The sequence below is a fragment of the Ochlerotatus camptorhynchus genome, unplaced genomic scaffold (genome assembly GCF_037179485.1).
Source record: "Ochlerotatus camptorhynchus isolate MF236.1 unplaced genomic scaffold, CSIRO-AGI_Acam_v1.1 ptg000277l, whole genome shotgun sequence".
Lineage (NCBI taxonomy): Eukaryota > Metazoa > Arthropoda > Insecta > Diptera > Culicidae > Ochlerotatus > Ochlerotatus camptorhynchus.
The window spans coordinates 6,785,628-7,049,655 of record NW_027040766.1 but is presented as its reverse complement, the minus strand read 5'-3'; the positions used below and the strand labels follow the sequence as shown (position 1 = coordinate 7,049,655).

At 39.5% G+C, this 264,028-nt stretch overlaps 2 protein-coding genes across 16 annotated transcripts; both read left to right on the top strand.

The window, feature by feature from the left end:
• The first annotated feature begins 84,058 nt into the window (after window positions 1-84,058).
• LOC135706297 (liprin-beta-2-like) lies at window positions 84,059-247,685 on the top strand. Of its 15 annotated transcripts, none has more exons than XM_065227877.1 (11): window positions 84,060-84,183; window positions 117,588-118,187; window positions 192,874-193,748; window positions 193,859-194,083; window positions 227,059-227,418; window positions 227,486-227,642; window positions 227,745-228,191; window positions 229,273-229,790; window positions 229,856-230,392; window positions 230,454-230,550; window positions 247,473-247,685. In XM_065227877.1, exons 2-11 carry the CDS (start codon window positions 117,662-117,664, stop codon window positions 247,592-247,594), a joined length of 3,864 nt encoding a protein of 1,287 aa, XP_065083949.1. In that variant the 5' UTR covers window positions 84,060-84,183; window positions 117,588-117,661; the 3' UTR covers window positions 247,595-247,685. The 15 variants fall into 15 exon arrangements, with proteins under 15 accessions (XP_065083941.1, XP_065083937.1, XP_065083949.1 ...); XM_065227878.1 differs by adding an exon at window positions 247,219-247,256 and having other exon boundaries at window positions 227,486-228,191; window positions 247,473-247,551; XM_065227876.1 differs by lacking the exon at window positions 247,473-247,685 and having other exon boundaries at window positions 192,874-193,254; window positions 193,321-193,748; window positions 230,454-231,395.
• LOC135706343 (uncharacterized) lies at window positions 247,641-249,726 on the top strand. Its single transcript, XM_065227960.1, has one exon. The coding sequence runs from the start codon at window positions 247,734-247,736 to the stop codon at window positions 248,493-248,495; it is 762 nt and encodes a 253-aa protein (XP_065084032.1). The 5' UTR covers window positions 247,641-247,733; the 3' UTR covers window positions 248,496-249,726.
• The last annotated feature ends 14,302 nt before the right edge of the window (window positions 249,727-264,028 follow it).

Here is a 264,028-nt window from a genome sequence, read left to right as displayed (position 1 = left end):
TCTGATCAGGCCTGGATGTTCTGTCCAACTATTTCAAAAGCTGGTAGATTTGTATCAATGTAGCTAAAACACAGATTATTTCCGCACTCCATTTCACCTCGGCTTGTCCCGCCTGGTAACTTAAAAGTCCACCTTGATAATACAGGTATACCTCGATGTAACGTAACTGTCACTTTTGACTTCCATCGTCAATATCTCCCTAATAACAATTGAATCATACAAATTATTATTAACAATAGATGGGGGATTAACTCATCTGTCCGATGGTGTTATCACTTTGTTTGTTTGAATGATGGTTTGCTAGTAATCAGCGATGGAAGTCAAAAGTGACGTTATAACGAGGTATACCTGTACTCCCATTGAATGGTCAATAGACTGATACAAAATTTGAAATTTTCGCTGCACAGTGCTCAACCGATTCCAAATTGGGTCCTGATTAGCCTGCCAAAATTTGAACTCATTCAGTAAGAAACTGACTTGGCACAAACCACTTATTATGGGAAAACCATCATTTCGGTTCAAAATTCACCAGTTTACTCTGCGTTAGAAAATGCGCTTGTTGAAAATTGTCTCAGCTATAACTTATTTAAAGACCATTTTTCAATAAAATGTAACGAACAAAAGTTATTAATGATTCAAGTTACTGTTGTCTTATGATTATGTTCAATGAACTCAAGACCAACAATTGAAATGGCCTTAACTCCATTTTGTAAACAAACCTTGCAAGGCCATTTTCTCGCGAACCGAAACCTTTATTCACAAACCTGAACCACAATCGGGTAGAGGATAACTTCCCCTACCTGTTCATTATGTTGGTTTGCCTTTGCGGACTTCGGTTTGCGCAAAAATGGCCTTACAAGGTTTGTTTACAAAATGGAGTCAAGGCCATTTCAATTGTTGGTCTTGAACTCTTCAGCAGGCATCATTGGTGCTTCTGGCGCGAAGAATAAAAGACAAAAATCATGACTACTATGCCACACTACCCGAGCAAAGTTAGAGATCAAATTGAAATCAGAATTTGCTGTTATGATGTAACTTATTTTGAATACTCCATTTGATCTCATTTTGGTTGACTTAACGGTTAACACAGCAAAAATGAGATCAAAATTTTACACTGTTGAATCAAACGAAAAACTAATTCTGCTTTCAATAAAATCAATTTGATTACTGATTTTGCATTCATAATGTTTGACTGAATACGGGGCTGTCCTAAATGGTTAGCATCCATGCTTCTCACGCTGAAAGATTTGAGCTCAAATGTCACCTCGGCCTAGTCACGAATGACCTGAAATGTGTTAAACAAAACAAATAACTAACGATTATTAGTTCAACAACAGATGAACTTAAATCAAATTTTAAAGAAGAAATTAACAGCAGAATTTCAAGTTAAGATGCTTTGATTTAAAAAGTCTTGACTGCATAATGAAAGCACAATATGATATCAGACTTCTGTCGCGAAAATTGAAATCAAAATGAGTTTTCATTATAATAGGAACTGCAAACTTTAATTTCGATTTGCTTTCATTTTGTTAACCGACTTTGCTCGGGTACAGAGTACAGTGTTGCCCACAATACAGCTGCTTAATCATGCGATAAGATTATCAATCTCTTAAACAATTAATATCTACTTAGTTTGAAGTTTGGCTGAAAAACAATCTTCTGTAGCTGAGAAAATTTAATAGAACTAACAGTTAACAGTATATGGAAAAAAGGCTAGAAAACAATGAACAAAAATGGTTTGTGCCAAGTAAGTTCCCGAGCAAAGTCCAACATCAAAATGACAGCAAATTGAAATCAAGTTTTGATATCAACATCAAACTGAAATCATAATTAGATTTCTGTTTCGGCAATTGACAAATATGATACCTAATTTTGTTTTCATTTTGCTGTACAATTGCTCTTCAACGCATCAACGCTCGATGGACCAGTGACTTTGGACGTGAGCCTCGTCCCAGATCACCATGGCAATTCAATAACATATGGTGGACATCAAACCGACCAAAAAAGGCAGAATCATATTAGAACCAACCAACCAAGGACGGTCTACGGAAGGAAACTGCCGGTGAAGCACGGAATGAAATACGAAGCGTTAGAGAAAAAGTCCAAGGGATTCCAAAAGAAGCAAATAACGACGGCGGAAGAGCAGAATATGGTGAGAGCTTTACATTTATTAAAAAAATAAATAAATATCAAAATTACACTAAATACATGCCAGGGTTGAAAAGAATATTTTCGAACCTGGAAGTGTGTATGTAATACCAATATCTATTTGATAACGGTGATGCATACATGCGGGGCTTATTGAAGTGAAAGTAACCTCGGAATGGGCGTGACTCTCCAGACATTCTGAAATGGGTTGCTCGATCTGCAATAGAGCTATCACCTTCTAACTCCCGGACTAAAGCTGTCTACAATGACCATAAATGCGACATTGTAGAGAGAGTTCTTCCATAATAACACTGCCGGCCAGTGGGGGTTAGAGGGAATACACACAATACACACACACACATTTGCTCTTCAAAAATATGTTGTTGCGGGTTTGTTTTCATTGCCTTAGCAATACCTCAAATTGAATACTTGTTATGTTATCAACAGGAAAAATGGATATCAAATTTGGTTTTCAATTTGCTCTCACTATCACAGTGAGTCACAGTCACATCACGTCACAGGAAGCTATGTTTGCTCAAAATTTTGATATTTTAACCGTTAAAACGACCAAAACGACAGCAATCTGAGCAATCATTATCAGCGAAATCACAACATCAAATTTAGTATCAATTTGATCTCAGACTTTGCTTGGGTTTCTTACCAAATGAGTTCAAATTTTGGGTTAATCAGGACACGATTTGGAACTTTTTGAGCACTGTGGAGCGAACATTTCAAATTTTGCATCAGTCTAATGGTCAAGTGAAGTCATCTACCTTGGTATCACCCTTGATAGCTGTTCCGTTCACATGTGGACAAATCATCCACCAAGTGCAACATATTGATTAGGTCACTCTATCCACTTATCAACAGAACGTCCACCCTTTCCATTAAAAACAAGCTTGCCGTCCACAAGCAAATCATCCCCCCCGCCATCTAGTACGGAACGCAATTAAGGGAGAGCTGTGCTAAGTGCCATCACCTCAAAATCTAAAGGATCCAGAACAAGATCTTTATGATGATCCTCAAGAGTCCCCCGCGGATTAGAAATTGTGAGATCTACAATTGAAAAAATCTATACCCATTCAGTACATTGTATCCTTTCAAGGATGAACATTGGTAATAATGTAGATGAATAGGATCGAAGCACTTGATTTTTAGGTATTGATAAATTCCGGATAAACCATCAAGCGGAATACCACAAACGTAAAGTTGTTATAAAAAAAAAACGTTCTGTTTTCGATAGCTCATCCCTATCCAAATATAACTCAGTTGTCTCAACAATTGTGCTTCAAAAAATAGAACTAGACGTATGAATTCAGGAAGGTTTTTTTCAACAAAATCCAAGCGTAATATTCAAAGGAAGGAACCAAAATACATCTTGGCTGAACATAAAAACCAAATTTCAACAAAAATACGTACTTCTTCTTCTTCCTCGCATTTCAAGCTTATTGCGTATGGCATACAAGCTTATTGCATGCTCTGAACTTAGTGTTCTAGATGCACTTCCACAGTTATTAATTGAGAGCTTTCGATGCCTGTACCATTTTTGCATTGGTATAATTGTGTGGCAAGTCCAATCATACTTCTATGCCCAAGGAAGTCGAGAAATTTTCCAACCCGAAAAATTCCTAGACCGGACCGAGAATTGAACCCAGCCACCTCCAGCATGGTCTTGCTTTGTAGCTGCGCCTTTACCGACTGAGCTAAGGGAGGCCCCACAAAAATACGTAGTTTTTGTCAATTTAAACCTGGCTTTGTGTGTGCTTAAAAAAAATAATCATTACATATGAATTCAATCATATAAAATCTAAGCATAACTTTCAAAGGACACTACCAAAATCCAACTTAGCAGAAAAGGAAAACCAAATAAAAAAATTTTTTTTTTTAATTACAAACCCGGTTCAACATATTGATTCAGCAAGGTCTATTCTATAAAATATAAGCCTATTTTTCAAAGATATGAGCCGAAATGCAATTTGGCCGAACCGGAAAACCAAATTTCTATGAATATACTTATGGATTCAGCAATTCTGTAAAATCCATGGCTATTTTTTAAAGGAAGGAGCCAAAACTCAACATGGATTAACACGAATCCCAATACGAACTTTTAAGAATTCAAACCCAGTTTTCTAAAAAATTGTGCATGCTTCAAAAAATGTACCTTCACGTATAGATTCAGCAAGGTCCATTCTATAAAATCCAAGTCTATTTTCAAAGATTGGAGCCGAAATTCAACTTGGTAGAACAGAAATTCAAAGTTTTTTATGAAAATACGTACTTTTGTAAATTTTAACTTGGTATTCTCAAAAATTGAAGAAATTCAACCCTCACGTATGGATTCAGCAACTTCTATTTTATAAAATACAAGCCTATTTTTCAAAGATAATATTCAAAATTCAGTTCATCAATTTTCTATGAAAATACCTTTTTTTGGGAATATTAACCAGGTTCCTTCCGGTATTCAGCAAGTTCCATTTTATAAAATTCAAGCACAAATTTCAAACGATTGAACCGAAATCCATTCTGGCTTTAAAAAATCAGCCATCACGTATGACCTCAGAAAGGTCTATTCTAAAACATTCAAGCCTGTTTTTCAAAGGACGGAGCCAAAATCCAACTTGGCTGATCGAGAAACCCAAATTTCTATAAAAATACGTACTTTTGTGGATGTAAACCCAGTGTTCTCAACAATTGTGTTTGCTTAAAAAAAACTACCATCCGGTATGAACACACGAAGGTCCATTCTTTAAAATGTCAGCCTAATTTTCAAAGGATGTGAATCTCACAAGAACGAGGAAGGGGTCTAAGTGAGCAGAATCTACATTTAAACTTTGTTAAATTACTTCAGGAAAGCTCAGACTAACATTAAATATAATTCAAACACTCAACAGAAAAAAGTTTGGACTCCCTAAGGAAGGTATTGAACCACTTCAGAAAAGGTTGGACTCCATTTGGAAAATTTAAGCTAAAAAAAGGGTCGGTTCACTTCGGAAAACTTTCTACACTTTTAGGAAAGCTAGATGACCTAAGCAAGATTGTGTCCTTGCCAAATGCCAAAGCAGTTAAGAAAAATCTGGAGCTCACTTAGGAAAATGTCAAAACCCCTTCTGACAAATTTGTCTTCAGTTCGGAAAAAGTTGAATCAATGCAGCAGGTAACCTTGGATTCATTCAGGAAAGGGATTAAATCAGCTAATGTGGTCTCACTCCAGAAAATGCGAAACCGATTACAAGCTTGGATTCGGGATATGTTCAATCACTTCAGGAAAGCTTTGACAACTTTAAAAATGATTGAATAACAAAACAGAAAAGTTTAGACTCAGTTAGAAAAATGTTAACGACTTATTCGAAAGTTTGAACTCACTTCCAGGTGAGTTCAGACTCAGTTTTGAATCTGCTTTGAAAAGTGTCACCTCAGTTAGGAATTTCATGAATCGTTTCTGATTTGGTCTTACTTCTAAAAATTTTAAACCAATTTTGAAAAGATTGGATTTAGCTCGGAAATTGGTGAATCACTGTAGAAAATAATCGAATCATTAAGTATCATTGCAGCAGGTTTGTAAGTTAAGAAATTTAGATCGAATGCAAAAATCTGGCGACTACGGTGGGCTGAGCGCATCGTAACAATGTCGGATAACGACCCAATGAAAATGGTTCTTGGTAGTGATCCGACTGGATTTTATAATGATAATTAGTACGTTTAAGGTTCAATTTACTTTGATGCTTTTTGGAAAATTTCAAAAGCAGTTTTTTCCGACGTATTATTTCAGATTGCAAAAAGCTCGCACTATTCGATTCCTTTTGATATTTTACACAAAATGACGCGAGCTTTTTGCAATCTAAAATAATGCGTCGAAAAAAACTGCTTTTGAATTTTTAAAAAATGCATCAAAGTAAATTGAACCTTAAGTCACAAGAAAAGATTGTAAACTATGTGTTTGACACAGAAAACCTGTCATTATTGCTTTCGTTGCGTCACAATCATCGATTTTACGATTCGTGAGCGCTCACTCTGAGTGAACGCTCACGAGTCATAAATTCGCTGCTTGTGACGCTCTGGAAGCTTAATTGACAGGTTTTATGTGTCAATTACATACTTTTCAACCTCTTCTTGTATCTGACAAGTATAAAATATTATTATAGCATCCAATGATTCCGTAATTTCGAAAAAGAAAATTTATAGCGAAGTGAGAGGAAGTACCCCTGAATAATTGACAAAAGAATTTATAACTTTTTTCTATAAATTATAAAGCAAACCTTTAAAGATTTTTTTCGCGCTCGTGCATTATAGCTAAAGGGTGATACGGTCAAAATTTGGTCAATATCAACTTGACGTATTTCTTTCAATGTTGCATTTAAAAAACCTGAACACCCCTCATTTTGAAGGTGTGTGTGTGTAGAATGTTGCTCCTATTTTGATTTTGGAATTCACTCTTCAGTTGTCAAAATGCCGTCCAAGCAAGAAGAGCAGCGTATCAAAATTTTGCTCGCGCATCGCGAAAATCCGAGCTACTCGCACGCAAAGTTGGCAAAATCGCTAAAAGTTGCCAAATCAACCGTTACAAATGTAATTAAAGTGTTTGGGGAACGTTTGTCGACAGCCAGGAAGTCTGGATCGGGGGGAAATCGAAAACCGGAAGCCGCTGAGACGACAAAGAGAGTTGCCGGTAGTTTCAAGCGAAACCCTAACCTCTCTCTCCGAGATGCCGCAAATAAGCTGGGTGTATCGTCTACAACCGTGCATCGAGCCAAAAAACGAGCCGGACTATCGACTTATTACAAGAAGGTAGTGACTCCAAATCGCGATGATAAACAAAATACGACGGCCAAAGCGCGATTCCTCGATGCTGACGAAGTTTGACTGCGTGGTAATGGACGACGAAACCTACGTCAAAGCCGACTACAAGCAGCTTCCGGGACAGGAGTTTTATACGGCGAAAGGTAGCAGATGTTTTCAAGCACATGAAACTGTCAAAGTTCGCAAAGAAATATCTGGTTTGGCAAGCCATCTGTACCTGTGGCTTGAAAAGCAGCATTTTCATAGCTTCCGGGACTGTCAACCAAGAAATTTACGTGAAAGAGTGTTTGAATAAACGTCTGCTGCCTTTCCTGAAGAAACACGGTTGTTCCGTACTGTTTTGGCCGGATTTGGCATCTTGCCATTACGGTAAAAAGGCCATGAAGTGGTACGCCGCCAACAACGTGCAGGTGGTTCCCAAGGACAAGAACCCTCCCAACACGCCAGAGCTCCGCCCAATTGAGAAATACTGGGCTATTGTCAAGCGGAACCTAAAGAAGACCAAAAAAACTGCTAAGGGCGAGCAGCAGTTCAAGGCAAACTGGCTTTCTGCGGCGAAGAAGGTGGACAAGGTGGCTGTACAAAATCTGATGGCAGGGGTCAAGCGTAAGGCCCGGCAATTCGGATTTGGAAAAGCGGAAGCCTAACTGAATATTTTTCCTGAATTTTATGCTAATTGAACTTGAAAAAGAAATTTAATTTGATTTTTTAAATAAACGATTTCACCGATTTACACGCGTTTTCCCTTGACCAAATTTTGACCGTATCACCCTTTATAGATATAAATGCATGTATTTAGAATTGCGCATTTTGCACCACTTCAGACTCTTGTTCCACAGGTAACTGCACAGTATTTATTTTACACAGGCCAGAATTTTAAAAAATTGACATATTGCAGTTTCAGAACAGTATTGGCAAGCTACACTAATGAATTAGAGCCCGGGAAAAATGTGAGAAGATCAATATTTAAATTTAATTATCAGTGCGATTATATTACTTTCTACTTATTTTTAGCGTAGGAATCAGCAATAAGGTCTTCGCTACGTTATTTCATATATGCAGAAAAAGATTTCCACAGGGGAAATATTTGCTATACCTACCCACATGGAGTAACGAGAATTGTAGTGGTTCTTTCGTTCGCTTAGTGCGTGAAGAATGTTACCTGAAAAGAAATAAAAAATATGTTAATGTTATTTGTAAGGCACTCAAATAAAGCAAAAAGTAATAGTTTATGTGGATTAAAAATAATTTATGATGACCTGTAAAATATGCAAAGGTAGGGTTCAAATAATCCCACATTCGTTTAGAGAATAAGGTACACTAGCCCTAAAATATTGTTTTTAGTGGAGACGGCATGATTCATGAAAAAATAGGATTAATCTCCCTAATGTCGGCCTAAGCGTCTGTGGGCCATGTATTTAATCCAAAATATAGTATTTTTGGCTGATTGTTCATTAAGCATTTGGTCCAGATATCACATTCTTTTAAGAAAATCTGCCAGCAGAATTTTTTTATCGATGGGTCCAATCATTATATCCATAGGCCAATATGTGAGTCATTTCCCCTATAAACATTAATCATAACAGATGATATATTATTCTACTACAAAAGTGAAAATATTGTATTAACCGAACTAACCTACCCTAAGGGAACAGCATATTTCAATCGGATTTATCACTACTTTCCGGTTTCCCACCAAAACCCAGTAACACAGTGACCTTGATGTAGAGCACGAGCGTGCTGCTTGGTCTAATAAATAATTCAGCAGACCCATCCATCCACCACCCAGCACTGTCGATGGGTAGCGGTAGCGTTAGTGGTAGCCAGTGCGACTCACAAGTGAACCATTTGTTGCTCTCAATCGTTGTTGTTACCATTGTCAAATATATGCATCACAAGTGAGAGTTCTGTTTTCGAAAACAAAAGACATCAACCGAACAATGCTCCGTGCATGCCGAATGATCACCTGCTGTCGTAGCGTCCAACAACCGGACCGCGACAACGACTACAACGGTAGAAATTACACGAGTGAGTGCACGTTTTATCTGTGCTGTTCCGGCTTCGGGTAGGATTCACTTTTTATTTATTTTGTATGTAACTACACTTTTCATTTCTTTCGTTAAGGTGTGGTCCCATCGGAGTCAATTGTCTCGACAGCCAGCGGCCGGTAGCCTAAACGGTAGTTGCACTTGCTACTGTTGTTGTTGTTGTTCTGCAGTTGTGCCACGACCAGATACCGATCTCAATTGGCAGCTGGGCATTTCAAGTGAATTTTAAGCACCCACATGGGCTTTGGACCCTGGGCGATTATGGATTAGTATTCAAAGCACGAAACCCAAAAGAGAAGCCTTTCTCTAGGAACCAAAGGTGCTTATTAGTATCCCGCTAGCAAGCGGCCACAACGCCGCCGTCGGTGTGAGCCTATTTTGACTCAACGGAGTTTCAACTTCGAAGACATTATTATTGTTGAAGGACATTCAACTGTCACGAGGCCTGTCAAAGCACGCGATCGTATCGCTTTAATATAATCTCAGACAAATTTCTCGACCGGCGACCGCAGCTTGGCCGGCTCCAAGCGATGGGCTTTATCATGACTCTCAGGTGGACCAATTTACCGTGGGGCGTGAGAAAACGTTTTGCATAATCAAGCGGGGGTTCAGGTCTGCTCGGAATCGTGGGTTGACCTGAACGAAACCTGATGCTATGGCGCGGTCAGTGGCGGTGTTTCCCCTAGAGACGGCACATTGACGGTCAGAAATTCAAAGTATGCCATACGTGGGTAAATAATATGACAATAAATATTAAGCAGATATGGGAAAGAATGCAGAAATCCAAAGCGAAAACATAACCGATACCGGTCAACGTCCTCTTACACAAACGTATGTTTCTGCTTTTTCATTTCTTATGTTGCTGTGTTGTCATTGGCGAGGCTCCATACAACACGCCTGCCTGACTGTAGGTTGGTAGAGCGGTTTCTTGGTCAAGTTTCTGACGGAGCGGAAAAATTGAGTGGCGGCGTGGAAATGGTTTCAGTCAATAGTGGCCCCAGTAATTGGAAGTTACCTTTTAAATACGGTGTGAGATAATTGAAGTCTGATGGGAAAAGTTAGCTTAGCACATCTTTCCGTGTTGAGTAATAATGTTTTGATGTTGAAAATGTATAGTTCATTTTGATTCATGGAATCATGTAGACGAGCAGTTTTGATTAGCAATGATGATCCGCATTTCATGATCGATTAAAAACTTACCGAAATTTATACTAGATTTGTAGTACACTGGAGTTGGTTTTACGCGGATTTCCCCCAATAAACGCAACACACTTAGACTTTTATGCCGAATCTCGGTTTTATTTTTATTGCCGATAATATCGGTTGAGAAAAGAACGACAGCTGGTGCGTTTAGCGAAAATCTCGGCATGGCTGAAAATCTTGGCATAAAATATAAACAACCAAAAATGAACTTTACCGAGATTTCAGCAAAATGTCTTAAGCAATATTATAAATATTTAGAATTATAAAAAAAATCTAGTTGAATCATTTTATCGAAATTTATTCAATTAATTTCGTTTTTATTAAAATCTGATGAATCAAACATATTTTGCTAGTGCTGAATGTCAATTCAAATGATAATTAAAACTAATGAAAAATATGTCAGATGGGTAGCACTTAGTAGAAAAATAAATGCTCCAGAGGAATAGAGATGAACAAAAGTGTCATCAACTTCTAACACTCCAAAATCTGCACTGAACAGTAGTGTGATATCTGTGATGGGTATCCGTTTCCAGCTGATAATCATAAATATTGATGTGTATCAGGAATAGATAAGAATATCAATTAAACATACGGAATAATACGAACAACCTTCCTGTTGGAGTATTCCTTAGCATGGATCGACATTTACATGTACAGTTTAACCAATTTCATCGCATCTTTTTTCAAAAAAGATTCCAAACCAGCATTTTTTTTGTGCCCAAAGAAACATGCGGATGACAGTTGAACTGCCGAATCTCGGTAAACAATGAATGATGAAATTGAATATTGGCACATGAGATTACCGAGATCAGCGAAAACATTGTTTGCGCTGGTGCTCGGCACTCAGTGTTGCCGAATTTCGGAAATAAGCAGGAATATGCCGGAATTTCAGTTTGCATTGCTGCTGAAACTCAGTTAAAGTTTTTTTTTTGCTGAATTTTCAGCAAATCATGCAAATGCCGTGCACGAATGTGCAAATGTTGCTATGATAATTAAAACTATCACCGATTGCCTACGAAAACCGCTTTCCCTAACACAGATTTTAAAATTGAATTCCATCCGGTCTCACCGAACGGTGTTCATTCAATCACCGCGTGATGGTGTTCTCCACTACACAACGAAAGGCTCTCCGCTAGAAGCTAGCTATCAAGGCTGCCCTCAACCGCTGATCGGATTCAGTTGCTCGTCGTGAGCCGCTGTGGGCCATCTACACCAAATGCGTCACCCTCGTTCCAAACAACATCCGTGTTGAACACCCTAATAGCTCAGCATTATTTAACCATCATGACAAAACGGTCCTTTTCAGGACCACCATAAATTATTAATATTTTTTTCCTTTTTATTTAACATCGGTCTCTGTTCCGCAATCTAGTGACAATCACCGACGGACATCGATTGCCATCCATTGACGGTAACCGAATGTGCAGGAAGGCAGCTTCCACACCTGCGTAGGATATCGCACCCATTCAAACACACATGGGCCGGGACCAACGGTTTACTTCCCTTCCGAAGAAGACGTGACCAGAGATTTTTATGCCTCAGAAAAATCCTACCGACCTCGGCTGGGATTGAACCTAGACCCATTGAGGTGTGAGAAAGCAGTCACGCTTACCACAACACCACCGGCGCCGACTATCATACCATAAATTATTGTTGTTTAAAAGTAAATTAACATTGAACGTTCGCTCGCCTTGCTGCTAGCCACATCACCCCCATGTCAATTAGCCAGAAATACTTCAAATTAAGGTAAGGCTTTCTCTGAGACGCTAGCAAAAGCAAAAAAAAAACTTGAATTTATGTGGTTGATCGCGAATATCTCGCCATTCGAAATAATTAGCAAATTTATTTCTCCAATCAATTTTCGGTCTTTTCATTATCTATTGAATAAGCCAAAAATTCCGTGCGTTTTGTGTACAAAAATGCGTAATTTTGTCATCAGGATCCGAGGCGTTTCCGTGATGGGAAAAGTGGTTTCCCTAACACAGTCGCTGAATATTGATATTGAGCACTGAGCATGCCAGACGGTACCTATCTTTATGCCTTTTGATGCAAATTTTAAGCCCCTCATATTAAGAGAATTTTACAAAAAAAAAATCTTGCCGAATTCTCTTAATAGAAGGGGCTTAAAATTTGCATCAAAAAGCATAAACGTAGGTACCGTCCAGTATGCTCAGTTTCTGTGATTGATGCATTTCTGCCGTTTTCACTAAGAAGGTATTTAAAGATATCTCTTTAAAACCCGATCGAGATCGGAAAATATCTGTGTGAATATGCGCGCGCGTGTCAGAAGATGATTAGCCCGAATTGAGTAAAAGTTTTTTTTGTCGGATTTTCGTGATGAACTAGCCTTTGACTAAAAACCACACTCTAAACATACAAAAATTAATCTCACCTGATATAAAACCAGCATGAACCAAATCGACTTCGATTAAATATGCTGATGTCATTTGTGATAACTGTCTAACTGTCCGTTTCCGTTCCGCTTACGCCCACATTGTGTTTGGGCCTTAAAAATTGTACTATATATCATAAACAAAAACTTGCTTCCAATTACGCAACAACAATAAATTTTACGCTTACTTCGAAGTGGATGCACTACAACCCCGTCGAAAATATCAGTTATCAATTGAATTATCAACTTCAAATCAAAATGAACAAAAATTTAAAAAGTACAACACCAATTCAATGCTTATAATTGATTCTATTCAATTACACCAACAAGCTGTTCAAATTCAATTCAATTTAGTTGAAAATTTGATGATGTTTTATTAATTTTTATTCTGGAATAAAAGATCTTCTTGTGAAAATAGGAGTTAAAATACACACACTGATCTCAAACATATCTGGCACAAATGTAAGCATAACATTTCCTTTCTGTCTAGACGATACTTTGTAAAAAAATACCTGAAAACAGATATTCTACAAATCAAACAAGACAAAGCAACGGAAATTAATGGAGTTTCTGCGAAACCATTATTTTCGAATAAAAAAACTAAACTCTTGTACAGTTTCCTGTAGATCTACAACCGTTTTTCGTTCCAATTTTAAATGGACATAGTAGTCAGGAGCAAAATTGACTTTTCTTGTATTCACTGGCGGCGTATCTTCAAACGATTCAGTTAGGGGTGAACTCCAATTAGCCCCCATTTAAATTCAGAAAAATGTGGTAAGATTTTAACACTGCTTACCCTGCATCCGTTCTTCCAGGAGTTCGAAAAGCCTCCGGGGGAAGTGGTCAGAACATAACTTTTTCGTTGCAAGCGCTTGGACTCCACGTGAGAAGAAAATCTCCTGTAGTTCGGGCAATTCAGTATCCTTAGAAAAATTGCGGCCCATGTTTTGTTCGGTTTAAAAAAACAATGTTTTGCTCACAACAATTTTGATATTTATGTTAAGATGACGTCTGCCGGTCATCGACGTCGATGGGCAGTGACACTAGCGCCACAACGATATTGCTAGTTTCAAATGTCTATTCAAAATAGCAGTTAAATTTCTTACACAATTGAGGAATTTGGCATCCATTCTCTGTGATTTAATCCGCGATTTAATATTTAGAAATCCGCGTAAAAAACCGCATAAATTCTGAAATCCACGTAAAGCTAACCGCGTAAAAAGCGACTCCAGTGTATATAGCACTATAATTACGATGTTGACATTATATAGGGTGTCCCCGAAAGTATAAGCACACTTTCAAACAGATCGTGCATAAATGGTGCACTGTTCCCATCCTATCAGTAAAAAAGTTGGCGGAAATGGAGGAAGTAAGTATCGGAGCAGTCCAAACAACCATCTGGAAGTTCGGCGAAGAAGTTGCCTTCGAGAACACATCGAAATCTGGCCGTTATCCGGGACCGGTGGACCGGAAAGTGGACTAGAAGATCGCCAAGCTTTCGTCAATAAGAAAAGTGCCTCTGCTAGGGTTTTGGTCAAAAAACTGTGAGTATCGAAGAGTAACGTCCTACGTGCCAAGGTAAGAAATGGGCTGAAAACGTTGATGCAGCAGAAGAAGCCGAAACGGAGTCAGAAACAAGCCGCATCCGTCAAACCGAGGGCTCGGAAGCTATATGATAGCCTGCTGTGTGGAAAATTGGCGTGAATAGAATTTTCGAGTTACAGAATAACAATCCCATACAAAATCGCTATCGCAGTATCCATAAAATTAATGTTTACTATGGTTCTATAACTCGACATCGAGTTGTGGAGAGTTGACTGTACTCATTAAATTATTATGTTTTAATAGAATTCTGTTTATGCTCCAAACAACAACCATACGGGGCAATATGAGCACCCTAGTGAAAGTTAACGTTTTGGCAGGTTTTCGCTAGAAAGTAACATGCAGGAATCATGTGAAATAGAGACATAAGTTCTTTTAGCAGCTCCCAACTATCGTTTTCAGCTTTATAAGCCATCTTTCCCAGCATTGTGCTGTAAAGTAGCTGAAAAAAAGCAGCAGATACAGCTACAAGCAGAAGCTAGAAAAATAGTTTTGGATAGCGTTTACTCAGCTTTTTCACAACCATTTTTAAATTTGTCAGTCGCACTGAATAACAGCAGCCAAAAAACGCCAATGTCACTTCTAGACAAATATTAATCAACTTTCAACTTGTAGCTGCAAAACAAAGCTAATAAAGTGAATATATAACTCATTTGATGGTTTCTACACAACCAACCACTATTTCTGAATAACATAGACATCAAAAGTGCTTTTTCAACAACTAAACAACCTGTACTCAGCTAATAAGCTGTGTTAGCGCTACTTTGGAAGCATTTTTATAGTCATCTAGGTTTATTTTTAGACTTGTGCTGTTTTACAGCTTTTAATCCGCTCCTGTACAAAGCTGAACTAACTAGTCCACGAAAATTATTCATGTGCACTACTATAAAGCCTCTACTCAGCTATCTTGTTGTAGAAGGTCATGTAGATTTGTGTACGTCAATTCAAAGTGTTGGCGTAGCGAAGTTGGTAGTTTCAAGGTTTGCCAATGCGGTCGTCTTGAGTTCGAGTCCAGTTTCCAGTGCAGGATAATAATTTGTTGGGGTGTTCATAACTAATTTCGAGATATTTGATTCTTAGCCAAGAAAAATCAATAAATTCCTGCTTCAAAATAGCGTAAGCAATATTTAACCCGGCATCAAGATAAAGCTGTATAGTGATTATTGAATAATCGGGAAAAGCTGGAATAAGCGCCTTTCAACACACTCAACACAGCAGAATAACAGCTGTATAGAAGCACAAATGGATATGCACTAAGAGCTTGTCCCAACAGCCAACAGTAGCTGACTAAGTTCGCCAGATTTGCTTGTTGAGTAAAGGTTACCTAATATCGTATTGAGAAATCCAACTTAAACTCATGCGCGCCTGGTGGCAGGAATAAGCACTAACCGACGGTGATAAGTCTGTGACTGCCCTTGAAAATATCATTGATTGTTTGCAAAATTATTGAATTTCAATGTAATTTCATGAAAATTTCTTGTCAGCATGGATGAATCTTGTACAAAATGCATAAAACTATTTTGTGATGCATTGTTCTTAAATAAAAAGCTATTTCAAGAATCATAAATTACTGAAAACATGTTAAGGTTTGAAATCATCTGCCGATTAAACAACAGACAAAGTTGGCCGACTAAATCAATCGACGAAAAACTATTAAATAGGCCGATTGCTCGGTGTAGCACCAGACGAAAAACGATTTAATCTGCTGATTAATACACCGACTGAAATTAATTTTTAAGTGACAATAGATTTAGTCGGTGGACGATTCGGGTGATTTGGATGATGTTTGTTTATTTGGAAGATATTTTCGAAACAAAGCACGATAAAATTCAGCATTATATACCAATATTACGAGTACTACTTTTTTGCTCGGATCATGTTTTTACTTCCACAGAAACTCGCTAGAATAAATAGAAAATAATAGTTTTTTGGTTGAAATTTCAAAAATGTATTCAGTTTGACACATTATTTCGAACTTATCACCGCTGCGATTGCAGCGTCACGGTGGTCGATTGAAACATGGATTTGTCAATAGCATTTGAGGCTGTATAAATGAAATAAGCAAAGCGTTTACATTGTGAAAATTGTTAGTTGGGCAATGCTTGTTTTCTTGACTACATATCTTATAATATTTTAGAGATTTTGAGCTAATGTTACATTTCCATCATTATCTTAGACATATAGGGGAAATGAATGTAAAGTCGGCCTAAATGCCCCTAATTTGGGCCCATACATAAATTCAGCAATCGACTAAATTTTCAATGGCGACCAAAAATATCCATTAGTACCGTCCCAATTACACGTTCTCCTAGATAAAATTGATAAATAGCAGATTTTTAGCGATGGGCCCAATCTTAGAATCATAGGCCAACATTAGAGCCATTTCCCTTAATTGAATTTTAATACGATTTTCATAGAGATGCATATTAGAAGCATTTTCAACAAGTTTGTAAAAACATTAGATTGAGTTAATAGGTATTATGCTGAAACGAACGGTGGCCTATCTAGCCCCGTATGGTCTTCTTGCCCTCATCCACCCTATGTGAGTGTTGCAAGTTGTCAAAGCCATTTGTGACGAAGGAGAGGATGAACACTGAAATTTACGTTCGGGAGTGTTTAAATCGGCGTCTGCGGCCCATGATCCATCAGCATGATGGCCCAATAGTACTTGAACCGATTTGGTATTAATGCCTTACTCGAAAGACACGGTAGCTTAGTACAAAGCAAACAATGTGCAATACGTACCAAAACAGATTAATCCTCCGAATTGTCCGGAGGCCCGGTCAATCGAAACTTGTTGAGCCCTTTGCAAGAAAACACTTTAAGACAGCGAATTCAATCGAAGATTTTGAAAAAAAAAAAACTGAACAAAAGTGGCCGACATTATCGCCAAAGAATCTATGCTGAAGCTCATGGGAGGCGTCAGATCAAAAGTTCGCTCCTTGGCATACGATTAAAAGAATTGCGGATTATTTTCATCCAATTGAAAAATAATACTATAGAGATCATATAAATGAAATAAAGATTTGAGTTCATTAACATAACGTTGTTTTATTACAATAATAAACTGTGTTTATACTTTCTGGGACACCCTATTACGATCTTCGTTAGGTACAATTGATTGTTTTTTAAGTAGTTGTGATAGTTATCGCGCGATATCTGTTTATGTTTGTTGCCTCTGTTATGACATACACAATTCTACCCAGGTATACAGTCTGGAAAAAGGCACTTTAGAGGGTTTGTTTATTATTTGGGTATATCGGAGAGTATTTACTTATAAGCTCGTGTCTCTTCTGCTACGCCTAAAGGGTGTCCCACATCAAATTGCATCACGGAAAAAAACGCTGTAGAAAATTACCCATTGGGTATTTTCTCTTGAAAATTAGGGTAGAAGTAGTTTAGAGTGTATTGTTTACACTGTATTTTTATCGCCGTCTCCCGAAAAGCAACGTCGCGAATTGATTTTGCGCAAGTACCTGGAAAATCTTCAACTTTCTCATCGGGACATTGGAAAACAACTCGGAATCGTGCAGTCAACGGTGAGTCGTGTGATTGAACGTTACTACGAAACTCTGAGCATCGAACGGAAGGAGAAATGCTGTCAGAATGGATGTTCTATTAGTGATCAGGATTACAAGCGTGTTGGGAAAGCGTTTAAGCGGAATCCCAATGCTTCGGTCAGGGATGTGGCCAAAAAGATGAATCGGTCCAAGTCTTTCGTTCAGAGAGCCAAGAACCGGGAGGGACTGCATACGCACAAAGTGCAGAAGGCTCCAAATCGTGACGAACGGCAACCCAGGTACTGACGAAGCCTCATTGTCTCATCATGAATGATGAGACTTACGTCAAGGTGGACTTACGACAGCTTCCGGGGCTACTGTTCTTCACCGCCCAGCACAAGTTTGATGTTCCGGAGGAAGTAAGGAAGCAGAAACTTTCAAAGTTTGCCAAGAAACACATGATTTGGCAAGCGATCTGCTCATGTGGCAAACTGAGTGCGCCGATCGTGACTACCGGGACTGTTAATGTGGAGATCTACCTCAACGAGTGACTTCAGAAACGTCTGCTTCCTCTGTTGAAGCAACACGAGGGCCCTACGATCTTCTGGCCGGATCTAGCTTCTTGCCACTATTCAAATGTTGTCCTGGAGTGGTACGAAGCCAACGGGCTCACTTTCGTACCCAAGGACATAAACCCCCCCCCCTCCTACCCCAACGCACCGGAACTAAAGCCCATCGAAAAATACTGGGCTATTATGAAGCAGGCACTACGGAAGTATCCCAAGGAGGTCAAATCTGAGGAAGACATGAAGAAAAAGTGGGCTTCCGTACAGAAGAAGCTGCAGCCAGATGTTGTACAGAACCTAATGAGTGGAGTTAAGCGTAAGGTGTGAGCGTACTTTTATGATATTGATGTTGAATGAAATAAATATGCCAAAAGCTAATGGGTTATATTTTAAAGTCTGAATGTTTGAAAAGGATCGGTCTACTAAGTAATTTTCTATAGCGTTTTTTTCCGTGATGCAATTTGATGTGGGACACCCTTTAGATAGAAACGGGCAAGTCTGACATCCATCATATCTGAGAATGGAAACATAATTTTTTGGTGGACTTCAAAACTAATTTGAAAAGTCATAATTGATGGATGAAAATTCATAATTGTTATTTTTAAAATTCACATTTTTAAAATTCACAATTATTTTGCTAAAATTTATTTAAAACCATGTTTAAAATCTATAAAAATTACTGTTTACCAAGAAACATGCAATTTTGTTATATTTTGAAAATCAATAAAAATTTAAAAAAAATCATAAAATTTGTTGAAGCAAGTTAACAAAATAAATTTTTTACCAAATTTTAGGGCATTACTACAACTTACTTTGTAAAAAACATTTTAAAAATCGTGTTTTGGGAACAACAACTTTACTTTACTGAGTGTTTTATTTCAATGTATTAAAACTTTAAATTTACTGAGTGTTTTATTTCAATGTATTTAAACATTTAATTACCTGTATTTTTTTTAGATCTCTAGTTTTCATGTTTTAATTTTGAAAAAAAAATATAATGTAATTTTTGAAAACGCCTTTTTTTAAATTTACTCTCGAGAAAAAAAATCATATTTAAATGAAAAATGCAACCATTGGTAACAGCAAACATATGAAAAATGTTTCATTGAAATCGGAAGCACTCATGGCCAACCGGTTTGCGTTTTAGGCACGAAATGCTCTTAAGTCATAGTAGTATTTATGTGGATTAATACACTTAAATGAAAATATCAAATGTTTGTAATCATGTCAGCCACTCCCAGTTTTATTAATAACCCAAAAAGTTTTACTTAAATGGTCGTGTGGAAAGTTTGAAGTTTGAAGATTTTGGCGAACTATTATTGGAGTTTTCCTAAATATAACTATGGCTCAAGCTATAATTTAGTCGTCCAAATGCTGTCAAATATGTATTGTTTGTATGTCCGATGGTTATGCAAGGAATGGCTCAATTTAAGGCAAAAGACATATAGGTTCTCTTGATTGTAGGCCATATAAAGCATAAATCCCATTTAAATTAGTTTATCATCAAGACGTTAGTACTGGTCCAGTTTAAATTCATAAAAAAAATCCTATCACGCAACCACCGTCCAATCGCCAATGATCGACGGCACGCAGATCAATAGCAAAATAAAATCACTACAAAAACCGTTGGCACAAGAAGTGGAAACGAGCGCCAATATGGACAGAGAAGAAGCAAAAACCACAAACCTCCAAAGGTACCTACTCCGTGCTGGGGCAGGTTAACCTAGTTTTGCCAGATTTTGTACTTGACTCCGTTTGTACCTACACCGGTCCGGTCCGGACCGGTGCACACCAACTAGCCAACCAGCTGAAACTGATTTTACCTTATTAACTCACTTTTGATTTCTTTCTTCTTCGCGGTCGTCGAATTGAGCGCCCGTCGATCCGATGGTGCTGGTGGGTTGTGCTCGGGGTGGTCGGACGGACGCCCAACAGCTGATGCCGTAGGTTTTTGTACCTTTCAACCGTACCGGGTCGATCGGGGTACCTACGTATGTACGATTGTTAAATGTTAATGGATAGCGTAATACGATAACAGTGCGATAAATTGAAAACGGTTCGGACACGCAGGGTCACCCCTCTGTTCGGAGTGTGGCAACGTGGATGAAACGCCGGAGCATGTGGTCTTCGACTGTCCAAAGTTCGAGACAGTGCGAAGGGAGATGCCCGTTTTTACCGTGGAGACTGTCATCGATGAAATGTGTTGAGAGGAGGGCACTTGGAATGCCGACAACAGAGCAGTCACGCAGATTATGGCGGAGCCGCAGCTTAAATGGAGAGAGGAGCACCGATCTAGCAACGCCAGCTAGCGCTGAGATCCAGGCGTCCCCTGACATGTTCAGGATGGTGCTATAGAAATGCCTGAAGCTGCACGAAGGAGTTGAGATCGTTGGCTTTGCGGATGACGTCGTCTTAACGGTAACAGGCGAGACCCTGGAAGAGGTGACAACCGAGGCGATCGACATAATTGGTAACTGGACGCAAGGAGCAAAACTGCAAACAGCCCACCACAAAACGGAAGTGTTATTTGGTCAGTAGCTGTAAAGCGGTGCAGCGTGCAGAAATCACCGTTGGGGAGCACGCCATAGCCTCAAAACGCGTGTTGAAATACCTGGGAGTGATGATCGATGACCGGCTAAACTTCAACAGCCACGTCGAATATGCCTGTGAGAAGCCTTCGAAGAGCGTTAACGTGATAGCTAGAATCATGCCGAACAACTCTGCTGCCGGCAGTAGCAAGAGGTATCTTCTGGCCAGTGTTTCGTCATCGATATTGAGGTATAGAGGTCCAGCCTTGGTTGCAGCGCTGGAAACGAAGCAGAACGAAAAGAAACTGAGCAGTACGTTTCGGCTCATGGCCGTGCGAGTCGTGAGTGCGTACAGAACCATCTCGTCGGAAACAGTATGCTACAGGCGTAGAGAAGCCGGACGAGTACGGAAAGTTGTGAGAGCGGAGTCGTTGGCTAAGTGACAACAGGATTGGAACACGGCGGATTACTGTAGATGGACAAATAGACTAATACCGATTCTTTCGTCCTGGATGAAAACACAGGGAAGTCAACTTCCACCTAACGCAGTTCCTGTCTGGCCACGGCCGCTTCAGAAAATACCTGTATCGGTTCGGACACGTAGCGTCACCCCTCTGTCCAGAGTGTGGCAATGTTGATGAAACGCCGGAGCATGTGGTCTTCGACTGTTCAAAGTTCGAGACAGTGCGAAGGGAGATGTCCGTTTTTAACATGGAGAATGTCATCGAATGTCATTGTGCTTGAAGCCAAAGTTGTTGGTTCTTTGGCTCGATTATCTGCCAATCTAAGACAGCTGATCCAAACATTAAGAAATTATGCTCAGTCCACATAGATGTTTGATTTGTTGCGCGGCAAAATAATCGTGATAAATGTTCAACAAGTGCGTACATGTAGGAATTAAACATTAAATATATTAATTTATAAAGTAGGCAAGCTAATCATGAAAAATTCAAGTTTCATTAATGATTATTCACATAAGATTTTTTAACGCATACGTGTCGTCAATGCACATATAAACATAGCATAAAAACTGTAGGCAGGGCTGGAAAGCACCTTAGAGCGTTAGCAAAGCAACTTTGTGTATGCATCTCACAACACTCGACAAAGAGTGTGTGGTTCTCACATTTGCTTCGCACACTCTTTTCCAACTAATCTGTGAGAAAGCGATCCACACAATGAGCGGTATACTCCGTGCGGCGCAGAGAGCGAATATAATACAACAAACGTGCTAATGTCTTCTTTGAGTTCTTTGCAGACTTTGCTTACCACGATTGCATCCATAGGAGGTGAAGAAGGGCGTAACGAAGAATAATTTTGTCTTTTTGCTGTGTTTCCCTTTTGCAACCCTACACTAAGTGGCGCTCTTTACGTCGGAGCCGTCGGAGCGATGGCTACACATTGAGCTTTCGTTATTTCTGAGTGTGTGTCTGTCTTCTCTACTCCGCTGCTTTACACATGCGCAGAGTGAAAGAACTTTGTGTTTGCTTGATTCTCACTTTGTTTATTTCAGAAAATCAGTACATTGCGCACATTGAGTGATCAGATGACAGCTCTGACTGTAGGCTACAGTGCTGATACCACCAATGGTGGTGGCTTCAGCTACCCTCCTTCTTGGCAGAAGATTTGTTAAATGTCAACATTGAAAAAAAATGTCAATAATTTAAATGGAGTGAGGAAGTGAAAGGAAAACAGTGGAATACTCGATGAAAATTTTACCCACACTCCAAACTGGCAGCAGATGGAATGGACACACTTTTAGCTCAACAAATTATCGGATTAGCCATGCTAATGTACCATCAACTTCCATCGGAGAGGCAAGAGAAAGAACACCAGATGCAGTCGGGGATCCTTCGAGGTTTACGGCCAGTTTGATGACAAGTCCTAGCCACTGGCATTGTGTTGGATCATCATTCTGATGAACCGGCTCAGCTGCATTCACTAATTATCAACACACTATCTCGACGGATCTGAGCACTATGAAAGGATAGATGTGACAACAACTGAAAACGACTGCTAAAGGGTGATACGGTCAAAATTTGGTAAAGGGAAAACGCGTGTAAATCGGTGAAATCGTTTATTTAAAAAATCAAATTAAATTTCTTTTTCAAGTTCAATTAGTTAAAATTCAGGAAAAATATTCAGTTAGGCTTTCGCTTTTCCAAATCCGAATTGCCGGGCCTTACGCTTGACCCCTGCCATCAGATTTTGTACAGCCACCTTGTCCACCTTCTTCGCCGCAGAAAGCCAGTTTGCCTTGAACTGCTTCTCGCCCTTAGCAGTTTTTTTGGTCTTCTTTAGGTTCCGCTTGACAATAGCCCAGTATTTCTCAATTGGGCGGAGCTCTGGCGTTTTGGGAGGGTTCTTGTCCTTGGGAACCACCTGCACGTTGTTGGCGGCGTACCACTCCATGGCCTTTTTACCGTAATGGCAAGATGCCAAATCCGGCCAAAACAGTACGGAACAACCGTGTTTCTTCAGGAAAGGCAGCAGACGTTTATTCAAACACTCTTTCACGTAAATTTCTTGGTTGACAGTCCCGGAAGCTATGAAAATGCTGCTTTTCAAGCCACAGGTACAGATGGCTTGCCAAACCAGATATTTCTTTGCGAACTTTGACAGTTTCATGTGCTTGAAAACATCTGCTACCTTTCCCCTTCCTTTTGCCGTATAAAACTCCTGTCCCGGAAGCTGCTTGTAGTCGGCTTTGACGTAGGTTTCGTCGTCCATTACCACGCAGTCAAACTTCGTCAGCATCGTCGTGTACAGCCTCCGGGATCGCGCTTTGGCCGTCGTATTTTGTTTATCATCGCGATTTGGAGTCACTACCTTCTTGTAAGTCGATAGTCCGGCTCGTTTTTTGGCTCGATGCACGGTTGTAGACGATATACCCAGCTTATTTGCGGCATCTCGGAGAGAGAGGTTAGGGTTTCGCTTGAAACTACCGGCAACTCTCTTTGTCGTCTCAGCGGCTTCCGGTTTTCGATTTCCCCCCGATCCAGACTTCCTGGCTGTCGACAAACGTTCCCCAAACACTTTAATTACATTTGTAACGGTTGATTTGGCAACTTTTAGCGATTTTGCCAACTTTGCGTGCGAGTAGCTCGGATTTTCGCGATGCGCGAGCAAAATTTTGATACGCTGCTCTTCTTGCTTGGACGGAATTTTGACAACTGAAGAGTGAATTCCAAAATCAAAATAGGAGCAACATTCTACACACACACCTTCAAAATGAGGGGTGTTCAGGTTTTTTAAATGCAAAATTGAAAGAAATACGTCAAGTTGATATTGACCAAATTTTGACCGTATCACCCTTTATAGCTGTGCATGTGATCCAAGTTCACGATTGCAGGCAAAAATCACACTTATGGGTTAATGGTTCATGAAATCATGGATTTATTTTGTGTTTTCTATTGCGATACGAAATCGGTGGTTGAGCTTAACAGGCTTCATGAATTTGGGATTTATATCATGAAATGTGATTTATTCGATCACGCTTACGGGAACTAAGTCATGAATTCAAATGAACGAGCAGGTCAGGTTTTTTTCGAGCTGCTGTAGACATATATAACCAGGATCTAGAAGTATTGCAAGGTTTTGGTTTGCTTAAAATAAATTTCTACAAAAAATATGTTTTATGCTTAAAACAAAACAACACAAATTCTTTGTGGAAAAGAAGAAAATCGATTCGCCTGCAGCTCTCTTGAGCGGAAGTTTATCGGCAATTACCAAAAACGTCAAATGTCAACAAACTTGCTACCTTAGCGATTCAAAATGTGTCATTCCAAAATTTCGACAAGCTTGCCTGACTCAGCCAGTGCTGTTGTTAACATTTTTGGAAGCGCCAACAATTAACGTTCCATACGTTCCACACTAACTTTCTTGCAAACCAAAAACGAGCTGCGCGCGAACGTTCTTCTTTTTATGTCACCCCCGTGCCCATATTAGCACGTACCAAACAATACAATATAACAAAGTAATAGTTGGGAGCACATGGCCCATTGGGAATCCTCCGGTAAACTGATGTAATGGCAAATAGGTATGTACAAACAAGATGCTTTCCAGGAGGAAGTCACAATCGAACGCATGACTAGGTTCCAAATCAATTACAGCAGCTAAACAGCATGAAAGCATTTAATTACACACCGTCTGCTGGTTGTTGGCCGTCGTGCTTTTGTTACGAAACAGTATTTACCGGTGTCGGACGAATAAAAAAACTGTAGTTTTGTTTTGATTTTGGTTATGGGCCGTCAATTTTTTTTTTCAAACTTGCATTCATGTAGAATCGTATAGCAAGTGGACATGTGGCGAGTGGTAGGTACTTACGAAAAATAAATGAGTTTTTGCATTGGAATTCCATTTGGATGGTATGTTTGAGTATGGAAAAACGCTGAACCACTAACCTGGAAATGAAAACACAAAAAAAAGGAGACGTTAGTTTGTTTTTTACTGATCGAAAGGCGTGATTAGTCGGTTATAACATTTTCAGGTGTAGGAGATAACATCGTGGCAAATTTCTTCACCGTTCCGCCCGTTCTCGTTATACTGGGATCGATTTCGGATTATATAAAATATATGGTAGATTAATAAATGGTTTCAATTAAGTCCACCCATATCTGGACCGGCGAAATCTGAATCGCAGCCATAAATAATCCAGCTTTGCGCCGGAAAAGATTGCTATCGCTAGAAGATAGTGATTACATGAATCGAAAAAGAAGTAAGGTTACAATCTAATCCAGCGTTTTCTGGAGACCATTCGATTAACATTTCCACGGCTTCTCTATTTTGTTAAGCGCAATCTGTTGGCTGGTCGTAAGCTGGTGTTGAGATAAATAATGATAATTTTTTATTAAAGCACTCTGGCTAATTCACAGGTCGTTGATCCAACGCTGCTGTCACAGCCACCATCGCCACCACCGCCGCCAGTGGGCTGGCAGCTACTCGCGGAGTGAAGGAGTGAGCGAATTTTACTAGCCACAATAAATCTGGCTAGAGTAGCCCGATGGTACAATAATGACTCTTTTCGCGTGAATGATTTTATGACTTGGTTTATGGTGCTTTCTTTCCTCAAGTTGATGGTCAAGGGGAAAATTTTAGTGCTGTATAATGGAGAAGAATCAAAGTGGCGCTTGTTGCCACCGGATTTCGTTTCCTAACGAGTGGTTATCTGTATCAGAGAATTTTATAGGCGATGCTCGTGATAATGTACGATTGGTAGTTGAGAGAAATTGCAGTTATTGTTTTAAATAGACCAATTTGTAGAGATTGATCACAGTTTGCGGGCTCATTTAATGTGAAAATAATGGAGGATCGCTTTCTGATATAATATATCATCGAAATCGCCGAATTGTACGTTTGGTACCAAAGGTAATATTGAACAGTTCGAATAAGAAGTGTAAATGTCTGTTAAGTATGTAGAACATAAATGGTGCGTCATATGTCATACAAGTTTACATTATGAATGGCCACTGAGACTAACTCAGTGAGAGTTACTTTTACCCAATTGCATGAGAATTTCGTAAAAACTGGGTTTACTCGGTACAAGTGAAGTAAAGTAATATCAAGTAAAGTAGTGCAGAATTACACAAGTTTCCAAATATATTGCTCTGAGACTGAAAAGTTCGTTGCTCGACGAAAAGTACGTTTGATTAAGTTATTTTTTCGCGACTGTTATGACTCAAATTTATATCAAAATTGACGCTCGTATATGTCACTCTCCGAGCACCTAAATTTACATGAATGTTTCCAAGTGCAGCATTTATGTAGCCAACATGGTTCGGTTTCCTTATGTGTGCTTTTAAGGCAATTTAGCAGTTTTATAACTGTTACAGTGCTTCTTCCATAAAGCTATAAATATAATGGTTGAGAAAGTGTTGGACATGTGCCTCTACTTAGCGCTCGTAGTAAATATGTTCCTGCAATTTTTGTTTAGCCGGTGAGCTTTCCTGGCATTTAAATCTTACAGTAACTGTTAGGAAGGACGTATTTAAATTTTCAAGATCCCGAACACAGAAAAGTCTTCAAGGGTCTAGGGTTTGGGAAAATGCTTTAAGATTTTTTTGTACGACGTAATATAATTGAAGGTACCGTAAAACGGGGTAGCTTTGATACTTGTTGAAGTATATTCTAAATATGTTTTACAACGATACATGTTTTGCAAATATAATTTTTTGAAACAATAATTGAGCATCCTACAGTTCAATTTGTTAGTCATATGTTTAACGAAAATTATAGCATGTGCACTATTTTTTTGTCTTGTGGCAGATCATCAATTTTTTGTTTGTTTTGGGGTTACTTTGATAATGCTCGATGAATGTAGAAAAACAAGCATGAATTTCAAACAATTATGTTAAAACAATATTTATGTTTCAATGAGTATATAATCAGAAACATCATAAGCAATAAGAAAATAACATTGAACTTTTGATGGCTAAATAGGAAATTCATTTAATAAGTGATTGTTTGAGTGCATTTTCAACAGGCCTAAAACGAGAAAATGTTATTTTCAGAAATTTGGTAAAATATGTAGAAAATGCTATATTAAAAACTCTATACGATATCAAATGTAATATCGTATGCTACAAAATGGACCCAATGTTTCCAAGTCGGAAACAGTGCAGAGAGTAAATTTAATCTTTATATTGTAGTATCAAAGTTACCCGGATTATTAAAGATACCCCGTTTTATGGTACTAGGATTTTGATTAGTTTTTGCCGAGAGAGCAGGGAATCCCTGGTCACGTCACCGGTTAACTTCAAGCAGAGTGGCTTTTTGTACCCGGTAACGCCCAATTCCTTTGCCAAACTGCTTTCGGGATGATCCTTCGTCCAAAATGGCAAACGTTTTCACGCTTTTGAGGCCATTGTGTAATACGATAGGAAATATGCGAAAAAGTAAAGACGGTATGGATGCTTCGCTGAGGTGATATTGTACATGCGACAAACTGGTTTGTCCTTTGTACTTCGAAGCGGAAGCATGTAAGAATGGATTGTACCGATATTGACATCCGTCGACCTCACAGCGTTTCGTACTGCGGCACGCTCTTCGCCCGTGATTCAACTAGCAGGTTCGGCACAATTGCAAACTTTGCGACTATCTATCGGAGAATATTTTACAATCCTTTACGCGATGTCCTTCTCTTTTACACACCAAGCAATCCACCTTCGCCGCTTCAGCGTGAATTAAATTCCGATCTCGTGGCTTCGGGCTATTCTGTTTGCTGTATCGATCGAAAGTAGTGGCTGTTCGACACGCTGTAGGCAGCGCTGACTATCTCCTCCATGAAATCGCTGAAGGTCTTCAAATTTACCTCCCTTTGCTGTCTACGATGTCCAGTAGACTGATGCAAAATTTGAAATTTCCACTCCACAGTGCTCAAACGGTTCCAAATTGGGCCCTGATTAGCCTCCCAAAATTTGAACTTATTTTGTGAGAAACTTACTTGGCACAAACCATTTGAAGTTTATATGGGAATTACTATGAAGACATCATAATTTCGGTTCATATCCATCTCAAAACTCACCAGTTCCCTCTACTTTGGAAAATGATAGCTGAGCTTGTTGAAAATTTCCCCAGCTACAACTTTGTTTCAGACCACTTTTCGATCAAATGTAAGGAACCAAAATTATTAATGATTCAAGTCACTGATGTCTTATGATGATGCTCAATCAACTGTTCAGCAGGTAACATTGGTGTTTATGGCGCGTAGAATAGAGGACAAAAATCATGGCTACTATGTCACACTGCAGAATACAGTGTTGCCCATAATACAGTTGCTTAATCTGGCCATAAGATTATCAATCTCTTAAGCAATTAATAACTATTTAATTTGACGTTTGACTGAAAAACGATTTTCTGCAAAGTTGTAGCTGATAAAAATTTCCATAAGAATAGAATTTTTTAACAGTACAATATGTTAAAAGGCTAGAAGACAATGAACAACAAGTTTAGTTTTCCCATAGTAATTTCCATATAAACTTCAAATGGTTTGTGCCAAGTCAGTTTCTCACTAAATGAGTTCAAATTTTGGGAGGCTAATCAGGGCCCAATTTGGAACCGTTTGAGCACTGTGGAGCGAAAATGTCAAAATTTGCATCAGTCTAATGTCCAGCCCACCTCATTTGATACTTGGCAGGTAGTTTCTCAACCAAATCCTTCATCAAAGTGGGGTTCGCAAGATGGTCGTATAGATGTGCAGCGATAATATGATCGCAAAGTGCCTGCACCATAGTACCAAACTCGATGATCGTTTCCAGCTTGTCTACCTTTGGCAAATGTGCAGTTCTCACCCTTTCTGCTAGTGATTTGATCAGTAGCTCGGAACGTCCGTAGCGCATTTTGAGTATTTGGATCACTAGGGGGACTGAAGCCGGTAGGATCAGACGACTGCGTACAGATTCCCATGCTGGGCCCTTAAGGCATCGTTGAAGGCGTACCATGTTTTCCCCGTCGCTATACCCAGATTCATTGGTAGTGTACTCGTATTGACTAATGAAGACGGGCCAATTAGCTGGATTTCCTGAAAATGTAGGCAAGTCACGTGGTAGAACTTGCATAGCAGTCAGTTGTTGGTGTGTAGGTCCAATATCGTAGGCTCCTTCTCGCAGGTTGTATGGTTCCGCAGTTCGTGTGGGCGTTTTTCACTGGCTTCTTACGAATATCTGATCGATTTCGTTTATTGAGTTTTCGGCCATTTTCAGCTCCTTCTTCGCAAGAACCTTGGTGTTAAGGCGAACATTGCGACAGTTGTTGATGAAACGGTGGACGTATGCCATGACGCGTTGCAAATGCGTCCACTTCGAGAATCGATCATCTCAGTCCATTGGCGCCATTGCTCGAACAACCGATCGTCTACTTTCTCATTCCAGCCGATTCCTAAACGCCAAGCGCTTTGAATGAGCATCCGGTGAAGCAAATGCGTCTCGATGAAAAGGAGCAATCTGAACGCGTCCTGGGAATGCGTCGGATGACAAAGTCCGATGAGTTATGTTTATCAGCTACGATGCGTGGAGATATCGCATCCATCATCGAAAAACGGCCACAAGCCAACAAAGAGACAGATTCTTCGGTGTGTGATGTCCATCTTCGACCCACTGGGATTCCTCGCCCCATATTTGGTCTTCGGCAAAGTACTCATTCAAAACGCTTGGCCTTTAGGAATCGGCTGGGATGAGAAAGTAGACGATCGGTTGTTCGAGCAACGGTGACAATGGATCGATTCTCGAAGTGGACGCATTTGCAACGCGTCATGGCATACGTCCACCGTTTCATCAACAACTGTCGTAATGTTCGCCTTAACACCAAGGTTCTTACGAAGAAGGAGCTGAAAATGGCCGAAAACTCAATTTTCCTTCTAGTTCAGTGGCAAACCTTTCCTGACGAGATTATCACCCTGTCTACAAATCGTTTCCTCTCGTTAGAGCAACAACGGCCGTTAGGGGATTCCAGTAGTATCTACGAGGTCACATCAATGCTGTATGAATTTGGAGTTCTACGCATGAACGGCAGAATCGCGGCAGCGCAATGTGCTTCAAATGATGCCACAAAGACAGACCAGCTGGGAGCCAGGCCACGCAATGACGTGAAGGAGCTGCGTTCTTCATGCGGGACGGTTGAACTATAGTCACTATATTCATAGTCTGGCGGATAAAATTTCGATCTATCAAAAAGCGGAACCAATTCAATATATTGTAGACCAAAAATTGAAAAGGTACTATAAACTATTATAAACAAACTGTTTGCCTGTGGTTGAAGTGAGCAGTGGATTATATATTCGAGTAATTGGACTACTGAATCTTTAGAAGAATGTTAGCAGAGAGAGAAATCATTCAAAGAATATTGGATTTTTTGCAATATCCTAGGTGCCATACCTATTTTATAAACTATGGTTTAATTAGGTTTGAAAAAAATTGAGATCCCAGACTTGAGAAAAGAAAATTTCAGGCTGAGACACATTTTCACAATATTTTAAAGATCAATAACGGCGCCGCCCACGTCGTTGCAATCAGGATGGAATGAGGAAGGAATATTAGAGTGATTTTTGTCTGCTACTGCTGCATTGGCCTCGTCAACTGCTGGGGTTCCCAACTATCCGGAAAACTCAAATCAACAAACGTATGCGGCAACCACTGCAAATTCTTCAACATATCGTGTTCCGCTGCTGTGTCTGGTGAGACGACGACGATTCTCTGCTTACAACGGAATAACATATAACACTCGTGGCAGTGGTCAACAAGTATGGACCGTGAAGGCGTTAAAATTGCAAATTGGATCGCTTGTCGCTCAAGAGCAAGAACATCGAGTTCGCTGAGTTTCTCAATGAACGAAACATTGACATTGCCATTGTAATCATCACCGAATCTTATCTGGAGACCAAGATTAACGTCGACCTTCTCGATTTCCGGCTTGTGAGACTTGAACGAACCAGTTCCGGGGGAGGAGGATTGGCCATTGCTCTAAAAAGAAGCATTTGCTGTCGCGCTTCCAGTTGAAAACCATCGAAGCCGTACGGATGGAAGAAGTTTCTACTCCTGTCGGCCCCATCACCATCTTTGCGGCTTACTGCCCAAACAAGTCAACAGAAGACCTGCGAAGAGATATTATCAATCGGCGCAATCATAACGGCACTATCCTGAACAACGCTTTGGAGGGAGTGCAGTACAACATCTTGAGTCCGGACACTCCCACCTGGTTTTCACCAGTAACTTGACCAACAACATCTCGCAATTTGTCGTCTATCAAGAACTAAGCTCCGACAACTATCAAGTGGTTACTGAAGTTGGATCCTCCGTGAACCGCTTCAAAGCTTCCCGGCGTAATTACCATCCGTTGACTGCGTTGACGCCAGTATCGATTATGACGTCCAACCGGAATCGACCGACGACATCGACCAGAGTCTACGCTCCTAGAATCCAGACAGGTGAGTAATACTCTGAACCATGACATAGCCCCACTAAAGACCTCATTAGACTCCCCAACATCATTCATAGGCAATACCAGCGTACTGGTCTACCTAACCTGAAGACCAATTGCAACAGATTAACCAAAATCATCCAGGCCAAGAAGGTGGATCTCAGAAACAATGATTTTGCAAATTCGGTCTCTCCCAGATTGGGCAAAACCATTTTGGAGGATGATGAACATTTTGAAAAATAAGCCGAGACCCATTCCTTCCCTTTCCTCTCTTATTCAGATCACCAACTGAAAAGGCCAAAGCTCTTGGCCAACATTTTGTAAATTCACATAACCTTGTCCAAGCCATGGTGAGTTCCTCCGAGCCTGCAGTATCGGAGGGTATGTCTAGTGTCACTGACACCCTTATAGTTGTCCCTGATGAGTAGAATATCCGCTGATGAGGTGATAGCAGCCATCAAATCCACCAAAAACATGAAGGTCGGTTGAGTGATCAGACTCGAGTTGAAAAACTTCATTAGAGTTCTGGGAGCGCTCCAAAGACGCACCCTTTCATTAATCAAAATAGGTCTCACGTGAATCCTCATTCCATTCTGATGTTCCGTATCTTAGGAAAACTCTGGGATCTCTTCAAATATACACCTTCTCAGCAATCATAATAGGTCTTCTTAGTACCTTTACTTGTTTCTAATCTCAATACCGTGGTTCATTCAAGATTAAAATTAGAATAACAAATTTACCCATCAAACTAAAGATGAAGAGCCAAATAGGCTTATAAATTGAATTATATTAACAATGTTGACATCAATGCAAATACCCGAGGGGGCCTCATTTAGCTCAGTCGGTAAAGGTGCAACTACAAAGTAAGACGATGCTGAAGGTGGCTCGATTCCCGGTCCGGTATTTTTCGGGTTGGAAAATTTCTCGACTTCCCTGTGCAAAGAGTATGATTGTACTTGCCGCACAATTATACAAATGCAAAAATGGTTAAGGCATCGGAAGCTCTCAATTAATAACTGTGAAAATGCATCTAGAACACTTAGTTAAGAGTACCCAATAAGCTAATATGCGATAAGCAATGTAGACAGTTTAAAAACGGGCGTTACAATTTACAACCGTTAACACCCGAAAAGTGATGCCATATCACATAGGCCACAAACCTTTGCACAAAAGCTATTGGGTGACACATCGTCATCAGACAGAACTCAAAGGAGCTCCTTCCGCAATTGATCTCTCGCCGGAATATCTCATGACCACTTAAGTGAGCTGCTGGCTGAAGACGACTCCCATTCCACCAGCCATAAGAACCGTAAATATAGCTATGCATCTCCACTATCAAACCAAACACGTTAAGGGGCCTGGAGTAGAATCTACGATTTTATGCTCAATAAGTAAAAGTAGTTGGCACCAGGGAGGGAGATCCAGATTCGAAAAATATGAACGTCAGAGCGAGCCAAATACAAACTGTCACGAACTGTAATTGCGAGCGTTGATGATACATTTCCTATAGTAGAAGAGAATTAGGAAGGCGGTAAAGAAATCTTGCGTAAAGTGATTTGAAGAGATCAGAAAGAAAGGAGTGCAAGTTACATTCAGAATCGGACACTATTACGAAATAATATGGAGCATCCAAAAGCAACACAAAAACCAATTTCAGATTCGACTTTCTCCGATTTGCATGAAACTTTACTTAATTGTTTGTTATGGTCAATCATTCACATTTGAGCTGAAACTCGGTCATTTTGAATCTCGCAAAAATTCAAAATGGCGAAACCGATATTTTTCATCAAAACATATTTCGAAAACGTCACTTCTAATCGAAATGACGTTTGAGACAAAGTTGTAGAAAAAATAATTCCTTTGTAGCTTAGCAAAACAAATACAAAAAAGGAATTAACGCCGTGACCATGTTACAGTCACTAAAAATCGATGGAGACGCGTGGTAGTCTAGTCACATAGGAGTATTGAGCGAAAACCCAAACTTTGAGAACTTCAAAACATATAAATCTAAACCATGAAAACCATAAAAAAAAAATACAAATACAATCAATGTTTTTAAATAAAAATTCTTAATTTTTAATATCAATATATTTTTCCGAAAAATATTTTTTAATTACCTTTTATTTGATATTTTGATCTTTGAAATCGGCAAAGTGGTTCAAAAGTTATGAATTTCTGAAAAAAGTCATTTTTGAAATAATAAACAATTTTTTGGACCACCCTGACCTGGAAATGGTCACTCTTATGACAAAATAAAAAAAAAAATATGGGTCTAATATTCTACGAAAAGGAACAAAACTCCATTTTTTATGAAATTCTGATAGCCAATATATCGTTTTACTATGGTATGGCTCTTATATATATGCATCAAAATATTATTTATTCAATGAAAAGGATAGGATCAGATTCTGCGCGGTATCAGGTTACCTGTTTTCAATCATTGAAGTATCCTACATGAAACTGATCAATGAATCCAAGTACCTATGTTTGTACCGTCAACATGGGTTATTTATTCCACATAGTTTGTAATTCTGCTATATCGGTTTACAATTTGATGAAATCATGCAAATTATGTCGAGATAGAGCTGGAATAAGGGCGTTTTTGTAAACAATGGCTTCTCTCGATGATTTCTAGGAATTCAAGACACGTCCACTCAAACCAACATAACCATCGGGTATGGGAAGTCGTCTCCTAACCGATGGTGATGTAGATTTTCGTGGGCGAGCCTTGTTTTTCTAGAAATCATCGAGAGAAGTCATTGTTTACAAAAACTGTTATGCCAAAATTCCAGCTCTATCTAGATGTACCTATCTCAAATCGTTTGTAAATCTGATGTCAGTAAGTCACTTGTCCCGTTTTAAACGTTTGAATTTTCACTCATTGCCGCTCGTGGCAAGTCCGTCCCATAGCACAAATCAGCAAGCCGAGAAAAACGCATTTTGAGCTTGTTTCGTACCGTTGCTTCTTATGTTATAGGACAACCCGTTTGACACAAAAATCAACAAGCACACAACTGTGGTTGATATTGCAAGCTGTGATCTCGCAGCTCAGAATATCAAGCTAACAAAACTCACCAGCTGCAAATCTCTCCAAACTGTGGTGAGATTGAGGTTCATGATTTTTGCTTGTAAGCGAACGCAATCGAAACTTCCATAATAGGGAGCTGCACCGTCAATTTGCTAATGATCATGCCATCACTGCTTACAACAATCCTTGATGTAATAATTTAAAGCAGGTTTAGTACGGGAGTTAGAAAGCGATAGCTCTCCTGCAGATTCAGCAATCCATTTCAGAATGCCTGGTAATTCACGTCCATTCCGAGGTTACTTTCACATACAATAAGCCCCGCATGTAAACACTACCGTTATCATATGAATAATGGTACTGCAAACACACTTCCAGATTTAGAAATGTGATGTTTCGAAATCTGGCGAGTATTTAGTAATATATGAAAATATGCATTTATGATAATTCTCACCAAATTGCCTCCGAAAAATCACCGGTTTGTTCACTCGTGAAAATTTAAAAAATCTTCTGCGTTGTTTTTAGAACCGCACACAACATTTTAAATCACATGTGAAGTTTTCTATTTGCACCAAATTCTTGCCTAACACCTCATTTGCGTGCATCCTCCGGAGGGCAGAACGCCAGCACCAAGAAAAGAAAAAAAAATACCCGGTAGAACACTTCTTGGGAGGGAGGCAAAGCACCAAAAACAAGCGAAAAGAAAAACCGACTAACGCGACACCACAGCAACACAGCTACTCGAAACTCTTGTCCCAGAGTTTTCACTTTATTTACAATATCACTTGAAAGCATCTTAAAACGTGATGGATTTTAATTTACAATTATAAACACGTGTAAACCAATACTTTTTTAACTGGGTACAATTAAAAATATACGGAAAACAGATTAAATCAGCGCAAGCGAAAACAAAAAGAAACGGTCGTGAGCAGAGCCTACTGCGTTTTTTTTCAGTTTTGACAAAAATGCAAATAAGACCAACTTGCGATGACCGGTAGCTCAGTGGAGTTATAGTATAGATCGTGTTATTAATATCCTATATTATTTCCCTCTAAAAATTAAACTGAGTGAACTAATGCCAAACGATAGATAATAAGCTTGGCCCTGGAAGATTTTTTAGCAATTCGTCAACAAACAACGGAGAAACGCCGTGTCTTGTAGCTATTCAGCTGGATCTATTGTGTTGACACGTACTGTATCGCCAATATTTGGGCCAACATAGATAGTGAAATTTTCCTTAGAATTGTTAAACTTATCTAGCGGTGCCGGTGGTGTAGTGGTAAGCGTAATTGCTTCTCACCCCATCAGGCCTGGATTCAATCCCAGTCGGCGCCGCCGGGATGTTCTAAGGCATAATAGCCCTGATCACGCCTTCCTTCGGAAGGGAAGTAAAGCCGTTGGTCCCCGGTTCATAGTCGATGGTAGGGTTCAGGTGTGGGAGCTGCCACCCTGGCGTCGGTAGCATTGGTGCTCAGCACGGAAAACAAGATCGACGGAAAAAATCAAGGAAAAAAATTAAACATATCTGACCAACATTTCTTCCATCTGGCTGAGATCTCAAGTAATAAACTATATAGTACGGAAAGTCTATATGCACGCTAGTGCTCCAATCGATATAACCTCGTTCACAAATTTTCGTCTTAATGAATACCTTGACAATTGTTCAACTATTCCAAAATCTAAATTTAAGATGTACATTTCATAATACGAGAGGTCCATTAGCATCGTCTCACTTGCTAAAAAAGCTGAACGAAATTGTCAGACTTTTCGGAGGAAATAAAATCATTTTTTTCTGATATGGAAAACGAAACTTCATTCATACATTCATTTGGTAATCTTTTAGCACTAATTTCAAACACAGCTACCTACATATGCCATCTGACCAACTACTTTGAAAATCATAAGGATCTACTATTTCGAAGGTATTACATACGAACTTGAATCTTCAGAAGCTCAAACGATTTATGAGACTAATTTTAAATTGTCGATCATATTTTGTGGACTAGCTAGTTGCCAAAATGCCTATCGTAGTAATATAGTTCTTAAAAATATAAAACATTATGGACACCCAATTTAGAACGACCATGATTTGTAGTCGTTTACCATTACCAGCTAGCATTTCTTGCTGATGGCTTAAAGATATAGAAGCAGTTGAGGATCGTTTTAGTCCGTTCAGCTCGCCATGTAGTTTGTCAACTACTGTCAATTTTATAAGATGCTCAAATGTTTCAGAAAGCCGGCTAAAACTGCTCTTAGATAAGAGTCAATTTTCTTAGCAACATTGAGACTCTATTAACTTTCAAATTTCCGCTCGATCAACCTCCCCAGACCGGTTTATTCCGCAAGAATGATATTTGAATTACGTTTTATGACCTGCAAATTGCCTCTAATCTCCAATTATGATTCAACCAGCAGGATTTTACCGGTCAAAGTAAAAGTAATCCCTCATTACGATAGCATCTCGGCGTTGTCGGTCCTTTCCCCCCATTCAACCCCAACAGCTCTCCCCGCCCGTTCTGCTGCTGAGAAGTTCAGAGCCCAACCGTGCACCGCATCGAATAGAGCTGCATAGTCACACGCGAAAGTGAGCGGTAATAATCAGTACTGCAAACATGTGCTCCAAACAACAACCTCTCCAAGAGCCTTCAACAGACTCCCGGACAGCGAGATCGTGCAGCACTGCAGCATGATGACGCGGTAAGAGCTGGAGAGTGGAGAGCTAGTTTCTTCTGTTGCTGCTGCTGCTTAGTTGAATGATAATTTCTTTTCGCTTTTATGCTCCGTTTTTTTTTCTTGGTGTTTTCCGTAGAATTTAGCTCATTTAGCGCAATGCCCCCATCATCCCGGTGTGCCTCTCTTTCGGGATCCAACCTTTATGGCACGACGACCGACCGAGCGAGGCTGCTTTGCGCGATGCACACGCATTTTGTTTTTGTGGTTCTCCTCTTTCACTTTCATCTCCGGTCGGGCCCGGGCCAGCCAACAACGGGAGAGGTCTCGAAATGTTTCCTAACCTTTCGCTTTCGGGGGGTTTTTGCTTTTCTACTTCACGGTCGTAATTTCTTTTGCCATGGCTTGGTAGTAAGCAAGTAAAGAGTCGTAATATCCAGTGTCGTAACCGATCCCTCCAGCCCCAGACCTCCGGTGATGCGTGCCTATGGTGACTGCTGAGTGAGAAATGATCATTTTTGGGAGCTTCGGTAATTGTTCGGCTTTCCACAGGGATAGGTTTGGTTGGATGCTGTGAAATGGGTACTTACGTCAATAGAAACTTTGCATTCAAACGCGTTTGTTTGATGCCGGGTGAAATGGTTAAGCTGCTGGGGATCGTATCTAAGTATTATAAATGAGTAGTAATTTTCCTTTAAGCTAGCAAGCAATACTCAATACATTGACGAACGTGAAGAAGGGAATTTAATGCAATTCAGGCTTAACGGGCACATAGTATGGATGACGGTTTAATGTAATATTATTATTTTTTCCTTGATTTATTTCAGGAGACATTTTCATGAAATGCCTCCATCGAATAATTGGAAATAAATGTAGATGTTATATTATCCAGCATCTAAGGGATTGTTTATAACCTAAGTAGACAGTACACTAGAATCACTTTTACGCGGCTTTTTTAAGCGGTTTTCTCCAAAAAGTCACTTTTTATGCAGGATATTTTTTACGATTTCTCGTTGAACGATCTCTCGAGCAAAAAGTGATCAAATAGGGAAGTTAAAAAATAATTACGATCTTCGGTATAAATCGAGAAGTTTTCGAAAATACGTATATTTTACCCTAGCATGCAATTGTATTGTGCATTGCGCACCAAAACAGACTCCTGCGCTATAAATAATCTCTTTAAAAAAATCGCTCATGCTAAAAGAAATAAAATTGAAAATATTTTCAAATTTGCAGTATGTTGAAATATTGCTCTATTGTAAAATTTAGCACTTTGTTACATTACACAATTTATTTTTGATTATTAACGTGATTTTTAGCCGTAGGCTTGTTTATCACGTATTACATTCAAAATGTTAGATTTTATTTTTTTCTTGAGGATTATTTTTAGCGCAAGCGTCTACTTTGGTGCAAAATGCGCAATATATGAGATAACATAATCCAAACAGTTAAAAATGTTTTAGCTCGCGAATTTATCAATTTCAGTTGGTCGGTTTTAACTGTCTTCATTGTTCATGGAAAGTCTCTTGATTTTTTTCTTTCAGAACTGTTGTTAAACGTTTCTCTGAAAATTATGGTTTAGTGCATAAGATGATATGCAATACTTTGTTTTGAATAGCCTCAAAACGAAGACAGAAATTATTCAGATCTGGATTAATTAGTTTTTAAATCATTTTCCATATAATTTTGTGCGTAACAACTTTTAGTTAAATAAATAAATTTTTGAAGAAAAAAAACATCCAAATCTATTACTTTTAACAACATAGCTCAGAATTTTGAAAAAAAAAAAATGTATGTTTCAATATCGCAGCATTGCTGATATCAGGTAGGAATATCTATATTTTACTTTTTCCTGAGTTTCAGAATCGTGAACGTTTTTTCGTAAGGAACGATTGAAGGATTTATAATTATGATCCATGAATATTTTGTTTTCGGATTCCAATCGGATTTCATTGTTTTTTTTTTGACATAGGACCGTGATTGGCTGGTGCATTTGTGTTTGGGTTTGGTTTTTTTTAATAAATCTGTAATTCTTACTCTATACTTTTTAAATTTTGGCCCTAAAAAGGGCCATTTATTGTTTTATTTGGTATCCCTCAAATGGATTGTTGCAGTGTTAGGAATAATGATTAGGCACTATTGCTGTCGGTCGGGCTAGGATCTGTTATCAAGACAAGTTGACTACTTTTATTACTTTTCAGATAATTGTTAAGGAAGGCTCTTAATTTCAAGATTTGTTAACATTTTACTCGACGAGCAGGCTGGTTTTAAAAAAGGTCGCTTAACTGTTCATTAACTGACTCGAGTAACAAATATTCTCAGACGGAACAAGTCTATCTCTAAAACAACTGCATTGTTGGATGTTGAAAAAGCGTTCGATAATCTCTGGCATGATGATCTCGAGTACAAATCACAACGAAATGGTCTTCCAATATTCTTCGTGAAGATCATGCAAAATTTTCTCGCTGCAGCAATTCCATTTCAAGAGACGTATGTTTTAATTTTTTGATCGACCTTCTACGATTATGTTGAAACTTTGCACAGTTGTTTGTTATTGTCAAACATGCCATTTATCATATTTGGTTCCCTAATTTTGTACACGATTAACACTTGAAAAGGGCTTATGCAAAAATTATACGCATCAATAGAAAAAACATATATCTCGCGGACAATTTGTTTGATCGAGGCGAAATTGCGGAAAAGTATTGTGCCTTTAAGAAAAAAATTACACTCTAAACATTATTTTATTATATCCAAAAGAATCAAAATTATAAAAAAAAATTGAAATTTTTTTTATATTTATAATGTAGTTTAGATTAAGCGATATCTTGTGACAATGTGTATTTGCTGGGAAATTCAAAAACAAAATAGTTATGAACTATTGAAAAAGTACTATTTTCCAAAATACTACCTACAGTTATCGAATATCTTTTAAATGGTGATATTATTAAAACACATTAAATTTACAACAAAAAAGCCCTCAGTGCTTAAATTGCCCAAAGTTGTTATTTTCGAGATACTCGTAGGTTAAAATTCACTTATCGCATAATTTGATCAATTTTCAACCTTTTGAGATGTTATTCGTGAGTGTCCAATCTTGAAAATATTTTTAACAAAAAGCCCTATTAACTTCCTTCAACTTTGCGGTTAACAATTTGTCATCAAACGCAAAAGTCTCTATACAACAAGCGTTGAAAATCAAGCCACTGAATGTCTGGTACCTAATTGCTTACTTAGGTACCATCTAATTCTTCATTGATACCTAGCCACTTGGTAAGACAGACTTGTTATTCAATATAAGTTTTATACGAACATAAGTGATATGTATATAAAAAATAAGTTATTTACAAGCAATATAAATATAAAAAAAAATATAATAAAATATTTTTTTCCAGTGGATATTTTTCTTGAAAGGCACAATACCTGTCCGCAACTTCGCCTAAGACTCCATCTCGATCAAACAAATCGTTCGCGAGATATATGCTTTTCTTTTGATGTGTATCATTTTTGCATAATCCCTTTTCAAGTGTTAGTCGTGTACAAAACTAGGGAACCAATTATGTAAAATGACATGTTGGACAATAATAAACAACTGTGTAAAATAACAAGTAATTCTAAAAACATCGATCCGAAACGATTTGCGAATCTGTGTGGAACTACTCTCTGATGCCTTAACATTGGCGCGGACGTTCCATAAGGAAGAATCGTTGTTCAACCTGTTCACCTCCGACATTCCGACTCTCCCAGATGGTGGAACGTTGTCCAAGGAAAGAGTGATCGGAGCTCTTGCTGCCAAACTCCATAGAGGCTTTGATGTTGTTGTTGGTGTTGTTTCTTTATTTCGAAGACTTTCAGTCCAAGGCTGGTTCGTCTCCGGGAACCTCAGAAGGGAGTTTCCCAAGTTACAGTTTTTTGTACTGAGGCTTGGATGTCCTGTCTGAGTAGTTCAACAACTGGAAGAGCCGTATCAACGCGGTGAAGACCAAGGTCATAATTTGTCCACATTCCCAATCACCAATACTTGTTCCGTCGGGGAATAATAAGATCTGCTTAAACGGATCAGTGGTGGGAATGGTCAAAAGAGGTTGTGCACCTCGGACTAACATCAGACAGCAAGCTTCATTTCAGGGAGCACTTAAAAATAAAATAAACACCACTGTATCCGCTTATCAATAGGAAGTACACCTTTCTCATGGGAATTAAGCTTGCTATCTATAAACCAACTAATCCTACATGTTATTGAGAATGGTATACCAATCAGGTAGAGTTGTTCCAAATACCATCATCTAAAACTGCAATGGATCCAGAACAAGATTGTGATGATTCTAAACAGTCGCCCATGGACTTGAACATCTGAGGTTCACCGCCTCACAGGGATTCAGCCATTAGAAAAATTGAGTTTTCATCCTGGAAAGGTTCAGAGACACCGGTCTAAGATCAGATCAACAGATTTTAAGTGATCTATCCTGCATTCGCGTGATGAGTAGACTTATGTCTAACCACTACTCGCTAGATGCTCATCTCAATAGAATAAACCTCGTGGACAGCAACATATGTCGGTGTGGAAACGGTTACGATGACACTATCGAACACGCAGTTTGGCAATGTACGGAAAATGACGCCGCCAGAGAGTGACTTTTGAATACCCTTGAGGCCCAAGGAAGACAACCCTATGTTCATATCAGAGACGTGTTGGGAACTCACGATATCTGCTATATGCAGTCGGTTTATGTGTTTCTACAAATGTCTAGTATAAGAATTTAATTCCTTTGTCTTTTGTATCTCTTTATTAGTTTTTGTTTGTCTTGTCCCACCGAGGTCTCGTGAGTCTCATCGTCGCCCACTGGTCACCATAACCGGTCGAACTCCAGACGAAGTTAGAACCGCACTACCGTTCATACTGGCGACAACGTTCTGATGAGACAACAAAACCCCACCCCCCAAGCTCCTCCCCTGATCCTTTCCTTCAATAATGTACAGCTCTAACCTGGCGTAAAGTGCGAGTATTCGGCCCAACTCCTACTAGACATAGATATAAGTGAATTTTGTAAAAACAAAGAACAATGAATTATTGGCTCCGTAAAGCTAACGTGATTGAGCCTTTCAAATAAACGAACTAGATAAAAAAGGTGATCTACCACGTTAAGTTGAGTTAATTTTAGGTAGAATCTTTTATATTTATACCATTATACCTAAAAATGGTATAGGTCAGTCAGAAATAAGAGATAAAATATCAAAAAATAAGATCAGAAATTACGGTATCAAGTCCATACTATATTGTAATTGATATGATATAGTAATTGCTTAGTTTGATATTGAAACGGAGCTGCGGGTACAGATTTTCGATATTCTATCATGCTCATAATTTTGTATGACTGAGATATTTTCTTCTACTCGTGTAGGATATCAATTTTTCAAATAAATCGAAACACTCCCCCAAATTAGTAGGCAATATAAACTAGTTAAATGAAAAACAGAAAATTTAATTAAAAATTAATCAACCATTCAGTCAAAGATGAAGAACCCATTAAACAAATCAATTGCATTGTATGATCAGCGGTAAAAAGCATAGTCTATGGAGATAAACTTAATGTTATTAATTCTTCTGTTCAATCGATGATGATCTACCTACAAGCGTTGTGGTGATGACGTGGTAACCCAGACAACCAGAAGTCGTATAAAAACGTACACACAGTATCGTAAATTGCTACAGTTTAAGTCAAAATCGCATATAAGAATGGCATACCTCGCATTATGTTTAAGTTAAATCGCATAAATCGCAAATTCCCGACTCATATGCGATGACTCATTTTTCCGTCGTACCGTATCACAAATTAAATCGGATTTCATCGTAAGACTTTTTAAAATTGATTTGTTATTACAGATTAAATCGTATATGATGATACATCAACTCGTTTACAATTATACGAAAATATGCACGTATATGGCCTCCACTTTTGTACGTATAAACAATTTCTTTGCATTATATACGACTGGTTTGTTTGTATATATGTTTGTATATCACGAAAACAACTTTGAATATACGTGTATTCTGGTTGTCTGGGATATCTGTCAGCGAGGTGAACGGACGTTATAAGCAATTTTAAATTTTCTCTTTTTCAAAAAATGTTGTTGGCCTTGACAACAATCTCCTGCAATGAGATTCACTTCTTGAAGCTGCAGAAAACATCAGCAGCCCTGCTACTCCAACACACATTTAAGTTCCACTCATGTAACATTAAATGTGACTACCCCAGACAACCAGAATGCACGTATATTCAAAGTTCTTTTCGTGATATACAAACATATATACAAACAAACAAGTCGTATAGAATGCAAAGAAATGGCTTATACGTACTAAAGTGGAGGCCATATACGTGCATATTTTCGTTTAATTTTAAACGAGTTGATTTAACATCATATGCGATTTGATCTGTAATAACAAATCCATTTTGAAAAGTCTTACGATGTAATCCGATTAAATTTGTGATACAGTACGACGGAAAAATGAGTCATCGCATATAAGTCGGAAATTTGCATTCTATACGATTTAACTTAAACATAATGCGAGGTATGCCATTCTAATATGCGATTTTGACTTAAACTGTAGCAATTTACGATACTGTCTGTACATTGTTATATGACTTCTGGTTGTCTGGGACGTTCAAACAAATTTAATGCCCTCAAAACCATGCTTAACTTCTCGCAATGGTCAATTGAAAATTGATTTAGTTGATTTCGAATTGACGTGAATCATGATGAACTATGACCACAAACGAAGTAACAGGCGGAGCGGCTCGAAAACTTTGTTGACGAGCCTGCTATTGCAATTTTTCAGTGTACCACATGGCAACACTACTCCTGGATTGTACTAGCATTTTCACCAAATGTACTAGAATGTTTTGGTTCTATCTCTTTCAATGACAAAATGACAAAATGATACACTATTTTCACATTGTCAAAGATCATTGCCCACAAAATCAACTTTGTTCAAATCAAAACAAAAATACTAGTCCATCTGCCGGCTGATGGCACAAGCTTCTAAGAAAATTCTATTAAAGCGAACCACATTATTTTAAATGATTTCTTCGCCAGTTAGTCGTCTGTCTCTTCGTTTGTGCCATAACCATAGAGGCACCTCTAAGACCAGAAGGTCCCGAAGAAACGAGCTCAACTTTTTGGCTCAGCTCTGGTACTCTCTTCGGTCCCGAGCTATTCGATGCACCCCTCGAAACAAGTAAAATCCACGAACCCCTCATTTTATCTGTCAAACTTTCATAGCGAACCAAAACAAACATAGCTTTTAGATGTCCTTGGGACCAACAGGCTAGTCAAGTAGTGAGCCAATTTGAAATCGTTAGTTTCCAACGGTTATAACATTATCTAGAAAACATTCTCTATTTTCCGCAACGTGGCACGACATGTACCAATCTTAGTCTTAGATGAGTAGTAGGAGCTGTCAAATTAGCACCAGAGCACTTGAGAAATTTGGCTTCACTCTAGTCGTTCGCAGATGACAGGCGTTGCAGTCTTGTGCTAGAAGGCTGCTAATACGAGCAACGAGTTGGAGGTCTTTTGGAATGGTGATACACTTAAGGGCCACCCACATTAGATCCGTTTGCATTGCGTTGCACAGTGGTTCCAAACCCCCCAAAACGTGCGTTTTTTATTTTTCGGCATGAAAACGACATTTTAGAAGGATAGTGTCTTCAGAAGAGTTGCAGAGTTTTCAAAGGGCTATCGTTTGGTGCTGAGATATTGCTGATCTATCCACCTAGAAGGGCAGGGCAAAATTAAAATTTTACAAACTTGCTCAAATCATATTGGTGTCTTGAGCAAACTTGTAGATTATGTCAAATGAAACAACTTCGCTGAAAACATCAACTTCGTAAAACGATTGCGTAATGAGTTAACGAACGTTTTCTTTAAATGACCCCCCAAAAACAGTTTTTCTTAAATAACTTTTTTGGACGCGATTTTATCAACAAAGTTTGTTGTAGAAAGTTATTTGCAATCACAAAACACACATTTGACCCGAAGACACTTTACCTCTTTGACCATAACTGTCAAAGTTATAAACAATATTATAGTCAAAATACGCATTTTTCACGTCGACACACCATAAAAACCGGCAAAAACCGGCAAACGAAACAGTTTCCATTCAAAAGATACGCTTTCAAACTACAAAACATCATAGGTTTCATCTTGTTCTGTAATGTTCTTCTATTGATTTATCCTCATTCAAATAGGAGCGTATTTTCCTCATACAGCATTCCGGTTTTACCTTTGGTCTTCAGTTTGCCATCCTACTAACACATTCACATCTTTATATAATACACCATGTTTACCGAGTTTATGTGAGAGCAAGACAAAAATAAATTACAGTTTTTGATCAACCATGTGCTGCTTAGTTTCAGTTTTTTTGTGCTGACAATTCGTACCGTTCAGTTTATTGTGTTAGACGATCTTTATCTTAAAATCTAAAATGGAGTCCCAAAAGATGTGCAACCTTTCAGGTACGTAAAAATAATAATATTGATAGTTCCATTTTACGCCGGCGCCGGTGGTGTAGTGGTAAGCGTGACTACTTTCTAACACCCCGATGGGTCTGGGTTCAATCCCAGCCGAGGTCGGTGGGATTTTTCTGAGGCATAAAAATCTCTGGTCACGTCTTCCTTCGGAAGGGAAGTAAAGCCGTTGGTCCCGGCCCATGTGTGTTGAATGGGTGCAATATCCTACGCAGGTGTGGAAGCTGCCTTCCTGCACATTCGATTGCCATAAATGGATGGCAATCGATGTCCGTCGGTGATTGGCACTAGATTGCGGAACAGAGACCGACGTTAAATAAAGGAAAGAAGATACTTCCATTTTGCTGTACACCTAAAATGCAATGTAATTTGTTAACACAGAGGGTATTGATAGACGGGATCTGTTCCTCTCCTGGAAAGAAGCTAAAGGAACGTTAAAGACAAAAAGCTCTGCAGTTACATATAAAGTCATAGAATTTTATAGTATCGATACGGATCTTTTGCCGGAAATTCATTCCGAGGTATCATATAGCAGCACGTGGTTGATCAAAAACTGTAATTTATTTTTGCTTGCGCTCACATAAACTCGGTAAACATTGTGTATTATATAAAGATGTGAATGTGTTAGTAGGATGGCAAACTGAAGACCAAAGGTAAAACCGGAATGCTGTATGAGGAAAATACGCTCCTATTTGAATGAGGATAAATCAATAGAAGAACATTACAGAACAAGATGAAACCTATGATGTTTTGTAGTTTGAAAGCGTATCTTTCGAATGGAAACTGTTTCGTTTGCCGGTTTTTGCCGGTTTTTATGGTGTGTCGACGTGAAAAATGCGTATTTTGACTATAATATTGTTTATAACTTTGACAGTTATGGTCAAAGAGGTAAAGTGTCTTCGGGTCAAATGTGTGTTTTGTGATTGCAAATAACTTTCTACAACAAACTTTGTTGATAAAATCGCGTCCAAAAAAGTTATTTAAAAAAAACTGTTTTTGGGGGGTCATTTAAAGAAAACGTTCGTTAACTCATTACGCAATCGTTTTACGAAAATGGTGTCTTGAGCAAAGTTGTTTTATTTGACATAATCTACAACTTTGCTCAAGACACCAACATGATTTGAGGAAGTTTGTAAAATTTTAATTTTGCCCTGCCCTTCTAGGTGGATAGATCAGCAATATCTCAAAACCAAACGATAGCCCTTTGAAAACTCTGCAACTCTTCTGAAGACACCATCCTTTAAAAATTTCGTTTTCATACCTAAAAATAAAAAACGCACGTTTTGGGGGGTTTGGAACCACTGTGCGTTGACGTAAATTTGACAGTAAGACACTTTGCCGCAACGCGTCCGATCCGGACATCAACTCGGAATCTACTGAACCGATCGATGTGAAAATTTGTATGCAGTTGTTTTTGGGGCAGGAAAAGGTTCTTATGATGGTTTGAGACCACTCCCCCCTCTGTAAGGAAGGGGGGGGGGGTGGTGGCTCCCATACAAATGTAACAGAAATTTTTGGGTAGCTCGAGAACTAATCAAGCAGATGGAATCAAATTTGACATGTGGAGGTCATAGGGGATCCCCTTATATAAGAGGGGAGTGGGCTACGTACAATATAGCACTCTTTTTTTTAATTGGCACATAAACTCAAGCTAATATTGAATCCCAAGCAAGGCCGGGCACACTCAGCTAGTATTATATAAAGGAACACAAAAGGTTTCAACATTTTCAGATTTCTGATTTAGATTTAGTATTGGATATTCTAAATTGGTCAACTTTGTATAAACATGCTCCGAAGCCAGTGTAAATGTAATGTTGATGCCGAGATGAATTATAATTTCAAAGTGTGGACTAAGATGAATTATTAATGAGTGATTGGATCAACTTTTATATAACAATGAGATGTAAATATTTCGGTTGTCATAGCAAATTTTAGTACATATTTAATGGAATAAGTCTACAATTCAAGACAACATAGAAAGCCATTACTATTTTAAGGTCTATAATAGTGTAGATACAAAACAAAACTAAATCACATCCTATAGAAAATTATTCCAAGTTTTCGGAGACAACTGCAAATGATTTTCCAGAGAATTTTTTTAAGGAACTTTTTGAGTAACTATAATGACGAGCTTAGAACGGATCTAATGAAATTTTTAAATAATATAATGAAACTCTTATCTCTAAACTTTTAGATGATCTTTATCTAATGCTAGGAGATTTTAATTGTATATTGAAATTTCTGATCTGTTTTTTGACTTTCAAGGTAAAATCATAAGATATATAGTAGTACAAAGCAAAAGTAGAAGGTGCCGGTGGTTGAGCGGTAAGCATGCCTGCTTTTCCATCCCACTGTGCCTGAGATCAATCCCAGCCGAGGTTGTTGGGATTTTTTTGAGACGACAAAGTCTCTGGTCACGTTCCTTCAGAAGGGAATTAAAGCCATTGATCGCAGCTGTATGTTGATGGGTTCGACAATTGGCAATCGATGCTCGTCGGTGATTATCATTCAACTGTGGAATAGAGACCGACGAATTAAAAAAAAAACAACAGTTGTAAATCAAAAAGCAACTCTGTAAGCAATTCTTGACGAAAAGGTCCAACCTAAGTACAAGTGCAAAAGTTCATTAACCTACACCGCGCAGCGCAGCATTCCCAATCATCCGCAACGGTGTCCGCTGGTGGTGCGTCATACCGATTACAAGCTCTTTCTAGAGCAACGAACAGACAGAGGGCAGTAACTTCTTCTTACGCTGAACCATTAAATTGCATTACTCGGCGATCTCGGAAGCGGCTCTGCCACCGGCCGGCATAACTGCATAACTCGCAGAGTATCAGATAACAATAGGTTAATTTAGTTTTATTTATTGATCATTCATTAGCCATCAAAGGCTTCCCGTTTTTACTAGGCAAGTACTGAAGGAGCCCTAGTCGAGGTTGGAAGCAAGCGAACCTGGCTCGTGTTCTTTAGAACGATGCATGCTTGAAGCCATGGAAACAAGGTAAAAAAAAAGAAAAGTGATTCGTCCGTGATGGGGCAAATTTCTAGCTTCCAATGGTGGATTGCATTGCCCTTTTGCCCATGGGGGCTCCTTTGAACCGTTGAAACCGATTAGAATGAAGGGTTAATGGAACTGATGCCATCGCTACAATGGCCGCCTGATGAGGTAGAATAAATGGTCGTGTGGTAGCTTCTCGACTGCCGCCAAAGGGTTGAACAGAAGAAACATTCCTTTAGAAATGCGGACGTCAGAATGACGGAATATAATTTGCTTGATGTATGACACTTTAAAAAGTTATCAATGAAGTATAGAGAAATTAAGTACTCTCACACACATGCACACTCAAATCATCTTGGTGGTCAATGCACTGTCTTTCAACTGCATTTAAATCTGTACGGTTGGACCCAGCTCAACTGGGAACATATTATTTAATACCCAATCACCGCGATACATTTCCGATGCAGCAAGATTTTCACTCTCACTTTTGCTGCACCGCATTGGAACCAATTCAGTTCCTACTCCAACGAAATGTTTTTATTTTCTTCATCTTAATCATTTCCACCGCATGTGTGTGATTGGCGGTTGAATGTGCGCGCGCTCGTACACTGACAGCTTAGTGTGTGCAACTGTGGACTGAATTTCATCAATAGCACAACAAATGGATATAATAGACTCTTCTAGCTGAAATCGTAGCGTTGCACGGGAAACCAATTTTCCATCATCAGAGAGCAGAGGAAAAGAGGAAACCAGTAGCGGTTGCGTGTGCTGTTGGTTAATTTTGACGTTTTCCACATTTTCAATAAATTAGCTCACGATTCGGATGGAATGGTGATGACTTTCTTCAGAAGTGGAACCCGACAGTGGTGGGCAAAGGGTTGCGCTGGTGGAGGCGGTACTTACGAGAAAGTTGTTGCAATTTAATGAAGTTAATTGTTGTATGAGATTTTCCTTCGGTTTCGTTATCCAAGATCAGGCATTCGATGGGAGAAAAATATGTGTGAGATAATTGAAGCGATCAGCTGATGTTGGCACTGGTTACAAAGTGATTTTTTTTACTGCTGTTGCTTTGAACGGGTGGTTTTGTATTTATTATGACATATAAATCAGTCCTTTCATAATATTGCTGAAATATATCTATCATCATCATTGAAAGTTTTTTTTAAAATAGTTTCTCGATAAGTAGACAAGATTGACGTTTTCATACAATAAAAGGTGGAACGAGCAACAAGTAGTCACACATTATTAAGAGTAGAATTATCATGTTATTAAATTGTTCGTCTGTTTTATGTTATTCAGGCAGCTTACTCTCACACAAAGCTATTTAGTTTCACCCAACCCCATTGTAGTGTTAAATCAAGTCATTTGGTTCAGTCCAGTGCAGATCTATTTGATTTTTGCTGAAGGAAGTGTTACTGCTACCTAAAGCTGCAACAAATTTAAACAGTACTTTTCAGTACATAACCTGTAAAACAGGGTTACCAAAACTATAGATAAATCTGTATTTCTACAGATTTTTCAGAGTTTTTAAAACCAACATTCTGTTTTCACAGATTACAGATTTCTAGGATTTTAACAGATTACACAGATTTTTAAATATATGACCAAACATTTAATAAATTAAACTTGAGATGTTTAATACAAACACATTATTTTCACTTAAGTGTAATTTTATCATCACAAACTTTTCAAATGACATTTTTTAAGGATTCAATTAATAAATTATCAACACAGATATCATCACAGATTTTCTGGACAAAAACTAAGATGAAGCGATTTTTTTGAACAAAAACACAGATTTCCTTTTGGTAACCCTGCTGTAAAATGTCTACCTTGTTTGACTCTTATTCCTTTTCGATCCTTGTTTGGACTGTAGTCGCTGTATTCGACTATAGTTTGGACTGCTTGACCGTTGACTTGGAAAATTTATCTTCCATCCTTTGGATTCTTATAGTAATCCGCTTGGAAATTGATTCGGAGAAAAAGTATAAATTTCTATTTTAATATTCCTCTTCGATCCTTGTTTGAACCCTACCCGAGGTAATGCTTCTTAGATATCGATTTGGAAAATTCCTCTTCGATCCTTCAGATTCTTATAGTAATCTGCTTGGAAGTCGATTTGGTGAAACTTGGTTCTGCCGCCATGGCGCTTAAGTGCAAAAGAAAAGGGCAATTTATTGATCCCTTTGCTAATGAAATTAAATTGAGCAATTGGATTTTATTTTTCTTGTCTTTGTTGGTTGTCTTGAAAATAAAATAAATAAATAAAATAAAATAAATCATGAAAACAAATTGAGCAATCAATTTGTTATGCTTATGTTACGTAATTCCATTAAACATATACACTAGGCTTATTTTACGGATATCTGTGAAACTTTACCGAAATCTCAACAGCTGATTGTTCGGTTAACAGTTCGGTGATTTTTCACAGATTTTCTGTGATTTTTCACAGATATTCGTTGGAAAATTACAAGCAATCTTTGAAAAATTTCTCAGATTTCATTAAAATAATTTTAGTGTGTATTGGCTTAATGCCAAAAGGAAAAAGGTCCCCTCTATTGTTGTAACCACGATTTCCATGCTCTTCGCAAGGAACTTTTGAACTTCGTTCAATTTAAGTTTTCCCTTCAAATTATGGTGAATGCCGTGTATTGGCTAAAATCTTGGACGGATTCAAACGTCTTCTCAAGTACCTTACTGAGAAGCAACACACTTTTTTTTTTACGTATGACACAAAACGCTGAACGTCTGTTCAAGGTTCAAGGTTGTCTTGAAAGATCTGCCCAATGGTAAATCCCTGGATCAGATCAAAGATGAATTGACTAAATTACTAGGAGTTCAGTCCGCATCGTGCTCTCTTGCCGTGCGGTTCTATTTGCTTTTTACTGAAGGAAGTGTTACTACTACCTGAAGCTACAACAAATTTAAACAGCACTTTTCAGTGCTCAAAATGTAAATATTCTACCTTGTTCAACTCTTATTCCTTTTCGATCCTTGTTTGGACCCTACACGAGGTAATCCTTCTTGGATATCGATTTGGAAAATTCCTCTTCGATCCTTCAGATTCTTATAGTAATCTGCTTGGAAGTCGATTTGGAAAAAAATTTACTGCCGCCATGGCGCCTAAACACAAAAGAAAGGGGCAAACTCTTGATCCCCTTTCTGATGAAATTAATTTAAGTAATCAATTTGATTTGCTCACGGATGATGAGAATGATCCATCATCCAAGAAAAATTCTAGTAAACTTTCCCGGCTTAATGCCAAGAAGGAAAAGATTCCCCGTATTGTGATAACCACTTCCGATTTCCATGCTCTTCGCATGGAACTTTTGAATTTCGTGAAAGCTAGGTTTTCACTACAAATTGGACGTCGGGGTGAATGCCGTGTATTGGCTGAAACCTTGGACGGATTTAAATGTCTTCTCAAGTATCTTACTGAGAAGCATCACAAATTTTTTACTTACGACACCAAAACTGAACGTCTGTTCAAGGTTTTCATAAAAGGACTGCCCAGTGGTGAATCCATGGATCAGATCAAAGATGAACTGGCAAAATTACTTGGAGTTGTGCCACTCCAAGTAATCAAAATGATAATGAAATCCCGTCCTGGCGATTCGCGCAACGGGAGTTCTAATGATTTTTATTTAGTTCACTTCAAGTCTAGTGAACTAAACAACCTTAAGGCTTTGGGAAAAGCTAGCCTTATGCTCCATGTCCGAGTAAAGTGGGAACACTTCAGGAAGACTGGAGGAAATTTACAAAACCTCACCCAGTGCCGTAAGTGCCAGGGATGGGGTCACGGAACTAAAAATTGCTACATGCCAGCTAAATGCATGAATTGTGGTGATTTCCACAGGCGTGCGCAGCCCTCTTCATTTGGGGGGGCCCGCCTACCAAATGGGGCGCTTCATAGCTTTGAGGGCGCCAATAATTTAGAAGAGTTAATGTTTACTTATAGTTATTTCTATGGATTCCCAGTGGAGTTATTCTCCTTTTAAGGGATCCTTAAAAACACCAAGTTAAATAAACTAATTTACTACTACTACTGTTTATAATGGTTCATACAGTTTACATAAGAAATTCATTGATTTTTCCTTTGAGGTAGTGTTTAACATTGAGTTTAAATTGATTTCGATTTACGATTTGTTTTAGTTCACTAGGTAAAGCATTATATTTAAATGGACCTATATAAGATATTCGTTTTTGACCTTGACTTGTGGAAGCTCTAATGACTGTTAAGTTTCCGGCTTGCCTGGTACTGTGAGAACGGTTGCCAATATTGATTACAAGATTAGAATGTGTTCTATCATTATGAATAATGTCGTGTACCAATAAGAGTGTCTGTAGTTCACATAAACCTAAAATTGGAAGGACATTATGATTTCTGCTTGCATAGAGTTCAAAAGTTGAATATAACGGAGGTAGGTTGAAAATTATTTTTAAGCACCTATTTTGCAAAACTTGTAGTTTAACTAATTTTGATTTACATGCAAGGCCCCAAGCTATGATAATATATTGTAATTGAGAATGTATGTGAGCATAGTAAAACTTAAGTAAGACATGTTGCTGAACAAAGCTAGAAACCTTTCTCAAAACGCCACATAAAGCCGCTACTTTTTTCTCTATTTGTTTTACATGTATTTCCCATGAAAACGTAGAATCCAGGTAAACACCCAGATGTGTAATGGGCAAGTGAGCTCGCGCACTAGGAGGGCGGTTGCATTGATTGCAAAATATTACTAAAATTTTGGATGCATAATAAATACACTGATTTTTTAAAATTGCCCTATTTTAAAATTACAATTATATTTCAGACTTGCAAACGCCTTCTAAACAAGTAAGCAAACGCACAAGAAGGGCGGTTGCATTCCTCGCAAAATAATTACTAAAATTTTGCATGCATAATAAATCAGCTGAATTGTTAAAGTTGCCTTATTTTAAAATTACAATTATATTTCAGACTAACAACCCAAGCAACACGGCTTGTCATAAAGAAGTCGAAAATACTTTGTAATGACTAACGCAAAGAATCACTAATACTTTAATATACATCATTTAATATATTTATACAACCTAAAAAGCGCAAGACGCGGAGCTTATACAACTAAATACTGGTCTTATAACATGTTTTGGAAACATCATTAAAACCAGCGACAAAAAAAAACAATAAAAAAATCTTGAGCATGGGATTCGATCACTGATCCTTGGCGTGGTAGACTTGTTACTACCTAACTAGATCAACACCGCTTGATGAAGTGCATCCGCTTGGATGTAATATTAAAATTTATTTTTTGCTGTGTAGAAATTATCGGTACTCACTTGAAATTTTCCTCAGAATCCCTTTGGAATTTCACTCATAATTTACTTTTCTTGGTATTCCATTCGGAGTTGTCTTGGAACTATCTGCAGGATTCACTAGAAATTATTCGCAGAATTTTCTTGGAATACTTCCTAGAAATCCTTCAGAACTGTCATCAGAATTCAAGAGCTCTTTTGAAATGTTTCTTAGAAGTCAACTGGAATTATTAAACCCTTCGTGATTTTTTCTCAAAACACCGTGGAACTGAAATTCCCTTAGAGTTTCAGAAATTTTTTTTTTCCGGAATGAACTAGAAATCATCATCATGGATTTTCACTCCAAATTTGATTTTCTCGGTATTCTTTTCGAAATTATCTTGCAATTAACTAGTTAAAAAATAATAATCTTGGAATTAACTGCACGATTCACTAGAAGTTATCCACAGAATTTTGTTTGAATTCTCCCAAGAAATCTTTTGGAAATGTCCTCAGAATTCAATATCCTTGAGGTTCTTCTCTGAATTTTTTAGAACTTTTTTTTTCTCAGAACACCTTGGAGCTGAAATTCCTCTAGAGTTTTAGAAGAATTTTTTCTGTATTCTCCAGAATTCTTCCCAGAATGAGCATGAAATTATCCTCGAAATTCCCTTGAAATTTTCCTCAACATCCCTTTGCAGTTTTAACCAGATTCAGTTTTTGCAGGATTCACTAGAAATTATTCTCAGAATTTTCATGGAATTCTCGCAAGAAATCTTTTGGAACTGTCCTCAGAATTCACTTTCTTAAGGTTCTTCTCGGAATTTTTTAGAACTCTCCTAAGAGCTCTATTAAAATTCTTCTCAGAACTCATTTTGAATTATTTTTAGAACTTTTCATAATTTTTCCTCAGAAAATCTTGGCACTGAAATTCCCTTAGAGATTCAGCAAAATTTCCGCCTTAGTCTTAGCCTTGGAATTCTCTTGACACTTTTCTCAAAATCCCTTTTCTTGGAATCATTTTCAGAAATCTTTTTGAACTGTCTTCACAATTAAATACCCTTGAGATTCTTCTCGGATTTCTTAGAATTCTCCTAAGAGTTCTTTAAAATTCTTCTCAAAACTCCTTTGGAATTATTTTTAGAACTCTTCACGATTTTTTCTCAGACCACCTTGGAACTGAAATTTCCTTAGAGTTTCAGAAGAATTTCCTCAATATTCTCTAGAAATTTTTCCCGAACTGAGCTTGAAATTTTCTTTGGAATTCCCTTGAATTTTTATTTAAAATCTAGCTATCTGCAAAAATCACCAGAAATTATCCTCAGAATTTTCATGAAATTCTCCCCACAAATCTTTTGGAACTGTCCTCAGAATACACTATCCCTGAGGTTATTCTCGGAAATGTTTAGAACTCTCCTAAGAGCTCTTTTGAAATTATTCTCAGAACTCCTTTGGAATTATTTTTAAAATTATTCACGATTTCACAGTTCCTGATGAATTTCCTCAATTTTCTCCAGAATTTTTTCCCGGAATGAGCTAGACATTATACTCGGAATCACCTTAAAATTTTCCTCAATTTTGGAATTTCACCCAAAATTTTATTTTTTCGGTACTCTTTTTGAAATTAAATTCTGTTCCATTTAGAATTTGGCCGTACAAAATAGGTTATTTCTCCAAGGGGAAATAAAGTACAAAAAGGCTTAAGGTATCATTTTGTTGGATTTTTATTTAACTTTAAGGGAAAAATACAACAAAAATTATTCATCGGTAGTACTGTCAACCTCATCTACCATCCTTTTCCTCCATTTGCGCTTGATAATTGCCCAAAAATTTCCAATGGGACAAAAATCTGGACAATTTGGTGGATTGATACTTTTCTCAATAAAATCGACATTATTCTGCTTATACATTGACATCGCGGCTGTAATGGCAGCTGGCTAAGTCAGGCCAGAACTTTATGGGACCTTCGTGTGATTGAATGAACGGCAAAATTATTTTCTGGAGACACTCCTCCTTGTAAAGTTGTCCATTCATAGTCGCTCCTGTGATGAAAACCTTTGTTTTCTTTCCGCAATTGCAGATGCCTTGCCAAATCATCAACTTGCGAGCGAATTTATCTGCAAAGACAAATTTGAATTTATCCGTTATCCCCCTTACGTTTTGAAAAGTAAAAATTTTAGCCCGGGATTTATCCAAAGTCCATTTTTACGTAAGTTTCATCGTCCATCAAAATACATCCGTTATACTTGGTAAGAAATTGCTCGTATAGCTTCCTTGCAGGGTTTTTTGCAACCAGGTTTTGTTTCAGCGTCCTTTTGGGATGTTTGCTGGCATGGTACGACCGGAAACCTTCTCGAATACAAATTCGCCGAACTGCCGCACTGAACCTTTTCGCCAAATCACGGCCGGAGATCCCAGGATTCTTTTGGAGTGCTCTTATAACCTTTGATCGTAGTTTTCGGTCATATGTTCCACTTCAACGTTTGTTTTGTTTTGTACGATCCAACTTTAGTGTTTCCCGGTAACGTTAGCACGGTATTTACAGTCGATTTTGGAAATTTGAGAGCCTTTGCAATCATTCCTCCAGGTGCAGGTTTTTATTCACCCGCGCTCGATTATCAAACCCAAAATTGTCAAAATCAGAAGTGATCCTCAAAAGCAAAATAATCAACGAAATTTTGGGCAAAATGATTATTTTGAATATTGTCGACCACACTGCCTTAATCATCGATATTATCATCAGTTCAGCTTGAGGCAATAATTTGCCGTCGACTTATGTCCAAAAACCACGTTCTTCAGCGCTATATTTGTTTAAAATGAAAATAATCATTTTGCATTTGATCCTCAATATCATCTCGACCAAGATGAAGACGAATATCAATATCTACAACAACAGAGGCGATAATGAGAATCCAGCCACGAATGAAGAAAAACAAATGTTATTTTTGATACTCAGAGGTTGCCTAGATCAACGGAATTTGTTTATATCAAAATTCAAATTCATGCAGGTAGTTGGTCTATCTGTTAAGGTTTTCTTCATATTCAGCTAAATTGAGTGTAGAAGAAAAGATTTTTATCAGCACTGGTTACACGTTACACGTACTTGGCAAACCGTGTTCATAAACCGAACTACATAGGCATCTCTTATTTGCCTTTTGCCTTCCATCTTATACAAGTACTGATAGTCTTGTGGGCAAAGTGTGGGTTTAGTAATCTCAAGGTTCTTGGTTCGAATCCAGTTTTGTTGCCTTATTTTATTCTTTTTACATTTTTTTGGTTAAAAGTTAAACCCATGAATTTAGCTCATGATTTCAACTCGGATGATTCATGATTTTGGGAATGTTTGCTGCGTTACGCAAAAGTTGCTCATGATATCATGAATATTATTCATGGTGTATTTTCATAACATGAAAATACGCTGTGTTCATGAAATCACAAGTCATTTATCTCATTTCGGAGATCCTATTTTTTCCCGTGTAAATTTTCTTTAGAGGCGCCGGTGGTGTAGTGGTAAGCTTGATTACCTCTCACCCCAGCAGGCCTGGGTTCAATCCCAGTCGGCGCTGCCGGGTGTGAGTCCTTTTTTTTTACTGGTTGTTGAATTGAGATTCGATCCGAAACTTGTGAGAAAATGCAGGCTAACTCCCCTGCACTACTCGATCTTCCTCGTTGATAAGTTAATACATTCGACTGGAGAGAATCGCCCATGAAATATGCTTCCACCTGAGAATTCCTTCCTGACATCTTCAAGTGGTGGATTTCTTTTTATTATTATTATGATTATTGACTGCACGGGAAAGGTCTGCATTAAGCGGGATTTAGATGAGGCAGGTGAGTTGAATTCAACTCAAACCGATCTGGTCGTCGGCGTTCATTTGACTTGGCAACGAATAGAGCAAGTCCGATATCGGTCAGATTTTTGGACGTTCATTTCGCAGTTCAAGTGAGTTGAACGCTGAATTGAACCATCTTGGCTGGCTGGCTGGTTTTGAGTCAAACGAACTGTCAAAGCCAGAGCCATACGAGCAGCGCCTATCTTGATTACATTGGCAATGTTGCTGACCCTCTCATAGTCTGCATGCTTCAATTAGATTTATTTTTATTGTTCGTGACGTAACCCACAATGAAAACCCATCAATATTTAATGTAACAACAATTTTTATTGTAATAGAGTACCCGTTTTCGGAAGGGTACAACATTATAACAATCATTTTTATTGTTGACAATAAATAGGTATTAATGTTAGAACATTGTTTCCACTGAAAATTTCACTGTAATTTTTTTTCGGGACGAGCTCTTTCAGAAGATGATATATTTTGGCAAAATTAAAGAACCCAACCTAATCTTCCATCAAAAAGAGCAGAACACCCCCCCCCCCAACCTTCCCCCTAATTCGAAACCTTGCTACGTCCATGTTCTAATTAGCAACTGTCAATGAGGCCACTTATGTATTTTAACCACAATAAATTGGTATGAATTTCATTGATTTGCCTTTTGAAAAAAATGTGGACAAAAAACTAATAAAACTGAGACGACTGGAACCGAACTATGGACGTTAAGATCACAGGTCCTGGGTCTGCAACACTAGTTTATCATTGCTTAGAAGAATGAGGTGGCTAAAGGCGTATAAAAGCTATCTGATGTTAGACGAAAACCTTTTATAGCGAAAAAGTTTCCCGATGAAAACAAATCACTGACACAATCACACTTTAGCAATCTCTATGGTACACTGAGGCTTAAGAATTTCATAAGGCTCGACTTTTGAACTACACATTCGAATTTCATAAGTCGCGCTTATGAAATTCATATGTGTCGTTCATAAGTCGAGCCTTATGAAATTCTTAAGTGACTGTCTTGAGGGCTGTCTTGCATCAACGTAGAGAGAGCAAAGTCAGTGATGAAAAATATTGTATTAGGGTTAACTACCTCATTTCCGGCCTATTAAGCACAACCCGCACTTAGTCTTTTTTAATCTAGCGCAGTTTAGCACCAAACGGAATGTTATTATTACTGATGGCTTTCAAATTTATTTACCTTTCCGCACGTACCGCAAGATTTGAAAAAGAGAAACCAATGTTGAGATGTTGTCAAAAGTCTAACACTGCTTCTTGACACCAAACTCGGCCTACGGATTCAAAACTCGGCCTAACGCATTGAAACGCCATCGAAACGCCAATGAATTCACATCGGCCTATCGGAGGAAGATGAAAATTGATTCGGTCGGAGCGTTTCTTTTGTTTTGGAAATAATGGGTGCAAACCTTCATACCACGCGTTCTCATTGACTTCGTTCGGTAGCTTATTTACTCAAGTATCGTAACAAACGCATATTTGACTTGTTAACTCTGAAATCATGGATTTATTTGAAGTATTCTGCTCTATAGGCCCAAAATGGGCGATTAGGCCGAAGTAGTTCCTACCCTACTATCTTCATCGCACTCCAAGCAGCGCACGACAAATTCCGTATGAAGACAGTCCATTTTTATTTACGTCGTGAAAAAACTAGCTCAGTACGTTCTCTCTCTTAGATCTGTCGGTTACTCGGAGAGGATTAAAAACTGCACGTTTTAGTCAGCCGTTCCGTTTGTTTGACAAAAAATTATGATCGTTGGAAGCAACACAAAAAACTTAAAATGGATATAAAAAACGGATCCGAACAAGCAACGTTGAGATTTACAGACTTGAGTCTTTATCACTAGTCTATCAACGCTTTGGAGAATAGACAGGCTAAAGGAAAACAAGAAGCGCTCATAGTGTGGTTGCTAGTCTGCTAACATGCACGTTCGACGGTATTTGTTTTTTTTTGTCCATGCATTAATACAAAAAAGAGAAGTGAAGGTAAAAGATGAGATAGGATTGGTTCAAACGGATTACTGTCGGCTTCTCTTCGTCAATGACAAAGGATGTATGGAAATGATGGTTTTTGTACCACGACAATTTAGTTTTGGTTTTCGTCTTGTTACATTGTTTTTAAATGTATTTTTGTTGTTATTTTTTTTCGGGGTGCTCTGAGCACAAAGATATTTTTTTCGATCCCAAAGATTTTCATCTCAATGTTTAAATCGGAATTGAAAACAAAATTATAATTTCGTTATTTAACACTTAATTAACAAATTGACAGCTCGCTCCCATACAAACACCCACCGAGGGGCGGTAAGATGATGATTTGGACCGGATGGAGTGATCACTAGGTAAAACATCGTTTAACCGAAACTGAATTTTCTGTCAAACTTATTAGTCATATGACACCGGTGTTTTTAAATTTTTCAATCAAAAACAAGTTTCTATGTATTTCCATGTTCATTTTCACAAGCTTCGATTGCTATTTTTTTTAAATAATGCTGCATTTGATGAAATTATACGCTAGAGGTAGTTGTAAATGATTGCGTCATGTAAGAACAAGTTTAAATCGATGTTGCCAAAATTATATTCGATTTTGACAACATAAAACTTTGAATTTTCTTTAAATATTCTTAAATAGCATTTCTTCATAGTTTTTGAACAGTTATTCCAGTTTTCAACTGTTTTTTTAAACTTTGCTAGAATTTTATCCATTTAGTCCGCTTTCAAATGTTCCCGGTACAAATAAATATAAATTAGTCATAAATTCATGGTGCCAAAATTTATTTACATAATCTCCCTAAAATGAAGAGTTTTCTAACTAATGCAAATTATTGCTAAAGAAATACTAACGATGTTGGGAATATAAAGATCTATATAATAGAAATGAATATTGTAAAGTCTTTGTACTCATGTTTTTCGTATGAAATCGAAAATTTCAACAATAAGTCAATTCAGGCTGCGATGGATGGTTTAAAAAAAACTTTTGGCAAAATGGCGGCCTTTCAATTCCCTATGTTTTTTCTTCTGTCTGTTTCATTTCATCTTAGCTTTCTTCTTTGGTTATATTACACATTCTACCGGCTTGTATTCACCAGTTTTTTTAACAGGTTTGGTATTGTTACTGTAAAGTCCATTAAGTCACCCTTAAATATACTCTTAATATTTGACTAGTGCTATAAATTTTCAATAAAAATTGGTCATAAGTTTATGATTTGAGTAGTTCTAAACGATTTGATGAGCGGTTATATAACGTCACGTACAACGTATTGTAGTGCAAAACTTGATAAATCAATCTGCAATAATATATGGGGGTTACTTTAATTTTCATTAAGTTACCGTAAAAAAACTTATTCAAAGATAGTTCAAAACCGTTGAAATGTCACTAAGAATGTGTCATTTAACCCTTTCCAGGGTAAAAAACGATATTTTTTTTTTTTTGCACATTCTTAACGAAATTTCCAGGGGTTGTTATTTATTGTAAGTATATAAACAGTGTGACACAGATGTATTCGAACACATAAAAAATATGTACTTCTTTAAGAAAGCACATTACTTCGGATTGAATATCCGGAAGTTATTCATTGAAAATTTATAGTGGAAAAATTGCACCATTCTGCATGAAGAGACAAAGTCTGAAAATTGCACCACAAAAGGTGCATTGTGAAACAAACTTCACTGACAATTTTTGGTGCATCGTTCTGGTGAATAGAGGAGCAAGCTTTATAGAAAATCTCTGGTGCAAAATTTGCATCGCATTGATAAATGAAATGAACAGAAAGTTTCTGGTGGAAATCTTGCACTGGTCTGGTAAATGGAGACACAAGCTTTATTAAAAATTAAGCTACATTGAAAATTTCTGGTGGAAAATCTGCATTCTTCTGTTGTATAGCGAAACAAACTGTAATAATATTTTCTGGTGTAAAATTTGCACCGTTTAGATGATTGGAAGGAAGAACTTAAAATTTATGGTGAAAAACCTGAAAATAGGGGCAAGCTTTAATGCAAATATTTGGTGGAAAACCTGAAACATTTTGATAATAGGAGAAGCTAGCTACATTGAAAATGTCTGGTGGTAAATGGAAAATGGAACCTTCAATGAAAATTAGTGGTGGAAAATTTACACCCTTCTGGTGACGGAGGGGCAAGCTTAATTGCAGAAAATTGGTGAAAAATAACTAAGTGTTGGTGGAACGGCAAGCTGTATTGAAAATATTGGAGGAAAATTTGAACCGTTTTTGTAAATGGAGAATTGTGCAAGCTTTATTGAAAATTTGTAGTACAAATTTAGCTCCTAGCTGGTATATGGGGGAAGGAAAACCTTCAATGAAAATTAGTGGTGGAAAATTTACACCCTTCTGGTGATGGAGGGGGCAAGCTTAATTGCAGAAAATTGGTGAAAAATAACTAAGTGTTGGTGGAAGGGCAAGCTGTATTGAAAATATTGGAGGAAAATTTGAACCGTTTTTGTAAATGGAGAATTGTGCAAGCTTTATTGAAAATTTGTAGTACAAATTTAGCTCCTAGCTGGTGTATAGGAGGAGGGGAAACTTCAATGAAAATTAGTGGTGGAAAATTTACACCCTTCTGGTGATGGAGGGACAAGTTTTTCTGAAAATTTATGGTGGAAAATTTACAGCGTTCTGGTCAATAGAGGGGCAAGCGTTTTGTTTTGGAAAATTGTGGTGTGAAATTTGCACCGTTAAAGTGAATAGACGGGGTTTAACTGAAAATTCCTGATGTAAAATTTGATAGAACTGTTGAATAGAACTGCAAGGTGTATTGAAAATTTATACACAGTACAAAAAAATATTATAATATCAGCCTGCGGTTGAAAGTCTCTTAAATAAACAAAATAAATCAATCAATCACTTCAGTATCACATCAAAGTGGATGCACTTCAATCGGTCGATAATATGGTGTTAAATTACTTGCCAAAAAGGACAAAATTATCATTAATACAGTGCATGAACTGACATTACGCTGCTTTTACTGCAATTGTTTATTTTTGTGACCATACAAATTTCATGGGGTTTTTGACATGATTGAAGTGCATCCTCTTGGATGTTATATTAAAATTTTATTTTTTGCTGTGTAGTGTTAAATTTGCGACGTTCTGATGAATGGAGGGGCAATATTAACATTTATGGCATTATTAACATATTAACAAATGGCCTATTAAGACAAGCTTTATCGAAGATTTCTGACTGGAAATTTGCCTCATGCTGATGAACGGCGAGGAATAAAAATATTATAAATAAATATTTCTCGTGGAACAATCGCACTGAAATGGTCCATGGATGTCTAGTTTTCAGAAAATTTCTGCTGTGAAAATAGCACCGCATCGAAGCATTTTGGGAGGAGGTTAGTTTCATAGCAAATAACGGGTGCAAAAATTGGTATGAAAAAGACAAATACTCAAACTGACTCTCTCATACCATCGCAAATTCTGCACAGTGTATATACACACTATAGTAAAATGAAGCAATCGTTCTGCCCTTTTTCGGTTGCTGCGCTGTATGGAAGCAGGTTTATTTTTAGCATTTCTGTTGCCCTCCCGTTCTGAATGAAACCTTCTGCGTGTAGATTGTATCGTACCTCTCGTCACTCATTTTCCATGGGCCCAAATAGACAACTAGTGAAGACAAAAAATTTAGGATTGAGATTGAGATGTACGCTGTTCGTATCCGATGTTAGAGAACTTGCATTTCCCTTAATTATTTCGATGCCACCTTTCATCTAAGGAAGCAATGAATGTTGATGTAACGAAACTGTTTTTCAGGATGAATGAAAAAAAAATAAAATCTTTTCACTAACCCGAAACAAGAATCGAACTCGAAACTTCATGATTAGTGACTCCGCACTTTTGTGCTGTGCCATACTCAACAATTAAATTAGGGGTATCCAGTAATCAATTTATATCAATATCGAATATATTCATTGCGATGGAATTGAACATGTTCAGCCCAGAAACAGACGCCACTATTTTAGCGCGAATGTGCTCTTCCAAGCGTTAGAAAATAGGATTGTGATTCGAGTTTTGGGGGAATCTGTTTTGTAAACAAACATTTAAATCACCGATTTCTCGCGGATTAAAGCTCAATCTTGCAATCCAACTTAACTAAAAGGATAGAGGAATGATTCCTCTATCATCTGGTTGAGTCGAATTGCAAGATTGTACTTTAATGCGCGAGTAATCGACGGTTTAATTTTTTGTTCACCAAATAGATACGCTCAAAACTCAAATCACTCCGGAGTTTCGGAGGAAATGTAACCCCCTACTTTAATTTTCATTAAGTAACTGTACAAAAAACTTATACAAAGATAGATCACAACCGTTGAAACGTCACTTAGAATGTGTCATTTACCCTTTCCAGTTAAAAATCGATATTATTTTTTTTGCACATTCTTAACGAAATTTTCAGGGGTTGTTATTTATTGTAAGCATATATACAGTGTGACACAGATGTATTCGAACAAATAAAAAATTATGTACTTCTTTAAGAAAGCACATTACTTCGGATTGAATATCCGGAAGTTATTTGTCCTTGTAAATAGAACATATATCGAAAATAAATATTAGTTATTTCTTTTAAACCCGTTTCGTATAACTGAATATCGTATATAAAACACATCTTTCACAAATGGTACGAAACATTCGTTTGTCCTGCCAACGGTATTATTGTAATACATTTTTTATGTTTAACTTGGATTATCTTCAGAATGTTTAGTAAAAAAAAGTCTTGAATATAACGATCACATATCGTATTAAACCAATCAAGTTGGATAGAGAGCCGGCAAGGTGGACTTACCTCAACACGTCCGACGAACACACAAAATCTTTCAAATCAAAAGCACCCCAATCAAGCCATCCACATTTTGAGATTTTTTAAGAGTTATTCAGGTTTCTACAAGAAAATGACACGATATTTATCCAAATAACAGCTTCTATCTTGAAGTCCATAAAGTACCACAGATTAGAGTTGAAATAGTATTCAATTCCGATGGGATCATTTATTATAAACTAAAACTATGCATCATGCCGGAATTATACAGACAATAACTTGTACTATCAATTGAACACTGTTTGAACAATTGAATGGTTAGCAAAAATGTTTGCTACAAAGTATCTTATTCAGATAAAATAATCTTATTAAGCTAAAAAGAAGCTTATTCTGCTTCAAGTCAGCAAAATGTTTGTAGGATAGCAAACTCAGACCATTTGATCTTGGAAACCTACGTCAAAATATTTTCTAGCAAACCTGCCAACGAAATCAAAATAGGCTTTGCCCAATTTTATTCGCATCTTTTGAGTACCCGTTTTTGAGTCAAGTTAACTAAATTTTTAGTAACGTTTCTTCAGTTTTGAGCAATTTGAGTAACTACAATTTAAAAAAAAAACAGTGGAATCCTGTTCACTTTTCAGAAGGTATCAATGGCCGTATAATAAGAATTTTGCATTTAAAATAAATGGAAAGAAATCGTTTTTCTTTTAAAAGACACCTCCTGATCCCGGAATTATTTAGCTCTAATCCCATATGCAACGTAGAGTTAATCAGAGCGGTTACACAAGTGAGGTATCAATTAATCGCGCTAACAGGAAGAATGACTTCATGAGCAACAATTTACATTTTTTTTATAAATGTTGCCCAGTATCGGTTTTACCGGTATTACATTTCTGAGTACAGAAAAACCGGTTTTGGGAAAACAAGCCCGGTATTACTAACCCTATTCATGAGGTGTTTCTGATTATAGCTGATTTTTCAACTCAAACATTTTCAAGTCAACTTAAGTGCTTTTGTAAACAAAGAATTCAGAAGTTAATTGTCCTCGCAAACTAACATTACTAACAGTTAGAAAGAACTTTACGCTATCTGACGGTTTTGTTAGTTTTCGTGATCGAATTATCCATTTTGACAAATTAATGCTTTAAGCCATTTTGTTACAAAAATTCTTACGGCGGTTAAAAACATTTCCTCCGAAACTCCGGAGTGATTTGAGTTTTGAGCGTATCTATTTGGTGAACAAAAAATTAAACCGTCGATTACTCGCGCATTAAAGTACAATCTTGCAATTCGACTCAACCAGATGATAGAGGAATCATTCCTCTATCCTTTTAGTTAAGTTGGATTGCAAGATTGAGCTTTAATCCGCGTGAAATCGGTGATTTGAATGTTTGTTTACAAAACAGATGCCCCCAAAACTAGAATCACAATCCTATTTTCTAACGCTTGGAAGAGCACATTCGCGCTAAAATAGTGGCGTCTGTTTCTGGGCTGAACATGTTCAATTCCATCGCAATGAATATATTCGATATTGATATAAATTGATTACTGGATACCCGTAATTCAATTGTTGAGTATGGCACAGCACAAAAGTGCGGAGTCACTAATCATGAAGTTTCGAGTTCGATTCTTGTTTCGGGTTAGGGAAAAGATTTTATTTTTTTTTCATTCATCCTGAAAAACAGTTTCGTTACATCAACATTCATTGTTTCCTTAGATGAAAGGTGGCATCGAAATAATTAAGGGAAATGCAAGTTCTCTAACATCGGATACGAACAGCGTACATCTCAATCTCAATCCTAAATTTTTTTTCTTCACTAGTTGTCTATTTGGGCCCATGGAAAATGAGTGACGAGAGGTACGATACAATCTACACGCAGAAGGTTTCATTCAGAACGGGAGGGCAACAGAAATGCTAAAAATAAACCTGCTTCCATACAGCGCAGCAACCGAAAAAGGGCAGAACGATTGCTTCATTTTACTATAGTGTGTATATACACTGTGCAGAATTTGCGATGGTATGAGAGAGTCAGTTTGAGTATTTGTCTTTTTCATACCAATTTTCGCACCCGTTATTTGCTATGAAACTAACCTCCTCCCAAAATGCTCCGATGCGGTGCTATTTTCACAGCAGAAATTTTCTGAAAACTAGACATCCATGGACCATTTCAGTGCGATTGTTCCACGAGAAATATTTATTTATAATATTTTTATTCCTCGCCGTTCATCAGCATGAGGCAAATTTCCAGTCAGAAATCTTCGATAAAGCTTGTCTTAATAGACCATTTGTTAATATGTTAATAATGCCATAAATGTTAATATTGCCCCTCCATTCATCAGAACGTCGCAAATTTAACACTACACAGCAAAAAATAAAATTTTAATATAACATCCAAGAGGATGCACTTCAATCATGTCAAAAACCCCATGAAATTTGTATGGTCACAAAAATAAACAATTGCAGTAAAAGCAGCGTAATGTCAGTTCATGCACTGTATTAATGATAATTTTGTCCTTTTTGGCAAGTAATTTAACACCATATTATCCGAGGGGGGCGACTCTATCTTCGATGCAACGATTTTGTTTTGCTGTGCTTAGCTGCACGTACGATGAGTAGATTTTAAGAAGATTGATGAAGATTTTGAAGATTTCCTGCAAAAAGATGGAAGTAGATGGATTTAGATGCTTAAAATGTCAAGAAGATTTTTCGTAGATTTATTCGCTGGCGTGAGATTTTTCGAGCATCTATGATTGAGATTTAGATGTGTCGCCCCCCTCGATATTATCGACAGATTGAAGTGCATCCACTTTGATGTGATACTGAAGTGATTGATTGATTTATTTTGTTTATTTAAGAGACTTTCAACCGCAGGCTGATATTATAATATTTTTTTTGCTGTGTATAAATTTTCAATACACCTTGCAGTTCTATTCAGAAGTACTATTAAATTTAACATCAGGAATTTTCAGTTAAACCCCGTCCATTCACTATAACGGTGCAAATTTCACACCACAATTTTCCAAAACAAAAAGCTTGCCCCTCCATTGACCAGAACGCTGTAAATTTTCTACCATAAATTTTCAGAAAAACTTGTCCCTCCATCACCAGAAGGGTGTAAATTTTCCACCACTAATTTTCATTGAAGGCTTCCCTCCTCCTATACACCAGCTCGGAGCTAAATTTGTACTACACATTTTCAATAAAGCTTGCACAATTCTCCATTTACAAAAACGGTACAAATTTTCCTCCAATATTTTCAATACTTGCCCTTCGATTCACCAGCACTTAGTAATTTACACCAATTTTCTGCAATTAAACTTGCCCCTCCATCACCAGAAGAGTGTAAATTTTCCACCATTAATTTTCATTGAAGGTTTCCCTCCTCCTATACACCAGCTCGGAGCTAAATTTGTACTATAAATTTTCAATAATTTTATTTAAAATCAAATTCAATTAAAGACCCCTAGCGCCCTCTGTAACAGCAGAGATATTTGAAATCACACATCCAATTTCCCCATTTTTCAAACGCCCTCCACGAGCATGCTCATCATCAAAATAAACACAAAAAATTAAATTCAATTAAAGACCCCTACCGCCCCTGATACAAACCAACAATTCCAATTTCAGGAAACAAAAATTAAAAAATAAAATCAAACTCAAGTAAAGACCCCTAGCGCCCCTTTTGCTTCAAGGAAATTAAAGGCAAAAATTCAAATTTTCTCAAACATCACAAACGTCTTCAATTTGCATTAGTATCATTAAAAAGAAATAAAAATAAATACTCTTAGCGTCCCATAATGCAAACCATTTATATTTAATGAAAAAATCAAAACGCCTTCCAGAAAAAAAAATATAGAAGAAAAAAAATATTTAAAATCAAATTCAATTAAAGACCCCTAGCGCCCTCTGTTACAGCAGAGATAGTTGAAATCACACATCCAATTTCCCCATTTTTCAAACGCCCTCCACGAGCATGCTCATCATCAAAATAAACACAAAAAATTAAATTCAATTAAAGACCCCTACCGCCCCCCTGATACAAACCAACAATTCCAATTTCAGGAAACAAAAATTAAAAAATAAAATCAAACTCATTAAAGACCCCTAGCGCAAACAAACTATTCTATATTTATTAAACATTCTAACAGCATCCAGAAGCATGAATGTCATCAAAGTAAAAAAATATATAAAATTTAATCAAATACCCCTGGTGCCCTCCTGTTGAATCACACTTTCAAATTCCTTATTTTCCAAACGCCTTGCTGTTTTATGATATGAGTATCATCGAAGTAAAAACAAATTAAATTTAAATTAGATACTCCTAGAGGGGGCGCTAGGCTGCTTGTTGTAATTTAAAAATAAAATCATCTTTTTTAATTCCTCCGTCGAATTTGCTTTTGCTTAACAATTAGAAAATAAATCAAGTTTTTAAAGATCGTTTTGTGTGGAGGCATTTAAACTAATCTTACAATTTTGTTAAACACTTCATGATTGCCTACGGCGGCTGTCTCAGAGAACTTAGATTTTTTTGTTCACCTTGCTGATACATCACAAGAAAGGTGTGTGTTATGTTTATGGACTTTTGATTTTTTTATAATGTGTATGAAAAAAATAAGAGGGCGTTAACAGTAAAGGTCTAGCATGAGGAGCATCAGGAGGGCGCATAAGGTATGAAACACAAATCATTTGGGGGGGCCATGGCCCCCCCTGGCCCCCCCTTGTGCACGCCTGTGGGTAGTAGTAACACTTCCTTAAGCAAAAAGCAAATAGATCCGCACGGCTAGAGAGCACAATGCGGACTGGGTGTATAACAATAATATTCCAGCCCGGTTAGCTACCATGATTTGCCATATTGCAAATCACTATTTTTAAAGACTGTCACGATGTTCACATAAAACTAGATGATAGGTTCAAAATGTTTAGACTTTGTATTCATCAGCCAAACAAATCAAGTGATTGAAAACTTGACAGTCGATCAACGGCTTTGAAATTTTTTAGAAATATTTGCTCTTTGACATTGGTGTAAATATAAAAATAAATGATCTCAAAAGATTTTCATTGTGTTTTGTTTGAATTCCAAAAGTCAAAGAGCATCCAATTGCACTTTTAAGACGCAAACTTAATTGCAATTATTTAAATCCCAAAAATTAAATTTCATCCGCCATCACAATACTCCTCACGCTTTCCTCGTGAAGCGCTCGTGTTTATTGACATTGCTCGATTGGAACCGCGTTTGACGATTCGATTGGAACTTTTGACTTCAGTCTTCGAGCATCTCTTATTAAACATCGTCTCGGGTACTAAGTAAGACCAACAAGCCCGTGCCATCCCGAGCAGGAACGAGTATCTCGAAACCCTTAATTGGTATGGATGAGCCTGACATAAAGGGTAAATTACAAAAAAATAATTCCAAAAAAGTCGACGATGACAGAAGCACATACCGTGGTAGAGATAACAATAGCTGCAATTTCCAAACCTACGACTGGTTGTGGTACAATCGATAGAACTGTTTCAAACACATCGTCGGTACTTGAGCGAGTCAGCGATCATCTCTTTTTGCCAGTGGTGGTGGAGGGATACCCCTCACCATCCCTCTTCAAAAGGGGAGTTTGGTAAAGAGATATTAAACCGATTTGTACCTTCCTAAAAGTTGTGCTTGCTCGCTTTCTACTCTCCATGTACAGTTTTCACACCGCCGTACTCTAACGGAACTATCAAATTTATACTTTCATCTCCTCATCTATCGTATAAAGATAACCACTAATAATAACAGACTAATATTTGAAATTAGCATCTTCAACTATCCTAAAAATACCAGATTATGCCAATGCAATTCCAAAACAATACCACACAGGTATCCAAACATCAATTTTTGTTATTTACAAAGTATTTTGCATGCAATTTTTTGGTATTATTCTTTGATATATTACCTCTTATGTCATGCTGATCAACACCAAATTTTGGTTTCTGGTCAGAATTATGTAGGGTTAATTACCCCATTTTCGGCCTATTAAGCACAACCCGCACTTAGTATTTCTTAATCTAGCGTAGTTTAGCACCAAACGGAATGTTATTATTACTGATGGCTTCCAAATTTATTTACCTTTCTGTACGTAAAGATTTGATAAAGAGAAATCAATCGTTGAGATATTGTCAAAAGTATAACACTGCTTCTTGACGCCAAACTCGGCCTACGGATTCTAAACTCGGCCTAACGCATTGAAACGCCATTGAAACGGCAATGAATTCACTTCGGCCTATCGGATAAAGATAAAAATTGATTCGGTCGGAGCGCTTCTTTTGTTTTTGGGAATAATGGGTGCAAACGTTCATATCACGCGTTTTCATTACTTCGTTCGGTAGCTTATTAACTAAAGTATCGTACCAAACTCATAATTGACTTGTTTACTCTGAAATCATGGAATTATTTTGTGTTTTCTGCACGATAGGCCGAAAATGGGCGATTAGGCCGAAGCAGTTCTCTACCCTATTATTTAGTTATTAAGTTAGTTATTTTCTCCTGCTCGGGATTGTCTTCTTCTTCTTCTTCGCATTTCAAGCTTATTGCATATCGCATATTAGCTTATTGCGTGCTCTCAACTTAGTGTTCTAGATGCACTACCACAGTTATTAATTGAGAGCTTTCGATGCCTGTACCATTTTTGCATTGGTATGATTGTGTGGCAAGTCCAATCATACTTCTATGCCCAGGGAAGTCGAGAAATTTTCCAACCCGAAAAATTCCTAGACAGGACCGGGAATTGAACCCAGCCACCTCCAGCATGGTCTTGCTTTGTAGCTGCGCCTTTACCGACTGAGCTAAGGGAGGCCCCTCGGGATTGTATTTAGGTTCAATTGGAAACTACGCTGCTAGAGACGCTTCACATTGATATTACTTAGGCCGGACACTATAATATATGGAATTTGGGTCCAACAAAAATATCTCGTGACCATGGCCATAGAAAGTTGCTGTCTTCAGCAAAGTTATTCGAGTGACCAAGTCCTTTCGAGTGGTGGCCATATTAGTACGCAGTGCTAGTGTGCACATGAATTTCCTCTAAAATTCCATCTTCGAAACATGGATCATCCTAGCCATGTCTTGCACTACGGTTGGTTGACCGAGGATCTTGTCGCGATTTTTAAGGCCGAGACTAAGTTGGACATTAAAGATTGCATCGCGATAAGATTCATATGGCAGATCTCGAAGCTGTGACAACTGGACCGTGTGGAATTTCTTGCGTACCAGCAATAAAGGTTGCGACAAGATCAGCTTCGAGAACGCTGTAAATTAATACAGGCATAACTGATACCAACTAAGTGACAGAGTGCAAATTGATAACACTTCTATAATTAAATTTGTCCAATCTGCATGACTCTCAGTCTCATTTTTTCCTCTATCTGGCTATCACCACGGAATTCCTGAAATGAATGAAAAATAAAAACATTCTCCCGTACTGAGGTGATGCTCATAACATTTGCTGCAATTTTTAACAGGACAATCATTGATCTCAAAAAAGAACGGTAATTTTTCATTTCGCAACCACACTAGCCACTGGGAGCGTTTGATTGGATTCAATATGACACATAATCGAAGGGTGCACCGTTTCACGTGCCACACGGTTCGAATCAGACGGCGAATGGCGCACAAGGCGGATACAGTGGAGACAGTTTCGAAACTAATCGAAAAATAATAGAAAACAATAAGGAACCCGCAAGCTGAACTGACATGTTCCATGTTGCCATTTTTTCTACTTCCTTTTTTTTTTTTGGCTCTGGAATCAATTTAGAGCCAAACCGGTTTATATTTTTTTTCTGAACTGCAATTGAAGCTAAAGAAAATGGATTACTTGCTAAATTCACGTGACCGTCGCTTCGCTCAGTCATCCTTCGACAGCAGAGCAGAATCACGCAACCTTCCACGAGAAAATCGCATTAAAACTTGATCCATATGGGGGATTCAACTTTCAATCCAGTCAGTCGATTGAGCTGCACATAAATCACCGTAGTGAATCACGTAGTGCAGCTGCAATCCACTTACATGCATTACAGCACACGCTGGATCTGCAGTTCCCATCAAAAAAGAAGAGACGTCGCGTGCTAAATAGATTGTTCTGTTCCACACTCCGCCGTTTAGCTCCGAGAACCGCTTTCTCATCGCAAACAGTTAGAAGATCTTTATCGACAGTTTGGTTTAACAAAGCCCCCTCCCTCCCGTTGCATACCTCCCCCCCCCTCCCCCCTTGAACATAAAATGCATCATGCACATTTATTGAGAACAAAGACATAGGAGAGAGAGATCGGAGTTCATCTCGAAACTTAAGAGTCGCGGTTGACTTCATCTCGCTCGCATGCACCACGAACTCGAACGGTTCTGTCTGACGGTTTGCCGCATCGAGTCGGCTTTCAACTTTCGGCTTCTCTGACAGTAGACGACTCTCTTAAGGATTTTCTGTTGTGCTCAGCTCACTTTACTTACGTTAACCTCACGGCAGGCACGCGGCTTCGTTTAGTTTTGGGTGTCTCTTTCTCACGTTACTAAGAGAGGCAGGGGTGATCATTTTTGTCGCTGTAAGGAATGGCCAGAAACAGTTTAAAATAGTAATGGGGTACAATTTCAACCTTTCGAATTCAGACCTGCAAATGTCTTCAAGTACTTGGGATTGGGGTAACCTTTTTAATAACTCTATTAGCTCCATTCTTAAATTATAGACTCAGGTTATGGAGAAACATAATCAATTTCCAGTGCAGTGTTGACAAAATCAGTAATCAAATGATATTTTTCCGCTCTCATACGCTCTCAATATCACGCGGGATATGAAATATCATGATTGATAATGATTTTACAAGCACCTTTGATATTATGAGACTATTTACCACATGTAAAAATGAAGTTGAGAGTTGACTCGAAGCTACTGCTGCCACCGATGACGGTAGTTTCGGGTCGCATTCGGGTGTAAAGGAAAAATCACGAAACTCAAACTCACCACGGTTGGTTACAATTATAGCAGGTGAGTTTTGTGCGTGCTCTTGGGCATGGGTGAGATTTGATGTTTAGATATTTTCAAATACTGATCCAGTGTAACATTAGCCCACCTTGTACTGGCAATTTCCAACACATCACCAATTAAACCATGCAACTTCCAAATTGCATCCTCTTTCCCGTCATTGGGTCAACGTCTCATCACATACACACATACACAGTTGTTTATCCCCTTTTAAAAATCCTCAACTTCCGCAAACCGGCCGGCACAGACGTTTACGCTACAAACATCGCTTGCTTCGTCGCCAGTTAAACCAAAACAACCCGCCCTGAGGTCCGTCACCGCAACAGACAGGTGGAGGAACTTCAACACCCGGCCAACCCATCCAGTGCGGTAGGCCAACACGAGTCTGCCAGAATGCAAGCATCAATTATTAAAACCCCCTCTTTGGCTGGCGGCCCGGTAAACAGCAGCACTAGAGCACTACACATTTTACACCCAAGTACCCTCATTTCCATTGTAGCGAAAATGGTGTGCACTCTCGTTACACGAGAGGATCTCACCTCCGACAACGACGACGGACGTTGGTAAGGATGATTACGGTGATGATGGTGTCGTTTCGCTACAACTTTGTGCAGCAGGGCAAAAAAAATCCTTCTCTTTAAAAAGCTTTTTATTGCACGATTCTACGCTAGCGTACGATGCGGTTTGTTTACCAACCTGTTGTGGTTTCATTCCCGGAAACCGACGACCGTCCGACCGGCTTCACGGCACCCGGAATGAGATAGGGATTCACCGGGCCGGTTTATTGACCCTTTCATCGCCGCATAATCCTCTGCTTACGACCCGAGGTAGAACATAAGGACCGAACTAGGTGAAGAGTTGGCTCATATCCATAATAAAACATACCAACAGGCGGATCCCCCCCCCCCCCCCCTCTCCGTCCATAGTCGCCGGCCGGACTTATCCCGAACAAAGACGAGGGGCGCTTTACGATAATCGATTTCTGTGTGCAGGATTCGTGCTGTTTGGCACACCGGATAGGATTTCGTGACAGTGGCAAGCCGTGGATTTGTGCAGCCGTTATTAAATTTATCTCAGGCAGTCGAGACGTGCCCTCTGGGAGAAAGTTGGTGACCTTCGGCGGTTGTTCGTGCGATTTGAAGTGAGCTTTGGCGGTCAAATCGGAGTAGTTTTTAGTATAAGAAAGATCTTGTGAATTTTAAGCTTATCTAAGTTGAATTACCCAAATGTATTGCATTATTGCGTGAAGAGATTTTAACTGTAAGTTATAGCTCCGAATATTAGTATATCTCACTGTGATTTTTTTTACGTAGGCCTACGTCTGTGATTTATATATGGGGGTACACTTTGTGAAAACCAAAAATGGAACATGTATCAAAATTATGAAAGATTTTGAACATTATTAACTCAACTTCCCCTGGACCAATTTCAATAATTTTATCACCAATCGATCAGAAATATTTCTACGCATCTGATAAATTTAAAACTTTATCATTTATTTATCAGCTGAAAAATTTAAAGCTTTATCAATGTATTTATTGAAAATTGCACGGATGTGAAATTGTTGCTATGATAATTAAAATTATCACCGATTGCCTGCGAAAAGCGATTTCCCTCATACAGATTTCAAAGTTGAATTCCATCCAGTCTCCGGAATCACCGCGTGGTGAGTGGTGGTGTTCTCCAGTGTAGAGTTGGTTCGATCGGGAGTTCAGCTACTCTGCTGCCGTCCACTACGCTGATCGGGATTCAAGTGCCCGAGTCGTTTGTCTCGTCGTTTGTTCGCGCGTTTTCACAACTAGCAAGCCGATCTTACTCACACAGTAACACAGACCATTGGTGAATCGGCCTTTTCGGGGAAGGTGGATTCTACAAATAAACACTGGTCCTAATTGTCACTATTAAATAGTTTGAACTCTACATCTTTCTTCTTCTCCGAGAAAAAAATACGGCAGATATCTGTAAAACTGATTTTATTTCTCTTCTGATGTCATGTCAATCAATGTAAAAATCAATGTACCTCAGCGATGTCATCGGTGGTTGGACGGCGAGGAACTTCTTCTTTCCATGATTCCGATGCGTTCACGAAGTTTGCTTCTCCAAAGCCATGACGTCTCGGTTCGCGTCTCGATGAGCGGATTCCACGCAGCACGCTACGATTGCTGCACTTCCTGGCGTAGTGGCCTCGCTGTCCGCAGTTGTTGCAAGTCGCACCTCGGGCAAAACATTCTCGGGATTCTCCGGAATGTCGGAGCGAACCACATCGCTTGCATTCACCCATGGAACGATTGTCACCCTGCCTGTCTCGCCGAACTGTTCGCTGTCTTCCAAATCGCTGGTTACCTCCTTCATCGCGCTTCGGGCTTGTATTTCGGCTTCTGAACTGGCTGGACCTCACACTGTTCAATTCCGTTTCGGCACGGAACGGCTTCTGTTTCTCTCGTTGCTTCACAAGGATCTCACAATTCATGGCGTAGGTAATAACTTCATTCATGACATTCTCCAATCCTTTGTCACGCACTTTTTCATCACGTGCCCCCATCGTGATTTGCTGTAGAAGTTCTGTCTCCTCGCGTTCCGAAAACTCGCATCTAGCAGCTTGGGCACGCAGTCTTAGGATAAAGTTATTAAAAGACTCCTCACTCGTTTGTCGGAGTGATCGGAAAACTTCCAGCTCCACCCGTTCGTTGCGCTTGCCTACGAAAAATTTATCCAACCGTTTGACAGCGTTATCGTATTCCGGGACTTCGAGCGGCATCAGAGGTACCTTAACTGGTTCTGGGACGATTTCTTCTGCTATTGGACGTAAATTATAGAAAATAAGTTGCAGTCCCCTTCCTCCAGCCGTAAGCATGATTATCAACATTTCATGTTGGGATTCGATCTTTCGTAACTGAAGATTCAGCTCGAATGCACGGTGCCACTCCTCCCATTCACGGCGTAAGTCCTGTGCATCAACTTTGTCGTTGAATGCTCCCAACGGCATACGGTATTTTTCATCGTGATTCATCTGAAATACACATTCATAAATAGAAAATAATTACTACACACGTCTTCTTCTTCTTCTTCTTCTTCTTATTTTTCGTAAGCTATTCCACATTTTATTTCCTTTACAAAAGAATAGGTTATGCTCATCTCTCTTTCCAACACGTTTCAAATCTCGTCAATTCTACTTTTCGATTTGTTTTTCTTCGTTTGGACTCGCATTAGACAACAGCGCTATGGATTTCTCCAGACTCGCTTGCATCATTGGCGCTTCGGATTTCTCCGGCCTCGCCCTACATATTGCGCTATGGATTTTCCAGACTCGCTTGTAGTTCCGACGCTTCAGCTTTTATCTTAGCGCTTCGGATTTCTCCGGACTCGCTTTTAGTTCCGACGCTTCGGATTTCTCCGGTCTCGCTTTTTGAACAGCGCTTGCTTCTATTCACTTGCAGCCTAACCTCACATTACTCTAAATCGACGGAACAGAACGCACTTTAAAGCACAACGAAAATCACTATTCTATTTCCTTCGATTATTTCCTTGCACATTTCACTTCACAAATCGAATTAAAATAAATTGTTTCGTTTTCCAGTTCAATTTTACTCACCATTTTACTACCGGCTGCGCCAAATTTGTAGAGTTGGTTCGATCGAGAGTTCAGCTACTCTGCTGCCGTTCACTACGCTGATCGGGATTCAATTGCCCGAGTCGTTTGTCTCGTCGTTTGTTCGCGCGTTTTCACAACTAGCAAGCCGATCTTACTCACACAGTAACACAGACCATTGGTGAATCGGCCTTTTCGGGGTAGGTGGATTCTACAAATAAACACTGGTCCTAATTGTCACTATTATATAGTTTGAACTCTACATCCAGTACACAACGAAAGGCTGCCAGCAAGAAGCGAGTTGCAGCCCACATGAGTATCAATAGAAGAAGGTTGAATGATTGATCGGAATCAGTAGCTCCTCGTGAGTTGCTGTGGGCCACCTATATCAAGCGCGTCATACTAAAGAGTATAAGCAGAGAGAACACAAAACACAAGCTTTTGCTGCAGTTAACAAATAAGATTTAGTATATAAGACCACGTAGTCCTACGTTACCATTGCGTACAACCCCATAGGGCTGTCTCTTGTAGTTTTGCTCCAATATTTCTCCAAAGAAGTTCAAAGAGTTGTACATTTTTCGGACGGATATGAAAGTTTCTGAAATATTGTCCACTTGTTATTCGAGAATTCAAGATTCTACAGGGTAGTTTTGAACTTAATTAGTCTGAAAGAATATATTGTAAGGATCCATTCAAATTCCCGATTCGATTAGGTTTTCCGGTTCAGTGCACACCCAGTAATTACGTTTCATATTTTCAAAAACCTTGAGCAAAAAGTAGTCCATAGCAACAAACGCTTACATTGACTCACATTTTGTCCCTATTGAAGCGATCACCAAGGAAAGGAGGAGATCTCTAAGGTCTTGGAGTTAAGTGTAGAAAATGTGAGTCAATTTGAGTGTTTGTTGCTATGGACCAGTTTTTGTTCAAGGCTTTTGTATGAAACATATTTACTGGATGGTCACTGAATCGGAAAACCTAAGAGATTCGGGAATTTGAATAGATCCTTACAATATTATGAGATCAGCAAAATCGCGGCTGATTTTATCTTAGCTGATATTGAGAGTAGCAAAATCACAAAACAAAAATTTAAGCATGATTTTAACCTTACCTGATTTTGATCACCGTAGGGAAAATCAAATCCTCGGTATAAGAGTCAAAGTAAGAAACCGACATCTGCCACCATTTTGGGATCCAATATGGCGGACCAAAATCCAATATGGCGGCCTTCGGACAGCGCATATTCATCATTTAGAACAACACGGCTTTTACCCGAAGCGCTTCGTGTCCACGAACCTGGTGCAGTTTACTTCTAATTGTTTGCAATGCATGGATTCTAGTGGACAAAAATTTGAAAGAATTCAATGTGTTAATTTCAAACAAATATTGAGAAGGATTCCCACACAGCTTTCGAATGAGAAGTTCTGAGCAGAATACCAGAATTATTCGGACATTAAATCCTTAGAAATTTTTAGATGTATTTGGAGGGATTTCTGTGGAGAAGAATGATTGTTCTAAATTAAATTGTTAGGTAATTTTAGAAGATTTCAAAAAGGAGTTGTGAAAAACAAAACTTTGCGGAAAATTTCTACGTGATTCTAAGAGATTTGTATGGGGATCGTGAGGAAAATGACAGATGAATTTTAAGAAGTATTCCAAGAGAATTATGACCAGAATTCAACAAGAAACAGAATTCTAAGAATGTTCTGGCAATAATTTCAACCCTAGTGCGAAAGATTCATCACAAAACTCCAACAAAATTGATTGCAAAAAAAATGCTGACAATTAGAAAGAATTTCTTTAAAATACTCCCAAGGGTTTCTAAATAAAAATTTCGAAAGAGTTTTGCTGTTTTGAATAGAGTTAAAAGATTTTCAAAGGAATCGAAATGTCCAGATAGACTAAAGAGAATAGGTAATTTTAATGCATTACCAATGTAGAGTGCGCCAAGCGAATTCGAGAGGAACGTCAGCCAAACCATTTGCTTACATCCGAATGAGGATTTTTCACAACGCAAATTATAGCATTTTTCATTCAACATCTTGCCAATTCTCATCAGTAATTGCCATACTTTACGATTTTTCACAGATCTGAACTGATTTGCACTTAAACATTCATATACAAATCCAGAATATAATAACCACTAAGGCACTTTTATAATTTTCCTGTTTTCCCACCAAAAATATTCCTGGACACTAGCAGGATTCTTGCAAAAACGATACAGAATTAAATTTATAAACTGTAAATCGAGCTTTGGAGCATCTCAGATGAATCAATTTATCAGGAAAAGTAAAAAAGTGTTCCGCTTCCTATGTCTCACGACAAACATTTCTGCTCACAACACTCTTTTTAACGTCCTCCTATTTACCACCAGAGGTTTAATCGATCGTTTAGTTTCCATTAAAAAGGCGTATTTAAAGAAGGATTCCAATTAAATTATTAGAAGGAGTTTCAAGGAAATTCCAAGAAGAATTCACTGATAATTATTACGCGGGGTGTTTTTCTGGCTTAATTCAGAACAATTCCAAGATAATTCAGAGCAGAATTCCGTTAATTGTGGAATTCATATCTTGAGAATTTAGAACAACGAAAAAATTAAACCGTGCAAAACAATAATTCAGTTTCGGTTTTTACAAATGTTTGTTTCCTAAGTCCAGCATCTTCAATATTTTCTTCTGGTGCTCAAGAAATTGGATGAGTCTAAGCATCGAAAAATGTAACATTAATGTAACATTTGACTATGTTCTCTACGTACGCTGCCCGTGTAGAGCACATAAAAGTTCTCGGCGGTACCTTGGACTGCAGACTCATTTTCAGAATCCACTACAATGACATCATCTGACCTTCTGAAAGCAAAATTGACAAATTTTATATGTCATACACAAACTTTACCACCTCTTCTCACTTTTTACAAATAAAAATTAACATTAAAGTATCCCATAGTTTCATAATTACGAAAACTAGCATTTTAGCTGTAATGAGCAATTGCAAGAATTATGGAGTAGAATTTGCCAATTTGATGAAATCTTGAAACCTAATAAATGTTCAAAATTCTGTAATTTGATTTTGCGTTCTTGATGGGATGGAGGGAAAGGGTTCTTATCCGGTATTTTGCATTTAAAATAGAATTCCGTAGCTTTTTTTTTCAGTGGCGTCAATTGCTGACGTTCTATATAACTATTTATAAGGATTTCAACATATGAATATGTTGGGCACCCGGGAAAACCTGGGAAAAACCCAGGAATTTAATTTCCTAAATTCAGTGGCACCCCTTTTTCTTTGATTTGTTTACCGTCGATCTTGTTTTCCTGACTGAGTACCAATGCTACCGACGCCAGAGAGGCAGCTCCCACACCTGGACCCTACCCTATCGACTTTTACTTCCCTTCCCCGTGATCAGAGATTTTTTGAATCAGAAAATCCCGGCGGTGCCAACTGGGATTGAACCCAGGCCTTTGGGGGTGAGAAGTAATCACGTTTACCACTACACCATAAGGCACCACTTAGTGGCCACCCTGCATTTAAAACAAATTTATTTCCCTCAAGATCACCTGATCAAAAATTTCTACGGTATTTTCAAAATACAAAAATAATGTCTTTTCTTGGGAGTACCGATTTTTTGTATTTAGACCGGAACGAATCACAAGTTTTTCTTTTGTCACTCGATGCTCGCACCAGTTTAGGTGGGGGGGGGGATGAAAAATAAACCAATAAAAAAACATTTTAAATTCGTTTTACATTATATCCAAACCGTATATTTAAAACGCTAACATTTTTTCTTAGCCTTCGCTTTAGCCTTATACTTTTTTGAAGCCGTGATTTTTGACACTAATGCCACAAATGTTGACTTTATTATGTGTAACACTCGAGCTATCAATCAACATTTCGCGCATAAGTTTTTGTATCCTTCAAAGAAGAACATTTGTAATAATGTAGATGAATACGATCAATGCAATCGATTTTTGGGTATTGATAAATTTCGAATAAACCATCAAGCGGAATACCACAAACGTAACAATTCTTATGAAAAAAAAAACGTTCTGTTTTCGATACTTCCTTGCTATCCAATTATAACTCAGTTTTCTCAACAATTGTTCGTGCTTAAAAAAAAAAACTAACTAGATGTAAGGATTCAGGAAGGTCTATTCAACAAAATCCAAGCATAATATTCAAAGAAAGAAGCCAAAATCCATCTTGGCTGAACATAAAAACAAAATTTTAACAAAAATACGTAGTTTTGCCAATTTAAACCTGGCTTTGTGTGTGCTTAAAAAAATATCATCACATATGAATTCAGCAAGTTCAATTCTATAAAATCTAAGCATAACTTTCAAAGGACAGTATCAAAATCCAACTTAGCAGAAAAGGAAAACCAAAAAAAAAACCTTTTCGAATTACAAACCCGGTTCAACCTTGACGTATGGATTCAACAAGGTCCATTCTAAAAAATACAAGCCTATTTTTCAAGGATATGAGCCAAAATGCAATTTGGGAGAACCGAAAAACCAAAATTCTATGAAAATACGTATGGATTCAGCAATTCGGTAAAATCCACTCCTATTTTTCAAAGGAACGAGCCGAAATTTAACTTGGCTAAACAAAAAACCCAAATTTCTATAAAAATACGTACTTTTGAGAATTCAAAACCCAGTTTTCTAAAAAATTGTGCATGCTTCAAAAAATATACCATCACGTACTGATTCAGCAAAGTTAATTCTATAAAATTCAAGTCTATTTTCCAAGAACGAAGCCGAAATTCAACTTGGCACAACAGAAAATCAAAGTTTATGTGAAAATACGTACTTTCGTGAATTTAAACTCGGTAATCTCAAAAACATCTATTAAAATACGAGCCTATTTTTCAAAGATAGAAAATACCTTCTCTTGTGAATTTTAACCAGGTTCGTCCTTCCGGTATTCAGCAAGTTCCATGTTTTGAAATCCAAGCACAAATTTCAAAAGATTGAACCGAAATCCAAACTGGCTTCAAAAAATCAACTATCACGTATGAACCCACAGAGGTCTATTCTATAACATCCAAGCCAGGTTTTTCAAAGGATGGAGCCAAAATCCAACTTGGCTGATCAAGAAACCCAAATTTCTATAAAAATACGTACTTTTTGAGTTTGTTAACCCAGTTTTCTCAACAATTGTGCTTACTTAAAAATATCTACCATCAGGTATGAACACACGAAAGTCCATTCTTTAAAATCTCAGCCTAATTTTCAAAGGATGTGAATCTCACAAGAACGAGAAAGGGATCTAAGGGAGCGGAATCTACGTTAAAAGTTAGGTAAATCACTTCAGGAAAGCTCAGACTAACATTCAATATAACTCAATCACTTAACAGAAAAGTTTGGATGGTTTTGAACTACTTCAGAAAACGTTGGACACCATTTGGAAAATTTAAGCTAAAAAAATTGTCGGTTCACTTCGGAAACCTTTCTACACTTTCACTAAGCAAGATTGTGGCCTTGCCAAATGCCAAACAGTTAACAAAAATCTGGAGCTCACTTAGGAAAATGTCAAACCCGCTGTGACAAGTTTGGTTTCAGTTCGGAAAAAAGTTGAATCAATGCAGGAAACCTTGGATTCATTTAGGAATAGGATTAATTAGCTAATGTTGCCTCACTTCAGAAAAAGCGAAACTAATTTTTTAAAGCTTGGATTCGGTATATGTTGAATCACTTCAGGAAAGCTTTGACAACTAAAAAAAGGATTGAATAACATAACAGATAAGTTTAGACTCAGTTAGAAAAATATTGATGACTTATTCGAAAGTTTGAACTCACTTTAAAAAAGTTCAGACTCAGTTTTGAATCTGCTTGGAAAAGTGTCACCTCAGTTAGAAATTTCTTGAATCGTTTTTGATTTGGTCTCACTTCTAAACATTTTGAACTAATTTTGAAAAGATTGGATTTAGCTCGGAAATTGTTGAATCACTGTAGAAAAGAATTGAATCATTAAGTATCATTGCAGAAAATTTGTAAGTTAAGAAATTTACATCGAATGCAAAAATCTGGCTACTACGGTGGGCTGGGCACATCGTAATAATGTCGGATAACGACCCACTGAAAATGTTTCTTGGTAGTAATCCGACTGATGAAATCCGTTTTCAACAACTGAAACCGGCTGATCCGATTTCAAGGACCTGTCATGCCGTACTGGTCAAGTACCAATTTATGTGAAAATTCTTTAAAAGAACAAGGTGATACAACAACAACACGATAAAAAAATCTAGCAAAGCGAGTATCCATACCCAAATGAATTTGCGAAAAATAAATATACACTGAAAGTTTTATTTTATTTCCCCCTTGGTGATACTCCAAAATTTTGAAGGGAGACTTCCCCCGATTTCTTTTGACTTCCTTCCGGAATTTCTTCCAACTACTTTCGGAAGCTTCCCATGATTTATCTTGAAAGATTCCTTCCATATTTTAAAACAACAGAACATTATTGAGCACCCCTAGCAGACTTTCGCTCTCCTCAATTCTCGATCCTCTCCATGTATAGGAACACATTTCCAAGGCTGATATCCTCTCTCTCGCTACCTTCTCCGTGCGCCACCCGGAACGTGATCGTGTTTCACGCGCACCACTCTGGCTGGCTGACTGCTCAACTCAAACCTGAATCCGCCGCCTTTTTTCAGTAGTGGTAAAACTACCGCCGAAAACGAACCGCGAATTGTCGCCCCGTCGCCGATTGATGTCATTCGCGACGTCATCAACAGACAGCAGACGGTATTGAGGAGGATTTGCTTTTCTTATCGCTCAAGTGGTAATAGATTCGAATTCGATCTGTTTGTTTGCGTTTTGTGTGTGTGGAATCAGTGCAGAACCACCCCCTTCCCCCTTAAAATCGATAGGTTGTGAATTTCGTGCACCGGGCGTTCTTCGGCAGCTGGCGTTCTTCGGCAGCTGGCGTGCAATTTGCCGAATCAGTGAAATTAATTGGATTCGTTTCGATTCGCAATCGATCGGAAAAATGTGAATGGAAATTTTAGTGCGATTGAAAACCGGCGCGGATAAATGCAGTGAAAAATTGCTGGGAAATGATGGGGAAAAATCACAACCAGGAATTTTCCAACCACCACCATCGGCTTCCAATCAATCAAGTTTCTGTTTGTGTGGAAAAATGCTCCTCAAAGGGTGCATTTAGTGCTGATCGGGAGTCGTGGTTCCGATTCCACGATTCAATCGATTATTTACAACTTTAATCCCTCTGGGACGACGACGACGACAACAGCCAGCAGCGGTGGCTGTAATTCAATTAAACCCCATTTCGATCGGAAGCAGCGGAGGGAGCTCGGTAAAAGTCTAACATCCCGCTCTGTGAAATAGTGGCTCAGTGTCGATTTTTAATTGGAAGAAACGGCATTTAGATTGATCGCCGCCGCCGCCGCCGTCGTTGCTGTCGTCGTCGTGGGAGCCAAACCAAATTTGGGTCCAAACGCCGTCTGCGTGGTAGTTTAGAAGTTTCGATGGGGCTCAGTGTTATTCAAAGAGGATTTGGTTGTGACAGAGAGTGTGAAAAGTGTGCACGAATGGGAAAGTGTGTGATCTAGGGGACGAGACGAACCTCCGAAACGCCGGTGCCACACGATGGAAAGTTAATCAATATGGGGCAGTTTAATTAAAGTCGTGACTAGCCGCGAAGAAAAGCTAAGATTAACAGAAGGTGTCGTCGTGTGAAGTTTCACCGAATGGAGGGTTTAGTGCCAAATTGGTGTTCAGTTGGAATGATCTTCATTGTGATGAAAATTGCTGTTGAACTGAGATGGATCATTTTAGGACATTATTTATTAGGCAGTGCAGGGGAGAAAGCAAATGCCCAACGAGTTTTCGAAGGAGTTTTTCATATATATCCCACATGGGAAGCAAATGACATAGGTGGATAAAATATAACCGACACCGGACTAGCACACTTTTTCAAAAATGAATATTCATCAAGAAAAAAAACGTAATAATTTATGTGCAATCTTTCCTGCGCTTTTAACTATGGCTTTGATCTAATTCCCGTCATACTATGCACAACCCGCAATTAACCTGTATTTATCGAATGGATTTGAATAGAAATGGAAAGTTTCTACTAGAGATTCCATGTAACCATCCCACCGACCTCGACTGGGTTTGAACCCAGACCCATTGGGGTGAGAAACCAGTCGGCGCCGGCTATCCCGTACCTTGTCTTCGAGCTCATGTGTCTGTGTGCGTGGAGATTCGCATGTGTTTCGTTTACTCACGGTAGCATCCAATGTCGTTGCTGCCTCAACAGTATTGGCAAAGTATTTAACAGTGGTGGCCTGCGGAAGGACATGCTGTCAAATCAGCCTACTGATCATTCTTGTATGAAATTTGTTCCAAACGTAAAAAAAACCATGTAGGTTTCTTATGGATTATTTACGTTAGGAACGGTTCGACGACGATTGATCGTATTTGAAAGCCACATCCCATCCGAGTTGGTATTGAAACCACAGAGAACAGACATCCAAGTCAAATTCCTAAAGTGTGTAAGCAATTTTACTGCTATTTTGAATCAACATTTCAAACTAGCAATAACGTGGTGGCGCTAGTGCCGCTGCCCATCGACGTCAACGACCGGCAGACGTCATCTTAACATAAATGTCAAAATTTTTGAGACCAAACCGATCAAAACATGAGCCGCAAGTGCGAGTTTTATTAGTGTGCAAATAAACAAGGTATTACCAAGCGAAAATCAAACGCTGGTGTGACTTCAACGATGCCCCGAACGCTTTTCAATTCGGTTGCGCCTTCAAGTAAGCAATGATAGTAGCTGCTGATGAAATTTCTTTTTACGGGAAGAACCGCGCAAACGATCGTGCAGTTCCTATTCTAAATGAGAATGATTTAGATCGTTTCCCGTAGCCGGATCAAGATGAATATTCAGACTACGACTTTGAACCTCTCGACGTTAACGTTCCCATAGTGGCCCAAAAGAAGGAACTTAATGATCTGTTCTACATTCTCGGGGCAGCAGCAAGAAAACTTCAGAAGTGATAACTCGAGTCGCAACATTCCGTATGGCGGCGCTAGTGTTTCTAACAAAATTTATTTTGAATTCTTACACATAATTTTTCGAAAAAAATGTTTAAGCTTGGATGTCTGTTCTCTGTGTTAAAACTAGCGCCGATTGCCGGAGCCCCAGAGGGGTTCACGAAAATTAAGAAAACACGTGGATTCACGTTGTGGATATTCACGGATTTATTTATTTATTTATTTAATTTGTTTTTATTCATCGGACTTAACGTGTCTGAATGAAGCCTGATGGGGGAAAAGCCTAGAAAAAGCGTAAAAACCCAATATCTTTTCGAAATACATGAATCACAATAATACAATACAATTACAACGAACATTCATCAGCCGGCGCCGGTGGTGTAGTGGTAAGCGTGACTGCTTTCTAACACCCCGATGGGTCTGGGTTCAATCCCAGCCGAGGTCGGTGGGATTTTTCTGAGGCATAAAAATCTCTGGTCACGTCTTCCTTCGGAAGGAAAGTAAAGCCGTTGGTCCCGGCCCATGTGTGTTAATGGGTACGATATCCTACGCAGGTGTGGAAGCTGCCTTCCTGCACATTCGATTGCCGTCAATGGATGGCAATCGATGTCCGTCGGTGATTGGCACTGGATTGCGGAACAGAGACCGACGTTAAATAAAGGAAAGAAGAAATCAAGTCTATATTGCATAAAAAAAAGTTATCCTCCTATGGCATAGAGCTGTCCGTGAATAAGGTAGAAGTCCTCGTGATGCAGTTGAACCGGAAACAAAAAATAAACAGGTAGCACAATCCTTCACGTGTACATTAAATGGACAGCTGCTCACCTTATCAGGAGTCTGCGTAGAATACGGTGACGAAAGGTTTCCGCTGCACAGTTAAAGTCGAAAAACTCGTAAAACTCGTTGAAACGCCCAGACATGAACTGTATTGGGTCATTCAAGCTGTAGTTCGCAGCACGAGGTCCAAGATGCAGGAAACTTCTCGACCGAAGAACTCGTTCGGGTGCGTAGATTTCGAATTCAGCCAAGATTCCTGGAGAGTCGATATCACCAATAAGTACTTTCGCTGCGAACACGGCCTGACTAATCGTCCGCCTATGTTTTAGTGTTTCAAGACCCAGGAGTTGACAACGATCTTCGTACGGCGGAAGGTTCACAGGGTCATTCCAAGGAAGGTGGCGAAAGACATACCGAACAAATTTCCTTTGAACAGATTCAATCCTCGCTATCCAAACTGCTTGATACGGGCACCATACTACCGAGCTGAATTCCAAGATCGATCGCACTAGAGAGCAGTATAGAGCTTTTAGACAGGCAGGATTGCGAAACTCGTCAGCGATCTTGAAAATGAACCCGAGTTGCCTGTTAGCTTTCGCAACGATGCCCGAGTAATGAAGCTAGAATGTCAAGGCGCAGTCCAGATTCTAACACAAAGTTCCCGATTGGTCAGATAGGACTTGAACCAACGAGTTAAACCCGAGGATACACCGAATTTTTCAAGTTTAGCTAGCAGTATGGAGTGCTCAACCCGGTCGAATGCAGCCTTAAGATCTGTATATACAACGTCCATCCGCGCTCCAGCTTCCATACTCCGAAGACATAAAGAAATGAACGAAGCTAGATTTGTTGAAACTGATCTCTTGGGATAAAAACCGTGTTGGTCGGGAGAAATGTAATTTCTGCAGCTAGAGAATAATGCCTCGTTGATGATGATTTCGAAAACTTTAGAGCAGGCACTGAGTGATGTGATTCCTCGGTAATTTACGACGTTTCTCTTGTCTCCTTTCTTGTAGATCGGGAAGATGAATGACGATTTCCAACGCGTAGGGAACTCCCCCTGCTGTAATGAAATATTGAACAGCTTCGAAAGCGGTGTTGTAAGATCTGAACAACATCGCTTCAGGATGTTTGAGGGGATCCCGTCAGGGCCAGCAGCATTAGAAAATGTCGGCTTCTTGATAGCGGATTCGACGAGGTCTACTGCAGCCGGGGTAATCGAAAAATTGAAAGCATCACTGGGGGTGTCCCTCACCGCTTCAGAAACTTGGGACAACGAAGCCGCAGTGTCATTGAAAATGGCCTACGCTCTGTCGGAGAACAGTGTAACAGTGTCTCCGTTCTGAATTCATCCCCGAACCGGGAAACTTGACGCGTAGGCTTTAGAGAGCGCGATCTAATTTCTTGGGTGCGGTTTGCCCAGTAAAGCCATAGGGTAGAGCGCTACTGCGTCGTAATCGCCCATTTCCGTTCTATCGAGCAAAAATCATCAAACATATTCATGATTTCACCGTACACAAATCAATAATACTTTTGTTTCGATGCGTTAGCTCATAATCCACAACACAAAGCCTATACGGGCGCGTTGTATGAATATTTAAACTCATTGTTCTCAAAACAAACGAAGCGCTTCTAGCAAATCCAATATTTCTGTCTTCATTCGTAGAACGAAGAAAAACCTAGAAAAACCAATGGCGTTTCAATGCGTTAGGACGGAATTGAAACTCGTACAACAAATTTGCAATCAAGAAACAGTGATAGATTTCTTACAATATCTCAATAATTTGTGACTTTTTATCAAATCCAACGGTACGTATAGAAAGGTAAATAAATTTGGAAGTCATATATAGTAAAAACACTCCATTTTTGAGATCATATCCGTTCGAAAAAGAGAGGTTAAGTGTCGGTTATGCTTAGTAGGACGGAAATTAGATCCAATCTGCACAAAAAGCCACACATTTCAGTATAATCTCTACACATTCTCTATTAAGCAATGTTGATGGATTATGTTTGCATATTTCTAAACTTTCTGATATGATATCGAAGATCTAAGATATGCTCCACAGGATACTAATAATATCCTTTGTCAAATTGTGCCCCGTTGTAAGATATGTTCTGCAACCTTGGATTTGAATGCATAATGAAGTCTTGTATCCATCTCTTTTTAACCTCTGCGATGTGTTCCTTGAACCTTATTTCCAAAGTCCTTTTCGTCTGACCAATGTAGATATTATTACAATCCGAACAAGAGATTTTGAAGACAACGGTTTTTCCTAAGAAATGTATTGAATCTTTTGTTGATCCTAACAATGATTTGTTCTGCTGCTGAATACTAAAACTTCAAAACTTTGAACTCAATGGTTTGGTAATTGTTCTTACTACCTTTCTACACACTTTACACACACACAAAATTGACCGCACGTAACTTGTAACCTAACGTTTGAACTCTACAAGCTAACGGAAAGGATCGATAAATGCATTAAATTCTTTAAAAAAAATAATTTAGACTCTAAATTTAATTTAGAAGGATATTAACAAGATAACAATTAATGTTTTCTTGATAACAAATCCACGTATGCGTTTTGATATTAGTAATTTCGTTAATAATAAACAAAATGAGTACTCAATTTGTTATTATATCTTTGGTAGGAAAACAAAAAAAATATAAAAAACTAAAATAGGTAGTTATTATTTTGATATCATGATATAAAATTTAATAATCTGAATGTTTTGAAATCTATTGGTTGATATCAAGATTCTAAATTAAAAAATGTTGTCAATAAAGTGCGAATGGTGCTTTATTAAAGTACAGAACTGGAAATAATCATCCAGTGGTATAAATTACAAGGAAGTATACAATGAATCGATTTTGTCATTATAGACAAATAACAAAAGCTAAAATATGACTAACGATTGAAGTTTATTAGATACAATAGCATAGAAATAGACGATGTGAAGTTTATAAATTAAGAGTTTCGTTTTCATGACAATTTCTAGTGGAATTATATTCAATATAGGAATAGGACACACGAAGCATGTAAAAAATTAGTCTACGATGACTCTTATATCATTATGAATGATCATATCCTTCGCATCGAATATATTTTAACAGACATGAATGACGATATCTATTTTGTTGGGAGAAAACTGATAGTTAATGAGATTTATGACAAAATGTTTAAATATGAGCTAAGAAACCGACTAAGCCTACGAAAGTTTAAAGAGAAAGAGAGAAAGATGAGTAATTTCCATTTTCGCTTGGGGGTAAGGTTTCGTTGTCTCATCAGAGCGTTGTCGCCAGTAGTGCGGTTCTAGTTTCGTCTGGAGTTCGACCGGCTATGGTGACCAGTGGGCGACGATGAGACTCATCGAGATGGGAGGACAAGACAAACAAAAACTTATAAAGAGAGACAAAAGACAAAAGAATTAAATTCTTATACTAGACATTTGAAGAAACACATAAACCGACTGCATATAGTAGATATCGCGAGTTCTCAAAACGTCTCTGATCGCGAGTAGTGGTTGGACATAAAGGGCGAACACGAAATTATTACGACACCGAAAATGTCATGCCAATTTTCTTATAATGTTTAGAATCAAACCAAAATTTTAGGGTAGTTTTATACATATATTTACTTCAAAAATCAAAAGAAAAGTTAATCGATGGAGCCTTGCGTATAAAATTGAACGCATTTTCGCTTGATGCCCTCCATCAAAGTCTTTACAGTGTCATCCGGTACCAGTTTCTCAGTTTTTTTTTTTTCCATTTTCTTAACATGTCCTTCTCGTCTTTGACTGTCTTCTTGCTCTTCCGAAGTTCCCGCTTCATTATTGCCCAGTACTGCTCCACCGGGCGCAGCTCCGGACAGTTTGGCGGAGTCATGTCCTTTGGAACAAAATGGACAGAATTGGCCTCATACCACTCCAGGACACTTTTAGAATAGTGGCATGATGCCAAATCTGGCCAAAATAGCGGAGCTTCGTCGTGCTGCTGCAAGAACGGCAAAAGGCGCTTCTCGAGGCACTCAGATTTGTAGATCTCGCCATTTACTGTGCCTGAAAGGCTCACTCCTCAGTCCGCAAGAGCAGATGGCCTGCCAAATGAGATATTTGGAGGCGAACTTCGACATTTTCTTCTTCTTAAATTTGTCGTCCACATCGAACTTGCTCTTGCCGGTGAAAAACTCCAACCCCGGAATTTGCTTAAAATCGGCTTTTATATACGTTTCGTCGTCCATCACACAGCAGCCATATTTTGTCAGCATCTTCTCGTAGAGCTTCCGTGCCCGAGTTTTAGCCGTCGATTGTTGCCGCTCATCGTGGTTTGGGAAGTTCTGTACCTTGTATGTATGTAGTCCAGCTCTCTTCTTGGCATTCTGGACGTAGCTCTGCGACATGCCGAGCTTTTTAGCCAAATCACGGCTTGAGACGTTGGGATTTGCTTTAATCATCCGCTTCACCTTTCCCTCCGTCTTTTTGTTCTCCGGTCCCGGTTTTCTTCCAGCTCCTTTGCCGTGGTCCAACGTCAACCGCTCCTGGAACCGCTTCAACACTCTGGAGACGGTTGAATGGTGAATGTTCAACATTTTTCCCAACTGCCGGTGCGACAGGTCAGGAAATTCCAGGTGTTTGGAAAGAATTTGTTCTCTCAACTCGCGTTGGTTCACCTCCATTTTCGTTGAATCGAAAAACACGACTTCGAGTTTGACAGCATGTACACAATACACATCAATGAGAAAGTGTGCAAAATTTGGTTGATTTTTACCCAATGGTAAAAAAGTTATGCCCTGTTGAATGTGTCGCAATAATTTCGTGCTCGCCCTTTAAGTCTACTCATCACGCGAATGAAGGCACGGATTACGTCCAAGCCTTAAAATCACGCCCTCAAACAAACATTAGGCATAATTGAATGTAACCACCGTCCAAGATTTCCATTCTCTCAATCGGTTTGCCAACTCGAAAGGGTACTCAAGGGTAAAATTCATCGTGTGAAATTTGCCTGTTATAAAATTTGCCTTCGTGCGCGCCCACCTTTGCGAGAGAGTCCACCTATTCATTGCCTGGGATTGAGTAATGTGAGGGAACCCATACAAAGGTAATCATATATGATCTTTCGACCAGCGCACTCATCTGCTCCCTTACCTTTGAAAGGAAATATGATGAGTGCCTACCTTGTTTCATCGACCGAATAGCCTCGATCGAACTGAGACTATCCGAGAAGATGAAGTAATGGTCTGCGGGCATGTAGGAATTCATCCCCAATGCGAAGTTGATTGCTGCCAGCTAAGCAACAGGTTCCTGAAGTTTCCGAAAGGCGGTTGAGTATTCATTGAAGACGCTGAAGCCAGTGGATCCATTGAGACGTGACCCGCCTGTAAAATATCTTTACACGAAATTGACGTGTTGGTACTTTTCAGTAAAAATACGTGGGGTAATAATAGTTCGAAGTTGATCTGGAATCTAATGAATCACTTGTTTCAAGGACAGATCGTATTCAATTGAAGAACTGCTAATGGTAAAGTGAGCATGGTCTGAAGTATACCAAATAAGACCGAAGATCCGAAGATATGTAGTGAAAGTAGATTCTCATAAATCGAGATTATGTGTTCAGCCCAAGAATTTCTTCAAAATTTGCAATTATAAGTGTGTTTGTCACTCCGCATTTGATTAGTATCCTGAGAGAGAGATCTCCCAGAAACGGTTCTGAAGAGGTGTTACTCCTGTCAGAACCTTGAGACTGGCCTCACACAGTCGAGAGCAATACGCAGACAACGATATTGAAGTCGTTCCAATTTTATTAGGTGACTTTTTTTGCCGAGAGAAAGCAGAAAGAGCCGTACTCTAGAACAGAGAGAATTGTTGTTTTATAAAGCGTTATGAGGTCTTCCGGATGAGCACCCCACCATGTGCCACAAATTGAACGGAGAAATTCTATCCTCTATTGGCATTTTTGCTTCAAATACGTAATATGGGCATTCCAAGTGCTCTTTGAATCAAACCAGACCCCAGATGTTTCTGCCGAAAATATTAAGCTGCATTTGGGCTGGGTACCGCATTCGAGTAAACACTACCAGTTCAGTTTTCTGCGGCGAGAATTCGATCCCAAGATTCCTAGCCCAAGACGACAAGTTATCTAAGGAACTGTGCAATGGTCCTTGCTAGTCCATGGAAACCACACCGTCACCTGCAAGTTGTCTTAACGTGTATTGTTCTGTCAAACAGTTGTCGATATTTTTGACATAAAAGTTATAAAGAAGAGAGCCCATGTAGCTAATTCTGGAAGTTGTCAGCTGTCCAAGGGAAAAGTTCATTTGCTTTTCTGACAACAAATTTTACAAGAAATTATTTAAAATTCCAGAAAGTCCACATCTGTGCAGATTTTCTGACAGAATTTCAATGGAAACTGAATCAAAAGCCCCCTTAATGTCCAAGAATACTGAAGCCAATTGCTCCTTGTGTGCAAAGGCCAGTTGAATATCTGTGGAAAGCAGCGCTAGACAATCGTTTGTTCCATTGCTCTCGCGGAACCCAAACTGTGTATTTGATAGCAAGTTATTTGTTTCGACCCAGAATTCCAGCATTGTGAAGGGTCTATCCAGAGAGCCGCCGCTTGGAGATGTTTCTCGAAGAATATGTTGTGCTGGAACTGAGTCCGGACAGACCTTTTTAGCGAATTCGAATATCTATCGGTTGGAGTATTCTTCACTCTCATTAGAAGATAAGCGGTTACACATGTTGCGAGCTACCCTCCACAAGGTGTTCATTGAGGTTTCTCAATAGTATTTTGATATCCGACTTTGCTTGGATAACTACTCACTCACTCCCGCCTCTTCAACGGTTCAAGTCAAAGTGAACGAGTAGAAGTTCCAGAAACCCTCAGATAGATCATCGTGGCCGGAAGTTCGTCAAATTACCGAAGTAATTCGACGACCTTTCAAACGACAATTCTCATAATTTTGTCTGAAAAAAATTCAATATCATGGAATTTCAATATACTCTTGCTCAAATCTATTTTCGGTTACTCTTTTATAAAAGAGAACGGTTCGAATTTGAACCCCGGACTTTAACGAACAGATAGTGTATTCTGTTTCTATGAAATTAATTGGCTGAACGTATAGGAGACTCATTAATTTGTGTATGACAAGTGTAACTTTATACGAGTGGATATTCATTAGCGAAGAAAACATTTATGAATTTAATTGTAAAAAACGAAACTTCTAAATTCTGTAAAAATAAATTACTTATTAAATAAATAGCAAAATGAATGAAAAGCGTACTTGTTACAAGAAGTGAACGGGAAGTCTAATAATATCATGCTTTATCATGAAGTTTTGTAAGCTTCTATGAAAGATCCTAAGATTTTTTTCCCTTGATTTGTTTTCCGTCGATCTTGTTTTCCGTGCTGAGCACCAGAACATCCCGGCGGCGCCGACTGGGATTGAACCCAGGCCTGCTGGGGTGAGAGATAATCACGAAGACCTTAAGATTATTAAGCTGAAACTTCTTAAATTTTGATGAGGTTCCAAACATAGTTATGTTTTCGAGATTTTCAATAATTAGACTTTGAAGTAATGAAATTGGGTTGTTAGAGTAATGCTTTAAAAAATCTGCCAAAAAAACGTTATCTTCCAATTTATTCCACTAAGTTATTTGTTGTACCCATGACAGATGTTACAACATCATGTAATGATAACAACATCTGTATACAAAATTGGTGGGTCACGAGCTTATCCAATTTCTCAAGGTAGGTCGCAGTGGATACAAGTTTGAGAATCACTGTTCTAGACAGTATCGGGAATCGAAGGCGGTACTAGTCTATCTGAAGCCTCTGCTTCACTTTATATCAGCTAATTGGTACAGAGATCTATTTCAACTTTTTTCTCAGAGAAAACGACTTGACAATAACTTTGTGGAAGGATCGAAGATGCTATTATTTGTTTAAATAATATGCCCCTCACTTGACCTTTAAATACCAACAATTATCTAGTTTACGAAGGCCTATAGATTACTCAAAACGTTTGAATCGATAAAACGTCCAAAGGATCCCTTCAGACTGTGAATTCATGTTTTATATAAATTAAAAATAAATACCAAAATAATCCACCAAACATTCAAAATTTGCATCAATCAACCGACAGTAGAAAACTGAATATTTCACCACTTAACAGCAAAACGATAACCCAATTAGCATAAAATCCACCGAGCGAAACATTGACTCGACCAAATGCATTCTAAAATCTCGTTCACAGAACTCGTGTCTAGCCATCGTTACAAATCCTCCCGCATCGCTCCTTCCCACCATTCGATACCTTTGGATACCTTCTTAGCCCCCACTCGGCAAAAGAAGGGAGTCGTCATATTTAAAAATTCATGTAACATTCGGAATTAATTTCTTCAATCGGCTTCAGCCGGAAGCCAACCGTAAACAACCCAACCAAGCGACGGCTGCCAGGCTGGGAGGGGGGAGGGGGATGATGAATCTATTAGTATGTGTTGAGAATTCGGGGCCGGTTTGTTGGATGTTGGAAATTCGTAACGTAAACAACATACAATCGCCGGTAGGCTTGCGTCGATCGCCGATTTCTGCTAGGACCATTATTTAGGTCAAGAAAACGTCCGTACGGTTTTCATTTTGTTCCCACTAGATTGAAGTCAAGCGTGGGAGGAGGCGGGAGGCTTGAAATTCAGCCAATTACTAGCAGACTAGTAAGAGTAAATAGGTAAATACGGACGGTAGCGATGGAATCCGAATTGACTGGCGTCGAGCATGCGGCGCACACGAGTGGTTTTATCTTAAAGCGAGCAGTATTTTTCACCTGCTTTGCAGTTTTACGGTGTGAATATTATTGTCTTCAATGCGCCATTTTTCCGAGGATGATAAGATAGCATAATAGTCATAATTGAGCGTGGCCTTGCGTGGGCGTGTTGCTCAGGGTGCGGAAGCACGTGAATTTTGAGCATGCGATAAGGGCTCGCGCGCTAACTACTCTTTGTTTGTTGGAGATAGTAAGTAAGATAGTTTCATTTGAGTAATGACAATGTGCAAATTAAACGCGGAGAAGCCGGAATGAATCAACTTGAAAGGAATCCGTTAGAAATTTGTTTTTTTTTTTTTTTGGGATAAGTCAAACATCGCTATGTTTCACTGAATTAGCAAAATCGCACGGTGAAGGTGTTGACCGACAACCGGTTGCCGATATTTAAAAGTCGTTTGCCTTGAAATTTACAATCGAACGTGGAGTAACAGAGGTGTGTTTGTTGATATTAAATGTTCGTTGAACAGATCCTGCTATGCCAGTTAACCATTTCAATGAACTCATCAACGCAAGATGAAGATGACGATGATTGAGACTACCTCTCATGTAGCAAGGCATGGGCAATCCAATCAGAAGGACATGATCAAGTTCCACTGGCAAATCATATTCATGAAGGGTGAAAAACGGAGGGGTGGACTCGTAAGCAGAAACCTGCTTGCGAAACCCACCGAGAACAGAAGAAGAATCTCTTTCTATCAAACTAGATCATATACTTCGCTATGGAACAAGTCCTCGTCCTGAAGGATGTCCCGTGAGTGTGGAGAAGAGCCCGACCTTTATCCACGAAATGTTATCAACAGGGAGATGGCATTCCCACTCTCCTCGTCCAAATTGCTTCAATCGGGTGCCTTGTTGGACCCTTCCTTCGCTTTGGTATATTTATTTAAATATTGTAAGTTATATACAATGATTCATCACTTATGCAAGTCGATTGAAGTCTGCCGTAAATGAATGCGGGCTAAGTTGATTCTTAACATAAGAGGGTAGATGCGTAGGTGAAGAATAAGAGAAAGGAGAGTCAAAGGTGTTGACATGCAGAATTAAAAGTCGTTGAGATTGAATGTGCATGTTTAAATATCGTTGATCCAGTTACCTATCATATAAATTTGCATAACATCTACCCAAGCAACACACATGTTCTATAAAAGTTCAAATAACCTTTATAACACTGCTTTTGGTTGTATAGCAGTTAACTCAACATCATTCTATGAATTTGTGTTATACTTACATTTCGATGAATATGGTGTACCTATTTTACCTTTTATGTGATACCCTACATCACAGAAGCCAACCTTGAATCGCAGACCAGGTCAATTGCTTTTTTTCGACGTACGAAACAGGAACCTATATCAAGCTGAACATTGCATTAGGTCCTAAGTAACATTGATCGATTCTGTTCGTCGACTTTCCAATTGGTTAATAACATTAGCACATAGCCGTTTCTTGTTGTGTTTGTCGTATTACATGCTAGATAAAAGCTTCTTTTATCGATCTGTGTGCTGAAAATACCTGGGAATGCTTTACATGGCCGTGGGAATACAAAGAGAAAGTCGACGAAGATATGTAATATGTCAATGTTGCTTGATATTACTTATACGGAATTGGTTGCCTACAAGTACTCCCAAATAATGGAGGCGAACCAGCCTAAGGCTGAAAGCCTCCTAAATAAAGCTAAATAATAATAATACTCCCAAATGAACAAGTGCTCCTCATGGGCTTCACCACGCTTGTCGCACTACAGAAAGAGCATCATTAGCAGCAGCAGCAGTCATAAACGGGAATCATCCGCCAACATCGGCCAATCAGGAAGCGGTATTGCTTGTGAGAACACATCCGTGGACGGCAGTGGTTCTTCGTGAGAAGCTCCGGTCTACCTGCGGCATCACTAAAGCTCCAGTACTCCGTTGGGCAGTACAATCGGGTGATTCCGGCGCCAGCACACAACGCTTTTAGCAGACAAGTTCTTCCGACGCATCCGCTTCCGGTGCACATCCAGTTCACGGTGCAGTACATCCAGTTTGGTTCGCTTAGGCGAGCTCAGATTGCCAACACCAGTGCTGATAAAAATCATTTCTTCTACACTCAACTTAGCTGAATATGAAGACAACCTTAACAGACCAACTCCGTAAAGATCAGAATTTTCCAGGACGTTCAGAGAACTTTTTTCAAAGTTAAGAGATGTTTCGAAGGGGTCAAAAGCTGTAAGGAAAATCATTGACCCTCTCGTAAATTTTACTGGTATTGCGTGAACTTTACGGATTATCTCTGAGCTTTGCCAAAGTTCTCGTAAGGCTTTTGATGTTTTATTATTACCATATTGTCCGTGTTCCCTACCCCCTGTTTTGGGGTTTCTCTTAGCTCAGAAGGCACAGAATAATCTGAGACGTGATATGAATTGTTGGACAATCCTAGAACTTCAGAATAATGACTGATCATTCTGGCATCTTAAAAAATATCCAGAGGCTCTCATTAAGATCTTTGGAATCCTGAAGGACTTTGGAATAATTTTTGAGCAACCTGGTGTCATCAGAGAAAATCTGGGAGACGTGATTTGAATTACTGGACAGTTCTAAATTTTCAAAACAATGCCTGATCATCCAGAAGCATTGGAAAAATATTCCTTAAGATTTTTGATATCCTGAAGGTCCTTGAAATAATTTTTGAGCACCCTGGTGTCTGGAAAGATATATATGAGAATCGTGACTTGAATTGTTGGACAGTTCTCGATTTTCAGAATAATACCTGGTCATCCTGAAGTCTTGAGAGAATATCCTGAGGACTTCCTTGAGATCTTTGATATCCTGAAGGTCTTTGGAATAATTTCTGAGCAACCTGGTACGAAGAAAAAAATATCTGAGGAACGTGACTTGAATTGTTGGTCACTCCTAATTATTCAGAATAATATCTGTTCCTCCTTGTTTATCCTGAAGTCTTGAGAAAGTATTCTGAGGTCTTCCGTGCGATCGTTGATATCCTGATGCACTTTGGAATAATTTCTGAGCAACCTGGTATCATGCGAGAACATTTCAGAGACGTAATTTGATTGTTTTTGCACAGTTCAAGATCTGCAGAATAAAACCTGATCATTCTGAAGTCTTTGGAAAATATCCAAAGGACTTCCTTAAGATCTTTGATATCCTGATTGTTTTTGTAATAATATGTGAGCAATCCGGTATAATGAAAAAAAAAAACCTAAAAGACATGATTTGAATTGATAAACAGCTGTAGATCTTCAGAATAATACCTGATCATCCTGAAGTCTTGGAATAATATGCAGAGGACTTCCTTAAGACCTTTGATCACGCACGGGCAGAACTTTCCAATGTTGTCTTTTAACTGATGAAAATAAACAATGGTTCCGGCATACGAACTATTACATTTTATTAATAGTTGATAGCGATTCAATATAACACAGAAGATGGTACCTTGATTCAACTACCAGCAGCACCGGTTTTTTGTTGTTTACGCTTAACGGCTGACTAAAAGTAAATTGATACGCCCCTCGCGCGCTGCCGAATCGAAAAACTGGTGCAAGTTTGATCAAAGTAGTTGATCGCGTTCAGAAATAACGTCAAATGGACTTCGAAAGAAGAAAACATATCCGGAGTGTTCCGGTTCCAAGCTGACTTAAGTGCTGAGATGCCGAAAACAACAGTTTGTCGAGTGCTCAGAAGCTACAAGGAAACCCTGAGTGTGGAAAGGAATCAACGGACCTATGAAAAAACTGGAACCAGAGATCGTCAGCTGCTCAGCAAGGTGTTGAGGTGCGTCAAAACCAACCCCGGTCTTTCAGTCCGAGATGTGGTCAGAAGGTACAACGCCAACTTTCAAACGGTGCGGAACATCCTTGCCAGGGAAGGATACAAGTCGTACAATGCCAGAAAACTTCCGAACCGGCACATGAAGCAGAATTCCGTGGCCAAACGACGAAACACAAGGGCTGCACTTGGATCGATGACGAAACATACGTTAAACTCGATTTTAAGCAGCTTCCCGGTCAACAGTTTTACATCGCGACTGGACGTAGGAATGTGCCGGCTAGATTCAAGTTCGTGTTTGCCGATAGGTTCGCGAAGAAGGCCATGATTTGGCAAGCGATTTGCAGTTGTGGTCTGAAAACGGAACCATTCGTCACATCCTCGACGATGACATCCCAAGTTTACATCGAAGAATGCTTGGAAAAGCGTGAATTACCGTTCATCCGCAAGCATAGGGGTAAAGTAATTTTTTGGCCCGATTTGGCCAGTTGCCACTACTCCAAGGTGGTTCAGGAGTGGTATGCTGCCAACAATCGATGTTGTCCCCAAGCAAATTAATCCTCCGAATTGCCCGTAATTTCGACGAATCGAAAAACGCTGGGCAATTCCAAAGCAGCGACTTCGACGAAGTGGCGGGGCAGTCAAGGACATCTAGCAAATGCAGGAAAAATGCGCTGATTCCGTGTCCGTTTCTACTGTGCGGGCGCTGATGGACTCCATTAGTAATCCTATACATAGATATTCACGGAAGCGGCCATCTTGAGCCAATTGATCAGTGAGAACTGTCAAAATGTGAGCCAAACGAGCATTCTGATCGGAATATTTATTCAGAGGAGTTCTTATCGAGTTGAAAAGTATTGTAATCGGGGTGAAATAAATTCAAACAAATCTTTGACTATATGTTTGTAGTATTACTTCTACGTGAAGTCAACGATTTACATAGTTGAAGATCAGTGGCGTCACGTGAGAAAATTCACTAGTTGTGCACCTATTTTATTTATATTTTATCTGTAACAGTAGAAGCCAATTTTGATGCATAATAAAAAAAATGGGATACAAATCTTTCGACGGGGGTACCTGCATAAAAAATTTAACAAAATGATGATGGGAAACAGTTCTGCTACCAGTTTTGCCTACTCTTGCATAGAAACATTGATTTTCTTTTTAAGTCTCATGTTTATGATATATGTCATCGTTACTCACCGTTTCCTAAGCAGTAGCGTTGAATTGACGCCAATTGCGATTTCCTCGAAATGCTCCACTTCCCGCGCAATTTCCTCGAGCATGACACAACCAACAATTTCCACTTGTCCATTTTCGGAAAGTTCCGCGTTAACATTTTACCATTTCTTTTACATGTCGTTTTCAAGTTGTCCAACTTTGGTCGTGGGACGTCTATTCTCGCAATAAGCATTTATTCCTCCATGGATCTTCTGGCAAACGGTCTTTTCAGGAGGTCATCAACAATATCCTGTTCCACGATTCCTATTTAATTTTGCACTATGCTATTGGCAAATCAAAGTTGGCACTCGTGGAGAATAGAAGAACTATGAAGGTGATGATGGTTTCAAAATTTTCCACGGGGAGGTATACGAATGCAATCTTAAAATGCTTTTATTTTGCCATTGCAGCATTTTATTTAAATCTGGTTTCTGCTACAGTGGTAGAAAAGCTGAAATCTATGTATACACTTCAAAATCTGAAAAGAAATTATTTTTTTCTATATCATATGTCTATTGAGTAGTCCTTCAGTTTTCTACTAACGTAGCATTAACCAGATTTAATTAAAATGCTCCATTTGCAAAATAGAAGCATTTTAAGATTGTACTCGTATACCTCACCGTGTAAAATTTTGAAACCTTCATCACTTTCTTAATTCTTCTATTCTCCACGAGTGCCAACTTATAGCGAATTCGTTTATTATCGTGCGAAACCGGACTTTTTGTTAGTGCGAACCTCAACCTGAGCTGGGTTTTAAAAACAAACGATCGAACTGACGTTTGTCAGAAAACAAGCAGGCCCAATCTTGATACCCGATCCAGGTTGGAACTGAATAATAAACGAATTCGCTATTAGATTTGCCAATGAACAATATTCCATCAATGCGCTGAGGCTACTGAATGAAATGCAGACATAGTAGTGAGAAAATTTTTAAAATTTAAAAATTCGATGTGTGCGTGTAGGTAGGTATACAACGAATGACGGCTCTCCAAGATTCAATCAATTCAGAGAGAAACTCAAATGCGACGTTGCCTATACGTGCCAATTTATTCTCTTCTCTTCAAGGTTCAATTTACTATGATGTATTTTTTTAAAAATTCAAAAGCAGTTTTTTTCGACGCATTTTTTTAGATTGCAAAAAGCTTGCGTCATTTTGTGTAAAATATCAAAAGGAATCGAATAGTGCGAGCTTTTTGCAATCTGAAATAATGCGTTGGAAAAAACTGCTTTTGAAATTTTCCAAAAAGCATCAAAGTAAATTGAACCTTAAACTGTGCAAAGATAGAAGTGCACAAAATAAACACTAACACAGCGGCAATTATGCTTACGGGACTTCAATACATATACAACTGATCTGGTTGTAAATACGAGCGTTTCTGGTGCACAAGCAAAAGTGCTCAGACTGGGAGAACTAAGCATGCGGTGGCTTTGGTAGAACGAAGTTATATTTTCTTTGCTTGTTTTGTGTCGCTCATTCGCCATAGAAGCACAAAAAGAGTGTTGTCTGCACGTGGTAAAATCCCAGCGTGCCCGTACGTGAAAACAAGATCGCTATGCCTCGCTTCTGTTTTTACGTACATTTATTTCAGTGGCAGGTAAAACCGGTAAAACGGAGGTTGAGTATCGATGTGGTAAAGTTCAGTTACTATCCATATGAAACCAATAAATAGGGCGGACAAAAATGGTTTTAATTGAGTATTAAATTTTTGCCTCTTAACTTTTATGAAATTTAAATTTTACTTTTAGAAAATCCGAGACTGTGCAGTGCACGAGGTGCACATATGGACGAGACGCCACTGTATGAAGATGCTAATTTAAAATAACAGACTGTAGTGGTAATTTTTATACGATAGATGGAGTAGATGAAAGCATAGAGTTGATAGTTCCGTTAGAGTACGGCAGTGTGAAGATTGTATATAGATATTAGACAAGCGAGCTAGGACAACTTTTAAGGAAGGTACAAATCGGTTTTTTCATCTCTCTTTACCAAACTCCCCCTTAGGAGAGGGATGGTGAGGGGTGTCCCCCCCCCCCCGCCACCACTGGCAAAAAGAGATGAAAACCGACCCGCTCATGTACCAACTGTGTGTTTGAAACAGTTCTACCGATTTTTTACCGCACTTCATGACTGGATGCGTTCCTTCAAATAACAACTGATTCAAAAAGCCTCCTCCATCAGAACTGGACCCGCTTCCAGTGGTTTCATTGTATGGCAGATTCGCCAACGGGGGTCAGAGCGCTTCCATTGCAGCAATGGACGCAAAACGTGGTCAACACTCACACACTCATCACGAAACGTTGCTTTCCAAAGTCGACGACGTATCGACTGAAAGAACTGCTGATGAAGAACAATGAGGAGGACCACACAATGGTTGCTGCCGAGAAAACAGACGATCGCGTGGCACACATCGAGAGTGGCCTGATTTTGTCGACAGCCGAGTGAACACTCTTTTTGACACTAATGTAACCAATTGATTGCTCGCTCCCATACCAAGGGGTGCTATGATGGTGATTTATTGCGAATGTAATCGCTCTTTTTAAGAATAGTTCCAGCGCCTCAAAATCGATAAAATTATGTATTTCGGATATATTTTCCAGGGTTGCTTCCACTCACTTGCTTTAAAAATAAAATGTTTTTCTTTTAATTATGCCTTTATTGGATGTTATACTCGAACGAAGAGGTTTATAAGTATGTATTTTACTTATAAATTCTGTCAATTTAATTTTCAGAGCGTTGCAATCAGCGATTTTATGATTTGTGAGCGCTTACGAATCGTAATTGTGATGCCCTGAAAGCAAAATTTATAAGTTTCATTTGTCAAAAACATATATTAAAACCTCTTCTTGTAACTTACAAGTACTAATTATCATCCAATGATTTCATAGTTCAGAGAAAAAAACAGATTTTTATAGGAAATGAGTGGAAGCAACCAATTTTAAATGCATACAACGGATATGCAATAACCGCAATATCCCTAAAGAATCCATTTGTAGATTTCCTCGTAAATTTCAAGAAACTTCATTAAATGACGTTTAGAATCCAGATACGAAAAAATCTACCGGAATTCTGCACAAACCTGTAGTACTACAATCATTCCAATATATTGAATAAAGGCTCAGCTTACATTTCAGTCGCCTGGCCTAATCCTCTATCTACAAAACAATGTTTCCCCTCCCCTCTATTTCTAAACCTGGCTACGCCCTCGACTCGATGGCATTAGCGGCTGAACATGTTTTCCTTCCACTCACCCACCTACATGATTCGGATCAGTGCACTTCCCTCCGGCACAACAACAGCTCGAATTGTCGTAAGAAAAATAATCAACTGTTCACCTAGGCCTAGAAACTCTGCGGTTGATTTGTGTAGTGCAAATGTAATCGTCTGACAAGGTGCCTTTTGCACGATGACGCACCAGCTGCACCAGCTGAAACGATCGTCCTGTTTACCTTCTAAATTGCGGTCGGTAGCCAAGTTTTTGTTTGTAATAAAATTAATAACACGCTACTCCCCGCAAGTCAATAATGAAGCCGGGGATCGACAGAGAGCATGAGACAGGAATGTGCAGAGCATCTTTTTCGCGAAAATCCAAAGTTTCACAAACAAAGCAAAGTTCTCTTCAGTTTTAATATGCTACATAACAGGCACCTTTAAATTGGAGCGACGTCTCTGACATTCCAAGCTCTCCATCCGAAGCCATGGGAGCACGTGGGCATTAGACTGATGCAAAATTTGTAATGTTCGCTCCACAGTGCTCAAACTGTTCTAAATTGGGTCCTGCTTAACATTTGAACTCATTTAGTAAGAAACTGACTTGACACAAACCATTTGAAGTTTATATTGAAATTACAACGGGAAAACCAAATGTTTTGTTTATATATGACTGACAATTCACCATCTCGCTCAGCTTTGAAAAATGATAAATGTGCTTGTAGAAAATTTTCTCAGCTACAACTTTGTTCAAGACCACTTTTCGATAAAGTGAAAGGAGCAAACGGTACTGATCATTCAAGCCACTGATGCCTTATGATTATGCTCAATCAGCTGTTCAGCAGGCAATATTGGTGTTTCTGGCGCGTAGAATAGAGCACACAAATCAAGGCTACTATGTATCACTGCAGAATATAGTGTTGCCCACTAAACTGCTCGTTGATCATGCCATAAGATTATCAGTCTCTTAAGCAATTGATAACTTTTTAAAACGTCAAGGCCGGGGCAAAGTTGTAGCTGAAAAAAAATCCCATAAGAATAGTTATAGAACTTTTCTTCAGAGCAATTGGAAAAAGATTATTGATTTTCCCATAGGATTTTCCATAGAAATTTCAAATGGTCATTTATGGCTCTAATCGTGAAAATAGGGGTGTTCAGATGCTCGAAATTTTCATACCTGGATTTTCCAGTATATAATATTCCAAAAACTATTATTTGTCGGCTTCCGCCCACCTTCCAACCTATAAATCTATTTATCTCCGTAAATATGGTTCTAGTCGAGAAAAGACAAACGAGTCTAAATTTTGGGAGACACAATTTGGAACCGTTTAATCCCTGTGGAGCGAAATTTTGCATCAGTCTAGTGGGCATCACGACATGACAATGTCAACCCGAGAAAAACAAACACGAAAAACCGGGCAGAAGCATTTCTCGGGACGAATGATGCTGCCTTTATCGGCAACTTTGGGCGAGTCATGGAAAAAGCAAATCCATGTTGCACTATCATACAATAGTCAACGTTTCCTACCGGAGTGGGGCGGACAGAATCCAAATTGGAAGTTGACATACCAGCGGAAAATGGGTTAAGTGTTCCTCTTGGAAAGACACTGTCACTTTCAAAATCAATTGCCAGAATAAAAAAAAAAAAAAGGTACACCGTGTGCAATTGTGTCCAAAGGTGCTTCCACCGTGGTAAATGCTGAACTTTGACAAGTTTGCGTCCGAAATTCATGCTTAATTGATCTTCATTTTGAAATCCATTTTGCATTTTGCATTCAGTTGCTATGGCCAAGGGCATGCTTGTCATACACAGTTTTGCTCTCGAACTGCTCATTTGCTAATAACTTTGCACAGAGTTGACGAAACATAGTTCTGTTTGAAGCAGTCGATAGAATAGAGTTTAAGCTTCTTATAGATACGTAATAAAAAGGATGTTTTTATACTAGTAATAAACTTTATTTGATTTTGCGTTGCAAAAATGAAGTGAGAAATGCTTGCTGCACATCTCGGACTTTAAGAGTAAAAAATCATTGGTGTTGATTCAAATGATAAGATTTACCTACTCTTTGCATGTCTACAGTAAACTATGATCCTAATCTATCAATTACTTTAAATAATACTAAATTTCAACAACTGAGTGAAAAGTTATTAACAAATGAGCTGTTGGTGTGTACAACTGTGCATGCCAAGCATGGCCAAGGAAATGCGAAATTCTCTGTCGGTGTACTTGAGTCCAAAAAAAAACAGCATCATCAAAGTTAACATTGAGGAAATTTATCGCTGCGCAGTCTTTCTCCCAAGGAGACTGATTAACACAAATCTCCCTTCTAAACTTCATTAGCAATTTTGGCCGGATCGTGTTGCGTTCCGTTTGGTGGAGGCGGTTGTGAAGCCGCCAAACGGAACACTCGAAGCACATGGAAGATTAGTCTTCTCAACTGATTTGTTTCACTTCGTTTCACCCCGCCCCGGCCATCATCGGTCGGATGGTTGAAAATCACCCTCGGCGAGGAGTGTGTTTTGGACACTTGGAAAGCGACTTGGTAGGTACCTACCATTCGTGCCATGAAGGAAACGGAAGGGAGGTGGGAAAGAACACCGCTAGAACGCTATTTCGTCCGGCAGCTTGTCTTGTGCGATGGAATTTAAAGAGACATCAGTCCGCATCGTGCTCTCTTGCCGTGCGGATCTATTTGCTTTTTGCTTAAGGAAGTGTTACTACTACCTAAAGCTACAACAAATTTAAACAGCACTTTTCAGTGCTCAACCTGTAAAAATTTTCTACCTTGTTCAACTCCTCTTATTCCTCTTCGATCCTTGTTTGGACCCTACCCGAGGTAATCCTTCTTGGATATCGATTTGGAAAATTCCTCTTCGATCCTTCAGATTCTTATAGTAATCTGCTTGGAAGTCGATTTGGATAAAAAATTTACTGCCGCCATGGCGCCTAAACGCAAAAGAAAGGGGCAAACTCTTGACCCCCCTTCTGAAGAAATTAATTTGAGTAATCAATTTGATTTGCTCACGGATGATGAGAATGATCCATCATCCAAGAAAAATTCTAGTAAACTTTCCCGGCTTAATGCCAAGAAGGAAAAGATTCCCCCTATTGTGATAACCACTTCCGATTTCCACGCTCTTCGCATGGAACTTTTGAATTTCGTGAAAGTTAAGTTTTCACTACAAATTGGACGTCGGGGTGAATGCCGTGTATTGGCTGAAACCTTGGACGGATTTAAATGTCTTCTCAAGTATCTTACTGAGAAGAAGCACAAATTTTTTACTTACGACACCAAAACTGAACGTGTGTTCAAGGTTGTCATGAAAGGACTGCCCAGTGGTGAATCCCTGGATCAGATCAAAGATGAACTGGCAAAATTACTTGGAGTTGTGCCACTCCAAGTAATCAAAATGAAAATGAAATCCCGTCCTGGCGATTCGCGCAACGGGATTTCTAATGATTTTTATTTAGTTCACTTCAAGTCTAGTGAACTAAACAACCTTAAGGCCTTAGAAAAAGCTAGCCTTATGCTCCATGTCCGAGTGAAGTGGGAACACTTCAGGAAGACTGGAGGAAATTTCCAAAACCTCACTCAGTGCCGTAAGTGCCAGGGATGGGGTCACGGAACTAAAAATTGCTACATGCCAGCTAAATGCATGAATTGTGGTGATTCCTCTCACGCAAAGGACGACTGTCCTGTGAAGGAAGATCCTAAGAAATTTAAATGTTCAAATTGTGGTGAAAACCACAAATCCAATTTTTGGGAATGTAAGACTCGCAAAGCGATCCTACAATCTCGTTCTAACCGACAGGTAGGAAACGCTCCACGTTTCCGACCAGGTACAAATTCCTCTGCTGTTAACAACGGTCAGCGAGGAACAAATTCTACATTCGTACCCGTAGGTACAAATATCACCCCTGCTTCAAATGTTTCATCTGTACCTACTCCCCTCGCTGCTAACAATGTTCAGCGAGTTAATGGAGCTACCTATGCTGCTATTGCAGCGGGTAGAAATCAAAATACTAACCAACGTTCTAACGGAAATTTTGACAATTTTGACTTAGGAAGCATTACTGCCCCTAAAATGGAATTTTTACAGAATTCATTAATTGACATGATTTCTGATATGCTTAAATCTAACTCCATGTTTGATGCTATTCAAACTGGAGTAAAATTTGCTAATAATATTGTTATGACTTTAAAATTCAGTAATGGATTTTAAAGCATTAAACATTTTAAATTGGAATGCTCGATCTCTTAAAGATAATGAAGACGAGCTATTTAATTTTTTGACAGTTCATAACGTGCATATTGCCGTTATAACTGAAACGTTCCTTAAACCTGACCATAAGGTTAAGAAGGACGCAAATTACTTGATTTATAGAAATGATCGTCTTGATGGACCCTGTGGTGGCGTTGCCATCATTATTCATAGACGAATCAAGCATAAAATTCTTTCTTCATTTGAAACCAAAGTTTTTGAAACTTTGGGAGTTTCTGTTGAAACAAAATTTGGACAACTTACGTTTATAGCTGCCTATTTGCCATTCCAATGCGTAGGCCAGCAAAAGAATTTTCTCAAGGGTGACCTCCAGAAACTTACCCGTCATAGGTCTAAATTCTTCATTATTGGTGATTTTAATGCAAAACACCGCTCATGGAATAATGCTCAAAGCAATTCCAATGGTAATATTCTGTTTGATGATTGTTCTGCAGGTTATTACACTATTCAATATCCAAACAGCCCAACATGCTTTTCTTCTGCAAGAAATCCCTCAACTATTGATTTGGTCTTAACTGATTCATGTCATCTTTGTAGCCAATTGGTTACCCATGCTGACTTCGGTTCTGATCACCTTCCAGTAACTTTTGAAATATCCCAAGAAATAATTTCTAATCCCAACAGCTTTACTTTCAATTACCATAGAGCTGATTGGGAGCAATATCGAACATTTATGGAATATAACTTCGATCCAAACATTCCTTTGCAAACCAAAGATGAAATTAATTATGCTCTTGAATCTCTGACTACTTCTATAGTTGAAGCAAGAGCTGCCTCAGTACCAAAATGCGAGGTTAAATTCGATTCAATTATAATAGACGATGATCTTCAGCTCTTGATCCGTCTTAAAAATGTCCGTAGGAGACAATTTCAAAGAACACGCGATCCTGCCATGAAAGTTATCTGGCGGGATTTGCAAAAACAAATTAAAAAGCGATTCTCTGCCCTGAGAAACAAAACTTTTGAAAATAATGTTTCTAAATTAGACCCGAGTTCCAAACCCTTTTGGAAACTCACAAAAATTTTGAAAAAACCTCAAAAGCCAATTCCAGCGCTTAAAGAAGGTGGTAAAATTTTGATCACAAATTTGGAAAAAGCTCAGAAACTTGCTAAGCAATTCGAGAGTTCCCATAATTTCAGTTTGGGTCTTACTAGTCCTATTGAGAATCAGGTTGCTCAGGATTTTCGGAATATTTTCTCTCGGGAAAATATTTTTGATGATTCCTGGGGGACTGATTTGGACGAAGTAAGGTCTATAACTAAAAAATTTCAAAATATGAAAGCTCCAGGTGATGATGGAATTTTCTATATCCTCATCAAAAAACTCCCAGAGAGTACCTTGTCTTTCCTGGTAAAATTATTTAACAGATGTTTCCATTTGGCATACTTTCCTGATAAATGGAAAAATGCAAAAGTTGTTCCAATTTTGAAGCCGGATAAAAATCCAGCTGAAGCTTCTAGCTACCGTCCAATAAGTTTGCTTTCTTCAATAAGTAAACTTTTTGAAAAAATAATTTTGAATAGAATGATGCTTCACATCAATACGAACTCAATTTTTGCAGATGAGCAGTTTGGATTTCGCCATGGGCATTCAACTACTCATCAACTCTTGAGAGTTACCAATTTAATTCGTTCAAACAAATCTGAAGGCCACTCAACTGGAGTTGCTCTTCTAGACATAGAAAAAGCATTCGACAGTGTTTGGCATGAAGGTTTGATTGCTAAATTGAAAAAGTTTAATTTTCCACTTTACATTATGAAATTAGTTCAAAATTATTTAACTGACAGAACTCTGCAGGTAAATTATCAAAATTCCAAATCTAATCGACTACCTGTTAGAGCAGGAGTTCCTCAGGGTAGCATTCTTGGGCCTATATTGTATAACATTTTCACTTCGGACCTCCCTGATTTGCCTCAGGGTTGCCACAAATCTTTGTTCGCTGATGACACAGGCATTTCCGCTAAAGGAAGAAGTCTTCGTGTTATTTGCAGCAGACTGCAGAAAAGTTTAGATATTTTCTCTTCTTATTTACAAAAATGGAAGATTTCTCCCAACGCTTCCAAAACTCAACTTATAATATTTCCACATAAGCCTAGAGCTTCGTTTTTGAAACCTAGTAGTAGTCACATAGTCACTATGAACGGAGTTCCAATTTCCTGGTCAAACCAAGTGAAATATCTTGGATTAATACTTGACCAAAAATTAACTTTTAAAGATCACATTGAGGGCATTCAAGCCAAATGTAACAAATATATTAAATGTTTGTATCCTCTTATAAACAGGAAATCCAAACTTTGCCTGACGAATAAACTTCTAATATTCAAACAAGTTTTTAGACCGGCTATGCTTTACGCTGTGCCAATATGGTCTAGTTGTTGCACTACCAGGAAAAAAGCACTTCAAAGGATTCAGAACAAAATTCTGAAGATGATTTTGAACTTGCCTCCCTGGTACAGTACTACCGAAGTACATAGAATTTCGAATGTTGAGACTTTAGCACAAATGTCCAACAAAATAATTAATAATTTCCGGCAAAAATCGTTACAATCCTCAATTGCAACGATTAATTCCCTTTATACTTAGATAAGATTTAGTTTTAGTTATTTAGTCTTAAGCTATCAATTGTTATACTGACATGCAGGTTTAAAAAACCTGTTTAAAATACTGAATTGCCAAGACAGGAACAATGTAAAAACACTTAGATATATATCATAACAATTAAGGCTGGTAAGTTACTGTAGTAACTGGAGCACCTAGGTTAAAAATGAAATGTAATTTATTTTGAATTTGGAACAAATAAAAAGTTAAAAAAAAAAAAAAAAAAAAAAAAAAAAAAAAAAAAAAAAAAAAAAGAGACATGTTTTTCGCACAACCGAAAATGGGAACTGGTTTCTGTGTGGCTTTGATCAGCGGGTGGATTCCGAATTTATGGGATTTACATTTTCAAATGATACACCGACAAATGATTTGAGTAATACATGGAATTTAAGCTGCTGGGTGTGGAAATATGTGTTTTATTTTACACTTCTAGAATAGATTGCGTGCAACTTGCATGTAATATTATTTGTATAAATTAAAATCACATTTCCAACCTTACAATGATCCATAATGTAAAACTGTATTTTTTAACCAAGAAACATTTTCAATTTTACTAGGGGTGTTTATAAAACTTGGAGACCACTTGAACTTGAAGACCATAAGAAAACCATAATAATTAATTTAGCTTCTTAGAGCAATGCCATATATAAAGGCTGACTAAAAGTAAATTGGTACACACAAAAAGGCCTGTAATTCGTGATTTAATAAGTTTAAAAAGGCCATTAATGGTTGCTTTACAGTACTTTTATTAAAACTTCAAAGTCACAGCATTCGATAGTTACATTTCTCCAGTTCGTACGAAATCTCGAACCTTCCTCTTGATGAATCAGTACATTTCTTCCATTTTTCCTGCATTTGCTGCGTGTCTTTGACTGCCTCGCCGCTTCGTCGAAGTCGCTGCTTTCAATTTGCCCAATATTTTTCGATTGGTCGAAATTCCGGGCAATTCGGAGGATTCATTAGCTTGGGAACAAAATCGATCTTGTTGGCAGCATACCACTCCATAACCACCTTGGGGTAGTGGCAGCAGGCCAAATCGGGCCAACAGATGACTTTGCCCCTATGCTTGCGGATGAACGGCAGTACACGCTTTTTCAGGCATTCTTCGATGTAAACTTGGGATGTCATCGTCGAGGATGTGACGAATGGTTCCGTTTACAGGCCACAACTGCAAATCGCTTGCCAAATCATGGCCTTCTTCGTGAACTTGACGGAAAACACGAACTTGAATCTTCCCGGCACATCCCCACGTCCAGTCGCGATGTAAAACTTTTGACCGGGATGCTGCTTAAAATCGAGTTTGACGTATGTTTCGTCATCGATCCAAGTGCAGCCCTTGTGTTTCTGTCGCACGCTTTTTGGCCACGGAATTCTGCTTCATGTGCCGGTTCGGATGTTTACTGGCTATGTACGATTTTTATCCTTCCCTGGCAAGGATGTTCCGCACCGTTTGAAAGTTGGCGTTGTACCTTCTGGCCACATCTCGGATTGAAAGACCGGGGTTGGCTTTGACGCTCCTCAACACCTTCCTGCGCAGCGGACGATCCCTGGTTCCAGTTTTTTTTCGTAGGTTCGCTTATTCCTTTCCACACTAAGGGTTTCCTTGAAGCTTCAGCACTTTAGTCAGCTTGAAACCGGACCACTCCGGATTTTTCAGGTGCTTGTGAACAATATTTTTTCTTCTTTCGAGGTTCATTTGACGTTATTTCTGAACGCGATCGACTACTTCGATCAAACTTGCACCAGTTGTTCTCTATAGAAGTGTAAAAAAACCACTGTCAAAGATTTTCGATTCCCAACACTAAAGGTGCGCGAGAGGCGTACCAATTTACTTTTAGTCAGCTTTTATCTTATCTTTCTTTAATAAAGATACTTTCGGTCCCTGAAAATAATTCAGATTTTTTTTAAATCCTCATATATATGTATGTATGTATATAAAATTCAACTTCCACTGTCCGGCAGTGTTTTTATGGAAGAAAAATGTTTGCAATATAATCTATTATTATCTTATGCTGATCCCATTGCAAACAATTTTAGCCCGGAAGTTGAAAGGTGATAGCTCTGTTGAGATTCAGTAACCCATTTCAGAATGCCTGGTCACCACTCACGTCCATTCCGAGGTTACTTTCACTTACAACAAGCCCCGCATACACGTAGTACCGATATAAAATGTATATTGGTACTGCGTGTACACTTCTATCATCAAAGCAATTCCTGCTTTGTAGATGGCACATATTTAGTAGGATGCATTTCATATTTTTATATCTAGTTGTAATCAGTTAGATCTCACCGCTTATGTATTGTGTCCTTGCTGCTGAATCTTTGTCATCTCGATTCTCGTTGAGTCCTGTTGAATAATCGGCATACTCTTCTCTCTCTTTCTCTATCACTTTTCAATGTTTTTCGTATCTCTTCTAACCGAAGAGAGTACCAAAGCTGAGCCAAAAAGTTGAGCACGTTTCTTCGGGACCTTCTGGTCTTAGAGTTACCTCTATGGCTCTACTGTAGATCCAGCAACCCATTTCAGAATGCCTGGTTATTCACGTCTATTCTGAGGTCGCTTTCACCATTACAATTACCGTTATCAATTGAATAATGGCAATGCCAGCACACTTTCAGATCCAAAACATGATGTTTTCAAATCCAGTGCGTATTTAGTAATAGTGGAACAGCGTTTTTGATTAACTTATAATTAGATTGATCTCACCAAACATTCAGCCTCCTGTAAATCAAGCAATTTCACAAGCACACTAACACAATACTACACAACCCGTCAAACTTTCTTTCGAACCGTGCACTAAAGTCAGGTTTAAAATATCTTTGTATCCTTACGTTTTTGAAAAGGCACAAAACTAAAATTAGAACAACACCAAGTGAAAAAAGCGAGAGAGAAAAGCTACTGGAAAAACAACATATCGACCCGCAAACAAAGCATATTTGGGAGTTTTTTTTCTGGCTCTAGTTTAACCTTCAAAACTATCTTTCCCGTGATGGGGGGGCAGAACGCCAACACCAAAAACGTAAACGAAAACTTTTCTTCCGGAAGCGGAGGCGTAGCACCTAACACGCGAAAAGAAAAACCCACCGAAGCACAAACCAGCTAGCATGACGCTACAGCAACAATTCTATTAATAGCAAGTTCTTGTTCGAAAGTTTTCACAATAACGTTCAGAATCTTCATTTATTCACATTTATTTCTTTTTGCATTGGTACCAGCCAAAACGAACGCGGAAAACACAAAATTTGTGACAGCGAATTTAAAACCAACCGTTCTAGAGCAGAGCCTACTGCGCACTCAGATTGTTTTTAGAATTCCTCATAATTCCTAAAATAGTGTCTTCAGAATTGCTTGAAGATATTTTTTCAATCGCCTTACAATTTATTTGAAATTGTTCTCAAAATTACCTCGTACACTGGAACCTCCATTTACGAACCAAACCGGGGGTTCGTAAATCGAATTAGTGCGTAAAAAAACTCGTTATTTGGGATTTACTTCGTAAAAAGAGGTTTTTAAAAATATTGTCAAATACCCCACAATATTGGTATTTTTGGAATCGGAGAGACGTGTAGGGACTGGAAGTCGATGTCTGACGCCATTTTGAAATTCAAGATGGTGGCATCCGGTTCATGAAAAACTGGAAAATACTGTCATTACCCCCACAATATGGGTATTTCCGGAATCAGGGTGACGTGTAGGAACTGAAAATCTATGTCTGACGCAATTTTGAAATCCAATATGGCGGCATTCCAAAAATACCCATATTGTGGGGTATTGAAATTATTTTTCAGGTTTTCTGTAACCGGATGCCGCCATCTTGGATTCCAAAATGGCGTCAGGCATGGATTCCGGTTCCTACATGTCACTTCGATTTCAAAAATACTCATATTGTGGAGTTTTTCACAGAATTTACAAGTGATTTTAGTAAACGGCAACCGCCATCTTGGATTCCAAAATGGCGTCATTCATGAATTTCCGGTTCCTACATGTCACTCCGATTTCAAAAATACCCATACCGGAAGCCGCTATGTTGGATTTCAAAATGGCATCAGACATAGATTTCCAGTTCCTACACGTCACCCTGATTCCAAAAATACCCATATTGTGGGGTATTTGACATTATTTTCGAGGTTTTCTGTAACCGGAAGCCGCCATATTGGATTCCAAAATGACGTCAGGCATGCATTTCCGGTCCGTACACGTAACTCCGATTCCAAAAAACCCATATTTTGGAGAATTGAAAGTATTTTCCAGTTTTTCATGAACCGGATGCCGCCATCTTAGATTTCAAAATGACGTCAGACATGAATTTCCGGTTCCTACATGTCACTCCGATTCCAAAGATACTCATATTGTGGGATATTTCACAATTTTTTTTCCTGATTCCAATAATCGCAAAAAAAAAACTCCTTATTTGGAATTTAGTTCGTAAAAAGAAAACTCGTTATTTAGGATTTACTTCGTAAAAAGAGGGACCTAAATTGAATACTGCGTAAAAAAAGACTTCTTGTTTTGATATTTTCTAAAACTGTGTCCTAGACCGAACCGAACCTGAATATGGAATTTTTGGAAAAATAAATTTTGAATCCCACTTCTAATCATTGATTTGTCAATGTCGAAAGCAGGACCTGTTTATATCCAGAAACTTTCCTGAAGGCATTAGACTAGTGGTGGCAAGATTCATGTCTTTTCACAGTTCTAGACCACTGTGCGATGCTAGGAAGGCAGCTCCCACACCATCTACTTATCGACCCATCAACTCATGGACCGGGGACCAACGACTTTACTTTCCTCGCGTGATTAGAGATTTTATACCTCACAAAATCCTGGTGGCGCCGACTGGGATTGAACCCAGACCTTTTCGGGTGAGAGGCAATCACGCTTTCCACTACACCACCGAGGCCGCTATCTAGGTAATTCTTCAAAGTGTCAGAAAGTCCATAGTTTGTGTCTCATGATTTTTAGCTTAGAAAATAAATACTACACACTTAGAAATACCTAATTTTAAAAGTGACGGAATCCATCTTTGACATAAAGGATGAGGCGTAAACAAACATGTCATGTAAAATTAAGTGCTCCGAGACTGAAAAGTTTGTTACTCGACGAAAAGTAAGTTCGATTGAGCTGAATTTCGCGTCTATTATTACTCAATTTTATGTCAGAATTGACGCTCGTATATGTCAGTCTCAGAGCACCTAAATTTACATGAATTTTTCTAAGTGTGTAGGTCATGATTGAATTCTTTTTAATTTCAAGAATGTTTTACATTGGCATCACTAGCTTTAAATCTTTAAGAAAATAAGCTTAGTTTGAGATCTCAAATGTTATTCCGTTGATATCATAATTTTCTATAAGAATTTCTAAGTTCAATCTATGACTTCATGACATTAGATTCAATGATCCACCCAGCCCAATAGTGCTAGGCCTAACGCGCTCCGAAAAATGTACCCGTTTAAAAGAAACTGTGATTATGTTCACAGCAAAAAATAAATTTTAATATTACATCCAAGAGGATGCACTTCAATCATGTCGAAAATCTCATGTTATTTTTATGGCCACAAAAATAAACAAATGTAGTAAAAGTAGCGTTATGACAGTTCATGCACAGTATTAATGATATTTTTTTCATTTTTGGCATGTAATATTACACAATATTTTTGACACGATTGAAGTGCATCCACTTTGATGTGATATCAAAATTATTATTTTTTTTTGCTGTGTTGGGTACCCTGGAAAAACCGGGAAATCAATTTCTTAAATCCAGTGGCCAGTCTGGGATCCAGCAAAAACAACTTAGATTGAGCCGAATTTTGTCATTTGTCTATCACCATCGAAAGGTATATTTCAATGTGTTCCACTGCAGTGCTGCAGTGTTTAGCTAAGTACATTTCAGTAAAGCAACCCAACCAACCGACTTCAGCCCTGTGTAGACCATTAAACCCAAACCGAGTGGGAGACGGTATGGCTTTGAACACCACGCTTTCCATCCGTCCGTCGGCGTCGGTCGATGGTTGCCGACAGCAACTGACAGCACTAGGTAGGCCCGTGTAGGTAAATTGGAGGACAAGTTTCCAAGCAGAAAATGATCCATCAATGACGTTTTGGCACCGCGCGTCTCCTTGCAGTGGTTTGTGTGGTTTCGGAAATGGATTGGATTTCATGTTTTAAGAACAGCTCAGATCAACAGTTGTCGGCAAATGGAGCAACGGCTGGAGGGATTGTGACGCAAGCAAACCGATAAAAGACATATTTAATTAAGTTTGGAGTGGGTTTTTCTGTGTGTAAGAGTGGAAGACTGCCCATGAACGTGCTTTTCAAGTGATACTGTCTAATCAAGAGATCTGGGCACATTTGCCAGTAGCATCAGCGTGTCCGGAAAGAACGTCCAGTGCACGATTTCAAGTGTAGTTCTCCAGTGGGGATGTGGATGAAAAAGTTAAACAGTGAAAATCCAGTGATGTTGTAGTTTTGCTGACGCAAAAATGCGGGTTTGGTTTTTTTTTCAGATGTGCAGAAACCCATAAGTAAAGTGGATGATAAGCAGTAGTGTTTGGATAGAAATAACTGAAGAAGAGCGGTGATGCGGGATCTACCGAAAAGTACCACTCATGTGGTGAAAAAAGCTTCGGATATTTTTGTCCCCGGTGAGAGGGGTCTCCATTTGTATGGGACCGACAAAGTGTTGCTGTCTCCGTCGAAGGTAGTCACCAATCCGAAGAACAGGGGAACTCATCTGGCCGAAGGCATTAAGACGTCCCCGTCGGCGAAGCAATCGCTTCCGGCGGAATTGGCCTTAGCTAGTAGTCGTCGGGTTGCCGCCAGTTCCAGTTCGGAAGACGACGATGACCGGGGATTCCATGTGGACGATGAAAGTGATGAAGTGAGCAGTGTTAATTCGTCTCCCAGTGAGGTTGAAGTGGAGGATGATGAGGAGGAAGAAGAGGAAGATGGTACCACTTCCGGGAGACAGGAAGCTTCGGTTGATGACGAAGATAGTTCATCGAAGCTGGAGAAGACTAGCGGCGGGGATGCGATGGAGCAGAGTTTGGTGATCAACGATGATGTGAGCCCCAGGTTGAGCAAGCAGCGTGATGGTAGACAGAAAGGTATTGTACTTGTTTAAATTTCAAATCATTTGACTGATTCCTCAAGAGCAGTTTGTTGATGATCATAACGACTAGAGCATTTCTCCTCACGCCAACTTTGCCATCATGTTTGCCATAAAACCCGTCAGCTCGGGGAGTCATAATCGAAATCACGTGTCAGTTGAATAGTTCGGTTGGGAAAACAGCCTTCAGACACCCGGTAGCAAATTCCCCGTTCCGAAACTATATTTAGCAACGGCCGCACGTGAATCTCGAAGTCGAAGACTTTCAGACAGCTTCTCGCTCTCTCTCTCTCTTTCTGCTTGGCTGGGTATGGTAGCACGCACCAACCCGCTCCGTCCGCGTACATATGATTGCAATTCATGCGTAACGGTTTTGTTTGTGTGCTATAATTATTCAAAGTAAATATGAAGCTGAAACTTTTCTAGAATGGGACGGGTGAATTGAAAGAGTTTTTCCGGGTATGAAGATTTAAATAGTGCACAATACTACGGAAAGTTAATGTAAATTGCGATGCCTTGAGACCGACATATGCAAGCAGCCCTTATGACGTAAGAATCAGTTGAAAGATACGAGAAAATCAATTTATTCAAATGCCTTTTTTTTTGTCTAGATGCGAATGTTTCGGTTTGGGGGAACACTTAATGATTGTTTACGTTCGATGATTTACGTCAAAGTTGAATTACGTCACGTGTAAAATTAAATCTTTTAAATTAGTCGAACCTCTTAACAGAATCCCTTTATGAAGAGCTTTGAGTGTGTTGGTTTATTTCCTATAAATTTCGTTATAATTGCTTATCTTTTGACAGCTACGCGTATTTCGTCTACTACTTGCAGACTTCATCAGTGCCAAGCACTGAAGAAACCATCTTTTATCTACAAGTTATATACTAATTAATAGGTACTAAAAATCAGCAGGTATCAACTGATCTCTATTAAGCAATGTTGATGGATTTTGTTTAATTATTTCTAAACTTTCTGCTACGTCTAGTTTCCAATGCGAAGATACATTCCGCAGGATATTAATGTTATCCTTTGTCACATAGTGCCCCTTTGTAAATATGTGTTCTGCAACATTGGATTTAAATTCATAATGAAGTCCTTTATCCATCTCTTTGTTAGCCTTTTTACCTCTGCGATGTGGCTAAGTGGCTAAGTTTATTAACGTCTCTTTAAACTGATCCCCTGGTAGAGGAGAATTTAGTTCATTAGAGACGGTTTTCAAACTGCAGCTGTTTCATCATCGTCCCCCATTGGGTCGTCCTCCTTTACACACCATGGTCTTTAGGACCTTAAAGACTGCCTTTTGTCGAATGAAGTGGAGTGACTATACAAGTCATTTTCATTCCAATGCCACTTAAACTTACTTATGCTTATATCATATCGTATAAGTCAACCGCCCGCAAGAAATTGAGTACAGCCTGTTCTGTACTCCTGTCGTTGAACAATGCCTCACGGATTGAACCAACGACACCCATATCTTCCCTCAATTGTGCTCTTGCCGGGCACTCCACCAATAAATGATTTACATCTAAAACCGCACCGCATCCCTGGCAGTAGGCTACACTGCCGCTAAAACGAGGTCCATGAGTGAGCCGTGTATGACCAATCCTCAGCCGAGTCAGAACTTTCTGATCTTGAGAATTAGGTACATCCTTCCACTTTTGTGTAGTATTCTTGATTCTACGCAGGAATGCATCACGGTTGTGCGTATCGCGAGGTCTGCTTCACCCAGCGGGTAGCGTCACTATAGGGCACCGGAGGACCTCTAGCTGAGCAAGACGACTCTGGTTAGCTAGTTTATCATCAGCCTCATTCCCTGGTATACCTGCGTGTCCAGGTATCCATACAAAGGTTATGTTAGCGTACCACTGCACCTCTAACAGCCACGGGTGTCCAACCTGCCCATGCTGAAGGGCAGAGAGACAACTCGCAGAGTCAGAGAATACAACGGCCTGAGACCCATTTGCTAGCCTACAAGCTTGCAGGAGAGCATAGGCCTCAACTGAGAAGATGCCACAGAGACCGGGTAACCGGCCGCAGCGGCTTATGGCCTCCCTAGACACCCCATAACCAACTTCCTCTTCGATAAATGAACCGTCCGTAAATAGCATGGGCCTTCCCTCGTATGAGGCAGTAAAATCTAAATGCAGCTTTCGCCACATCAGAGCTGGTCCCCGCCCCGCACATAGCTTTGACCCTCCTATCAACTTTCGAGGCAGTGGCATCCCATGCCCTTTGCCACAGCCTAGCTCGCTGGGCTAACGTGGGAAAATCTACTCCCGTCAAGTCGCTCCACCATCCTCTCGCCCTTGCAACCGTGGGCCTGTCATTGAGGATGGGATCCCTTTCTAGTAACCTCAGCGCCTTGGTGGCCAGGTTATCGGTGACAACATGCACCAAAGGAACCTTTCCATTCTCCTCCAACAGAGAGGCTATCGGTGAAGACCTCAGCGCTCCGCTACATATTCTGTACGCCTCATTGTACTGAGGTTCCAGAATCTGGAGCAGGGAGACACCACCTCTGCTCCACAATTCCGCCCCGTAAAGGATGCTAGGGACAACCAGAGCCCTAGCAACCTTGGTCAATGTACTACAAGAGGCTTCAGAGAAGCGACCATATAGGGTCCGAAGGATATTCAACTTGTTGTTGACGTTATCCTTCACCAACTTGGCGTACTTAACAAATCGGAGTTTGCTATAAATAGTCACACCAAGCAGTTTCATCTCGCGTACGGCCTTGACCGCATGCTCACTGATACTAACAAATGGCAGGCTCGGTCTGTGATGATGACCAAAGCAGACGTGCAGCAGTTTGGACTTCTTGGGGGAAATCACAAACCCACCACCATCTGCCCAGTCAACGGCAGACTGCACTGTATCCTGCATTTTGTGCCTAACCACCCTACCGTATTTACCTAACACGATAAGGGTAATGTCATCGGCGTATACAATAATGTATACTTCCTTAGGAATGCGTTCAAACACTGAGTTCATCGCAATGAGAAACAGTGTAACCGAGAGGACAGACCCTTGCGGGATGCCATTCTCCGTACATACGTAAACATACATCCTTGGAAGTCCCAGCTCTTGAGGGAAGTAAAGATAGGAAGCTTCCATGTCATATCATATGCCTTGGACAAATCTAGGGAGACTACATCTACATGCAAATCTTCCGACGAGGCCTTGTCCAATAAATGATCGAGCTCAGAGAAGAACGTCTCCGAACCATAGCTGCATCGAAATGCGTGTTGCTGTGGATGGATCCGTCCTTGCCTCTCCAGCTCAGTTGATAGATGATGGTTAACCATCCGCTTGAGTGTTTTTCCCATGCAGCTCAGCAGGGTTATCGGTCGATATGCATCTGTTAGGGTTTTATCCTTCGTTCATAGTGTCTAGAAGAGCCAATCGGCCGACAAGAGGAAATCTCCTAAGCAAGGGATACCCAATGTCGTCAGGGCCCGCAGCCTTACCACTGCCGCGGCGCAGGGCGCAGTTGAGCTCTTCAAGTTCTAATACCCTGTTGTAGTCTTTAACAAGACTACACTGCCTGTCACGGGAGAAGCGATACTCCCCCTCAGCCAATGACTTTAAACGCAGGAACTCATCACTGTGATTGCTGTTTGCCGACACCTTGGCAAATTGATCAGCAAAGGCCTCACTGATAAGTCCTGGGTGTTTCGTGTAATCACCAATCAACTTAATCACCCTCTCAACATGTCTATTCTTACCACCGACAGACTTTACCTTTCGCCATAGCTCACCAGAGCTAGTGGTTTCCGACATGTCCGCGGTGAAAGCAGATCATGTATCCCGCTTTGCAGCTTTGATTACGCTTCTAGATATAGATCGAGCGAGTTGGAACTCCCTCAATCTGGCGGCCCTAGAAGGATCATCAAGCTGCAACCTACGCAGCGCCCTTAGACATTTACGTCTAGCCCTAATCGCCGTAAGAACTTCTGTCCCCCACCAAGGGACTGTTTTCATACCTCCCCTCCCTCCAGCCTTTAGGATGTGACGATGAGTGGCCTTACTCAAGATTTGGGTCCAGTCACCTGGTCTCAATATCGTGTCATCACCAGACAGTTGACGACAGATTTCTTTGCCAAAGCTGTCCCAATCTGCATTCTTAAGGTTCCATCTAAGTCTTGTCACAGTAGACGGTAGGTCTACAGCCTGTGACAATGAAATAGGGAAATGATCACTTCCGTGTAAGTCATCGTCAACCCGCCAGATAAACTGGCTGGCTACATCCCAAGAGGCTATGGCCAGATCAATCACGGACTCTACCCCGGTGGTGGGATCGAACCGAGTCGGTCTGCCATCGTTCAGCACTGAACAACCCAACGTGTCCAGTAGCTGATACAACCTCTCACCACGAACATCAGTAGATTGCCGCCGAATGAGTTTATTGTAGAAGTGAATCACATTTCCTCGGATTGGAAGCTTCGAAGCTCTACTGGTTAAGGCTTATTATTAGGGCTGGACATGACGAACCAACATATCCGCTTTATGATAATCTCGGAATTGCTTTAAACATTGTTTGGGAAATTTTTTGAATTAAATTCATATATTTTATTTTAAGACTATTTTACACGAAATGAAAAAAAATAAATTACGTTTTTGAAGTACATCGTTTTATTTGGTATATCAATTGGTTTGAAATAAATTAATATTACAGAACAGATTAGTATTTTCCTTCTTATCCTTACTGGTCTCAAAGCCTAAAAGTGAGAAAATCACAAGGGGTAAGTCACTCAGCACATTGTGTCAAAATTAAATTCGGCACAGCTTGGGCACATCCATTCGGCACAATCTCGTAGGCATTGATTTGTTGTAAATAAAATGGAAGCACTGCTGGACAGCTTTCATTGAAATTGTTCACAACATGACGTGCTGTTTGACTGTATATTCAGGAACAGCCTCTAATTGAATATACCAGAGGACCAGCAGTTCATTTATCGGTTCACTTATAGATCTAAATACGAAATGAGTGGGCTGAAGAGAAAGAGCCAGTTGATCAGACCCCATTAGTGCCCTTAATTCATATAATGGTGCAACTCACACAAAACAAACTACAGAACTCATATGCATCATCCTCTATAGTCGGTCTACTACAATATTCCTCACCGGTTCCAACTCTTTCTGGCCGCTGATAGACCGTTGCTTTTCACATCACGAATGGCTAGGATTCTGGTCTGCCTTTGAGGGCATTATAAAACCTAAAACACAGGACTTTTATTGTCCAATGAACACCAAACACCAAAATTTTGCATACCCGACACTTCCCGCGTCATCCTCAATCCGATGTATCCTTGCGATTTCAAACCAAAACATTCAAGGTGTCAGAAACACCGGGTTGCTGGGATGTGTATTTTACAAACATTCGCAGCTTGCTCTATGACCGGCACAATCGGAACACCTGCGGCACACTGACAAAAAAACATGACCCAAGATTGGTGTGCAATTACAGCTTGAAGTTCAGTGCATTCAGCGACAAGAACTATCTGCACTTTGGATATATCATCTGTGCTCTGGGTGCGCGTTACAAGTCCAACTACTCCAATGTCGTCCGAACGTTGCTGGTCAATCCGACGGAAACGATTCAGAAGCACTACACTTTACTGCTCAATATGGAAGAGAAACTGCTGAAGGTGATGATTCCACGCAAGAAGCTCTCGGAGGTTTTCGACGTCGGAATGGCTTATGCCAAGAAGAAGGATCTCAAACTAAGACGTTTGGTTTTACCATCGGGTTGGAGTTCCGGGAAAATTCGAGCGTAGTACCTGAACAAGTGAAATTCAGTTTAAAAATTGTAAGTTGATTAGGTCGACTTGCAGCAATACAAACTCTGCGTGATTGTGCCGTGAAAATTAGTTCGGTATTGTTAAAATGAGTTTGGTTTGATAGACGACCAATTGACCGACTACTTTTCACGGCACAATCACACGGAATGTTTATCGCTTGCACTCAACCTAATTAACTTTTATTTTTATTACAAAAATCGAAAACCATTTATTTCATCCGTATAAGATGAAACGTATCCGAAAATAAAACTACTCAAATTTAAACCGAAATCTCAATTCAAATTTACCTACGTCGCATCGGTGGTAAGGCCCTTCACCGCCATCAAAGCATATCCATCGTTGCCCCAGTAGTTGGATCAGAAGTTCTTGATTAGCCAGGAATCTTCTGCTTTGAGTTTTCCGTATCCAACCGCCACTATTGCATGAATAAATCCATCCCAATTGCTCTTGCATTCCGCTTCGTAGTACACTTAATTCGCGTAGTAGCTGAAAGACTTGTGACCGGCATCGATAGCAGCCTACATTTCGAATTTAAATGTGAGCCGAGAAGTGCATTGCTGGTCTGAGTTCCTCTAGTATATTCAGTTACAGTATGTTTCTGAAATACACAGTCAAACAGAATGTAATTGTTGTGAACAACTTCAATAACAGCTGTCCAGCAGTGCTCCCATTTTGTTTAATGAACAATTCAATGCCTACGAGATTGTGCCGAAGGTGTGCCGATGGATGTGCCTAAGCTATGCCAAATATACTTTCGGCACACTGTGCTGAGTGTCTTTCCCCTTGGTACTTACTCATAAACATGATTACACTACTTCAATTAATTTTAACAGATTAAAGTAATACATTGACTAAATTAGAAACCGGTTACTACGTTTAAAAAAATCAAAAACTTAAAACACTTAAAAATACTTAAGAATACTTATCAGATACTTGGAAATACTTAATTGATACTAGAGTTATAGTTTAGAGTGGGATGCCCCTAGGTTCTGGATCCATCACATAAAATCAATTCAAAGTTTAGCCTTACTGCCTTAGTTGCAACACCGTACTCAGCAGGCGGTGAAAATGTTGCCTCTAAAACATTCCTGAGGGGCGGAAAAATAGCTTAGATTTAACGAAACTTGAGATCGATAATTTTTAGGAAAGTTCGAAATTGATTTTTGATCGGTCACTCAGGCTGTTTGTTGAATTTTCAATCATATTTGACACTCCGAAAATAAATTAAAATGATCAAAAATCCCGCTGTTGTTGATCGTCCGATTTTAAAAGAAGTGATTGTCAAAATTGAATCCTTGTCTGTCAGAAATAAGTCTGCTATTAGGGTTATTTGAAAACACCTTCTCGAGAATCGGCCGATGAACAACAGTAGAATCTTCGAACAAACTAATTTATTTTCGAAGTGTACTCCCCAGCTAGAAAATTCTCCCCCAACCAAAAACCAAAGTCGTATACCCATTGTCACACTAACTGACTATTGTCATCGTATCGAAGCATCTAATTGACATGATGAAAATTTAATTATCGACAAGCTCCCACCCCTAGGAAGGGTCCCACCGTAAAGAACATTTTCGTGTCGATACCATTCAGGCGGTCATAACCAGGCAAACATTTAATGCAGACCCATCTCATTCCACTCGATCATGATGACAGCAGAGCCAGTGCTAGCAGATAGCCACTTTGGTTATCTCCTTCACACCTTCTTAAACTGAAGCGGTAGTGAATGGATATTTGGGATTGGGTCGGATATTGGCATCCAACCTCCACCCGCCTCCAGTCAGTCACTTGATGACAGCGCCGTACACGCGTCACCGTCGGTCTCATCGACGACATCGACGACAACAAAAGCAACAGGAGCTTTCACCGGGACCACAACGGAAGTGCTGTGATATTGCAAAATGTGCCGACTGTCTTGGGTGGGAGGACGCTCGAGGGGGGAGACGACTAATCAGATTTCCTAAGGTTCAACGTTTGCTTTCCCCCATTAGGTCGTTCTCTGAAAGTTTAAGCGACTACGACATTTTCTGCCGGGTGGGTGGATGTGTGCGCTGTGCATGTGTGTCAACAATTCGATTTTTTTTTATGGAGCGCAACGCTCCGAGGAAAGGGCAGTACAATTAGTTCGGTTGAAATTGGGTCATTTATCTAAATGGAATAATGGAAAGGAGGTGAAAAGAGACGCTGCGTAACTAAGTAAACTATGAAAACGATCCGTGCTTGGTTCGTTCTTGACGTTTCCACTTATGTTGGCTTATTAGCTGATGAGTGTTTCTGTGAACTGCTGAGGACACACAGCTTACGGCAATTGGCGAAAGAACGGTCAACAACTCTAGTCAAGATCACTCGCAGTAAGAACAACAACAACAACAACAAAAGGCTCGTTTACATTTACGAAACTTTATCCGTTCTCCAGTAAGAGGAGGAGGGATTAATATTTCCGTTTCGGGAGATGATTTTTCCAAGAAAGCATGAGAAGCCTGGATACCGTCGAAGAAAGACATTTGCCCCAAAATCTCATTCGTAAGACAGTTCATGCCACTGTTGGAAAGTTTCACCGACAACCTGCTGCTTTAGTATGATGCGTCAAAATCATCCACCTGCTTCCGTCACACTCACACGCTTTTCAGGAATCATAAAGACGCTTCTGAGACGATTGCCACGAGCAACGGATATGTTTTTACTTTTTTGGTGGACTTTTTTCAATCCTTTTCAGACCGTCACATTTGAGCTGAAATCTTACCCAAGCGGCTGTTCTTTGAAGTGTGAAACTGGATTTTGTTTCGATGACCCGACCTACGGTACGGTTCGGATGCCATTCTGAACCAAACAGCCGTGACCTGAGCGAGTGTTGTTGATACGTTTTGGTATTTGAGATATTCAAACCCGTGCTCTTTTTACGTTGGTGTATCAAATTTGATTGTTGCGATATGTATTTACATACACGTGTATGGTTTTTTTGCCTTCTCGGATAATTCAGGTGGCTTTTTAGACCACAAAACCAATTCTTTTCTTGATACATTTTTTTGAGTGTTCTACAAAGAAATGCTAAAACTTGTGTAGAACATGTATATGGTACCCCTCTGAAAAGATCTCAGAGGAAATTGTAGGATGACATTTTAAAAATATTTGCGATCGTATTGGGGTAAAATGTCCAAGGAAGTTAAAAAGATAATTGGGTTGAATAATCCAAGTAGACGGTAAAGAAAACTATGACAACAAATTTTAGAAAATTCTTGCAAAAATTTTGATAAATTCTAATAGTATTGTAAAATGAATGCATATATTTGTTTGGAGGAAAGCTTAAGTGTTTTGCAGAGTGTTGTGGAGAAAATTTATGAAAGAATCCCAAAATTCATCTTGAGAATTGTGGAGAAATTCTAGGATATTTTTTTTTCCTTGATTTGTTTTCCGTCGATCTTGTTTTTCGTGCTGAGCACCACACCTGGACCCTACCTATCGACCCATCAATTCATGAACCGGAGACCAACGACTTTACTTCCTTTCCCAAGGAAGGCGTAATCAGATATGTTATGCCTCAGAACATCCCGGCGGCGCTGACTGGGATTGAACCCAGGCCTACTTGGGTGAGAGGTAATCACGCTTACCACTACACCACCGCCGCTAAATCCTGGGATATTATCCTAGGAAATTCAGTAGAACTTTAGAAGCATGCAGATATAGTGATTTTAGTGACCATGTTAGATAAATTAGTGACCAAATAGTGACTTATAGTTGTAAAAATAGTGACCAAAAAGTGACCTAAGAGAAGGCGCATCAAATAAATGGTTGATGATTTAGACTTATTCAATTATTATATGATAAACACTTATGTACGATATGAACCTTTAAAGCGAAAGATTCAATAGAAAGTTTATAACCAAAACCACGGTATTAGTCACGGTGTCTACTAACTTCAAAAATATGGATAACCGGAAATCCTCAGGAAATTTTTACCTGGAAGTCTCAAAGAATTTATTTTTGTTTGTTTTTTGTTTGTTTAATGGATGTTTTAAAGAAAATAATGGATTTTAAAATATAACCATTAAATATTTCTCGTTATTTTCATTCACACTTTGAACGTTAACATTCACAATGGATTAGTCTTCAGTAAGGAATACATTTTAAAAAATAAATATATTTTGTTTGGTTTCTGAAGACCACTGTCCTTCTGTGAAGTTTTTCTAAATTTATGGAAGTTTTGTTCTCCCGGAATTTTCATGGAATTAGAACGAAATAATTAATATAGTTCTATGATTTTCACTGAAGTTCTCAAGATTTGTTTGAAGTTCATAAAACTTCCCTTAAATTAGCGACACTAATTTAAAACTTCTTCAATAGTCTAGACGTTCCTGGTGCCTAAACGATTACTGAATTTCTTTAAAGTTCTCTAGACTGCCCTGAATTTATCAGTATTTTTTTAAAACCCGCAACTTTACTGAAATCAATTAATTTGCCTTGAAGTTTCGAAAATGTTCCTCGACTTTCCCTGAATTTATCTATGCTTACCTGAATTATTCTAAATTTGTTCAATAATCCGGCAAATTTTCTGATATATATTCATAATTCCCTGACGTTTCTGACATTTAGGATCAATCATCATTGGCGTTGCTAATTGGGGTGCCAGGGGGACCAGGTCCCCTCCAGAATTATCTAGGCCCCCTTTAGAATTATCTTGCCCCCCTCCAGATAAATTGTCTAGCTACGCCATTGTCAATCATAGAATTCTTGGAATACCCTATAATTCGACGGAACTCCTTGTAAGTCGCTGCAAATTTGCTTAAGTTAATGGGATTTCTGAAGCTATCTGATCGTGCTCGAAGTACTCGGAACTTCGCTGAATATCATTAAACTATCTAAAAATATTTAAATTTAGTTCTCTGAAAGCAGCGATGTGGCACATCGATTTTTTATTATTAATGGAACTTCGTTGATGTTCTTTAATCAACTTAGCTAAATTTTCGCATTTTTTTTAAGTTTTTGAAATCTCCATGATATTACATCTCTAAAATACTCTCACGTTTTCCGGATGTTCATAAAATTTCCAGGAATTTTCTCGAAGCTTTGCTGAAGTTTTCGGAAATTCACTGAGTTTCTCGAAACTTCTTTAAGGTTTTTAATATTTCCTTGAAATTATTTGAATTGCCCTTTGATTCTCTGACCAGTCTTGATGTTCTCGAAGCTTCCATAAAGTTCTTAGTTCTATTGAAGATCTGGTTCTACTCGGAAATAAATAGAATTCCCGTAAACACCTTTAAATTTCCCTGAAATTCTGTGGAATTTTCTGAAATATTTCTGAAGTTTTCATAAATTCTTTGAAGGTTTCTGTACTTCCCTGAAATTCGCGGGACTTAAGGTTTCTCGATTTGTTTTTCAGCACATCATGGAACTATATTGAATTTATCTAAATTTACGATTATAGATTTTTAATCTAGCTAGCTTTTCTGAGGTGCTTAGAACTTCTTAAAAATTTGCACAATACCAATAAAGTTTTCTAAATTTCTCAAATTCGCTTGACACCTGTGAAGTTCTCTGAGATTCTAGGAACTTCATTAAAAGCTCCCGAAAAGTCTCGGATGCTAAAAGAACCTCTATGAGGTTCTTACAGCTTCCAGTAAGTTTCCCATATTTTCAGCGTGTTAACTTCCCTTATGATCCTGCAGTTTGTTTAAAGAGCTTCACTGAAATTCTTAGCATTTCCTTTCATTCCTCAGAACTTCTCCCAAGTTCCTACAATTGTTGTAAAGATAATGGGACTGCATTGATGATTAATCTAATCATCTAATTTTAATTAATCTAATATTCCATAAAGTTAATTACGAACTTGAAATAAATCATTTATTTGCTTACTAAATTTTGGCACTTTCAATATTTTCAATACCTTGAACTTGTACATGGAATACGAAACTTTGAAGATATTGAATATTTTTAGATCTTGGACTGACTTACTTGGAAAACTCACGTAATTTTATCCAGAAAAATAAGTAGACATCCTGTACATAGTGAAAGTCGATTTAACGTCACAACGCAAAGAATAAACAATCTTGAAATAAACTCACGCTAAAAAAGTTGAAAATAGTGACTTAATACAAGAAAAAGTGACTTTAGAAACTTGACCATAAAAAGAGACTTTTTAGTGCCTGACTTGAAAAAAGTGACCAAGTCACTAAAAAGTGACTCGCTACAAGCCCTGAGCATGTCACAAGTTACGTTTTATGAGCAGACTTATCAAAAAGATTCAAATTCACAACTTCAAAAAAAATTCAATTTTTAACGACTTTTCGTGAAATGAAAATACAGTATGAGCAGCAATCACATCCTGATGATGACGATGATTAGTATGGTTAAGGGTATAGGAATACGAAAAATATAATCATTGTACAGGTTATGATATATGCGGTGGGTGGTATCGTACACTCCCACCGATATTTCTCGGTTATTCTTCAACCAATTGAGTTGATTTTCTGTGTATAACTAGTGTACATGGTATGGTTGACACCTAAGAGGGAGAGGAGACAAATCGGGGGCCAAAACGAACCACTTTTCTGTCCAGCTCGTGATTGGCCGATTTGAAGTGCGTAAGATAGAGATAGAGATAGATATTGATAGAGATAGAGATAGAGATAAAAAAGCAAGAAGTCAATTGTCTCCTCTTCCTCTTAGGTTGACACTAATCTCATTCAAACATTCAGCGTAGGCAGCAGGCGAGATGGACCGAACCCGGTCTTAGCCAAGTCTTTGACACAAGCAAAGGAAAAAAAAAAAAAGAAAATCAGCAGCACACACACACAACGGGTTGGACATTTATGCGAAATATCGGTTTTGATCGTGAATATCTCGCTTTTAGCTTGAAATCCCTCCATTAAATTATCAGTACATCTTTTATCTATTAATTGAATAAAATAATACTAAATATTTAATCGGAAGCGAACCTCTGGCTAAAAGTCTCCCTAATAAAGAAAACTTAATTGAAATACTAGATATTGTTTTTTTTTTTTAAGGATTTCGTTTGTTTTGTGACGCACAAAAATTATTTTGCATTAGAAAACGGGGTGATTCTGTGGTAGGAGAAAAAGGATTTCCCTAAACAGATTACAAATTTCTGTACCAAGCACTGAAATTATCAAACGGTACCTCTATTTATGCTTTTAGATAAGCTATGAAAGTCCATCCTACTTGGAAAATTATGCTATAGAACGTTTAAAAAAAAACAGATTCGATTGCATAATTCTCCAAGTAGGAGGGACTTACAATGCTTATCTCTTAGCATAAATAGAGGTACCGTCAAGTTTTTTTTCAGTGCCAGGTACTGAAATCAGTGTTATACATATACAGATTTTATCTGTAACTATACAGATTTTTTTTTCAATATTTTCATTCAGATGTTTGTATGTACACACTAAGATTATTTTACCGAAATCTCAACAGCCGAACGTTCGGTAAACAGTTCGGTGATTTTTCACAGATTTCCAGTTCCATTACAGGAAATCTGTGAAAAATCACCTCACTGTTTACCGAACGTTCGGCTGTTGAGATCTCGATAAAATTTCACAGATTTCGGTGAAATAATCTTTCTGTGTGTTCAGATTACAGATTTTTGGAAAATAACAGATTTTTCAAATAAGGAGAATTTATTTGAATTATTTTATATATTTATTAATTCTGACAAATAATCGTTCCTTTTGAGCACCTTGATAATCAAATCCAAAACGAACTTTTCACGAAATAAAATATGATTGTATTATTTTCGAATGGACTTGGAATCCATTGAATGAACTTCTGATGATCAGATGTTCTGATTTCTCGTTGGAGGGGATATTCGTTTATTTTTGTTTAAATAACCGTGGCACATGGTGACAGATACGATACTTAATTAACTTTATTGTTGTAAAATCGGTAAACAATCTATTTTAGAAAACCCAGGAAATTCTCAGTGGGAAGCAGATTTGTCTCACTACTACTGGACCTTAATGTTTTGTATTTATAGACTTGTAGAAAAGATACAAATCACTTAAATAAAATCAAAATTGCAGGATTTCGTGAAATCCTTTAGCAAACTTTAATCAATTTTCAAGATTCTAAACATTGAACAAACTGCTTCTGAACTACGAACGAACTCTATTAAGATTTAGAGAAATCCACACTGAGACCATAATAAATAAATTAACCAGATTTTTTTACAGATTGTTGTCACCAACATACAGATTAAAAGATATTCTGCAATGAAAATACAGATTAAAATTCAAAAGAATGTGGCATCACTGACTGAAATTCGACAGTGAGCGTTCTAAAGGGCCTACTTGCAATGATCGATTCTCTTCATCTCTTTACATTGCTGCAGCTAAGCGAAACAATTCAAGCTGAACATTTGTCGACTTTCTCCTTGTATCCCCTCGGCCACGTAAAGACATTCCATGGTTTTTTCAGTTTACAGATCGATAAAAGAAGCTTTTATCTAGCATCTAATACGACAAACACAACAAGAAACGGTTATGTGCTCAAGTTATTAACGAAAGAGAAAGTTGACGAAGAGAATCAATTAATGTTACTTAGGACCTAATGCAATGTTCAGCTTAAATATTATCTGAAATTTGTTCATTGTAGTGCTGTAACAGGTTGTAATGGTTATCGAAAGCAACAGCAAACGCACCGAGAAATGTTAATCCAAGCGAGTTATCAACAAAAGAGTAAATCTATCACTGTTACGTCCTTATGTATGCTCTCTGTCGAATTTGTAATCTGTGATAGATATGGAAGTCACTTTTTTCCCACCACAGAAACGCCCCGCGTTCTTATGACAAATTATCAGCGAATCCAAACACATAAAGCAGCCAACGATACAGACAAAATGCATGCTGCGACTACCACGGCAAACTCTCACTGCAACACAGCTCGATCGGAGTGGTTGAAGGATAAAAATATATTGCTTGCCTGGTTTGTTGCAATATGCACGGATTAGGACATAGCTTAATCTGAATCGAGAAAAGCCATAACAAAAAAAATCCCATTAACACACGGCTTTACTTCGTGAAGCAGCTTGCCAACAATTTGCTCGTTTCCTTCTACCGCCCCGAGTGAGCTGTGTCGCACGGGCTGCTTGTCATGGAAAAGAAGGAAGAAGATTATATCATTTTGCTTTCCACTTCTGACATAGCGATATCATTCGGTTCGTTAATCGCTTGTCATTTTGTCTTTTGAAGATATTTTTGATTCCTTGCCCAATCGATAGATAAAAGATGTACCGAGAACTTATTGGAGGGATTTATGCCTAATCCAGATCATCCCGATCAACTACTACGAAATGTTGCATAATATTGGTGCAAAATTGTGCACTCCATTTTTGTGTGTGCATTCTTTGTAGCGTTTTGAAGTTGAATCGCTGAGGAAGCCTTATTTCTGATCAATCTCAGTACCACATACAAATTTCAATAGCACAAATATCAGCTCTCACGAAACTTATAACAAAGAAAGTGGAACTTTACGTTTGCTGCAGTGCAGTGCACAAGGAGTTTCAATTTCATGAGTGAAGTCACCACCGTCCAAGATTTATACCCTAGAAATCTTGAAGTGATAGGGAATATCAGCCATCATGACGGTCATTGTTGGACGTTTCAATGAGTCACCTGAAGAAAGCCTTAGACCGCGGCCAGGGTAGACGCGACACGCGACGCGACGCGATGCGACTCACGCAAGAAATAATAATAAATAATAAGATTCCTTTGAATTGGTCGCGTCGCATCGCGAATCGTGTCTAGCCTGGCCGCCACCTAAGGTCTATCTGATTGTAATTTAGGAACCAAATGTAATATAATATGTATTCGCATGTTTATGAGGTCCTGAATTTACCCAAGTTTTTACTAAGTAGGACATCCAAAATATGTACATAGGACCGAAATCATAGGTTACTTCTACTGTGTGCGTCTTTTACATCTTTCAATATATAATAGCTCAGTGTTCACTCGGCTGTCGACAGAAGCAGGCCACTCTCGATGTTTGTCACGCGATCATCTGTTTACTCGGTAGCAACCATTGTGTGGTCCTCCTCATTGTTCTTCATCAGCAGTTCTTTCGGTCGATGCGTCGGCGAGTTTGGAAAGCAACCGTTTCGTGATGAATGTGTGAGTGCTGACTACGTTTTGCGTCCATTGCTGCAATGGAAGCGCTCAGCCCCCCGTTGGCGATACTGCCATACAATGAGACCACTGGGTGCGGCTTCCGTTCTGATGGAGGTGGCTTTTTGGATAGCGGAAGATAAGGTGTTTATTGTGTTTATTTTGACCATCGTTTTAAGATGTTTTGTATAGTGAACAAGAATCCTAGACTCTGTCAAGTTAATTCGGTTGAGTCTTATCAAATAAATTAATAAACAGACAAAAATTATATTGTAGCACGTAAAAGTCACTTCTGATCAAGGGGTTTTAAACTCTGCACACCCTAATCTGTGCCAAAAGATTTAGCAGTGCTGAAATCTATGCCAAGCGTTGTGCCGATCGTTCCGAAGTAGGCAGAAGTGCATCAATTAAGGTGTCAATATCCCATGAGTTCGGTAATGGTTGGTCGCAAAATTAAAAAAAAAATCGTCATTTGAAATGGATCCACTCTATTTGGTATGGAACTGCTTTATTGTCAGAAACAAAGTCCACTTTTAATCATTAGTAGTAATCCTCGAAACTGCATTGTTTTTAAAACATTAATTGAAAAATTACCATCTCGAAATCCTTTCTCTTCAATATGAGACTAGGTCAGTCACATGTCTGTCACAATTGAAAGCATGCGGCTAATTTGCTCCCGTAGTACACTACCGTCAAACGCGTTGTGATTTTCTTGTGTGACAGCTCGTAAACATCAAAAAAAGGTAAACGAAAATACAGCCCTTGGCGTCGGGCACTGCGGAAAGATAATGACACCTGTTTGGGCAATTGGTTCATCTTGTCATTGCCTTTGTCGATGTTTTTTTTTTCTTTTGAGGTAGGTTTAGCATGCTTACATTTACGTATTCAACCCGAACCAGATTTCACAACCCAACAACTTCTGTTGTGCTGATGGACTTTGCACAACCCTAATACCGGCGATGTCTGAACACCGAGCTCTACGCCACGTCAGAGAATAGTGGACGCCACCGGCAGTCAGAAATAGAATCTTTTAATGCGATGGAAATCCATTATCGTCACCGTCGTCGACGGCTTCACGTGTTCGTCATCACCGGGAAATGTTGTTGGGGGATTAGTTGTTTTGACAGATTACAGTCAATTTAAATATTTTCTGCGCTGTAAACTAGAGATTTTGGGGGCCCTCTTTCGTCATCCATTGTCCGAAATAAAGCCAAAGAAATCTACAACTAGGGTTAAGATCTTATTTCCGTCGTACTATGAACAACCGGCACCTTAGCTTTTTTTAATGGATTTGAACAAAATATTGCTACGAGCGATGAGTTCAAACTTTATTTAGCTTTCCATAGATTTGATAAATTAAGAGATGAACCTGGCTAAAAATCTCTATAATAAAGGAAAAAAAAAAAAAAAAAGATTTGATAAAGAGCCGCAAATTGTTGAGATACTGTTGAAATTCTTGAATCCAATTCCGTCACACGAGTTCCAAACATTGAAACGTCATTTGAATCACTTCGACATACGAATGAATGCAGAAAAAATGATTCGCTAAGAGCGCTACTTTTGACTTTGAGAGGAATTGATGTAGGGGAAATGGCTCTAATGTTGGCCTATGGGTTTGGGCCTAAGATTGGGCCCATCGCTAAAAATCTGCAATTTATCAATTTTATCTAGATGATCGCGTCACTGAGACGGTACTAATGGATATTTTTGGTCGCTATTGAAAATTTAGACGATTGCTGAATTTATGTATGGGCCCAAATTAGGGGCATTTAGGCCGACATTACATCCATTTCCCCTATGCGACGGAAATGGGCACTTATTCCGAAGTAGTTCTATATCTTGGGTTCTATACTCTAAAAGAGTAGTGCAAAAACGGATCGCCAACGTAATCGAAGCCGACTACCCCGCAGTAAGTTTGTAATTTGTTTCTGTTAACTCCACTCTGGTCCCTCTACCCCTAACCGAGCGGCTTGCCGTAAAGGAATACGAAAAATAAGCTTTAACAATCGATATGACTCAATTCGTGTATTGTTTCGATTGAAAGGTGGGTGGCTTTGTCGCTTTCTGGCCATTGCCGAAATTGCCATTGTTTACCCGAGTTTGACCAAATGTTCAACGTCGCTTGTCCCACTGGATATGACAGCGCTTTCCGAAACTTGGCTTGTGGTGGTCTCCAAAAAAGAAGAAGAAAACAGTGCACACCAGTGCAACAGTGCGATCTCCCAATAGGCAGATGGAAGAGGTTGATTGAAAATGAACTTATCGTGAAGAAAATCAGATTCGAGTAAACGCACCGCATACTTCAAGCAGACCAATTTCTCAAATACAAGCCCTGGTGTATTGTGAAAATAATAAGTTATAGTACGGTTGGTTCGTCTTGCATAATCATGAACTACCATTATTATTTTTTTGAATAATATTGAATATCGTATTTTGTACCGTGACCTGTAATCAGTCCGTCGGCCCACTTATCGTTGTAAAAAATTCGTCAGCTCCACTCCCTCCATCTCCCTTAGTACCCTTAGGAGATTTCAGCTTCACAACCATCCCATATTGATTCTGCCTCTCTGGATTACAAGTTGGAAATTTATCGGTCAACGAACACTAATTGGACAATGCGGAACATGCGGTGACTTCGAGAGACTTCACTGAGGAAGAGAAGAACAGTCCCAGTAATTGTGAGTTTCTTTTTTATTCCGATGAATAAATTGATGAAGCAGAAAGTTGCAGCGACTGTCTGAAGTGGGCTCGAGTTACAAAGCTGCAGTCAAAAAATAAGTAATAAAAATTCAACAGCCACCGTCCGACCAACGACGGGAGGGTCGGCTGAACCAGCGCAGCGCGCACAGGGGCAGGGTAATTAAAGCGCGTACTCTCCAATTTCACCCGGCCCAAACTGCAGCAGCATCGGAAATTGAAATGCAGATTTATTCATGCGCTGCCTAGCTAGTTACTTAGTGCCTTGGTGATGGGGCCATTCAACTGTCTCATGAATTCCGACGACCGCACCGACTTGACATCGCGGAAATGTGTCACTTTATGGAGCGTTTTCAAGAGAGACAATAAATTATATCCGTCTCTATTTGGAGATGCGATCTGGGAGATTTGTTGTGACGTGGCTGTTGTGATTTCCCGCGGCTTAAAATTAATCCTATTTAGAGGGACGGTGAAGGGGGGGAGAGGTTGTTCAGCCTAATCGGGGCGCTTAATTGCCATCATCTCGAACGGACAAAGAGGAGAAGCACAATCAATATGGCTGGGACAAGACTCCCGGTGTGCAATTTAACGCGTGCAAGTCAACAGGGGGGATGGACGAACAGCGCTTCAGGAAAGTCATGAACAAATAGCTTGCTTTAGTCTAATTTTATGCAAATTGTTTCCTCTGCTATACACGGTCGTTAAGCATGTCGCCCGCTAGCTGTGAGTATTAGATTAACGAACATTACCAGCAGCAACAGCTTCTGCGGGAGTCAAACAATTTCATGGAAAAATCGATAATTTTCGATTCGATCGCTTCGAGGAGGATCACTTTATCAAAATCGTACTTTACTAAACGGTGAAGTGTCGTCACGCTTGTAATCAATGAAATTGAGGGAACGGGAATTCAAATAAGCCTATCATGGAACATGCTGATGCTATACAGATATAGTGATGGAGACACGAGAAACAGGTTGTAATCGTTTTCCGTAAAGCCGCTTATGTCGTGTGCCCACGTTTCAGGAGGATCCATTCAGAGTCAGGCAATTTGCCTGACGGTGGACAGCTGGATGCTGGAGTATATACGAACAGACAGGCCTGAGGGGAATGGTGACATGTGTTTCCAGCAGAAGGTGACGCACGACCATATCGTAGGCTGTTATGGCGACATCATATTACTTGAAATGATTGTGTCATTGTCAGACGGGGTGTTCAGTTCAGATTCCGAAGATTTTCTTCGAAGTGTCCTGGTAATTATCTAGAAATTGGTCCGCATTATTTTCTCGCAATTGTTCCAGAAATTCCGACTTATTTTTTGGGTGACATCCGCAACCAAATTGGAATCACGGATTTGAATGCCATGGAGTTGCATGAACCCTTCAGCATGAAATACTTTTTTGAAAATGGATCGCTGTTGTTCCGATTGTTTTCATCAAAAATCAAACAAAAAAAAAAGCAAACAGTCAACCACCAAAAAGTTTTGTATGTTATTATATTTTTTTTATATGCACCCGCGCCCAGCACAAATCTAAGTTTCGGTCTTTGAACATGGCCTTCTGCAAGATAAAGTTTAAACTTCCACGAAAGCCTAGACTTTTTTTCCTTGATTTGTTTTCCTTCGATCTTGTTTTCCGTGCTGATCAGCTTCTGCACCTGAACTCTACCTATCGATCCATCAACTCATGAACTGGGGACCAACGGATTTACTTCCGTTCCCCATTCCCTTTAATGTTTCGTAATTCTTCTTTAAATACATCTGTTGAATTTGTTTTCGAGTTTTTTCTTAGGATTTGGTACCTAGCAGTAATTGAGCATTTCTATGGGGTTTTCCAAATTGTCCAAGGACCATGATGCTTTTATTTCTTCTAAATCTGGTATGTTGGACAATTATCAAATTCCATCATTTTGAGAATTTTTACCAGCTCCAGATTGATAAAAACATAGTTTTGATTTTGTTTTTCTAATCCTAGGATCACTTAAACTTTTATAAGTCACAAATCTCAAAAAATATGTCAAATTTTAAAACTCTAAACAAATGTCAAAGCCTCAGAATCTTGGAAATATTCTTTTTTTATTAAATATTTCTGTTAATATAATAAGAATATCTACTAAATCAAACATGACTTGAACTATAGGGTCCCAAGTAGCGAATCATTTCGAAATAGATTCAAAGATTCTATGCAAATCATAAATAATGCATGTTTATCTATATCCGAGTTTTAAGGCTCTTTAAATCCTTCTGAAGTTCAGATCAAATGATCTACTGCATAGGGTCGACACGTTCCGTATTTTTCGCATCTATTTTAAAATATTTCTCTCAAATTTGGCAACCCTTTCGTGAATCTTCATGTATCGAAAGAAAATTCATTTCGTAAACGCATAAATAAAACATTTTTTCAATTGACCTTTCTTACGATTATAAAGGGTGATACGGTCAAAATTTGGTCAATATCAACTTGACGTATTTCTTTCAATTTTGCATTTAAAAAACCTGAACACCCTTCATTTTGAAGGTGTGTGTGTGTAGAATGTGGCTCCTATTTTGATTTTGGAATTCACTCTTCAGTTGTCAAAATGCCGTCCAAGCAAGAAGAGCAGCGTATCAAAATTTTGCTCGCGCATCGCGAAAATCCGAGCTACTCGCACGCAAAGTTGGCAAAATCGCTAAAAGTTGCCAAATCAACCGTTACAAATGTAATTAAAGTATTTGGGGAACGTTTGTCGACAGCCAGGAAGTCTGGATCGGGGGGAAATCGAAAACCGGAAGCCGCTGAGACGACAAAGAGAGTTGCCGGTAGTTTCAAGCGAAACCCTAACCTCTCTCTCCGAGATGCCGCAAATAAGCTGGGTGTATCGTCTACAACCGTGCATCGAGCCAAAAAACGAGCCGGACTATCGACTTACAAGAAGGTAGTGACTCCAAATCGCGATGATAAACAAAATACGACGGCCAAAGCGCGATCCCGGAGGCTGTACGATGCTGACGAAGTTGACGAACGACGATGCTGACGAAGTTTGACTGCGTTGTAATGGACGACGAAACCTACGTCAAAGCCGACTACAAGCAGCTTCCGGGACAGGAGTTTTATACGGCAAAAGGAAGGGGAAAGGTAGCAGATGTTTTCAAGCACATGAAACTGTCAAAGTTCGCAAAGAAATATCTGGTTTGGCAAGCCATCTGTACCTGTGGCTTGAAAAGCAGCATTTTCATAGCTTCCGGGACTGTCAACCAAGAAATTTACGTGAAAGAGTGTTTGAATAAACGTCTGCTGCCTTTCCTGAAGAAACACGGTTGTTCCGTACTGTTTTGGCCGGATTTGGCATCTTGCCATTACGGTAAAAAGGCCATGGAGTGGTACGCCGCCAACAACGTGCAGGTGGTTCCCAAGGACAAGAACCCTCCCAACACGCCAGAGCTCCGCCCAATTGAGAAATACTGGGCTATTGTCAAGCGGAACCTAAAGAAGACCAAAAAACTGCTAAGGGCGAGCAGCAGTTCAAGGCAAACTGGCTTTCTGCGGCGAAGAAGGTGGACAAGGTGGCTGTACAAAATCTGATGGCAGGGGTCAAGCGTAAAGCCCGGCAATTCGGATTTGGAAAAGCGGAAGCCTAACTGAATATTTTTCCTGAATTTTATACTAATTGAACTTGAAAAAGAAATTTAATATGATTTTTTAAATAAACGATTTCACCGATTCACACGCGTTTTCCCTTGACCAAATTTTGACCGTATCACCCTTTAACACAAACACTTGCGAAATCACATTTTCAAGTGTAAAATTTGTTATCCTCCCTTTTTCTCCAGCCAAAAATGTTGGCTTGTTATTGTTATCCTTACGTTTGGACCACCTATACTCGCGCATATAGAATGCACCATAATTTTGTGCATGAGTAGTATAGATATTTTTGACGTTTAATAGTGTTAATACTATCTAGCACGCGGGATGAATGCATTCATTCTTTTCCCCATTAATATAATAGTGTGTGCGGATTAGACGTCAAAAGGTTTTATGAATCGAGTGAAACTGGTACTGAATGAACTTACACATTTAGAAATACCAAATCGTACACGTGAAGGAATCCATCTTTGACATAAAGTATGAGACGTAAATATACATGTCATGTCAAATTAAGAGCTCCGAGACTGAAAAGCTCAAAAGTACGTTTGATTGAGCTGAATTTCGCGTCTATTATGACTCAATTTTATGTATGTCAAAATGACGCTCGTATATGTCACTCTCAGAGCACCTAAATTTACATGAATTTTTCTAAATGTGTAGACAGTCTTGGTAAAAGTGTGTGTAAATGCAGAGTGAATGATGCAGGAATACACACATAAATACTTTTAATTCTGCTCTTTGCTGTATTCATTTTTCTCTTCCATTCATGATTATGCTGCTTGTTGTAGAAAAGTTGCCGATCAGCTTGCATTTATTCGCGAATCGTTCCGGTTTCCTTTTCGTTTCCATTGAATAAAGAAAGCAAGTGAAATATGTCAATGAAAAGTTATCAATATTCGCAGCTTATTTACTAGGGTAGAGCACTACTTCGTCGTAATCGCCCATTTCGGTTCTATCGATCAGAAAAGATCAATAATATCAATGATTTCACCGTGCAGAAATCAATGATAGGTTTGTTCTGATGCGTAAGTTCACTAGCTACAACATAAATCCAGTTAGAGTGCATCATATGAATATTTACGCTCATTGTTCTCAAAACAAAAGAAGCGCTCCTAGCGAATCCTCTTTTTCTACGTTTATCAGTAGGACGAAGAAAATCTAATGGCGTTTCAATGCGTTAGGACGGAATTGAAACTCGTAGAACGAATTTAGAATCAAGAAGCAGTGTTAGATTTTAAACAATATCACAACAATTTATGACTCTTTATCAAATCCAACGGTACGTATGGAAAGGTGAATGAATTTAGAAGTCATCTTTGACAAAATATTCCATTTTTTGTTTAAATTCGTTCAGAAAAGAGAGGTGAAGCGCGGGTTGTGCTTAGTAGGACGGAAATTAGATCAAAAACCATATATGAAACTTTTTCAGAAATGGATAAGTGGTTGCTAAAGAACCCTAAAAGTGAAGATTTAGTAGAAAAAAAAAAGAAAAGTTATATTGCTACGGTACCAAGTGGAATGCGGAGAAAACTCGAAGATGACGATGACAAACCTAGCATTAGTGCAAAAAAAAAACACGAAAATACGATGCCGATTACTTGCAATATGGTTTCTTTGGGAACGATGAATATGAATTACCACGGCCTCAATGTGTGATTTGTCTTGAAGTGTTGGCCAATGAAAGCATGTACCCAAACAAAATAATCCGTCATCTTCAAACCCCTGATACCCTGATTTGAAAGACAAACCTCTTGATTTTTTTGATGCGAAAGTAAAGGCACTGAAGAAATCCAGAAATGATATGAAAGCATTCATGTAAGTTACCGATAAAGCTATGATTGCATCTTATCATTTAAGTTTGGGAATTGCGCGCTCCGGTAAAGCTCACACAATCGGTGAAAATTTGATTCTCCCTGCAATGAAGGAAACTGTTTCAATAATATTCGGTCTAAAATACGTACATGAGATTGAAGCTATTCCACTTTCTAACCACACAGTGGCAAGAAGAATTGATGAAATGTCTGACTGGATCGAGGACGAGTTTGTAGGCAGAATACAGGCAAGTAGTTACTTCTCATTGCAACTGGACGAGACAACTGATGTAGAAGGGCTATCACAATTGATTGTTTTTGTTCGACGCATCTGGAAAGAGGATTTTCATGAGGAATTGTTGTTCTGTGAGCCAATTATGCGCGGAACGAGTGACGAAATATTTGACAAGTTGGATTCTTTCGTCAAGACCAAGGGTGTAGAATGGAGAAAAAAATGCATCGGAGTATGTACGGACGGCGCACGTGCAATGTGTGGTAGAAACAGTGGAGTTGTGACGAGAATTTTTAAGCTAAATCCTAACGCTTCTTGGACTCACTGCAGCTTGCACCGGGAGACATTGGTGGCCAAAACTCTTTGCGATGACTTCAAAAACGTGTTGACCACCACGATTAAAATTGTAAGCTTTGTAAAAACCAAGCCCCTCCAATGTTGCTTATTCGATAAGCTATGTGAAGACATGGGTAGTAACTTTACTTCACTGCTGTTACACACGGAAGTTCGATGGTTGTCAAGAGGTAAACTGCCGCTCTTCGCATGTTGGTCCCATAGCAGTTTTTTGTCAAAACTGAGTTTTACAATGCAAATGGTAGCTGATCACTCATATTTTCTTAATACTGGATGAACTCAATAACTTTGTTCTGAAAAAGTTTGGAAAGACAGTCAAATTGGTTGTCTCATCACATAAGAAGCAATGCTACGAATCAAGCTAAAAATGCGATTTTCTCGGCTTGCTGATTTTTGCCATGGGACCGACATGCGAAGAGCGGCAGTAAAGTTCTAACACGAGTTGTGGAATTACGTGAAGAGTTGGCGATTTTTTTTTAAACGCAAGAGAACTTTTCAGTCCTTTTGCGTAATAATGATTTTTCTCTGAAGCTCGCGTATCTCTCTGACATTTTTCAAAAGTTAAACCATCTCAATACCTATCTTCAAGGATCAACGTCGATGGACATATTTGACGTTCATGACAAAATCAAAGGATTTGTGAGAAAGCTGGATTTGTGGTCTCATAATTTGCAAAACGGAAATTATGATGGTGTTGAGTCGCTCGAAACTCTAATTGTTGAAAAGCATCTCAAACCACCATCTTCTATCATCACTGGAATTTTGGAACACCTGAAAACCCTGAAGGAAAAGTTTTGCAAATATTTTGATGCGGAAATGGAAAAATGTAAAAGTACCTCTGGACCGTTGATCCTTTCAACCAGAAGGAAGTCATCACCCATATATCCACGACGGCTAATGAAGAGTTAATAGATTTATCAGAAGACAGTATCCAAAACAGTTTGGGATCCTATGATCTACTGAATCAACTACGACTTTAAAAAAAAAAAAAAAACAACAAGACATGAAGTGCTTTTGAGTGGGTTGAGTTATGTGCTTTTCATTCTGGTGGTGCTTGAGTACTTGGCACTGGGGAAGTCTACAAGTAGTGGACGAAATACGCGTATCTGTCAAAAGTGTTACAATTAAGTGGTTCTCATAAAGACTTTGGCGCTGTTTCCTTGGAAGGCATCGTGATATTCTGTATAAGAAAATAGAGTAACAACAATTACAAGCTGTTCACGATCACGTTCATTACAGAGTTCACGTGGCCAAGTTACATCAAGTATTCCAGGAATGTCTCGAAAAAGAACTCCTCACTCCGGCAACTAAATAAACTTCGCATAAGAAATATAGGTCAACCTTTCAGATATCAATTTCCAAATGAAATGTTATCATTCTTAAGCAAATGCCACGCCAATGATGAATCCGTTCCAGATGAATTCACTGTTTGGACATCTGTACAATTCTCAACATTTCACCAACAATGTAAACATCGAAACCGAGACCGCTCTGAGTTATTGCCTGTTTTCATTCAACCCTCGTTCCCGGCATTAAAATTCATAAAGCATAAAACAGATATCCAAGAGCGAAAGAGTGCAAAACCCTTCTTTCTGCTGCCGTGGTCGTTAATACGAGACAACGCCAGCAGTTCTGACCAAGAAGCACAACGCGCATCTAACGGGGTCAAGCAAGATTTATGGACACAACACCTCCGTTCTGTCAGGCAGTAAGCAGTCTTACCGCGTGGAGAGACATGGTTCAATGAAGGCAAAAGAAGACGATGTCAACTCCAAACTCCGTTCTTGAGTCGTACAGCAATAAATTAATCACCTCAAATTTCCTGAAACTACCGTTCTCTGCTAGGAAATTTACGACATTTCCCGGTTTCTCGTTGAATAATCCGACGTCGTTGTCGTCGTCGTCGTTGTTGTTGAAAGCGCAGTTTTGAAAAATGATGCCTTCTAGCCAGAACGACAGTTGGAGCTTCCCCCATTCACTGCGTTGACCTAGATTCGCATTCCGGACAAAGTTCATGAATGATGGTCTGATTTTTAGCCCGACTTCGGAATGAATGCGACCAAGCCGAGCTCTCAAATTTTAATTTGCAACAATTCTAACAGCGAAACACAGTCGCAAAGTATAAGTGGAAATTATGGCTCCACGGGATTTACGGTGGTGCATTCAGAGCTAGATTCAAAAGTCCCTTCTGGCAAACACGGGAATTGCACCAACAAACGGTGAAATATGTTAATTAGAGAAGAAAGGTCAGATTTATTAGAGTGCCTCGGCACTTGTACTTTCGCGTTTTTTGTTTGGGTTTATAAATAAATCTGAGCAGGCCATGCGATGAAAAAAAATATGGGGGAGCTTGTTGAAACCAGGAAATTCTGCCAGATAATTAACGACGGGCTTGGATCAGTGGCGAGTGGCCATGAGTCAATAACCTTAATCCATCCGTGCATGTACGGTAAGGGTGGTCCGTGCACAGATTAATGTCTGTTGACATTCGAGAGGACACCGTTTCTGGTGTTTACCCCTCGCTCCGCTTGAGAATGTGTGAGCTCGAGTGAAATGGCTGAATTCGTGCATCAAAGGATCATCAGAACAATTTATGGATTCGGTGAATTTGCTTATACTTTCGTTGGAGTTCTTCATCTTTGTTGCTGAATGAGTGAATCCAATGGATCCAAATTTTTACTTTACCAAGATACTCGATATGTTAGTCAGATGCTGGTTTATCCTACCTCAACGGCGTGCGATGCAAAATCTTAAGAATTTCTGGAATAAGTTTGAACAAAAATGGGACTGGTCCAAAAGTTATCGAGCATGAATTCACTAGTCCAAAAGTTCAGAGATCTTCCATGATAAGCACTAATCATAATTCCTTCCCATGAAAATCATAATCATAATCCCAGATAACTTAAAGATAAGTCCAGATAAATCCGAGGAGATAAGCATTCAATCGGTATGTTCTTTCCACTCATGGGAAAAATCGTTTCATTTTGCAATTTACTACTCACTCACAAGCAAAGAACATCAGAAACGAGCAGTACCTTGTGCGAGTCTAGAATTGGGCGATCTTCAGAGAAGGATTGATATTGACAGATCAATCTTATTTTTGGCTTTAAGCAAACCCCACACGCATCAAGATATAGACGCGAAGGGGAATTATTGACAATAATATTGGTGATGTGAATTCAGAAATATTGTCAATCTGACAATACGATTATTGTCAATAAAAGTAATCGTGTACGGTCCACTTTAGAATCGATTCACTGATTAAATCGGTATCAAAGAATCGATCTTTGGATTTTTAATACGCTTGTTTCACGTTGGTATTCCAAGAAATTCTTTTCTTTATAATATTCAATTAAATCACCTGCCAGAAATTTTTAGTTGAATAAAATGCGCGCAAAGCAACGAGCAAACCTGAGTACTGCGAACTAACTTAAAATGTTTGTGGATCCGAGTCAAACTGTCAAACGGGAGCCAAACATTCAGAAGAGCTCAGAAGTCACGTAGGTAGTTACTGTTTAAAACCACAAGTAATACCCTGGACAGACTATGGCTTATATCATGTAATATAGGCTGTCTTGCAATGAGCACTCATACATAGGATTTCCAGTGAAAACTAGATGTATGAGTGCTCATTGCAAGACAGCTTATATTACATGATATAAGCCATAGTCTGTCCAGGGTATAAAGGTGTTGCCACCTTCTAAAATCAAATTAAGAATTATAATTATGAAACTGTCAAGACATCAACCACAGAACAGAATGAGAAGTGCAAACAAATCGGTGAATCAAAACGTGGTTCGTTTTTCTGCTCAACAAGCGGTGTGTGTGGTAGCGTTCCACACGGGCTTTCTATGTGCACTCACACTATCATAGCATGCTGCCTATCTTAACTGCAGGCAGAAGATGCCTTCTACCGCTAGGTGCGCTAGTGTTCGCAAATGACAAGTGGAGCCACTTTCTGATCCGAAGTTCCACTCCTGTGCATCAACCTTAGTAGGCGGATAATGTAAATCATCGAGCGTGATGCTCGAAAAAGTGTTTTTTATTTGATATTAATAATGCCAAAACTGGGTTGCTGAAACAAGAATGTAATCAAACTTTATAAGAGTCATGTGAGTTTTGTGGGCAGGTGCACTCCTATCACCATGTATACGTTATTTCTGGAGCAGAGGAGGAGCAGCCAAGAGTTCAATTGACAGCATGTATATACAATTTTGTGAGCTGTCTTAGCAAAACAATTCAGAAGATTTTCAAGATGTTTTCTAGCTCACAGCAACGCAAACAAAGAGGAAATTAACGTCACACTTGCTCACTGGCAATGTGTGTGTCAGTTTAGTTCGGTAACCAACAAAGTGCACGGAGAAATATAATAATACATCAAGTTGAATCCTTTTCGAATTAATGATTAATCCATCAAAATGTATCATTCTGTTTCGCCGTGTAGACAAAAAGTGATAGCAAAGAGCAATGCATGAGCACAGGAGGAGGTAGCTCAAACCTTCAAATGTTGCTGTGTTCGTAAAAATTTCAAACGCAAATAGTGACATCATTGTAATCCAGCTAATAACATACACGGAGAAAAAATACTACCCAAAATTTGAGTCTGGGGTGAGAGTAAATCGTTTTTTCGATATAAATACACTTAAAAAATTGAACACTTATTTTTTTGAAGATCCAAAAGATCGAAAGAAAAAATAGATTGTTTTGATCTTTTCGTGGACAAAGAATCGATCGGAAAAATCGGAAATCGGGGTGAAAAAGATCGATTTTCCAAAAATAGATCCAAGATCGCTCAATCCTAGAGTCGCACTGATTTCGTTCGTAATCTCATTGCTTCTATTTTCTTCGATGAACGCAGAATTGAGCAAAACAGACAGTTGAGCGTAACATGTATGATTTTGAATGTAGTAGCATAGAAGAGTGGATGATTCGTCATTTATTTATTTTTTATGCTGAGCCTTTTACGATTACATTCTGCTGAGAGAGTCAAACATTTTTCATTAGGCTATTGAAATCGGTAGCGTTCGGTTTTTACGCATTCAATCGAGTTCTCCCTCGTTAGAAAAAAATGTTCGACTGTCAGTTCCGAGTCTACCTGTAGAGTCACTTCGTTGGAAGAATTTACACTCGTTCGGTAATCTGTTAGTCAGCGAGGATGGCTATTTTATTTCTGTGGTGCTCGTGCGAGTGAATGAACTTTCCCATCCTTGTCCATGTCCTGTGTAGTTTAATTATGTTGCACCACAAATTTTACATAGTAAATCTTGAGTTTCGTATGTTGTCTTGCAGAATTGAGCCAGCTAGAAGTTCTGTGAACAAATAACTTCATGTTAAGTTTGTCTGTAACCGGAAGTCGATTAATGGTGATCTTGGATTTCGAAACGGCGTAAGACATCGATTTCCGAATGTGAGACAATAATTTCAATGTGGAACGTGGAACATAAAGGTGTATTCAGATCTGAGCGATATTTCACGCGCGGAGAGAGATTTTGCGAAGGTACGAGAGGGAGAAAAGTACTAGTTGTCTCTCTCATTGCAACGCAAATTTTGCTCCGCTCCGCTAATGTACGCTTAGATTTGAATACACCTTAAATCTCTATTGAAATGCTGACTGACCAAGTATGATGCGACACTTTGTGCGTTGCTTTGCTTCGTCAATACTCTTGGACAGACTAAGTAGTCCGGTAAATTGTTTGTTACAGGTTGAGATTGTCGCAGACCGTTATTTTTCTTCATTGAGCAACAAGTTTTTCCTAATCGTGTTGGTTGTTGTTTAGTTGTGCTTAGTGGATATCTAACCACGAAAACAGTGGTTCCGGCTATCCGCTTTGTCAAAGAAAGAGGCTTACTAATTTTACGGACATACATATTCAAACATGCAACGGCTGTGGGAGGTTAACGGCTTCCCTGCCAAAAAGTCGCGAATCATTACTAAGCGCCTCGGTGCTGCCAACCATTTTCACATATGTGCTTATTTCCAGCACATCGAATGATTCATTGAACGTGTCACGCAACACAGCTCTCCGCTGAACTGCTTTGAATGGGAAGGTAAAAAAATGCTGGTTGGATCTACCAAATGCTGTGAATATCAAAATGTCCAGATTGAAAATTCACAAGCAAACTCTGAGCAACAATCACAGTCGAGGTGAAACACAAGCTAGTAGGGTAGAGAACTACTTCGGCCTAATCGCCCATTTGGGCCTATCGAACAGAAAACTTCAAATAAATCCATGATTTCAGAGTTAACAAGTCAATTATGCGATACTTTAGAACGCGTGATATGAAAGTTTGCACCCATTATTCTCAAATACAAAAGAAGCGCTCCAACCGAATCAATTTTTATCTTCATCCGATAGGCCGAAGTGAATTCTCGATGAACATTTCAAATGGCCCTATCTGCATTGATCGATTCTCTTCATCGACTTTCTCTTTTAATAACCAGTGCTATGCAAACAGATTTCGCGCTAATTCTACCACATAGTTCGATAAAGGAGGTTGTTATCTAGCGTCCAAAACGTCAAATACAACAGGGAAAGGTTTTGTAGCTGAGTTATTGATGAAAGAGAAAATCGATGAAGAGAATCGATCAAAGCAGATAGGACCATTTGAAATGTTCATCGAGAATTCATTGGCGTTTCAATGGCGTTTCAATACGTTAGGCCGAGTTTAGAATCCGTAGGCCGAGTTTGGCGTCAAGAAGCAGTGTTAGACTTTTGACAATATCTGCTAGATAATAGCTTCATCCATTAAACTGTTTGTCGAAAATAGACCGAAACGATTTTACATGGCCATCCATGTCCAAAGAAAAAATCATTACAAGCATCGATCAATGTAGTTAGGACCTTATGCATTGTTTGGGTTGATTTAAAACCAGATGGTTTAACTTGTTGGATCAAACCAATAAGCTGCATGAGTGTCCTATACGGAAACCCTTAGTGATTAGTCATAATTTAACAGCCTTTTCGCTTTTACTATGATTTATTGTGGTTTTATGACGGCAATAAGCAATCTTTTTGTTTAAATACAGCATTTTACTATGCAAAACATTATTGCTCAAAAATGAATTTGAACGGCGTCGGTGGTGTAGTGGTAAGCGCGATTACCTCTCACCCCAGCAGGCCTGGGTTCAATCCCAGTCGGCGCCGCCGGGATGTTCTGAGGCATAACATCTCTGATCACGCCTTCCTTCGGATGGGAAGTAAAGCCGTTGGTCCCCGGTTCATGAGTTGATGGGTCGATAGGTAGGGTCCAGGTGTGGGAGCTGCCTTCCTGGCACGTCGGTAGCATTGGTGCTCAGCACGGAAAACAAGATCGACGGAAAAAAACAAACCAAAAATGAATTTAATGCAGCACTCTATCCCTTTATAAAACTGTTCAGTAAATGGATTGGTATTTGTTTTATTGATGTCACGACAAAATTCTCCAGAAATGTGTTTTATCATTATAAAAGCAATTATGAAACCGTTCGGTTTCAAACGGGATCAAAACGCATGCATTGATGCGTTTTCGTGTCAATGAAGTGTATCACAAAACCTCCCTCTGTTTACAAATAAAACTAAAAAGATGGATCCGCCTAGAGACAAAGAAAAACATAATCGAGTAGGACTTTCAAGCGCAGAGTCACAAGGAAATGCCAAAGGATAATCGAGTAATAATTCTAGCAATGCTTTCGACGGAAGAGAAAAGGAATCGAATTCCAGAACTTTCTGGGAGGGTAGCTCCGACAAAATCAGTCAACAGCAGAGCAGCCGAGAAGCCGTCAAAATTAGACGCTTAAAATTGATGGGAATACACAGCATATTGTCAATGGCAGCCTTCTCCAGAAATAACGTTGCGATGATGATCCGAATAGCATCAGTGGCAAACTGGGACTGCGGTAAACTGCTGACAGGAAACTCATCCGAAAGAAGGAAAACTCTTCGGGAACGATTGACCTTCCACCTGTTCCAAGTTATGTAGACTCACTTCCTGAGTAACTGCTTTCACTAGATGAATTGACTTTATCAAGGATGACACGCAACTTGTTGATCCAACGCTGGAGTAGAACATCGTTGCAATGATCGCACAACAAAACTATCGGAAGATAAACAATTTTTGACGTTTTACTTTTCCAGGCAACTATGCCACCATTAATGCCGTCATAAAACTAAACGGAATAGGATCAAGCAAAATGGCATCAGATAAAAACAATTCAGTTTACAAATTATCTTCATAAAAGCCGCATTTAAATGTTTTGCATTTTTTAAGGATTTCATTAAAGCAAACAGCTTTTTCACAAATGGCTTATGGAAAGTTAATGTTTATGCCATCGCCATATTGTTATTATTCAATTTGCTTTTCTACAATCTTCGTTTTTCAAGATGTTTTTCCTTTAAAATAACTTTATTCTCATCAATTCTTCAATGAGCGGCAACAGAAGTTACGAAAATCATCAAATTGTCTCGGCTGTGTGCAATGATTAACATAACATAACTATATTTTGTTTCCTAAATTAAAAATAATTAGTCGAGTCAATGTTTTCCGAAGGCGGACCAATTTTTTTCGATTTTCCGAAGCACATTTCACATTAGATTCAATCTGTCACCTAAAAAATAGACCACAATATGAGTTTCGATAATATAAGTAATTCTTTCACATTAATGATGAGGAAATTTATGAGGATTTTTGACAGATTCATTTTTGAACAATGAATTTGGCAAGATCGGACATTTATGTATCCCTTTTATCTTGGTTGAAAAATAAAACTTTAGTGCGCTTAACAAGCGTCAAAGGCAAATGGCACAAGTATTGGTGCTAAATGGCTTTTGTTGTACTTTTAATAAGGATTTCAAATGCATTCGTCATATAACCTTTTTGCAGCAAGTCATTCTGGAAATGTCTCGATAATGCACTCTCTAGAACCTTCTTCAGGGTGGGACAACTAGACAGATTCTAGTCTTAATAAGGTTTTGGTGGATGTAATAAAGGCAAAGCTATCTTGGACTTGACCAGGGTTTTATGAATGTTGTTTTATAGAAGCCTTGTAGTACTTCATAAAACGTTAAATGTTACTTGGGTAGTGAGATGACTAGCAACATGCTTTCATCGTAAATACAAAATGACAGCACTTGTGATACAGTTTTTGTTTTGTCACACGTTGCAATGGTCGTCATAGTAGCCCAATTTTATGTACTGGCGGTAGCAATTTTCAGCACTGGATGTGAATTGATTTAAGGGGTGGAGAAGTGAGGTGAGGTGAGATGAGGCATGGAAAATTGAGGAGAGTTGAGGTGATGTGAGGTGAACTTAGATGAGGTGAGATGAGGTGAGATCATATTAGGTGAGGTGAGATGATATTAAAACCATATGAGGTGAGGTGAGAATCATTTTCGTAAGGTGAGAGGAGAATAAATGAGGGGAGATGAGGTGTAGAAGAGTGAGGTGACATGAGACAAGATGAGATGCGATGAGGTGAAGTGAGATGAGCTGAGATACGATGATATAAAGTGAGGGGAAGTGAGATGAGATGATACGGTTGGTTGGTTGGTTGTCTTTATTAAGGAGATTTTCAGCCAGACGCTGGTTCATCTCGGTGAGATGATATGAGTTAAGAGAAAGTGAGATGATATAAGATGATGTTGTGAGTTGAGATAAGATGAAGTTAGGTGAGCTGAGGTGAGGTGAGCTGGGGTGAGGTGAGCTGAGGTGAGGTGAACTGAGGTGAGCTGAGGTGAGCTGAGCTGAGGTGAGCTGAGCTGAGCTGAAGTGAGTTGAGGTAAAGTGAGGTGAATAAGGTGAGTTGAGATGATTTGATGAGATGAGATGAGATAAGATGATAAGAGGTGGGTTGAGGTGAGATGATTTGGGGTGCGGTGAGATTAGGTGGGATGAGATGAGGTGATGTGAGATTAGAGGTGAAGTGAGTTGACGAGATGTGAGGTGAGATGCGTTGGAATGAGATAAGAAGATGAGTATAAGTAAAATGAGAAGAATTTTTTTTTGTATATTAATTTATTTGATAAGGCTCGCCGAATTAACTTTACAGAGCCGAGGATTCTTGTTCACTATACAATACATCTTAAAACTATAGTCAAAAGGTACAACACATTAAAAAATTATCTTCCGCTATCCCATAAGCCTCCTCCACCAGAATGGAAGCCACTTCCAGTGGTTTCAGCACTCGCACATCAGAGTGGCAAGTGAATTTCCATTTTGAAATTCCTGTTTTTTTCCTGGTTTTCCTGGTCAATGATTTAAAAATTTCCTGGTTTTAAAAACCATGTATTTAAAAAACAATTTTTAATAAAAAAAAAATATAGTGAATCCTTGTACCATCATTCTTCGCGCAATGCGGAATTTCACAAACCAAAATAGGTATTCAGGTTCTTATGAATGCCCGTGAAATCTTTATCTGATTGTTTGCTGTAAAGAAGCTAGTAGGGAGCCGCGCTACTCGTCGTAGCATGGCGCCTACTTCCGTTCTATGTGCTAAAACTATAATAGCAAAGCGTTTTCACTTATGTTTTGCAAAAACATCTTTGCTTACAAGATTAATTACGGTTGATACTGAAACATTTGCGATAACCCGTAAAATGGGCGATTTTAGGGGTGTATGACGAAGAAAAGCTGAGATACGACGGACTAGCGCAGAACCCTATCTAATGCCTGAAATTTCGAGATCTATAAGCCCCCAAATTTTGAGATTTCTGTTTTTGAAACCGCGATTTTTTTTTACTTTATTATTGAGATTTTTAGCCAACGGGCTAGTTTATCTCAAGGTGAAATTGCGAAGTGTGATATGAATAAGGACTCTTTAAAAAACCTTTGCTTCTGACAATTTTACGGATTTCCAGTTTTTTTAAATTTTCCGCAAATTGTCAACGATTAAAGATTTTATTTTGCGGAATTTTGATTACAACATGGTTTCAAAGTCATATGATTTAAAGATTTCATAAACAACGCTGGTTTAATAACTCTTATTATTAAAAAGACTGACTGCTGAAGTTCATAGAAATTCCTTAAAGTTTGTAGAACTTCCCTGAAGCGTTGAGGTCTTTCCGGAAGGGTTCATTTAAGTTTGTATTGCCTGAATTTCATGGGACTTTCCCGAATATCGAAGGACTTTTTTTTAAGATCTTAGGACTTCCCTGAAGTTCGGAGTTTTTTTTTTAATTCATGGGAATTTCTTAAATATCGTAGAAGTACCACGAAATTCGTAGAAATTCTCAGAAGTTCGTAAGACTTCCATCAAGTTCGAAGAACTTTCTCGAATATCTGAGGACATCCCTGAAGTTTGAAGGACTTAACTGAATATATGAGGACCATACATTTAGAAGAGCTTCCCTGAACTTCATAAGGCTTTAAATATCGAAGGGTTTTCCAAAAGTTTGTGGGTCTTTCCTTAATTTTCATAATTTGGTCTTGAATAATCCTTTAAGCCTTTAAACTTGTAATGTTACTTGGAATTATTCAACTTTATAGCGCATACTTCATTACATTCTCTTGCTTACAACTTTCATATTATTCTTTTCTCTCACTCACAATCTGTTCGCACCCGGATCAAGCGGTGATTTTGTCGTTATTCCTACTACGATAGCTAAATGTATAGAATTTCATATGGTGTCATTTGAATGCATATGGTGTAATTGCTTGAATTATTTTGCTACAGTTTTCCGAGTGAAGTAGTTCAAGTATAAAGGCTGAGCGAGGCATATCCTGTTACGAAGCTACTTTAAGATAGAGAAGCAGATTCATGCTGTCTCAAACTCCGATCATGCTTGGCTTGCAAATTTTCGACACCGTACAGATAAATGAAACACTAATTTCTGCACTTTAACAATATACCAAGACTAGGACATCTTTGAATACCTCTCACTCCAAAATCATGAGATCAAATTTCACCCGGAGTGTGAAAATTACTATAAATATAAAAATACTTTCCTTGACATTTTCCTAAGCATTCTCAAATCATCCTCTTGGAATCCTTGAAGATTCTTTTACGATTATTTCAAAAATCATCATTGGAATTTCCTTGCATTTCTCTTCTCAATTCCAATCCATAATTGAGAATAACATATTTTGACCTTACTACATATTACTTACTGTATTATTTGGGGTCATTAGTTAAGCGAAATAATAATCTATGCTTCAAGTAAGGATTTGGGTTTTATCATGCAATAAAACTTGTGATGGTACTTGGGGTATTTTACCATATTTAACTGTTTCGATTAAATTGGAAAAACTGGGTTTAGACAACTGGAAAAAAAACAGGTTTTTGAATTCTTAAATAGAATGACCAGAGTGCATTTGTTTCAGGTCCATTATCTTCAACAACTTAGGTTGTACAATTTTTTTCCATTGTCTATGATCTCGAGGTATCACAAATTTTCTGAGTTTTCGAAAAAAATAAACTCTGGTTCCGATATCTCTTCGTCGTCTTGAAAGTTTTCCAAGCCTAATATGTTGAAAAATGGTCTAGGAAACTTTCCAAGCGCTAGAGATTTTTTCAAATACCTGAATTTCCATAAATCTTTGAAAGCCGGAAGATTTAGTATCGACAAACATCGAACAATCATGTAGTAGATTCTTTTTTTTTTTCAGAAGTTCTTTTCCAAGCCCTGATTTTAGATACATTCTATGTTTAAAATCACAAAATCCTTTCTATATTTTAGAAACATTAAGTTTTTCTCGTACTATGAACTTACATTCTAACATATCGTAAATTATTCTACGCTTTCTTAATTTGTTTGAATTAAAGATAGTGAATTACTAAGTACAAGCATTAAACAAAAAAAAATGTCCAATATCTCTTAAATGTATACCAGAATCTTACAACTTTTTTGAAGATCGAGATTTTTCGAAAAAAATTTCCTCGTTCCAGAATAATGATAATTATTAATACGATCCAGAACACTTGTCTAGGTTCCAGAGATATGAAAATTTGTCTTTGTTAAAGTTTTACAGAAGTTTCTATATTTGAGATCTTTAAAATTGCTTGTCTTAAAATTGACAAATTTGTCCAAGATGTTGAACATTTTTCTTTGCACCTCAATGTCTATGTTCAATCTGTCACATCCCGAAATTCAACCAATTCGCGATCTGAATCTAAATTCAATGGTTGGTTTCCAAAAAATAGTGGCAGAAAACCTATTGATTATCCAATTAATACTGATTTTACGAAAACAAATTTATAAGATCCTTCAACCATTTGTTTTATTTATAAAAAGCTTGTAAAATTCTCATCGTGGTTTGGGAATTTATAATATTTCTCAAAGTGGATCGCATTCAACGACATATTAGATCCATATATTTGATATCCTTCAATCAATTAATGTCACTATTGGTCACTTTGTTATTGTTTTAAAGTCACTATTTGGTCACTTTTTTCGTTATTGTAGCCAATACTATTGTATAAAATACCCACTACCAACCCTGCATATTGTAGATGAATTGTGCTGACAAAATTTTATCATTATCTCTAAAGGGTTATTTTTGAACGCCTTTTTTTAAGGTAGAGTTTTTTTTTTTAAACCGGGAAAACCGGGAATTGTAAAAAGGAATTTGAATGGACACCCTGTATTGAAGACGTCTCTGAAGCTCGGAAAAATCCATGAGTGTCATAGGATTATCCTTAAGTTTTAAGCATTTCCTAAATGTCGGAGAAGTTACATTAAATCTGTAGAAAATTCTGTAAAATTCGTAGTTATTCCCCAAAGATTAAAGGACTTCCCTGAAGTTCGTAAGACTTCTCTGAAATTTGTAGATCTTCTCTGAAGGTTCGGAAAGATTTCCTGACCGTCGTAGGTCATCGCAGTAGTTCACAGGATTTTTCCAGAAACTTGTAAGACTTTCCCGAATTTTGCAGAACTTGCATGAAGTTCGAAGGCCTTATTTGAAGTTTTTAGAAATAGAACTTTTTTATTGAACATGTTGAACAGGTACCTTAAAGTAGTAATGCGTCGGAACTGCTTAAGTCTGCTATCAATTAAGCACAAATCATACATGCAATTGATTCGAGAAAAAAAGATTAAATTAACAATAAATACGAAATATATTTACTAAATTCTCACGGTAAATTTTGTTCATCAATGTTTAGTTGTGTGAAAGATTAAGCTTGAACAAAATGGTTAGTTTTGACCTGATTATAAAAAGAAACTTTAACATACATAAAATCTAAAACCTATTCAAATTATACAAACTAGATTATTTTCCTGGTGGACTTATGAAATTCCTGGTTTTTTCCCGGTTTTTCCTGGTGAAAATAAATTCCCGACTTTTACCCGGTTTTCCTGATTTTCCTGGTTCACTTGCCACTCTGGACACATGCATTACGAAACGGTTGCTTTCCAAATTCGACGACGCATCGACTGAAAGAACTGCTGATGAAGAACAATGAAGAGGACCACACAATGGTTGCTGACGAGTAAACAGACGATCGCGTGACACACATTGAGAGTGGTCTGCTTCTGTCGACAGTCAAGTTAACACTGTGAAGAAATATAATTGTATACATCGCATCTGGCAACACTGTAGAACTGGGGGTTCGTAAATCGAATTAGTTCGTAAAAAAAAGTCGTTTTTTGGGATTTACTTCGTAAAAATATGGTTTTGAAAATATTGTCAAATGCACCACAATACGGGTATTTTTGGAATCGTAGTAACGTGTAGGGATAAGAAATCCATGTTTGACGCCATTTTTAAATTCATGATGCCGGCTTCCGGTTAAAGATAAACTGGGAAATACTATCAAATACCCCCAAAATATGGATATTTTTTAAAAAATCGGAGTAACGTGTAGGGACCGGAAATCGATGCCTGACTCCATTCAATTTTGAAATTCAAGATGGCAGCTTCCGATTACAGAAAAACAGAAAAAAATACTGTTTAATAACCCGTAATGTGACGTGTTAGAACTGGAAATCCATGCCAGGCGTGGTTTTGAAATCCAATATGGCGACTTCCGGTTAGAGAAAATCAGAAGAATACTGTTTAATAACCCAACAATATGGGTATTTTTGGAATCGAAGTGACGTGTACGAACAAGAAATCAATGTCCGACGCCATTTTGAAGTTCGAGATGGTGGCATCGAATTACAGAAAAACTGGAAAATACCGTCAAATTCCATATCGAAGCGAATGAATTAATCATTTAAAAATCTTGAAATCCTTTAAATTCAATATCATCTAAACGAAACATGTTATTATTTTTCTCGTTAAGTAATTCTTATGTGAAAAAATCTGCTGAACACATTGGTGTCATAAAAAAGTAGGGGCAGTTTTGAGATATATGCATTTAAAGTTTTCAAAGAAAAAATCACAAAATTCATCAAAAGGGTACCCAATGTCGCTTGTATCATTATTGGTTTCAAAGATATGTAAAAATGAAAATCTATATTTATTAAAAATCGGAAAATGGCACAACACTGGATTTTTTGTCCTGACCTAAAATAAGTTAACCCACCAATTTTTGGTGCAAATTGGAGTGGATCGGTATGCGAGGAGCAATAGGTTTAAATTGATATATTACTAATTTTTTTTTTCTCAGAGAGCTAATTGATTTGCAGTCTTCGATAAAGTTGTTCTGCATATTACTCAATCCACTACCAAGATTTGGTTAAATTTTAGCCGTATTTGAATTTTCGTTAAGCAAATTAGTTCGTGTCGGTTCCCAAAATTTAAAATTCTTCTGCACATCCAGATGATAACCAAATTTTACACCGTTGTTGGGGACCTCTATACACGTCAGATGAGCAGTGAGAAACAGAGGGTTATGTGGCTTTTAGTGATAAAGTCAAAGATTAGCACTCCAGAATAGTAAGGATATTCTAGATCACCTTAAACAAAATTGCTGTTTTCCTTTTTATGTGATGAATCAATCGCTTAGAAAATTCATAAACCATATTAAAAATGTGTGAAAAACTAGTCCTTAAAGGGGTAAATGGTGTTGAATGAATTAAAAAGGTCCGGTGGCCTGAATTTAAGAAATAAGTCCGCAATATAAATAAAAATAGAAGCGTAAACTTAAACGTAAAAAATACACACCGTAGTCACAAAATGTCCAAAGAATGGTTACCCAAAAATCAAACAATTCCTTACCCATGAATGTTCAGCCTGTTTAAAACTCAACGTGCTGTCATTCCATCCATCCGATATTTCACGCAGCACAAATATTGATTTGAATTATGAGATTCATATATCGATTTCTGCTCGCTATATCAACAAATAATCATCATTTCCCGACACGAACACGAGCAACTAACAAACTCCGAGAGATCAACATTCAAGCAGTTCCTGGCCAAATAGCAAAAAATAATTTTTTTTTTGACTCGACCTTCTCCGATTTGCATGCAATTCTGCATAATTTTTTGCTATTGGCAATCATTCACATTTCTACTAGGTCCAGTGGAGAAGGTCCAGTCTGATCGATTTGTTATTTGGCGTGGAACTGCTTATAGACGATGAAAATGTTGTCGTTCTGCCGAAAGACGATACTGACAGTTTTATTTAGTTAACCACATTCAGTAGACGGCTTCCTTCACAGATAAACGCAGTTTGTATTCCTCACCATTTCGCCGAATCAAACCACTTAGTCATCTTTCTTAGGTAGGGGGAAAAAAACCCCCATGCATGAGCAATCCATCCAAATGCGGCTTATCACCTATCAACATTGTAAATGATTCGTTGATTCGTACTCCCTGACCTTACGATCACCGGTCGCGTTGTCTCTGATGAACCGCGTGCATGTAAGCCGAGGGAACAACGCAAGGGAAATGAATGCCAATATGCTCGTGAGAGAGCTCAGCGTCTCGTCGTCGTCGCCACTGAATTCGAACTCGCTGTGCACATTCGTCAGTTTAGTCTGACAAGTCCGATGGGACAACAGAACGCGACTTGTAGCTCGCAGCAACGCAGGCGCCGCGTCGCCATCATCGTCGTCGTCGTCGTCTGACGTGTTGCGCGTGGTTCTTCGCCCGCGGTGTCTTGGGCAATTGCGAAAAATATTTATAAACGCGCCTTCATCTTTCGGCAGAACGTGGCAGCGGTCCCACCTTGGAAGAAGTATAACATCGATTTGGAAAATTCTACTCTGATTTTCGAGTTTAATAGTGTTATAAAATTCCTTGTTTGTTTTTCCTGAGAGTGCATATCTTCATGCTGCGTCGAAAGCATAGAAATGTTGTCTGTGAATAGAAATAAATGAACAGCCGAAACGCGAAGTGTTGGTTGATTTTTACGTGTTCCTTTTCCACTGTCGGTGTATGTGATTTGTTATTCTGTTCTCGGCTCGTGGCGTACCATAAATACGGGGAAGAAATTAATTAGAACAGTGCGCAACACTCGGTCTAGTTTGCGAGATTAAAAATAATGGAAGACGACGATCTGCATCAGCATCGGTCCATCGGTGCTCCCCGCTGTGACTTTAACCGGCTGAGCACCATCCGGGAACGTAGCAGTGGCAGTCGCAGCAGCAGCAACAGCAGCAGCAACAGTGATGATTCAGAATTCTTCTCGGATCTACCGCTGCCCCCGGTTCCACTAGTGAAAACAGACGATAAACTGCCCAGAACTCCGTCCGAAGAGTTTCTCTACTCACGGATGGTAGACTTCGACGATGAACCTGCGGCAGCGTCCCGGGAAGATCTCCGATCCATCGACAGCGGTACGACCAACACACTGCACAAAGGTTCTTGGAGCTCGGCCAGCTGCTCGGTGGACGAGGGGATTCTCTACTTGGATGGCGACGATGGGGATTTCGACGAGTGTTCGTCTGCCTACCGAGACAAATTACCAATCCTAAGATCACTGTCTGCGTCACCGGAGCTGCTCTTGCAACAGCAGCAGCAGCGAAGGCGAAAACGGAGGAAATGCCGCAGACGCAAAGCAGGTGAATTTACATGAGCGTTGTGTGACGATGGTGACGACGACGACGTCGTCGTCGTCAGCGACCTAGATCAAGTCGTTGGAGCATAACTTCGCAAAATAAGAATACGTTTGTTGGTTTGTTGATGATGGGTTTGGTCTTTGACAGGTCATTTGCATTTTTGCGATGCAGTTTGGGTGAAGTCGTTGAAAACAGGGTGTGTTGGTTGTTGGGAAAGGCCAGTGATTTCACTGCAGTTGTTTGGGTCTTGTTGAATTTCGATTCGTTTGCATTCATGGATAAATAATCCGCTAACATATACAATTCATGATGAGAATCGCATATCTGTCCCATTTGGATTTGCGTTAATTTTGAGATAACAACGCTCTCCACATAGATTGGCATCTACTTTCATATTAAAGGGTGTATTCGTGGAAAATGGCACACACATAAATAGCAAATGACTTGAAATTTTCAAAGATGATGATTTACAGCACATTAAACTTTTTTAATGGCTTTATATAGTTCGATGAACATTTTGGTTCTTTCTCATTCATGCTGGGCTGAAATTCATAATGATGAATAAAACTGGACTGAAATGATGCCATTGCTGGGATCCAGAGACCACAGCCCACGGGCCGCACGATGGGCAGCGCTGGTTTAGAGTGTCCTAAATAAGCAAAGCATAGGGTAGGTTTGAGTTTAGATCAGGAGAACAAAATGTGGTCTTAAAAATGTTGAAGAGTGGTAAAAAACTGCATTTTATCTATATTTACGAATTTTGTCAACGCCGCCTTCAATTTATTCACTGATTATGAATATTGTGAAGTGCGCCAGAAAAAAAATTGTTTGGTTTGGTGTAAAATAATTGATATTTTATTTGTTTAAAATGGTTTTGTTACTCAAAATGAATTTTTTTTTTTAAATTAAATTTCAAACATTTTGATTTTGGTTTATACCAAATAGTCTCAGCTTATGTGTGTGCTATTTTCCACGAATACACCCTTTATGTGACACAAATACGGATTTTTATCGTGAAAAATGTAAAAACAACGTCAAGTCAGTCCCATCAAGCAAAGTAATCGCATATCAGTCCCAATCTGAAATTCCATAGGCCAGCAGTCAAGTTACAGTTCTGCTTTCAAAATTGGCATATTTTCTACTGATATAACTAAACATGCAAATTTCATTGCAACTGATAATATCTCGAAAAAAAAAAGCTATGATTTTTCAAATATTTACATGAAAATTGCACTTTGAAATTTCGACTGCCATTTTCTCAATGCATACTTTTTCCGTATGGGACTGATCCTTGGACCCTAAAATGTTGGGCAAACTTTATTTACCCAGAGCTGTGGAGTCGGAGTCAGAGTTGGACGCACTTCTGAGCATAACGAGTCGGCGTCGAAGTCGAAGAAATAGTACCTAATCTATTATTATTCAGCAATTCCATGAAAAAAGTAAGATGTTGTATCCAAGCCACGACCCAAGACGTGCCGTAGGATTACGAAAGGTAGTTTTGATGTCACAGCAAAAGTATAGTAAATATTAAATGGAATTCTTAACTCGTAATCGGTGAAAAAGTTCGATAGGTTGAAATTCGGAAGCAATTTGAGAGTTCTGTTTTGAGGGGGTCTGTCGGTGTCTTTGTAGTACAAGCAAATCCTGGACGGTATGTCTTGCATACAAGCTCTTACTTGAACTCTTTTGTAAGTCATTTGTGGTCCTAAAAAGGACCGATGGGTTGGAAGCTTAGAAGCCAGTTTAGAACGATGCTGTTGATTTTTTTCCTCGATTTTCTTGGAGATGATAGCGGTGCGGTAATGAAATATGTATTAGGGAAAAAAAAAAACGCATCAATCACAGAAACTGGGTATACCGGACGGTACTTACGTTTATGCTTTTGATGCAAATTTTAAGCACTTTCTATTAAGAGAAGTAGGCATTTTTTTTTTGAATAATTCTCTTAATAGGAGGGGCCTAAAATTTGCATCAAACGGCATAAAGATAGGTACCGTCTGGCATGTTAAGTGCTCGGTATAAATATTCGGCGACTGTGTTAGGGAAACCACTTTTTCCCATCACGGAAACGCCCCGTTTTTTGATGACAAAATTAAGCATTTTCGGTGCACAAAACGCATGGAATTTTCGTTTATTCAATAGATAAAAAAAAGCGCAAATTGATTGAAGAAATTTCTTGCTTAAATTTTCCAATCGCGATGTATTCGCAATCAATCATATAAATTTGGGATTTTTTTGCTTTTTTCTAGCGTCCTGGAGAAAACCATACCTTGATTCGAAGTGTTTCTGTTTAATTAACATGATCATGTTGCAAACGTTTTGTTGCTGGGTACATTATCAAAGAGCTTTGGGGCTGATGTGGCTGGCAGCAAGGCGAGCGAACGTTCAATGAAAATTAACAACAATAATTCATGGTGGTCCTGAAAAGAACCGTTCAACAAGGATGAGACTGGTGAGCTGTATGTTGCCGCGCTTGGCATAGATGGCAGCGACTAACAACGAGCAACTGAATCCGATCAGTAGCGGTGAGGCAGTTTCTTCGGTGAATGGTCGCTCATGTCAGCTGCAGCTCGCTGCTTGCTGGCAACCTTTCGTTGTGTACAACTTCCAACGCCACGCGCTGAAAGCACAGCTGCTGCTGCTGATGATGACGATGAAGACCAACCGGACACCACCACACACGATGATTGAATAAGCAGTTGAGTGAGACCGGGTGGAATTCGATTTTGAAATCTGAGTTAGGGAAAGCGGTTTTTGCAGGCAATCGTTGATAATTTTGATCACCATTGCAACAGTTGGACATTTGCGTAATTTACAATAGTGACCTATTGAAAATTAATAAAGTGTTCAATTTAGCAGATTCATAGCATAATTGCTAATCGATTGGTTTTTTTAGAATTAAAATCCATCCGCTATTGACAGAGTTATATGTGGTCAAAACCTGACCACTTTTCGTAACGCGATTGATTTGGGCTTCTTAAAATTGCACCTCCAATATGTTGCCGAAAGACGTAATCCTACGTCAAAATTACTAAAGAAGGGAATTAGATTGTCCCTCGTTAGCCGAGAGAAAAAAAGTTCAAAAAATCCAAGAAATAATATTCAAAAATTCCAATAACAGTCCCTAAAAGGTACTAAAATATTGACCTAGATCGATAATAATATATAGAAAAAATCATATCTATGATCAGTTCTAAGAAAACTACAGAGTTCTGAGATCAGTTTTCTTTAAATAACCTATGAGATTTTTCGAAAAAAAAACACGGAGATCCTAGATTTCATGAATTGATAACTTTAACGGATGTTTTTGGATCTTTCGGAGGGCCACCCACTGGTCCCTAGGGTTCATTTGCTGGTCATAACTCCGAATCCATTATGATATGACGTCTATGAGTGGTTTCAAAAAAATCACGGAGCTTAATAAATTTTCAGAAGACACCAGGAAGTTATCTCTTCAAATTACCCTACAATAAGTGTTTGTCCCCAATTAGCTCTAATCCCATATGCTACGTGTAGTCGATATTGCGGGTCCATATTGTGCGGTCCCCATTAACCGTACTATAGGAATCTTGACTGTATAGTCTTCCCCAACTCCCAACTCGGATGAAACTGTTTACAAAAATCTACTACCATTCTGCTAGTGTTGAAGGTATTCCATTAACCTTTTTCTATTGGTTAATTTTCTATTCAGTGCTGCTGTTAGACATTAAACCTGACTAAAAGTAAATTGGTACGCCCCTCACGCGCCGCTAGCAGCACGCTTCTAGTGTTGGGAATCGAAAATCTTTGACAGTGGTTTGTTTACACTTCTATAGAGAACAACTGGTGCAAGTTTAAACAAAGTAGTCGATCGCGTTCAGAAATAACGGCAAATGGAACTCGAAAGAAGAAAAAATATTGTGCACAAATGCGTGGAAAATCCGGAGTGGTCCGGTTCCAAGCTGGCTAAAGAGCTTAAGATGCCGAAAACAACAATTTGTCGAGTGCTCAAAATCTACAAGAAAACCCTGAATATTCCTTTCCACAGCGGACCTACGAAAAAACTGGATTCAGGGATCATCAGCTGCCCAGCAAGGGGTTGAGGTGCGTTAAAGCCAACCCCGGTCTTTCGATCCGAGATGTGGCCAGAAGGTGCAACGCCAACTTTCAAATGGTGCGGAACATCCTTGTCAGGGAAGGATACAAGTCGTACAAAGCCAGTAAACAACCGAACCGGCACATGAAACCGTGGCCACAAAGGTGCAAGGCTATTGTACGACCGTGTTTTAAATCGCGACTGGACGTAGGGATGTGCCGAGAAGATTCAAGTTCGTGTTTTCCGTTAAGTTCACGAAGAAGGCCATGATTTGGCAAGCGATTTGCAGTTGTGGCCTGAAAACGCGGAACCATTCGTCACATCCTCGACGATGACATCCCAAGTTTACATCGAAGAATGCCTGAAAAAGCGTGTATTGCCGTTCATCCGCAAGCCTAGAGGTAAAGTCATCTTTTGGCCCGATTTGACCAGCTGCCACTGCTCCAAGATGGTGCTAGAGTGGTATACTGCCAACAAGATCGATTTTGTCCCCAAGCTAATGAATCTTCCGAATTGCCCGGAATCTGGGCAATTTCAAAGCAGTGATTTCGACGAAGCGGTGGAGCAGTCAAGGACATCCTGCAAATGCGGGCAAAATGGAAGAAATGCGCTGATTCCGTGTCCGTGCTGATGGGCTCCATAAAGAGGAAGGTTCGAGATTTCGTTCGAACAGGAGAAATGTAACCATCTAATGCTGTGACTTTGAAGCAAGCTTGCTGGAGCCTCGCTCGCGAGTTTGAAAGTTTGAAACCGAGCGTAGCATTTTTCTGAGGAGTAGAATGCCTACTGCCAAATCATTCTGCTGAGCTTCAGACTTTATGAGCGAAGGGGGATAAAATGAGAGTGAGGTTTGCTGCCATTCATGATCATGTTTTCTATCACACGCTCTTACTCTCACTCTGGGTGAACTCTAAGTCTCTTGCGTCGAACAAAAAAAGTCATCCGGAGTCTCGAGGTGAGGGCTGGCTAAACTCGCAGGACAAGAGTATTTTAAAACCTCCAGGGAGTTTGACGAGTTTCAGCAAGCCTGCTTTGAAGTTTTAATAAAAGTACTGTAAAGCAACCATTAATGGACTTTTTAAACTTATTGAATCACGAATTACAGGTCTTTTTGTGCGTATCAATTTACTTTTAGTCAGCCTATACTCCTAAATATTTAATGCGGTCACTAACCATACATAAATGTTATTCAATTTAATCTAATATTTTCTGGAAAAGCTTGAGTGTTCGATACAAATAGAAAACTGACTAACGATTAATTTCTTGAAACATATTATTAACAAGGATATGATTGATGTCTCTGAGCTGGAAATTGGGGGCCCTGACTTTAGCCCACCACCGCCCTACCATTAATACAGCACAGGCCTCAATGAGAGCAGTTTCTATAAAAAAACGTTGATAATCTATTGAACGTCAGTTAAATAAATTTGAAATTTATGCAGTAAAATTTACATTATTGTTTAAAAAAAACTTATCAAACTCTTGATGAAACAGTATCAAGATTTCTCATGATATCTTTTCACTCCGATGATCAATTTGCCCCACGGATTACGATATCTGTCATGGATACATATTACTTAGTGGAATTAAATGGGAAATAATCTCCTGTTTATTCCTCTTCTGAGTATTCCACTAACCTTCATTAAATATATTTTGTTTAAATTGGAGCCGGAGTCAAAAAGTCGGAGTCGGAGTCGGTTAATATCAGTCGGAGACCTATTAAGAAATTATAATCTCTTCGTCTGCCCAAGGCATCAAACATATCTCGATGAACATTTCAAAAGGTCTTATCTGCTTTGATCGATTATCTTCATCAACCTTCTCTTTGGATAACCACTGCTATGCAATTAGATTTTGCGCTATTTTTACAAAAAATAGTTTGATAAAAGAGGTTCTCATCTAGCGTCCTCAACGTTAAACACAACAGAGAAAGTTTTTGCAACTGAGTTATTAACGAAAGAGAATGTCGATGAAGAGAATTGATCTATGCAGATAGGACCTTTTGAAATGTTTATCTAGAATATCTCCAAATGACAAAATGATAAGCAATCAACGAGCCAACGATAAAGCTTTGACAGAAATGAAAAGCAATAATGATATAATCTTCTTCGTTTCTCTTCATGACATACAATTTCTGCAACACAGATCGCTCGAGTCGGTAGAAAGGGAACTCCCAAATTGTTGGCAAGCCGCTTCACGAAGTAACGCCGAAGATGATACACGTGTGTTAATGGGAGTTTTTTTTTTTTGTTATGTCTTTTCGCGATTCTGATCAAGCTATGTCCTCAATCATGTAGACATATTGCAACAAAGCAGGCGAGCAATATTTCATTATAATTCCACCACTCCGTTCGAGCTGTGTTGCAGAGAGAGTCAGTCGTGGTCAACCCGGGGGCAACTTGGGAACTCCAGTATATTGCCAGTGTACCCCAGTGATGCCAGATGATTTTTTCAAAAGTCTGTATGAGTGTCAAAAAATATGTCTGTATTTCTCTGTATTCTAGAAAAATCACCGCATTGCAGATTTCGTATTTCCCACTTGTATTTTGGTTATAAAATTACTCGCTACACACTTAACTAAACAAAAAAGCATTTTTAAACTTAATAAAGTGCGTTTTTGCGGGTTTTTTTAAATTGTCGTACAAAAAATACGAAGTCAAAACTCAAAAAGCATTTTGCTGTTTAAAATCACGAGATTTAAAAAAAAATCCCGTTCAAGGTCCATGTACCGAATCATCGGAATTAAGTGACAACGTAAAAAAGGAACATAGGCATGTGGGTAAGGCTAGAAGAAGGGAAAATCTATTATTTCAAATAAAAATAAATGGGAAATGATCAGAACTTACCGAACAGATTTTATTATTTAGTCTTATCATGTTGCTTGAAAATAGTCGAATAGCTGTTTTTATGATTTCAGTGATTCTTTTTTATTTTGATGGCTTTTCTATATTCCTTGGACACAAGGATTCCCTGCATCATAGCTGCATGCATCCTGTTACGCAGTTTAGTTTTGTTTAGGGTAATCGACGAAAACATCCTTTCAACTGCCGCTGAGGAGTGTGGCAAGGCAAGTAGGGTGGGCACAATTCGTCTGAGATAAGGAAAAGCGATTTCGCCATTCACCCGTTTGGTGGCCAGTACCACTCCCCAAAATTCAACATCATCATCAAAATTAGTATACATTGGCAAATCCATGTTTCTCACCTCGTGGAATTCGTCGTCTACCATTTGCATTTCGAATTCGTTGATAACATTTGGGAACATCCGCAAAACTGGGTACATTGAGGGGTGCGTTTTATTTTTGAGATTTTTTGGGTCAATGTCGTACCTCAAAAACCTGGCAATGGTTTACGAGAATCATATCAATATTGAAACGATTCCCGATGTGAACGTTATGTAGAAGTTCATCACCATTGTGCTGAAGTGATAAACATCCTCAAGCTTGATGCTATTCGATGACAAAACATCATCCAAATGTTTTTGTACGTCAGTACCCATATAAACCTTTTCCACAGTAGTTTGTGGGTTGCAAAATTAACGAACCCAGGTATTCAAGCTTCGCAATGTAGTCTGGTCTCATGAAATTATCGAGGATTTCCTTGAGCAAACGAAGTAGCTCAGAATTGAGTCGGAATATGTAAGGCGCTTCCGATTGGAACAAGCGGTTTAGTTTGTTAACTTTTGGTAGAACAAATTCCAAAAACCTCAAGCAACGCTCCGTCATGGGGTTCTCCAAGATTCCGCTGATTGCTTTCATCTTCTTGGCATCAAGTCCACATTGGAATTAGTATAATTTAAGTATACTCTGAGAGCTGGAAGTCTTTCTAGCATCCGTTTCACCACCTGCTCTAATGACAACCAGCGTGTGTTCAATGGTTTCAAGTCCATAATTGCTTGAAGCAGTTCAAATATGCTAAATTTCAGGAACCAATTGGTAAAAATCTGTACAAAATCTGTATTAAGTTTCAAATATCTGTATAATGTCTGTAGTCTGTATTGGGTCTGTACGAAACTTCAAATATCTGTATAAATACAGACATATCTGTATATCTGGCACCGCTGGTGTACCCCGACAATTTGGTGCTGGTGGTTCTGTCAAACTCACAAGTTTCAGAAGAGTTATCTGAATAGGGCGACTGCGAAAATGATGTACAATAAATAAAATCCATGCTTAAAATGCATCTCATTGTCGTGCGCCCACCAAACCGGCAAGCACGTCCGACGTCAAAGTTAACATTAGTGACATAGGAAGTCCAGTGATGCCAGCGAGAAATGTCGTTTTGATTTTCAGTCGTATGCACATAATTCATAATCAGTTTATAAAACTTTTATTTTTGTGTTCTCGTGTGTCTTTGCAGCAGAACAGAACCAAAAATTTAAACATACGATTTGTAAAACGAAACCATGTGATTGTAATCGAATTAATCGAAGCAAATGAGAATTGAACGAGGATACTATCGGTGATTTCGACGCTATTGCTATTATAGTCGATGATGGACAAAAAAAGAATGGTTTTGCAGCGAGTAAGAGCGTACTTATTACAGTATCCCCCCGCTAATCCGACAAATTTGATAATCTGACTTTCAAGTTCATAGAAATCAATGTTACCAATGTAAAAAACTACAAGAACTACGTGGTCTTATATAATATATCTTATTTGTTAACTACAGCAGGAGCTTGTGTTTTGTGTAGGAATAGGAATTTGAGCGGGATTCTCTCTGTTTATACTCTTAAGTATGACGCGCTTGACATAGATGGCCCACAGCGACATACGAAAAACTACTGATTCCAATCAATGCGGTGCGGCTTCTTCCTCCTTCTATAGATGCTCATGTGGGCTGCAGCTCGCTGCTTGCAGGCAGCCTTTCGTTGTGCACTGGAGAACACCACCACTCACCACGCGGTGATTGGAACCGAATGGAATTCAACTTGGAGATCTGTGTTAGGGAAATCGCTTTTCGCAGGCAATCGATGATCGTTTTAATTATCATAGCAACAGTTGCACATTCGTGCAATTTTCAAAAGTGAAATTCAGGGTGCCTTCCATTCATTTTGACTAAAAAATGTTTTAAGAAATTATGGAATAATAAGACATAATGAAAATATTTTGATTATGTAAACAACAAGAAAAGATTGTTAAGTTTGTGTTTGACACATAATACCTGCCAATTTTGCTACATGAGAGTCGCAATAAGCGATTTTGTAATTTATCTCACCCACTCTTCGCTCTTCACTCTTCGCGAAGAGGCGATCAGAAAAACGCTCATTGTGACTCTGTAAAAGCTAAATTTGCAGATTTGATGTGTGAAACACAAACTTTAGAATCTTTTCTTATTACTTACACATACAAAATATCATCATGATATCATATTATTCTATAATTTCATAAAACATTTTTTTAATCAAAATGAATGGTGACATTTTGAAAAATAAATACATATATATATATATATAATATACGTAAAATACAAATTCAACAGATGCGTAGGAGTATTTCTGATCGATTGATGATAAAATTATTGAAATTGGTCCAGGGGCAGCTGAGTTATTGAAGTTCAAAATCTTTCATAATTTTGTTACATCTTCCATTTTCGGTTTTCACAAAGTGTACCCCCATATAGAAATCACAGACGTAATCCTACGTCAAAAAAGCTCCATAAGAGTCCGTGATGTTGGATTAAGGAGAGCCAGAGTAGGGAGATACTGTATACGTAGCTAGTACTGCAAAATTGACTAGCTTAAAAGAGTACAGTCGTGAACTTTGTACGTCTTTCGAAGGCCTTAAATGCATTTAAGCTAAATATGTAATATCCCATGCAATTTGACTAATTTTTAATTTAAGTAGTTTACTTTACTAAGTAAGAGAAACATGGGAAAGTAAACATGTTTTTATTTTACGGGTCAAGGCCAAGCCTTCATTGCACAACTATGTTGAAAGCAATAATCTGAAAGATAATCATATTCAAGAGCAAAAAATAACTGAAAAAATCAAAGTAATTTTATTGCCATTCGATGTTATAAGAAGATGAAACTCGGTTCAATTTGTATGGATTTATTTCACTTCACATAAATTAGCTCTTTTCATATGGCATTCTTGCCTGTTGTTTGGCATCCACACATGGTAACACAAAAAGTTGGATTTCCATAGAGAAATACCGTTGCGGCGGTCAAGGACAATCCCTTTGTTGACGTCTTGTGGTGACATCTACTATTTGTAAGTGGGTACGTGAAACTAAGGTTATCTGTCACCTTGCCGGGGACTTGGTCGTGGTAGTCGTAGCAAGCGTTTTGCGTGTATCATTGGTTGCTTTATGTGTTCGGATTCGCTACGTCTGCCTTCAAAACTCGCTGGATATAGCCCCAACCCCACTGTAGAGTTCCTTCGGATCAGTCCCAGAAAGTCTAAAACACTAAATTCTAATCATTGACATCCAATCTGCAATCCCAGGTAGCATTTTGATAATGTCGTTTTCGCTTTTGCTACACTACACCGGTGTAGTGTAAGCAGCAATAAGCGCGATTCATTGACAGCTCATCATCATTTGTTTGTGAACAAAGTGGCAACGGATAGCTATTCCCTGAATTTTTCAGTGTTCGGCGGTATAGCACCGGTGTAGCTATACCGCAAAAACGCAAACGACATAACTCTACCTTCTTTCGCCCATGACCAATCCAACTCCAGCCCACAGTCCGGTTCACACTTGAGCGAGCACAGAGTTGGGGCAAAAGAAAATACGATACCCAATTGACGCGCTGGCAATCGGATCTTGTCTTGATGGTTGTTTGCTTTTGTCAAGCATTAGCTACACAGATAGACAGACACGATAGTTCAATGAATGAAATGCTTCCGTAAGCGCTGGTCGTTATTGCAACAGGTGACAACTGCACCTACAGCAAGGCAGCGCAGTCACGTGGAATGCAGTGTTTAATTGGTATAGCTAATGTGAGCTCCATCACTAACGAAAGGTCTTGTTTTTAGAGGGGTAAATAAGAATTTTCCCCGAAAAGCCCAGCTTCCAGACTCGACTCGACAAACACGACGGACGGGATGTGCGCATTCTGCTATCGCGCTCTAATTAGCAGTAAATTAGCGGAATTTGGCGTTGCTTCGGAAAATTATTCGAACATCGCCCCACGAATCCAATGTTGGGGGCTATCTCTCGCGATCTACGAGCGCAATTTAGGCACGCATTCCACACTTGTATGCGTATGAAACTCAGCCGGAGCAGGAATCAGCCATTCTTCTGATTTGAAAACAATACCGAAATACCTACCTTCTGTGCCGGGTTCAGTTTCACCCTCCTCGGCATTTCCACACAACCTGCATGTGACATGTTTATAGGAGTGGGCTACAACTATATACGGTGGAGTGTGTCGACACGTTGGTATGCATTTGGTAGGAGCAAGCAATAGCAGTCGATTTGCATTCCAAAGTGCTACAATTTATGCCATTCACCGGTAATTGGTTGTTGCTGGTTTGGGGAGATTAAACTATGTTTATCAGGGAATTGGTAGTTGGTTCGCAGGGTTTTTAATTTCTACTATTTTTAAAGAATAAGATCCACGTGACTTGCATAATTTAGGCCATCACTTCAGCACTTTCATCTGAATCCTTTGAAGAGCTTTTTTCCTGGTAGTCCATGTTTGAAAATCTGAGGTTAATATTCTAAAGTCCATGACTCAAAAATATGTTGTTCGAGTCGTCCGCTTCGAGTTTTGTAATTATTTTGCTTCTCTTATTGGCCAACAGAACAGATCTTTGGCAGGACAAGTTTGATGGAAAATGGTGAAGTTCATCCTCACAGTCTTTAAAGGAAGGGTCTGTCGCTGGTTTAAGTTGTCACTGGCGGTTTTGGACATAACTCAAGGAATTCATAGTGCTAATCGATTCAATTCATCTGGAGTTATCTCAAGACTTTGTTGATGCAATATTAACCGCTAGATGACTACAAGAGAGAGCTAAGAAGAAGGGTTCAAAAACTTCCTACGTAGTACATCGATAACTCCCATTTTCGAATTTTACCAAATAAAAACCACCCTGAACCCACTGCTACCCATCAGCAGCCAACATTTGACAACTGCGACAATACATCAATTGATTCCTTTCGATAATAATTACTCCCCCGCATTGTCATCTATCTCATCTTTTTCGCTTCGACATTCCTTGTTGTTCCGCCATTTCACCATCTCCGTTGGTTTCTGTAATTCTATTTAATTAGCAATCTTCGATGACCACGCTGCAACACAGTCGATTCCAGTAATCCAACGAGCCCATTCCATGAAGCGTACAAAGTCCCTTGACCGGCTTCCTCTTCCACGAACATTGGTGTAAATAAGGGGGTGCTTGCCCCTTCTCTCTGACAAACAGCTGGTCCATCCAGAGAATTTCAGAAATAAATACCAGAGTGATGTGTTTTTGCATTGCCCTGAGGAATTGCAGATTATCTAAAATAACTCAGATGCGACTTTAAATTTCTTATTAATTTGACTGATGATTCACCATCAAATTTTAGTCACTTTTTTGCTGCACGCAAACGTCTCATGTAAAGGTTGAATCTATTCATTTGTTTTGTAAATTTGTCTTAATTTTGAAATCATCATACCGTTACTAAAATTGTTGTTACCATTCAAACCCGACACCGACGACGACGACGGCAAGTTTCGCAAATACACGCAGTGTTGGGAAAATATCAAAAATCAAATCTTACCAACGCCCAAGATCTCGCTTGATTTTCGTAGACAAAAATCAACAAGCAAACAACTGCGGTTAATTTTGCAAGCTGTGATATCGCAGCTCGGAATATCAAGCTAACAAAACTCACCAACTGCAAATCTCAACAAACTGTGGTGAGAATTAATTTCATGATTTTTGGTTTACACCCAAACGCAACCGAAACTTCCATAACGACTGGCAGCAGTCAGATCGGTGAAAAGTAAAAAGAGATAGCAAACTATACTTTCTCTTTCTAAGAAAACGATGTGCAATGGAATCATTTTTGTGTAGAGTCAACTCTCAGCTTGATTTTTGCACGTTGTGAATAGTCTCGCAATATCAAAGGAGCTTGTAAAATCAATATCAAGCATGATGTTTTGTTCCAATATAACGCGTGATATTGAGAGCGAATGAGAGCGGAAAAATATCAATTGATTGATGATTTTGCAAAAACTGAATACACGAAAAACAAGCGATTTGACCATTAATCTCTGTAATATAAAAGAACCTGGGACCTTGTTTCGCTGCTCAGTAAGCAAGCCGCTGCAATCGACGATATTGCAAATTCGAAAACTAGAAAGTATCAAGGACTAACATGTGTTTCTTTGATTACTGAAAAATCCTGTTCCCTTAGTTTGAAATTGTCAGGACTAGGGTTCGAAGGTAGATCTTATACCAGTAACGCACCACAAAAAAAGCTATCTACGAGCGTTACTGGTTTGAACTATACGATTTGTCCATAGCTAACACAAACTACAACTAAATGTTTACCTAGATTGCTGAACTTGTAAACATTTCCTTTGTCTCATTCAATGTTCCCGAAAATTTGACCAAGATTTCCGAACATCATGTTGATTTTCTACAATATTCCAATGAATTCCACGAAATTCTCGAAAATCTAGCCTAACTTCTATGAAGTTCCCTGAACTTCTACAGAATTCCTAGCTCTTCAAAGAAGTTTTGGGAAGATTCTCGTTTTTCAATTTTGTAACAGACCCTTGCCAAAACAGTTAACCCGTCAAGTCAGCAGTAGCAAGAGACACCTCGAACTGGGTCTCAGAGTCAGCTAGCTACCTGGTGATCAAGGGACGGCTACAAAGTATGAAAACACATTTCACATTCTTTAAAACATTTATTCTGCCCTATTCTGTGACGTGTGGGTTACATTATTGTGGCGTGTAAACGAGAGTTTACGGTACAAGTACAGTGCTCACTGTTGCAGTAGAATCCTCTTTGGCGTCGCGACGCTGGTGACTGCTCCTGCCCTACCGTGTAGCCGGAAACCTGCGGCGCGGGTTGCAGGAAGAATGACGGATATCTTCAAGCACGAACGGCCCAGCAGGCCTTGCTGGCTCGTTGGGCTGGCAGGCGTCTTCCTTCTTCGGCACAATCGGCTGACCGAGAAGTGACCCTCCTTGGCGGTTAAGGCCTAATGGGATTGGCCTTTTAAGGGCGACAAATGTTCTTTTGCAATACGGCTCGGAAGCCTTCTTCACTTCTAAGCCGCCGTGTGAGACCGGTTAACACTCCGAACACGGTGGGTAAAATACTTTACGCCGACTACGAAGCCTCCGAAAAACATGTAACAGCATGTTTGCAGTGACATAACTTAGCCATTATGGTACTTCTAGAATTCCTATGCTCTTCTTGTTCCGTAAAATGGCCAATCCATAACATTGATCCATGAGTTCCACGGTTTTTTTTTTCGAAAACACGTGGAACTGTGATATAAGAAATAATTTGGAGTCGAAACATAAACATAAACATGAACCCGAATGACAATGAAACCGTCTTCCAGAAGATCCGTAAAAGTGTTGCATCGATGATACTGATTCTAGAACTTCGCGGTTTTCTCAAGAACACTTCGAACTGTGAAGTTTTCGAAAAATATCACAGTTTTTTCACAGTTTCATGTATGAAACACTTTTACGGATGTTCCGGATCTTCCAAATGACCATCAATGGTCATCTAGGTTCATGTTTATGTCAAGACCCCAAATTCATTCTTCTAACACAGTTCCTAATATTTTTTGAAATAAATTGCGGAGCCCTAGAATCAGTTACATGGATTTACCACTTTTAAGGATGTTCCAGATCTTCCAAAGGACGGTCTCATGCCCATCCAGGTCCATGTTTACGTTCGACTTAATTTTTTCATATATCACAGTTCCAATTGATTAAAAAAAAAACTGCTGAGCTCTAAAATCAGTTTTATGGATAAACCAATTTTACCGATATTCCGAATCTTTCGGAGGACGGTTCCATAGCCATCCGGGTCCATGTTTATGTCACGACCCCAAATTCTTTCTTATATTACAGTTCCACGTATTTTCGAAAAAAAAACTGCGGAGCTCTAGGATCAGTTTCATGGATGGACCACTTTTATGGATGTTTCGGATTTTCCGGAGGATGGTCCTACGGCCATCCAGGTCCAGGTTTATGTCATGATCCCAAACTCTTTCTTAGGTCACAGTTCCTAATGTTCCTAATGCTCTAGGATCAGTTTCATGGATTTACCATTTTTAAGGATCTTTCGGATCTTCCGGAGGACGGTATCATGGTCATCCGGGACCATGTTTATTCCACGACCCTAAACTATTTCTTATATCACTGTTACTACACCCAACCGGGGGATGTAAGATTCTCTTACAATTATGTGGAATCCATCATCATCAGAGGATGTTAGTGGAGACCGCATGAACCGAGGATGCGATATACCTAGCTGCGGTCCAATGCAAGAAAATTGGAGACCGAAAAATGTAGAGTGTATTAGTGAGGTAAATTAGTTATGTCGAAAAAATAGGAACCAGATTTGCTGACTGGACTCGAACCACGAACGTTGCGATTATCAGACCTGTGCTTTCTCCACTGCTCTCTCCATGCTTATGAATATGGTTAGCCTAAAAGCAAACATGAAGCGCTCATTTTCTCGCATACTCGACTTCGTATGCTTTTTCTGCTGGAGAGATTCGAGGCAAGTGTGTGTGTCGTTCTATAATGTTCTACAATGTGCGTCGTTCTACAAGCTTACTGGTATAGTCAAAAGCGTAGATAGAACACGAAATAAAAAAGACAAAAAAACCATTACATCGCCTGCATGGTCAATTTCTAACATTCGTTGCGATGATCATGAACAGAGGATGATAGGAAACGGAACTAACATTCATTGTAATAGATTTTTGGTTTGCGTGTAGTGTTTTCGAAAAAAAACCTCGGTACTCTAGAATCAGTTTCATGGATCACTTTTACGAAAGTTCCGTATCTTTCGGAGGATGATTCCCATGGCCATCCGGGTCCATTTTTATTTCACGACCCAAAATTCTTTCTTATATCACAGTTCCACGTGTTTTCGAAAAAAAATCATGGGGCTCTAGGAACAGTTTCATAAATGGACCACTTTTACGGTTGTTTTGGATTTTCCGGAGGACGGCCCCATAGCCATCTGGGACCATGTTTATGTCACAGTTCCAAGTGTTTTCGAAAAAACCGCGGAGCTCTAGGATCAGTTTCATAGATTGACCACTTTTATCTTCCTGAGCATGCTCCCATGGCCATCCGGGTCAGAGTTTATGTCATGAATTCAAATTCTTTCTTATATAACAGTTCCTAATGTTTTCGAAAAAACCACGGAGCTCTAGGATCAGTTCCGTGGATTGACCAATTTTATGGATGTTCGGAAGCTTCCGGAGGACCGTTTCGTTGTCTACAGGATCCATATATAGGAAGCATGATTGTATTCTGGCTAATTATGAACATTCGTACCCATTAATCTAATTTATGAATCTTAGGCCACTTGCAAAACCTATAAAACTCCTTTAAAAAAAAACCGTTTAACGACTCCTTTCGTTTTTGAATAAAGTAGATGACTCTATTTTTAATATTTCTACAATCAAAATAATCTACAGACCCTATGAATTCTAGAAGTACCACAATTTTTGAAATTCAACAAGAAATGGCTAAGTTATGCTATTACAAACTTGCCGTTACACGTTTTTCGGAGGCATCGTAATCGGAGTGTTCATAATAAGGTCCGAGGTCCTGAACGGAGGCAAGCCTTTGCACCCCAAACCCCACCAGCGGGAGTTATTTGGTTTGCACTGCACTTTACACTTCAAATGGTCTTAATCACACGCAGTGATGCAAAATATCATGACATTCACTTGAATGTCGTCAACGCATTAAACGACTATCGCTGACAGAACGTTTTGTCACGCAGAGAGAGAGGTAGAGCCATGGCAAACGATTATCACCAGTAATGCTGCTCACAGCCAAAACGTAACCCTCGCTGCTGATGATGAAAAACACAACGAAAACAGTGAAGACTTCTGCAGTACGATGATGAGAAGAAAATGAAAATAATGCTTATGCATTCCAAGTTAGACTCGGCAGGCACGACCAGAGTTGCGACCGATCACAATCACGATCGTCAAACAGCTGATGGTAGTAACGCTTTGTACATTCCTATCGATGTGCTCGTCGAAGCTCTCTCCATGACCATGCATCAAGTTGACGAAAGAAGTAAAAAGCAACTGGTGAATGTCGTCTTCGGTTGTGATCCATCACCGATTTGGTCATTCCTAACAATCACGACACTGATCTGTGCTCGTTTTTATGCAGTTGCTGCTTTACTTGCTTATGTGAATGTGTTGGTGAGTGAGCCCAACAGCTTCCGTTTCATGTTGCCTGCTTTGTTTGTAACTCACACAGTCGCGCCTGTCGTTCTGCCAGCAATATTCGGTTGATGCGTAGACGAGTGTCACGTGAGAGTCATGATATTTTGCATCACTGGGAACGACTGTATGAGTAGCTCTCACCAACACACTCGTATAAGCAAGCAAAGCAAAACGAGCGCAGATGAGTGTCATGAATGTCGGGAATGACCAGATCGGTGATGGCTACCGCCAGTCTATCTTTCAACTTTATGGATGCTCATTAGACTGATGCAAAATTTGACTTTTTCGCTCCACAGTGCTTAAATGGTTTCAAATCGGGTCCTGATTAGCCTCCCAAAGTTACAACTCATTTGGTTGGAAACAGACTTCGCACAAGTCATTTGAAGTTTACATGTAAATTACTATGGGAAATCTCAACTTTTTGTTCATTGCCTTCTAGTCTTTTTCCATATTGAGCTGCGAAACAGTTCGATAGTAATTCTTATAGAAAATTTTCTCAGCTACAACTTTGCTAAAGATCGTCTGTATGTAAAACGAGACAGGAAAAAGTTATTAATTATTTAAGAGATTGGTAAACTTATGACATGATCAAGCCGCTGCTCTGTAGGCAACACTGTATTTTGCAGTGTGACATAGTAGCCATGATTGGTGTGGCCTATTCAACGCCCCAGAAACACCAATGTTGCCTGCTGAGCAGTTGATTGAGCATGATCATAAGACATCAGCGCATTGTACCATTGATAACTTTCGATCCTTGCATTTAATCAAAAAGTGGTCTTCAGCAAAGTTGTAGCTGGGAAAATTTCCTACAAGTACAGTTGAAAGTTTTCGAAGTAGACCGATATGGTGAATTATTAGATAGACATGAACAAAAATCTTGGTTTTACCATAGTAATTCCCATACAAACTTCAAATGGTTTGTGCCATCTCAGTTTCTCAACAAATGGGTTCAAATTTTGAGAGGTTAGTAAGGATCTGATTTGGAATCGTTGAAGTATTATGGAGCGAAAATTTCAAATTTTGCATCACTCTAATGCTCATGACAAGCACATTGATAAGAATTTACCAAACGTTATTACCATCAGCTGTTCGACGATCGTGATTGCGATCGATTGCAACTCTGATCACACGGACGCCTGATTACTTCTGCTGATAAGAAGTCTTTTGTTTTAGAACATGGCCACTCGCATGGCTTTTGCCGATCATTCTCTTTATCCTCCGCTGGTATTTAGACAACCATTTTTGTACGAGATGAGAAAATGTTTCCTCCCTTCAGCAATTTGTGTTGATTTGCAGCGGTACAAAACCTCTCGCTCTTGGGTACATCATCTGATTGTAGTTTTAAATATGTGATTTTTCCGAACAACAACAACTCATACAGACGGAAAGACACGGATTGTAACCAACTGGTTACAATTTAATTCGCTCCACTTGTACAATGATCGCTGAACTGCTATAGATTCGCTACCCTTCTATGAAGCTTTCCAAACTTCTAAGAATTCTCTGTTCCCTTAAATTCTGTTAAAAAATTGAAATTCTATGCTTAAGACAAAAGAAGGCCCGGAATTTTTATAGAGTTTCCTGCAATAAAACAATTTTCCATTTACTACATTAAACTTTCACAAACTTGTATATGTTCCCCGCTTTTACAAAGTTTTCTAAAAAAAAATCGAAGCTCTCCGAATTTTATATTAGATTCCACATCTTTAAAGCCACTAAAGTTTATATAAGCTCAATGAAGGTTAGGAAAATGCCAAAACTTTAACGTGCTTCCCCAAATTTCTACAAATTTCTATTGAGTTTGATGAAGCTCTACTAAATAATTTGCAGGAAGTTCACTGAAGTTTTCCGAAGTCTCTGGATTGCTATGATGTTCATTGAGCGATTACATTAATAGCTGAACTCCTATACAATTCGCCCTTCTATAAAATCTACAAAACTTCTTCGCAATTCTTGAAGTTCTAAAATGTTTCTTAAAGTGCTATGAAATTTCTGAAAATTACTGAGGTATCTTGAAGTCATATAACATTCCCAAAACATCTAAAAAGTTTCCTAACAATCTACGAAGTTCTCCGAAATCAATCTATTCAGTCAAAGCTTCTTCGAGTTTTCATTGATTTCTAAGAAGTTCTCCGAAATTAATCGATTCAGTCAAAGCTTCTTCGAATGTTTATTCATTTCTAAGAAGGTCCCGAACTTCTGTAAAAATCCAGCTTAAAAAAATCTGTAAAAGTGTACATCTTTTGCCACCCGTTAATTTTAAATGTAGAAGTGAAAACATTTTGTCGATCCTCTACCTTGTACCTTATGTCTTGTCCGCCCCCTTAGCGCATCATTCTAGTGACATCCATGTCCACGAACATGTGTACGAACGTCGTCGAGTTCAGCGGAATGGGGGCAATGTCAACAAGCTCGTCATTCTGTTTGGGTTGCGTCGGCTTTGGGGTGTTATCAGTTTAAAGGCACACAACACGCGACAGGAGACTCGAGTTCGAATCATTGACTATCGGATAACGCGGTACGGTAGCCGGAACGAGTGTTATTGTCTCTGTTGAACGACGAAACGCAGCTGGCTGATATGCCGCCATGTTATTGAAACCTAAGAGGAAGAGGAGACAACTGGCTTCTTTTTGTCTGTGACGTGTTCTTCTTCTCTCGCGGAAACGACCATGCAAAAACTATTTCATTATGGGCGACGCAGTCCACTGTCAAAATACAAATTGTAAAAATTCTCGCGTTTCTATACCTCCGCCCGACCAATTAGGCGCTGGTTCGCGTTTGACATGAAAATTTGTGCATTAAAGTCCCCCTATTGTCTCCTCTTCCTCTTAGATTGAAACCAATATCTGAAACATTTGTAGTTGTACATTTATGTTTCACGAACTGTAGGCAAAATATTAAGAATTTCTAAAATATCAATCACACCTTTTTAGAAATTCTGGCTTGAATCTTCCATTTGCTTACAAATTATGAGCTGTCAGTGGTGCCCACAAAGGGGTTGTTTAACTTCGAAAAATAAACCGATTTCTGATCTGATAGAACTTCGTTTTCTGAGCACAACGGTATTTTTATCGATCCCGTAGATATTCATCTCGATTTTTAAATCAAGATTTAAATTTTTGACCGTTGACACAAAATCTATTCGTTGACAGCTCGCTTCCAAGTCCTACCAAGGGGCGCTAAGATGATGATTTTTGATAATTTAATCGTACTTATTTAAAATAGTTCCAGTGTACCAAAATTGATGAAATTTTATATTTCGGTTCGATTTTTAATGCAGATAACGAATATGTATATACCGCAATACCCAAATCGCGGGCCCCCACCGATGTTAGCTCTTTTCAAGGCAAGGCAAACAATATGAGTTGTATTTACAATTTCGGAGTATTGCTTACGGAGCGATTTTAGATTAGGGAGCAACTAATGTTGTGACTTCAATCCACCGATTTCTAAAAGCTAACATTCATAAACTACACCCAACCGGGGAATGTAAGATTTTTTTACAATTATGTGGGATTCATCATCGCAGAATGTTAGTGGAGACCGCATGAACGGAGGATGAGATATACCGAGCTGCGGTCCGGTGCAATGCACAGTGGTCCAGAATGCAGATTTAGGTGGAAGGATATGTTTTGAGCCTGAAATTGAAACTTTAGTCCAAAAGTCTCTTCTACAAAGTTGTTTCTTAAAGTTATAGTTATAGGCACTCATATCTATGACAATGAATTCTAGGGTGGTTCTTATTATCATCAAAAACAAAAATCTAACTTTTTTGGTTGAAGTAATTAAGGTGTATATATTTCGGCAAAGTTAAAGCTGAGTTAATTTCATGCAATTTTGTATAATACTAATACTACTTTGTATAATACTCTTTTGTGTCTCTTAAATTGACCGATTTAGAGCTATTTACTTGAATTGAGTTAGGGTGTCTCTAAAAAAAACAGTTGTTTTGCTCTAGTTTTCTTCTTTCAAATTTCTTAGCAAAGGTGTCTTCAAATAACTTTTAGATATTTAAAAGGCGCAAATTTTTGCTACACAGAGCTTGTCAATATCTTCGCCGATCAAGAGTTATTTACGTTTTTCTACTAAAAATATGCCCTTTTCAGACGTTAATATCTCTGGTTGGGGCAAGCAAAAAAATTACGGCATTTTAAAAGGCGTATGTGATTCTCAATAATATGAAGAAAAAAACATTTTTTTTTGAACTCGTTTAAAATCAATTTGAATTTATTCAAAAATTTTACTATAATTGAGTATACCTTTTTTTATTAGAAGAGGTATTCTGTGTGGCAGGATAATTTTTCAAAAAGGGATTATACCATCTGTTTTCTGTTTATGGCCGTACGACTGCACCCATTGATTTAACACACGGCGGCTCTTTATCCAGGATTCGCTCCTCAAGCCGCTGCTATAAAATACTATCAAAGTTACACACCTGTGTATAATCTTTATGGGCGGGATTGCATCGCGCTTATTAGCGGCGCGCTTCGACCGTCACCAAATGAGAATTTAACATAAGCGCGACAATACAGACAACAACTTTTGCTATAAAACTTGCATCTTGAAAAGGTTTAAAAGTTGCTCGGAGATGACTTTCATGAGAAATTTGAAAAATAAGCTTGGTGGTATAGTCGAAAGCGTACACACCCAACAAACAATTTTAGCTGCAGCTTAGCTTATACAGGCAAAAATTAGCTGCATAAGGCAAATTTTAGCTGTATAAGCTAATCTGCAGCTAAAATTGTTTGTTGGGAGAACACGAAATTTCGATTACTTTTTCGAAGGGACGTATCAGCTTTTGTAAATAATGCATTTGATTGTCAGTTTGGCACAACTGGTAGCTCACCCACGCATACTAACAGCACTATCAGGTAGGGGAAGTTTCTCCTATCTGATGGTAATATTGAGCGAGCTACCAGTTACGCCAAACTGACGATAAAGTGCATTGTTTACAAAAGCTGATACGTCCCTTCGAAAACTTAATCGTCTGCATGGCCAACTTATATCATTCTCTGCGGTATTCGCTGCGGAACACAATAAGGTAGTGATATAATTCCTCTTCCAGTTCACATAACACTATGATGTTTTCACTCAGTTTTGACAGTTCAAAGAGCATCGGGTTTCAGTGGCATCGCTTTGAGTTTTTGTGCTCTAAAAATTGTAAGAACTGAATTGTTACAGACGGAGAACATCCACTAGTAAAAAAATTTCAAGAGGTTCAAAATCTATTCGATCACAAATTGAATTCTGATTCTCAACAGCGACATCACAAATTTAGTTTTGTCTTCGTTTCAAATTATAACAACCCTTTGAACAAGTTCTCTCAGCCAGTGCTGAGAATTGTCATTGCCATTGAAAACTTTCACGCGATATTTTTGAGATTGACTCTCATAGAAACCTTCGTCAAAACCTCATGCAGTTTATCGTCAATTCCAAAAATTCACCTGGTAGCAAAAATATAATTTGGTGCGTTCTTTAACACATTAGTGTTATCCAGGCTATTACGGACGTAGGTGCTTGTACACAGGGATGGATCGCTGTTTCTGGGCTTTTCAGTACTATTTATTAGATAATGATAACGTACAATCTTGTTGAATTTTCAGTTAATCCATCGTAAAATAGATAGTTTAATGCTATTAATATCGCTTTCAAAATCTTAAATGATAGTACCGTAGAGTCACACTCCATGATTTCACTGAAGGAGCACGCGAGCACGCTCTTAATTGCGCCTTCAGTGAAAACATTTTAAATTTTGATAGAGTGATTAATAGCATTTAACTATCTAAGCACTATATTAAAACGTAACGAAAAAGTCCCTAAAGGGCGATCGATCCCTGCTTGTATACTTCGACTACTGTATATTATCACTGACAATTAACAGGATTTCCCTTGAAGATAATTATTGGCTCGAGTGAGTGACGAAAGCTGTGTTGTCAATATCGCCGAGTATGGTCGATATCTGCCTAAGCTTTAAAAAAATGAGCTGAACTCAGTCCTTGCAATGATCTAAAGATTAGTTGCGAATGCATGCTTTAAAACGCGTGAATTCAGCAATAGACATCAATGTTTATAAGAGCATTTGCACCAAGAGCTTATTCTGGCAAAAATATGCATCTTCGGCCAAAAAAAATACTAATTCAGTCTTTAATAAACCATCCTTAACACATATTTTTTGAAAGAACATGAAATTGAAATGAAATTCCTGGATTTTTCCCGATTTATTTTCGGGAGTCCAACATTTTCCCTGGCTTCATATTAACTGCTCTAAATATGATATGAAAAAAAATTCAATTCTGCACTTGCTGTCAGGCTTGCTGAAACTCCTCAAACTCACCGGAGGGTTTAAAACACTCTTGTCCTGCTAGTTTAGCCAGCCCTCACCTCGAGTGAGTGGCGACAGGAATATGGAAGAAGTAAACAAAAACTCCTCGAGAGAGAGGGAGAGTGAACTTCAGCGAGGTGCGCTTTTCGAGACTCCGCATGACTTTTTTATTCGACGCAAGAAGCTCAGAGTTCACTCAGAGTGAGAATAAGAGCGTGTGATAGAAAACATGAACATGAATGGCAGCAAACCTCACTCTCATTTTATCCCCCTTCGCTCACCAGCACTGAAGCTCAGTGGAATGATTTGGCAGTAGGCATTCTACTCCTCAGAAAAATGCTAGGCTCGGCTCATTTCAAACTCGCGAGCGAGGCTCCATCAAGCCTGCTTGCTGTAACCAGAAAGAAAGGTACGGAATTTTGTTTTTAATGCAGAACACCCGCATTCAAGAAATCATATTAACTTTCAGAATTTTGATTGCAAACTAAAATTTGTAAAATTATGTTCCATAATTTAATTTTTGACGTCTAAAATTTGTAATGTTCTTACAAGTCTCAGAACTTTAATTTTATCCAAATGTAGTTGAAAACAATGAGATCTATGGAATAAAATTTGAATTCTCAAACTAAGAAAATTCATCATCGAAAAATGGGAAAGTTTTCAAGATGTTTAGGCTAGGCTATTTTATCACATTCTTGAACTTGGTGAGATTTTTACGTCATAAAACGTGATACGATCAAAATTTGGTCAAACAAGAATACGTGTTAATGATAATTTATTTTTATTTTTTATTTTTCTTTTTTTAAGTTCAATTAGTATAAAATACAGAAAGAATATTCAGCTAAGCTTCTGGTAAACCAAATCCGAATTAACGGGCCTTTTGTTTAACACCTGCCATCAGATTCTGTACAGCCACCTCGTCCACTTTGTTCGCCGCAGAACACCTTAAACTGCTTCACGCTTCCAACAGCATTTTTTGGGTCTGATGCGGTGCTTCTCTTCTTCTTCTTCATTCCTTTATTTAACTTTGGTATCTGTCCTACAATCTAGCGCCAATCACCGACAGGCATCGATTGCCATCCATTGACGGCAATCGAATGTGCAGAAAGGCAGTTTCGACACCTGCGTAGGATGTCTCACCCATTCAACACAACATGGGCCGGGTCCAACTTGACCAGAGATTTTTATGCCTCAGAAAAATCCCATCGATCTCGGCTGGGATTGAACCCAGACCCATTGGGGTGAGAAAACTTACCACTACACCACCATTGCCGGCTAGGTTGCTCCTCTTGCTTGGATACCATTTTGATAACTGAAGAGTAAATGTCAAAATCAAATAAGAGGCATCATTCTGCACGCACACACCTTCAAAATGAGGGGTGCGTCATGTTCAATATATTCATATTTTTGTTTGTTACACTCGTACTCAGATTTATAAAACAAATGATAGCTCTTAGACATGATACAATTTTTAGGATTATTACTTTTGAAGCATTGAATTATGATGAGGAATTCCAAGGATGATTCTAATGGAATTCGGGAGAAAATTTTGAAAAGTGTTTCAAGACAATTGTAAAGGTGAATGTCAAGCTAGTTCTGAAGTGGCTATTATGGGAGTTATGAATAAAATTGCATGGAACTCTAAAGCATATCTGAAGGAATTTCAGGGAGCATTTTATGGGAATTCGGAGAAAAGAATTAACCTTACGACAAACTTTAAGATGATAGGATTAAAATCCTGAAACTACGCGTAATGATCGCCTACTACTGAAAATCGCTTAAATGTTGATCAATAGTGAAATCAAAGTGAAATTCTGAGGAGAGTTGCAAGAGGATTTGGAGATTTTATTCCACTGTTGTTACAAGAGCCGCAGATATCGCGAATTTCGATTATATAATTATTTAATTATTTATGATAACTTTTAGGAATAATTGTCACGATTTTCCATTTATCGTGTATTATGATGTACAGAGCAGTGATGCCCAAGGTGATGCCAACATTCCAGTTTAAACTGGATTTTTCCAGTTTGTTTGGACGTTAGCCAATTCAAGCGCAACTATTCAAATCGTCGTATCTGCTTTTGTAAATAATCACTTCAATCGGCGATTTGTCATAACTGCTAACTCTTCCACGCAAACACCATCAACAGGTAGGGAAATCTTTCCCTTTCTAGTGTGTTAGTTTCTGTGAGTGAGCTAGCAGTTGCCACAAATCGTCGATTGAAGTGATTGTTTACAAAATCAGATACGTCGATTTGAATAGTTACGCTTGAATTAGTTAAAGTTTGAAATCTTTCACTTTTATGAGAATTCATCCAGTTTTATCTAGTTTTACATTACTAATAGCAACATATTTTGAAGTATGATTACCAGTACAGAATGATTAATGCTTACTCTTTAAACTTTTATATTGGAATTTGCAATCTGGAAATGCAGTCTTTAGATTACATGTAATATAGCAATTGAAATCTACAAAAATTCATGGCGACGCTACGATCAAGTTCACTTCACGGCATCGAGACAGGCGTGCTGTGTCATAGAATCGACACGCATTTTACTGGTTTGGAACACCTTTGGAAATTATGGCTTCAGATCTTCTTTATCTATTATAGTCTGGGGGGTAAATGAAGTCCTTCAGCTCTGATTTTTTTTGCATTAAGGTGCATCGTTTTCCAGAGCTAATCGTTTTACAAAAATTGAACACTCTACACACTTAGGGCCTCTCTTATCGCGACTACAAAGCAAGATTAAGGTGGCTGGGCTTCGATTCCCGGTCTGGTGTAGGAATTTTTCGGGTTGGAAAATTTCTCGACCTCCCTGGGCATAAGGTATAATTATACTTGCCACACACAGTCCGCATCGTACTCTCTTGCCGTGCGGATCTATTTGCTTTTTGCTGAAGGAAGTGTTACTACTACCTAAAGCTACAACAAATTTAAACAGCACTTTTCAGTGCTCAAACTGTAAAATTTCTACCTTGTTCAACTTTATTCCTCTTCGATCCTTGTTTGGACCCTACCCGAGGTAATCCTTCTTGGATATCGATTTGGAAAATTCCTCTTCGATCCTTCAGATTCTTATAGTAATCTGCTTGGAAGTCGATTTGGATAAAAAATTTACTGCCGCCATGGCGCCTAAACGCAAAAGAAAGGGGCAAACTCTTGACCCCCCGTCTGAAGAAATTAATTTGAGTATTCAATTTGATTTGCTCACGGATGATGAGAATGATCCATCATCCAAGAAAAATTCTAGTAAACTTTCCTGGCTTAATGCCAAGAAGGAAAAGATTCCCCCTATTGTGATAACCACTTCCGATTTCCATGCTCTTCGCATGGAACTTTTGAATTTCGTGAAAGTTGAGTTTTCACTACAAATTGGACGTCGGGGTGAATGCCGTGTATTGGCTGAAACCTTGGACGGATTTAAATGTCTTCTCAAGTATCTTACTGAGAAGAAGCACAAATTTTTTACTTACGACACCAAAACTGAACGTGTGTCAAAGGTTGTCATGAAAGGACTGCCCAGTGGTGAATCCCTGGATCAGATCAAAGATGAACTGGCAAAATTACTTGGAGTTGTGCCACTCCAAGTAATCAAAATGAAAATGAAATCCCGTCCTGGCGATTCGCGCAACGGGATTTCTAATGATTTTTATTTAGTTCACTTCAAGTCTAGTGAACTAAACAACCTTAAGGCCTTAGAAGCTAGCCTTATGCTCCATGTCCGAGTGAAGTGGGAACACTTCAGGAAGACTGGAGGAAATTTCCAAAACCTCACCCAGTGCCGTAAATGCCAGGGATGGGGTCACGGAACTAAAAATTGCTACATGCCAGCTAAATGCATGAATTGTGGTGATTCCTCTCACGCAAAGGACGACTGTCCTGTGAAGGAAGATCCTAAGAAATTTAAATGTTCAAATTGTGGTGAAAATCACAAATCCAATTTTTGGGAATGTAAGACTCGCAAAGCGATCCTACAATCTCGTTCTAACCGACAGGTAAGAAACGCTCCACGTTTCCGACCAGGTACAAATTCCTCTGCTGTTAACAACGGTCAGCGAGGAACAAATTCTACATTCGTACCCGTAGGTACAAATATCACCCCTGCTTCAAATTTTTCATCTGTACCTACTCCCCTCGCTGCTAACAATGTTCAGCGAGTTAATGGAGCTACCTATGCTGCATTGCACCGGGTAGAAATCAAAATACTAACCAAAGTAATTCTAACGGAAATTTTGACAATTTTGACTTAGGAAGCATTACTGCCCCTAAAATGGAATTTTTACAGAAATCATTAATTGACATGATTTCTGATATGCTTAAATCTAACTCCATGTTTGATGCTATTCAAACTGGAGTAAAATTTGCAAATAATATTGTCATGACTTTAAAATTCAGTAATGGATTTTAAAGCATTAAATATTGTAAATTGGAATGCTCGATCTCTTAAAGATAATGAAGACGAGCTATTTAACTTTTTGCGAGTTCATAACGTGCATATTGCCGTTATAACTGAAACGTTCCTTAAACCTGACCATAAGGTTAAGAAGGACGCAAATTACTTGGTTTATAGAAATGATCGTCTTGATGGACCCTGTGGTGGCGTTGCCATCATTATTCATAGACGAATCAAGCATGAAATTCTTTCTTCATTTGAAACCAAAGTTTTTGAAACTTTGGGAGTTTCTGTTGAAACAAAATTTGGACAACTTACGTTTATAGCTGCCTATTTGCCATTCCAATGCGTAGGCCAGAAAAAGAATTTTCTCAAGGGTGACCTCCAGAAACTTACCCGTCATAGGTCTAAATTCTTCATTATTGGTGATTTTAATGCAAAACACCGCTCATGGAATAATGCTCAAAGCAATTCCAATGGTAATATTCTGTTTGATGATTGTTCTGCAGGTTATTACACTATTCAATATCCAAACAGCCCAACATGCTTTTCTTCTGCAAGAAATCCCTCCACTATTGATTTGGTCTTAACTGATTCATGTCAACTTTGTAGCCAACTGGTTACCCATGCTGACTTCGGTTCTGATCACCTTCCAGTAACTTTTGAAATATCCCAAGAAATAATTTGTAATCCCAACAGCTCTACTTTCAATTACCATAGAGCTGATTGGGAGCAATATCGAACATTTATGGAATATAACTTCGATCCAAACATTCCTTTGCAAACCAAAGATGAAATTAATTATGCTCTTGAATCTCTGACTACTTCTATAGTTGCAGCAAGAGCTGCCTCAGTACCAAAATGCGAGGTTAAATTCGATTCAATTATAATAGACGACGATCTTCAGCTCTTGATCCGTCTTAAAAATGTTCGTAGGAGACAATATCAAAGAACACGCGATCCTGCCATGAAGGTTATCTGGCGGGATTTGCAAAAACAAATTAAAAAGCGATTCTCTGCCCTGAGGAACAAAACTTTTGAAAATAATATTTCTAAATTAGACCCGAGTTCCAAACCCTTTTGGAAACTCACAAAAATTTTGAAAAAACCTCAAAAGCCTATTCCAGCGCTTAAAGAAGGTGGTAAAATTTTGATCACAAATTTGGAAAAAGCTCAGAAACTTGCTAAGCAATTCGAGAGTTCCCATAATTTCAGTTTGGGTCTTACTAGTCCTATTGAGAATCAGGTTGCTCGGGATTTTCTGAATATTTTCTCTCGGGAAAATATTTTTGATGATTCCTGGGGGACTGATTTGGACGAAGTAAGGTATATAACTAAAAAGTTTCAAAATATGAAAGCTCCAGGTGATGATGGAATTTTCTATATCCTCATCAAAAAACTCCCAGAGAGTACCTTGTCTTTCTTGGTAAAATTATTTAACAGATGTTTCCATTTGGCATACTTTCCTGATAAATGGAAAAATGCAAAAGTTGTTCCAATTTTGAAGCCGGATAAAAATCCAGCTGAAGCTTCTAGCTACCGCCCAATAAGTTTGCTTTCTTCAATAAGTAAACTTTTTGAAAAGATAATTTTGAATAGAATGATGCTTCACATCAATACGAACTCAATTTTTGCAGATGAGCAGTTTGGATTTCGCCATGGGCATTCAACTACTCATCAACTCTTAAGAGTTACCAATTTAATTCGTTCAAACAAATCGGAAGGCCACTCAACTGGAGTTGCTCTTCTAGACATAGAAAAAGCATTCGACAGTGTTTGGCATGAAGGTTTGATTGCTAAATTGAAAAAGTTTAATTTTCCACTTTATATTATGAAATTAGTTCAAAATTATTTAACTGACAGAACTCTGCAGGTAAATTATCAAAATTCCAAATCTAATCGACTACCTGTTAGAGCAGGAGTTCCTCAGGGTAGCATTCTTGGGCCTATATTGTATAAAATTTTCACTTCGGACCTCCCTGATTTGCCTCAGGGTTGCCACAAATCTTTGTTCGCTGATGACACAGGCATTTCCGCTTCGTGTTATTTGCAGCAGACTGCAGAAAAGTTTAGATATTTTCTCTTCTTATTTACAAAAATGGAAGATTTCTCCCAACGCTTCCAAAACTCAACTTATAATATTTCCACATAAGCCTAGAGCTTCGTTTTTGAAACCTAGTAGTAGTCACATAGTCACTATGAACGGAGTTCCAATTTCCTGGTCAAACCAAGTGAAATATCTTGGATTAATACTTGACCAAAAATTAACTTTTAAAGATCACATTGAGGGCATTCAAGCCAAATGTAACAAATATATTAAATGTGTGTATCCTCTTATAAACAGAAAATCCAAACTTTGCCTGACGAATAAACTTCTAATATTTAAACAAGTTTTTAGACCGGCCATGCTTTACGCTGTGCCAATATGGTCTAGTTGTTGCACTACCAGGAAAAAAGCACTTCAAAGGATTCAGAACAAAGTTCTGAACATGATTTTGAAGTTGCCTCCCTGGTACAGTACTACCGAGGTACATAGAATTTCGAATGTTGAGACTTTAGAACTAATGTCCAACAAAATAATGAATAATTTCAGGCAAAAATCGTTGCAATCCTCAATTGCAACGATTAATTCCCTTTATACTTAGATAAGATTTAGTTTTAGTTTTTAGTTTTAGGATATCAATTGTTATACTGACATGCAGGTTAAAAACCTGTTTAAAATACTGAATTGCCAAGACATGAACAATGTAAAAACACTTAGATATATATCATAAGAATTAAGGCTGGTACGTTACTGCAGTAACTGGAGCACCTAGGTTAAAAATGAAATGTAATTTATTTTGAATTTGGAACAAATAAAGAGTTAAAAAAAAAAAAAAAAAATTCTTGCCACACAATTATACTAATGCAAAAATGGTATAGGCATCGAAAGCTCTCAATTAATAACTGTGGAAGTGCATCTAGAACACTAAGTTGAGAGCACGCAATAAGCTAATATGCGATATACAATAAGCTTGAAATGCGAAGAAGAAGAAGAAAGAAGAACACAATTAGAAATGTTTACCGCAATATCGGAAGCTTAACTGTTCGGAAAAATGTGGGTAATTGTTTTAAAGCTATTTTAAAGCAAAATCTTCACTACAATTACAAGATTTATTCATTTGAACAAAAACGTGTTTTGAATTTTTTTTTCTTTATTAAAGAGACATTCAGCCTTGGGCTGGTTCGTCTTACGTGTTTTGAAATTATTTTTAAGCAAAAAGGCTTTAAAATGAATATTTAAAAGTTTTACCGAACATTCAGCTGTTTCGGTAAAAAAATACCGATTTCATTTACTCCCTGACGATAATAGGTAAAGAAGTGCCGCAGCCGTCACTTCCCCTATGTTGAAGTTTGTATTTTAAGGGTTGAGAATTTCGATTGCTGTCACATACATTTCTACACTAAATGAAGAGCTGTGACAGCTTTTGTGAAACTGCAGATCCTGCATATTGATAGGCCAGCAGCGTGCAAAACCCGAACCAAACTGTTCCAACATCAACTACACCGCAGTGCCAACGGCGGTGACTCGACAGCATCTGCTGCCCATCGACCGTCCAATCGGATCGAAAAAAAAACCTGTTGCACATAGTTTTATAATTGGAGAATTTATGTTGCATTCTCTTGGCTGCTTCGAGGCGAACGAGGGGGTGACGTTTCGACCAACATTGAAGGGCTCGCAGCAATATTGGCTTCGATAAATAACTCAGCAGAGCCCCATTGTTGCTGCTGCTGCTGGTTTGGGAGAAATGGTTGAATGGAATGGAATTAGTTAATTTATGATAAAACCACTCTCGTGAAATGGAATGGTTTCGAATATTTATGCCACACAACTGGCGTGCGGTAGATGTTATCATGTTGATTTTAAATCGATCCATATTGGATAAATTTCAAAGCACCCACAACAAACTGCTCTTCCAATTAGTTCGCCAGATTTTATCGCTGTGTGTACTGAAAACCTTGAAATTGTTTCCCCTCAGATGACTCTACGTGCCGTGACGAGGATTTCACCTGGGTTAACAACCGTTCCGAAGCACCGAAAGCTACGATCGATTCGGACCGTCGATCGACTTCTCACACCACCATCGGAGGTCGATCAAGCCGAAGCCACACTCACGGCCATGAACCCAGCTTAAACCGTAATCTCCTGAGCCCAGTGCTGGCTCAACCGGGAGCTCTCGGCTGTGGCAAACCTCCTCGTCCCATGACGGGTAGCCTGGATAGAAGACGCCATCTAGGAGCGAATCGCCACGAGCGGGACTCCAAAAGTCGAAGCACCCACTCGCTCAAAGACAAGTTCTCTTCCTCCGAACTCCAACAACAGGACTCCCACTCCAGCAATTTGAGCTTGAACTCCAAAGGTAAATCCTCCAGCAAGCGATCGACCAGTGTGAAAGGATCGAATGATAAACTTTGGAATTTTCAAGAACACCACAATGACTCCGGAATCTACCACAACTACAACAGCAGCGGAAGTAGTCATCACCACCACCACAACAACCACAACAACAACAACAACAACAACAACAACAATAACAATGGTCAAAGGCAGAGCCCGGGGATATGGGAACCTCCACCGCCACCACCAGTTTCTCACTGGGATCCGCACTACTACTGGAACTGGAACAACCACCACCAGAGCCGAGAGGAGCTGCGGCTGATCGACTACCACCGCCGACAACAGGCGGAACTGTATCGATACGGCAGCAACGGAGCCCTTAGCAGCACCCAGGACTTATCCTGCTCCAGTGGATGCTGCAATCGTGCGTACTACCCACCACAGCCACCGCCCTGTTGCTCCTGCGAGCACAGCCGACCCATGTGGGGCAAGGACTGTCAGGTTGGCACTATTAGAGTGAGAGCTTTGCGAAGAACCGTACCCTTAAATCGCTTGACATATTCTCCTATTTAGCAAAGATCACTGCCTAACATTGTTTTTCCTTCTGTTTTCTTCCACCGAAATAGCGTCAGGACACGGACGAGCGACTGCGCCGGTTGCAATCGGACAAGGAAGCCATGGCCCTGCAGGTCAAGGTACTGACCGAGCAGGTCCAGACGCAGGGCACCAAGATCGCCGATCTGGAGCGGACCGTCAGCGAGAAGAACCAGCTGCTCTCGAATGCGGACGACCTACTGCAGCGAGTAAGCCAATTTGCCAAAACCGTTGGCATCCAGATTGACAAACAGAAAGTACCGCGATTATATTTTTTTTTCAACACCCTTTTTGAGTTTACTTTCCTTTCTTGTAGTTTCCAAGTTTACGTATCTCTTCTTCTTGTTCTCTTGTTCATAGCACACTTGTTACGTTGAATTTTCGTTGTTTTCTCAATTTCACTTTCGCTGGAACTATCCAGAATGTCTCTATCAGTGTTTTGATGTAGATTTTAGATCATAAAATGTGCTCTGCATCTTTAGAAAGCATGTAGATGTTCCTTTATCGTTGATGTCGTCAGTAGAAGTTTGTCAGATGGTTGCCACGATAAGTACATTATATTATATTTTTCAAAATTTTCGACCCCAAACAATTAGCTTACTTCGTCATGAGGTTCTTAACCATCTAACAAAAATCAATTTAGGGTGAATGTTGCATGACTGTATTTTAGTTGGAATGTTTGTTGCAAATGCACCCTAATACGCTCTCGTAGTTTGTATGATACTAACCTAGCATAACAGTAAGTTAACTCGAAGACAACATGTCAATAACCCTAGTAGCACGCTTGTCGCAAATCAATTGTAGAAACTTATATACGACTTATTTAAGTCATAAACAAGTTGCTGTAACTTATTGTGATGAAAGTACGCTGCTCGGGAAGACTGGCAGCTCTGCTGTCAGTATCCACACGCTATTTTAAAACTACCCAAATTTCGGGTAGAATCCACCCAGATCGGTCAAAACTGATCTTACCAAAAGTGGGTAAACTGTGTTGGGAGTGACAAGTTGACAATTGAACAAAGCCGATCGGATTCATGTCGATGTTCTACATTTGTCACCTTGTCGATCCCAACATAGTTTACCGATTTTTAGGTAGTTTCAGTTTTGACCGATCTGGATGAATTCTACCCAAATTTGGGTAGTTTAGAAATAGCGTGTCAGTGACACGTACACACGACGAATAAGAAAGAGCCAAATTTGGGTTTAGTTTACTTATAAATCACATAAAGTGCAGGAACTCAGCGATGAATAAATTTGCTTCGTGTTTTTCCAGGGTTTTCTGGGTTTTTCGTAAATATGAGAAAAGTAAAGATTGGATTCACTCAGTATATTGGTACTAACGGGTGTTCAATAAAAAATGAGATTTTTTTTCTGTCATATAACAGTAAAAAAAATTTCAACGAATTTAGTATTTTTTATTAAAAACATAATGTTTATTCTTCAAAAAAACGTCAATGAATATTGGAAAAGAAGCCCTGGTCAGCCGTACGACGCAACTTAGTCGCGATGCTCTCACAAGAGCGCTGGACATCATTCTCATTTTTTATTGAACACCCGTTACTCTTAGACTGCGTAAAATTTTCGTCAATTTTCCTCTTTTCCGGCAGATTTTTGAGGTTTTCCACAGGAAAACATAAGGCAAATTTACTCATCGCTAAGTTCCTGCACTTTTGGCGATTATGAGTGAACTAAACTCCAATTTTGGGTTTTCTCATTGGCCGTGCAGTAGCGCTGCGCTAGAGCAAAGGTAGATCCTCCACATAGGAAAATCAGCAAATAAACTAACCTATCAAATTCGATCGGAGCTTTCACCTTTGAGTAGCAGGGTTGCTTCCACTCACTTGCTATACAAAAATGATTTTCGGAATTTTTAAATCATTAGATGTTATAAATAAAAAAATTACTTGTTAGATAAAAGAATATAATGAAAGGCAAGTGTTTGACACATAAAACCTATCAGTTTCGTATTCAAAGTGTCACAATCAGCGATTTTATTATTCGTGAGCGTTCACTGAGAGTGAGCGCTCGCGAGTCGCTAATTGTGACTATCTGCAAGCGAATTTGACAGGTTTTATGTGTCAAGCACTTGCCTTTCAACCTCTTCTTGTATCTAATATGTACAAAATATCATTATAACATCTAAAACCATTTTTTATAGCAAGTGAGTGGAAGCAAGCCTGTTGAGCAGTAGATGGCGAAATTGTGAAAAGGAATCTTACTCAGAGAGTAAGTCACTTTTACTTATTCGTATGGAGCCCATTCGAAAAGCGAATACAATATATCAAGAAGAATAGCAAGTTTTCCATTTTCTCGTACGACCGCTATGAGACAGGTACAATTGCGTCATCTGTCACTCAAAGGTAAATGCTTCGAACGAATTTGATAGCAAAGATTACATCCTCAGAAGAAAGGTTTGTGTATTTGCTCATTTTTCTATGCGTTGCTTCCACCTTCGCTCAAGTGCAGCGCTACTGTCTCTGTCGCTTGGATCCTGGCAAAGTGGCCAGTCAGACAGACAGACAGACAGACAGACAGACAGACAGACAGACAGACAGACAGACAGACAGACAGACAGACAGACAGACAGACAGACAGACAGACAGACAGACAGACAGACAGACAGACAGACAGACAGACAGACAGACAGACAGACAGACAGACAGACAGACAGACAGACAGACAGACAGAAAGACAGACAGACAGACAGACAGACAGACAGACAGACAGACAAGACAGACAAGACAGACAAGACAGACAAGACAGACAAGACAGACAAGACAGACAAGACAGACAAGACAGACAAGACAGACAAGACAGACAAGACAGACAAGACAGACAAGACAGACAAGACAGACAAGACAGACAAGACAGACAAGACAGACAAGACAGACAAGACAGACAAGACAGACAAGACAGACAAGACAGACAAGACAGACAAGACAGACAAGACAGACAAGACAGACAAGACAGACAAGACAGACAAGACAGACAAGACAGACAAGACAGACAAGACAGACAAGACAGACAAGACAGACAAGACAGACAAGACAGACAAGACAGACAAGACAGACAAGACAGACAAGACAGACAAGACAGACAAGACAGACAAGACAGACAAGACAGACAAGACAGACAAGACAGACAAGACAGACAAGATAGACAAGACAGACAAGATAGACAAGACAGACAAGACAGACAAGATAGACAAGACAGACAAGACAGACAAGACAGACAAGACAGACAAGACAGACAAGACAGACAAGACAGACAAGACAGACAAGACAGACAAGACAGACAAGACAGACAAGACAGACAAGACAGACAAGACAGACAAGACAGACAAGACAGACAAGACAGACAAGACAGACAAGACAGACAAGACAGACAAGACAGACAAGACAGACAAGACAGACAAGACAGACAAGACAGACAAGACAGACAAGACAGACAAGACAGACAAGACAGACAAGACAGACAAGACAGACAAGACAGACAAGACAGACAAGACAGACAAGACAGACAAGACAGACAAGACAGACAAGACAGACAAGACAGACAAGGCAGACAAGACAGATAAGACAGACAAGACAGACAAGACAGACAAGACAGACAAGACAGACAAGACAGACAAGACAGACAAGACAGACAAGACAGACAAGACAGACAAGACAGACAAGACAGACAAGACAGACAAGACAGACAAGACAGACAAGACAGACAAGACAGACAAGACAGACAAGACAGACAAGACAGACAAGACAGACAAGACAGACAAGACAGACAAGACAGACAAGACAGACAAGACAGACAAGACAGACAAGGCAGACAAGACAGATAAGACAGACAAGACAGACAAGACAGACAAGACAGACAAGACAGACAAGACAGACAAGACAGACAAGACAGACAAGACAGACAAGACAGACAAGACAGACAAGACAGACAAGACAGACAAGACAGACAAGACAGACAAGACAGACAAGACAGACAAGACAGACAAGGCAGACAAGACAGACAAGACAGACAAGACAGACAAGACAGACAAGACAGACAAGACAGACAAGACAGACAAGACAGACAAGACAGACAAGACAGACAAGACAGAAAGACAGAAATTCATATATGTATATTAGACTGCCAATGAATGTATGGGAAAAATTTGACCATCAAATTTCGCTAACAAACCATATACAAAATGACCCTATGCAAAATTTGAGCTCAATCGGACATGATTTAGGGGTGGCGCAAACGCGTCAAAGTTTGACTTTTTTCACTCTCGAAAATCTCTCAAGGGGGGGGGGGGGTAGGGGTACATGAAATTTCGGAAATCAAAAAAAAAAAATTTTTGATTGCGAATGTCCTAAAAATGCATGAAACGTCAAGATTTGGTGTTATCCCTAAAAATTTTTTTTTTTCAAAAATCGACTTTCTGGGACTTAGAATTTTTTCATGAGTTCTATATGGAATATAGAAGATTGATGAGTCGGCTTCTAAAACTGTTCACAATGGATCACATCATTCGAGCAGTTTAAAATGACGTTTCCTACGACTCGAACTTTAACGTGGAACAATATTTTGATATTTTTTCTTCTACAACCTCGAGAAAATAGGGTCTTATTTGTTATATGCTTGAAAAATCTGGAATTTATTGTTTCATTTCCGTAAAATCGCTGGTAGAAGGTTGTCCCAAAACTGCTCGACAATATGATTAATTGTCTCCAACCTGCTTATATATCGAATTAAACCACCATTTAGGATCTAATACGAAATAATTCACTAGGGTGGTCCAATTATTCTTCATTAGAGTGGTCCAAAAATTCAAAAATATATGAAAAACCATAACTTTTCATCAGAAATTTCTAAAATCAATTGTAAAAATATCTTGAATTGCGTTAGTCTGTTTTTTTTTTGGGAATCATGAGTTTTACACAAGAGGAACATTTGCCTGAAAAGATGAAAAAATACTTGTTTTATACTTTGCCATATATTTCCTTATTAGCTACACCAAATCAGATTTCCTGGTACTCTTATAATTTTTTCGATGATCTTCAACTAATTGTAAAATGCCCTGCTTTTGATCTTCATCCGTTGATAGTTTTGAATTGTATGTTTTAATCAGTGCTATACCACGCTCTGCATTATCATTAACTACTTCCAAACATTGAACCCGTCTTTTGGCATTTTTAAACTCGATGGAACTACTCCACTGCTCCATATCGACATTCAGCAACGACTTCGGAATTTGGAGAGCTTTGAATAAGTTTTCAATACCACTGCTGCGTTGTACAAACGAGTGTAGTTCAATCGTTGAAATATCGTTGGATTCAACAATGGATATGGCTGTAATGTTATTATGAGAATCTGTAAAAAAAAAATCATTAGAAAATTAAATGCAAATGTATCAATTAAAGCATTTACCTGAAAGAAGTTATTTTATCCATCTTTGACGTAAATTATGGAACGTAAACAAACATGTCATGTAAAATTAAGTGTTCTCAAACCTCAACTCAACGCAACTCGACGAAAAGTGCGATTGATTGAATTTATTTTCTCGTTTCTCTCAACTGATTCTTATGTCATTTGGGCCGCTTGCATGTGTCGGTCTCAGGAGACGGAAATTTACATGACTTTTTGGTAGTGTGTATACATATAAGAAGAGATATATAACATATACTTCACACAAGAATTCTAACATATAATTCAGATTCAAGGAGCACCGTTCATTACATTTTAATATAGAAAGCTAATGGCATGTCCAATTAAATTTTCAACCAACCCACCTTAAAATAGGTATTCTCCCGATCAAACTTCAAAATTTCTGCACCATAGAGCCACATTATGTGTTTTCACTGAAGGTGCACTTGAGAGCGCTCTCGAGTGTAGCTTCTGTGTGAACACAGAGAGTGACTCTACTTACTTACTTACTTAACGATCCTGCGCACCTCCAGGGGTGCAAAGGGCCTTTGTGAAAGATTTCAATCCTGGGCGATTACTAGTTTTGGCCTTGACCTGTGCCCAACTCAAATTTCAGTTCTTAATTTCACTGTTTAGGCTCCGCCGCCACGAGCCCCTGGGTCTGCCTCTGCTGCGATGCCCTGCTGGATTCCAATCCAGTGCTTGCTTGCAGATTTCGTTTCCGCTCCGTCGTAGTGTGTGGCCGACCCACCTGCACTTCCGTTCACGAATTTCTGACTCTATCGGCTTCTGATGGCACAAACGATGAAGCTCGGAATTTGAAATCCAATTGTGGGGCCACCAGGCACGAATTATGTACCGCAGGTATCGGTCACCATATTTAACTGGCGTATAACAGCACAGACTTCACGTTCGAGTTAAAAATTCGGATTTTGATCTGATCTGATTCGCTCTCCATACATTTCGCAAATTGGCTGTCTTGGTGTTACCGTCCGACGCTATTTGACTGCCAAGATATTGGAAGCTTTCGACTTTCTCCACTGCCTGCCCAGCTACCGTGAAATTGGAACGGTTTCCGTGTTGACATCCAACGATTTGGTCTTGTTGACGTTGATGGTTAGACCTGTTTCAGAAGAGCGTTCCACAAGGTCGTCGAGCTTACTCTGCATGTCAATGCGCCGTTGTTCTAATAACGCAACATCATCAGCCAAATCGAAGTCGTTGAGATGCTCCATAGCAATAGGCTGCCACAACTACCCACAGTTCGGTACACGGTCAACGGCTCCAACCATGATCTCGTCGATTACGATGAGGAACAGTAGCGGTGATAATATACATCCTTGCCTCACACCCGCGATTACCCGAATCAGGTCAGACAAAGCTCCGTTGTGCAACACTCTGTATGAGAAAGCCTCGTACTGCGCTTCGATGAGGATGACGATCTTATCAGGGACTTCCTTGCGTCTCAGAGCGCCCCACAAGTTTTCGTGGTTTAGTCGGTCGAAAGCTTTTTCGTAGTCAATGAATACCAAGTACAGGTACTCTTGGAACTCATTGACCTGCTCCAAGATAATGCGGAGCGTAACATGATGCCTCGCCAGTTGTCGCATACAGTTGGATCCCCCTTCTTGGGGACTTTTACCAAGACGTCCTGCATCCAGTTGGCCGGAAAAGTCGCGGTGTCCCAGACATTGACGAATAGTTGATGCAACATTTGTGAGGCTAGCATGGGGTCAGCTTTGAGCATCTCTGCTGATATGTGATCGACCCCCGGGGCTTTGTTGGACTTCATACTTCAGATGGCAAACCTTTCTCCTGCAATGATGGAGCTTTAGTGTTGACGCGAGTAATGCGCCTCACCCTTGACGGATCATGCCGAGATGTTGATGGTTGGTTGACCGGTGAAACTTCGAGAAGTTTGCTTGTCCCGTATACAGTAAACCTTCCCTCTCTAGAGCCGAATACCGCTGACGAGCCTCGTTTTTGGCTCCTCGGGTCCTTGCTCGCTCTATCGCGGCTTTTGCTTCTCTCCGGTCCTCGATCTTCCTCCAGGTTTCATCGGTGATCCACTCCTTGCTCTGAGTGCGCAGCTCACCTAGGTTGTTCTCGCTTGTTTCAATAAAGGCATTATTGATGCTCGTCCACTGTTCTTCTACGCTGCCACCTTCGGGATTTTAGCTGCGCGAGCCTCGAGTTTTTCGATGAACGATCTCTTCACTGCTGGGTCTTCCAGTCGGCGTGTGGTGAATCGCCGCCCGAGCCTCTCCTCCCGCCGTTGAACCCGCGCAATGGGTAGGCGGATCTCACCGACCAGGAGATGATGGTCAGACGCCATGTCAGCGCTGCGTTTATTCCGAACATCAAGAAGGCTCCGTCTCCATTTTCGGCTGATGCAGATGTGATCGATTTGGTTCTCTGTATATCCATCACGGGAGACCCATGTGACTTTATGCACTGGACAATGGGGGAAGAGCGAACCCCCGATAACCATGTCGTTGTTGCCACAAAACTCTGCAAGCAGCTCGCCGTTCTCGCTCATAAAGGGTGATACGGTCAAAATTTGGTCAAGGGAAAACGCGTGTAAATCGGTGAAATCGTTTATTTAAAAAATCAAATTAAATTTCTTTTTCAAGTTCAGTTAGTATAAAATTCAGGAAAAATATTCAGTTAGGCTTCCGCTTTTCCAAATCCGAATTGCCGGGCCTTACGCTTGACCCCTGCCATCAGATTTTGTACAGCCACCTTGTCCACCTTCTTCGCCGCAGAAAGCCAGTTTGCCTTGAACTGCTGCTCGCCCTTAGCAGTTTTTTTGGTCTTCTTTAGGTTCCGCTTGACAATAGCCCAGTATTTCTCAATTGGGCGGAGCTCTGGCGTGTTGGGAGGGTTCTTGTCCTTGGGAACCACCTGCACGTTGTTGGCGGCGTACCACTCCATTGCCTTTTTACCGTAATGGCAAGATGCCAAATCCGGCCAAAACAGTACGGAACAACCGTGTTTCTTCAGGAAAGGCAGCAGACGTTTATTCAAACACTAAATTTCTTGGTTGACAGTCCCGGAAGCTATGAAAATGCTGCTTTTCAAGCCACAGGTACAGATGGCTTGCCAAACAAGATATTTCTTTGCGAACTTTGACAGTTTCATGTGCTTGAAAACATCTGCTACCTTTTCCCTTCCTTTTGCCATATAAAACTCCTGTCCCGGAAGCTGTTTGCAAAATTTTGATACGCTGCTCTTCTTGCTTGGACGGCATTTTGACAACTGAAGAGTGAATTCCAAAATCAAAATAGGAGCAACATTCTACACACACACACCTTCAAAATAAGGGGTGTTCAGGTTTTTTAAATGCAAAATTGAAAGAAATACGTCAAGTTGATATTGACCAAATTTTGACCGTATAACCCCTTATCTCCGAGACCACGGCGTCCCATAATGCGCTCATAGTCCGAGTTGTCGGAGCCGATCTTCGCATTGAAGTCGCCTGTGTAGATCTTGATATCATTTATTGGAGTCTTATCCACGGCAGCATTCAGTAGACTGTAAAAGTTCTCTTTGTCCTGCAATTCGGCAGCATCGGTTGGCGCATAACATTGGATTATGTTAAGGTTTCGGACCCGTGTTCTGAATCTGGTAACGATTATTCTCTTATTGATGAGCAGCATGTGCTTTGGCGCTAAGCAGAAAGCCAACTCCACGATGTCGCGGAGCGTTTTCACCTCGCATACCAGAATATAAAAGTACCTGTCCCGAAGGCAGCTTGTGTTCTCCAAAGTTCGGCCAGTGGACTTCACTAAGTCCCAGGATTTCTAGCTTCAAACGGCGGGCCTCACTGGCGAGTTGTGCCAGTTTACCCTGTTGAGCTAGCGTAAGTACATTCCATGTTCCAATCTTTGTCCGTTGTTTAGCGCTAAAAGTCGTTGCCATAAAATCAGTTCGTTATCTTTCACTATTGGTTTCTGTAACAATTTTAAGGTTTCGGAGACAGTAGGTGGTTGGCCTAAGGTCTCCTATCCGCCGTGATGGGACTGCCATCTTGGGTATAGCTTTCCGGGAGAAGCATTTTGTATTCAGCCGCTGGATGCCAGTCAGACGCTGTTTGAGCCGCCCCTACCATGGAGAACAGACGCTCGGGTTTTGTTAGCCACATCCTCCAAAAGGATGCAGCTCCCCCTTCCCTGTCAGCATACGACCAAAGTTCCCACCGGGGTTGGTTACCCGATCTTCCCTAAGGTTACTCGTACCCCAGCCGGCGCCGCAGGGAGGAATGCATAGGAGTTACTGGGCAAGAAGCTAAGGACCACTTTCACTTGCGTGTCGGGTCTATTTTATAACCTTCAAGTACGCAAAGTACCGGTGGTACGCATTATACCAGTCATTTGCCAGCCAGAGTGACTTATTGAATTTTGATCGGGAGGATACTAGTATTAGCGGCGTCAGTTGTATAGTGGTAAGCGAGACTTTCTCTCAATCCAAAGAGCCGGGGTTCATTCCCAGTCGGCGTGGTCCGAATTTTCTGAGGGAAGTAAATCTGTTGGTCCCCGGTCCATGAGTTCATGGGTCGATAGGTAGGGTCCAGGTGTTGGAGCTGTCTCCCTGGCATTACTAGCATTGGTGCTCAGTACGGAAAACAAGATCGACGGAAAAGAAATCAAAGAAAAAAGAGTAGGATACTAGTTAATATATCTCTGTTAGCTGGATTAACTGAAAATAATATTGGTCATTATGTTAGCATTCTTTATTAAAAAGTAATGAACGAAGCTCCAAATAGTGATTCATCCCTGCAATCCACAAATGGCGACTATCATGCCTAATTTTACAAGGTAAATCAGCCATGACAACGGCCATTTGTGGATTCTATCAACCTTGTCCTCAATTGAAATTTTCAATCTAAGTCTCAATTGTATCACAGCTGATAGTTGTTAATTCTTGAAAAAATCCTGGATCTCATAGACTTACATCTACGGCACAGATAATATCGACAAAGAGATCTATCAAATAGAGTCCACTTTCGAGACCACAGTACGGTGTCATGTTGTGATATAAATATCAGCAAGTTAAATTAAAAAATTCACATTTTCCTAGCGCAAATAATGAAATATCAAATTCTAATACACTACGCCATTTGGTAGCCGCACCAGCAACATGATAGAAAGCCAAACACAAATATTTACCACACATTTTGTTTGTGTGCCCGTTATGATTTGTCGGCTTGCTCTTTTCATCTTTTGACACAGCCCGAAACAGAGAAGATTAATATTTTCCTTTTCCTTTTCCTTTTCCTTATCCACCCAAGTGATGAGATCCCGTGGCCAAACATTAAATACCACAGGATTTTAATATCCCTCCGTAAAACGAAGGAAAAATGATTCAAACACAAATGTAAATAACTGGCTCAATGGATTTCACCTCCCCGATCTCCACAGCGCCACGTTCTCTCTGGCTCTGCAATTTGGGATCGGGTGCGAAAAGGGATTTCTTGCCTCATAACAACCCATTACATTCCATTTCGGTGCATTCAACGGCGTGGGCTGGGACCGCGTTATTGTTTTGATTTTCTGCACCCTGGAAATACCGCTCGGGATCGCAATTACGGGCGTATTCGAATGGAATTTGTTTGAAACGGTTCCGAAATATTCCAATGTTAAATGTCCGGAATGGTTGATGGAAGAGGAACAATTCCCACAAGTTACAAAATTTAGCGTTTTCAGGGAGAAGAATCTCGCCTAGAAGTCCGGCAGAGCTCTGAACAATTAGTAGATAGTGAGGTGTAGATGCCCTTGTACTTATTTTGAAGAGTGTTTATTAAGATGCCCGTAATTGGAAACGGAACAGTAGTGGGCAGAAAATATTTCGAGTGCAATAAAAAAGGATACGGTTCGAGATAATAATCTTCTCTCAATGTCCATTAGGGTGCTTCATTTTGAGAAGACAAAAAAGTTTTGATTTCTTATTGGCCACCCTCTAGTTCGATACCTCAAAATATGAGCCAGTGCAAAAAATAGTAAAAATTGATGAAGGTTTAGAGGTCACACCAATGGATTGAAGTTTGTATGGAGATTTCAGTGAATTACTTTGGGAAATTTGTTTTAGTTGTTCAAACGATCTAAACCATTTGAAGTGTGATTGTCATGACAATGATTAACAAACCTGTTATTGTTGTGATGATTGGTGCTGTTGTCTTTTTACATTTTCATCTGTCAATCTACCATATTTTGTATTTTTTTAAGCAATTCTACTTTTCTTAATGTGCTGTGAAAGTGAGCGTTACAACAATAAGCTTTTTGGTCATTGTCATATCAACAACATATTCAATTTTGGACCAGTAGAACTAAAGTTAGGGCGATATAAGTGATTTTTAAAATTCTTCCATAGTAATTCCCATAACAATTTCAAATCATTTGCCCAACCTCTGAACCTTCATTAATCTTTACCATTTTTTGCACAGCCGCATTTTTGTTTTTGGGGTTGAACTAAAAGAAATTTAACCCTTTTTTTATTCAAAATGAGGCACCCTAATGTCCGCATCGTTGCTAAAGGAACGCAGATAGGAAAGTTGCCTCTGTTGACTTTGATATCTCCAGTGGAAAAATGCTTCGCAAGTAATCAGAAACAATTTGAGTTAATTTTCAATTTTTCGCTATCTATAATTGGTCCGTGGTAGATGGAAAATGGCTCTTCGTTATCATTTATTTGCTTTCGAAGCCATCAGTGTAGTCTAAAATCCTTTCTCGTTAATTAAATGAGCTGAACATGTTGGTCAACGTTCACGTGCTAGGTATTTAAGGGATTTCTCAGGTTTATTAATTCAAAGACATCAAAGCTTAATCATGGGTACTGAAAAACATCTGACATACATTCATAAATACATCAGTGTTCAATCGGCTGTCGACAAAAGCAGGCCACTCTCGATGTGTGCTACGCAATCGTCTGTTTTCTCGGCAGCAACCATTGTGTGGTCCTCCTCATTGTTCTTCATCAGCAGTTTTTTCGGTCGATGCGTCGTCGACTTTGGAAAGCAACCGTTTCGTGATGAGTGTGTGAGTGCTGACCACGTTTTGCGTCCATTGCTTCAATAGACGCGCTCTGACCCTCGTTGGCGTATAACAATTTGCCATACAATGAAACTACTGCAAGCGGCTCCAGTTCTGATGGAGGAGGCTTTTTGGATAGCGGAAGATAAAGTGTTTATTGTGTTGTACCTTTTGAGTATAGTTTTAAGATGTATTGTATAGTGACCAAGAATCCTCGGTTCTGTAAAGTTAATTCGGTTGAGCCTTATCAAATAAATTAATAAACAAAAAAAAATCATAAATACATACATAAAACGTCAAGGGACAGTCCTATGGGGTTGTACGCAATGGTGACGTAGAACTACGTGGTCTTATATAATAAATGTTATTAGTTAACTCCAGCAGGAGCTTGTGTTTTGTGTAGGAATAGGAATTTGAGCGAGGTTCTCTATCTATTTACACTCTTTACTATGACTATGATTTCCCTGAAAAAAAATCTTTTGATATGAAATTTAGTTGGGACATGTTCAGAAATTTAACTCGTTTGGAAAATCGATGGTAGTACAGGCTTAAAGCCTTTACAAGATGATTATGACGTGTAGGCAGCTGGATCAGCAAATCAGACCGGACAATCCCATATTCTTCGGTTCAATGATTGGGTACTCGCAAGAGTCTCAGCCCGTCTGCTGCTGGACAGGGGTTGAACTGGTGTTTGCGATATGCTGGAAGGCCGCAGAATATCCGTGTCCACTCAGCTAAAGCTCCTCCTCTTTTTAGTTTTTCTCGTTAAACTCCTTCTCTCAACAAATTGGTAAATCTCAGCTTTTAGCAGAAAGACGCTTAACACTTTTTTCGGCGAATTTATGATCCTGTTTCACGTCATGGTTCTTCTCTATGCCTGTTCAGATAAATTCGTACTTTTACTTATTTTCTCTGCTGCGCTAAATCGGTGTCGGTTACGCGCTCGAATAATTGAAAATTTGATAAATATTTAATCGAATAACTGAAAAATCTTTACGATTAATCGTTAATCAAATAATTGGACTTCTAGGCATCCCTAGAAAATAGTTTAATTTCATGTTTTTTGGTAGTCCTTCAAAAATATCAAACAACAGAATTGCAACCAGCAAGTGTAACCCAAGAACCAAAAGCGGTGCGATGCTAGTTTTCATTGCTATGACGACGACTGAATCAAGGGGCTTAGAAGCAGAGGCGTGGAAGTCAATTCTCTTCATCGATTTCCTCTTTTGATGACCATGGCTTCACTAATCTATTTCGCACTATTTCTGCTATGCTCTTCTATCACCCAGAACAACAAACGTATCAATGAATGTGTTTGACGTCGAATTATTTTTTTTCCCTCGAGATCGTCAAGTCGACGATGACAGGAGCACATATCGTGGTAGGGGTAAACAATAGTTGCAATTTCCAAACCTACGACTGGATGCCTTCCTTCAAATAACAACTGAAGTGCGGTAAAAAATCGGTAGAACTGTTTCAAACACACAGTTGGTACTTGAGCGGGTCGGTTTTCATCTCTTTTTGCCAGTGGTGGCGGGGGGGGGGGACACACCCCTCACCATCCCTCTCCAAAGGGGGAGTTTGGTAAAGAGAGATGAAAAAAACCGATTTGTACCTTCCTTAAAAGTTGTTCTAGCTCGCTATTCTAATATCTATATACAATCTTCAGACTGCCGTACTCTAACGGAACTATCAACTCTATGCTTTCATCTACTCCATCTATCGTATAAAAATTACCACTACAGTCTGTTATTTGAAATTAGCATCTTCAACTATGTCGAATTATTACCGAAACAGAAAGTCGATGAAGAGAATCGATCAAAATCACTTGCACTCCTGCTTCCAAGTTTGGTTACAAGATTACAACTCTGGAGATCATTTTGTGTGGTCATGGGGGGCGTGTGGTTCTGAATATGGCGATGAGTGTGCAAAATGCTATGCAATGGCATCTTCCCTATTTGCGCACGCCCGAAGATCGGAGGCGAATGCCACTTCGACTTGTTTCGTCTACTTACTACTCTCTGATGACTGTGTTGGGGAAGCAGCATATGCATGTACGTTATTGGTGGATTTGTAAGTTATTTCAACGATTTTCAACAATGCTTGACATTTACCACTTTTCCAATAATTTCTTGTTGGAAATCAACAGTTCGATTGCTATCGATGCGTGGAAATATTTATGATCGATTGGTGATAAAATTATTGAAATTGGTCCAGGGACAGCTGAGTTATAAACGTTCAAAATCTTTCATAATTTCGTTACATGTTCCATTTTCGGTTTTCACAAAGTGTACCCCCATATAGAAATCATAGACGTAGTCCTACGTCAAAAGAAGATCTTTGGGATGCGTGGAAGAAATTCTCTTTCTGGCTGTTAAATCCATTGTGGATATTTTTGCGAAAATTTCAATCATTGATCAATATTGTTCCAAGCGCACTTGAAAGTTTTCGTCTTAATATTAGACAATGTTTCTACCAGGACTGCACAGCAAGTTTCACTTCCTATTTCCTAAAAATATACATCTGTTTATGAGGTATCATTATTCAGAAGCTTAAGACGGACACGACCTAACCAACGCTGTACGGACCTTAAGGACAAGGTTGACTGAATCCTCAGATGGTCGTTGGCATGGTTGATTTGCCTTGTAAAATCACCGGCCATTTGTGGATTCTAACAATCCGAACTTCAATAGAATCCTGCCATACGGCACATTGACAAATTTAGAGGGGAAATGTATGTAATGTCGGCCTAAATGTCCCTAATTTGGGCCCATACATAAATTCAGCAATCGACTAAATTTTCAATAGCAACCAAAAATATCCAATGACGCGTTTATCTAGATAAAATTGATAAATAGTAGATTTTTAGCGATGGGCCCAATCTTAGATCCATAGGCCAACATTAGAGCCATTTACCCAATCATATTGAACCCATTATTTTTCCCACATTTACTGTGATCAGTAAATTGATCCATTGTAGTACATCTCGTGTCCTTAGTTTAGTGCATGTTGTATTGCCATAGATGTAGTCTTACAATAGTAGGTCCCCAAGAAACGTGCTCAGCTTTTTGGCTCAGCTCTAGTACTATCTTCGGTCCTAAGCTAATTGGTGCACCCCTCGAAACATAGGAAAATCCACGAAGTACCCATTTTATCTGTCTAACTTTCATAGCGAATCAAAACAAACATTGTGTACTACTAGAATTTTAACTAGAATGGGATACGTTAAGGTTCAATTTACTTTGATGCTTTTTGGAAAATTTCAAAAGCAGTTTTTTCCGACGCATTATTTCAGATTGCAAAAAGCTCGCACTATTCGATTCCTTTTGATATTTTACACAAAATGACGCGAGCTTTTTGCAATCTAAAATAATGCGTCGAAAAAAACTGCTTTTGAATTTAAAAAAAATGCATCAAAGTAAATTGAACCGTTTAACACATACAATATATCGTTCGAGTGAACATCACTGATCGTTTATCTTTCAGACCGTATTTTATCGCTAAAAGGGTTTCGACTCTTACACCGGACATATCAGTTCTCCCTCCTTAAGACATAACGCTAATTTAACTAGATTTCAATACATGCGATAAATTTTCCAATTTCAGGTAACTTTCAATTTCAAATATCGAACTCGAAATATCTCTCAGATAATTCATTGATAATTCGTATTAATTCAATGCAATCACTTTTTCTTCTTCACGTGACTCCCAGGTCTCAACGAAGGTATAAGTTCGTCTTCATTGCTTCTGGAACATCGCTCGACTTCTAAACGGCGCCGGTGGTGTAGTGGTAAGCGTGATTACCTCTCACCCCAGCAGGCCTGGGTTCAATCCCAGTCGGCGCCGCCGGGATGTTCTGAGGCATAACATCTCTGATCACGCCTTCCTTCGGATGGGAAGTAAAGCCGTTGGTCCCCGGTTCATGAGTTGATGGGTCGATAGGTAGGGTCCAGGTGTGGGAGCTGCCTTCCTGGCACGTCGGTACCATTGGTGCTCAGCACGGAAAACAAGATCGACGGAAAAAACAAACCAAAGGAAAAAAAAAATCGCTCGACTTGAATCTTCCTCCTCCTTGTTCGTTTTTGACCGCGAATAGCTTCTCGTAGCGATAGGATTGCGTCTAGCCTGCTTGAAGCGCCTGTATAGCTGTCCTTTGATGGCACCAATGGTACATCTGGAAATCCTTGAATCTCTTCCTCGTCAGAAACGCTGTTTTCTCGTGGCCTCTTTTCTCTCTGTATAGGTATACTAATCGTCGTGGTAGTCGGCCGCTGATCAACGATGCGCAGTTGATTCCGATGTGCATTAAAGGTGTGGCTGAATAGACGTGATTATGTTTTGTTTCTCGAGGGAATCCAAATGAGCAATGACCTTCTCTATTATTTTGAAGGGTACCTCGCATGCCTTTCAAAACACCGGCCTTTCATCCTTAAGCACAAGATTTGCCCCAAACCCAGCTAGATCCGTATGCTGAATTTCCTTCCTCACATAATACATAATACATGGATAATTTTCGTCTTCGTCCTCTGAATCTCTTAGTCGTAATCTTTTAAAATCATAACTGTCAATCGGCACAAAGTTTACAGTTTTCCGATTCTGAAACTGAAAACAATTACGTTTTACATGTCCTCGTTTTCTACAATAATTACAAATAACATTTCCATTGGAATTCCCTCACCCGTACCCACGACGTTCCTTATAATTTGCTTTTGGTTTACTCTCGTAATATGTTCTGTGATCAAACCGGTTATTATACGGAGATACACGACCGCGTTCCCTACTCGTGCTTCTACTGCGACTACTATATTGTCTACTGTAGCCTCGCGATCTCGGTCTATTATCCCTGTTCCAACCATCCCGTTGTCCCCCTTGACCTAACCGATATTTCACCGAATTCACGCTCCGATATTCCACGTTCTGCTCATCCATTTCTTTTGCTCTAAGTTTTGCTAACTCTGTTCTTACTACAATTTCCTCTACTTCTTCCAATGTCATGTTATCTTTCATTAAAAGCTTGTGCTTCAAATCCTGATCTCGTAATCCAAACATTATTCTATTCTTTATCGCTTCATTTTTATGCGCTCCAAATCCACATTGACTTGCTAATAATTTCAATGCTAGTACATAAATTTCTGCTGGCTCATCAACTCCTTGAATGCGACCATTGAATTTGTGCCTGTACATCATATTTGGCTGCGTTTTATCCAGTCGTTCCTTTAATTTCTCTATCATCTGAACATAATCAATTTCAGTTATATCTGTCTCCGGGTAAATTAGTTTTATTTCATCAAAAATAATTGGTCCACTTAAGGTAATGCATAATTTTGTTTTAGCTTCAGGAATATTATTTAAAGAAAATAAAATATTCATGCGTTCCATATATTTGGAAAAGCTGGAACCATGTACAAAATGGTCCACGCTTCCGATTAAAGAGGACATCGTAGCAAACGAAAGCCAACAATCGATGAAACCACCCTAGAATGATTCAATTATGATAGAAGGTCGTATGAATAAAAGCGTTTGTACTTTACTTTTCCCGTAAGAAAAGCATGGGAAAGTAAAGTAAACTCTTTTTATTCATACTTTAGAGGCTTAAAATGACTTACTTGACTTCTTTATGTTCTTACTTTTCCACGTTGTTGTTCGCGTTCGATGTGTCAGTGGTACTTACCACCCGAGACGGCTAATACATAGGTGTAACAGTCGGAAGAAGTGTTAGTTTGTTTACTTAAATGAACCATGCCCATTTTGTTATGGCATGTTTGCTATACGAAATGCGCCTAGCGAATTTCACATCAAAGATTGATTAATTGAGTAGGAAATCAGTTTGGCACGGCATTTGTGACCAGCATACACCTTCCGGTAGTATGAAACAGGTCAAAAACTGTTCAAATCCGCAGATAAAATTTTTGTTTTGAATTTCTGTATAGCAAAATAGTGAACTTTTCGTGAACATTAACGGCAAAGAACTCACCAACACTGGGAGACTGTGAGTTCCTGCCCACCTGTTCATTTTCCATCGTGCTTACCACCGGCGTTATTCTCACGAAGGCGTTATGAGCTGCTCACTCACAAAGGCGTTACGAACTGCTCGCTCTTAGTCGTCACTCTTTCCCGTTTGCTATCACGCCGGTCACTCACGACCGTCGAATTCCAAAGGCGTTTTCTCGGCTCTGCCTCTCGCTCACTCACTTTTTTCGTATTTCTTTAGCTTTTCTATAAATTTTCAACGATGAACGTAATGCTCTTATACACTTTTTGCTAGCCTCACCCAATTGTTTATTGCTGCTGCCACACAATGCCGGCCTTCTTTTGTACGCACTACCGGAAGCTCTATTCAATACTTTGCTATAAAAAAAATCCAAGATGGTGTTGTCAATCAAACAAAAGAAATATCACAATGGCCGCTTTTTCGTCTGGATAATCCATGTGCTGATAACTGCCATTTAAATCGCTTGTTTTTTTTTTGCCACGCAACTCCTTAAAAACGCGTGCTTCCTATATTCTTTTTTTTTTTTTTTTTCCTTTGTTTTGTTTTCCGTCGATCTTGTTTTCCGTGCTGAGCACCAATGCTACCGACGCCAGGAAGGCAGCTCCCACACCTGGACCCTACCTATCGACCCATCAACTCATGAACCGGGGACCAACGGCTTTACTTCCCATCCGAAGGAAGGCGTGATCAGAGATGTTATGCCTCAGGACATCTCGGCGGCGCCGACTGGGATTGAACCCAGGCCTGCTGGGGTGAGAGGTAATCACGCTTACCACTACACCACCGGCGCCGCTTGCTTCCTATATTCAATGTATTTAAATTTCCGAATTAACGCTTTTCACGAGCCACCTACTGTAGCCAAAATTTCTCAGCTCACTGACAACGCTAATGACTGGTCTTCAACATACGAAACCACGATAGATTTTTCACAGTCCACTCACGGCAGGCCAATATGCACGCTACCCACCCTAGGCGAGTAAGAGAGGTTACACAGTCGGAAGAAGTTTTAGTTTGTTTACTAAAATGAACCGCTCATTTTGTTATGGCAAGTTTTGCTATAAGAAATGCTCCACATCAAAGGTTGATCAATTGCGTAGGAAATCAGTTTGGCACGGCATTTGTGACCAGCATACACCTTCCGGTCGTATGAAACAGGTCAAAAACTGTCCATATCCGCAGATAAAAAATTTTGTTTTGAATTTCTGTATGGCAAAATAGTGAACTTTTCGTGAACATTAACGGCAAAGAACTCATCAACACTGGGAGACCGTGAGTTCCTGCCCACCTGTCATTTCCCATCTCGAGACCGACACTCGTCTATATTGCAGCTTCAACCGTTTAGCACATACAATCTACCGTTCGAGTGAACATCACTGATCGTTTATCTTTCAGACCGTATTTTATCGCTAAAAGGGTTTCGACTCTTACACCGGACATATCACCTACCTAACTACTAATAACTTAATCTAATTAGAAAGATTGCGTATGATCTGGTGATTTGATCTCAGACAGGCGTCTCTGAACCTTTTGAGGCTGAGCGTACTCCACTCCTCTAGTTTCTGAAGACCAACTAGGCGGTGGATTTCAGAATTTCGAGTCCGTGGGAGACTGTTGAGGATCATCCTAAGGATCTTGTTCTGGATCTTTTGGAGTTTGAGGTCACGGCACTCAGCACAGCACATTCACAAAATACCACCACCCGACAGGGGAGGAACGTCTGACGTGAAAATATTGAATAGGATAGGCCCAAGCAGGCTACCCTGAGGGACCCCTGCATCAAAGTTGAACGTATCAGAGGGGACATTGTTCAAGTAGCTCTGGAATGATCTGCCCGACAAGTAGTTTTTGATGATCTTCACGGGGTAGATCGGAAAGTTGTATCGATGCAGCTTGTACATACACTAGACCATCATGCCAGACATTGTCGAACGCCTTCTCGACGTCCAACAATGCCATGGCAGATGTATTAGAAACGGACTTATTCTGCTTGATGATGTTAGTAACCCGTGCGAGTTGGTGGATGGTAGAGTGGCCTTTCCTAAACTCGAATTGCTCTTTGAGAAAGATGTTATTATCATTTTAAAACACCAGCAGACGGCTGAGTATCAACTTTTCGAATAACTTCGAGATGGAAGACATGAGTCTGATGGGGCGATAGCTTTTGGCACTGGTAGGATCTTTGCCAGGCTTGTGTATTGGAATCACTTTGGCTAACTCCAGCATGCAGGGAAGTAGCCAACCTCCAAACATTTGTTGAAAATAAGGGTAAGATGGTTGAAGAAGTCAATACTCAAGTTTTTCAACTCGTGGTTGACTACACCACCCACGGTCTTCGTGTTTTTAGTGCTTCTAATAGCTGCTATCACCCCATCAGCCGATATTCTACTATCATCATGCTCTACTACGGGGGTGTCAGCGACTCTAGATATTGTCTCCAGTATGGTGGCTCACCATGGTTTGGCCAAGATTATGCATTGGCCTTTTCAACTGGGGTTATGAGTAGGGATAGGTCCAAATTCTGGTCAACAGAGAAAAGCGAAGGGATCGGTCTAGACTTATTTTTCAAAATTTTGGTCATCTTCCAAAATGGTTTTGCACAATCTGGTAGAGAGCGAATCTTGTTAGCAAAATCGTTATTTCTGAGTTCCACCATCCTGGCCTGGATTATTTTGGTTAGTCTATTGGCATTGGTCTTCAAGTGGGGCAGCCCAGAACGCTGGAACTGCCTACGAATGGTGTTACGGAGCCTGATAAGATCTTTGGTTGGACTGTCAAGGTTCAGAACAGTGTTGGGAAAATATCAAAAAATCCAATCTCATCAACGCCCAAGATCACGCTTTATTTTCGTAGACAAAAATCAACAAGCAAACAACTGCGGTTGATTTTGTAAGCTGTGATATCGCAGCTCGGAATATCAAGCTAACAAAACTAACCAACTGCAAATCTCACCAAACTGTGGTGAGATTGAGTTTAATGATTTTTGCTTTACACCCGAATGCAACCGAAACTTCCATAACGGCTTGCAGCAGTCCCTTCGCGTCTGCCATCGGTGAAGATTAAAAAGAGATAGCTAGCTATGCTTTCTCTTTCTAAGAAAACGATGTGCAATGGAATCATTTTCAACTCTCAGCTTGATTTTAGCACGGTGTGAATAAACTCGCAATATCAAAGGAGCTTGTAAAATCAACATCAAGCATGATATTTTGTTCCAATATCACGCGTGATATTGCGAGCGCCTGAGAGCGGGAAAATATCAATTGATTTCTGATTTCACCAACACTGGTTCAGAGTATGACTCACCTGTCTGGATGCGGGTACGTGTTGCTCACTGGCAAGGGATATCGGCTCTTCGATAGTTTTCAGGCACTGATCGACTTCATCGAACGACTCCGGCAACCCTGCCAAAATGAAATCTGTGTTTTTGTGTTGATAAACTGTTAATTAAATCCTGTGTGTTGATAATCTATTAATTAAATCCATATAAACGTCATTTGAAGAATGATTGATCCATTTTTCTGATACATACAAAAAAATAAATAAAAATGTGTGTATCATAAATTACTTATGGTTTAACAAAGAACAATACCTCTGACAGTTCTCATTCTCCTTTTTCATTCAGCAAAAAAAATATCCATAGATAAAAATGTTGGTGATGATAAAATTACACGGAAGTGAAAAAAAAAATTGTATTGAAAATCGAAAGTTTCATTTTAAAAATATTTGATGATGTTTTAAAAATCTGTGTAATTTTTTAAAATCCTAGGAATCAGTAATCTGTGAATACAGAATCTTGGTTTTAATAACTCTGAAAAATCTGTAGAAATAAAGATTTATCTGTAGTTTTGGTAACCCTGGACTCCGGTAGGACGTCGTAGTCGATTGCTGTGTCCACACAGCGCTGATACTGCTGCCAGTTGGTAGGTAATTTCGCCGGGAAACTTGAAACCTATTGGCCGAGGAACCTACTTCGGCCACCACCGGATAGTGGTCTGAGCTCAGTTCCTGATAGGCGATAGGTTGCGATATGTTATCGCCAATGTTGTTGATGAAGATGTCGATGGTGGCATGAGCTCCGGATGGTGATTGGATCCTCAGGTCCAATTGTAATAAGAATTCAAAGTTAGTTCTGAAATTTTGTTTAAGGGAGCTCTGATGAAAATTCCATGAAAATCCCGAGTTCTCCAAAGATGGTCTCTGCGGATAGTTCCGAAAATAATTCTGGGGTGAGTTCTGAAGATACGAGAAGAAATCCAATTAGCGGAGCCGTAAAATCATGAGGCATAAAATCTCTGCTCACCCCTTCCTTCCGGGAAGTAAAGCCGTTGGTCCCCGGTCCATGAGTTGATCGGTCGATAGGTAGGGTCCAGGTGTGGGAGTTGCTTTCCTGGCATCGGTAGCATTGGTACTCAGTACGGAAAATAAATCAAGCATTAAATAATACTTCTAATGGAATCGAATTTTGAGGGTTCAGTCTCAAAGGAATTCTGAAAAATGTTTCAAAGGTATTCTGTGATTGATTTTTGTTTGGAATTCTGAGCAGAACACGAATTAAATTTCCTATAAAATTCAGGGGAGACGTCCAAGATTATTATAAGCAGAAATGTATCACATTTCTGAGGTTAGGTGCATGGAATTTCTAAGGAGAATTGAAGTAAATTTAAAATGCATTTATGAAACCTCCAGAAAGTTTCTACAAGAATAATTAAAAAATCGAAAATAATCTATTTTAACTAATCATGTGTTATTACTTCATGCGTGAAGTTGACGATTTACATAGTTGAAGATCTTTAACGTCAAATATCAGATTTAAAGTGGAGATTTCATACGATAGATTAGGAGATTAAATTATACAGTTGATAATTCCGTTATAGTACGCAAGTGTGAAAATTGTATGTAGAAAGTAGAAAGCGAGTGAAGGACAATTTTGAGGAAGGTACGAATCGGGTAGAGCAATCGGGTAGATGCTTATCTCAGATGGCGACTTGATTGTGAAACAATCGATAGAACTGTTTCCGCACATCGGAGGTACATGAGCAACTCAGCGTTCATCCCTTTTGCCTACCATCCCTCATTAATTGATGAGTTTGGTAAAGGGGATGCTCTATCCGATTCTAATATATTTCCAAGAATTGTGTTGATTGTTCTGCAAAGAATTTCAAGAGGCAAGTTTAAAAGAAGGGGAATGATTCTAAAAAAGTTCTTGAGGTTATTTTGAAGAAATTCTGTGGAAATTTCTTAGTGAATTATCAAAGTTATCTGCCTCGGTATATCAAAATTTCAAAAATTTCGAACGGAGAATTAAATTCAAGATCTTTAAAAAAAATGCTATCGTTGTTATGATATATTTAACCCTATTTAGCCCCGTAACGTGGGTAGATCACCTTTTCATGTTATGGTACGGTGATGTAAGATCTACCACCGATTCCTAGTCCTGAATACTTCAAACTAGGAGAATAGCATTTTTCAGTAATCAAAGGAACACATCTTAGTCCTTGGTACTTGTTATGCCTTGTTGATAGTGACAAGACTCGGCTTTGTCCACCGAGGATGATCTTGAAACAAGGAAAACATGAGTTTGTTAGTCTTCATATATGTGATTCCTAATTTTCTATTCTTTGTTCTCTAGTTTGAAGTAGTCAAGACTAGGGTTCTGATGCATGGTCAATATCAGTGTCATTGCTTAATTTTGTTGCTAAGGAATCCAATTTTTACTGACAATGGGGCGCGCCTTTGGAGGGTGTTCCAACTCTCCGAAGGGTATAAAAAGAAGGACCTTTCAATTGGAATCGATTCCTTGCGATGAAGGCAAGCATTACAACTGTATCAAAACCGAATACTCCATAATTGCTCAATAGTGATGGAGTAATACGACATGCACTAAACTAAACATGGGATATAAATACTACAATTCATCACATTACTGGTCGCAGTAGTTTTATGCCCTGAACAGAGGAGAAAAAAAACTTTTTGAGGCTAGTGGCTTTTTGTGGTTTATAAATTGATTTAAATGTATATCGCACAACCAGTAAAATAAAAAACAAACTTAGTGAAAATCCGGGAATTGCTATAACTGAATAACGTAAGCAAAAGTAAATTATTCAAATCACTTCAAATGCTCTAAACAGGAGAGGTTGTGAGATTCGATGAAATTAGAGGAATTTATTAAATGTGATGGTAGGTTCCATGACATAAAAAGTCTATTTCAATATCAAACTGTGTTTGAATTTCTAAATTACCATATAATGGTTATTTATTTATTATTTAGAAGTCACGATTTGGTCACTATTTTCGTAATTTTAGTCACTAAAGTTACAACTATTATATCACATCAGCACTACCAGCCCTGTCCTAACCATATCATGCGACATCTCAAATCACATCTACTCGACAAAATATGACCAATAGTTCTAACTATTAATATCAGAGCCTTATGGCCATCGTAGAACCGGGAAACGATTCTTGAAAAATTGGGCTCATTTGAAAACAACAGGTTTATAGGGCCTATGTAGATCATGCATGACCTATTGTCTTGAATATCAGATTTTCTATGTTCCTTAAATCGTCATGGAGGTCGGATAATTTGTTCTACAAGATGGATTGATCTCGGGCAGACGTCTCCATCGATTTATAGCGACTGTAACATGATCACGACGCATGGTACTCTAGTCACATAGGAGTATTGAGCGAAATCCCAAAACATGTTAACTTCAAAAAAATATAACTCAAAAACGAAAAACAACATATTGTTGATCTTGTGATGTAATGTGTAAAAAATTTAGCTTTTGGAGGGTCACAATAGCGATTAGCTGTAAAGATGAGCAACGCGATAAGCGAGCAATCAGCAATCATAAAATCGTTAGTTGTGACCTTCTCAAAGCAAAATTGACGAATTTTATATGTCATACACAAACTTTACCACCTCTTCTCGCTTCTTACAAATAAAAATTATCATTATAGTATCCCATAGTTTCATAATCTAATCTAATCTAATCTAATACAAACGCAGCCAGTGCGAGAAAGCATACTGGAAAATGATTAGGTTAGATGAGGTCTAATCATTCTTCTTGTCTAATTGATGTTTACAGCATATCTGAGATATGATATAAACATCAATACGGTCAGGCCTACTGCACTACTAGCATTTTAGCTGTAATGAGCAATTGCAAGCCTGTAAAAAAGTATAATTGTTTTTAGGAAAAATATAAAAACATATTGCGACCTCTATGTACAAACCATATTTTGATCTTTGAAATCGGCCCAGTGGTTCAAAAGTTATGTTTGAATAAAAAAAGTAGAAGGGTCTGTGCCTAGGGGCACGAACGGAAGCTTGACGTAGGACCGCTAGTGGACGGAATAAATGTGAAGAGCATTTAGTTCTTTTATTTGATCAATTATCCATTATCTCAACTCTTTCCGTTTTTTTAATTTTAGGCGTACCAAATTTGTAGTAATTTTTTTCAAAGAGAAAGTTGATTAAGAGAATTAATCAATATCACTTGCACCCCTGCTTCCAAGTTTGGTTACAAGATTACAACTCTGGAGAGCATTTTGTGTGGTCGTTGGGGGCTTGTGGTTCTGAATATGGACAAACAAGCAGAGATAAATTCTATTCCAACTCTTTACTGATGTAAGCTTGATGGCCCTGAAAAGGGCCGTTCTATTGAAGAGGACATCCATGGCCACTTACGCTTGGCGTGTTTAGTGTAGGTGACAGCATCACGGACCTCATTTTCCAGGAACACCTTCAGCACACCTCGTAGATCAGACCGGAGATACGTTTGACACCACCACGGCGAGCCAGACGACCGATGGCGGTTATCTTGAAGAACTTTACGATGACGCTTGGCGCCTCCTTTACCAGACCTTTTCCTCCTTTGCCACGACCAGTCAATTGTTGCTTGATAGGTGCGAAGGAGTGGACTAGCCACCACCTTCCTTACTGCTGCTATTGCTGTTCACCACGCCGTCCGAAGCGAAAATGAGCTAATGCCTTTAAATGCCATTTTTTTTTTTTTTGCCATTTAAATGATCTTTATTTCTTGTGATTGTGTGGTTTACATGTATGAATTTTTTCAAGTGACACAGATGCGTCTTTTCAACTTTAGTACAGTGAGATTTTAATTATTATTTACAGTTCCTAGTCCTATCAGGTCTATTTTAAAGTATGACCACCTTGGTGGGATTGGTTTGATTTGAATTGGAAAAAGGAGACTACTTATAACTACTATTTACAACTACAACTAACCTTCAACTACTATGTACACCTAACCTACTATATACAAATTGCTTATCAAAGCATGTTCTGATAAATTACATTTTTGTGCAAATTTAGTCTTAATTTTGTTAATTTTGGAATCTATTTTGGCAATGCCTGCCTCTTCATGTAAATTTGTTATTCTAGTGTCGAAAGGACGATCAAGAACCATCCTCAGCACTCTATTCTGAGCTACCTGAATATTGTTCCTGTGAGTCTGTGCACATGATTCCCACACCGGAGCTGCGTAGAGGATCGCAGGTGCTATGATTTGTTTGTAGACGGCCAGTTTGTTCACCCTTGAGAGGCGGGATCTGCGGCAAATCAGCGGATACAGACTCCTAACCAAGGCGGAACACTTGACTACGGTTTTCTCCACATGCGAGCGGAATAGGAGCTTTTCGTCAAACAACATCCCGAGATAGGTTACTTCGGCGGACCACTCAACCCTTGTGCCATCCATGATTACAGTACAAGAGGGAGCCGGTTTTAGTTTGGGTGATTGTCGATGGAGGAACATGATTGTTTGTGTTTTGGAAGCATTGATTTTGATTTTCCACGTGGTGGCATAATCAGCAAAGGCGTTAAGTCATCGTTGAAGTTTGTTCGTTATTTCGCGAGGCATCCTTCCTTTGACGGCTATTGCGGTATCATCTGCGAACAGGAAAAACACGCAACCGTCTCCAAGGGGAGGAATGTCGGAAGTGTAAATGCTGTAAAGCAAGGGGCCCAGCAGACTGCCTTGCGGGACTCCTGCTGGGATGGAAAACGTGTCTGAAAGACAACCATTCAACGATACCTTAAACGACCTTTGCTGGAGGTAGCTACGGGTGATTTTAACCAGATGTAATGGAAAGTTGAAGTTACAAAGCTTGTATACAAGCCCATTGTGCCAGACATTATCAAACGCTTTCTCAACGTCTAATAATGCCATGGCTGTAGACTTGGATACAGCCTTGTTACTTCGGATGTTATTCATCACCCGTACTAGCTGATGATTTGTGGAGTGCCCCTTCCTGAACCCGAACTGTTCCGGTAGGAGAATGTTGTGTTTCTCGACAAATTTGAGCAAACGATTGAAAATAAGTTTCTCGAACAATTTGCTCAGCGCTGAAAGGAGGCTGATTGGTCTGTAGCTTGAAGCTAGCGTTGGGTCCTTCCCGGGTTTGCGGATAGGTATGATTTTCGCTGTTTTCCAGATACTTGGAAAGTAGTGCAGTTCCAAGCATCTGTTGAAGACAGCAGCCAGCAGAGAGTGAACCTTCATGCTGAGGTTTTTCAATACTAGGTTGAATATTCCGTCAAACCCGGGGGCCTTCATGTTTTTGGTGCATTTCAGCGTTGAGCAAATCTGTTCCACTGTGATTCTATCCTCCGGAGGGATGGCACAAGGGGAGGAATCAAGGTTGAGTACGCATTGCTCTACCTGAACTTCGAGCGGACTTTGGATGTTGAAGCCAAGCAAGTGCGATTTGGCAATATGCTCACCAATCGCATTTGCTTTCTCCTGAGGGGTGATTATGAGCCGATCGTCATCATTTTCATCTTTGAGTGGAGGAATGGGTTTGGGGTGCGTCTTTAGGACCTTAGCTACCTTCCAGAATGGTCTGGAGCGGTCGTCCAGATTCTGGACAAGCCGCCCGAAACTTTCGTTCTGGAGTGAGACCATTCTGGAAGCAATCTCCTTGTTCAGATCGGCCATTTCACGTCTCCTCGCTACATCTCCGGTTCTCTGGAACTGGCGTCTACGCACATTTCTCAAGCGAATCAGTAATTGGGTGTGGGAATCAATGGCAATAAACTTACCCCTCACAGGAACTCGTCGGACGCACGCCTCGTCAGCCACGGTTATGGCTTGGTGGAGTCCCTCCAACGCTCGGTCGATGTTCTCCACGGTGTCAAGCGACGGGTTGTCGATGATGTGCCTGTCTACCACGCGTCCAAACTGGGCCCAGTTTACGCGATGGTAGTCCTTGCGCAGGCTTGAAGCAGGAGCCACGTTGCAGCCCAGTTCAGCCACCACCGGTTGGTGGTCGGAGCTGAGTTCGTTCAATGCTACCGGCTTGGACAAGCCGATATTTGTCAGGAACAGGTCTAGCGTCGATGGGTTGCCAGCCGGTGAGATAAATGTTGGCTCATCCGAAAACCAAACGGAGTACAGCCCATGTTGTGAGTGGTCGAACAGCAGACGACCGTTCTGGTTCTGCTGGTAGTTCCGCCAGGCCTCATGGCGAGCATTCAGATCTCCTCCAACTACGAAGCGGGAACCGGTACGGGTGATGGTGGACAGGTCTTTTTTGAATTTAGCCGCTAGTCCACTGCTGGCGGCACACTGTCGAGGGCAGTAGACGGCGATGAACTGGACGTATCCAGTCGACGACTCCACCTCCACACCAAGGGCCTCGATGATAGAGGTGCGGATATGAGACAGAGTGTGGTATTTTATTCCTTTCTTGACGACGACCGCAACACCACCCCCCCTGGAGCTGGTGCGATCAAGCCGAATAATGTTGTGGTCAGGCAACCAGAAGCTGTCGCCGGACTTTAGATGGGTCTCTGATAGGAGGCCCACGTCGATACTATGCTTGCGGAGGAAGTCAGCAAGCTCGAACTTTTTGGCTCGTACAGAGCAAGCGTTCCACGTGACTATAGTTAACGGTTTAGACGCCATACCGAATGATAAACTTACCGAGCACTTGGATCTGTTCGGGTTTGTTGCGGCACTGACGAAGAGCGCTGGTCATGTCGACGAAAATCTTCATCAGCTCATCCGCAGAGAAGAGATCGGGATTGGCGTTTTGTGCTTCTGGTTGCCTCCAGAATCCAGGGGGGGATGGAGAGCTTTGTCCAGCTGAGGCACCAGACGTTTCTTGACGGGGGCCGAATTGCACCCGTGGATTTGCTTGACCATGTTGCGTACCACGAAGAGGTGGGAAGTCCTCCACCCTGAATGCCGGAGTGTTTTCCTTCTTCCGTCCTGGTTGGCTTCTTGTGGACGCTTGCTTTCGGATCCGCTTGAAATCCTCGCGTTTGGGACACTGTTTGTCGGACCCTTGATGAGCTCCACCACAGTTGGCGCATTTGCATGTTTCCGACTCGTCGACAACGCACTCGGAGGAAACATGATTTTGGGCGCATTTGCCACAGCGCGGATTGATGTAGCAGTTTCGGGTGCCATGCCCGAAATTCAGGCAACGCTGACACTGGGTGACGTCGTGACGGCCGCCACGGTATGGCTCCCATTGAACAATGATGAAGTTGATGGAGCGGATGGCCTTCAACGCATTGAGCGTCACCGTTCCCTTCTGGAAATGAACCAGGAAAAGGCAATCCGGGTACGTTTTCACGTTTTCGTCTCTCCTCGTCATCCGGAAGACTGCGATTGGGGCTAGCTTGTAACGGTCCTTAAGTTCTTCTTCGATCGACTTGGGGTTGAAGTTCGGTAAGCCCCTGATGACTACCTTGAAGGGCTTCTCACCGGGGATGTCATGTGTGAAGTATTCCGCCCTGGAATCCTTCAGGTACTTCACGGTTGCTTCGTACTCCGCTTTGGTACGCAGCATCACCTTGGTGCCGATCCTGCTCAGCTTGAATTCAGCTGCAACGCCCAGCGATGTGAGATCGCTAATGAGCGTGTTGAGTGGCACTTTCATCACCACCAGTGGAGGAAGCTTGACTTTTGCCGTACTCGGGACGGCAGAATTTTCATGCTCGACGGTAACGCCGAATTCACCGATGTCGCTGACGTTCGTCATGGTGTCACGGCCACTCGCACCATCGGACTTCTTCTTCCTTTTCTTCGTCCGCTTCACTTCCGCTGGTAGGGCATTCCCAACATCGGTGGGAAGAGTAGCGTACCTATTTGTGATAGGTACGCACGAGCTACCTTCACCACTATTCTCCGCTTTCTCACGGAGCTTGCTCCGGGAGCGCTGCCTTCCCATCACACGATGAAACCGGCACTACGACACGAACAAACGCGCAACTCGAACAACTCGACTGAGCGAGCCAAAACCGGACTAAACTGCTTGACTACTACACTATTCGAGCCTCAGTTGGAACCATAAATGTACATCAACTGGACTGAATGAGTGAAGTGCAAACAATCGACTGAAACCTCCTTTAAATGCCATACAGCAGCGCTCTTTTATATCTTTTCAGGTTAAAGCAGAATTATGTGCAACCAAGTGGTAAAAAAGCTACAAAGACTCCTCCCATTATGAGTAGTTTGCTATCAAGTAGCGACACTGGCTCTTTTCCTTTTGCGTACACCGCGATTGAGAACGACCCAAGTTTGAGTTTACTTCACTCATAATCGCCAAAAGTACAAGAACTCAGCGATGAGTAAATTTGTCTCATGGTTTCCTGTGGAAAACCTAAAACATCTGCCAGAAAATGAGGAAATTGATGAAAATTTTATTCAGTCTCGGAGTAGTACCAATAGACCGAGTGAATCCAATATTTACTTTTCTCAAATTCGGAAATTTTTCCCTGGAAAATCCTGGAAAAACCTGGGAAAACATGTGGCAAATTTACTCATCGCTGAGTTCCTGCACTTTATTTCTTATTTCTGAGATAACTAAACTCAAATTTGGGTCGATCTCATTCGCCGTGATATCACCTTGAAAGATATCGGCGCCGGTGGTTAGCGAGATTAATTCTCTCACCCCAGCAGGCCTGGGTCCAATCTCAGTCAGCGCCACCGGCATGTTCTAAGGCATAACATATCTGATCACGCCTTCATTCGGGAAGTAAAGCCGTTGGTCCCCGGTTGAGTTGATGGGTCGATTGGTAGGGTCCTGGTGTGGGAGCTGCCTCCCTGGCGAAAATATCCGGCCGTGGTGAATCAAAGTTGATCAAGGTTGATCAAAATAATTTGTACCCCTGCTTCCAGTTTGATTGAGTATGAGCATTTTGTGTGATCGTTGGTTCTGAATATGGACAAACAGGCAAACTGTAATAAGCTTGGTGGCCCTGAAAAGAGCCGTTTTGTTGCCAAAGTTGGTGATGATTTAACCTCCGAAACCAAACAGAGTGTCACTTCAAAACGTAGATGACATCCATGGCCGCTTACGCTTGGCGTGTTTAGTGTAGGTGACAACAGCATCACGGATCTCATTTTTCAGGAACACCTTCAGCACACCTCGTAAATCAGACCGGAGATACGTCAGACACCGCCACGGCGAGCCAGACGACGGATGGTGATTATCTCGAAGAATTTGCGTTTGGTTCTGAATATGGCGATGAGTGTGCAAAATATTACGAAATTCCATCCTCCCTATTCGCACGCGCCCGAGGATCGGAGGCGAATGCCACTTCGACTTGTTTCGTCTACTTACTACTCTCTGACGACTGTGCTGGGGAAGCAGCATATGCATGTAGGTAATTGGTGGATTTGTTAGTTAATTCGACGCTTTTGGACAATGCTGGACATTTACCAGTTTTCAATAGTTTCTTGTTGAAAATCAACATTCGAAAGCATTGTTATCGATGCGTAGCCATATTTCTGATCGATTGGTGATAAAATTATTGAAATTGGACCAGGGGCAGCTGAGTTATTAACGTTCAAAATCTTTCTTAATTTGTTACATGTTCCATTTTCGGTTTTCACAAAGTGTACCCCCATATAGAAATCAAAGACGTAGTCCTACGTCAAAACAATCAATTTTTGAACCATCCTAGCATGGAAATGGTCACCCTTATGATAAAATAACGGACTAATATTTTGCGATAAGGAGCAAAATTACCAATTTTTACGAAATTTTAAGAACCACTATATCGATTTGCTATGGAATGGCTCTATATTGAAAGCCCTCCCGATTTACTTGAAATTTTGCATTATTGTTTTTTTTTGGGTCAATAATTCACATTTGAGCTAACATTTGGCCATTTTGAATCTCGCAATTAAAAACTTCAAAAAGGCGTATTCCACATATTCCAACTAATAATAACTCGAAAACATTAGTTACAATCGAAATGACGTGTGAAACAAAGTTGTAGGGAAAAATAATTACTTTTCAGGAAAAATAAACACGGCAAAAAATGTCAACACATTTTTGGTTGCAAGTCCAATCAAAATAACACAAAATTTCCAAGTTCAAAATGTGACCATAACAAACAATTACGCAAAGTTTCATGCAAATCGAAGAAGTTCGAATCTGAAATTCATTTTTTTTTTTACTATTTGGCCCGGAAATGCTCGAAGACACGTGAGGAAACTTTTTTGATCTCGTTGAAGACTATTTCCCAAAACACCTGGCATCCCTGCTAAGAGGCCCTGGGGGTGGATGACTCGGGTGTCATCCCTTAAAATTTGGTGCTTCTAATGTATAAAAATATAACTGCATGGCTCAATTATCAATTATATATTAACAAATTTCTGCCATAATGTATGTTCTTTATTTCACCAAACTTTTACTTAACAGCATGAATACTCTCTTCCTTTTACACTAACTCAATTTAAATAAAATCAAACGATCCAAAGCAGCGAAGCTGTAAGCACTAATGAATTCCCATTGCATCCTCTCTCTTCCCTTCTCAAAGGAAATGCTCTCGCGATCGTCACTGGAAACGCAAAAATTGGAGCTAATGTCCGCCATGAGTGAACTGAAGCTGCAGCAAGCCGCCTTGGAACGGGAAAACCTGGAGCTGCGATCTAGTCTGATCAACGGAACCCCCCTCAGCAATGGCAACCACCTGAACGGGGGCATCCTCAATAGCAATACCCTGAACAACAACAACAACAACAGCAACAGCATTGCAGCTAGTCTTCTGCGACGGACCGGTCGAATGGTAACGTCCACTCCGGGCAACTCAATCAACTCGTCCCCGCTGCATCACGGTAGCCACGGTAGTCTACCGCAACAGCAAACGGCCACCTCACCTAGTCCCGTTACACCAAAAGTATGCCGTCCCGGAACGGAGTCTTCCAGAATCCGAACTTCACTAATTCAACTTTCACCCATTTCAGACGCCCCCCGCGTCCTACCGGCAGCGGGTGGACCTACACTACAGCAGTCTTCCACGGCAAGCCTTTGCCACAACGCTATCGACGGCCAGTGGTTCCAGTGCGGGCAGTTCCGGCGGCACCGACGCCAACGCCAACCTGAAGCGCAACGTAGCATTCGGTAATTGTTTGACCACCCTAGAAACCTATATCAATGCCATCAACCTTGAAGCCGAAGCAGCGGCAGCAGCTGAAGAATCTGCTTCTGCTTCCTACCTTTCAGCTAAAACTCTGGTCACCGGTGCCAATGGCGCGCCACCGAACCGACCTGCGGCTGTAAATATGTCTGCATCGATGAATGCCCTCTCGCTGTCCGCTGCGCTTGGTCAGTCCAATTTAAAATCGCTGAAACAGACGTCCGCTTCGGCGCAGAACATCTACTGTTCGGTGGAGCCATATGCTCCTTCCGGGATGATCGAATCCAAATCCGATCGATTGATCGATTTCGAGCAGGACCATTCGGAAAGGGCTACCACGGAACCGCCCCCGGGTGGGCCGGCGGACAGTTCCACGAATTCCACTCCAAAGCTGGCCGCCGCCAGCAGTCCCATTTTGGATCGAGAGTTCCACCAGCGATCCAAATCGCAGCCACAGCCTTTCTCCGTTTCCGCCGATCCACTGCAGACGATGCTGATTGGGGAGATTCGTGGATTTTCCGTGCCAAATCTAGGTTCTATGTCCCATGCCTTGAATTTTGCTGTTTGTTTCATTCTTGTTGGTCTGCCGTTTTCCCGAGGCTTTCGCGGCTGTTTTGGATAGTTTCGTTTTGCTTTTTCTCTTGTGGTCCGCCGGATGCTGGTCGCGCGGATGCTGATGCGTGTGTTCATTTGTCTTGTCGGTTGATGTTGTTTGGTTACTATTAACACATTTGGCGATACGGAACGGTACTTTTGATGATTTAGATGGTCGTTAATGTCATAGAATTTCCCTATGACCAATTGGGCAATGGATCACTCAATAGACAACTTTTACAAGGTTCAAACACCGAAAAGTAGACTTGAGATACGCCATTGTGTAATTGGTCAATGTGCTCTTAATCGTGGCACAATTCCTCTGTATAAAAACCGATCTATTGTCGTCCTTCAATGATCAAAAGTTGCGTTCGTCAAAATTAACTTGCTTGTTTCGATTTTACTCATAATTCCGGAATGATTTGAGATTTGAGCGTAACTGTTTTTGTAAACAATGACTTCAATCACCGATTTCTTGCGAATAAAAACTCAAACAAACTATACCAACTGCTAGAGGAATCACTACCCTGTCTGATTGTTTTGTTAGATTTTATTCGCGAGAAATCGGTCATTGAAATCATTGCTTACCAAAAGAGCTGCGCCCAAATCTGGAATCACTCCGGAATTTGGCTCATTCCAATCCCGATGTACTGTACTCCTTTGGCTGTCACCCCTGCAATGTACCCATCAGCGATTGCCACCGGAAGATCCAACAAATCCAAGACTGGCTCTGTCGCTAACAACAAAATTCTCCAAACCTCAAGTTGTGTTTGTTACATAATACCGCTGAACGATAATTAACACTGCATCTCGACGTCCATATCTAATACAACCAGTGCAAGTTCAAATCCACATTACCAAACCTCGTGTTGTACCGCGCTGCCGAGAGCTGAACTATCCGTCAACTAATGCAAAATGACCTTTTATTTAACCAATTTTCTGTTCTGTATAAACAGTGACCAGTTACCAACTACCCCAAACAACAGGCGACTAATCTCAGTTTAATTTTAATCCACGCAGCCGACTCGGAAACCCTGTCGAACGATCGCCTGGATGGGCAAGCTAGTCAACGTAGCTACACGCCGCAGCCTTCACCGTCGCCGTCGATGAGTCACAAAAATCTGAAAGGTTTGAGGAACATCTTCGGTAAGATCAAACGAAGCAACAGCGGTACGCTGGAGGACGTCGACCCGGGAGAGTTCAAACGAGGTGGGGTCCGTGCGACGGCCGGAGCAAGGTTGGGATGGAGTTCAGAGTTCCGACGACCGGATAAACCTTTTAAGGAGTGGGACCTGGAAGTGCTGTGCCAGTGGTTCGAGCAGATGGGACTCAGTATGTACGAGGAAGAGCTTAGACGATGGCTGAAGGTTGGTGGAGCGCCCGAACTGGTCCGAGCGTCACCCGTGGATATTGAAAAGGAGTTGAACCTGAAGAATCCACTGCACAGGAAGAAGATCGTGCTGGCGATCGCCGACCTAACCGAAAGCGTCGATGCGGATGTGTTGCTCAAGAATGCGGGCAAACTGGATACACCTTGGGTAAGTTCGACGATACTTTGATGGAGCAAAACAGTAGATAAACGTTTCTGTCGTTTGTTCCGCAGATAATTCGATGGTTGGAGGATGTAGGACTGCCGCAGTACAAGGATAGCTTTATGGCAGCCAGGATGGATGGTCGCATGCTGCACAAGCTTACCATGGATGATCTAGTCACTTTGCACGTGTCTTCCTGTGTGCATGTCGCCAGCTTACGGCGAGGCATTCAGCTGCTGCGGGAGCAAAAATGGAATCCGGATTGCTTCATTCGACGATCGATGGCCGATGAGAGCAGTGGTACCAAAGAAGACGTGCGGTTGTGGACTTGCTATCGGGTTATGGAATGGCTCCGGGCGGTGGACTTGTCCGAGTACTCACCGAACCTGCGGGGTACTGGTGTCCACGGTGCCCTAATGATGTTTGAGGTGAAATTCACCGCCGAACTGCTAGCTGAACTGCTTAGCATCCCACCGAGCAAGACACTGCTCCGGAGGCATCTGGCAACGCATTTCAAGGAACTCCTGGGAAGAGACATCATCCAAGTGAAACGAGACGCAGAGAATACGCTCGGATTCCAACCGCTGACGTTGGCTGCCAAAATCAAGGTAGAGTGTTTCCCTATTCCTACATCTGTTTGAAAAGCCTTACTCTTTCCTTCCATTGTAGACCCCAAAGAAGTCGCAGTTTTCGCTGAAGCGTAAGAAGAGCTCCAAGGGCGGGGACGAGTGGAGCGACTACGTCTGCCCGATGGGTGGTGACTCAGGTCAGGAACATCTTCCTCCCCAGCAACAACAGCAACAATCATCATCGCATCAATCACTGTCCACTGCATCCTCTTCCTCCTCCTCGGTCGCGGCGGCAGCGGCTGCGAGCTCTGCCGACACTTCCGTTGTTACTACTACCAGTGCCACTAGTGCCAGCAACTACCAGCAGCACAATCAGCATAGCTACAACTCACATGCTTCTCCCTACCGCGCTAACACTAATCCTGTCACTAGCAATGCAAGCGTGGCTGTAAGTTGTCAATCTTGTTCCTAACCTGTGGGTCAATGTGTGTATGTTGTATGATTGTGTGGTTCTGTGTTTTGGGGGGCAGATGATACAATAGATCAAGTGTTCGTAAAGCTAACCTCACTTTTAGAGAACAGTGCACGGTCCCTAACGCCACTTCTTGTATACCTTTAATTTTGTATCAGAGTAATAGGAAGTAAATAAACCACCGGAAAATGTCAAAATTTTGAGGATGAAAAGGGGATGTTGTCAAAATCCGTGCACTTAATGCATTCTGCCTTTTATATGAGAGTAAAAGCGGATAGCAACCAAGGAAGCAAAAATATCTCCAAATGACAAAATGACAAACGATCAACGAGTCGAACGATAACGCTTTGTCAGAAGTGGAATGCAATAATGATATAAACTTCTTCCTTTTTTCATGACAAGCAGCGCGTACGACACAGCTCTCTCGGAGCGGTAGAAGGAAACGATCAAATTGATGGCAAGCTGCTTCACGAAGTAAAGCCGAAGATGATACACGTGAATGTTTTTGTTATGTCTTTTCACGATTCCGATCAAGCTATGTCCTCAACCATGTATATTAGAACAAAGCTGGCTAGCAATATATCATTATCCGTCTACCACTCCGATCGAGCTTAGTAATACATACCAACAATCAATACGAAACTAACGTTTTTAAATTGGCTCACTACTTGACTAGCCTATTGGTCCCAAGCAAATCCACTAACGTACTCCATTCTAGTATGAATTCCAGTACTACACTATGTTTGTTTTGATTCGCTATGAAAGTTTGACAGATAAAATGAGGGGTTAGTGGAATTTCCTATGTTTCGAGGGGTGAATCGATCAGCTTGGGACCGAAGATAGTACCAGAGCTGAGCCAAAAAGTTGAGCACGTTTCTTCGGAACCTTCTGGTCTTAGAGTTACATCTATGGTTGTACATCATACTGCGGTCGTGTCTAGGACACAATCCTTTAATTTTCTTTAATTTTCAGAAGGGCAAATTAGGGGAAATTACTCCAATGCTGGCCTATGGATAGAGCTGGAAATAGGGCCTAACAGCTTTTGTAAACAATGGCTTTTCTCGATGATTTCTAGGAATTCAAGGCACGCCAACGCAAACCATCACAGGCATCGGGTAGGGGAAGACTTCCCATACTTGATGGTGATATTGATTTGATTGGGCGAGCCTTGAGTTTCTAGAAATCATCGAGAGAAGTCATTGTTTACAAAAGCTGTTACGGCCTAATTCCAGCTCTATCTAGAATTATCCATTCGCATTTTATTATAGGATTGTTAGATAATGCTCGTTTGGCTCATGTTTTGACAGGTCACGCTACTCGATTGGCTCAAGATGATCGCTTCCGCGAATCTCTATATCTGGAGTAACATTTGAAATGGGCCTATGTCAAAAACGTAAACAAGTCGGATTTTGATACCATTCTTTAGCACCGCTTGATAGCTACTAATCGTGTAGGAAAGTTCCGCATAATCCAAGGGGGGCGGCTCTATCTAAGATGCAGGAATTTTTTTGTTCTGCTGTTGTGAGATGCACTCGCGCTTAACAGTTAAAAACACGATTGATTATGATTATGCAGATTTTGTGCAAAAAGGTGGAGAGCGATGCGAGTAGATGGGTTTAGATGCAAGAGATGAAAAAAGATTTTTCGTAGGTTGATTCGCTATTGTGAGATTTTTTTTTACCATTTAAAATCGAGATTTAGATTTGTCGCACCCCTTGGCATAATCGAGAAAAATCATTAAAAACCATTCATTTCAAGACCAACAATTGAAATGGCCTTAACTCAATTTTGTAAAAAAAAAACCTTGTAAGGCCATTTTATCGCGAACCGAAACCTTCATTCGCAAACCTAAACCACAATCGGGTAGAGGAGAATTTTCCCTACCTGTTCATTATGTTGGTTTGCCTTTGCGGACGTCGGTTCGCGAGAAAATGGCCTTACATGGTTTGTTTACAAAATGGAGTTAAGGCCATTTCAATTGTTGGTCTTGATTTATTTCATTTCATTGATAGGCCTACCCGCATAAACGATAACCATAAAGAATGCCTAACAACCTATTCGGGTTATCATCCCAACAATATGTGGTACGGTGGCACGATTTGTGGTATCGTTCATGTATGGTGCTCGTTTATTAGGGTAGTGACGTAGAAGGGCCGATGATTGAAAATTTTCAACCAAAAGCTAGGCCCTACTGCTTGAGGTAGGGCCGATGGTTTGTTTTGAATTTATATGACGTTGCGAAAAGGCTTAGGCCACGGCCAGGGTAGACGCGACACGCGACGCGACGCGATGCGACTCACGCAAGGAATAATAATAAATAATAAGATTCTTTTGAATTGGTCGCGTCGCGTCGCGAATCGCGTCTACCCTGGCCGTACCCTTAGCAAAGGGCGTACCATTGCTGATGACAAGAACAACGGCTTAAAAAAAGGGTCTATTCATTGAAAGATTCACAAAAATGCTTATTAATTTAGGAAATTAAATTGTTATAGATTTTCATAAATTTTTTGAAAGCTTTTCGCATATTTTGGATGTTGTATACTGAGATTCAGTAACTGTTGTTATTGTGAACAATATAAATGACTAAAATGCTTCAATTTTCTTAAATATGAATTGAAAAGTGGCGGAAAAATTTAAAATTCATTTCTGGTTTGTTTACGTTTTGGACATAGGCCCATTTCAAATGTTACTCTAGATATATAGTATTACAGCGGAAATTCGTTCGTTGGGGGCCCGTTAGTTGGGTGTTCGCTAGTTGGGCCATGATCCAATTAAAAGGCATCTGGATGCCAAAATCTCATATCAAAATAGATTAGACAATCAACCATAAACTCTTCCTAGGGGTAATCATATGCGTTTTGAACTGCGCATTCAATATATTGTGTGCAAACATATGGTTTTGTCAGTGATATGGTATTTGATCGAAACATTTGAATTTAATTTAAAATTACAGAAGAAATCTAAAGCACTAATTAAGCACATCAGTATTTTGCTTTTTCCACTCAGTTTCAAGAGCAATTTGTTTCAATCTGAATTATTTTTTGTTTAATCTTTTTAACCGCAGCAGAGGACACGCATACCCCCCAACAAATTTTAGCCTTCTGTCAGTTGACTTAATTAACGAATCGAATTCGTTAGTTGGGCCGAGGTGGTGGCCCAACCAGAGAATTTCGGCTGTACTTGGTTGCTTTATGTGTTTGGATTCGCTGATAGCAACAAATAGCCTTCACTGGATCTGTCGAAGTCGTCGAAGTCCATTGGTGGACACATTTGTTTAGATTATTACATATTGCGCATTGCTAGAAACATTTAGTTTATCAGTTGTGCGCAAACGCTTATAACACTACGCTTTTACGATAAATCTTTTATCCGGTTCCGGGCAACTTATCCTTTGGCTCATAAGTAATAAGTGCGCTGAAGACACCAAAAAGATGTAATGTAGAACCATAGTTTTAGTTTAAGAAGCATATTTTTACCTGAAACAGCTCTTATTCTGCTTCTACGTTCAATGTGAAGTGATGGGTAATATTGGAGGGGGAGGAGGGGGGTGTAGAAGAGTAGAAAAACTTGGCAAAACATCATAGAAGAGCAAGGCAACTTCACAGAAGCTCGGTCAACTTTATAGAACCTCAAGGCATAGTTTAGAAGTTTTGGGAACTTTGTTTTGCTAATATGCTCAAGAAAATTCGTAGAAAGGTTAATGGTCTTCCCGGAAGTTTAGAATTTGTGGTGGATGTTCTTAGATCTTGAGATTTTTTTAAAATTTGTATAGACCGTAGACACTTGCTACCATCTTGCAACCGTGGGCCTGTCATTGAGCTCCCTTTCTAGGAGCCTCAGCGCCTTGGTGGCCAGGTCTTCGGTGACAACATTCACCAAAGGGACCTTTCCATTCTCCACCAACAGAGAAGCTATCGGTGAAGACCTCAGCGCTCCGCTACAAATTCTGTACGCCTCCAGGTTCCAGAATCTTAAGCAAGGAGACACCACCCCTGCTCCACAGTTCCGCCCCGTATAGGATGCTAGGGACAACCAGAGCCCTAGCAACCTTGGTCAATGTACTGCGAGAGGCTTCAGAGAAGCGACCATTTAGGGTCCGAAGGATATTCAACTTGTTGTTGACGTTATCCTTCACCAATTTGGCGTGCTTAACAAATCAGAGTTTGTTATCAATAGTCACACCGAGCAGTTTCATCCCGCGTACGGCCTTGACCGCATGCTCACTGATACTAACAAATGGCAGGCTCGGTCTGTGATGATGACCAAAGCAGACGTGCAACAGTTTGGACTTCTCGGGGGAAATCACAAGCCCACCACCATCTGCCCAGTCAACGACAGACTGCACTGCATCCTGCATTTTGTGCCTAACCACCCTTGCCCTGAGGGTTCGACTTCGCAGCTCCCTGCTTGGCCTTCTTTTTCTTCTTACCTTTGGGAGGTAAAAAGGGCACCTGCTGACCCTTACCAGAGTCAACAGGTGCCGTCCTAGCAGCAACCGCTGCATAGGACTTCCCGCTTCGCTCGTGGCTATACCTTCTTAGCATCCCCAAAGGAGACACCAAGGTTGGTTTTGATCCTAAGGATATCAGCTTCCTTCACGTAGGTAGGGCACCTACGGTTAGTCAGCTGATGATTGCCTCGACAATTGAAGCAGAAGGCCTTTGCTCCACATTTCTCGGCAACCGGATGGACCCCTGAACAGACCCTGCACCTGGTCTTGTTCTTGCAACCCGCGCGACCATACCCATACCCATAGCAGTTGTAACACTGCAAGGGCAAGCCGTAGTACGCTCGGGTCCTAATGCTGAGGAGACCAAACTTAACCGTTTCCGGAAAGCTGATCCCCTCGAAAGTTAACACCACGGATGAGGTGTTAACCTTTCCCTCGCCACTACCCCTGCAGATTCTGTGGACCAGGGTTACTTCCACTCACTTGCTATAAAAAAATGTTTTTCGGAATTATGAAATCATGAAATAGTATAATGAAAATTAGTACTTGTAAGTTACAAGAAGAGGTCGTGAAGTATATGCTTGACACATAAAATCTGTCAATATTGCTTTCAGTGCGTCACAGTCAGCGATTTTACGACTCGTGAGCGCTCACTCTGAGTGAACGCTCACGAATCATAAGACCGCTGAATGTGACGCCCTCAAAGCGAAATTGACAGGTTTTATGAGTCAAACATATACTTCACGACCTCTTCTTGTAACTTACAAGTACTAATTTGCATTATTCTATTTCATGATTTCATAATTCCGAAAAAACATTTTTTTATAGCAAGTGAGTGGAAGTAACCCTGCTGTGGACATCTACAACACCTTGTGTAGCAAAATGATCCTTAAGAGTCTGCTCCGATTCGTTGATGATATCAACACTTGATACCACGCAACGAACTTTATTCAAAGTAGGGTGTGCACTAGACTGATGCAAAATTTGACTTTTTCGCTCCACAGTGCTTAAATGGTTTCAAATCGGGTCCTGATTAGCCTCCCAGAGTTACAACTCATTTGGTTGGAAACAGACTTCGCACAAGCCATTTGAAGTTTACATGTAAATTAATATGGGAAATCTCAACTTTTTGTTCATTGCCTTCTAGTCTTTTTCCATATTGAGCTGCGAAACAGTTCGATAGCTATTCTTATAGAAATTTTTCTCAGCTACAACTTTGCTGTAGATCGTTTCTATGTAAAACGAGACTGTAAAAAGTTATTAATTATTTAAGAGATTGGTAAACTTATGACATGATTAAGCAGCTGCTCTGTAGGCAACACTGTATTTTGCAGTGTGACATAGTAGCCGTGATTTTTGTGTCCTATTCAACGCCCTAGAAACATCAATGTTGCCTGCTGAGCAGTTGATTGAGCATGATCATAAGACATCAGCGCATTGTACCATTGATAACTTTCGATTCTTGCATTTAATCAAAAAGTGGTCTTCAGCAAAGTTGTAGCTGGGAAAATTTCCTACAAGTACATATGAAAGCTTTTAAAGCAGACCGATATGGTGAATTATTAGATAGACATGATCAAAAATCTTGGTTTTACCATAGTAATTCCCATACAAACTTTAAATGATTTGTGCCATTTCAGTTTCTCACCAAATGGGTTCAAATGTTGAGAGGTTAGTCAGGATCCGATTTGGAATCGTATTGTGAAGCGAAAATTTCAAATTTTGCATCACTCTAGTGTGCACCCACCCGAATTTTGAATCCTCCGCTAAGTTCAGTGATCTGCTTCAGCTTTTCAGCATCAGCAGGATCACTAACCTCTAGCACGTAACGCGAACCACCCCGATCCGTGTCCAGTATGTCCAACAGTATGCCCAGCAGAACGCTGAACCGCTAAAGTCACGTCGAGATGGTTCCACGCTAATTTATCGCCTCCTTCGACTGCCTCCATGAGGAGAACAATCGTCCCGCTGCGTTTATTTTTCGCCAGGGTCCGTCGACCCTCACCATAGCTGACTGTGTTTTTCATCAATCAACTATGTCGTACGGGAGAGACCCTCTCGGGCCGAAGTCGCCGGAGACTGTTCCCAATCTATACCCTTGGGGAAAAAATATAGGACAGTGCCTCACCCCTGTCACACTGAACGGATACACTTAAGACGGGAGGTTCCATCTGCCAGCCCGAATCGCTCCGTTGCTTCAAACGTGGACGCTAGAAGTTGGTCCATACACTCTACCTACAGAATGCATTCATCCTGAACAAACTTTAGCCACACGAAATCCACTATCTACAATTGTTTAAAGTCCGGTAGACAAGTGACTGCCGCCAGAAAGACTGAGCACGGTAATCGGATGGGCCTAAGACATGACTAGGTCCCATCCTGCACACACTCAAAACCTTCGGACTCCCCCGTTCTTGTTCGCGTTTCTGGCTACAACGCATCATAGCCAGCACCGAGCACCGCGTGGAGGTAAGAATCGGAGTTCAGATGCACAGATATCGTCTGGCAGAGCCCGACAACCGTTGACGAGCGTTCTTATGCACCTGCTTTACCCGGCAGCTGCTTGCGGGGAATCTTTCGTTGTGTACTGAAAAACAATGTTCAACGCCACGCACAAAAAGCACTGCTGCTGCTGCTGCTGATGAGGACCGGACACCACCACTTACCACAGGATTGAATAAGCACCGTCTGACGAGACGGGATGGAATTCGATTTTGAAATCTGTGTTAGGGGAAGCGCTTCTCGCAGGCAATCGGTGATAATTTTAATTATCATAGCAACAGCTGGACATTTGTGCAAAAGTGACCTTTTGAAAACTGATAAAGTCTTAATTTTAACAGATTCGTAAAAAAAATTCCAATCGATTGGCGTATTAGGAATTAAAATCCATCATCTCTGGATCAAAATCAGACCACTTTCATTGCGTGATCGATTTTGGATTTAGAAAATGCACCCCCAAAGTTGTGAGAACTAACATCCGACATTTAAAAATGTCGATTTGACAGTAGCAATCATGCAATAAAAATAACAGAGGAATCACAGCAAGCTTACTGGCAGTGATGCCGGAAGCAATGTTGACGTCAATGGCGTTGCTAGTTGTTTATATTTGCGATAGTAAAGATGAAAAATTTAGAACAGTGCGTGCTTCAAGTGCTTTACTGTTGTTTGTTAACGGTTGATTTTTTGTTGAGCAGAAATATTGTACAGGGTGCGGTGTAAACTCCTAGGGGCACGCAATAACCTTTAACTCCAGCGCAGGCAACGGCTGTAATTGAATAAATTCCGTTAACTACTGCTTTAATTACATTAATTACACAACTACTACTTTTTAACTCCATTAATTACAATTGAAATTCAGTCATTCTAGCACATTAATTACATTATCAATACTTTTAATTACATTAACTACGGATGAATAATTTTGATTACCGTCAGTACTACTTCAAAACGCATTAATTACTTTAAGTACTTTTGATTGCATTTTAACTTCAACGCACCGATTCTTTGTATTTCGTGCCCCTCGTCATAAACATATTGCAATTGATCCATAACACATTCAGCAGTGAACCCTAAACTAAAGAAAGTAATGCATTGAAAATCAAGTTTGCGTACTTAAAAATATAGCCATGTTCGAATTAATGACAGCAACTTCCTCAGAGCAGTCTCGTTTTGGACAGCTTGATCCGAACATTCTTGAAGAACAACATCGGATATAACCTCAAAATGTCAGAGGGATCAACACCACGGTTGAGTGAAGAACAGAACAGCGATCGAAACTGAACGCTTTGTGAAGGCCATGACCACGTAGATGATATGGTCCAGTGTGATTTCTGCGATTTCTGGACCCATTATAGTTGTGCTGGTAAGACGACAGTTGTAAAGTGTGCTCGAAATGCACAAATATGCTGAAGGTGCCGAAAGGAACCAAGAAGTCTGTCCCAAAAAAAAAAACACCTAGCAGAATGAATAGTGCGAGCAGTGATACCGGATCCGAATCTGGAAAAGGAAGTACCAATGAGGTCAGTCTGGAGGAATCCCTAGACCTGTTGCAGCGGGAGAAAAGCGCAAAGGAGAAAACGCTGGAGGAAGAGAAATTCCTCCATGAAAAGCGATAGGAGGCTGAGCGGGAGATTTTTCAAACCGAGAGTTATCTTCCGTCACTTTTTCAACAAAGATTTGGCTAGATTTAGGATTTAGGGATTCAACTATTATTTTAGTTAAGCAGGCAAACGATGTAGAATGAGCTACTTACTAGTTACTTAGGGTAAATCAAGTATATACCGTTTAGGAACAAATTGTCGGTTACCAGATTTTAGGATCAAATATAGGGTTATTAAATTCAATATTTTCACGAATTCCACCTCCAACTAACCTACTTCTAGCTACTGCTACTTTCCTACAAATCACTACAATTTAATTAAACGATAGGCATAGTAACATATTTAGGCAATTAACTTAATTTAGCTGTAAAACGTGTTCTAGATGGTTTCTTTTCCTCGTTTTTCTCGTTCTTACTCCGACCTATCTAAGACTGTGAACCATTTGCCGAGTTAAATTTAACTCGTGGTTAAAAGTGACATTTCGAAAGTTATTTTCTATGTTAGAAAATCCCTCTGCTGTCGATCGACCGGTTTTCGAGCCACGGTTGTCAAAATTTAACTTCTTTTCTGTCAGAAGTAACCACGTTCGGATAGCAGGGTTAATCGATAACTTTCCATTTGTCACGTTTTAACCAAAAGTTAAAATAATCCACCAAATAGTTCAGAGCCTTAACTCACAGTTCCGTTGAACCGTTACCGTAGCTCTCCGAATCTTTCACAGGGTTGTCGCTGGGCTTGGCGGTACAGGGTTATCCCGATATTTCGAACAGCCATGATCCTTAAATTAGACGTATATGATTCACGTTTTGGACACTATATTATTAATTTTGATCCATAAACCATGAAAAATTGCTCCATTACTGCGTAACTACTTAGATATACTGTCGTGCCGTGTTTTTTTAGGGAGGGGTTATAGAATATTATTATAGAATCTTCTTTTGGAAGCTAATTCTAGACGCTTTCCCGTCGCTTCGCACCTCTACCTAAAATACACGGGCAGGACAGTAAATCTAAGTAGATATGCAGTGGAGCAATTTTTCGAGACTTATGGATCAAAATTAAAAAAAAAATACTGTCCTAAACATGAATAAAGGGTGTCCACGATGAAATTGCCACACTATGAAATTGCTCTAACTTTTTAACCGTTGGGTAGAATTTAATAAAAATTTGGGTGGATTTAGTTCATAGTGCATTATTTACATCCTGCAAGTTTTAAAGTCCTGTGATCAAAACTCGCGGAAATGGAGTCGAAAGAACAGCTCGTGTGTGATAAAATCTTGCGCATTCATCACGAGAACAAGGATCTCTCGCATCGTTCCATCGCTAATACGTTGAGAATCGCGAATTCCACGGTGTCGCGAGTGGTTAAGCGGTTCGAGGAACGGTTGACCACCGATTGGAAGCCCAGAAGTGAAGGAAAAAGTATTCCGTACAACACCAAAAATCACAACCGCGTAGTTGGGGCCTTCAACCGAAATCCGAACGCCTCCGTTAGGGATGTGGCTAAGAAGCTGCACCTAAGCCGAAGTTTTGTCCAGAAGGCCAAAACTAAGGCTGGGCTTCGAACGTTCAAGGTACAAAAGGCCCCTAATCGCGACGAGAAGCAGAACAAGTCCGCCAAAACCCGTGCCAGGAAGTTGTACCTCAACATGCTGACGAAAGTTGAATGCTGCATCATGGACGACGAAACATATGTGAAGGCCGACTTCAAACAGATCCCCGGCAACCTGTTTTTCACGGCCAAGGATAAGTTCAGCGTTCCGGAGCATGTCCGCACTCAGAAGATGTCCAAATTTGCGAAGAAATTCCTGGTTTGGCAAGCATCTGCACGTGCGGGAAGCGGAGTGCACCTTTCGTGACCCAGGACACGATGAACGGACAGGTGTACATAAAAGAGTGCCTCCAGAAGCGGCTGCTTCCTCTCCTGAAGGCCCACAACGTCCCAACAATCTTCTGGCCGGATTTGGCCTCATGCCACTACTCCAAGGACGTGCTGAAGTGGTATGCGGACAATAAGGTCAATTTCGTGCCGAAAATGTTCAACCCTCCCAACACTCCGGAGCTCCGCCCCATCGAGAAGTACTGGGCGATTATGAAGCAGCACCTTCTTAAACGACCTAAGGTAGTGAAGACAGTCGAGGAACTGAAGAAAGTATGGGTTTACATGCAAAAAACGGTTGATTCACAGGTTGTGCAGAATCTTATGGCCGGGGTTAAGGCCAAGGTGCGAGCATTTGCGTATGGACTGTAAATAAAATACGAGTAAATGGTAAAATGAAGTTTAATAGTTATTTCTCAATCCCTGAAAATTTGATGGCAATCGGATGAAAACTCGAATTTTGCGAATCAATTTTGTGTGTGGCAATTTCATCGTGGACACCCTTTAATATACGTCTAATTTTGGAACATGCCTTTATTTTTAAGTGCTCAAACTTGATTTTTAATGGATCATTTTCTTTAGTTTCAGGTTCATTGCTGAATGTTTTATGGATCAATTGCAATATGTTTATGGGTAATTCGTACAATTTCAATGCTAATTCTTTAGAAACTTAGTGGTACATTCTTACAATTGTGTTGCTAAATTTTACATAAAATATTGATATTTTTTTATGGATCATCCACACTTTTTTAAGGATTTTCTCCGATGTTTTATGGATCATTTGGATGTTTTTATGGAACGTTTTTCAATATTTCATGGATCGTTTTATCAATTCTAAAGGTGCATATTTTGGGGCTGCCTTTTCAACTTCTACTCAGTTTTCATACTGCCGTACTCTAGCATAACTATCCACCTATCCAGTGCGCAAAACAGTCAGCTTCATTGAGTCATTTTGATATGAATATGAACTGCCATCTGCCTCATCATTCACTACCTCGTGAGAGTCTGAATGATTGAGAGGTAAACGAGTCACTGACAGCCGAGCACTCAGTCAGTAGCTCAGTCAACACGTTCATTCTGCCGTGATGGAACCCAATACTTGTTTTGAATGACTGAGCGTACATTTTCTATGGAAAAATGACTTAATTACCACTAGCGTGCACAGGAATCTTGTTAAGGAGGGGCAATTGTTTGTTCTATGGTGCATTGGGATGGTGAGTACTCCAAAGTGCGTGGGAGATGGTGCTGTCCACCCACCACTGTTTCCCTACTGTTCAATTTAGCTAATTTTATTTATTTTTTACTCCGGTAATGCGTTATCTTCTTCAATGCAAATTGCTTTCAGACAGCCAATGGAAATTGGCAATTTAATTCCAGAGACGATGTCGATGATGATCGGTTCGTCAAATGTTTGTGATAGTAGGTCTTTAACCGAAATGATACATTTGCTGCAATGTTGTTGCCTTGTTGGTTGGATTGAGCTGAAGTCACGTCAGATGGTGGTGAAAGCACCGCCAAACCGACATGAATGACGACCCATAAGACTCGCATTCTTCTTTCGTATGCACAATGCGTCGACAAGTACATGGTTCAAACAGTGCGCATAGCAGTGAACAAACAGTATATTGCTCTTGATCAATCCAATCTTGATCAGTGGTGTTGAGTACTTTGCACTGATGAAGTCTGCAAGTAGTAGACGAAATACACGTATCTGTCAAAAGCTAAGCAATTATAACGGAATTAAAAGGAAATAAACCAACTCAAAGCGCTTCATAAAAGTATATTGCTGTTTTCGTCCTTGCACTTGGCTTGTACTCCAGCACTGTCAAAATATACTGCCATCACCTGCTCCCGATAAATCTGCATCACTGTCAGGACCTCAGCTTTAGTATTGAAGATGGTCGTCGCGTCTGTTTTCAACACCCGTCTCACACCCACGAATGTTTCCGTCGGCCGATCATTATCAATATACCTGATGACAATCGCAAACTCACTGGAAATCCTATGTATGAGTGCTCATTGCAAGGTTATTACATGATGTAAGCCATAGTCTGTACGGAGTATTATATGCTGTTGTAGTTACACTTTACTATTACCATTGCGAGTACGTTGAACTTGGTCATCAGCAAAAATAGTAGTTCTATTTTTTTTTCAAATTTCGATCTAAATGCCAAGGCTAATAGGTTCATTAAAAATGTCTAAAAAATATGTAACGATTGGAACGATTGTTAACGGAATGACGAATTGTGCGAAGGATTGAGCATGTCAACCCTGTCCCAAAGTACCGCCAGTCGGGATGACAGGAAATGATGCCGAACATTCAACATGTTTTAAAGATGATATAAAGGACAATCCCGAATTTATTGCACATAAACAGCTGTAGCTTTCTAACAATGGTATCACAAATGACAAAAAAAAATCAGAGAAGATTCTTAGACTAATTTTTAGTAAGGCAAACTAATACCCACTTTTCATTTAGGGAATCCACAAGCTGTCTTTAATCTTTGTACAGTTGCGAAAAAGTCCATCCTCAGAATTCCTTGAGGTTCTTTACAAAATTTTTAGAACAGAACTCAAATTCCTTTAGAGTTTCAGAATTTTTCCCGGAATGAACTAGAAATCATCCTCGGAATTCGCTTAAAATTTTGCTTAAAATCCCTTTGGAATTTCACTCAAAATTTGATATTCTCGGTATTCTTTTCGAAATTATCTTGGAATTATTTGCAAAATGCACTAGAAATTATCCGTAGAATTTTCTTTGATTTCTTCCCATAAATATTTTGGAACTGTCCTAAGAATTCAATTCCCTTGAGGTTCTTCTCTGTATATTTTAGAATTTATTTTTTTCAGAACACCTTGGAACTGAAATTCCTCTAAACTTTCATAAGAATTACCTCTGTTTTCTCCAGAAATTCTTCCCAGAATGAGCTTAAAATTATCCTCGGAATTCCCTTGAAATTTTCCTCAACATCCTTTGGAATTTCATTAAAAATTCGATTCTCTCGGTATTCTTTTCGAAATTATCTTGGAACTATATGCAGGATTCACTAGAGATTATTCGCAGAATTTTCAAGAAATCATCCCCAGAAATCTTTTCTTTTGAAACTGCCCTCCGAATTCAATACCCTTGAGGTTCTTCTCGGAATACAAGTTTAAGTTGTCCGCCCATTCACCAAATCGTTGTAGTTTTTCTACCATAAATGATCAACAAAGCTTGCCCCTCCATTCACCAGAAGTGTGAAATTTTTACATCAGGCCTCTCCATGCAGCAGATTGTTGCAAATATTACACCAGAAATTTTCAATACAAACTTGCCACCAGAAAATTTCAATTGATCAGAACGATGCAAATTTACCACCGTTAATGTTCAATAAAAATTGCTTCTCCAATCTTCTAATTGGTGTAGATTTCCTTTTTCCATTTCCAACCAGACATTTCCAATATAGCTGAGGCTCTTCTCGGAAGTCAATTTAAGTTGTCCGTTAATTCACTGAAACGTCGTAGTTTTTCTACCAGAAATGTTCAACAAAGCTTGCCCTTCCATTCACCAGAACTGTGCAATTTTTACATAAGGAATTTTCAATTCAGCTTGCCCCTCCATGCAGAAGAATGTTGCAAATCTTACACCAGAAATTTTCAATACAAACTTACCGCCAGAAAATTTTACACCAGAAAATTTCAATTGACCAGAACGATGCAAATTTTCCACCGTTAATGTTCAATAAAAATTGTTTCTCCAATCTTCTGATTGGAGCAGACTTCCTTTTTCCATTTTCCACCAAACATTTTCAATATAGCTGGCTTCTCCTATCATCAGGTTGCAGGTTTTCCACCAAATAAAGTTTGCCCCTATTTTCGGACTTTTTTAATCATACATTTTCAGTAAAGCAGCTTCCCTCCAATTATCAGAATGGTGCATATGTTACACCAGTAATTATTATTAAAATTTGTTTCTCTATTCAGCAGAAGAATGCAAATTTAAAAACAAAACAAAATCCGAAAAGCTTGCGCATCCGTTCACCAGAACGGTGCAGATTTTCCACCAGAAATTTATAATTTAGCTTAATTTTAAATATAGCTTGTGCCTTCATTTACCAGGCTAGTGCAAATTTTCCACCAGAAAATTTCTGTTCATTTCATTAATCAGAGCGATGTAAATTTTGCACCAGAAATTTTCAATAGAGCATACTCCTCCATTCACCAGAACGGAATGAAGTTTGTTTCACCATGCACTTTCAGGCTTTGCCTCTTCATGCACCAGAATGGTGTAAATTTTCCACCATACATTTTCAATTAAGCTTGCATTCATCAGAATGATGCAAATTATGCACCAGAAAAATTAATAAATCTTGCTTCTACATTCACCACAGTGTTGCGAACTTTCCACCAGAAGTTTTCAGATAAATGTGCACCTCCAATTTTTTTACGCGATTCAATTTTAGAACCAGAGTTATTCATTTTGATTAGTCCCTCCATGCACCACCTTGATGATATTTTTACACCAGAAATATTCAATTAAAATCTTTTGCTTCGAATTAACTCCTTGAAAAAAAAAATTACACCAGGAATGTGGTGCAATTTTTTGACGAAAAAATTTCATTGAAGTTTAACCCTTCATGCACCTTTGTGGTGCAATTTTCAGGCAATATATTTATTTATAAAAGGTGGGGCAATTGCCCCACCTTGCCCCACCCTGTGCACGTCAATGTTTTAATTAATAATTACACGCTGTGTGAGCGAAGGCAAGCGGTGTGCGTCGCCTGCTCGTGAGTGACTGAATGTTTTGTTGGCTCTTTCATTGCCTCGTCCTTTACCGTTTCGAATCGAGATGGGAAATGACAGGTGAGCAGGAACTCACGGTCTCTTAGTGTTGGTGAGTTCTTTGCCGTTAATATTCACGAAAAGTTCACTATTTTGCCATACAGAAATTCAAAACAAAAATTTTTATCTGCGGATTTTTTGCAGTTTTTGACCTGTTTCATGCGACCGGAAGGTGTATGCTGGTCACAAATGCCGGGCCAAACTGATTTCCAACGCAATTAATCAATCTTTGATGTGAATTTCGCTAATAAACACGAGGAGCAAACTTGCCATAACAAAATGGGCATGGTTCATTTTAGTAAACAAACTAACACTTCTTCCGACTGTGTCACCTCTCTTACTCGCATAGGGATTGAATAGTGCAGTGCTTTCATACTCAGCCTAGGCAGCCAATAATTTTACGCTCTGCACCTATCCTCTTCAGACCTTTCTCTAGTTAATAAATTATCACACCATAACTTTATGTAAGATAGCGTTTTCAACCAACGCTGAACAATTTATCGTTTTGATTGAGCATTTCCTTTGTTTTAAGGAGAATATTTTAAATTTTACTCATTCATGCTGCCTCCACATTTTGTATTGAGAATTCTATACTAAATATTGGCACATTTGCATGTTTTTGTGATACTGCTGTTTTAGGGTGCACTTAATTGTTTCTATTGGCAAAACATGGACTGCCATTTAAGTAGTGCACGAGTTGCTTTCAGTTCGAAATTGTGAACCACATTTCTTAACTCTTTGCCAATGATTAAATTTAAGAATCGCGAAATCTCCCCACTCCTTCCCTTTCCTTGTTGTAAGATTTTAACAGTCATAATACCGATCCTTCAAAATGTGTGTCAATGCTGTGAACAAGTTTGCCTCTCGGAAACAGGACAGTCCTGCTGTGACAAAGCATCTGCACGTATTTTGCAGGTTCGGTATTATGACGGCTAATTGATACAGGTAATATTTACAGTTTCACGTATCGATAAATGCTTATGCTTTTGACACCTTCCAGCCTCAGACAAAAATAAAACTAGCCAAGCTTTTTGCTTTTGGGACCCAACGCTTCTAATGAGTGCCATATGATGATGCTTTTGCTCTTGGGAATGTTTGCGAGAAAAGAGTTCATTAAAAACGGCTTCGTTCAATCTTTTACAGGATCGCGATAAAGCATTTTTCCAGTCAGTAACATTTTGGTAAATACAGTTTCTCTTAAATCATGTTTGTGGAATGTGAGCCATTTCCAAATAACAACCATTTGCTTGATTCGTAACCCAACTCATATTTGGTGATATAACTCAAACGGTTTCATGGAATGATTTGATATTAACTGTTAAACTGATGTTGATTATATTGGATTGTTGATTGATGTTATGATTGCATTTTAACGGATTATCCCCCGCTCGTTCCAGACGACGAAGACTCAATTCAGTACCTACCCGGACAGCACCATCAGCAGCAACAGCAGCAGCACAACAACCACGACCTCCGGAGTCGGGTCCGAAGTTGCTTCACATCAACAACTGCTGAGTAATGCCTCCTCCAGCAACAGCAACAGCATCAACAACAATAATAATAACAACAACAACAACGTCGGTTCCGATTCACCCACCTCGACGCGCAGCTCAACGACGTCCACATCCTAGCAGCGGTTGATCTCGGCCGGCTGCTCCATGTCGTCGACCGCATCGTCCTCGCCGATCCCGAGCAGCGTGATGTCGAGCAAGAATAACTACTTTATTGCATCCTTCTCGCCGGTGAAGGATGTTTATAAATCGGTTTCCACTAGTTCTAACTATTCCTCCTCGTCGTCGCTAGTTTCCACGGCGAGTTCGGCCCGACCCCAGTCCCAGCAGTCTCAGCAATCGCACCAGCAGCAGCAGCAGCAGCAGCAACAGCAACAGGGCCCCGGCAAAGGAGAGGGAGATGCCGGAGTTCCGGTACAGCGGTCAGCCTCGTTCAACGCCACCTGCACGGTTCCGCTGAGCATAAGCAAAACAACAAAGGTCAAGAATTCGGCTTCCTTCAGTAACTGTTCGCTGTTGGCTAAAGTGGCAAAAAAGTCCGGTCTCAGCGGATCATTGACTGCTAATTCACTGCTGAAGTTTTCCCCGTCGAGTTCGGCCAGCAGTTTGCTACAGTTGAAACAGCAACAGCAAGCGAATGGGATCACAATTTCGAGCAACATCACCGAAGCACTAGCCATGGCTGGACAGAATCCCAATCCCGGCCTGTCGACGTCATCGTCCGGACAGCTGAAGAACTCTCCATCGGCTTCTTCATCTACATCGTTGGCATCGTCGACGACATCGACGGTGACGGCAGCAGCCGCCGCCACTAGCACCGTGTCCTCCCCGAGCTCCTCTGCCTCTGCCGGTGCTGCCCTGTCGCTGTCCCAGTTCACTAAAAATAACATTGTTGATTATTATGTCTAATAATAAGCAAACCTGTAGCCATTAAGACATAGGGACAAATATACACATATTGGTTCATTTTATAGGTAGATCACGTCGCCAGTTGAGCGATTTTTTTTAATGTTTTTTTAAACTACGACCTTGTTCGATGGTACCTTCACACAACCATCGAGTATTTCCAAACTTTCCTAAAACTATAAAACTGCGTACCATTGAGACATGAAAGCACTCACACACACACACACACACACACACCGAACGACAACCAATGGGAACAATCTGTCCCACTTGAAACGACCAGATATATAAGCTAACTAAGTGGACTAATACAAACTATTCTAATGTGTACCTACTAGAACAGGAACAGAGTAAATCGCACCCATATTTAGGGGTCTATCGTTATCATATATCGTATGGGAGGGAGAAAACACATTTTCTACTAACCGACCCCCACACCGAAACCAATCATTCTGCCTAGGACCAGAGCAAGCTGACAACCGTTACCTTAGTATTGTGCATAAAAGTCTAACCTTTTCATCCTTAAAATTCTCCCGTTGAATTGTTTCAAGCAGAAAATTTGATACCACGTTTGTAGGAAACCGTTGAAATTAAATATTGCAGTTAGTTGGTAAAAATATACAACTGATCGAGTTCTTACGCATACTTGAAGCCAAAGACAATAAAATCACACACACACACAAACACACGCGTAGAAATGATAAGCCGTTCTCTTCAGTTCCCCCCACTGACCTTCTCCGTGCTTCATTTACCAAGAGAATCTTCCCGCTACCAGAACCACGATCAAGTTCAGTTCACCCTGATACATTGCAGCCAACACTTAAGTGACCAACTATCTATCTTGAATAAGATCGTTGACTAACCATAAGTCCAAAATTACTCGCTGATTGAGGCACAGCGCTAGGCGTTCATCGATGATTGTTAGCAAACTGGATTTTGCTTGTTTGAATCCAACTCAGAACATAAAAACTCCCAACACAAGGACCCAGTTGAAACTAAACAAATAATAACATTAATTAACTACATCAGAATTAAAACGTTTGAGGACTTTACAACCGAAATTAACCTACAATAGTTGCAGCGGATTATGACCCGTTTGAATAAAATGTTTACACTCGACGAAAGAAGCAGAGCAATTCTATCGACATTCATACATACATACATGCATACATACAAGAACGAGAGGCGCGAAGTTTGTTAGAAGTTGATCAAGTTGAAATCAATAAGATAATTAACATTAGACGAAAGAATGAAGAAAAACTATTGTAATTCAGTGATTGAGGAAAATGAATAATAAAAAGAAAATAAATTAAATTGCATGGGAAGTTGAATACTTGATGACAGCATTTTCATTGTTTGAATTTTTTTTTTTACATGTGCGATACGACATTGGGAATGCTAATGGTGTTTTGCTAAACTACGGTTAAATAGAAACTCTTGAACTGCTATTCAATCAAAAGGCATCAAGGCTCTTTGTTATTTTATTTTCCAGTTCGATGCATTTCCACCTCGCCTTAAATATTAAATTTTATGATATTTACTTCATAACAACGCTGATTTAAGGTGATACGATACGTCACGCTTTTTTTGCTTTTTTTTCTCTCCTTTCTATGTGTCAGTGAATTGATTATCATTGATGCTGTAGTGGTGTGAGTGTACATCATGCACTACCGCAACTACCGTAAACATAGCTGCTAGAGTTCGTTATTATTAAGTCGAATGTGTAACAGAGACTATCACTACATTTCCATTCAATTTGCCAATATTATCGACCTACCACCTCCCAGGACACCCCTTCCTATACAGAACATAATAATGCGCCTAGCCACCAAGACCAACATGTCAAGTTATCATAGTAGTTAATTGATTCAACATCACACTTTGTACAATTTGGTTACATACGACCTGTCCAAAAGTGATTCCAGATCTCAAACCTCCAGGTGCACGGTAAGAAAAAAGATCCCAAAGTGACTCAATTTCACAAATCTCGGCACTATATTGCAGGAAGCCAAAACTAGGTAATGTGGGTCGAAGAGTTTTCATTTGATTGTGTTCAATTAGTATGGAATTGACAATTCGCTTCTACCCAAAAAATAATTAGTTGTACCCAAAAGTATGTGAATATGTTTATACTCAATGTGATTATACTCAAAGTCAAAAGTAGGCAAAAATGAACTAGCCGCTGGATATATTTTCTTATAGTGTATGTTTTTGTTTTTGAATCATCCTTTTGCCGCCTTTTGCATATCAGCTGATGGCTTAGAGCAGTGCAACCAGATAGACACATATGTTTTCTATAGAAGATTTCTAGGATCATTTACTATCATTTTTTGTCTTGAAAAACAAAATAAGAAATTGTTTTAAATATTTATTAGTGATGGTTTCTAAATTGAACACAGTTTAAGCACCTTAAAAAGCAATAAAAGCATTGTTTTTACACACTTTGTTTCAATTAAATCGACAACACTGGATACGATGATAGATGATTCGTACACACACCTTCGTAATGCGGTGTGTAGAAAAAAGGTAAACAAAACAGTTTCAACTTGCAAAATTATTCGCGGCTCGCGTTTTTAACGATGCAAATGATATTATTTAAGTAAATATCGTCTTTAAAAGTGCATTAACTTAAAAGTTCTTGTAGAAGCACGTGTCGTAATTGTTTTTATTGTGGTTCTGAGAAGTGAAAGCTAGTGAAAACAGTTATTGAAATTTTATGCCCTGAGTAGAACAAAATCGGCAAATATTACCAATGCGTGAATGAATTGACAATATTTTAGTGGAAAAGTATTAAAATATGTATCCAGATCTTATTCATACAATTCAGGCCCATTTTTTAAGGTGTATAATTAGTAATTTACTGTTTTGTAGGAATATGTCTTTCGTACGCATACCAAAACACGTTTATTTAATGATTGTAGGGACAGCCATTGTTGCATGACTTGCCGTATCACCTTAAAGCAATCAATGATCATTTTGTAATGCAATTACATATTCACCTCTATTCCCGTTTTTGAACGAATCGTTCGTTCGTTCGAACGACAAATGATTTATTTTTTTAATTTCTGTATCATTTCGACAGTGAGCATACATAAGGGCGAATACGCGATGATCGATTCTCTTCATCGATTTTCTCTTTGCATTGCTACAGCTAAGCGAAACAATTTTCTAGAATTTGTTCAATGCAGAGTAGTAACAGGTTGTAAAGGGTGTCCACGATGAAATTGCCACACACAAAATTGATTCGCAAAATTCGAGTTTTCATCCGATTGCCATCAAATTTTCAGGGATTGAGAAATAACTATTAAACTTCATTTTACCATTTTACTCGTATTTTATTTACAGTCCATACGCAAATGCCCGCACCTTGGCCTTAACCCCGGCCATAAGATTCTGCACAACCTGTGGATCAACCGTTTTTGCATGTAAACCCATACTTTCTTCAGTTCCTCGACTGTCTTCACTACCTTAGGTCGTTTAAGAAGGTGCTGCTTCATAATAGCCCAGTACTTCTCGATGGGGCGGAGCTCCGGAGTGTTGGGAGGGTTGAACATTTTCGGCACGAAATTGACCTTATTGTCCGCATACCACTTCAGCACGTCCTTGGAGTAGTGGCATGAGGCCAAAGATTGTTGGGACGTTGTGGGCCTTCAGGAGAGGAAGCAGCCGCTTCTGGAGGCACTCTTTTATGTACACCTGTCCGTTCATCGTGTCCTGGGTCACGAAAGGTGCACTCCGCTTCCCGCACGTGCAGATGCTTGCCAAACCAGGAATTTCTTCGCAAATTTGGACATCTTCTGAGTGCGGACATGCTCCGGAACGCTGAACTTATCCTTGGCCGTGAAAAACAGGTTGCCGGGGATCTGTTTGAAGTCGGCCTTCACATATGTTTCGTCGTCCATGATGCAGCATTCAACTTTCGTCAGTATGTTGAGGTACAACTTCCTGCCATGGGTTTTGGCGGACTTGTTCTGCTTCTCGTCGCGATTAGGGGCCTTTTGTACCTTGAACGTTCGAAGCCCAGCCTTAGTTTTGGCCTTCTGGACAAAACTTCGGCTTAGGTGCAGCTTCTTAGCCACATCCCTAACGGAGGCGTTCGGATTTCGGTTGAAGGCCCCAACTACGCGGTTGCGATTTTTGGTGTTGTACGGAATACTTTTTCCTTCACTTCTGGGCTTCCGATCGGTGGTCAACCGTTCCTCGAACCGCTTAATCACTCGCGACACCGTGGAATTCGCGATTCCCAACGTTTAAGCGATGGAACGATGCGAGAGATCCTTGTTCTCGTGATGAATGCGCAAGATTTTATCACGCACGAGCTGTTCTTTCGACTCTATTTCCGCGAGTTTTGATCACAGGACTTTAAAACTTGCAGGATGTAAATAATGCACTATGAACTAAATCCACCCAAATTTTCATTAAATTCTACCCAACGGTTAAAAAGTTAGAGCAATTTCATAGTGTGGCAATTTCATCGTGTACACCCTTTATTGGCTATCAAAAGTAACAGCAAACGCACCGATAAACGTTAAATCTAGCGAGTTATTAACGAAAGAGAACATCGACGAAGAGAATCGATCATCGCGTATAGGCCCTTTTGCATGCTCACTGTCGATTTAAATTTTAAGAAAATAAAAATAGTCATACGCCCGTTTTTTTGCGAGGTTATGCATTCGCCTCTAAAAATTCGCCCTAATTTTTTTTGACAATTCTATTTCGCCTAAATTATTTCGCCTGTTTGTTTTGTTGATATTATACTTCGTCCAAATGTTTACATCTATTTTCCTTAGCATTTGCTGTTATCGCCCTTTTGTACCGTGTGATTTTTTTCGTTTGTTATCAATATTTTTTTATTTAATGTGTAGACCAGTCGATATCCGTCGACTGTTTAAAGCACTGTTTCTTGGCACCGTGCAATTTCCACTATAAATGAATTTTCTGGCCCACAAGCATGTCACCTTCATGCTATCGAGAGAGCACGATCAACTGTTGACTTCGGGCGGTTATTGCATCCGATACGGATTTCTTCGATTTCCTAATCTACAACGGCAATTGGTGTCTACGTATGTACGTGCAAGAGCAGTCTGTTCCACTAAAAGTCGATCATGAAGCGAGTTGGTTACATTTGGTTACAAAGTGGACAATGGAGAAATATGTAATCAAAAAGCTTGCAGCTCTTTCAAACGGTGAGTATAGGCTTAAGCAGGAAGAATATGTTGAAATCAATGCCTTTTCTTACAGAATTGTGGGGCTCCCAATTTGAACCTGAAAGACGATGCCACTCAAGTTTCACGTTTCTTACTACTTGGACGACATGCATCGGAAGCTTGATTTCGGGCAAGAACACGACGATCTACTGGTGACACTCAATCTGCGTATGGTCGAAGTTTTCCGTTATGCGAAAAATCAGACAGACAGTTTCAAGTGTAAAATCCTGACCAAACAAAACCACTATAGAACATTTACAAAGTTCAGCAGGATTCCGTGCTGCAAAATCAAAAGTTGCAAGTCATCATCCGTTGCCTGCGGAAAACAATTTAATCTAGCCTGGAAACCTCACAACAGAATCTCTAATACATACCACCAAAAATTCGAGAACGTAAGTGGAGGTGGGTAGACACACTTTGAAGGGGCAACAAGGAAATCTCACTGAATGAACCGTGATTTCGACTGAGACCGATAAATTTTCGCGACGGTCCTGTGAGAACACCCTACAATAGGAATAGTAATTAATCGTATGTCGATGGTTTGTCAATTTAATTTAACCTTATATTTGTTTGATGCATCAAACATTTGTTTGATGCATCAAACGACTTGTTCCGCGCAAATGGGCTGATGAAATTTCTCGAAGGTCGCTCGAATGAAACTACCCTTTGTCTTTCATCTTCGATTTCAATCATTCGTCTTCCGGTTTTCGTTTCGGCTTTTGTAAACGATTCGAGATCGACAAGGGCACATGGTGATCTAGTGCAAACACCGAGGCGAACACCCTTCGATGTTAATTGTAATCAATCAAATGTACAATCATTTTTTTGTCAAACTTTACCTGAGGTGTGTCATGTGGGGTGCACGAACGGATCCGAGGAGGTGAATCGATAGAACTTCGTGATCTTGCTTGTGACGGTGCAGCTGTTTTGCCTACAGAAGGACCATCCAGGTATTTGAGTTTCAAACTTTTTGGTGTAGAAGTATGGACGTTGCTAAAAAATGCATCATCTGGAACCGTTGCAATGGAGGAATTTTGTTCACTCTGTTTACTTCCGCTTGTAATCACCTCTTCATAACATCCAACTGATGGTGTGGCTTGTACCGGAACTGCTGAACAGCTGTTATCTGCTTCTGAATGAAACGAGTTATCATTCCCGGAAATGAGTGCAGCTGCATCTGTAGCGATAAAATTAATTTTGTGGTTTTTATTCAGTATTCAGTATTAGAACCAATCATATTTTTATTTAACTTACCTAAAAGCATCTGAATTTTTGAAAAATCCATATTTTAGAAAGCAATATCACTAAGGAATATGATATTGGAATATAAACAACAAAACTGTTTGATTTACAATTTATAACAAGCTTTTGTAGCCATACAAGATGAAAAAAAATATTCGCCATGCGCACTAGCAAAATGACAGTTTCGCCCCGGCGATACACAAGAGGAAAAAGGGCGTATTCAAGAAAATTGATCACAGTAAAAATAAAAAAGCATTCGCCGTTTTGTTTTTCTTAAAAATAAATTTGATAGAAACATATTTTTAAGAAATTTTGGTACTACCATGTAGCATTTTTATCACACAACAGCGTAGTAGTAAAAACTCAGTTTGTTTACATTTGCGGTATTGGCCCTTATGAATTCTCACTGTCGATATCATCAATTTTAATCCAGCCTTATTTTGGAAAAGGTGCTATAGGAACATATCAAACTTATATTCAGAAAAAAAAAATTACTCGATTTACTGGGCAATATTGCAGATAATGGATGAGACTATTTGAAAAAAATATGCACTCTTAAAAATACCCAACTTCTTTTTTTTTCAAATTTCAAATAAAATCTTGAAAAAAAAAATTCTCAAAAAAGGATTTTTTCAATTTTTTTGTTATTTGTTGATATCTTTTAGGGGACAACAAATGTCATCTTCTGCACTATAGGTCAAGGTGGAGAAATAATGGGCAAAAACATTCTGATTTAAAAATAACTCAAGTTTTTGGAAAAAGTTGTGACTGGAATATGGACCCTGCGGACCACGAGATGGTTCACCGGAAGATCCGGAACATCAGAAAAAGTGGCCAATTCATGAAACTGATCCTAGAGCTCCGCGGATATTTCAAACCACTTAAAGACGTCTTATCAGAATGTATTCGGAGTTATGACCTTAATTTGGACTCTGGGGACTACATGATGGTCCACCGGAAGATCCGGAACATCCGTAAAAGTGGTCAATTCATTAAACTGATACTAGAGCTCTACGGATTTTTCGGAACCACTCATAAACGTCTTATCAGAATGAATTCGGAGTTGTGAGCGAAAAATTGACCCTGGACTACGGAATGGTCCACTATAATATCTGGAACATCCGTAAAAGTTGTAACCGTTCACGAATTTTCGTTGAGGTTTTCGTAAAACTCAGTGGCTTAAGCGCCACTCTCGGTTAGGAGAGACCACTGGTCGTGTTTGAAATTTGCCCGATTTATGAGACCTTATCTCAGAGAACCTCTTGAACGGTTTCCGATTACTAATGGCACAACTAGCTTTATCAAAGGTAAAACGCCAAGTCCTGTAGAACCGCAGATATTATCGGAACGAAAGAATTACTCTGACTTACCCAGAACATGGACGAAACGGAAAGAGAAAGAAGGAATTCTTACTCAACTGAGCGGTAATCGAAGGAAAAACTGAACTTAAGATAGCGAGTGTCTTTTATTCCAGGGAAAAACATTTTAAAACGTAAAAACTAATCTTCGATCTTCATTCAAAACTATTATTGAGTTCATTTATTCGGGTTGGACTTCTGGATGAGTGTACGGAAAAAAGAGCAAATCATGGCCATGAATAAAAACATGCTCTAACATACCTGCGCAGGTTTTTCGATGCGAAGAACGACGGCTCGATGATGGCTGACGGTGGGGACTCGACGACTCGATGATGGCGACGGAAGAAGATCTTCCAGTTAGCGTGGCGATGGCGGCGAGGCGTGATGGCGCCGCACCTGAGCTGCAGTATGGCGAGCAGCGATGAAGGTGACCCGTGCGCAGTATGGCCGAACTAGAGTTGCGGAGAGAGTGGCGGCTGGACGGAAGGCTTCCGATTTAATACGTCGAGAGCTGAGCATCGACCGTAGTCGTGCTTTCCCGGGAGATTCGCCCCTCAGAGAAAAGAGGGCCAACTTACCACCGCACGGCTTCGCGTACTAAGCTTCCGCTATGACCGCCCGGGATGAAATGAAACCCACCCTTCTCCTTGGATTGAATCCGGACCGTGGTACGCTCTTGGCTACGCACTCAAACGGTCCGCGCTCTCGGAAAGAATGGTCCACAAGAGGTTGTAGCGGAAAAGGGACCTCGTCGACGGTTGATTGGCGACCGTCGGAAAAATTTCACTCCGAGGAATAGCGAACTTCACTCTTCTCCGTTTAGCTACCTTTGAACAGGCGGGCCTTCGCTTGGCGCACGAGTCTGATGGTCCGTTTCACACGGACGACGGAATAGATGCCACTTAGCAGAACCCCTTGTCCGGCCTTGCGATAGCCGAACCGAAGATTAAAATCCAGCCCGTACAAAAAAAGCGCAAAGCGCTGGAAATCCAACGCGAACTCACATTAATTAAATAATTACAATATAAAACTAAATTCAATTATTACCTTTTTTGTACAAAATTCACTAAACAAAACGAACAGACTACGCGGTATTCAAAAAACTACCTTAGCTACACTGTACAAAGAAAGAAAACGTCTTAATAAAACTTCTGAAAATAAAACTCACTCACTAAGTTTAACTACCTTTTAAGGCAAGGCTAAAGGCACAAACAATTTTTAACGAGAACTTTATTCGCGCACTTCTGTTCACCAGCCGATTCGAAAGCGAAATGGACGAGTCAGAGTACCTTTCGCGGGGAAGAAAGTTCCTAATGACATTCTTCTTTAGAAATTAAGGTTGTCTTTTAAAAGCGATTCTTTTATTCAAAAATTGCGCCAAACTAATCGAATGGCGAAGTATTCCATGACGCCTTCCGCAAGCCTGTGCAATAAAAGCTACTATCTATGAAGATGAGCTTTTTATAGCAAAAGTTTTATCCAGGACACCTAACCATAAATAACGCGTAACTTCGATATATAACTTTATGAAACGCACGAAATATTTCACTACTGAATGAAATCCAAATTGAAATTTAAATAATGAAATGAATTTTATCTTAAATTTAGTTGAACTTAATCGATAAAATATTTACAGAAAAAAAACCGCACAGCGTTACAAAGTGGTCAATTCATGCAACAGACCCTAGAGCTCCTCGGATTTTTCGAAACCACTCATAGACGTCTTATCAGAATAAATTTACAGTTGTGACCGGAATATGGACCCTGGGGACTACATGATGGTCCACTAGAAGTTCCGGAACATCCGTAAAAGTGGTCAATGCATAAAACTGATCCTAGAGCTACGCGGTTTTTTTTTCAAAACCACTCATATACGTCTTGTCGGAATGTATTCGGAGTTGTGTTCAGAATAAAGAATATGGAGACTACAGGATGCTCCACTGGAAGATCCGGAACATCCCTAAAAGTGCTCAATTCATGAAATTGATGCTTGAGTTCCACGATTTTTTAGAAAGCACTCATACACATCTTATCACAATAAAATCGGAGTTTTGACCAGACAGTTTATACTGGGGACCACGGGATGGTCCATTAAAAGATCCGGAAGATAATTGCAAGTGTTTTATTCATGAAACTGATCCTAGAGCTCCACGGTTGTTTTTTTTTTCAAAACCACTCATAAATTAATATTAATAATAACTCAATAAGACGATGTTTTCAAATGGCTTATTGATTAAATTTTGATGTTATGAATTAAAAATATAATCATTGAAGCTAGTCCCTCGTTAGCTTGTAACTCCAATGAAACATCTCCAAGAAGTCAAAGGAAATAAGTCCATGAAATCCAAGGAATAATATTCAAAAATTTCGTTAAAAGTGTCTAGAAGTTATTAATTACTTAAATACCACCTAGAAATCATCCATGATAATAAATAAAACAAATGTGTCTGAGCAGTTCTAAAAAACCATAGAGTCTTAGATCAGTTTTTTTTTACCTATCCACTTTAATAGATGTTCCGGATATTCCCTGTGGTTCATTTTCCAGTCTTAACTCCGAGTTTATTCTGATGAGTTGTCTATTATTTTCCAGCGTTCATGGTCTCCAGGGTCTGTTTTCCGATCATAACTCCGAATTCATAATTATAAGACGTCTATGAGAGTTTACGAAAAAACGGAGTTCTTGGATCAGTTCCATGGATTGAGCCTTTTAACGGATGTTTCGGATCTTTCGGAGGACCATCCACTGCACAATGGTCGCAAAGCCGTATTTAGGAAGACAACAATGTTTGCGCCCAAACCGTTAGTTTTAGGTACATAGTGTCTTGGGGAAAGTTTCTTCATATTGTTTGGCCGATCTTTATATGTTAGTGAAATTAGGGTGGTCCACAAAATTGGAGATTTGAAAATACATACTTTTTTTTAATTATTTGAGATAGACCAATGCAATGTTCTAAAAGTTGTAGAACAATCAATTAGAAGCAATTTTGCTCAAGACACCAAATTTCTATCTCTTATGGTTCATGAGTTTTGATTTTTTTAAACAAGCAGTTTAGAATGGCCCATAAAAAACAGATTTCTTCGAATATCTTTTCATAAGTTCATTTCTCGTAAAATTGGTTGGATTTAGAACTTATGATGACGCATATTTTTGCTGAAGCAACCAGGCGCTATGTTTTTTTTTTATTATTAGAAAATTAATGGAGATTTTCTTCGAAAAAATGGTTCTATTAAAACAACAATGTCTCTAAATGGAGCAAACCGATTTTCAAACTTTCGATTTCATTTAAAAGATCGTGTTTTTTCAGTATTTGTGGAAAAACTGTGAGAGCGGTTTTTGTTTAAAGTATTTAATTTCATTTAATTTTTTTTTATCAAAAACTAGCCATAACTTTTAAATAAAAAAGTTCAAATTAGTGACTTCTGCAAAAATATGCGTCATAAAAAGTTCTAAAAGTATTTGTAACAATGTTTTTACGAGAGGTTAGGGTGGCCCCTAGAAAATCGGCTTTCTTTAAATATTGATTATACGTTGATCACCAATAAAAATATTTAAAGAAAGATTTTCTAGGGGCCACTCCAACCTACTTGTTTAAAATAACCATAAGTCATGAACCATAAGAGATAAAAATTTGGTGCCATGAGCAACGTTGGTTGAAATTGATTGTTCTACAACTTTTAAAAAAACTGCATTAGTCTATCTCAAGTAATAAAAATAGGTTGAATTTTCAATTCACCAATTTTAAGGACCACCCTAACTTAAAATCGGCTACACAATACGAATAAGCTTTCCCCAAGACACCATATACCTAAAAGTGATGGTTTTGGTGCTAATATTTTTGTCTTCATAAATACGGCTTTCATGGATGTTCAGGATCTTCCTGGTGAACCATCTCGTGGTCCCAAAGGTTCATTTTCCGTCTAAGCGTTCATATTCCGGTCACAACTCCAAATTCATTCTGATAAAACGTTTATGAGTGGTTTCGCAAACTCATGGAGCTCTAGGATCAGTCTCATGAATTGACAACTTTTCGAACGATGTTCGAAAGTTAGAATTTCAAGACGAGGCTCGGTAGCTCAGTGGTTACCGTTTCTGCTTACTGAGCAGAAGGTCGGGAGTTCAATCCCAGGCCCGTCCCCTTCCTTGCAATTTTTCACTTTGCCTTATTCTATACCCACTAGATTTTAATGATAACAAATTCTTCTTTAACACCGATCGCATCACTTACCACAGTGTGGGTCCTGATCTAAAAATAGAAATTGGATGAGTGCGCGCGCATGTGTGTGTGTGTGTGTGTGTGTGTTTGTGTGTTTGTGTATTATAATCGCTCTACCAAAATTCAATCCCTGCGTGTACGTGCAACCTTTCCCCACATCGAACATCCCAGTGATTTCTCGTGGAAGCGCAGAGGATTTCTTGGTTTCCTTCACAACGAGTACCACGTCAACACATTCCTTCCCATTCCTTAGTTGACCTGCATTCGGACACGGCCGGCGCTGGTATTGCTAAATATTAGATATCCAGTTCTTACACATTGAGGATGAATGTTAGTCCCAAACACCATCTGTTGGTTCTCTGTGTAATTGCAGCTGATCTGGTAATAACAGAGCAGCAACCGTGGGCGATCAATCTGATTTGATTTGATTTTGATTTGATTTGATGTTCGAAAGTTAGAATTTCGTTTCTAACGAATCCGGTTCGTACGAAAACGGGAATAGGGGTGATTGTCTGGATTTCATAAGGATTTTAAGTTTCTCAAACTTAAGAAAATTCTCATATTAGATCATTACCAGACTTAGGTAAATCCATTTATTTTGTAACTGTATTTTAATTTAATCTTTTATATTTAATAATCAACTAAATCTCTGAAACAGGTATCAACATTAAATTCTAAGACTTTGAATTTATAATTTTCAAAATTTCTGACTTTGAAATATGGCAATGTGCACATAGCACAAATTTCATTCATTTAGGATTCAGGAAAATGTATGTAAAATTCTGAAAGTTAAAATAAAAATAGTTTTGAGATCCCAACTAAACCATATATATCTCTGAAACAGTTTTTTTTTTTAAATGCGTTTATTTTTATTTTCTCATTTGTCGTAGCTTATCAGCGACATCACATCATCAAATTTAGTTTAGCATATATGAAATAGTGCCACATCTGGTGCACGTGTCGTAGCTGGTACACCTACCCTATATTCTGACTTTCTGATGGTGGAGGTTCGGATTGTGTCGACCGATTTCTGTTGGTTTAGTAGTGTTGGTTCTTCACAATTCATTTAGTTTTACAGAGATTGTTTGCGTTTTTTTAAAACAATCTCCAGAATCACACACAACAATTCTTTCTGATGTTTAAGAGGCATGTTTTTGGTTATGCAGGCTAAACGATGATAAAAAATGTCAACCTTATCTACGATGGAGGTTACTGGAATACTCGGTTGTTCTGAATGGAACTTGGCACCTGGTGATTCATCCTGCTTTACCACACCCAAAGTCTTCGGATTTGATCCAATGCATTTTGAATGATGCGCAGCAGTCATTGATGAACATTTTTGCGAAGATTTAATATGACACGCTATTTTTTTTTTGTGGGAAAACAGGCTTAATTTCACGAACTCTGGCAGCAAGGAAAGACATCTGCGCATCGAATCTCGTAAATGCCATTTGATTCTTTCGACGGTAAATATATCTCTCTCGAACTTGCCGCCATTTACGCTTTGCAGCATCCTCTAAATCGTGAAGTTAATATTGATTAAAATTGATTAAAATGTGAAAATGAAATGAGAAAGAAGTTGTGCTTACCGAAAATTCTCATAGCTTTACCAATATCCTGCCATTTCTCTTTTCTTAATAGGGTATCACGAAATCCTGCATCCTTCCTGTCGTATAGGCAGGGTAAACGTCGTACAAGAGAAATAAGTTTATTTTCATTCAATTTTTGCATTTTAAAACTCTGATTTGCGCTGTTTTCAAGTAGACTTGAAGCACGTTACTATTGCATTTGTGGTAGCGTAGATCCAGTGAATGTGAATTATCAAGAATTTTCTTGAAGTGGCTGATATGATTCATGAGTGTTTTCTCTTAGCGATAATCAATAAATTACGTAACGTATTTTTGACCAATATAAGATCCTCCTCGTAGCGTGTTTTTCCATTCCTAATACACAGCCGGTCACAACTCCTGAAAACCCCTTGTTTGGCCACACGTCGGTCATATGTGCAACTACCCTACACACTAAAGATGTATCCATCCACAAACAATTTTTTTTTTTTTTTTTAGTTCTTTATTAAGGAGATTTTTAGCCTATGGCTAGCTCATCTGCGATCCACACACAAATGTCATTACTTGTGTATACAGTGTGTTTAGTATTGTTCTGTACTGTTTAATATAGACGATAACAAATAAAAAGTCACTAGTTCGTATGCCTCCGCCATGGCGGGACGGCCAAATAATCGGTCCCCTCAAATGCTACGTCATCTATGCATGTCGCTTACGTATCTCGAGCACTTCAGAAAGCGATCCAAGTAAGCAATACCTTTCAACAATGAGCAAACAACGTTGTTAGATTACCAACAGTAGCAACGTCGTTAGTAATAGGCTTGTTTCGGACGTTCTTGAACAAAGCCCAATTTGGTATAAATACCCAAGTAACCAAAAGTTCTGATAAAAGGCTATTTGTAGCTTAATCATCTTGGTTGCAGGTGGTCTATAGAATTCTAAGCAGCCTCATTTTTAAGTCGTTATAAGAACATGAAAGTTCCGGTATCATAATTGAAGAGCATTCTAAGCAGCTTCTGGCGGAACTTGAACGGAACTTTTAGAAAATATATTCTATATTATGTTCGCACTTTTATGAAAGTTATTTCTTGTGTATGCGTGTTAATGTTGTATGTGTATTGACCGAAGAGAGTAACAGAGCTGAGCCAAAAAGTTGAGCACGTTATTTCGGGACCTTCTAGTCTTAGAGTTACCTCTATGCTGGTACTCTCTTCGGTCCCAAGCTAATCGATTCACCCCTCGAAACATAAGAAAAACCAATAACCCCTCATTTTATCTGTCATATCTTTCATATCGAATCAAAACAAAGATTTTGTAGTACTAGAATTTCGACTAGAATGGGATACGTTAATCGTTTGCTTGGGACCTGTAGGCTATTCAAGTAGTGAGCCAATTTAAAATCGTTAGTTTCGTATTGATTGTTGGTACTATCATAGAGGTAACTCTAAGACTAGAAGGTCCCGAAATAACGTGCTCAACTTTTTGGCTCACATCTGGTACTATCTTCGGTCCCAAGCTTGTCGAATCACCCCTCGAAACATAGGAAAAACCAATAACCCCTCATTTTATCTGTCAAATTTCATAGCGAATCAAAACAAACATTGCGTAGTACTAGAATTTCGACTAGAATAGGGTACGATAATCGTTTGCTTGGGACCAATAGGCTACTAAAGTGGTGAGCCAATTTAAAATCGTTAGTTTCGTATTGATTGTTGGTACTACCCACAAACGAAGTGACAGACGACTAACTGGCGAAGAAATCACTGTGGTTCACTGTAATAGAATTTTCTTAAAAGCTTGTGCCATCATCCATCCACCAGATAGGCTAGTATTTTTGTTTTGATTTTAACATAGGGAAATTTACGTATTCTCGGCAACCTAAGCAGCGACCTTCTTTCTATAACCTTTTTCTCTATGGAACGCACACATATGCAGTATTGGTTTGTTTAC

Bases quoted from the DNA above. Each gene is read 5' to 3' on its own strand.
- LOC135706297 (XM_065227865.1), top strand. From the start codon at position 117,662: ATGCGGGATCTACCGAAAAGTACCACTCATGTGGTGAAAAAAGCTTCG. The intron at 193,749-193,858 runs GTGAGAGCTTTG...CCACCGAAATAG, and splicing joins GTCAGGTTGGCACTATTAGA to CGTCAGGACACGGACGAGCG. The intron at 227,419-227,485 runs GTATGCCGTCCC...CACCCATTTCAG, and splicing joins CTAGTCCCGTTACACCAAAA to ACGCCCCCCGCGTCCTACCG.
- LOC135706343 (XM_065227960.1), top strand. From the start codon at position 247,734: ATGTCGTCGACCGCATCGTCCTCGCCGATCCCGAGCAGCGTGATGTCG.